Source organism: Ornithorhynchus anatinus, chromosome 1 (assembly GCF_004115215.2).
Source record: "Ornithorhynchus anatinus isolate Pmale09 chromosome 1, mOrnAna1.pri.v4, whole genome shotgun sequence".
In the NCBI taxonomy this organism is placed as follows: domain Eukaryota; kingdom Metazoa; phylum Chordata; class Mammalia; order Monotremata; family Ornithorhynchidae; genus Ornithorhynchus; species Ornithorhynchus anatinus.
This window is the reverse complement of record NC_041728.1, coordinates 33,131,078-33,364,031: the sequence shown is the minus strand read 5'-3', so window position 1 is coordinate 33,364,031 and position 232,954 is coordinate 33,131,078. Positions and strand designations below refer to the sequence as shown.

Sequence of the window (232,954 nt, the reverse complement as noted above, 5' to 3'; positions counted from 1 at the left end):
CTGTAAAAGAGGGATTCAACACCTGTTCTCCCTTCCCCTTAAAGTGGGAGCTCTGCTTGGGTCAGGAGCTGTGTCCAGCCTGATTATCTTGTATCTACTCCAGCGCTCAGTACAGTGCTTGGCACATAGCGCCAACAAATTCCATATTTCTTAGTATTTTCAAGGTTATTTCTGCCCTGCGGACTCCTGCTCCCTGCTATCAGAGCTCCAGGGTCCTCAGGGTAGCTCTGGGAAAAATGGCACTTCCCTTCTCCCTTTTTGCCCCCCACTGCCAGGAGAGACCTGCCCTAAATGGGTCACACTCTGGGATTCGCATGTCTGGTTCCACCTGGGCCTACCTCTGTGGGATTGGAGAGGAGCCCAGGGATTAGTCCTTCTAGCACTAAGGAACTGCTGCCTTTCTTGAAAAGCAGTGTGGCCTCATGGATAGAGCATGGGACTGGGAATCAGAAGGCCTGGGTTCTAATCCCAGCTCCCCCACTTATCTGTTGTGTGACTTTGGGCACGTCACTTCACTTCTCTGGGCCTCAGTTCCTCATCTGTAAAATGGGGATTCAATCCTACTACCTCCTATCCAGACTATAAGCCTCCTGTGGGATGGGAACTGTGTCCGACCTGATTGTTTTGTACCTACCCCAGTGCTTAGTTCAGTGCTTGGCACGCAGTCAGCACTTAACAAATACCATAATTATTATTGTTATTATATTATTATTATCGTTTCTTTTTATCTGAGTCATCCCCCAGCATTACCACCGGGTTACTTTTCCGAAAATGGAGTTGGATTGCGAATGGCTCAATCATGGGGTATGTTTTCCCCTACACTTAGATGTCATAAATTGGAAGGCATTACAGAATCCCTGTAAAAGTCATATGAAACTCCTTTTCATGCCACAATTTGTAACGGTAAATGTCAGTAAATTACAGTTTATTCCATTTAGACTGTGATCCCCCGTCACTGGGCAGGGATTGTCTCTATCTGTTGCCGAATTGTACATTCCAAGCGCTTAGTACAGTTCTCTGCACATAGTAAGCGTTCAATAAATACTATTGAATGAAGTAGTCCAAATATCCCATCACAATCCATCAACGGCATTTATTGAGCACTTACAGTGTGCAGAGAACTGTACTGAGCATTTGGGAGAGTACAGTACAGCAGAGTTTGCAGACCCATTCCCTATCCACAGGGAGCTTATAGTCTAGAGGGAGAGACTGTAATGGAAATCAATAGATTATGGATAAGTCCGTAAGGTCAGATAGTATTCACAATACTGAATAAATGAGGAGTTGTAATGTGGTTGTGCGTCTGTGAAGGAGGTTGCCGAAGCAGAAGCTCGTTTTGCTGTGACTGTGGAACTTTAGGGGAGAAATTGTTTCCCCTTTTGGTTGAACAACAGCCGTCTATTCCTCTTTAGGCACCTTATAACTTGTGGGATCTGTTGAGCACTTATCGTGGGTCAAGCACCGTACAGTGTGCTGGGGGACTACTAGGTTATCAAGCAAAGACTCCTCACTATTGGCGTCAGAGCTGTCCATCACCTGGCCCGCTCTTACCTCACCTCCCTTCTCTCCTTCTCCAGCCCAGCCCGCACACTCCGCTCCTCTGGCGCTAACCTTCTCACTGGACCTCGTTCTCGCCTGTCCCGCCCGTCGACCCCTGGTCCGTGTCTTACCTTTGGCCTGGAACACCCTCCCTCCTCAAATCCACTTAATCACACTGCCCCCCTTCAAAACCCTACTGAAGATTCATCTCCTCCAAGAGGTCTTCCCAGACTAAGCCCCCCTCTTTCCTCAGCTCTCCCACTCCTCCGTGTCACCCCTTTGCTCTACCCCTTCTCCCCCAAAGAGCACTCGTGTATTTTACCATTGAGGAAACTGAGGCCCAGAGAAGCAAAGTGACTCCCCCAAGGTCACAGAGCAGGCAAGTGATAGAGCTGGGATGAGAACCCAGGTTCTCTGACTCATTCACTTCATTCAGTTTTATTTATTGAGCGCTTACTGTGTGCAGAGCACTGTAATAATAATAGTCATTAATAATTATGGCATTTAAGTGTTTACTATGTACCCAGCACTGTCCTAAGCGCTGCAGTAGATAGAGGGTAATCAGGTCCCATGTGAGACACTTTTAATCCCCATTTTACAGATGAGGTGCCCGAGGCACAAAGAAGTTAAGTGACTTGCCCAAGGTCACACAGCAGACAAGTGGCGGAGCCGAAATTAGAACCCATGTCCTCTGACTCCCAAGCCCGTGCTCTTTCCCCTAAGCCACGCCGCTTCTCGGTAGTGCTTCTCAGTGCTGTGCTAAGCACTATCAATTCGACAATAAACAGTGACCTTCCCCGCCCACGTGAGCTCACAGACAGACACATCCATCCAAATCAATAAAATGACAGACGTGTACCTAAATGCTTTGGAGCTGGGAGATGGGGAAGACCAAAGGAAGCAAGTCGGGGTGATGCAGAAGGGAGTGGGAGATGAGGAAAAGTAGGGCTTGGTCTGGGAAGCCCTCTTGGAGGAGATGGGCCTTCAATGAGGCTTTGAAGCTGGGGAGAGTGGTTGTCTGTTGGATTAGAGGTGGGAGGGCATTCCAGGCCAGAGGCAGGACATAGGCTAGGGATTGGGGGCAAGACAGGTGAGATGGAGGTACAGTGAGAAGGTTAGCATTAGAGGAAGGAAGTGTGTGGGCAGAGTTGTAGAAGAAAAGTACAGTGCTAAGCGCTTAGTACAGTACGCTGCACACAGTAAGCGCTCAATAAATACGATTGAAGAGAGGCGAGGCCCCACCATCAAAGTCCTGCTGAAGGCTCACCTCCTCCTAGAGGGCTTCCCAGACTAAGCCTCCCTTTTCCTCAGCTCCCTCTCCCTTCCCCATCGCCCTGACTCGCCCCCTGTGCTCTACCCCACCTCCCCACAGCACTTGTGTATATATGTACATATCTATAATTCTATTTACTTACATTAATGCCTGTCTACTTGTTTTGATGTGTGTAGATCTATAATTCTATTTATTTATATTGATGCTATTCATGCCCGCTTACATGTTTTGATATCTGTCTCCCCCCTTCTAGACTGTAAGTCCGTTGTGGGCAGGGATCACCTCTCTTTACTGCTGAATTATACTTTCCCAGCGCATAGTACAGTGCTCTGCACACAGTAAGCGGTCAGTAAATACTATCAAATCGACGAATGAATGAGTGACGGGGCTAAGTGTTGGACTTTAAAGCCAATGGTGAGGAGTTTCTGTTTGATACGGAGGTGGATGAGCAACCACTGGAGTTTTTTCAGGAGCAGGGCAATGTGTCCTGAGCGTTCTTGTAGAAAAATGACCCAGGCAGCAGAGTGAAGTACGGACTGCAGTTGAGAAAGACAGGAAGCCGGGAGATCAGCAAGGAGGCTGATCCAGTAATCTGATTGGGATAGGATGAGTGATTGTAATAATAAATGTTATTTGTTAAGTGCTTACTACGTGTCAAACACTGTTTTAAGCGCTCAGCGGGGGAGACAAGGTACATGTTGTTCCACGTGGGGCTCACAGTCTTAATCCCCATTTTACAGATGAGGTAACTGAGGCACAGAGAAGTTAAGTGACTTGCCCAAGGTCACGCAGCTGACAAGTGGCGGAGCTGCGATTAGAACCCATGACCTCTGACTCCCAAGCCCGTGCTCTTTTCCCTGAGCCACGTAAGGTGATAGCAGTATGGATGGAGAGGAAAGGGCAGAATTTAACAACATTGTGAAGGTGGGACCGACAGGATTTGGTGACAGACTGAATGTGTGGGTTGAATGAGAGAGAGGAGTCAGGGATAACGCCAAGACTGTAGGCTTGTGAGAGAGGAGGATGGTGGTGCCGTCTACATCGATGGGAAAGTCAGGGAGAGGATGGGGTTTGCGAGGGAAGTTACGGGACTCTGTTTTGGTTGTATTGAATTTGAGGTGATGGGAGGTTATCCAAGTAGAGATGTCTTGAAGCAGAAGCAGAGAAGCAGCGTGGCTCAGTGGAAAGAGCACGGGCTTTGGAGTCAGAGGTCATGGGTTCGAATCCTGGTTTGGCCACTTGTCGGCTGTGTGACTTTGGGCAAGTCACTTAACTTCTCGGTGCCTCAGTTGCCTCATCTGTAAAATGAGGATTAAAACTGTGAGCCCCACGTGGGACAACCTGATTCCCTTATGTCTACCCCAGCGCTTAGAACAGTGCTCAGCACATAGTAAGCGCTTAACAAATACCACCATTATTATTGAAGGCAGGAGGAGATGTGAGACTGGAGTGAGGGAGAGAAATCGGGGCTGGATATGGAGATTTGGGTGTCATCTGCATAGATATGGTAGTTGAAGCCATAGGAGCGAATGAGCTCTCCAAGAGAGTGGGTGTAGATGGAGAATAGAAGGGGACCTTCAAGTGAACCTTGAGGGATCCCCTCATCTAGGGGGTGGGAAGCAGAAAAGGAGCCTGTGAAGGAAACTAAGAATGAGCAGCCAGAGAGATAAGAGGAGAACCAGGAGAGGACAGTCAGCAAAGCCAAGGTTGGATAATATTTCCAGGACAAGGGGGTGGTCCACAGTGTCGAAGGCAGCCGAAAGGTCGAGGAGGATAAGCGTGGAGTAGAGGCTGTAGGATTTGGCCAGAAGGAAATTATTGGTGATGTTTGAGAGGGCAGTTTCTGTGGAGCGAAGGGGACAGAACCCAGACTGGAGGATGTCAAGGAGAGAATTGGAGGAGAGGAATTTGAGATGTCAAGGAGAGAATTGGAGGAGAGGAATTTGAGATAGTGTAGACAGCTCACTCAAGGATTTTGGAGAGGAATGGTGAGAGGCAAATGGGGCAATAACTGGAGGGAACCTTGGGGTCAAGGGAGGGGTTTTAAGATAGGGGAGACATGGGCATGTTTGAAAGCAGAGGCGAAGAAGACAGAGAGCAAACGGTTCAAGATGACTGCTGGGAGAGGACAAAAGTTTTGATGAGGTGTGAAGTAATGGGGTCCAATGCAATTTTGGAGCGGGTGGCTTTATGACAGGAGGCAGGAGATCTCCTCTAGATAAATTGCTGGTAAGGATGGGAGAGCTGAATAGGGGGCCGAAGGGTAGAGGGACTGAGGAGGGGCAGGGAAGATTTTATGGAGCTCGCACCTGATGGCATTAATTTTCTTAATAAAGTAGATGGCCAGTTCACTGGGGGCAAGGGATGGGGAGGGCGGGGGGCTAGAGGGCCTGAGGAGGGAGTTAAATGTCTGGACCAACTGACGTGGGCAATGGGCATGGGTGTCAATAAGGGTGGAGAAATATTTTTGCCAGGCAGAGGTGAGGGCAGAGGTAATGCATGCAAGGGTAAGCTAAAAGTGGACAAAATCCTAGGTCCATTTTTTTCCACCAAGCGACACTTCTCCTTTTTGTAGGCCATCTCCTATACACCTCTGTGGACCTTTGAATTCATTCAGTTGTATTTATTGAGCGCTTACTGTGTGCAGAGCACTGTACTAAGTGCTTGGGAGAATAAAACAATAAACAGACATATTCCCTGCCCACAACGAGTTTACAGTCTAGAGGATCCCTCTCTATCAGGGTCTTTTTCTTTGATCCTGTGCATAAATTCAGCCATTTTTCTGAAAATTGAAGTGAAACTTTCGATTCCAAGATTTTACCAGGTAATGGAAAAAAATCATAACTTCTGGTCCCTCTAGACTGTTGACTGTAAGCTCATTGTGGGCAGGGAATGGATCTGTTTATTGTTATATTGTAATCTCCCAAGCACTCTGCACACGGTAAGATCTCAATAAGTATGACTGAATGAATGAATGAATCTGTTTTGGGCATCGTGCTGATGCACCGAATTGTCCAGGTTCAACTGGTTGACGATGTTTCCTCTGACTGAGTTGCATTTATCTCACTGGCATCTGCATCATCCATTTCAAAGTTAAATTGCCTCCCAAGTTCAACGCCTTCTTTGGTTACCTGTACAGGGGGTCTCTTCTTTGCCTTGGAAAATCTGACAGAACTGTGGGCGAGGCGACTTTCTCAATCTCAGCCAGAGAATGGTGCAGGAGGTGGGAAGGGTTTTAACTTGTTTGGTGAGTGTTTTGTTGGAAGATCAGGTATTTCCATGGGCTGAGACATCAAACAACAAGAAGCAGCATGACCTAGTGGAAAGAGCACAGTCCTGGGAGTCAGAGGACCTAAGTTCTCATCTCGGCTCTGCCACTTATCTGCTCTGTGACTTGGGGCAAGACACTTAACTTCTGCGTGTCTCCGTTCTCTCATCTGTAAAATGGGAATTAAGACAGTGAGCCTCATATGGGACAGGGACTGTGTTCAACCTGATCAGCTTGTATCTACCCCAGTGTCTGGCCCATAGTAAACCCGTAACAAATACCATGGAAAAAAAAACCACCTACACGTTGCATTCCCAGAGTGGTTGTATTGTGGAGTGGGGATGACATGGGATACATTTGAAAGAAGACATGTTGGCCATCCCTCCCAGGCTATAAAGACTTATGGACCGGGTTACACCTCAGTTGAGTTAGATAAGAGGGAGAAGTCCTCACCCATGAAACTATTTTCTTCCCTCATTGATTCCCATGCCCATCACCCCCACCAATTGTTCCGGACATTTAACTCTCTCCTCAGGCCCCCGTTCCTCCCCCTCCTCCATCCCTCACCCCCAACGATCTGGCCACCTACTTCATCATGAAAATTAGCACCATCAGGTCTGAGCTCCCCAAAGTCACCCCCCGCTCTCAACTCTCTCCCCTTCTTTTCCATCCTTCCCAGCAGTATCTTCAGAAGAGATCTCCTCCCACCTCACAAGTGCCACCCCTTCCACCTGTGCTTCGGACTCCAATCCCGCTCATCTTATAAAAATTATTGCCCCGTCCCTTCTTCCCCTCTGCCCAGACTCCCCCATTCTAAAAAAAAACCCTCTCTTGATCCCACTTACCCTTTCAGTTATCATCCTATCTCCCTACTACCCTTCCTTTCCAAATGCCTAGAATGAGTCGTCTACACACGCTGCCTTGAATTCCTCAACTCCAACTCTCTCCCGGACCCCCTCCAATCTGGCTTCCATCCTCTTCGCTCCACCAAAACTGCCCTCTCAAAAGTCACCAATGACCTCATTCTTGCCAAATCCAAAGGTTCCTACTCTATCCTAATCCTCCTTGACCTCTCAGTTGCCTTTGACACTGTCGACCATCCCCTTCTCCTCAACACTTTATCCAACCTTGGCATCATGGACTCCATCCTCTCCCGATTTTCCTCTTCCCTCTCTGGCCGTTCATTCTCAGTCTCCTTCGCAGTTCCTCTACCTCCCATCCACTCACCGTGGGGGTTCCTCAAGGGTCAGTTCTTGGCCCCCTTCTGTTCTTCATCTAGACTCACTCCCTTGGTGAACTCATTCACTCCCGTGGCTTCAACGATCATCTCTATGCAGATGACACCCAAATCGACATCTCCTCCCCTGTTCTCTCCCCCTCCCTCCAGGGTCGTATCTCCTCCTATCTTCAGGACATCTCCACCTGGATGTCCGCCCGCCACCTAAAACTCAACATGTCCAAAACGGAGCTCCCAATCTGCCCTCCCAAACCCTGTCCTCTCCGATTTCCCTGTCACTGTGGATGGCACGACCATCCTTCCCGTCTCACAGGCCCGCAACCTTGGTGTCCTCCTTGACTCTGCTCTCTCATTCACCCTACACATCCAATCCATCACCAAAGCCTGCCGGTCTCCCCTTCCCAACATAGCCAAGATCCGTCCTTTCCTCTCCATCCAAACTGCTTCCTTGCTGGTACAAGCTCTCATAATATCCTGACTGGATTATTGCATCAGCCTCTTCTCTGATTTCCCATCCTCCTGTCTCTCCTCACTCCAGTCTATTCTTCATTCCGCTGGCTGGATTATCATTCTACACAAATGATCTGGGCAGGTCACTCCCCTCCTCAAAAACCTCCAGTGATTGCCTATCAACCTTCGCATGAAACAAAAACTCCTCACTCTTGGCTTCAAAACTCTCCATCACCTGGCCCCCTCCTCCCTCACCTCCCTTCTCTCCTTCTCCAGCCCACCCGATACACTCTGCTTCTCTGCCGCTCACCTCCTCCCTGGGCCTCGTTCACGCCTATCCCATCGTCGACCCCTTGCCCACATCCTACCACTGATCTGGAATGCCCTCCCTCCTCACATCTGCCAAACTAACTCTCTTCCCCTCTTCAAAGCCCTCCTGAGAGCTCACCTCCTCCAGGAAGCCTTCCCAGACGGAGCCCTCTCTTTCCCTCTGCCCCTTCCCCCCCATTCCTCCCTATCCTGCCCTCTGCTCTTTCCCCTTCCCCTCCCCACAAAACTTGTGCATATTTGTATAAATTATTTATTACTCTATTTTATTCAAGATGTGTATATATCTATGATTCTATATATCTTGATGGTACTGATGCCTGACTACTTGTTTTGTTTTGTTGTCTGTCTCCCCCGTTTAGACTGTGAACCCGTTGTTGGGCAGGGATTGTCTCTATCTGTTGCCGAATTGTAATAATAATAATAATAATAATGTTGGTATTTGTTAAGCGCTTACTATGTGCCGAGCACTGTTCTAAGCGCTGGGGTAGACATAGGGGAATCAGGTTGTCCCACGTGGGGCTCACAGACTTAATCCCCATTTTTACAGATGAGGGAACTGAGGCACAGAGAAGTTAAGTGACTTGCCCACAGTCACACAGCCGACAAGTGGCAGAGCTGGGATTCGAACTCATGAGCCCTGACTCCAAAGCCCATGCTCTTTCCACTGAGCCATGCTGCTTCGTATTCGTATGGAGTGAATTGTACACTCCAAGCCCTTAGTACAGTGCTCTGTACCCAGTAAGTGTTCACTAAATACTACTGAATGAATGAATGAATGAATGAATGAATGAATGAATGAATCCATAGCTCACAACCTCTTCCAGCAGAGCTCTGAGGGAAATCTGGGACCTCTTTGGTCTGGAGAAGGCTTTTAAGGATGGCCATGCTGCTCTGCAATCTCCACCTCCGCCCCGTCTGTCTGACACGCTGCTGTTGTCAGTCCCCTCTCTCTGCAGGGGGCCCGCCCAGCCCTGGGCCCCTTACCCTACTGCCGGGCTGCCAGATTTGAGAGAGTGGCAGGACGTGGAAAGAGTGGCAGGGGCAGCCGGAGTCACCCGCCCCATTCATCTGGTTTTCAGTAGGTCTGGCCCATGCCCAGTACCAACACAGAACCAAACTCCTAGCTCAGTCAATTCATCGATGGTATTTATTGAACGATTACTGTGGTAGAGTGCTGTTTTAAGCACTTCAGAGAGTATTATATGATAGAGCCAGAAGATCCAATCCCTGCCCTCAAGGATCTTACAGTCTTTTTTTTTTATTAATTTATTCTCAGCACCCAGCCTCCCCCCCCATTTTTTTCTTGGTCTTTTGATGGTATTTAAGTTGTTAGTATGTGTCAGGTACAGAACCACGCACTGAGGTCGATACAAGCTAGTCAGGTTGGACACAGTCTCTGTCCCACATGAGGCTCACAGTCTCAATCCCAATTTCAGATATGAGGTAACTGAGGCCCAGAGAAGTAAAGTGTCTTTACCGAGGTCACAGAGCAGGCGAGTGGCAGAGTTGGGGTTAGGACCCACGTCCTTTGGACTCCCAGGCCCGAGGTCTATCCATCACCTTCCCTGCCAGATTTGGCAGGTCTGGTACAGCGTGCAGGTTCAGATCAATCAGTGGTATTTTGGAGCCCTGTCCTCTCTTCCCACTCTCGACGATCAGGTCTCCGCTCTCAACTCCACCCTCTCTACTCATCTCGACTCTCTCGCCCCCCTTTCCCTCCGCCGCTCTCGCTCCACTAACCCACCTGGTTAGTGGATCACCTGGATCACCTCCTTTGTCCGCCTCCTACGCTCCTATGCTCGAGCTGCTGAGCGCTGCTGGCGAAAGTCCAAGCACCAAGCCGACCTCACACACTTCAAATTTCTCCTTTCCTGCCTTAACTCTGCCCTCTCCTCCGCCAGGCAAAGCTTCTTCTCCTCCCTCATCGACACCCATGCCCGTCACCCCCGCCGATTGTTCCGGACCTTTAACTCTCTCCTTAGGCCCCCTGTTCCTCCCCCTCCCCCATCTCTCACCCCTAATGATCTGGCCACCTATTTCCTCACGAAAATCAACACGATCAGGTCTGAGCTCCCCAAAGTCACCCCTCCGCCTCTCCCCTCCCCCCCAACAACCCCCTCCCCTACTTTCCCATCCTTCCCTGCAGTATCCTCAGAGGAGATCTCCTCCCTCCTCGCAAGTGCCACCCCCTCCACCTGCGCCTCGGACCCCATTCCCTCTCACCTTCTTAAAACCATCGCCCCTGCCCTCCTCCCTTCCTTAACTTCTATTTTTAACCACTCAATCTCCAAGGGCTCCTTCCCCTCTGCCTTCAAACACGCCCACGTCTCCCCCATCCTAAAAAAACCCGCTCTTGACCCCACTTCCCCCTCCAGTTATCGTCCTATCTCCCTACTACCCTTCCTTTCCAAAATCTTAGAACGAGTCATCTACAATCGATGCCTAGAATTCCTTAACTCCCATTCTCTCCTAGACCCCCTCCAATCTGGCTTCCGTCCCCTCCACTCTACCGAGACTGCTCTCTCTAAGGTCACCCATGACCTCCTTCTTGCCAAATCCAATGGCTCCTACTCCATTCTGATCCTCCTTGACCTCTCTGCTGCCTTTGACACTGTCGACCATCCCCTCCTCCTCCATACCTTATCTCACCTTGGCTTCACGGACTCTGTCCTCTCCTGGTTCTCCTCTTACCTCTCTGGCCGATCATTCTCGGTCTCCTACGCTGGAGCCTCCTCCCCCTCCCATCCTTTAACTGTTGGAGTTCCTCAAGGGTCAGTTCTTGGCCCTCTTCTGTTCTCCATTTACACTCACTCCCTCGGTGAACTCATCCGCTCTCACGGCTTTGACTACCATCTCTACGCAGATGACACGCAGATCTACATCTCCGCCCCTGTCCTCTCCCCCTCCCTTCAGGCTCGCATCTCCTCCTGCCTCCGGGACGTCTCCACCTGGATGTCGGCCCGCCACCTAAAACTCAACATGAGCAAGACTGAGCTCCTCATCTTCCCTCCCAAGCCCGGTCCGCTCCCAGACTTCTCCATCACCGTGGATGGCACGACCATCCTTCCCGTCCCGCAGGCCTGCAATCTCGGTGTCATCCTTGACTCGTCCTTCTCGTTCACCCCACACATCCTATCCGTTACCAAGACCTGCCGGTTTCACCTCTACAATATCGCCAAGATCCGCCCTTTCCTCTCCACCCAAACGGCTACCTTACTATTACGGGCTCTCGTTATATCCCGGCTAGACTACTGTGTCAGCCTTCTCTCTGACCTCCCTTCCTCCTCTCTCGCCCCGCTCCGGTCTATTCTTCACTCCGCTGCCCGGCTCATCTTCCTGCAGAAACGATCTGGGCATGTCACTCCCCTTCTCAAACAACTCCAGTGGTTGCCTATCGACCTCCGCTCCAAACAAAAACTCCTCACTCTAGGCTTCAAGGCTCTCCATCACCTTGCCCCTTCCTACCTCTCCTCCCTTCTCTCTTTCTACCGCCCACCCCGCACGCTCCGCTCCTCTGCCGCCCACCTCCTCACCGTCCCTCGGTCTCGCCTATCCCGCCGTCGACCCCTGGGTCACGTCCTCCCGCGGTCCTGGAACGCCCTCCCTCCTCACCTCCGCCAAACTGATTCTCTTTCCCTCTTCAAAACCTTACTTAAAAATCACCTCCTCCAAGAGGCCTTCCCAGACTGAGCTCCTCTTCCCCCTCTACTCCCTCTGCCATCCCCCCTTTACCTCTCCGCAGCTAAAGCCTCATTTTCCCCTTTTCCCTCTGCTCCTCCACCTCTCCCTTCCCATCCCCACAGCACTGTACCCGTCCGCTCAACTGTATATATTTTCGTTACCCTATTTATTTTGTTAATGAATTGTACATCGCCTTGATTCTATTTAGTTGCCATTGTTTTTACGAGATGTTCTTCCCCTTGACGCTGTTTAGTGCCATTGTTCTTGTCTGTCCGTCTCCCCCGATTAGACTGTAAGCCCGTCAAACGGCAGGGACTGTCTCTATCTGTTGCCGACTTGTTCATCCCAAGCGCTTAGTACAGTGCTCTGCACATAGTAAGCGCTCAATAAATACTATTGAATGAATGGAGCACTTTCAGTGTGCAGAGCACTATACTAAGCACTCGGAAGAGTACAATACAACAGAGTTGGTAATAATAACTGTGGTATCTGTTAAGAGCTTACTGTGTGCTGGGTTCCCTGCACACAAGGAGCTTAAAGTTGACAGACCAGGGAGGGAGACCCAAGGGCTCTGAATAAAGGGGGTGTGGTTTGTGGGTCCGCCAACAATGTATCGCCAGAGGACCCCCATGTTGCACTTTGGCTAAGTGGTCTAGGAGACCATCATCACGTGCTACTGTGTGCCTGGCATACGTGCGTGATGTCGCGTGCGCTTCCTCATCTGGGAACTACGCCGGCCTGGTAGTGATTGCCCTTCTGGCACCTCCCTGCTCTGGCATGGCAGTGGTTGGCAAGCCAGGCGGGGGCAAAGGGACCCAGCGTCTTGACCCTCCCCTCCCCCCGCCCAATCCCCCCAGTGGGCCCAGCTCTCTCACGTCGGGCTAGAGAATGGGGTCCCCAACAGCGAGGGACCCTGGGCCGGTGGCCTCAATCCCCAAGGGGCGGCCCTGCCTGCTGCTTGTGTTTTTAATAAGAGTGTCATTGGATTGGCAAATAGATATGGGTGGGATGATGACAGACCCAAAGGTGATGTTTAAATAAACTTTCCTAGCCAATCCAAGATGCCTGGGGAAAAACCCAAAAGAAAATCTCATTAAAAAGTTAGTGGAGTTGGGAGAAAGAAGGAGTTTGAAAGCATCATGGGGTAGTTTCTGCCTTGCAGATGACCTGCAGGGACAGCGTAGCTGTACCCGTGCAAAACAACAGTCCACTGAAAATGAAATTTGGGCTTCCCCTCCCCTAAGCCTGCAGCCTCTGGTGCAGAACCACCACTGGAGTTGTTGAGAGGTGTGTAGTGATTGTTGAGAGACGTGATGGATTGCATCACCCCACCCACATTCATTTGCCAATCCACCATCACCCACTGACCGACACCCTTATTAGAAAGATGAGCAGCAGGCGGTGCCGCCCCTTAGGGATCTGGGCCACCGGTCCAGTGTCCCTCGCTGTTGGGGGCCCCATTCTCTAGCCTGATGTGGGAGAGTGGTGCCCACATGGAGGGCAGGGGGAGGGGAGGAGCCACAAGCTGGACTCACTGGGTCTCTCTGCCCCCGCCTGCCTTGCCAACCCCTGCCATGACAGAGCAGGGAGGTGCCAGAAAGGAGACCACTGCCAGGCCGGAGCAGTTCCCGGACGAGCAGACGCACATGACATTGCACACGTATGCCAGGCACGCAGTAGCTTGTGATGAGGCTCTCCCATGCCACTTTTCCAAAGTACACTGATGGGGGTTCCCTGGAGATACACTGCAGAGGCCGGGTGGGGAGGAGGGGACACCCCAAACCACTCCCCCTTGCTTCAGAGCCCTTACATCACCCTCCCTAGTCCGTTGAAACTGTAAGCTCCTTGGGCAGGGAACATGTCTACCAACTCTGCTGGACCGTACCCTCCCAAATGCTCAGTACAGTACTCTGCACACAGTAAGCATTCAATAAATACCACTAACTGATCTGTACTTGCATGCCTCATCCGACCCACTGAACCTGGCAGCGGCGACTGTAGGAGATAGAGTACGGGCCTGGGAGTCTGAAGGACTTGGGTTCTAATCCCGGCTCTGCCACTTGTCTGCTGTGTAATCTTGGCTATGTCACTTCACTTCGCCGTGCCTCAGGTACCTCATCTATAAAATGGGCACTAAGACTGTGAGCCTTATGTGGGATAGGGACTGTGTCCCACTTGATAAACTTGTATCTACCCCAGCACTTAGTACATTCATTCATTCATTCAACTGTACTTACTGAGCGCTTACTATGTGCATAGCACTGTACTAAGCTCTTGGGATGTACAATTCAGCAACAGAGACAATCCCTGCCCAGCAACAGGCTCACAGTCTAGAAGGGGGAGACAGACAACAAAACAAAACAAGTAGTCAGGCATCAATACCATCAAGATAAGTAGAATCAGAGATATATACACAGATATAGTACAGTGCCTGGCATGTAGTAGGTGCTTAACCCTTACCATTAAAAATATAATAAAAATAATAAAAAATTAAAAAGGGAGGCTAGGTGCTGAAAATGAATAAAAAATAAAAATAAAAACTAGACTGGAAGATCCTTGAGGAGCAGCATTTGTGTGACTGTGAACCACAAGAAGGCCAAAAGTTTATTCCTTTAATAATAATAATGTTGGGACTTGTTAAGCACTTACTATGTGTAGAGCACTGTTCTAAGCGCTGGGGTAGATACAGGGTCATCAGGTTGTCCCATGTGAGGCTCACAGTTAATCTCCATTTTACAGATGAGGTAACTGAGGCACCGAGAAGTGACTTGCCCACAGTCACACAGCTGACAAAGTGACAGAGCCAGGATTCGAACCCATGACCTCTGACTCCAAAGCCCGGGCTCTTTCCATTAAGCCACGTTGCTTAGACTGTAAGCTCGTGGTGGACAGGGAGCATTTCTACAAACTCTGTTATGCTGTACGCTCCCAAGAGCTCATTACAGTGCTCTGCACACAGTAATAATAATAATAATGTTGGTATTTGTTCATTCATTCAATAGTATTTATTGAGCGCTTACTATGTGCAGAGCACTGTACTAAGCGCTTGGGATGAACAAGTCGGCAACAGATAGAGACAGTCCCTGCCGTTTGACGGGCTTACAGTCTAATCGGGGGAGACGGACAGACAAGAACAATGGCACTAAACAGCGTCAAGGGGAAGAACATCTCGTAAAAACAATGGCAAATAAATAGAATTGAGGCGATGTACAATTCATTAACAAAATAAATAGGGTAACGAAAATATATACAGTTGAGCGGACGAGTACGGTGCTGTGGGGATGGGAAGGGAGAGGTGGAGGAGCAGAGGGAAAAGGGGAAAATGAGGCTTTAGCTGCGGAGAGGTAAAGGGGGGATGGCAGAGGGAGTAGAGGGGGAAGAGGAGCTCAGTCTGGGAACGCCTCTAGGAGGAGGTGATTTTTAAGTAAGGTTTTGAAGAGGGAAAGAGAATCAGTTTGGCGGAGGTGAGGAGGGAGGGCGTTCCAGGACCAAGGGAGGACGTGACCCAGGTGTCGACTGCGGGATAGGCGAGACCGAGGGACGGTGAGGAGGTGGGCGGCGGAGGAGCGGAGCGTGCGGGGTGGGCAGTAGAAAGAGAGAAGGGAGGAGAGGTAGGAAGGGGCAAGGTGATGGAGAGCCTCGAAGCCTAGAGTGAGGAGTTTTTGTTTGGAGCGGAGGTCGATAGGCAACCACTGGAGTTGTTTAAGAAGGGGAGTGACATGCCCAGATCGTTTCTGCAGGAAGATGAGCCGGGCAGCGGAGTGAAGAATAGACCGGAGCGGGGCGAGAGAGGAGGAAGGGAGGTCAGAGAGAAGGCTGACACAGTAGTCTAGCCGGGATATAACGAGAGCCCGTAATAGTAAGGTAGCCGTTTGGGTGGAGAGGAAAGGGCGGATCTTGGCGATATTGTAGAAATGAAACCGGCAGGTCTTGGTAACGGATAGGATGTGTGGGGTGAACGAGAGGGACGAGTCAAGGATGACACCGAGATTGCGGGCCTGCGGGACGGGAAGGATTTGTTAAGCGCTTACTATGTGCCGAGCACTGTTCTAAGCACTGGGGTAGACACAGGGGAATCAGGTTGTCCCACGTGGGGCTCACAGTCTTAATCCCCATTTTACAGATGAGGTAACTGAGGCACCGAGAAGTGAAGTGACTTGCCCAAAGTCACACAGCTGACAAGTGGCAGAGCCGGGGTTTGAACCCATGACCTCTGACTCCAAAGCCCATGCTCTTTTCCACTGAGCCACGCTGCTTAAGTGCTCAATGGATACCATTGATTGATTTGCCCTTTGGACCTTATTTTTCTCCGTCTATTTACCTCTGTCATTGCCTGGAATGTTGTTTTGCGTGTTTATTGTTTCATCTTTCCCTGTGGATCTGTCACCAATCTCCTCTCCCCTCTTAATCCTTAGACCTTGAGTACCTAAGGGAATGGGGACCATGTCTAATTCTCTTCAGTCGATTTTTTTTCTCTTTTCAGGCCCTGAGAGATTTTACTGCTCTTCTGAAGAATATTGCAGTCTTCTGAGGAGCCACCACCTGCTCTCAGGAACAAATCAAGCTCATGAACAAGACACTTCCAGTCACGAGCTGCATTCACAGCCCAGCTAAGAGCCTCCGCCTTTCAGCTGCCCTAGATCTAAAAAGGTATCTTCCTCACTCACCAACCTCTGCTCAGTTTTCACTTCACTCCAGAGCCAGGCTGAACTTTCTCTCTCTTTTATGGTATTTGTTAAGCACTTAATATGTGCCAGACACTGTACTAAACATTGAGGAAGGTATAAATTAATCAGATTGATCAAAGTCCCTGTCCCACATAGGATTTACAATCTTAATCCCCATTTTACAGATACGGTACGGTCTTAATCTCCATTTTACAGATATGGTAACTGAGACACAGAGTGGTGAAGTGATTTGACCAAGGTCACACAGCGGACAAGTGGCAAAGCTAGAATTAGAACCCAGGTCCTTCTGACTCGCAAACCTGTGATCTATTCACTAGGCCGTGCTGCTTCTTGCAAAGGAGCCCATCATAATAATAATAATAATGTTGGTATTTGTTAAGTGCTTACTATGTGCAGAGCACTGTTCTAAGCGCTGGGGTAGACACAGGGGAATCAGGTTGTCCCACGTGGGGCTCACAGTCTTAATCCCCATTTTACAGATGAGGGAACTGAGGCACAGAGAAGTTAAGTGACTTGCCCACAGTCACACAGCTGTGCCCAACTTTAATTGCGAGCCCCATGTGGGACAAGGACTGGCATAGTAGATAGAGCATGAGCCTGGGGGTCAGAAGGACCTGGGTTCTAGTCCCGGCTCTGCCGCTTGTCTGCTGCTGTGTGACCTTGGCCACTTAATTTCTCTGGGCTTCAGTTATTTCGTCTGTAAAATGGGATTAAGGCTGTGAGCCCTTTGGATACAGGGACTGTATCCAATCTGATTATCTCTACCCCAGCACTTAATACAGTTTCTCTCTCTCTCTCTCTCTTTCTCTCTCTCACTATACATATTTTACCAAGAACTTGGAAAAGGACGATACAATATTCATTCATTCAATCATATTTATTGAGCGCTTACTGTGTGCAGAGCACTGTACTAAGTACTTGGATAGTGCAGTTCATCAATAAAGAGAGACAATCCCTGCCCACACTGGGTTTACAGTCTAGAAGAGGGGAGGCAGACATCAAAACAAGTAAACAGGCATTGATAGCATCAATATTAATAAATAGAATTATAGATATATTTATAGCAAAACAAGTAAACAGGCATTAATATAAGTAAATAGAATTTTAGATATGTACATATATACACAAGTGCTGTATATTTATATAAGATCTTCTACCTACCATAGTGCTTAGAACAGTCCTTAACACACAGTAAGCACTCAACAAATACCATTTTATAAAAAAGCAGGGAGCAGGAGCAGACACAGGGAATTCTGGGAACAGCCACAGTGCCTGAGAACCAGAAAGGCCCCAAGCTGTTCCACCTGCTCGCCCGCACACCCACTGGGCCAACCCAACCAGTTTGGGCGGGCAGCACTCCCTCCTGGGCCTTCCGGGCACCTATCTGCCCAGGCCTGTCACCGCCCCACTGAGAGCAAGGGCACCTGCTCTCATGTGGAAAAGAAAAATGAAAACTCACCACCACCTGCTTAGCCTCTCCACTTCTGGTCGGGTTTGGATTCTGGAGTCTGCTGAAGCCGGGAGGGCCTGTGCGCTCCCAGTGTGGCTGGGGGACTTGTCTGAGATCCTTATGGGATGGCCAGATGGGTGGGAGGGGGAGCGGAGAGGTAGAAACTGGAATCCAACAGGACAGGTTTCCTCAGAACACCTGGAAATCCCACAGACTTGGAGCTGGGGCTCCATGAGGCAAGATAGTTCTCGGTTGACTCTCAAGAGATGGAAGGGAGGCGACGGCATCGTCCAAAGGGCGCTGGCCCTCTGAGATGGATCTGGGCTTTAGCTTAAACTAACCCTACCTTCGGCTGGTAGTTTTCTTGGGGGAGAAATGAAATTCCACCTCCTCCAGGAGCACTTCCTCAGTTTGTTCACAGGAGCCCTGTCCTGCCAACCCAACACCACCCACCCTTTTGTGATTTACGACATTGCTAAAATCCACCCTCTCCCTTCCACTCAGTCTGCTAACCGTACTGATCCAAGCACTTATTCCTATCCCACCTTGATTAAAGCATCAGCCTCCTCACTGATCTCCCTGCCTCCTGTCTCTCCCCACTACAGTCCATACCTTGCTGCCCAGATGATTTTTCTAAAAAAGGTTTAGTCCACATTTCTCCACTCCCCAAGAACCTCCAGTGGCTGCCTGTCCACCTCTACATCAAACAGAAACTCCTGACCTTCGGCTTTAAAGTGCTCAATCATCTCGCTCCCCTCCTATCCCACCTCACGGATTTACTCCAGCTTGGCCCACACACACGGCTCCTCTAACTCCAGGTTACTCGCTGTGTCCAGATCTCGTCTGTCTCACCACGGACCCTTTTCCCATGTCCTTCCCAGAGCCAGAAATGCCATCCTGCTCCATATAGGCCAGACCACAACTCTGACACAGTGTCTGGCACAACTCTTTCCATATTTAAAGCATTATTAAGGTCAGTACCCTCCAAGAGGCCTTCCCCAATTAAGCTGTCTTTTCCCCAATTCCCTCTCTCTTCTGCTTCATCTATGTGCTTGGATCTGTGACTTTTGGGCATTTGATATTCACCCACCCTCAATAATAATGTTGGTATTTGTTAAGCGCTTACTATGTGCCGAGCACTGTTCTAAGTGCTGGGGTAGACACAGGGGAATCAGGTTGTCCCACGTGGGGCTCACATTCTTAATCCCCATTTTACAGATGAGGTAACTGAGGCACCGAGAAGTTAAATGACTTGCCCAAAGTCACACAGCTGACAAGTGGCCGAGCCGGGATTTGAACCCATGACCTCTGACTCCAAAGCCCGTGCTCTTTCCACTGAGCCACGCTGCTTCTCAACCCTCAACCCCACAACACTTATGAACATATATATATATATGTTATATATATTATATATATTATATTATAAATTATTTCTTTATATTAATGTCTGTCTCCTGGTCTAGACTGTCAGCTCACTGTGGGCAGGGAACATGCCTACCACCTCTGTTGTATTTTACTCTCCCCCATGCTCTGCACATAATAGATGCTCAATAAATACCACTGATGATTTATTCCTATCCTCAGCAATAGTATTCCTATGTACATTTCAATTCATTTATATATCTATTTGTAGCTTCAACTGATCCTTTTGCCATGTCATCCTGATCTATTTTTATTACATCTTCAACTTCCTCTTCTAACCCCCTGTTTTTCACTATCTGTAAATCATTTTTTCTTGTTTCGTCTTTTAATTCTTAAGCCCCTTGAGGGCAGGGTAGCTATTATAATTGTTGTTGTTGTTTTGGTATTTGGTAATGTGTTTTGCTTCTGCCAAGAGCTTGGTACAATCTTTGAATTCAACTGACATTCGTTAAATACCACTGATTGCCTGGAAATCATGTTCACTGTATGTGTGATGAGTGGTTCCTATATTTATATTTACATCAAAACAGCGCTCTGCGTAATGGTCAGTTAAATTTAGCTCCAACCAGGTTTGCTTCCCATTAATACTATTATCGTTATCATGATTTAGGATACAGTCAGTTCTTTCACACTGTGTGCTTTCAGGAGGCATTTTGGGTAGGATGCTGTTGGAGAATTGGAAACATTTTCCTAACTGAGTGCCAAGGTGCAATTGTGTGAAAAGAACATTTTAAGGTGTGGGAAGAAACGGTCTTGCAAATGTACCAGCTTTGGTCATGGTGGGCATTCTACAGCAAGACTCTTCCTTGATGCATGCTACTTCAAGAATGAAAGTCCCAGGCCATCAGAGAATCAATCAAACAATCGATGATATTTATTGAACACTTAGTCTGTGGAGAACACTTTACCAAGAGCTTGGAAGAGGACAATACAAATTCATCCATTCAATCGTATTTATTGAGCACTTACTGAGTGCAGAGCACTGTACTAAGCGCTTGGGAAGTACAATTTAGCAATAGAGACGATCCCTGCCCTCAATGGGCTTACAGTCTAGAAACGGGGAGACAGACATCAAAACAAGTAAACAGGCATCAATAGAATCAATATAAATAGAATAATAGATATATACACAGCAAAACAAGTGAACAGGTATTAATAAAAATAAATAGAATTATAGATATGTACATATATGCACAAGTGCTATGGGGCCGGGGGTGGGGGGTGGTAGAGCAAAGGGAGCGAGTCGGGGCAATGGGGAGAGGTGGGAGACCTGAGACCCAAACCCTGCCCACAAAGAGCTCACTGTCAACAGGGGAGACAGCATGAAATTATAGATTGGAGAAGCAGCGTGATGTAGTGGGTTGAGGAACAGGCCTGTGAATCAGAAGGTCATGGCTTCTAATCCTGCCTCCACCACCTGCCTGCTGTGTGACCTGGAGCAAGTCACTTCACTTCTCTGTACCTCAGTTACCTCGTCTGTAAAATGGGGATTAAGTCTGTGAGCCCCATGTGGGACATGGACCGTGTCCAACCTTATTAGTTTATATCTACACCAGCACTTAATAGAGTGCCTGGCTCGTAGTATAATGGTATGTATACGTAGGTTTTGCGGGCCTGAGGATGGAGTGAATATCAAGTACTTACATGGTATAGAGTCCAGGGTTCTGACTATTAAGCAAAATAATCAGTTAACAGACGATCTCTTTCCCATAAAAGGCACACGCAGTCTATCTTGGGGAAGACGGACACCTAGACCAGTGAGAAGCAGCTTGGCTTAGAGAAGAGAACATGGGCCTGGGAATCAAAAGGACCTGGGTTCTAATCCCAGCACTGCCATTCTCCTGCTTTGTGACTTTGGGCAAGTTACTTCACTTCTCTGTGCCTCCATTCCCTCATCTGAAAACTGGGGATTCAATATCTGTTCTTTCTCTCCCTTAGACTGTGAGCCCCATGTGGGGCAGGAGCTGTGTCTGACTGGATGATCTTGTATCTACCCCAGTGTTTGGCACATAGTAAGCATTGAACGTTTTTGATTATTATTATTTGAGAAGCATCACGGCCTAATGGATAGAACACGGATCTGGGAGGCAGACGGACCTGGGTTCTAATCCAGTTCTGTCGCTTGTCTGCTGGGTGACCTTGAGTAAGTCACTTCATTGCTCTGGGTCTCAGTTCCCTCATCTGTAAAATGGGGTTTAAGACTGTGAGCTCCATGTGGGACAGGGAATGTGTCCAATCTAATTAGTTCGTATGTCCCCCAGCGCTTAGCACAGTCCCTAGCACATAGTAACAGCTTAACGAATACCAGTAAAAAAAAAAGTAATACAAATAACAAATAGAACATGTTAAAATTCAACAATTCACAGTGTCAGTATTCAAACACGTAACAGGACAGTCTCTAAAGGATCAGGCCCCATGCAGCTCAGCCCTCCAGATCCACCCTCCTTGATCTCATCGTTCACAACCTCCCGAGTCCTCAGGCTCTCACAGAGTTTGCCAGGTGGAGGGGTCCCAGACTCCTGGAACCACGATGGCCAGAAAGGTTCCAACTTCTAATTTCATTCCGAAAGAACCAAAGTGGCGGAGGGTATATGAATCTTGAAGTGAAGGGTCTTGTGCCCACTCTTCGTCCCTCCCTGACCGCCATCATTCTGTACTGACTAATTCCCATTAGCTTTCAACATGCTCAGGTCTCCCCTAACCTAAAAAATAACCCATCGGACCCCACTGCTCCATCCAGCTATTACCCCATCTCCCTCCTGCCAATTCTGGCCAAACTGCTCCAGTGGGTTGAAATCAGCTACTGCCTCCATTTTCTCTCCTCCAACTCACTTCTCTGACTCGCTGCAATCCAGTTTCTGCCCACCTTCACCCCTCAGAGGCCACTCTCTTCAAAGTCAACAATGACTCTCTCCAAGTCTAATGGACTCTACTCTTGTCCTAATTCTCCTTGACCTCTCGGCTGCTTTCGACACCGTGGACCTCCCTTCTCCTGGAAACACTTTCTAACCTAGGATTTTCTTAACCAGTCCTCTCCTGGTTCTTATTAAGTGCTGTACTAAGCACTGCAGTAGATTCAAGTTAGTCAGGTTGGATATAGTCCATGTCCCACTTGGGGTTCACAGTCTTAATCCCCATTTTACAGATGAGGTAACTGAGGCACAGAGAAGTGAAGTGAAGGTCACACAGCAGACGGCAGAATGGGATTAGTACCCGGGTCCTTCTGACTCTCAGTCCCCTCGTGTCTGGTTGTTCCTTCTTAATCTTTATCTCTGGCTCTTCCTGTGACTCCACATACTGACTGGGATTTCCTCAAGGCTTAGTTCTGGGTCCTGTCACTTTTCAATCTAGGTATATTTATGCTCTATTATATCCTCTCATCATTTTTTTTCTTTTCAATGGTATTTGTTAAGTACTTACTATATGCCAAACACGGTTCTAAGCACTGGGGTAGATACAAAATCATCAAGTCGGACCCAAGCCGTGTTCCACGTGAGGCTCACAATCTAAATCAGAGGGAGGAGGAGTCAATCCCCATTTTAGAGATGAGGAAACTGAGGCAACAAGAAGTTAAGTGATTTGTCCAAGGTCACAGAGCAGACAAGTGGCAGAGCCAGGATGCGAACCCAAGTCTTCTAACTCACTGACCCATGCACCTTCCATTATGTTACACTGCTTCCTGAAGTGTATTTTAGCAAATGTTTCCCCCAGCTATCTTTGAAGCTCTTTCAGAGCAAGGATCATTTCTACTAATGTTACTCTACTCTTCCAAGCGCTGCCTACAATGCTCTGCCTACAGTAGGTGCTCAATAAATATGATTGATTGACTGATATATTGATTGGGGTTCAAGGTTATCTAACCTGCACTCTGCAAGCTGGCCATTGAGGTTTGTAAGGAATGGTAAGAACTCCTCATTTTCCTTCGTAGTCATCCCCTCCCTCTGAATTGGTGGGTTCCATCCAGAGAGATTACTCACACTTGTCTTTGCTTAGAAACAGTTAACCAATCATTGAATAATAAAAGTTGTTTCAACGTTAAGCCCGGGCTTTCTACCCATGAAACATGGCGACTCTTTGCGCTGTCCAAGGACGATGTTGGAAAATATTCCAAGTAATGAGTCAGGTTAAGCCAGCCTAGATTTAGAGAGAAACATTTTGTTGTCAGTGACTGTTCGGTAGCCGAAAACAAAGAACTGAGGATGATCCCCTTCTTATATTTCCTGCTGGTTCCACTTCCCTGGGTGACGCAGCACCGAATCCCTCCCTATAGTCCGACCCCTCCCCTCAAGTCCTATTTGTTGGTGCGCTGGATTGGCATATCACGTGCCGCTCCACCCCTGTTTGTTGTTGTCTTCATTATCCCCTCATTATATGCCAAGCTCCTTCATAATCAGCTCTGGGTCACCCAGAGGACACTCTATGGCTGAAGAAGTCTTCAGCAAGAGGTCTTCAGCAAGCATAGGTGTTGGGTTTCAAGGCTACGGGTGGCAGTCAGTAATTTATTGCTGTTAGGGTTGCTGATCGTAAGACTCAACATGTCCAAGACTGAGCTCCTAATCTTCCCCTCCAAACCCTGTCCTCTCCCTGACTTTCCCAACATTGTGGACCACCATCCTTCCCATCTCACAAGCCCGCAAAGTTGGTGTCATCCTTGACTCCACTCTCTCATTCACCCCACACATCCGATCCTTCATCAGAATCTGCTGGTCTCCCCTTCACAACATCGCCAAGATCCGCCCCTTCCTCTCCATCCAAACAACTCCCTTGCTGGTCCAACCTCTCATAATATCCTGACTGGATTATTGCATCAGCCTCCTCTCTGATCTCCCCCATCCTCCTGTCTCTCCATGCTTCGGTCTCTACTTAACTCCGCTGCTCAGATTATTTCTACAGAAACGCTCTGGGCATGTCATTCCCCTCTTCAAAAACCTCCAGTGGCTGCCTATCAATCTTCACACGAAGCAACAACTCCTCACTCTTGGCTTCAAAGTTCTCCCATCACCTTGCCCTCTCCTTTCTCACCTGCCTTCTCTCCTTCTACAGCCCACCCCATACACTACACAACAACGGGCTCACAGTCTAAAAGGGGGAGACACAGCAAAACAAAACAAGTAGTCAGGCATCAGTACCATCAAAATAGATAAATATTTATATCTATATAAATATAGATATAGTCACATCATGAATAAAATAGAGTAATAAATAATATATACAAATAGTCACAAGTGCTGTGGGGAGGGGAATGGGGTAGAGCAGAGAGAGAGGGAGTAGGGGGAATGGGGAGGAGAGGAGGGGCAGAGGGAAAGGGAGGGCTCCATCTGGGAAGGTCTCCTGGAGGAGGTGAGCTTTCGGGGGCTTGGAAGAGGGGAAGAGAATTAGTTTGGTGGATGTGAGGAGGGAGGGCATTCCAGGTCAGTGGCAGGATGTGGGCCAGGGGTCGACGGCAGGGCAGGCATGAACGAGGCCCAAGGAGGAGGTGAGCGGCAGAGGAGCGGAGTGTACCGGGTGGGTTGGAGAAGGGGAGAAGGGAGGTGAGGTAGGAGGGGGCAAGGTGATGGAAAGCTTTGAAGCCAAGAGTGAGGAGTTTTTGTTTCATGCGAAGGTGGGTAGGCAACCACTGGAGGTTTTTGAGGAGGGGAGCGACATGCCCAGAGTGTTTCTGTGGAAAGATAATTCGGTCAGCGGAATGAAGAATAGACTGGAACGGGGAGAGACAGGAGGATGGGAGATCAGAGAGGAGACTGATGCAATAATCCAGTCAGAATATTATGAGAGCTTGTACCAGCAAGGTAGCAGTTTGGATGGAGAGGAAAGGGTGGATCTTGGTGATGTTGGGAAGGTGGATTATTGTGTACAAAGCACTGTACCAAGCGCTTAGAAGAGTACAATATAACAGAGTTGGTACACACATTCCCTGCCCTCACGAGCTTACAGTCTAGAGTAGCAAATTTGTTTTATGGTGGTTTAGTGGTATTTGTTCATTCATTCATTCATTCATTCATTCAATAGTATTTATTGAGCGCTTACTATGTGCAGAGCACTGTACTAAGCGCTTGGGATGAACAAGTCGGCAACAGATAGAGACAGTCCCTGCCATTTGACGGGCTTACAGTCTAATCGGGGGAGACGGACAGACAAGAACAATGGCAATAAACAGCGTCAAGGGGAAGAACATCTCGTAAAAACAATGGCGACTAAATAGAATCGAGGCGATGTACAATTCATTAACAAAATAAATAGGGTAACGAAAATATATACAGTTGAGCGGACGAGTACAGTGCTGTGGGGATGGGAAGGGAGAGGTGGAGGAGCAGAGGGAAAAGGGGAAAATGAGGCTTTAGCTGCAGAGAGGTAAAGGGGGGATGGCAGAGGGAGTAGAGGGGGAAGAGGAGCTCAGTCTGGGAACGCCTCTTGGAGGAGGTGATTTTTATGTAGGGTTTTGAAGAGGGAAAGAGAATCAGTTTGGCGGAGGTGAGGAGGGAGGGCGTTCCAGGACCGCGGGAGGACGTGACCCAGGGGTCGACTGCGGGATAGGCGAGACCGAGGGACGGTGAGGAGGTGGGCGGCAGAGGAGCGGAGCGCGCGGGGTGGGCGGTAGAAAGAGAGAAGGGAGGAGAGGTAGGAAGGGGCAAGGTGATGGAGAGCCTTGAAGCCTAGAGTGAGGAGTTTTTGTTTGGAGCGGAGGTCGATAGGCAACCACTGGAGTTGTTTAAGAAGGGGAGTGACATGCCCAGATCGTTTCTGCAGGAAGATGAGCCGGGCAGCGGAGTGAAGAATAGACCGGAGCGGGGCGAGAGAGGAGGAAGGGAGGTCATAGAGAAGGCTGACACAGTAGTCTAGCCGGGATATAACGAGAGCCCATAACAGTAAGGTAGCCGTTTGGGTGGAGAGGAAAGGGCGGATCTTGGCGATATTGTAGAGGTGAAACCGGCAGGACTTGGTAACGGATAGGATGTGTGGGGTGAACGAGAGGGACGAGTCAAGGATGACACCGATTGCAGGCCTGAGAGACGGGAAGGATGGTCGTGCCATCCACGGTGATAGAGAAGTCTGGGAGAGGACCGGGTTTGGGAGGGAAGATGAGGAGCTCAGTCTTGCTCATGTTGAGTTTTAGGTGGCGGGCCGACATCCAGGTGGAGACGTCCTGGAGGCGGGAGGAGATGCGAGCCTGAAGGGAGGGGGAGAGGACAGGGGTGGAGATGTAGATCTGTGTGTCATCTGCGTAGAGATGGTAGTCAAAGCTGTGAGAGCGAATGAGTTCACCGAGGGAGTGAGTGTAAATGGAGAACAGAAGAGGGCCAAGAACTGACCCTTGAGGAACTCCAACAGTTAAAGGATGGGAGGGGGAGGAGGCGCCAGCGAAGGAGACCGAGAATGACCGGCCAGAGAGGTAAGAGGAGAACCAGGAGAGGACAGAGTCCGTGAAGCCAAGGTGAGATAAGGTATGGAGGAGGAGGGGATGGTCGACAGTGTCAAAGGCAGCAGAGAGGTCAAGGAGGATTAGAATGGAGTAGGAGCCATTGGATTTGGCAAGAAGGAGGTCACGGGTGACCTTAGAGAGAGCAGTCTCGGTAGAGTGGAGGGGACGGAAGCCAGATTGGAGGGGGTCTAGGAGAGAATGGGAGTTAAGGAATTCTAAGCATCGATTGTAGACGACTCGTTCTAGGATTTTGGAAAGGAAGGGTAGTAGGGAGATAGGACGATAACTGGAGGGGGAAGTGGGGTCAAGAGCGGGTTTTTTTAGGATGGGGGAGACGTGGGCATGTTTGAAGGCAGAGAGGAAGGAGCCCTTGGAGATTGAGTGGTTAAAAATAGAAGTTAAGGAAGGTAGGAGGGCAGGGGCGATGGTTTTAAGAAGGTGAGAGGGAATGGGGTCTGAGGCGCAGGTGGAGGGGGTGGCACTTGCAAGGAGGGAGGAGATCTCCTCTGAGGATACTGCAGGGAAGGATGGGAAAGTAGGGGAGGGGGTTGTTGGGGGGGAGGGGAGAGGCGGAGGGGTGACTTTGGGGAGCTCAGACCTGATCGTGTTGATTTTCGTGAGGAAATAGGTGGCCAGATCATTGGGGGTGAGAGATGGGGGAGGGGGAGGAACAGGGGGCCTAAGGAGAGAGTTAAAGGTCCGGAACAATCGGTGGGGGTGATGGGCATGGGTGTCGATGAGGGAGGAGAAGAAGCTTTGCCTGGCGGAGGAGAGGGCAGAGTTAAGGCAGGAAAGGAGAAATTTGAAGTGTGTGAGGTCGGCTTGGTGCTTGGACTTTCGCCAGCAGCGCTCAGCAGCTCGAGCATAGGAGCGTAGGAGGCGGACGGAGGAGGTGATCCAGGGCTGTGGGTTAGTGGAGCGAGAGCGGCGGAGGGAAAGGGGGGCGAGAGAGTCGAGATGAGTAGAGAGGGTGGAGTTGAGAGCGGAGACCTGATCGTCGAGAGTGGGAAGAGAGGACAGGGCGGCGAGGTGAGGAGAGATGCTATTGGAAAGACGGATGGGATCGAGAGAGCGGAGGTCTCTGTGGGGCAGTAGCGAAGATTTGCAGGGGGAGGGAGTGTGAGAGATGAGGCAGGTGAGAAGGTTATGGTCAGAGAGAGGGATTTCAGAGTCGGTGAGGGAGGAGATAGTGCAGCGGTAGGAGATGACGAGATCGAGGGTGTGACCGAGTCGGTGAGTGGGCGCGGTATGGTGGAGGAGGAGGTTGGCAGAGTCGAGGAGGGATAGCAGGCGGGCGGCAGAGGAGTCGTCGGGTACATCCATATGGATGTTGAAGTCTTCGAGGATCAGAGTGGGCAGAGAGAAGGAGAGAAGGAAGGTGAGAAAGGGGTCAAGGTGGTTGAAGAAGTCGGAGGTGGGACCGGGAGGGCGGTAGATGACGGCGACAAGTAACTGGAGTGGGTGGTAGAGGCGAACGATATGGGCTTCGAAGGAGGGGAAGGAGAGGGAGGGGGGAGGCGGGATAGCGCGGAAGCGGCAACGGGGCGAGAGGAGGAAGCCGACGCCTCCTCCCTTACCGGTGAGTCTGGGGGAGTGGGAGAAGGAGAGGCCTCCGCCGGAGAGAGCGGCGGCGGAGACCGTGTCTTCGGGAGAGAGCCACGTTTCCGAAAGGGCGAGGAGGAGGAGAGAGCGGGAGAGGAAAAGGTCATGGATGAAAGGTAGCTTGCCTGTAATAGAGCGGGGGTTCCAGAGGCCACACTTGAAAGTAGCTGTGGGTGCAAGGGGTGGAGGGGGGGAAGGGCGGGGGGAGGGGAGGGTTTGGATGGGAAGGAGGTGGCGGGGCCCTGGACGGGGAGAGGGGGATGAGGGGTGGCGGTGGGACAAGAGGACTGGGATGGGGCATGGGTGGGGAAGAGAGAAAGGGGGAGGGGGTGAAGAAGGGGGTTTGGTGGGGGGAAGAGTAGGGGGAGGGGGAAGAGGGGTAGCGCTGGTAAAGTGGGGTTCTAGGGCGGGAGAGGGGACGGGGGGAGGAGACAGAGGAGAGAGCGGGAAAGAGCTGAGCGAGAGAGGGGAAGGGGAAGGGGAGGATAGGAAGGGGCGGGAGGGGGGAGGGGGGGAGGAGGGACATGGCGAGGCCAGAGAGGTGGGTGGCAGCACTGACAACAATAAACAGTAATAAACGAAATCGGTAATATAGCAACATGATACAGTATGATACAATACAGTAGTGCTAATATAGCAACATGATACAGTATGATACAATATAGTCGTGTTAATAAAAGGGGCGATGATCAGGGTCGGGGGTAGACTCGATTAAGGGGCGACCTGATCAGATTCAAAGTCTGACGACAATAAACAATAACAAGCGAGATCGCTAATATAGCAACATGCTACAGTAAGGCACACTACAATAGTGTTAATAAGCAGGCGATGACCAGGGTCGGGGGACGAGCCGACCCTACCCGATCAGACTCAAAGTCAAGCGGCCAGCGGCCGAGAGAGTCCCAGAGCTCATGACCAAATAACCCTGTGGCGGCGGGGGGGCCCTGAGGTTGTCCGGGGTGGGTGGCGGCCGTAGGCGGCGGCTAAGGTAAGGTAACATGTTAAGCGCTTACAATATGTCCGGCACCATACTAAGCACCGGGGTAGATATAAGCTAATTGTGTTTGACAGATGAGGTAACTGAGGCATAGAGAAGTGAAGTGACTTGCCCAAGGCCAGCCAGCTGGGATTAGAACCCATGTCCTTCTGACTTCCAAGCCCATGTTCTCTCCGCTAGGTCGTGTGCTATGCTCTCCCAAGCGCTTAGTACAGTGCTCTGCACAAAGTAAGCACTCAATAAATACACTGATGATGATGATGATGATGATGACGATGATGATGATAAGGTCCTTCTCTGCCCTTCAGCTTTCCTGTCACTGGATGGTAAGGCCAGAGATCATGGATCCAGTTTAGCTTACCGGCAGCAGTGGCAGCTGGGATTTTTTTTCCTTGATTTTCAAGTGTCCTAAGTGCTGGGGTAGATACAAGTTAATCAGGTTAGACACAGTCCCTGTCCCACACAGGACTCACAGTTTCAATCCCCATTTTACAGATGAGGGAACTGAGGTTCAGAGAAGTGAAGCGACTTGCCCGAGGTCCCACAGCCCACAAGCGGCAGAACTGGGATTAGGACCCATGACCTTCTGCCTCCTTGGCCCATGCTAGGCCCTGCTGCTTCTCAAGCTGGGTTGCTGAGCTGGCTCTCCTTTGGTGCCTTGCTCACTGGTCATTAGACTTATGATTAGACTGTAAGCCCGTCAAAGGGCAGGGACTGTCTCTATCTGTTACCGATTTGTACATTCCAAACACTTAGTACAGTGCTCTGCACATAGTAAGCACTCAATAAATACTATTGAATGAATGAATGAATGGTCATCCCACAGCAGAGGCAGCACGCCGGGGCTGAGGCCCGAGAGACTGCACCTGCAGGCGCAACATCAAAGCAGCGGAGCCTAGTGAGAACCAGCAGAGTGGCTTCATGGATAGAACACAAGCCTGGGAGTCAGAAGGATCTAGGTTCTAATCCCGGCTCTGCCACTTGTCTGTTGGGTGACCTTGGGCAAGTCACTTCACTTCTCTGGGCCTTTAGTTATCTCCTCTGTAAAATGGAGATTGAGACTGTGAGCCCCATGTGGGACAGGAACTACATCTTGATTATTTCATATCCACCCCAATGCTTAATGCAGTCCCTGGCACAAAGTAGGTGCTTTACAAATTATTATTATTATTATTCTTAGAAGCCATCAAGTCATTACTAATTCATACCATTTAAAAAAAAATCCCATCCAGACCTCCTGGGAAGGGGCAATCTCTAATGAGGCCCTAGAATCCAGTGTCAGTTTTGGCCAGGGTGAGAAGGAAGAGCTATTTCCTGGGACCCCAGTTGGGATGTTGGAGGGAGGACCCAGCTTCATACACCCTGTCACCAGTTCCTGGAGCCACCCAGTCAGGAAAATCTGGAAATAATCACTGTGGTATCATTTAAGTGCTTACTATGTGCCAAGCACTGTATTAAGCACTGGAGCCAGGTACAAGGTAATCAGGCCAGGTGCAATCCCTGTCCTACATAGGGTTTTAATGTTCAAGGAGGAGGGAGAAAACATTTTTAATCCCTCCCCCAGCTCTTTCCCCTAATGACCATGCCAACCCTTGATTGATAAAACTGAAACCATCAGGCGAGATCTCCCTATAATTTCCCCTGCACCTTTCCAGTTCCACCCTCCTCCTCCTGCTCCTTCTTTGACTCTCCTATCCTTCCTGGCAGTATCCCAAGAGGAGACTGGTTATTGAGAAGCAGTGGAAAGAGCTCTGGCTTGGGAGGCAGAGGACCTGGTTTCTATTCCTTCCTCCACCATTTACCTGCTGTATGACCTTGGGCAAATCACTTGGCTTCTCTTTGCTTCAGTTTTCTCATCTGTAAAATGTGGACTCAATACTTGTTTCTCCCTCATACTTAGACTTTGTACTCCATGTGGGAAAGGGACTGTGTCCACCGGATTACCTTGTATCTACCCCAATGCTTAGTTCAGGACTTGGTGCAAAGTAAGGGCTTTAAATAATAATGATAACAGTGATGGCATTTGTTAAGCGCTTAGTACGTGCCAAGCACTGTTCTATGTGCTGGGGTAGATATTCATTCAATAATATTTATTGAGCACTTACTATGTGCAGAGTACTGTACTAAGCGCTTGGAATGAACAAGTCAGCAACAGATAGAGACAGTCCCTGCCGTTTGATGGGCTTACAGTCTAATCGGGGGAGACAGACAGATGAGCAATGGCAATAAATAGAGTCAAGGGGAAGAACATCTCGTAAAAACAATGGCAACTAAATAGAATCAAGGCGATGTACATTTCATTAACAAAATAAATAGGGTAATGAAAATATATACAGTTGAGTGGACGAGTACAGTGCTGAGGGGATGGCAAGGGAGAGGGGGAGGAGCAGAGGGAAATCGGGGGAAAAGAGGGTTAAGCTGCGGAGAGGTGAAGGGGGGGTAGTAGAGGGAGAAGGGGAGCTCAGTCTGGGAAGGCCTCTTGGAGGAGGTGAGTTTTAAGTAGGGTTTTGAAGAGGGGAAGAGAATCAGTTTGGCGGAGGTGAGGAGGGAGGGCGTTCTGGGACCGTGGGAGGATGTGGCCCGGGGGTCAACGGCGGGATAGGCGAGACCGAGGGATGGTGAGGAGGAGGGCGGCGGAGGAGCGGAGCATGCGGGGTGGGCAGTAGAAAGAGAGAAGGGAGGAGAGGTAGGAAGGGGCAAGGTGATGGAGAGCCTTGAAGCCTAGAGTGAGGAGTTTTTGTTTGGAGCAGAGGTTGATAGGCAACCACTGGAGTTGTTTAAGAAGGGGAGTGACATGCCCAGATCGTTTCTGCAGGAAGATGAGCCGGGCAGCGGAGTGAAGAATAGACTGGAGCAGGGTGAGAGAGGAGGAAGGGAGATCAGAGAGAAGGCTGACACAGTAGTCTAGCCGGGATATAACGAGAGCCCGTAGCAGTAAGGTAGCCGTTTGGGTGGAGAGGAAAGGGCGCATCTTGGCAATATTGTAAAGGTGAAACCGGCAGGTCTCGGTAACGGATAAGATGTGTGGGGTGAACGAGAGAGACGAGTCAAGGATGACACCGAGATTGCGGGCCTGAGAGACGGGAAGGATGGTCGTGCCATCCCCGGTGATAGAGAAGTCTGGGAGAGGACCGGGTTTGGGAGGGAAGATGAGGAGCTCAGTCTTGCTCATGTTGAGTTTTAGGTGGCGGGCCGACATCCAGGTGGAGACATCCTGGAGGCAGGAGGAGATGCGAGCCTGAAGGGAGGGGGAGAGGACAGGGCGGAGATGTAGATCTGCATGTCATCTGCGTAGAGATGGTAGTCAAAGCCGTGAGAGCGAATGAGTTCACCGAGGGAGTGAGTGTAAATGGAGAACAGAAGAGGGCCAATAATAATAATAATGTTGGTATTTGTTAAGCGCTTACTATGTGCAGAGCACTGTTCTAAGCGCTGGGGTAGACACAGGGGAATCAGGTTGTCCCACGTGGGGCTCACAGTTAATCCCCATTTTACAGATGAGGGAACTGAGGCACGGAGAAGTGAAGTGACTCGCCCACAGTCACACAGCTGACAAGTGGCAGAGCTGGGATTCGAACCCATGACCTCTGACTCCAAAGCCCGTGCTCTTTTCCACTGAGCCACGCTGCTTCTCCAAGAACTGACCCTTGAGGAACTCCAACAGTTAAAGGATGGGAGGGGGAGGAGGCGCCAGCGAAGGACCGGCCAGAGAGATAAGAGGAGAACCAGGAGAGGGCGGAGTCCGTGAAGCCAAGGTGAGATAAGGTGTGGAGGAGGAGGGGATGGTCGACGGTGTCAAAGGCAGCAGAGAGGTCAAGGAGGATTAGAATGGAGTAGGAGCCACTGGATTTGGCAAGAAGGAGGTCATGGGTGACCTTAGAGAGAGCAGTCTCGGTAGAGTGGAGGGGACGGAAGCCAGATAGGAGGGGGTCCAGGAGAGAATGGGAGTTAAGGAATTCTAAGCAGCGATTGTAGATGACTCGCTCTAGGATTTTGGAAAGGAAGCGTAGTAGGGAGATAGGGTGATAACTGGAGGGGGAAGTGGGGTCAAGAGCGGGTTTTTTTAGGATGGGGGAGACATGGGCATGTTTGAAGGCAGAGGGGAAGGAGCCATTGAAGATTGAGTGGTTAAAGATAGAAGTTAAGGAAGGGAGGAGGGCAGGGGCGATAGTTTTAATAAGGTGAGAGGGAATGGGGTCCAAGGCGCAGGTGGAGGGGGTGGCACTTGTGAGGAGGGAGGAGATCTCCTCTGAGGATACTGCAGGGAAGGATGGAAAAGTAGGGGAGAGGGTTGGTGGGGGGGAGGGGAGAGGCGGAGGGGTGACTTTGGGGAGCTCAGACCTGATGGTGTTGATTTTCGTGAGGAAATAGGTGGCCAGATCATTGGGGGTGAGAGATGGGGGAGGGGGAGGAACAGGGGGCCTAAGGAGAGAGTTAAAGGTCCGGAACAATTGGTGGGGGTGACGGGCATGGGTGTCGATGAGGGAGGAGAAGAAGTTTTGCCTGGCGGAGGAGAGAGCAGAGTTAAGGCAGGATATAAGATAGATATAAGATAATCAGGTTGTCCCATGTGGGGCTCAGAGTCTTAATCCCCATTTCACAGATGAGGTAATTGAGGCACAGGGAAGTTAAGTGAGTTGCCCAAAGTCACACAGCTGACAAGTAGTGGAGTCGGGATTAGAACCCATGACCTCTGACTCCCAAGCTCATGCTCTTTCCACTGAGCAATGCTGCTTGTCAAGAAACCACAATTATTATTATTATTGAAACCTCAGGACCGAGGCTCATACCACTGAGGAAATCCCATCACATCCTTCCTTCCACCACCCCAGTGGGAAGGAGAACAAAACCTGCAACTTAAGGCCTCCTTAACCCATTCCAGAAGGCTAACAATAATAATAATAATTGCGATATTTCTTGGGGTAGAAACAAGATAAGTTGGACACAGTCCCTGTCCCAAATAGGGCTCACATCTTAACCCCCAGTTTCTTGATGAAGTAACTGAGGGCCAGAGACTTGCCCATGGTCACACAACAGACAAGCGGTGGAGCTGGCACGAGAACCCAGGTCCTTCTGACTCCCAGGCCTGTGCTCTATCCACTAGGCCACACCGCTTCTCTGGTGGCGATGGTAGGCATTGCCGTGGGTTTGGTTATGTCGTGGACCCGGACTTTCGAGGTGCCAGAAATTTTTCTCCTCTAGTCACAATTCCCTACTGACTTCGGTTTTTTATCTTGTTTGCTGTGTATCTGTCCCTGTCTCTTAAGCTGTTTTCACATTTTATTGTTTCATCCCTCTCGGTGTGTCTGCCTCAAGTCCTCTCCCCCTTCCCAAGCAGAAAAACCAGCAAGACCTGGGCCCAGACTCTGGCCGAACAGAGAATTGCTCCTCAGAGTTGCCATCCTGACCACTCCACCGCCACCAAAGGAGGAGGTCTTCCAGCTGGGGTGCTGGAAAGAAGGATAGGTTAGGGTCTCCTCAGTGGTTGGAGCCTCAGCCCCGAGGTGTCAGTAGTAATAATAATTGTGTTTTCTGTTAAGACCTTACTGTGCACCCGACACTATACTAAGCACTGGGGTAGATATGAGATAATCAGTTGGACACAGTCCCTTTCCCACACAAAGCTCACAGCCTAAGTATGAGGGAGAAACTGGTACTGACTCCCCATTTTACAGATGAGAAAACTGAGGTGCAGAGAAGTGAAGTGACTCACCTAAGGTTACTCGGCAGGCAAGTGGCAGAGGTGGGATTAGAAATCAGATTTTCTGACTTCCAGGCCAGTGCTCTTTCCACTGCTTAAGGAACACGATTGGTGTGGACAGTCCCCCAACCTGGCCTCTCGGTGGGGTCGTGATCGTGGCAGACATCCCCGCGCCCTGAATAACCTTCAGCCAACACCCATCCTATTTCTTTCTGGGAAATTAATCTGGGAAAACTAATTTCTCCGATTTCCTCCTCCTCAGCCTCATTGGGGCTCTACTGACCTCATTATCTTGTATCCACCCTGGCACTTAAGCACCTAGTGAGTGCTTAAAAAAACCCACAATTATTATTTAGTTAATGGATCAATTGAGAAACTGCTAGGAGCAAAACATTTATAGTTCTCTGCTTCCCTGATCTCAGTGTTGGCTTTGTCACGTTTTAAGATGACCACAATATGTCTATCTGTTGCCAACTTGTTCATTCCAAGCGCTTAGTACAGTGCTCTGCACATAGTAAGCGCTCAATAAATACTATTGAATGAATGACACAAAACACGGGCTAGCGGAGAAGCAGTGTGGCTTAGTGGAGAACGCACGGACGTTGTTTGATCTTGGGCGAATCACTTCACTTCTCTGTGCCTCAGTTTTCTCATCTTTCAGATGGGGATTCAATACTTGTTCTCCCTCCTGCTTAGACCGTGAGCCCCTGTGGGACAGGGACTGTGTCCGACCTAATTAACTTCTGTCTACCCCACCACTTAAAACAGTGCTTGGCACATAGTAAGTAGCTAAGAAATACAGTGATAATAATAATAATAATAGGGATAGCTTCAGAGCTTCGGGACACTTTGAAGATAGACTGTTCTTGGGCATCTTGTGCTATTTCCTTCTGATCTATTTCTTATTAATGATAATAATAATAATAATAGTGGCATTTGTTAAGCACTTACTATGTGCCAGGCACTGTACTAAGCTCTGGAGTGGATACAAGCAAATGGGGTTGGACACAGTCCCTATCCCACGTGGGGCTCTCAGTCTCAATCCCCATTTTACAGACCAAGGCACAGGGGAGTAAAGTGACCTGCCCAAGGTCACACAGCAGAAATGTGGCAGTGCCAGGAACAGAACTCATGAACTTCTGACTCCCAGATGTGTGCTCTATCCACTATGCCATTCCACGGGGCCATTCTTTCACCTGCTAATCCGGTCCATCGCTTTGACCCAGTCACTTGGTGCCGTAGTCACGAGTCCTGAGACGAAGGAAAAATGCAGGCTGGAGTTTGATTCCCTCTTTGAGCCTGGGGTTCAGACTGTCAGGTACATTTCCTCACTTAATTTAATAGTAAGATAAGATCCCAAGGGACAACTTTCACTTCTTCTGAATACCCTCCAGAATTCAGATCCTAGAGCTCTAATAGTAATTATCAAGGAACATACTGCCTATTGGGGAGTTAGAGTCAGTATCCCCCCTTAACCGGGGAGGTCAGTCAATCAATCAGTGAGTGGCATTTATGGAGTGCTTACTGTGCGCAGAGCACTGTACTAAGCGCATGGGAAAATACAACACTGGAGAGTTGATAGACACGATCCCTGCCCCAAAGGGGCTTAGAGTCTAAAGGGAGGGTCAAATGCCCCCCCTTAAAGCATTGAAGGGGGGAGCGGGGATGGTGCTGGCCTCTGCAGCGTGGCTCAGTGGAAAGAGCACGGGTTTTGGAGTCAGAGGTCATGGGTTCGAATCCCGGATTTGCCACTTGTCAGCTGTGTGACTGTGGGCAAGTCACTTAACTTCTCTGTGCCTCAGTTACCTCATCTGTAAAACGGAGATTAAGACAGTGAGCCCCACGTGGGACAACCTGATTCCCCTGTGTCTACCCCAGCGCTTAGAACAGTGCTTTGCACATAGTAAGCACTTAACAAATACCAACAACATCCTCTGTGTCCCCTGACTAGCCTTCAAGACTTGGCTCTCTCCCAGACTCTTCTATGGCCAATCTCACGGGCTATAGCAACCTTCTCAACCGCCCATGTGACTTTCCACAAGAAGCCCTCCCTCCACCCCGCAGAGCTTATGTATATATATAAATTATACATTATAAATGATCTATTTCTGTTAATGTCTGTCTCCCCTTCTAGATCGTAAGCTTGTTGTGGGGAGGGAGCGTGTCTTCCAACTCTGTTGTATTATACTCTCCCAAGCTCTTAGTATGCTGTTCTGCAAGCAATAAGTGCTCAGTAAATACCATAGATGATGGCAATGATGAAGATCTTGATGATCTTGGTAGCCAGGGAATGTGTCTGAAAACTCTGTTATATTCTCCCAAGCTCTTAGTACAGTGCTCTGCACATAGTAATCGTTCAGTAAAAAGCATTGATGATGAGGATGACAAAGATGGGAGAAGCAGCAAGGTGTAATAATAATAATAAAAATGATGGTTTTTGTTAAGTGCTTACTATGTGCCAAGCACTGTTCTAAGCGCTGGAGTGGATAGAACATGGATCTGGGAGTAAGAAGGGTTCTAATCCTGGCTTGTCTGCTGTGTGACCTTGGGCTAGTCCCTTCACTTATCTGTGCCTCAGTTACCTCATCTGGAAAATGGGGATGAAGACTGTGAGCCCTACGTGGGGCAACCTGATTATCCTGTATCTACCCTAGCGCTTAGAGCAGTGCTTGGCACATAGTAAGCACTTAACAAATAAACAAATACCAACAGCAGCGTGGCTCACTGGAAAGAGCACGGGCTTTGGAGTCAGAGGTCATGGGTTCGAACCCCGGCTCTACCACTTGTCAGCTGTGTGACTTTGGGCAAGTCACTTAACTTCTCGGTGCCTCAGTTACCTCATCTGTAAAATGGGGATTAAGACTGTGAACCCCACGTGGGACAACCTGATTCCCCTGTGTCTACCCCAGCGCTTAGAACAGTGCTCGGCACATAGTAAGCGCTTAACAAATACCAACATTATTATTAACATTATTAACATCATCATCATTATTATTGTATCCACTCAGCGCTCGGTACAGTGCCTGACACAAAGTAAACACTTAACGAATACCATCATTATTATTGCTATTATGATGATCATCGTGGTCAGGGGATGTGTCTGCTAACTCGGTTATATTGCACTCTGTTGTAATAATAATAATGATGATGATGGTATTTGTTAAGCGCTTACTATGTGCCAAGCACTGGTGTAAGCGCTGGGGTAGATACAAGATAATCAGGTTGACCCACGTGAGTCTCACAGTCTTAATCCCCATTTTCCAGATGAGATAACAGAGGCCCGGAGAAGTTAAGTGGTTTGCCCAAGGTCACAGAGCAGACGAGTGGTGGAGCCGGGATTAGAACCCACGTCCTCTGATTCCCACGCCTGTACTCTTTCCACTAAATCCCGCTGCTTACTTTCCCAAGCGCTTAGTAAAGTGCTCCGCACAGAGTTAGCGCCCCGTCGATACTGCCGATCGATTCTTGATGAGGCCGTGGCCACCGTTTTCAGGGATTTCTTCCACACTTTCTGTGGTCTTTTAGACTGGGAGTCCTTTGGTGGGCAGGGATGGTCTCTATCTGTTGCCGAAATGTGCATTCCAAGCGCTCAGTACAGTGCTCAGCGCACAGTGAGAGCTCAGTGAATCACCAGGTCAGCAGAACCGTCTGTCCCATTTAGCCCTCTATTGAGCGCTAGGTGGCGCTGCTTCCCCGAGCCAGTCTCCTTCCAAGGGACGTCAACCTCAAACTCATCGAATTACTCTAATAATAATAATAATAATAACAATAATAATGTTGGTATTTGTTAAGCGCTTACTATGTGCCGAGCACTGTTCTAAGCGCTGGGGTAGATACAGAGTCATCAGGTTGTCCCACGTGAGGCTCACAGTTAATCCCCATTTGACAGATGAGGGAACTGAGGCACAGAGAAGTCAAGCGACTTGCCCACAGTCACACAGCTGACAAGTGGCAATTCATCGATGGTATTTATTCAGCGCTTCCTGCGGGGAGATCCCTGTACTACCCTCTTGGGAAAGTATCCCAGAGTAGGTAGACACAACACCTGCCCTTAAGAAGCTTACAGTCCTCAAGGAGAGACTCAGAGGAGAAACGGTAGAGCGTAAAACCGAAATACAGAAGGGCTCAAGGGATAATAATAATAATAATGTTGGTATTAGTTAAGCGCTTACTATGTGCAGAGCACTGTTCTAAGCGCTGGGGTAGATACAAGGTCATCAGGTTGTCCCACATGAGGCTCACAGTTAATCCCCATTTTACAGATGAGGTAACTGAGGCACAGAGAAGTGAAGCGACTTGCCCACAGTCAGCTGACAAGTGGTAGAGCCAGGATTTGAACCCATGACCTCTGACTCCCAAGCCCAGGCTCTTTCCACTGAGCCACGCTGCTTCTCATAACAGACACAGACAAGGGCCCGGTCGATGCAGAAGGGAGAGAGGATGCGGGGAATAAACGGCTAAGGCAGGGAAGAGATGGAATTTTAGGAGGGTTTTGAAGGTGTGGAGAGAGGTAGACTGTCAGATGTAAAATGGGAGGGAGATCCAGGCCCGAGAGGGAGCTGGGCAAGGAGCTGGTAGTGGGATAGACACGATCTAGTTCCCAATGCGCGTTGGCGTTAGAAGAGCAGAATGTGCAGGTTGGGTTATGGAATGAGATTGGCAAGGTCAGCTAAGGAGGGGGCGAGCTGCCGAGCGTCTTAAAGCCGGTGTTGGATCCCAGAGGTGGGTGGACGGCCACTGGAGGATTTTGAGGAGTCGGGAGATCCAGACTGAACGGTTTTTCAGAAGATGTTCCAGGCGACCGACTGAAGCATGAACTGGAGTGACAGAAAGAGACAGGATGCAAGGAGGTCAGGGAGGAGGCTGAGGTAGTAGTGAAGGTGGGAAATGACCATCAATCGGTGGCATTTATTGAGCACTTATGGTGCGCAGAGCACTGTTCTAAGCACTTGGAAGAGTACAACCCAACGGACTTGTAGAAATGTTCCCTAACCACAAGGAGCTTACAGTCTAGAGGGGAAGACGGGCATTAAAATAAATTACGGCTACATATATAAGTGCTATGGGGCTGAGGGTGGGGTGAATAAATGGTAAAGATCCAAGTGCAAGGGCAATTCGGAAGGGAGAGAGACTAGGGGAAATTAGAATTTAGTCGAGGAAGACCTCTTGGAGAAGAAGGGATTTTTAATAAGGTTTTTTTACTTCCTACCGCAACCCTCTATCTGCAGCCTCTCCCTCTATGAAGGCTCCTTCCTCTCTGCCTTTAAACAGAACCAAGCCTCCCCCAGGCTTAAAACACCCTCTCTCAGCAACCGGGCCCCCTCCAGCTATCTCCCTCTCCCCTAGCCATTCTTATCAGGAGCGCTCAAGGGTTTGGATCTGCCTGCTTTCATTTCCTCTCCACCAACTGTGATGATGTCCTCATAGCCAGCTGACACTGGAGGCCTCTCTCTAGTCCTGGCAACACAATGCGGCCTCAGGTGAGCTGATGAGATACCTGCCCAATGCTCACGGTGTAGTGGATAGAACACGGGCCTGGGAGTCAGAAGGTCATGGTTTCTAATCCCAGTTCTGCCACTTGTCTGCTGTGTGATCTTGGACAAGTGACTCCGCTTCTCTGTGTCTGTTATCTCATCTATAAAATGGGGGTTGAGACTGCGAGCCTCACGTGGGACGGGGACTGTGTCCAACTCGATTTGCTGGTACCCACCCCAGGCTTAGTACAGTGCCTGGTACAGTCTAAGAACTAAACAAAAACCATCATCATCATCATCTGTCTAACCACTCCTCCCCACTTCCGTTCTCTGGCTCCTCTGTTGCCCCTCAACCCCTCACTGTGGGCTGTTCACTAACCTCCCTTCTGGATCCCTTGCTCTCTTTGCCCCCCACCCAACCTTCGAGGAAGCTGGCCCAGTTCCCACACCTGTTCACCCTCACCACCTTTCTACCTGTCCTCAGCACTCTCTCTGCCCCCTCCTGCAGCACAAAGAGGCCCAACCAGCCTGCTCCTTCTCCTCACCCCTCAGATGAGAAGCAGTGAGGCCTACTGGATAGAGCCTGGGCCTGGGAGTCAGAAGGACCTGGGTTCTAGTCCTGACTCCGCTGCTTGTCTGTTGTGTGACCATGGGCAAGTCACTTCACTTCTCTGGGCTTCAGTTGCCTCATGTGGAAAATAGGGAGTAAGACCATGAGCCTCATCTGGGACAGGGATCATGTTCAACCTGATTTGCTTGTATCCACCCCAGCGTGTACTACCTGGTACATAGTAAGCACTTAACAAATACCACAGTTATTATTAGTAACCTCACATCTCTGTCTCCTGTTTCTATTAACCCCTCACATCTCCACTTGCTGCTTTTCCCCATCCCTCACATCTCTGCCTGCTACTTCTCCCTGCCCCTCACTTCTCTACTGCTTCTCCTCACCCCTCACATCTCTGCCTGTGGCTTCCCCTGGCTCCTCACATCTCTGCCTGTTGCTTCTCCAGGCCCCTCACAACTCTGTCTGCTACTTCCCACCAGTCCCCACATCTCTGCCTGCTGCTTCTCCCCACCCCTCACATCTCTTTTTGCTGCTTCTCCCCCCAACATCTTTGACTGCTGCTTCCTCCCAACCTCCACATCTGTGCCTGCTGCTTCTCTCCACTCCTCACATTTCTGCCCACTGCTCCCCCAGCCCTTCATATCTCTGCCATCTGCCCTCTTATTCTGCCCATCCCACTGGTTCCCAGCAGCCTGGGGACAGTACCCAGGCAGGCAGGATGCGTGTCCACTGAGTTTTAGAATGGATGCCCCATTTTCTGTCTAAGATGGATTCTGTGTGAGGCACCTGAATGCCCTTTAGATCACATTTGAGTTCCCTGTCTCCCTTGGCCCCCGACTCCATCTGTTTCCAGTTCCTCATTCATTCATTCATTCATTCATTCAATCATATTTATTGAGCGCTTACTGTGAGCAGAACACTATATTAAGCACTTGGGAAAGTACAGTCTAACAATAAAAAGTGACATTCCCTGCTCATAATGAGCTCACAGTCTAGAGGAAGAGAGACAGACATCGATACAAATAAATACAATTACAGATATTTACACAAGTGCTATGGGGCTGGAAGGGGGAAGAGCAAAGGGAGCAAGTCAGGGCAAGGCAGAAAGGAGTGGGAGATGGTGAAAAGTGCGGCTTAGTCTGGGAAGACCTCTTGTAGGAGATGTGCCTTCAATAAGTCTTTGAAGAGGGAGAGAATAATTGTCTGTCGGATTTGAGGAGGGAGGGTGTACCAGGCCAGAGGCAGGACGTGGGATGGGGTTGGCGGCAAGACAGGCGAGATCGAGGCACAGTGAGAAAGTTAGTGAAGTATGTGGGCTGGTTGTAGAAGGAGAGAAGTGAGGTGAGACAGGAGGGGGCAAGGTGATAAAGCCCATGGTGAAGAGATGTGCTTGATACAGAGGTGGATAGATAGCGATTGGAGATTTTTGAGGTGCAGGATCATTATAGAAAAATGATCCAGGCAGCAGAGTAAAGTTTGGACTGGAGAGGGGAGAGACAGGAGGCAGGGTGGTCAGCAAGGAGGCTGATGCAGTAATCTAGGGGGGATAGGATGAGTGATTGTATGAAAGTGGAAGCAGTTTGAATGGTTTGAATGGAGAGGAAAGGGTGGATTTTAACTATGTTGTAAACTGGGGCCAATAGGATTTAACTAATGATTGAATATGTGGGTTGAAGGAGAGACAGGAGTCAAGAGTAATGCCAAGGCTACGGGCTTGTGAGGTGGGAAGGATGGTGGTGGCGACTACAGTGATGAGAAGGTCAGGAAGAGGACAGGGTTTGTGTGGAAATATAAGGAGCTCTGTTTTGAACATGTTAAATTTGAGATGATGGGAGGACATCCAAGTAGAGATGTCTTGAAGGCAGGAGGAGATGTACGCCTTAAGAGAGGGAGAGAGATCAGGGCTGGAGATGTAGATTTGGGTATCATCTGCATAGAGATGGTAGCTGAAGCCATGGGAGCGAATGAGTTCTCCAAGGGAATGAATGTAGTTGGAGAATAGAAGGGGATCCACAACTGAACCCTGAGGGATCCCCACAGTTAGAGGGTGGGAAGCAGAGGAGGAGCGCGCGAAGGAGACTGAGAATGAATCGCCAGAGAGATAAGAGGAGAACCAGGAGAGGACAGAGTCAGTGAAGCTAAGGTTGGATAATGAAGAAGGGAGTTGTCCATAGTGTCAGAGGCAGCTGAAAGGCCATGGAGGATTAGGATGGAGTAGAGGCGGTTGGATTTGGCAAAAAGATCATTGGTGACCTTTGAGAGGGCTGTTTCTGTAGAAAGAAGGGGACGGAAGCCAGATTGGAAGGGGTCCAGAAGAGAATCGGAGTAGAGGAATTTGAGACAGTGGGTGTAAATGACTCACTCAAGGAATCTTGGAGAAGAATGATAAGAGGGAGGTGGGGCGATAACTGGAGGGAGCCGTGGGGTCAAGTGAGGGTCTTATGAGGATGGGGGAGACATGAGCATGTTTGAAGGCAGTGGGGAAGAAGCCGTTGGAGAGTGAACAGTTGAAGATGGCTCTAAGGGAGGGATAGAGGGAGAGGGAGAGAGTTTTGATAAGGTACGAAGGAATGGGGTCTAATGTGCAAAAAGGGGTGGCATTTGAGAGGAGGAAATATCCTCTAGCGATACTGCTGGGAAGGATGGGAGAGCTGAAGAGGGGGTCAGAAGGGGGAGGGACTGAGGAGGGGCATGGGCGATCTTAGGGAGCTCACACCTAATGGTGTTCATTTTCTTAATAAAGTAGATGGCCAGCTCACTGGGGGCAAGGGATGAGGGAGGTGGGGGTACAGAAGGCCTGAGGAGGGTGTTAAATGCCTGGAACAACTGACAAGGGTGATGGGCATGGGTGGGTGATGGGCATGGATGTCAATAATGGAAGAGAAATAATTTTTCCGGGCAGAGGAGAGGGGAGAGTTAAAGAATGTGAGGGTAAACTTGAAGTGGACAGAGTCGGCCTGATATTTAATCTTCTGCCAGCAGAGTTCTGCGGCTCGAGCACAAGAGCGAAGAAGGTGGACTGTGCGGGTGTTCCAGGGATGTGGGTTAGTGGTCCTTGTGTCCGTCTCAGCATCTGAGGTCCCGCAAATCTGGCGGCAGGGATTCCCACGGTTTGGGGGTTAGTTTAGGGTCAGGGGTCCCTGAGAAGCGCTCTTGGTTCTGGCCATTTCAGGTTGCCCTGAGTGGTGGCTGCAGGGCGTGTTCCATCGTGATGCCCGAGGGCAGGGCGAATGTGACATCACATCTGTCTCCAGGTCCAGGGTTCTGGCAGGCCATTGCTGATCAGGGGCCCATGAGAGGCTCCCGCCCTGCTCTCCACAGCAGCTCACAGAGCTCTCAAGACCACCAGGCATTGCTCCCTACCACCGCCGTTCCAGGCCCCCACTCCCCTACTCCCACCCACCCTCCCACACCCACGGCTCCAGCCCCTCCAGATAGCTGACCTGGCTCCTCGTTGGTTCCCGCCTTGGCTATTGCATCGGCCTCCTCACTGACCTCCCTGCCTCCTCTCTCTCCCTAAGGTATTTGTTGAGTGTTTACTATGTTCCAGGTCCTGTACTAAGCACCGGGGTAGATCCAAGCTAATCAGGTTGGACCCAGGCCCTGTTCCACATGGGACTCACAATCTCCATCCCCATTTTACCGATGAGGTAACCGAGGCACAGAGAATTTAGTGACTTGCCCAAGGTCACACAGCAGGCAAGTGGCAGAGCCGGAATTAGAACCCAGGTCCTTCTGACTCCCAAGTCTAGGCTTTATCCACTAAGCCACGCTGCTTCTCCCCACTCCACATCATACTTCATTTTTCTAAATTATCATCCAGTCCACATCCTGAGGCCAGGAGGGTAGATCAGGCTAAGAGAAGCAGTGTGACCTAATGGGAAGGGCACGGGCTTGGGAGGCAGAGGACCTGGGTCTTACTCCCCACCCTACACTTGCTTGTTGTGTGACCTTGGGCAAGTCTATTCACTTCTCTGTGCCTCAGTCACCTCATCTAGAAAATGGGGATTCAGTACCTGTCCTCCCTCCCCTTCACACTGTTCACCCCATGTGGGACAGGGACTGTGTCCAACCGGATGAATTTATATCTATCCAGCACTAAAACCGGTGCTTGACACATAGTAGGTGCTTAATAAATATTCTTCTTTTTATTATTATTATTATTATTAAAGGGGGCGGAAAGCTCAAAGCCCAGGGGGTAAGGGAGGCTCACAGAGAAACGCTTCCAAACTGCTACCAGAGTGATCCAAGCATTCATCACAGGGTACGCGTCTACCGACTCCATAGTACTGTACTCCAAATGCTCTGCACTCAGTAAGTGCTCCGTAAATACCATTGGTTGATCATCATTTCCTGCCTTGACTACTGCATCAGCCTCCTCACTGACCTCCCTGCCTCCTGTCTCTTTCCCCACTCCAGTTCATACTTCACTCTGCTGCCTGGATCATTTTTCTACAGAAACGTTCAGTCCAGTTCTCCTCACTCCTCAAGAACAGTGGTTGCCTGTCCACCTCTGCATCAAACAGAAACTCCTTACCATTGGCTTTAAGGCACTCATTCCGCTCTCTTCTGCCTACCTAAACTTGCTCATCGGCTACAAGCCACCCTGCACACTCTGCTTCTGTACCCCAACCTACTCTCTGTACCTTGATCTCATCTTGCTACCAAGTCCTTGCCCACATTCTACCTTGGGCCCGGAACTCCATCCCCTTTTACCTCCTACAGTCCACCTCTTTTCCCCACTTCAAAACCCTCCTAAGATCACGACGGCAGCTCCACGTGCCCAGTTTCACCACTACAAACAGCCGTAAATTCTAGAGATGGAGGAAGACATTAAAATCAATTTCAGATGGATATGAACGTAATTTCCGTAGGGGGTGGGTATGTGCCAAGCACTGTTCTAAGCTCTGGGGAGATAACAGCTAATCGGGTCCCACATGGGGCTCTGGGTTCTAATGCCTGCTTCAATACTTGTCTGCTCTGTGACCCTGGTTAAGTCACTTTGCTTCTCTGTACCTCAGTTATCTCATCTGTAAAATGGGGGTTAAGGCTGTGGGTCAGGGACTATGTCCAACCTGATTAGCTTGTATCTGCCCCAGCGCTTCGTGCAGTGCCTGGTACATAGTAAACACTTAACAAGTCTGAGTTTAAGAAATTACAGGGTGTAGCTTTCCACTTTAGGTTTTGAAGGCAAACTCCCCTGAGAAACCTGCGAGGGCCTCTGGGAAGTGTAAGCAGTCGGCCCATTTGCTACCTGGGAAATATAGCTTTCCCCTCTCCATTCCTTCCCTGCAATTCCTTAGCCAGCTTTCCATCACCCAGGCCCCTCCGGCCCATTGGAAATCACACGGCTCTTTACCCAACAAGGGCTGTGACCCAGCCATCTGACCCGGTGCCCGTTTTGCTAGTGACATTTTAGATGGTTGAATTTTTACTCGTTTTGCGGCCTCGGTTCAAATTGTTGGAATTCTATTCTCATTGTCCCCTTGTCCTTTCTCACCCACTCACGCTGCGAGTCCTTTGGGAGTGAGGGGCTGAGTGTTCAGTGGTGGTCCTGCATTCACACTCCCTACTCACACCCGCTTTAGTACAGTGCTCTGCACATCCGCAGCCCTTCATCAGTGTGAGTGATAACAGCAATAATTTCACATAACGGCGCGCTGTGGGCAGTCCTGGAAATTTCCATTTTACCAATCTGAGATTAATATTTAAAGCTGTGAGCAAACATTGAAGGGAAAACTGCGAGCCATGGGGAGAGTAAGGAAATGATTATAAATGGAATTCCAAGGGAATACGTCGTTCCCACAGACAATAGCTCTCCTTTCCTGGCTGGCCATCAGCCTGGTGTGATGAAGGGAAACAGATGTTCTGTGCTTGCGTCCTTCCTTGTGAAATTGTCTTTGAAGAGTTATCTCGGTTTGGTTTGGATGAGAATTTGGCTCCCAGAGCCTCGGTGGTTGGGGGCTGGGGGGCGGGCGGGAGCGCAGGCAGACGGGACGATTTGGGTGGGTGGGCGAGTCAGTCCCGTCCTGGGTAAGAGAGGGGAGGGAGCCATTGTGATCCAGAAGAGGGTAGGGAAAGGGCAGAGCTAAAAGAAATGATGCAGATGATGCATTCATTCATTCATTCAATCGTATTTATCGAGCGCTTACTATGTGCAGAGCACTGTACTAAGCGCTTGGAATGTACAATTTGACAGCAGATAGAGACAATCCCTGCCCAACAATGGGCTCTCGGTCTAAACGGGGGATGCAGAGAAGCCTAGAGGATGGAGCATGGGTCTGGGAGGCAGAAGGACCTGGGTTCTAATTCCAGCTCCACCACTTGTCTGCTGTGTGACCTTGGGCAAATCACTTATCTTCTCCGGGCCTCGTTACCTCATTCGTAAAATGGGGTTTAGGACTGCGAGTGCCACATAGGACAGAGACTCTGTCCAATCTGATTAGTTTGTAATCTAACCCAGTACCTAGCACAATGCCTGACACATAGTAAGCTCTTATCAAATACCATTTTTAAAAAATGATCCTGAGGGTCTAACAGAACCTAGAGAAAGAGATCTGAATGAGCAAATGGTAAAAGGCAAAAGTTTCTATTTCTGTTTCTGAGGCAAAAGGCAGTTACAACAAGAAGGATAGGGTAAAACCGGACACCTCAGAAAAGGAGTCTCATCTGCCCACCCAACCTGAGAATCAGTGTAGGCTAGCGAGAAGCAGCGAGGCCTAGTGGGAAGAGCCCAGGCCTGGGAGTCAAAGGACCTGGATTCTAATCCCAGCTCTGCCCCTTGTCTGCTGTACCACCTTGGGCAAGCCACTTCACTGTGTCTCAGTAACTTCCTCTGCAAAACGGGGATCCATAGCCTGTTTTTTCTCTGACTTTGGTCATGATGATGATGATGGTGGTATTTCTTACGCGCTTACTATGTGTCAAGCAGTGTTCTAAGAGCTGGGGTAGATAAAAGCTAATCAGGTTGGACACGGTCACTGACCCACAGCCTTAACCCCCATTTTACAGATGAGATAACTGAGGCATAGAGAAGCAAAGTGACTTAACCAGGGTCGCAGAGCAGACAAGTGCTGGAGCAGGCATTAGAACCCAGAGCCCCATGTGGGACCTGATTAGTTGGTACCTACCCCAGCGCTTAGAACAGTGTTTGGCACATACCCACCCCCTACGGAAGTTACGAAGTTACGAACGTATCCATCTGTAATTGATTTTAATGTCTTCCTCCTTCTCTAGAATTTACGGCTGTTCGTAGTTGTGAAACTGGGCAGAAACCAGGATTAGAACCAGGTCCTTCTGACTCCCAGGCCTGTGCTCTTTCCACTAGGCCATGCTGCTTCTTATTTGTTAATGGCTGATGTGGCCCCTGGTAGGAGACGATCTCCCCCACTTTACTCTCAATCTAATTTAAGAGCGGGTGGGGTGGTTTTTCTCCGTCTGCTTAACCAATACCTTTAGGAAATATGAGCAATGTCACCTAGCAGAGGACCTGGGTACTACCTCCACCTGCCTGTACTGTTACCCTGGGGCTCAGTTTTATCATCTGGAAAATGGGGATTGGATGGGACTCCGTGGTCCCTCCTACTATAAGCCCCATGTGGCACAGGGACTGTGTATGACCTGAATCGCTTGCATTTACAGTGCTTTGGCACATAATAAGCATTCAGTAAATACCACAATGATTATCAAGGGATTGATGAATCAAACCCGTTTCCTGAATTTGGCCCGAGCACAAGGTGAGTTGCTGTAATCAATCAATCAGTCGGTCTTAAATCGTGGTTTTCGCATTCTTTTCTATTGTACCTTCGATTCATGGACATGATTTATCAGAGCCTTTGAGCTCTTCAGAAGATTTACACAGAATTTTCTTTTGGATTTTGGGAAGATTGTATACCCCTTCATTCTTTTGGATTAATTAATTGGGTAATATTGTGGTTTTTTTTCACAGAATTTATTAAGCACTTGTTGTGTGCCAGGCACCGTAGTAAGCACTGGGATATAAGCTAGTCAGGTTGGATACAGTCCCTGTCCCACATGGGGTTCACAGTCTTAAGGCTGCTTTAAAGATGAGGGAACAGAGAATGATGATGATGGTATCTGTTAAGCACTTACTATGTGCCAGGCACTGTTCTAACCGCTAGGAAGTGAAGTGACTTGCCCAAAGTCACACAGCAGACAGTGACAGCTGGAATTAGAAGCCAGGTCTTCGTGACTCTCAGGCCCATGTTCTATCCACTAGGCTATGCTGCTTCTCAACACTAAGGCACCGTGACTAGAGGAGTAGAGTTTTAGACTCCTTGCAGCTCAGTGAGATATTACTGAGCACTTACTGTGTGCAGAGCACTGTAATAAGCACTTGGGAGGGTCCAATACACAGGAGAGTAGATGGATATGTTCCCTGCCCACAAGGAGCTTACATACCTGGGTGCAGGAAGTTAATAGCTTGCCCTTTATGCAAAAAAGAGTGAAAGGCAGTCAGTCGATTGTATTTATTGAGTGCTTACTGTGTGCAGAGCACCGTACTAAGCATGTGGGAGAGTACACTATGACAATATAACAGACATTCCCTGCCCACAGTGAGTTTACATCTAGAGAGGGAGACAGACATCTAGAGAGGGAGACATAAATAAATTATAGATATGCACATAAGCCCTATGAGACTGGGAGGGGGGAGAATAAACGGAGCAAATCAGGATGATGCAGAAGAAAGTGGGAGAAGAGGAAAAGAGGGAAGGCCTCTTGGAGGAGATGTGCCTTCAGCAAAGCTTTGAAGGGGGAGAGAGTCATTGTCAGATATGAAAAGGGAGGGCGTAGCAGGTCAGAGGCAGGATGTGGGCAAGAGGAAGGAGGCAAGACAAACAAAACTGAGGTACAGTGAGAAGGTTAGCATCAGTGGAGCAAAGTGTGTGGGCTGGGTTGTAGTAGGAGAGTAGCAAGGTGAGGGAGGAGAGGGAAAAGTGATTGACTGCTTTAAAGCCAATGGTGAGGAGTTGGGTTTCATGTGGAGGTGGAGGGGCAACCAATGGAGTTTCCTGAGGAATGAGGAAACGTGGCCTGAACATTTCTGTAGAAAAATGATCTGGGCAGCAGAGTGAAGTATGGACTGGAGAGGGGAGAGACAGGATGCTGGGACATCAGCAAGGAGGCTGATAGGGTAATCAAGGTGGGATGGAGAAAAGGGCAGATTTCAGTGATGTCGTGAAGGTTGAACTGACAGGATTTAATAATGGAATGAATATGTGGGTTGAATGAGAGAGAGGAGCCAAGGATAACACCAAGGTCATGGGCTTGTGAGACTGGAAGGATGGTGGCACAGTGTATAGTGATGGGAAAGTCAGGGGGAGGACAGAGTTTGGGTGGGAAGATAAGAAGTTCTGTTGTAGGCATATTATGTTTGAGGTGATGGGAGGACATCCCAAGTTGAGATGTCTTGAAGGCAGGAGGAAATGCCAAGAGGACGAGCGATCAGGGCTGGAGATGTAGACTTGGGTATCATCTGCAAAGAGGTGGTATTTGAAGCCATGTGAGTGAATGAGTTCTCCAAGGGAATGGGTGTAGATGGAGAATAGAAGGGGACCCAGAAGTGAACTCTCAGGGACTCCCAAAGTTAGGGGGTGGGAAGCAGAGGAGGAGACCAGAAAAGTGACTGAGAATGAGCGGCCAGAGATAGGAGAACCAGGAAAGACAGTGAGTTTCACACACCTCTCCCTCCAGCAGACAGTCCTTGGTCACCAACTACAAGGTGCTTCCAGTGTTCAAAATGTTGTTCGCAGTTTGTGAGCCTCCCCGCTGGATAGGGCGCATGTCTAATTCCCACTTGTGTACTCTCTCCCAGTCCTCAATACATTGCTTTGCAAACAGGAAGTGCTCCATGAGTGCTATCATTACCCTTGGCTCTGTTCCCATGGCATGGGGTGGGGGTCACCGCAGAAAATGGGCAAGACCCCTCCCACACTCAGGATTCCAAAGGGTGTATAAAGGAGATTCCAGGACACCCCCCAGATGTGGGATTTTTTTTTTTAAATGGTACTTGTTAAGCATTTACTGTGAGTCAAACAGTGTTCTAAATGCTGTGGTAGGTACAGGTTAATTAGGTTGGACACAGTCCCTTTCCTGCATGGCTCACAGTTTAAGTAGGAGGGAGAGCAGTATTTAATTCCCATTTTACAGTTGAGGAAACTGAGGTATGGAGAAGTGAAGTTACTTGTCCAAGGCCACAAAATAAGCAATTGGCAGAGCTGGGAGTAGAACCCAGGTCCTGATTCCCAGGCCCAGGCTCTCTCCACTACGCAAGACTGCTTCTGATTGTCAGTCAAGCTAGCGTTGGGTGTGACTGCCAAAGGCACTTGCTCCTGCCACGGGGATAAGCAAAGCCTTTCTGAAGTCTGGCTAGATATCACTCTCTAGATATCACCGTCAGTGGTGGTTTTGGACTCCTATTCTGTGCTCAGCATTGTACTAAGTGCCTGGGAGGCTACAACAGAGTAAGTAGACATGATCTCTGCCTTCTTTGAGCTTAAAATCTAGCCAGGAAGCTTGTACCTCTTCTGCGCCACCTGAACTCTTCACTCGCAGGCTCCCATAAGCGTTTTTATACATATTCTACATACCTGAACACTAATGAACTAGTTCATGCGTATATCTCCTTTTCTGCACCATTTAAATGCTTTGACTCTCAGATTTCCAGAGTAGTTTTGTACGTACCCAATATTAACGGACTAGCTCATGGACGTATCTCCTTTTCTGTACCACCTGAAACTCTCTCACTCACAGGCTCCCGTAACAGTTTTGTACAAACCCTGCATATTCTAGTAATAGTGTTCTAATTCACGCACCTATCTCCTTTTCCTTTTTCTTCCCCTATGCAGAATTTCTTTTAGTCTCTGTCTCCCCTGCAGAGTTGTAATCTACTTGAGGTCAGATACCAGTCGATCTGTGGCATTTACTGTGCACAGAGCACGGGACTTGAGCTAGGGAAAGTATAAAGCAGCAGTCTGTGGATGCAGTCCCTGCCCACAAGGGATTTAGTCTACAGGGGAGACAAGAATGAAAATAAATCACGATAGACTAGACCGTAAGATCGTCATGGGCAGGGAACATAGCTGCCAACTCTTGTTGTATTGTACCCTCCCAGTCGCTCAGTACAGTGCTCGGCACACAGCAGAGGCTTGATAAATCCATTGATTGATTGACAGGGGAAATAGTAGAGTAGAAGGATATTTCTGTAAGTGCAGTGGAGCTTGGGGGTAAGTGACAAAGGGCTTAAAGGAAACACAACCAAATGCAGAGGGGAGAGCGGAGGGGAAATGAGGGCTCCATGTCTACTATTGTAGACAATCCTACTGCCCTCTCTCAAATGCTTTGTACAGTCCTCTGTCCACGGTAGGGGCTCAGTAAAAGTTAGTGATGGCTGACCCGAGCAGACTCTCCTTCATCCCCAGATGAAGAGCAGCGCATCCTGAAGTAAGATTGGCCGCTTCTCATGCACATTCACCATCTGACATGGTATCTACTAACCATCAGAGATATCATATGTCAGTCATCTATTAGCTTGGGCAAGTCGCTTCACTTCTCTGTGCCTCAGTTCCCTCGTCTGTAAAATGGGTATTTAGACCGTGAGCCCCGAGTGAGACAGGGACTGTGTCCAACCTGATCATCTTGTATTCATTCGTTCGATCGTATTGCTCAGTACAATGCCAGATGCATAGTAAGTGCTTCACATATTATTGCTATTGTTCTATGAAAATTAACCTGCAATGAAAACTAGCACCCGTGATGACCGTCCAGGCCAACGCGTGCTCGACTGCCAACGGAGCCCCAAGCCCGCAAGCCGCTGGCTCCTCTTTCTTCCAGAGCGGGGCTCCAGCTTCCTTCCAGAACTGCCTGCGGCAGTACGTCCGTTGGGGGCACGGAGGGGTCCGTTTGCTCCAGAGATGCCACGGCCAGTAGGAGACCGAGCCGACACAGCGGCATGGCCCAGCGGGTGGAGCGCGGGCCTGGGACTCGGTGGACGTGGGGCTCGGCCCACCCGGGTTCTAATCCCTGCTCTGCCAGCTGTCTTCCGGGTCACCCTGGGCAAGTTCGCTTTGCTTCTCTGGATCTCCATTTCCTCGACTGTAAAATAGGGAATCAGTATCTGTTCTCTCCCCCCACCCCCACCTTAGACTACGACCCCCGTGTGGGACAGGGAATACTTCCGGCCAGATCACCTAGTACCTCCCCAGTGCTTAGTATGGTACTCGGCACATTTGCTTAACAAGTCCCGTTTAGTTAAGTCGGCCCCACTCTCCTGAAGAGAGAATGTGCAGACGATACTCTTCAACTCAACCTCCCCCTGTGCTGTCCCACCTCCAACCTGGAGGGAGTCGGTTGTATCTAACGGACGCAGAGCCCAGATGCATGCAGAAAAAGCAACTGTACAGCCCGGGCGGTTGTCACGTGTCTCCAAACCATGTGTTATCCCTTTCCAGAAAGAAGCATGGCCTAGCGGACAGATCACGGGCCTGGGAGCCCAAGAACCTGGGTTCTAATCCTGGCTCCGCCACCCTTCCGCTGTTCGACCTCGGGCGAATCACTTAACTCCTCTGGGCCTCGGTTCCCTCACCTGCAAAATGGGGATTCGATCGCTGTTCTCCCTCCAACTCAACACATAAGTAAGACCCATGTGGGAGCTGTTTCACTGTTTGACACATAGTAAGCACTTAACAAATACTACGATTCTAATGACCATTATTCCCCCAGCAGTGTGCAGGGAACGGAAGCACATGGAACTACAGAGGGCCCTGGGCCCTACCCTTTTCTTCAAGGAGGTGGGGGCCAGCCCTCCAGCCCTTCCCTCCCTCCCTTCCCCCTCAAATTTCGAAAGACACATGCCTGAACGCTTCACACCGAGGGCAAGGTCTCTCTCGGCAATCGATCTAACATTGGTATTTACTGAGCGCCGCTTGGGAGACCACCGTAGGACCTGGGTTCTAAATCCGGCTCTACCGCTTGTCTGCTGTGTGACCTTGGGCAAGTCACGTCAGTCCTCTGTGCACTAATGTCCTCCTCTGTAAAACGTGAGCCCCGGGTGGGGCGGGGACTGTGTCCAACCGCATTGGCTGCATCCACCCCAGCACTTAATACAGTGACTGACCCGGAGCACCGATTGTGACAAATATCACAATCATTATTACAATACAAAAGAGTTGGTAGACGCATTCCCTGCCCCCAGTGAGTTGAGAGGCAGCGTGGCTCAGTGGAAAGAACCCGGGCTTGGGAGTCACGGGTCATGGGTTCGAATCCTAGCTCAGCCGCTTGCCAGCTGTGTGACTTTGGACAAGTCACTTAACTTCTCTGTGCCTCAGTTCCCTCATCTGTAAAATGGGGATTAAAAACTGAGCCCCACGTGGGACAACCTGATCGCCTTGTATTCCCCCCCAGGGCTTAGAACAGTGCTTTGCACATAGTAAGCGCTTAATAAATACCACCATTTTATTTATGGTCTAGAAGGAACAATGCCAAGTCAGGGACAAACGCCAGATCAGTGTGCTCCAGGGCTCCTGGGCAGGTTGGGGCTTAGGCAACTTCTGAGACCCTCCACTGGCCCCTCCACACCTCGCACCTCGTGGTGGCTCGGGCAACTCCGGGTCCCGGGGGGCAAGAGGTCACGGACGGGTGAGACCAGGGCAGTCTGAGGAGCCAGCGGAGGGAGCCCTCCTGGGCCAGGCTGGGTTCCTCGGGGGCCCCTCTACCGGCTGGCCCAGCTCATCCAGGCCGGGGGGGTTACTCGCTTTCTGCGGCCGAGCCCGGTGGGGGGCTCACGGGTGGGGTTCGGCGAGCCGGCCGTCTGTCCGGCCCTGCCCGAGGCCCGTCACGCCTCTACGGGCTCGACACGGACGCCCCGACACGGCCCGACCGCCCAAACCCCCTTCACCCCGGGCTTTGCCGCAGACCAACCGAACAGATCGCCGCCGACCGGCATCTCGCTTCAAAAGAACCTTTTCATTTTTTTTATTATTTAGAAATGCAGCTATATACATAGAACAATTAAAATTAAATTAAACTTTGTACAAATATTAAAATACTATCTTCACACCCACTGCAATGTACAGGATACCAAAAAAATATATATATATAAAATAAAGCAAAATGAAACTGACGGAGCGACGCCCTGCACGGCCGATCCATTCTGCATCCGTTGTTGCTTTGAATCCCACTTACATCTCAGTACCATTTACGCACGAGGTTCCACAGTGGTGCAACGCCGATTGCAAAATGGGAAGAGAGCGTGGAAGGCCACCAGGCTCTCTTGCTCTGGGGCGGGCCCCCGCCCGCCTCCCGCCCCCCGGGGCTGCGGGGTCATTGCCCGAGGAGTCGGGTGGGTGGTCCTCCCTGGCTGCAGTGGCAGGGAGCGGGTGGCGGTGGCAATTTCCCCTGCCCGCTCCCCACCGGGGAGGAGGTGAGCTTACAGAAGCTGCCTCGGTGGCTACGCGCTTCTCCCCACCGGGGGTCTGTTCGAGGTTTCCTTCAGGGCAGAATGGATCATCGACTCAAGAGTGAAGAGCGAGTGACTTCTCCAGGAAGCGGGACCGTCGCCCAGGCTCCTTAGGGGAGCTACCGTGCCACTCTCTCAAAGCATCTGTTCCAAGTGAAGCACGATGGAACCCAAAACCAGTCCGGCCCTGCCGTCCTCACCCCTGGCGGCGGCTTCACGCTTATTGGCGGCATGGGGCCTGTGGGTCACCTCCAACCTGGCCTTTCTTCCACACTGCCCTCTCTGCCTCCCCCTTTCCTGCCCCCAGCACCGCCCTGAGACATAAAGCTCCTCAACATGTCCCCTCCCCTTCACTCTCTCCCCACCACCGATTGGGAGAAAGAGGCCGGAGGCTTCCATGGGTTGGGTGGGGAGGAGGGGACGGTGGGCACGGCTGTGGCTGCGGGGTGGGGGGCAGGTTGACGATGCAGCCCCTCAGTGCCCCCGGGAAAGAAAGAAGGCACATTCCACCCTTTCCTTGTCCTCTTATCTTCTCTCCATCTCCACAGCCTGAGGAAGAGGGAGTGGGGGCTTGGGTGGGGGGAAGGGGGAAGAGGCCAGATGGGAGGAAGAGCCAAGGAGAAGGACAAAGAAGAAGCGGGGCTGGGTTTTTACAGGTGGGTGGAAGTGGAAGATTTTTTCTTTTCTATTTCTTTTTTTAAGCACGGGGTTTACAAAATGTGCACTGAAATGCTGTGGGAAGCAAACACGACTCAACCAGAGGAGCCCTGGATAGGAATTAAAGAAAGAGACCTGGTGCCACGGTGGAGAGGGCCTGGGCCAATTTCCCGGGCCAGAGAGAGAGGACAAAAAAAATTGCACAAAGTGCAATCTTGCAGAAAGAGCAGAAGGCGGTCAGGAATCATCCGGCTCTAAGAGGGCAGGAGGGCGGTAAAAATGAGGAGACTTCTGAGTTCACGGCCACTCCGACGTGTCTGTGCAAGACTGGGGATGTGAGCCTGCAGCGTCCCTTTGCTGTGCAAAACGAAAACCGGCCGGTCCTCGGATGCCGTGACCTGGGGATCCCTGCGTCCACCAGACCCACCTACTACGCTGCGGTCCGGCTTCATCAACTAGCTCTCTCCCCCACCCAGTTCACCGAATGCTCTTTCCTAGGCAAGAGGACCCCTTCCTGAGCCCATGAGCCACATCCCCGGAAAGAAGCTGAATTCCTTTTCAGAGGCTGGGCCCACAGCCTTTCTGAAACTTGCAGCGAGTGGAGCGGCTGCGGGGCGCGGGGGCTTTGGGCTGGGAACATCGGCAGGTTACTGGCCGAGGCGGTATTGGCAACCAGCAGCAGCGGAGTTCAAATGGGCTTTGCCTGTGGCCCTCCCTGTGCTCCCCTCCCCGTGGGGCTCGGGATGGAGGGGGCGGGGGGCAAGGAGAGGACTTTCTCACCCCAGATGATCGTATTCCCTCCTGATCCAGCAGCCCACCAGGATGCACGGAAGTCCCAGGAGAGCAGGGGCCTGGCCAAGGGGAGGAGCGGCCAGCTGCCTTAGAGAGGGCTGGGCAGTCGGGGCGGGGTCCACCAAGGAGACATGAGTGGCAACGCCTCCCCTCCCCACATTTTATATGCACTCCAAGGTTGCGGGCGAGGAGGACCAGACTGGCACTGGAGGCCGGGAATACCTTCTGCCTCGCCAGCTGGGATGGTTTTCTAAAATTTCTGCTCCTTTGTGATCTCGGGCCAGCCTTGGGTCCCAGCCCAAAGCCAGCTTGTGCCCTCCAGGGAGGGGAAGTTGGGGTGGGGGGAGAGAAAGGCAGGGCCCGGAACAGGAGGACTATACGGCCTCCTGATGGGCTCCTGATTCTGAGACTCTCTACCTCTGGCCCGCAGCTCCTTGGCCGCTCACGTCCGCCCGGCTGACCTTGGGGGTGGTGAGTGGGAAGACGGAAGTCGCAGGGGCCAGAAGACACCTACCCCGAGTTTAAGAAGATAAACGGCTCCCTACCGCGGGGAGTCAGGGAACGTATAGAGCGTGGTAAAGTGCATGGGGGTTGGGGGTGGGGGAGGGAAAGGAGTGCAGCTGACTGAGAGAAGCTACTACTTCCAGCTGATCTCTCTTGCGCCTTGCCACCCCCATTTCTCCCCTGACCACACACCTAAGGCAGCTGGTACAGCCCTCCAGGCTGCCGGTCCCCAATCCATACGACTGGAGGTCACTTCGACGCTCCTTCCGCCTCAACTGTGCCCCACAGGTTTTTCTCCAGCCTCGGCACCCGACCCGTCTCCGAACACCCTGGTCTGCTGGGACCGGGCGCTCCCTGGGCCGGAAGCTCACAGGGACTCGCCGAGCTAGAGGTCCCGAGGGCAATTTGACCCTGAGTGCGCCAATGTTTCCCTCTTGATCCGGAACCACCGCGGGATGTCTGGAGGTCCTGCACTGGCCGGCCCTTATGGCGACATTGCTCGAGTTACATTCGCCCACCAGCTCTGGGGAAGCAGTGCCCAGGTGAGTGGGAAGGAGAGACCCTAAGCACCGCCCTCCCCGCCGCACGCCCGCCCACCACACTTCCGTCCCCACACTGGCCAGGAAGACAAGGAGGTTGACTGAGACACCTGAGGAGGAAGTGGAGGAGGGAAGCAGAGTGGTGGGGACGGGAGGGAAAGGTTAGGGGTGAAGATAGAAGATGAGCTCGGAGCCCCTCTGACACAGCAGCACCAGGGGGCCTCCCCTGCCCCATTCTGAGCGGGAGAGACCAGGAAAACCACTGGCCCAGGGGGAGGCCACTCTTTTGCAGCAGATGGAGAGCAAATAGGTGCCACACTCTGGGAAACCTCCCCCAGCTGTTAGACGGGGAGAAGGGGAAGAGTGTTATTCCCCAGGATGGGCCGCCTCCCAGTGGTCTGCAGCTTAGTACTGGGAGTTGCTTAGGGCCCTTCCAGACAACCCCCATACTTCCGGGCCAAAGGCTGGGGGAAGCTGGGAGCGGGAAGTGGGGCATTGCATATTAAAGAAAGAACGATAACCCATCCTGACCCCGACCCCCGGGCTGGCTTCAATCATACAGTCTCCCGAATCTCCTCTCCAGGTGCTGGGGCCGACAGGATTCTGCGTGTTTCTCCACGCCCTCTCTCCAAGATGGCCACCAGGGGCTGCAGGGATCTGCTGTCCCGCACGAGGAAGGCTAAGGGGGGGCTTCCCCTGATTTCTCCTCTTCTCACCCTAGGGCCATCCTGGGGAGGGAAAGGAGACGGGGAGCAACGGCCGAGGGCAGCCGGTAAGGCCTGTGGGAAGCAGCAAAGCTGGCGTGAGGAGGGAGCGGGGGAAAGGCACACATGATCGCAGTGGCTCTCAGGCCCAACGGGGTCTGCGGGAGCCGCCGGCGAACGGCTGTCCGGGGGGCAGGGGAAGGGAGGGAGGGGAGGGCGGAGGGAGAAAGGGCCAGCCCCTCCAGCATAGCCCGGAAGTGGGCAGGCAGGAGAGGCCAGAGGCATCCCCGGTCAATCATCGATCGCCCTTTGGGTTTCTGGTGGGGATTCTTCTCCTCCAAGATGTCCTCCGCGGGGCAGGCCGCTGGGGTCCCAGGGCTTGGGGCGGAGGCAGCACTGAGTGCTTGAAACCCAAAATGGGTGGGGGTGGGGGGAAGGAAAGGACGCAGCAAAGAGGAAGGAGGCTGGGTGGAGCCCACAGAAGACCTCATGCTTCTTTCAACAATGGAATATCTGCAAGGCAAAGAGAAGAGAACAATGGTTAACTGGGCCCCGCCCCTGCAAGCCTCTCTGCCCTAGGGTGGGGGAGTGGGGGCGGGGGGAGAAGGACTCAAATGTTGACAAATGAACTGGACACAAATGAAGGGGTGATATCCTCTAGACCTCTCCAGCTCCTTCCGACCCACTCATCCTTCCAGGTGAGATTCCCTTCCTGTTTTCAAAATCTACCCCCTCACCTTCTAAATACTCTCCGGCCCACCTCTCCTCTCCCTAATTGCCATCTTCAAAATTGCCAACTTCAACGGCTCCCTCCGATGGCATCTTCGCCTCCGCCTCTAGCACACCCCTATGTCCTAAAAAAGATCTTCTCTGGATCTTACTGGACAGCCCAACTAACTACAGTGATGATGATGATGATGATGATAAGAGCTGTGACATTTGTGAAGCACTCACTACATGTTAGACTCTCTATGAAGCGCTGCCATAGATAGGAGATAATCAGGTTGGACAGAGCTCCTGTCCTATGTGGAGCTCAGAGGCTAAGCAGGAGGGAGAGTAGGCATTTAATACCCGTTGGACAGATGAGAAGATTGAGCCCCAGAGAAGTTAAATGCCTTGCTCAAGGCTACAGAGCAGGCAGGGCAAACCATAGCACAGCTAATACTTCCTTGTCTGTATTGTACTCTCCCAAGCGCTTAATACAGTGCTCTGCACACAGTAAGCGCTCAGTAAATATGACTGATTTCATTCTTCAAACCACTCATTTATCTGCTCTGTTCTGGCCCCACACTACAGGCAGGAGAGCAGAACTTTCCTTTACCTCCAATCCACTGCCTAGTTTCATCAAACAAACAAGCCTTGCCTTGTGGCCCTACTAACTGCAGAAAAGAGAGAGAAGAGAATAGAGAATCAGCCCAGGAAAATGTGCTCTACTGGGGCCGGTGCTCCATGACCTTGGGGTTGAAATCCTAGAAATCCCAATCCCACTCGGCTGCACGGATCATTTTTCTAAAAAAAGGTCCAGTCCACGTCTCCCCACTCCTCAAGAACCTCCAGCGGTTGCCCATTCACTTCCACATCAACAGAAAATCCTTACCATCAGCTTTAAAGCTCTCAACCAGCTCACCCCCCCTTACCTTACCTGAATGCTCTCCTAATATAGCCCGGCCCACACACTCCTCTCTTCTGGGGCCAGCTTACTCGCCGTTCCCCGACCTCGTCTATCTCGCTGCAGACCTCTTTCCCACGTCCTTTCCCTAAGTTGGAACGCCCTCCCCTTCCATATATGCCAGCTACCACTCTCTCCACCTTCAAAGCATTATTAAGGTCATATCTCCTCCAAGAAGTCTTCCTGGATTAAGCCCTAGCAGTCTTGCCCATGCCTGCCCATCTTTCTGCTTTGTCTATGCACTTGGATCTAGGACCTTTGGGACTCTGATACCTGCCCCATCCCCAACCCCACAGCACTTCTATACCTATCTTTAAATGACATTAAATTGCAAATTACCTATTTATATTAACGACCGTCTCCCCCTATACTGCATTCTATACAGTATACTTGATTCTCTTTATATGCTATTGTTTTAATGAGATGTTCATCCCCTTGATTCTATTTATTGCTATTGTTTTTGTCTGTCTCCCCCTATTAGACTACTAAGCCCATCTAAGGGCAGGGACTCTGTTACCGATTTGTACATTCCAAGTGCATCGTACAGTGGTCTGCACATACTAAGCGCTCAATAAGTACTACTGAATGAAATACTATTGAATGAATACTGTAAGCTTGCTGTTGGCAGGAAACGTGCCTGCCAACTCTGTGGTATTGTACTTCCCCAAATACTTAGTACAGTGCTCTGTTTATAATAAGCGCTCAATAAATACCATTGCTAGAGAGGGAATATGCTTCGGGGAACTGCGGACACACATCTCTCTTCCCCTCCACTCCTCTCCCTCTGAGGTTGGCATCAGCACTGAGGGCAGGAGCGAAGCTTTCACCGGTCACATGCCCCACCCCGGAACCCTACCTCCGCCCCCGGCTCCCCCTCAGGCCACACCCCCCCTCCGGACCCTGCCCCTGCCTACCATCTGTGTATTCCTCCGAAGTGAGGGACAAAAGGCTTTGGATGTCACTGTTTTCGGAGTCCGATGCATCTTTGCGGGCCGCCGTCCAGGAGGGTGCGGCAGAGGCAGAGGCTGAGGCGCAGGCCTGGTGCACGATGGCAGTCTCTGAGCGCTGGGCGCCATGCACCTCGCTCGACAACCCCGACTGGCCCGGGGCCTCGGCCTCTTCCCCAGCCGGGCAGGAGCCGGGGGCGCTCCGGTCCCGGTCCAGGGCCTGCTGCTGCAGCATCTCCCTCGCACCACTTGGCCCGGCCCCTTCGGACAGCACGATCTGGATGCGGGAGTCTGTCGGGGGGCCGTGGTTGCCGGTGTGGCCGTAGACCGCTTCCTCGTACGATGGCAAGGACACCTGGACCCCGTCCACCATGATGGACACTTGGTTCCCGGACACCCCTTGGTCACGTCTGTATTCGAGGAGGAAGAGCGGGTTGGGGGAAAGCCAGAACCAGTTAGGGACTCACGGTGACCCCCATCCACCCAGGAATCTGGGGACAAAGAGCTGAAAAGGCCGGTATCCCTCCTGGACCACTGGGACGGGAGCCTGAGAGGAGGGCCCACGTCCTACCTCTGGCCTGGAATGCCCTCCCTCCTCAAGTCCACCAAACGATCACATTTGCCCCCCTTCAAAGCCCTACTGCAGGCTCATCTCCTCCAAGAGGGCTTCCCTGACTAAGCCCCCCTTTTCCTCAGCTCCCCCTCTCCTCCCCCACGTGGCTCAGTGAAATGAGCCTGGGCTTCGGAGTCAGAAGTTATGGGTTCGACTCCCGGCTCTGCCACTTGTCAGCTGTGTGACTTTGGGCAAGTCACTTAACTTCTCTGTGCCTCAGTTACCTCATCTGTAAAATGGGGATTAACTGTGAGCCTCACGTGGGACAACCTGATTACCCTGTATCACCCCCAGCGCTTAGAACAGTGCTCTGCACATAGTAAGCGCTTAACAAATACCAACATTATTATTATTATCGCCTCTACTCGCTCCCTTTGCTCTACCCCCGCCCCCCACCCTGCAGCACTTGCATATATATGTGCGTATCTATAATTCTATTTATTTACATTAATGCCTGTTTACTTGTTTTGATGCAGCTATATCTATAATTCTATTTATTTATATTGATGCTATTGATGTCTGGTTACTTGTTTTGACGTCTGTCTCCTCCCTGCTAGACTGTAAGCCCGTTGTGGGCAGGGATTGTCTCTCTTTATTCCCGAACTGTACTCTCCAAGGGTTTAGTACATTGCTCTGCATATAGTAAGTGTTCAATAAATACGACTGACTGACTGACTGACTGACTGAATGAATGAGGGATGGGATTCGTGGAAAGGGAGGGTGAAGATTTGGGGTTTCCGCTTCTAGTAGATAATCTTGCATCTAATCCAGTGCTGGATAGCGCTGGGCACACAGAGTAAGCACTTACAAATACCACAATTAGTAATAAGCTCATTATGGGCAGGGAACTTATCTGCTAATTCTGTTGTACTATACTCTCCCAAGCACTTAGAATAATGCTCTGAACATAGTAAATGCTCGATAAATACCACTGATGGACTGATTATTGACTGTGCTGCTGTCTCACACTATTAGCTCTCAGGTGCCTCAATTCCTGATGTTTTAGTCAGGAGAATCATTTCTGATTTCATCTTGGGTCACATGGGAAGCTGTGAAGGGTTACTTAGGAGATGTGATTTGGTAAGAACCGCTGGCATAGGCAGTGTGCCCTCGCAGCATGCCAGGGGGCCGCCGGTTCCAATGACCTGCCTGCAGTCCCGTTCTCCAGGTTCAATGAGCCACAGCGAACCAAAGTAGGGGACAGTGCTAGAAAATGGAGGCCAAATGGAGGTGGTGAAACATGGCTTTTCTGGGTGGTCCCAGGTAATTCCTGGCTGCTATGGGTGTGTGGGTGATGGGGGAATTCTGGCCTAGAGCCTGCACCCTAACACGAGACCAGTCAGACTTCAGCCTGCCAGGCTAAACTCACACGCATAGTTAGTTGCAGGGGAGGGGGGGGCAGGCAATCTTGTCTCCTATTTGAGAACCAAGGCTGGCCCTTTCATGGGCTGGGCGGCTCCAGGTGAGGGGACACCGGAAAAGGAAGTTCCATGACCAACAAAGGAAGGAGAAAAACAACTACCACCCCTCCGGGCCTGACTCTGGCCATCCCCTCTCCCTCAGCCCTGACTCCGGCCATCCCCTCTCCCTCAGCCCTGACTCCTCAAAAGGAAGACTGGAATAGCTTCTGTCAGGGACAAGTGCCAGATCCATATGCCCTTTGGCAACCTAGCCCAGAGGGTGGAGAAGGGTAAGAGCCCCAACTTCCAGAGAAAGGCAGCCGCCCACCTCTCCTGGGCAGCTTTTCCACGCAGCTCCCAGCAACCTTCTCAGCCAACTGCCCAACCCCCACCACTCTTTCCTGGCCCGCCGGGGGAACTCACCTGCTGTGGTGGAAGGACTTCAGTTTCGGCTGCAGCAAAACGAAGAGCACAACTAAGAGGAGGATGAGTGCCACCGAGCTGGCCGTGGAGGCCACGATAGACAAGGTGGGCACGCCAATCGTCGGGTGAGATTTCGTGTCTGCAGAAACGAGAAGCCATTAGAAGAGCTTCACTCTCATCCGACCCCAAGCCTTCCAGAGGCAGCCAATTTCAATGTGCAGGGTGAACAGCTTTAGAACCTGGACCTCCCTCTTATAGAGCTTTTCGGACCGACTGCCATTCCTCCCTTGGTTGACTGTCAATGATCCTGCCTCCCACCTGTCACTGCTGCCTTTCAATCTCTCATATAAACCAAAGACATCCCCGTCTCTGAGATGGGTGTATTAGATCACCAACTCCAGACACTGGGTTTTCTCTAACTACGATGCTTCCTAAGAGGGTCTGTGCTGTCTCACTAAATTTCAAGTGTGTTTCTTACCATCTTTTTCCCGTACGTTTTTGCACTTTCACCTGCCGTTTTTTATGACATTGGTTAAACACTTCACTACGTCGCCAAGCACTGTACTAAGCACTGGGATGGATACGAGCTAACCCAGTGGGACACAAGTCCTTGTCCCATGCGCGATCACAGTTTTACTCTCCATTTTACAGATGAAGTGAGGCCCAGAAAAGTGAAGTGACTTGCCCACGGTCACAGAGGGGACAAGTGGTGAAGCCGGGATTAGAACCCAGCTCCTTCTGATTTCCAGGCCCTTGATCTTTCCACTAGGCCATGCTGCTCCTCTGTCTGCATACCTCTGCAATTAGATGATAAGCTCCTTGAGGGCAGAGGCTGGGACTGTAATTTCTCTTCTCTGCGGCCAAGCAGCCAATACAGTGTTCGGCTCCCACGCACCTGGCAGGGGCTTGAAAAATGCAGCATGGCCTAGTGGATAGAGGACGGGCCTGGGGAGTCAGAAGGACTTGGGTTCTAATCCCGGCTCCGCCACTTGTCTGCTGTTACCTTGGGCAAGTCACTTCACTGTGTCTCAGTTACCTTATTGGTAAAATGGGGATTAAATGGTGAGCCCCACGTGGGACGGGAACTGTGTCCAGTACAGTGCCTGATACACAGTAAGCGCTTAACACAATTTTTTTAAAAAAAACATGAAATTCCATCGCCCTGAGTTAATTTTGCTTCATCTTCCTAAGGCACAAAATCTCTGGTGCACCCTAGAATCTTCATACTCCCCCGTGTTGCTGCACCTGAACTCTTGGCTGGACCCAAAGCCTCAAATACCACAGGGAGCTGGTTGTTCCTTGCCCCTCGGAAATCCTGGTAAGCTATTTTAGGTTAAATACAGCTTTGAATGAGAAACCCATGCGTGAAACCTCGATATAGGCACATGACACCCATTTTCCCGTAAGCTGTGGGGCTTTCTGGTGGTGTGAGTCAAGGAGGGAGTTAAGAGAAAAGGAAGCCGGCTAACCCACCCCTCTGGGCCAAGAAAATGGGAGGCCCAGTCAGGAGGATGCCAGGTTCACTGGGCCAATACTCCACGGTGCAAAGAAGACAGGAACTGGGCTTGAGCCCTGACCACTCTCCCGCCCTGACCAGTCTCCCTCAGAGTCGCCCGGCACTGACCTGGGCTAAGCCGACAGCTGATCTCCATGGGAGGGTCCCATTCCCCGTTCTTACAGGTCAGGTATTTGTAATCCCCCTTCAGCATGTAGCCTTCATCACACAGGTACTCGATGACGCTGCCCGACGTCAGGGGGTACTGGCAGGGCGTGGGGTGGCATACGTAGCCGCCATTCTCCGGTGCTGGTGGCTTGGGACACACTGGGGAGAAGGGAGAGAACCACAGAACAGGCGTGAGGGATGGGAAGACATTAAAATTCCAGTCAGAAAATGCAGCAGGAGGAGGCACGCAAAACCAGACCTCCAAAAGGAAACCCAAGTGGAAACCCATTCACTCACCCTCCTCGGTGTCTCCCGTCTGTTGGGAAAAAGAGGCCCCAACACCCACGCCTCTGCCCCCACCTCACGTAAACCCTTGCACCCACTCTTCTTTCCTCCCTGGCTGCCATCTTCAACGGCTCACTCTCTGATTGCTCCTTTCTCACTGCTTTTTCTCTCTTCCTCTGGACTGTAAGCTCACTACGGGCAGGGAACGTGTCTACCAACGTGTCTACCAACTGAGCACTTTCCAAATTCTCAGTCCAGGGCTCTGCGTACAGTAAGCGCTCAATGAATATGACTGATTTAATCATAGCTTTTAAACATCCCTTTGTCTCATCCTAAAACAACTCTCTCTGGACCTTTCTGCACCATCCAGCTTTGGCTTCATCTCCCCGTTACCTTTACCATCCTGGAATGGGTTGTTCACATCTACCGCCTCTGCTTCCTCCCCTTTCACCCTCCTCGACCCTCCGCAATCTGACTTCTGCCCACCTTTACTCCGCTGCAATTGCTCTTTCCAAGGATACCGGTGTCCTCCTCACCAAATCTAACAGACTGTTCTGTCCTAATCCTCCTTGACCTCTAGGTTGCCTGACACCACGGATGACCGCCCCCCTTCTGGAAACATGACTAATCTTGACTTCTCTGATACAGTCCTCTCCTGGCTCTATCTGGCCGCTTCTTTTCGGTCTCTCTCGCCGGCTTTTCCTCTGCCGTCCCACCCACTACCTGTTGGGGGGGGGGGGGGGGTGTCGTTCGAGGCTCAGTCCTGAGTCCTCTCCTCTTCTCAATCTGCACCTGCTCCCTGCTCTCATGGCTTCAACTACCATCTCTGCACGGATGACTCCCAAATCTACCTCATTAACCCCAACCTCTCTCCTTTGAAATCTTCCAAGTCCTCTTGCCTCTAGGACATCTTAACTTTGATGCCTCACTGACACCTTAAAATCAACATGTCCAAAACTGAACTCCTCATTTTTCTACTCAAATCCTCTCCCTGTCCTAACTTTATAATAATAATAATAATAATAATAATGATAATTGTGGTATCTGTTAAGCACTGAACTAAGTGCTGTAGCAGCTAGAAGAAAGTCAGGTCTCATTTGGAACTCACAGTCTAAGTAGGAGGGAGAGCAGGTATTGACTCCCCATTCTGTAGGTGAGGGAATGAGACACAGATAAATGAAGTGACTTGTCTAAGGTCACACAGCAGGCATGTGGAGGAGCTGGGATTAGAACCCAGGTCCTCTGAGTCACAAGCCTCTGGTCTTCCTAATAGGCCACACTGCTTCCCATCATAACTGACAACACTATCAACCTCCTCATCTCCGGGGTTCACAACCATGGCATTATCCTTGATTCCTCTTGCTCATTCAACTTCTCAAATTAGGTCACCAAATTCTGCAAGCCCCCTCTTCGCAACATCTCTAATATCCACCCCTACCTCTCCATCCAAATTTCCACCACGCTGGTTCAAACGCTAGTCATAGCCCACCAATACTAGCCTTCTCGCAGACCTCCCTGCCTCCAGCCTTTCCCCTCTCCAATCCATATATCATTCAATGGCTTCCCTGACTAAGCCTTCCTTTCCTCTTTTCCCAGTTCTTTCTGTACTGCCTTGACTTGCTCCCTTTACTCAGTCCCCCTCTCAGCCCCACCGCACTTGCGCACATAACTGTAATTTTATTTATGTATATTAATGCTTGTCTTCCCCCTCTAGATTATACGATTGTTATGGGCAGGGAATGTGTCCCATATTGTTGCACTGTACTCTCCCCAGTGCTTAGTACAGTGTTCTGCACACAGTACGCGCTCAATAAATTTGACTGACTGACTCATATTCCTACAGCACTGTTCTCGACAGATCTCTCAACTCGAACAGTTCAAATTGTCGCCCATCTACCTCTGCATCCAACAGAGACTTCTCACCACGGGTTTTTTGGCACTCCATCAGCTCTCTCCCCTTTACATATGCTCTGTCCTCTCCCACTATACTCCACTTTACACACTTTGCTTCTCTAAAACCAACCTACTCACGGTGCCATGTTCTTGTCTCTCTCGCTGCTGACCTCTTGATCACACCTTCCCTTCTCCCTGGAACTCTCTGCCTCTTCAAATCTAACAGAACATTGTTCTCCCCATCTTCGAGGCCCTTCTGAAGTCACAGCTCCTCCAGGAGGCCTTCTTTGATCAATCTCAACTCCCCACACTATTTTCCCCCAACTGCCACTTCAACACTTCTGCATCAACACTTGTACTTACCTTTATTTAGTTTCTATAATGATGATAGTAATAATGATAGTGGTGTTTGGTAAGTACTTTCTAAGTGCCAGACACTGTTCTAAGTGCTAGGGTAGATACAAGGTAATTGAACTGGACACAGTCCCCATCCCATGTAAGGCCCACAGTCCTACTCCCCATTTTACAGATGAGACACAGAGAAGTGACTTGCCCAAGATACACAGCAGACAAGAGATGGAGCTGGGATTGGAGAACTCACCTCCTCCAAGAGGCCTTCCCAGACTGAGCTACCCCCTTTTCCCTCTGCTCCCCTTCCCCCTTCACCTCCCCTCAGCTGAGCCCCCCACTTCCCTCTGCTCCTTCCCCTCCCCTCAGCACTGTGCTCATTTGTATATATTTTTATTACCCTATTTATTTTGTTAATGAGGTGTACATCCCCTGGATTCTATTTATCGTGATAATGTTGTCTTGCTTTTGTTTCATTCTGTTTTGCTCTGCTGTCTGTCTCCCCCGATTAGACTGTGAGCCCGTCCCTGGGCAGTGATTGTTGCCAAATTGTACACTCCAACCGCTTAGTAGAGTGTTCTGCACATATTAAACGCTCAATAAATACTATTGAATGAATGAATTGGAACCCAGGTCCTTCTGACTCCTATGCATAAGTTATGTTAGTGCCTATTGCCCCCATGAGATTGTTAGCTCAAGGGAAGGAATCATGTCTACTAACTCTATTGCACTCTCCCAAGCACAGAGTAAGTGCTCAATACATAATACTGATTGATAAAAACAGACGAGAAGGCTCTTTATCAGCTGCTTTGAAGAGCCAAACATCAGAGACAAAAAGGGAAGTTGTGGGAAATTCAGCTGCCTTTCTCTTCTTATTTTCAATGTAAACCTCCCTTGCAGATTAAGAAGCAAATACTGTTCAAGTAAAATGAATCGAAATCAAAACTAATCAGTTTCTTGATCTTTTTTTAATGGTATTCGTTAAGTGCCTACGATCTGCCAGGTACTGTACTAAGCGCCTAGGTAGATACAAGATAGTCAGGTTGGACACAGTCCTCGTCTCACATGGAGTTCACAGTTTCTGTCCCCATTTTGCAGAAATTTCAGAAGAGATTTGGCCCTCTGTTTCTGAACTTCCAAAACCTTGGTCTCTCCCATCCATCTTACAAATTTGCAGATATGGTGGCTAGAATTTTAGAACTCTCCTTCTAGACTGTAAACTCGTCAGGGACAGGGAATGCGCCTGTTATACTGCTGTGTTGTACTCTCCAAGTGCTTAGTCCAGTGTTTTGCACACAATAAGCGCTCAATAAATATGACTGATTGAACTCCACCTCTACCATATTGTACTCTCCCAAGCGCTTAATCCAGTTCTCTGCATAGAGATGGACTGACTGGACGAGGATGGTGTCTGGTAAAGTACAGTGTACAGTGTACATAGAAAGTGCTCAATAAATACCATTGAATGAATGAAAGAATGGACCAGAGCCTCACCGGAGGGGATGAGGGATGCTGAAAACCCTGGAAAGACAAAGCTAGAGAGAAGAAAATGAAATGAAAAGAAAAAGAGAGAAGCAGTGTCGCCTAGTGGGAAAGAACATGGACCTGGTAGTTGGAAGATCCGGTTTCTAATACTGGCTCCACTTTCTTTTTTTAAATGATATTTGTTGAGCACGTACCAAGGACTGTTTTAAGTCCTGGGGTAGATACAAGGCAATCAGGCTGGACACAGTCCCTGTTACACCTGGGGCTCAGTCTTAATCCCCATTTTATAGATGAAGTAACTGAGGCACGAGAAGTGAAGTGACTTGCCTAAGATCACACAGCAGACAAGTGGCGGAGCCAGAATTAGAACCCAGATCCTTCTGACTCCCAGGCCCAGGCTCTATCCATTAGGCCACGCTACTTCCCCCAATTGTCTGTTAGGTGACCTTGGGCAAGTCACTGAATTTCTCAGATCCCGTTACCTCATAAGCACTCAATACAGTGCTTTGCACACAGTAAGTGCTCAGTAGATACGACTGACTGAATGAACCTGCAAAATGGGGATTAAGACTGCGAGCCTCAGGTGATGATACAGTAACTGCATCCAACCGCATTATCTTGTAACTATTCCAGTGCTTAGTACAGTGTCTGGCACACAGTAAATGCTTAAGGAATACCATGAAAAAAACACGGAGAGGAAAGAAAATGGGAAAGAGATAGAGGGTGGGGGGTACCCAGGGAACAAAGTAAGAGCTGGGTCAGGGGTGACCCCGACGGAACATGGCTTCCTGGAGCTAGGAGCCAGGGTATGAGGGCCCAGGGATGACTCATTTGTGGGGGAGTCACAAGAGTTGGAGCAATCCACTTCGGAGATGCTACTGTTTCAATGGAGAGAGGATTTGGGAGAACTCAAGCAGAAACAGAGAGGCCTAGCAGGGCAGGGCCAAGAAGCGACCCTTCGGAGTGTGATGGACAGACAGCCTTCCCTTCGAGCTTCTTCCATTCATTCAATAGTATTTATTGAGCGCTTACTATGTGCAGACCACTAAACTAAGCGCTTGGAATGTACAAATCGGTAATAGAGACAATCCCTGCTCCTTTGACGGGCTTACAGTCTAATTGGGACATCCCTCGGCAACAGTGACAAAGGCAGTTTCGTGAACTGTCCACCCCAACGTAAATACACTTAATGGGCCCGATGGTAATCTGTCCCCTAAAGTAGGAAAGCTAGGCATTCAAAGAAAGAACACACAGATCATTTTCTTCCTTGCCATCCTCCTTCTCCACGGTTTGACAAGTGGCACCTTACTGGGGAAGGAGTCGTCTTCTCTTGGGAATGATGGTTGGGGCTTTCGAAACAGAAGCAGCATAGGTTTTTTGGGGGAGGGGATCATGCTCTTCTCCTGGCCCATTTCTGTAAATCTGTGCAGGCTGGTGGGCTTTGGGGGACAATGACAGAGAGAAGAGGCTACTCACTGATCGCCTCACTTGCCACTGAGAGCCCTGGGAAACTGTGAGGCAAGTATACTCTTAGGGAATGTCTAACTCTCGTCAGTCAACTGACTGATGGGGCTAGTTGGAACTCTTGCCCAAACAGTAGTCACTGATTCTTGTCGTGTTCCCCTGCCTAGCCCCCATTAACCCCTCCAGCCCCTAATCTATTCCCATCACTCCCTTGCCACTAGCTGCAGGGCCCACTGACACCGCCTTGACTCCATCCCCCAAATTTGAAGGGTCACCAGCAACCTCCCTCTGACCCGAGCTAACCCTTCCAGCTACCGGATAGGAAGCTCACGGTCCAGCCTGGATCCTTTTCCTAAAAGAATGTCTCACCCCATAAGAGGAGGAAGGGAAGCTTAGACACCACAGCCCAGCCAAAGCACTGGCCTGGTTGTCTAAGCAAACATGGGGGAGATGGGAAATGGGAAGAGAAGAAGGGCAGAAGTGAGGAGAAATCGCTACCCTTTTTGGAAGAGTTCGGCCTGTTAAAGCCTCCCCACAGCCCATCTCTCAGGTCAAGCGACTGTTTGGGAATCAGGCCGTCGGACCAGCCAGGCTGCCTTCCTTCTGTAGACTGGGGTGACCCGGGCACCTTCAACGGATTAGAGTCACGTTCCTACGTGCCCCTGAGACTGCCATCACCCTGCTCTGCCCCCTCTGTCACCTCAGAGGAGGGAAAGAGTCTGTCCTTTGTCTCCGCTGCCCCGTGGGGAAGTCAGAAAATGATCATCAGCTTGGACTAAGGGTGGGTTCCTGCATACACACCAACATGGCACAAGTGGACAAATCAGGAGCAAAGTAGAGAGGGGTGCCGGGGGCAGGGGATGGGAGAATCGCTGACTGCCCCTTCACCGATCCTCCGAGCCCACGCCAAGCATTAAGGAGTCAGCCCCGTCTTCCTTTGCTTCTCCGGGAAACTCTGCCCACAGCTCCAGGCCGGGTGACAGTCTGCAGAAAGGCCCCTTTCCTTCCAGGGTCCGTTTCTCGCGCCGGCCCACACACTAGTCGAGGGAGGTGGGACGGGGCTCTGCCGATGAGGACCCCTTGAGGACCCTATGGCACCGAGAGCTCGGTGGACTCATCCCTGGCCCCAGAGAAGGGGCAGAAGTGGAAGAGCCACGAATCTCTCCACCAACGGGAACCCGGCGACCTGAGGTTTTGACACCAGACTTGCCCTGGGGCTGGGGGCTGCCTGGGGGGCTTCAGCAATAGCAATGGTAGCAGCAGCAAGTGGCAGCAGCGGAGGCAGAGGCGGTGGTGAGAGCAGCAGGAGGCCTCTGCACTTTTTACAGGGTTGGGAAGGCTTTGGTGGGCACTGGACACGGTGGAGTGTAAGCTCACTGTGGGCAGGGAACGTGTCTACCAACTATGTTGTAATGTCCTCTCCGAAGCGCTTAGTAGAGTTCTCCGCGCATAGTAAGCACTCAATAAATACCACTGATTGATGAGCCGGGCGGCAACCTTGTGGGGGCCCTCTGGTCCCTCTGACCACACGGGACCTGGTGGGCCCATTCGTTGCTTTCCTGTTGTTATTGTTTCCACCTTCGCTTCTTTGTCTGTCACCCAAGCACTCCCCGACCTGATTCTTTGATTTGGAGTCCATGAAGGGGACGGGAATCTATATCGAATTCTCACCTGCTTAGTTTTTTTCCCAGTACTTAGCCAACGCTATGACCTCTAGTGGGTCTGTCACCCTTGACCTCCGGAAGCACTGAGGGGACCAGCCTCCAGCTCACATGATGATGAACTGTTGTGGCTGGAAAAGGGGGGGAGGGAGCAGGTGGAGGGTGCTACCAACCACCCTTTGGTGGCGTCCTATAGGGCATCACGACCTTGTAGGGTGTGGGCTTTCCTGCAGTGGGAGAGCCTTGTCCCCAGGCCCAAGCCCTGACTGATCAGCGCTAGAGAACGGGCCTACCAACTACCGTTTGATCCTCACCCCACTGCGTAGTCGAGCACTCTGCGCACAATAAGCGTTCAGTAAATAACACTGACTGGTTCGCAGCCAGGAACAGGCTCATTTCGCAGCCCAACACCACTGCCCGCTGAGGCCAGCAGGAGAGTGGCAACCTTCCAGTCCCTGTGCCCGAGGGCAAGGGAAGTGGGGGGTGGAGGAGGAGCAGCCTCTGGAGAGGCTCCGATGGAGGAGCGGCCCGGAGATGCTCGGATGGAGGAGTGGCTCGGAGATGCTCGGATCACACCCAAGGGCTTCCTGGGAGGGAGACCCTGCTGTGCAGGGAGAGTCCTTCCTTCCCCGCCCCCACCCACTGGTCTCACCTTTCTGTGATGTCAATCCCTTTATCTCTCCGCTTCCAGGGTGGAGGGCTCTGTTTCTCCCCAGGTGATGCTCCCTAGCAGCTGAAAAGGAGAAAAGAGGACCTTACTCTCACTTGGAGATGAGCCGCTACAGAGTCTATGGGGATCTGTTTTGGAGTCTCTAGAACAGAGCAGAGTTTGCAGGTGGTTCTCTGGGCTGGGCGCCAGGAGACCCGGATCCTCTGCCTGATCTGGCCCTCTACAAGGACCCTGGGCTCGGTTTCTTTGGCCTCAACCAAACTTTTACCCTGGGATAGTTCAGGACCTAAATCGGCAAAGGAGACAGAGGCCAGCCTGAGGGCATCTCCTTCTCCCTCAGCCCGCCTGTGGACAGAAGTTGGAAACTGGCACTTGAAGCCCAAACTGCGGAAGTTTGAGACGGGCCCTTCCTCGCAGCTCCTCCTCAGCTGCCACTTGGAAAAGTTGCCCCAAATCTCCAACACCTCCCACTCCCACCCCAACACCAGGGTCTGGGATAGGGATGAACGGGTCCTCATGTAGAAACAAGCTGGCTGGCTGAGCTGGCTTGCAGGAGACAAGAGCCTAGTACCTATCCCATCCGAACCCAGGGCTTCCAGATTCATAAATTGTGAAAGGTTGAGTCTGACACAAATTTCTTCCTAAAATGCCTAGACAGTGAAGCCTGGCCCCTGGGTCAGGTTGAGAAGAGAGACAAGGAGCTCCCGGGGTGTGTGAGTATGTGTGTTTGTGTTGGGGTCAGGGGGTGGGGAGGGGCACGCTTCTCTGCTCACCATCCTGCCCCAGACCAGATCCAGCCCCCTCCCTGGTTGGGTGGAGTTTCCAACTCAGATGGGGTTGGGGGCTGGGCTTCTTGGGCCCAATCAATCAGTTAATCCTATTTATTGAGTGCTAATTATGTTCAGAGCACTGGACTAAGCATTTGGTAGAGGATAATACAAGCAATTTGCCAGACAAGTTCCCTGTTCATAATGAGATTAGAGTTCAGAGGGACTGATAGGAAGATGGCAGTCCCATCAGCACTTGACAACACAATAAACCACCTCCAGGGACTCTAATTTCTTTCTTACAAGTTGTGTTTTGTGAAAGTACAGTACACAGGGCAGGAGTCCATACTACTGTGTGCTACACCTGGACCAATCTGACGGATACCTCTCTCTCTTTCTGGAGCTCCGCCTCCGGGCCTCCTTAGGTCATTCTGTTTGGTCTCAGAGCTGGGGGCCGTTGGCTAGGACCATGCCAGGGGCGATGGGGAATTGCTGTCCACACACCCCCAGGATGGGTCTGATACACCCTCAGAGTTATGGCGGGGCAGAGAAAAGGAGCAGGAGGGAGTGCTGAAGGCAAACCCTCCCCTGCCACCCTAAACCTAACCACTCAGAATCAATTGATGGCATTTATTGAGCGCTTACTGCGGACAAAGCACCATACTAAGCGCCTAAGAGAGTACGCTATAATAGAGCTGAAAGACACGATACAAGCCTTGGACACTAAAATCCAGTTTGCGCCTGCTCCGCGAAGAGTATTACACAGCAGGCACACACCAGAGTACATTTTCAATGAAATCACAAGTGAAAGGAGCCATTTGATTTTTCTAGCTTACAATTTTCTCTAGCTTTCAGGATTATGACGAGATCTGGCAGGGGAAGCCATAGTGTGTAATAATAATAATAATAATGATGATAATTATGGTACTCATTAAGCTCTTACTACCTGCCGAGCACTGTGTACCAAGGGAACGTGTGGATATCAAGCTTGTATTCTCCTAAGTTTTCCAGGTTTCTCTCCCAAGGGAGCAGACAGCCCTTTCCCACAGAGCCCTGGACCCTAGAAGGCGGCTGCCCCTATATCCCGAACCCAACGGCTGCCATTGCGGAGCCTCTCTGCAGCAGCAACAGCAAGAACGGTCCCAAACAACAGCTGCTCGGAACCCCCCGCCAGGTGCTCCCACGGAGGCCAAACCGGTACCATTTCCTCATGCTCAGCACAGGAAACCATTTTTGAACAAACCATATGAGATCTGTAATTATGGTTTCACTTAAGATGAGAAACAGTAGAATGATCATCGATTTTCCATAAATTAGCTTCACCTTCCTGGGAAATGACAGGCAACTCAAGTTTCCTGGGAGATGGATGGGTCGAGAAGGAAGAAAGGAAATTCAATCCTTAGGCGGTCGTGAAGAAAGCGGAGGAGAGACCAGACCAGAAAAGGTTTGAGGCCCTGTTCCACTCCTTTCACCAACCCCTATCTTAGCTAGCTGAGACACAGATCTTTACTGTTTTGCATCAAAAAAGGGGGATTGAAATGCAAATGATGATATGCAGGTAGGCTGAAGTGAATAACCGTGTGATTATGAAATCAGGCATATTAAAGTATTTGCACCATCAGTGGAAAGGCTTCCAGTTCAAAACATTCCTCAACAATGAACAGGGAAAAACAAGAATGAAAAAACACAGGTCCAACTGCAGACTTCCATTACGGGAAGAAGTGTGGCTTAGTGGACAGAGCTTGGGCCTGGGAGTCAGAAGGACCCGGGTTCTGATCCTCACTCCATACTCGCCTGCAGTGTGACCTTGGGCAAGCCATTTCACTTGCCTGTGCCTCAGTTACCTCAATTATAAAATGAGGATTAAGATTGTGAGCCCCATGTGGGACATGGACTGTGTCAAACCTTATTACCTTGTAACTACCCCAGGGCTTCGTTCACAGTGCCTGGCACATAGTAAGTACTTAACAAACACCCTAAAAAAAAAAGTGTCAAGAGATCCCCAGTTGGTGCCATAGTTGAATTCTTTTAATTATGCTGCTTCCCTGTGAAGTAGGAATGACACTGTGAGCTTGTCTGCCCCAAAGCGCGCCCAGTCTGGCGAGGTGGTCTGCAGCCCCTCCATAATTAGAGACATTTTCTCCTCTCATTTCCGTAAATGAGTGACCCCTGTTCCTCTTTTACAAACTGTGGTCTACAACACACTCATGCCCCGCTGCAAACCGCGCCCTCCTCCCCACCCCCACCACCCCGCTCCCCCCGAACCAAGTGGCACCGAGCAGGTGGGAACGGAGGTTGGTGTCCTCTGCCCTACCCCCAATTAGCTTATCCTCCCTCCCCCTACTCCTGCACACTGTTCTGGGGACTTGAAAGAAACCCAGTCTACAAGGTTCACTTAGAAGTGCAGAAATCAAGGCAGGACAAGGCAGGGACATGGAAGGGCAGAGAAGGACAGGGCAGGGATGAGGCAGCCCAGGGCAAGGCCACAGCAGGGCCTCAGCAGGGACATGGCAGAGAACAAGGCAGGGCAGTGTGGGGCCACAGAGGGGCTGGAAATCAGCGTGCACATTTTCAACGTTACAGTCCGGGCGGTTTGAGGGCTTGGAGGGCCAGGAGGCATGAAAACGCTGTGGAGCCAGGACTTGGCAGATTCCCTCACCCTCCCAAACACAAACACACACCCGCTGTTCCCCTCCAGCCCCCCAATTTCTCCAAATTTCTGCAGCAGAGAAGGATTCCTTTCTCGACTGCAGTGTGCCACACTGTTCTTCCTAGAGCAACTGTCTCCCGGATTCCTGGTGGTGATGCAGCGCTGCCAGTGGGATGGTTTTTCCGCTCCCCCTTGTACCTTCATTTCGATTGCCTGACTTCAGCTGTTTGGCTAGCGTACTACTAACCAGAAAGTTGTTCCTCCTAAATTGGACTTCTAATGGCAAGTAGGGAGGGAGGCCCAGAGCGCCCCCCCCCCCCCCCCCCCCGCTGAGCCCAGATGAGCACCTGCACGTGGTATTGCTCAAATCTGTTCCTCTCATCCCAGCACTCTACTTAGTTCATATTTTCTCTATTTGTGCCGTATTTCAATGATTCTCCGTTCCTGATGTCTCCAGTCCTTCTCCCCATTTAAGCATTTCCACTGGGAGCAGCCCCCGCCAATGCCCTTACTATGTACAAATCCTACCCGTTGATTCTCTCATAGTGCTCAGTACTGTGTGCTGCACACAATAAGCATTTAACAAATATTACTACTACTGTTACTCCAATCCGTTATCCTAGAGAAGCAGGACAGCCTAGTGCAAACAGAGGCCTGGGAGTAAGGAGGACCTGTGTTCTAATCCCGACTCTGCCAACTGTTTCCTGTGCAGCCTGGGGCAAATTACATAGCTTCTCTGTACCTCAGTTTCTTTGAAAGTAAAATGGGGATTCAATACGTGTTCTGTCTCTTCCTTAGACAGAGATTGTGTCCAATCTGATTAATCTGTTCCTACCCCAGAACTCAGACTAGTGCTTGACACACAGTAACGGCTTATCACACACCGTAATGATGATCATCATCATTCTCACCCTGCTGATCCGTCCCACGCACCGCAGTGAGCAGAGCTTTTGTTCTTGAAGACTGGCGTGGTTGTGTGCGAGTCCGCGATGCCACTTGGGCTCATCAACATTAGCTGCCTTGTAGACTCAACAACCAACACTGCCATGACAAATGGAACTGATGCGGGGAGGTGTTTGGTTTCCTATGGTATTTGTTAACAGCTTTTCTTTTTCACGGTCTTTGTTAAGCACTTACTATGTGCTAGGCACTGTTCTAAGCATTAGATACAAGGAAATCAGGTTGGGCACAGTCCACGTCCCACCGGGGCTCACAGTCTTTATCCCCATTTTAGATGAGGGAACTGAAGCGCAGAGAAGTTAACTGACTTGCCCAAGGTCGCATTACTATGCGCCAGGCACTGTACAAACCGCTGGGGTTACTGGTAAATCCCTGTCTTACAAAGGAGTCACAGTCTTAATCCTCATTTTACCATGAGGCAACTGAGGCACTGAGAAATGAAGTGACGTGCCCAAGGTCACACGGCAGACAAGTGGCGGAGCTGGGATTGGAACCAGGTTCTCCTTACTGCCGGACCCCGGCTCTACCCATTAGGCCACGTTGCTTCTCAGCTGCGCTGTGCGGGCAGGGCCTGGGGTCCCCAACCCCTCCGCTGACCTTCAGCTGACTTTGACATCTACACTCCATCTGACAGGCTAGCAAGGGCCAGGCTGGCTTTCTTGGTTACGGAGGAGTCAGGCAGCCTAGAGGAAAGGGCCTGGGTCTGGGTTCTCATCCTGGCTCTCTGGGACTCTGCTGTGTGACCGTGGGCAAGTCACTTCACTTCCCTGTGCCTCAGATTCCTCAACTGTAAAATGGTGACTCCAACCCCATCTTCACTCCTGCTTAAGACCGTGAGTCCCACGTGGGACTCGGACTGAGCCCAACATGATTAATGTGTACCTACCCCAGGGCCTAGAACAGTGCTTGATACATAGTGAGAGCTTAACAAATGACATTATAACTACTTTCAACTTTCTGGGTTATATTTTTGACTCTCCTATTTTTTGTACTTTTGACCGAGCTGCTCCCTGGGTATGGAATTATGCAACAGCGTTTGGCAACCTGGAACTAATGACGATCCTCCTGAAGCAGGAGGACAGATTGCCTCGGCTTTTCTCCGGACCTAAGGAAGAAACGCCTTCAATTCGGACCACGCGACTGACTCGGGGAAATGGTTTGCAATCATCTGCTGTGTCCCCACTAGTGGGCAGTCAACGGCAAATGAAAATAACTCCCCTCGTTATTGAATGATGGCCTCGAAGACACTGGGCAATGCTCAGAGTCTGTGGAATTGGAAGAGTTTCCTGGAGAAGCAGAATTGAATTCTAACACCTGGTAGTAACAGGATTTATTAAGTGCCCACCTTATTAAGTGGTACACGGCACGGTTGAGAATTTAGACAAGGCCCCTGATCCCGGTCCCTAAGGGGCTTGCAGCAGAAGAATAAGTGGGGAGGACAGGGCTAGTAACAGACAAATATGGAAAGGTGAAACAATAAAAACCTGATGTCAGAGAAGAGGTCTCTCTTTGTCCGCCCCAGTCACTTGTTCCATCTTCCAGCCCGGCTGTGGAGAAGGTGGAGAACAGAATGGGCCGATTCCATATCTCCACTTTATCCTACGGGAGTAATGTCTGTCTCCCCCTAGCCTGGCCCTTGTGGGCAGGGATCGGGTCTACCAATTCTACTGCAGTAAACTCTCCCAAGCGCCTCTGCTCCCTAAATGCCTCCAGGCAGAAGTCCCTGGGTCTTGAGGGGGTGGGGGCTGAGGGGCAGGGGCCAGGACACTAAATAAGGTCAGCCATCCTTGTCTCCTAGGGAGGTACCTGGTGTTCCTGAGGAACCGGATGGATGTCATCCCGTCCAGAGGGCTGGACTGCTCTCGGAGAAGCAGCGTGGCTCAGTGGAAAGAGCACGGGCTTTGGAGTCAGGGCTCATGAGTTCGAATCCCAGCTCTGCCACTTGTCGGCTGTGTGACTGTGGGCAAGTCACTTAACTTCTCTGTGCCTCAGTTCCCTCATCTGTAAAATGGGGATTAAGACTGTGAGCCCCACGTGGGACAACCTGATTCCCCTATGTCTACCCCAGCGCTTAGAACAGTGCTCGGCACATAGTAAGCGCTTAACAAATACCAACATTATTACACAGTAAGCGATCAATAAATAGTACCGATGAATCCATCGGACGGGGCCACTCTGGCCACCGTGAAGCAGCCTCAGAATCTTAATGTACTTTTCAGGAAGGCAGCATTTGCCCATAGCAATTCTTGAGTAGCTGCCCCTGGGGTTTTGGATGGTGCTCATAGGCTACTGAATTGAAGGTTTCCTGGAGGGGCAGGACCACATTCCCCGAGACCGTGTCACGAGCCTGTTGGTATCATTTCTTAAAACAGGGGCTAAATCACATTGCTCCTTGGCATCATTAGGGGAATGATGGGGAATGGATCAGATCACACCAATGTGAGAAACAAGTCTGCTGTGTGACCTTAGGCAAGTCACTTCACTGTGCCTCCATTACCTCGGCTGGAAAATGGGGACTGAGATTGCAAGCTCCATGTGGGACAGAGACGGTGTCCAACCTAATAATGTTGGTATTTGTTAAGCGCTTACTATGCGCAGGGCACTGTTCTAAGTGCTGGGGTAGACATAGGGGAATCAGGTTGTCCTACTTGGGGCTCACAGTCTTAATCCCCATTTTACAGATGAGGTAACTGAGGCCCAGAGAAGTTAAGTGACTTGCCCACAGTCACACAGCTGACAAGTGGCAGAGCTGGGATTCAAACTCATGACCTCTGACTCCAAAGCCCGTGCTCTTTCCACTGAGCCACACTGCTTCTTTATTAACCTATTACCTATTAACCTATTACAACCTATTAACTTGTACCTACCCCAGTGCTCAGAACAATGCTCGGCACATAGTAAGCGCTTAACGAATACATGATTATTATAATTATTAATGAGCACTCATTATACTAAGTGCCTGCGAGAGTGCAATAGAGTAGGAAGACCTGCCTACTTTTGCCTGCCCTCAAAGACCTTAAAATCTAACGGACTGTACATTGGGAAGAAGTTCAGTCCGAATTGGCCCCTCTTGCACAGAGCCTCTCTGACTCAATGTAAATACATTTATGGAGTTATGCTTCTCAGCTATAATTGAGTGAATACACAGTTCTGGGTAATTTTGGTAAAAAGAGCACTGAGGAGCTCATCTAACCGTTTATAGAAAAAAACATGAGAAAAGTGTTTTTCAGGAATCATTTGTGAAGAAAATTTATGGACTTCCTAAACTTGGCTGGTGACGGAAGGCCACTTGTCTCTGACGACCGGTCCTCCTCTCTCCACCTCCCCTCCCATCTGCTGCTCAGACAAAGGACATGGGTCTTGGGCCATGGTGCCGGCAATCCTGACCTCTGCTGTCGCCCACAGCAGAAGTGTCAGAGTGCAAAAGGGCAGGAAGAAGAGGAGGGGTTGGAAGACCCACCCCTTTTCCCCCAGTGCTTCTTCTCTGAAGTTGGAAAGCCCCCCCAACCTTAACCCCTTTCCCGATGCCAGCTCCTGGGGGAGTCTCCAGCCTTCAGACATGAGACATTCCATCTGCCATCAATGCGGGGCAGCCATGATTGCACAACTTCCCTTCAGACTCCCCAACATTCGGGGGGTAACGAAGGTTTAAACAACAGCCACTGTACATTTTCGAGAAATGACAAAGCAACTTCCCAAAAGGGAAGAAAAAAATGTTCTCTGCCATGTGATGAGGCCTCATGGAAAACAAACAGAGGTCTGCTCTCCTACCAGAACAGAGGGGAAAGGACTGAACATGTTCGTGCTGGCCATCCTGGGCGAGGAGTCCTGAGCATGGGAGGAACAGGCCAAAAGAGACCGAAGGGAAGAGGAGCAAGCAGCTTCTGGATAGCTCTGTGTCTTCCCCGCCGCTGACCACCTGCTCTGTGGGCAATCCTGAGCCTAGGGCAGGAGGAGGGACTGGGTTGGGTGGAACAGGAGGCTTTCGGGTTCCTCCATGTAACAGCGAACAAGGCATTCTTCCAAATGGCCGTGTGCAAACATAGGAAATACACGGCTCGTCGCATTCAAGCTTTCTCGGGTGGCCTGGGGGAATCTTTCCACCTCCTCCTCCTCCTCTCCCACCCCAGCTGCTCTCAGCCTCAGTCTGTGAGTCGAGGGGCCAGGGCAGCTCTAAGCACCTTTCTTATTATACCATTATTATTATTGTATTTGTTAAGCACTATGTGCCAAGCACTGTTTACATATATATATATGTAATGTACATAAATAATATTACATATGTATTAAGCGTTTACTATGTGCTAGGCACTGTACTAAGCGCTGAGGTAGATACGTAGATACAGGATAATCGGGTTGGATACAATCATGTTCCAAATGGAGCTCACAGTCTTAATCCCCATTTTACAGATAAGGTAACTGAGGTACTGAGAAGTTAAGTGATTTGCCCAAGGTCACGCAGAAGACAAGTGAAGAAGTCAGAATTAGAACCCAGGTCCTTCTGACTCCCAGGCCCATGCTCTATCCACTAGGCCAGGGGCTCACAGTCTAAGTAAGTGGGAATAGAGCTGCATCCTCATTTTACTGATGAGGTCATTGAGGCACAAAGAAGTGAAATGACTTGCCCAAGGTCACAAAGCAGATATGAAGCAGAGTTGGGTTCTAATTGGGTTCTAATTGGTTCTTCTCATTCCCAGCCCCATGCTCTTTCCTTTAGGCCTCACTGCTTCTCATCCCTTGCAAGTGTCCTTAACTTCTCCCTCAAAGGTCTAAAGAAAGATGGGCACCATTTCCATTTGGAAATGCTAATATTTTTACAACCTCAGGGCTACGGGCTAAGGGATAAGTGATTCTGCCCTCAACCAGTCAGCTTAAGAGGGTCTTTTTTGGCTCTGCATCCTGCACCTCCTCCTCCCCTTCACAGCCCCTCTCCCCCATGTGACCCCCTCTTCTCGCCTTCACTGAATCCACAGCTGTTGGCCAGTCTCCCGAGAGAACAACCAAGAAATTGGGGGTCAGAAAAGAGAGGAGGGCCTTCAGGCCCATGCAGCGTGAATCTGGCCCACGGGTCCACGCATCTGAGCCAATGCCCAGTAGCGAGGTCCGGGGAGCTATCCAGGGAGGGTCCCAAGGGAAATGACAAGAACGGTGGAAAATGATCCGCCTCCTCGGGTAGAAGCAAAAAAGGAGGCCCCAGGGAGTTTGTCCAATACCAACTTCTCCACCAGGCCTTCAGCTCCCTCTTTTTACTTTTGACTCTGTCAAGCAGCTCAGACGGACTTTCTACCCGAGATCGCCTGACAATCGACATTTTAGTGAATATCAAGATGAGTTAAAAGTGTGTGCTTTGGGCAGAGAGGCAGAGGTCTGGAAGGTAAATGCGTTTGTAAGCTCCTTGAGGGTGGGGACTGTGTGTTTACTGACTGTATGGTATCTCCCAAGCACCCAAAACAGCTCTCTGCTCACAGCAGGAGTTCAATACACATCACTGATTGATAATAATAGGAATAACGGTTCTTGTTAAGCACTTACTTTGTGCCAAACACTGTTCAAAGCAAGCATCTAGTATAGTGCTCTGCTCACCCAGGTGCTCAGTAAATACCACTGATGCTACCCAGGGCAGGGAAGTGGGCAGGGGTGGTTGAGCTTGATCGGGTCCAGAGACTATTTGCAAGAGCAGTGGTCCATGCCCCGTCCATTCTGCTGCGAATGTGGCTTCCAACTCCGCCGTCCTCTCCCAAGACTAAGTAAGTGCTCGGTAAATACCATCGCTTGACTGACTGCAGATGGCTTGGTGCTATCCAGTGGAGAGTGCCATTGTAGCACGACACACATTTCTTTGTGGTCTGGAAGAGTCCATAACCCAAATTCCAGAAGAGAACATTTGCCCCAGCAGTGAACCTCACCCCAGGACCACCAGAATTTCATGATGACGCTGCCGGGGCTGCCATTTTGGGACTCAACAGACTGGGAACTGAACTCTACCTGACCGTATTCTTCTTTGGTTAGGTTTGGCTTCTTGCCCTTTTTATTTTCTGGCACACTTTTGCAGAACCATTTTTTTTTTTAAGGTATCTGTAGTTGAGCCAGGATTAGAACCCAGGTCCCCCTGACTCCCAGGCCTGTGCTCTCTCCATTAGGCCATGCTGCTTCTCAACTGTACCAGATTGTGAGGGCTGCCCATTCGGAGACCTGGACTTCTATTAAGTACCAGAAGGTTAATGCAGCCCCCTTTAACAAAGCCACATTTCTAGGGTTCTGGGTCTGAGCATAGTGGCAGGCTAATTACATAGAAAACCCTGAAAGAGAATTGGTTTGGAGAGCTGAAAAATTACTCTAAATCATTCCCTCTCCTGTTCCCCTGCCTTTCTGAGCTCTTTCGTATAGGTGGGGGGAGGGAGTTCCAGGCCAGAGGGAGCATGTGGGCAAGGGGGTCGGCAGGGAGACAGACGAGACTGAGGCACAGTGAGTAGGTTGGGGTTCGAAAAATGAATGGTGTGGGCTTGGGTTGTAGTAGGAGAGCGGCCAGGTAAGGTAGGATGGGGGAGCTGATTGAGTGATACTATTCAATAGTATTCAATAGTATTTATTGAGCGCTTACTATGTGCAGAGCACTGTACTAAGCGCTTGATTGTACTGTACTCTCCCATTAATCAATCGGTAGAATTTATTGAGTGCTTTCTGTGTTCAGAGCTATTGACTAAGCGCTTGGGAGCTCCCATGTGCTACGGAAATGTGCTCTGCACAGAGTAAGTGCTCAGTAAATACCTCTGATTGGTGGGGGTGAAGAGAGAACGGGGTCAGGAAAGCAGTGTACATCTTGCTCTCTTCCCTCCTCACTCCACCCCTGATGATATGAACGTAACCATAAGATATTTAAGCTATTTTCACCCCTGGATGGGTGGCTGACTTTGGGGAAGACAATTCAGCTAGGGACACGTACAGAAGGAAAAGACTCAGGCGTCACGATTCCCCAGGAGTTCAAAGAGCCGGTGGTGTTGCGTTGTTTAAATAGCATGTGGAAAGAGATTTTTTAAAGAACAAGTGGTGAAATAAATCAAATCCACATAGAAGTGCATAAGACAATTCGTGTGCTTTTGAGGCACTCCATAAAGAACCCAAGGGTCATAATTATTTCTGCAGGTGACATGATGCCAAAGCCAATTCTGTCCGGAAATGATTAAGAGTTTCTGTTTGATACAGAGGAAAAGCACGTTGAAAATCAACATCTTTGATCATTTGAGCAACAGGTTACTGGAAAGAGTAATGAAAATACTGGTTTAACTATCCCACTTCAACAACCTGAATCCACAGCTGAACCCAAGAGTTAAGATGGCCCTCAATCCCTGATGCACCTTACTTTTACACAGTCCTTCCTTCCATTTTTTTCCTTATATTTTAAGGTATTTGGTAAGTGCTTACTATGTGCCAAGCACTGTTCAAAATGCTGGGGTAGACAAAGGATAAATCCCTGTCCCACATGGGGTCTATGGCTAAGTAGGACGAGGAACAGGTATTGAATACCCATTTTGCAGTTGAGGAGACAGACACAGAGAAATGAAGTGACTTGCCCAAGGTCACACAGCGGATAAGGGGTGGAGTCAGGATTAGACCCCAGGTCCTGAGACGCCTACGCTCGTGCCCCTTCCACTAGACCATGCTGCTTCTCCATAAACTACTCAAACTGATGCTCAATAAAGTATGGACACTGCTTCCCCTCCTTCTCCTCCTTCCCCCCCCACCTCCTTTACTTTAGAAGCAGCATGGTGTAGTGGATAGAGCACGGGTCTGGGAGTCAGAAGGTCAAGGGTTCTAATCCCAGCACCCATTTGTCTGCTGTGTGACCTTGGGCAAGTCACTTTACCTCTCTGTGCCCTCAGTTACCTCATCAGTAACATGAGGATTAAGAATGTGAGCCCCACATAGGACAGGGACTGGGTCCAACCTCATTACCTCGTGTCTACCCCGAGCTTAGAAAAGTGCCTGGCACATAGTAAGTGCTTAACAAATACCACAGTTATTATATTGTTATTACTCAGCTGTTGTTGCAGCCAATGTCCCTTTCCTGACAACTAAAAATATTCTCCCTCCCGAGACGGCCCCATACCTCTGTGACCTGGGCTGGGAATGTGTTGAGCCCCCTAAGGTAAGCAACATTTCTGGAAAAATGCCCTTGCAGGCAGCTGTCTGGGGGCAAAGGAGGAGCTACTCAAGCCTGCCTGCTCAACAACCATGTTACCGAGTGGCCCAGTGACATCCCTTACTCCACTCCGAGCACAACTTTACACATCATGGACATTTTCAGTTACTCAGTCTCTTTGACCAAGAACGTGCTACATTGACCCTCATCATCCCCCTGGGCCCCAAGAATGCCACTGAGGGTCTCTACTGTCATTCTGAAGAAAACTTCCCAGTCTTCTTTGAATTACTGATAGATATTTCAAAAATCTTCTGACCCTTCTGGCACCTCTCCTGCAACAGGGAGAGGCAGCGTGGTCTAGTTGACAGAGCCTGGGCACTGGGTTCTATTCCCAGCTCTGCCACTTGTCCATGTTATCTTGGGCATGTCGTTTCACTTCTCTGTGCCTCAATTATCTCAGCTGTAAAATGGGGGTGAAGACTGTGAGCCCCACGTGGGACGTGGACATGTATTCACTGATGGTATGTCAGCTGGGCCCAACGGACACCTCTCCTCTTTTTTTTTGTTGTTGTTGGTTGTTATGCGCTTGCTTGAGGCCAGGCAACGAATTACACAACGGGGTAGATTCGAGGCAACAGGTTGGATACAGTCCCTGTCCCACATAGGGCTCACAGTTTTTACCCCCCCCCCATTTTACAGATAAGGTAGCTGAGGCCCAGAGCAGTGAACTGACTTGCCCAAGGTCACACAGCAGACACGTGGCAGAGCCAGGATTAGAAGCCAGGTCCCAGGCCCGAGCTCTTTCCACTAGGGCATTTTTCTTCTCCTCTACTGAGGGAACGTGTAAACAACACATGAAGAGCCGAGGGCTAGGTGCCCACACGGCCCCTTGGGTTTCACACGATGCCATTTGTTTCCCTGGACTGCTGGGACTCCTTTATAACCCTGCTTCACACTTGCTCAGAACTTCCTGAACAAAACAAAGACATTTCCCTTCGGGGATGGAACGTGCCGGCCTTTAGCAGTCGGCCTTTAGCAGTCGCTGAAGAAAATGCTCACCGCATGCTGAAAATCTGTTTATCTTTCTGGATGTAAGACAAAGTCTCCAGGTGCAGCTGTATTTTAAGAGCCAGTCACTGACCAGAGAGGTGGATAAAAACGACAGGCCTAAAGTGGAAAAAAATTTCCACCTTTGGCACACAGGTGGGCTTCAGTGAGGATCCGGAGCATAATATGGTTTAGGACAGATTGGAGAGCATGGAATTGAAAAATAATAAGCGGGTACCGGGAATGGGAGGATGGGAAGGCAAGGGGAGGGGGGTGAAAGGAGGGGCAGAAAGAAGAGAGAAGGGATACATTTGAACAATTTTGAATATTTTAGATTTACAAAAAAAAAATTTCCAAGTTCTTTCTCAGGGGGACCCAAAAATACCATGAGTAGCCTCCTTCTATTTTCAAGTGCCAAGCAACTCCAAACCTTCCACCTCAAAGGTTATCAAAATGAGAATTCATCAGCTCTCTCTCCTTCAGCTGTCTCCACCTTACCCTTCTGCTCTCTTCTCCTGTCATACTCCAGCGCACACTCCGCATTCCCCTCAAGTTAACCTCCTAGCCATTCCTGTTTCTCAACTCCCTCATCTCCGCTTGGCACAACGAATACCAGCTGTGTATGGTCAACTGAGGATCTGGAAGAAGTAGCATGATACCAACTCCAATGAGCAGGTATCACAGACTGACTACATGCCAGACCCTGCACTGATTGGGTGGGGGGGGGGGGGGGTGCAGGGAGAGTGATGGAGGGAGACACGAGATGAACAAAGAGAAACAGGGGCCCAGACCAGTGGGCTGAATGATTTTTCCCCTCACCAACATTACTGTCCCTCCCTCCTTGACTCCCAGGGCCACCAACCATGTCCCAAGTACTGCCCTGTTCCTTCCCCAAGTACTTAGCACTGTGCTGGGCACAAGGTTAGCATTTAACGAACGTAATAAATAACACATTATAAAACGCTGAATGGTTGACAAATGAGGCTGGGGCCAGGCCGTTGAGGGAGCATCGCATCGTAGGTGGGCTTAGAAACATTTAACTGGTGATTCAGGCAGGCAGATTGGGTTTATATCCAAGTACGACTCTATGCAGAGGGACCGATTCTATGTGGCAGCGAGTGGGGGTAGTTTGGTGATGCAGTTGGAGAGCAGGGTTGACACACGGATGGATTTCTCCATCGAGTGGTTTCCACACGGCACTCTGGCAAGCGGCCTCCCTGGGCGGGGTCCGACCCGGCAACCCGGTGATGACCTGTCCGGCTTCCCTGCAAATCCCCGAGCCTCATCAAAGACCTGGGGAATGACAGCAGACCCCAAGAGGCAGAGAGCGGGGAGGAGGGGATCCGTATCAGTGATATTGGCGGTGTTTGCCGCCGGGCGGAAGCTCCGCGGATGTTCTGGGAGCCGCCCCCCTGGCTCCACGCACCATCTGTGACGCTCCCCTTTGTTGTCTTTTTAAAAATAGAAATCAGGCCGACGGACACACCGGGTCTGTAAAAATAGGAGCCGGATGAGCCGGGAGCCTCGACGGGGAGAGATTAGGAACGATGCCGCCGGGGCTGAGGGAGCGGAAAACCCAGCCTGGATGACATGCCATCTGCCCCTTCCTGTGATGTGCTGTTTCCCGTTTCCCTCACGTCGGCTTCCTGGCCCGCTGGCCTCTGCTTTCTCCGGGGAAGCCACAGTGTAGGCTGGATCCCCGACGGACACACTGGATGCCGTGGGGATGCTCTCTGTTCTCGGGGGTCCCGCACAGATGGCGAGCACAGCGATGTCCACCTCCCTAAATGCACACATACACACACACACACTCACAAACACACACACACACTTGTCCATCATCCACCTCGGGATGCTGGAGGAGCCAAGGGTGGAGTGTTCCTGGTGGGCTCAGCCTGGCCCCGCCTCCTGAGCTTGCATACCAGCACTGATGGGACGTAATGCACAAGTCTCTTTCATTCAGACTGCCCAGTTTGATGGGACAGATTTACACGTGGTGATGTTTCCTGCTACTTAATTGCTTTTTGTAATTCAAATTCCAGAGGGAATAATGACGGTATTTCAAGAAGATCTACTAATGGGAAATTTCTTCTTCCATTCCCAAAGTAGCTCCAAGGGTAACTGAAATGATCTCTACATCACCAAACTATGGGAATCTTAGATCCGATAGGGATCTCATTTTGACAAACTCACACCCGAGCTGACTCAACTGTAGGAAACTCACAGACATTAGGATAATCTGGGATGTACAGGGCCCTTTTAATTTGCCACATGCCTTTTTATTAATCTTCACAGCCCTTAGGTATCCAAGTATCATCCTCCTGTTTTACTGCAGAGGTAGGGGTGGAAAGGTGTTGTACTCAAGATCACGTTATGGGCAGGGAACAGGATTAACTCTGTTGGACTGTACTCACCCAAGTGCTCAGTACAGTGCTCTGCCCATAGTAAGAGCTCAATAAATACCATTGATTGACCACACAGAGGATTCTCAGTTGTTTTGTTTTCATGGCATTTATGCACTTACTATGTGCCATTCATTCAATCGTATTTATTTCATTCAATCGTATTTATTGAGTGCTTACTAGGTGGAAAGCACTGTACTAAGCTTTTGGAATGTACAATTCAGCAACAGATAGAGTCAGTCCCTGCCCAACAACGGGCTCACAGTCTAAACGGGGGAGACGAACAACAAAACAAAACAAGTAGTCTGGCTTGAATATCACCAAGATAAATAGAATCTTAGATACATACACATCATTAACAAAATAAACATAGTAATAAATAATATATACAAATAGGCACAAGTGCTGTGGGAAGGGGGAGGGAGAAGAGCAGAGGGCGGGACAAAGGGGAATGGGGAGGGGAGAAGGAGTAGAGGGAAAGTCTGGGAAGGCCTCCTGGAGGAGGTGAGCTCTCAGTAGGGCTTTGAAGAGGGGAAGAGAGTTAGTTTGGTGGATGTGAGGAGGGAGGGCATTCCAGGTCAGAGATAGGACTTGGGCCAAGGGCTGATGGCGGGACGGGCGCAAACGAGGGACCGTGAGCAGGTGAGCAGCAGAGGAGCGGAGTGTATGGGGTGGGATGTAGAAGGAGAGATGGGAGGTGAGGTAGGAGGGGGCAAGGGGATGGAGAGCTTTGAAGGCAAGAGTGAAGAGTTTCTGTTTCATGCGAAGGTTGAAAGACAACCACTGGAGGTTTTTGAGGAGGGGAGTGACCTTCCCAGAGCCTTTCTTTGGAAAGATGATCCGGGCAGAGGAATGAAGAACAGACTGGAGCGGGTAGAGACAGGAGGAAGGGAGATCGGAGAGAAGGCTGACACAATAATCCAGTCGGGATATTATGAGAGCTTGTACCAGCAAGGTAGCAGTTTGGATAGAGAGAAAAGGGCGGATCTTGGCGATACGGTGAAGAAGGGACCGGCACTGTACTAAGCACTGGGGTAGATACAAACTGATCGGGTTAAACACAATCCCAGTGGCACCTGGGGCTCACAGTCTTAATCCCCATTTTACAGATGAGGTAACAAACACAGAGAAGTGAAGTGACTTGCCCAAGGTCACTCAACAGACGAGTGGCAGAGCTGGGATTAGAACCTAGGTCCTTCCAACTCCCAGGCCTGTGCTCTATCCTTTAGGTCATGCTGCCAGAATGTGTGTTTCGGCTCACTGCTTCGGCCAGGATTTGGCGGCACAATTGGGGAACATCCTTCCGGCAGCCCAGCATGACGTGGTCTGGGGAAGAGATGTGCCGAACGCTCGTGAGCGGCGTCGGGCACAGAGGGAGGACCATCAATCAGTTTATCAATGGACTTTTCTGTGCTCTTACTAAGCACACTGTACTAAGCGCCTGGGAGAGCACAGAGTTAGTAGACAGATTCCCTGCCCACAAGGAGCTTACAGCCTACAGGTGATCAGGCAAGCTTTTCTCGATGCCTGCTTCTAGAATGGAACACCCCCCTTATAGGAGAGCAGGGGGTGGATCTAATTCAGCTTTCTAGATAATCCCCTCCTTTAGACTGTGAGGTCCTCGTGGGCAGGGAACATGTCACTCCCCAGCACTGAGTACCATTGCACTCAATCAGTTCATCCTCCTACCTCATCTCACCGATCTCCGACTACAACCCAGCCCATTCATTCATTCAATTGTATTTATTGAGCGCTTATTGTGTGCAGAGCACTGCACTAAATGTTTGGAAAGTACAATTCAGCATTAAAGAGAGATAATCCCTGCCCACAACAGGTTTACAATCTAGAAGGGGGCAGACAGACATCAAAACAAGTAAACAGGCATCAGTAGCATCAATATAAATAAATAGAATTATAGATCTATACACATTCAAAACAAGTAAACAGGCATTAATTACAAATAAATAGAATTATTGATATGTATATATCTATAACAAGGGCTGTGGGGAGGGGAGGGTGGGTAGAGCAAAGGGAGCGAGTAGAAGAGATGGGGAGGGGAGGGGAGCTGAGGAAAATGGGGGCTTAGTCTGGGAAGGTCTCTTGGAGGAGATGAGGAGATGAGCCTCAGTAAGGCTTTGAAGAGGGGAAGTGTGATTGTTTGGCAGATTTGAGGGAGGGAGGGCACTCCAGGCCAGAAGAAGGACGTGGGCCAGGGGTTGATGGCGGGGCAGGGGAGAACGAGGCACAGTGAGAAGGTTAGCACGAGAGAGAGGAGGTTAGCCCCCACACTCCGCTCCTCTAGTACCAGCTTATTCGCTGTGCCCCTACCTCATCTATCTGGCTGCCCACCCCTTTCCCACATGCTCCCTCTGGCCCAGAACTTCCTTCCACTCCATATACACCACACCACCACCTTTCCGACTTTCAGAGCATAATTAAGGTTGTATCTCTTCCAAGAGGCCTTTCCTGATTAAGTTGTCTTTTCCCCAGCTCCTTCTCCTTTCTGCTTTGTCTTGGGTTTATGAGCTTTGGGCCTTTAATGTTCATTCCACCCTCGGCCCCACAGCACTTTTGTTACGTACCTTTAAATTCCATATCATTATTATTATTTTTAAGTGCCGTCGCGTCATTTCCGATTCATAGCGACTTCATGGATATATTTTCTCCAGAACGTCCTGTCCTCTGCCACAATCCACAATCTTTCTAATCGTTCTTCCGTTTTATCGTCGTTATGGCCTCTATCTAACTAGCTGCCGGTCTGCCTCTTCCACCTTTTCCCTGGACTTTTCCTAGCATTAGTGACTTCTCCGAGAATTAGTCCTCCTGATTGTGTGTCCAAAGTATGCTAATCAAAGTCGAATCATTTGCCTTCCAAAGACCACTTTGGTTTAATTGTTCCAACATTCATTTGTTTGTTTTTTGGGGAGTCTATGGTATCTGCAATAGCCTTCTCCAACAAACACCACATTTCAAAACAATCAATGTTCTTTGTATCCTGTTTTTTCACTGACCAGCTTTCGGATCCATACACTCTCACTGGAAACACCACAGAGTTGACAATTTGTATCTTTGTGGCAGTTGTTACATCAGCACATTTCATGACTTTTTCCAGGCTCTTCATAGCAAGTCTCCCTAATGTTAATCTTCAGCATATTTCTGCGCTACTAGTTCCTTTACTATTGATTATCGATCCCAGGAAAGAAGAATTGTCGACTGTTTTTTTATCTCCTCTCCGTCCACTATAAATTTGTTAAAACTTCCATTTGTCATGATCTTTGTTTTCTCGACATTTAAATATAGGCCCATCTTTTTGCTCTGCTCCTTAACTTTTAATAAGCCCTTCATGTCTTCTTCACTTTTTGCTAGTATGGTTGTATCATCAGCATTACAACGGTTGTTTATATTCCTTCAAAATTCTATACATTAAACTATTTATTTATATTAACATTTATCTCCCCCTCTAGACTGTAAGCTCATTGTGTGCAGGGAACATTCCTGCCAACTCTATTGCACTGTACTCTCCAGGTGCTCAGTACAGTGCTCTGCAAATAGCAAGTGCTCAACAAGCACCAATGATAACGATGATCATGAGTAAGCACTCAATAAACACCTCTGAAGGGATGAATGAACCAAGGGTCAGGGAGAACGCTGGAACTGGGACCAAAGAGCTCCAGCCTTGATGATGCTGCCTAGCCCCCTTGAAGGGATGAGCTGCTTCAAGGCAAGGCAGCATACACCACCCTGACCGCGTCAGTGACTTCCCCGTCTTCCTGCTACAAAATGAAAATCAGGCCACAGCACAAAGGACATCTTTTCTGAGAAATGTGGACATTCCCCACCTCTCTGCTCTCTCTCCTCTGCCAATACTCTGGCTTCAGAGCAGTGGGAGGCGAGCGTGGGAGAAGAGGATGCCTCAAGAACACCAAAGACAACTGTATCTCTCCCACATCTACAGCTCACGCTACAAAAAGACACATTTTCTACATCTTGGAATAACAATCTTTCTATTCAGTTCTTGTTTTGGCTGGGCAGAACATGTGGGGAATTCTGTGAATGAACCTTATTGGGTTCACCGGCAAGGGAAAAACAACAATCCTGGTACATGCAAAGTTGAACTGTTGCACTGCTCAAACAATTATATCTATTGAATGCTTACTATGTGCAGGACAGCGTACTAAGTGCTTGGGAGAGTACAATACCACAGCTATCTGGTGGAGGGTGGGAGGGGGTGGCCAGTATTCAATTCCACCTCAACTGCATTAAGTAGCTTCATACCTTCAGAAAAAGCAAAAGTGACCAATTTTAGAGCGGCAACGAAGTAAAGAGTGAAAGCAAGAAGATGCCCCCAGAAGAAAAGCAGTGTGGCATAGTAGATAAAGCATGGGCCAGGGAGTCAGAAGGACCTGGGTTCTAATCCTGGCTCTGCCTCTTGTCTGCCATGTGAGTTTGGAGGAGTCACTTATCTTCTTTGGGCCTCAAATACCTCATCTCTAAAATGGGGTTAAGACTGTGAACCCTAAGTGGGACATGGACTGTGTCCAGTGTCCAACCGGATTAGTTTGTGCCTACCTCGACCCTTAGTTACACTGCCTGGCACATGGTAAGCGCTTTATACAAACTAAAGAAAAAAAAAAAAAGAGGTCGGCAACCGGGGCCCTGCACCATTCTTCGGGCAAGATCCATGAGAAAACACACACACACACACACACACACACACACACACACACACACACACACACACTTTCTGCAGTCCACCGTCTGAGGTCACCAGCGATGACAAAGACATCCCTGACCTGTGGTGCACAAACTCTGTCTTCCACAGAACACGATACTGTAGACTGGAAGCTCCTTGTAGGCAGGAATCGCGTCTACCAATTCGATTGTATTGCACCTTCCCAAGTGCTCAGTATAGTGTTTTGCCTGCAGTAAATACTCGATGAAAACCATTGATTGATTGAAAGATCGACCAACTCCTCGCCAGCAACAAGTCTGGAGTTCAAATCAGAGAACGCCCTGGCCATTGGGAGCAGTGGCACCTGCAGTCACCTGTCTCAGAACCACATGGCCGGCCTCAAGGCCATCAGGAGAGCATGTGCCTGGGACTGAAAAGGACCTGGGTTCTCATCCCAGCTCTGCTGCTCATCTGCTCTGTGACCTTGGGCAAATCACTTGATTTCCCCCATCTGGAAAAAGGTGATTAAGACTCTGAGCCCTATGTGGGACACTGGCTGTGTCCAACCTGATTGTCTTATATCTCCCCAGTGCTTAGTACGGTAGCTGACACACAGTAAATGCTTGATAAGTACCATGAAAAAAAGGACAATAATACAAAAAACCAAAAAGCAAACAAAAAAACCCCCCATGCAGCAGCAGACAAGGACGAGAAGCAGGGTGTCCCTTCAACCTCAAGGGACTATCAGAGCTCCTCCCGACTCGGCCTCACAGCTGCCCGGGACTGACCTTGGCTAAGAAGGCAGCTGATCTCCGTGGGTGGGTCCCATTCCCCATTCTTACAGGTCAGGTATTTGTCATCCCCCTTCAGAGTGTAGCCCTCATCACACAGGTATTCGATGATGCTGCCCGGCGTCAGGGGGTACTGGCAGGGGGATGGGTGGCACGAGAAGCCGCCATTCTCCGGTGCTGGTGGCTGGGGGCACACTGGGGAGAAGGAAGAGACACACAAAAGCGGTGTGAGGGGGGGGGAGGGGGCGCTGCATTCATTTCCCAGCTGAGAAACGCAACAGGAGGTAATCCCCATAAACTGAGTAAGCCTCCCAAGAAAAGGAGGTGGGTACAAGGAACAGAAAGGGCCAATCATTTCTTCTAAGGAATAAAGCGCCAGAGACAGGAAGGAAGGCAAGGGAAATTTCACCTGCTTCTCTCTTTCCAATCAATCAATCCTACTTATTGAGTGCTTATTGTACGCAGAGGACTGTACTAAGCATCTGGGAGGGGAACAACATAACAGAAGTTGCTAAACATATTCCCTGCCTGCAACGAGCTTACAGACTAGAGGGGGACACAGACCTTAATATAAATAAATTATGGATATGTACTTAAGTATTGTGGGGCGGAGGACGGGGTGAGTAAAGGGTGCAAAAGGGAGTGGGAGAAGAGGAAATGGGGGCTTGGTCGGGGAAGGCCTCTTGGAGGAGATGTACATTTAATAAGGCTTTGAAAGCGGGGAGAGTGGACATGAGGAGGGCGGACGTTCCAGGCCAGAGGCAGGAGGCGGGCGAGAGGTCGGTGGCGAGACAGACGAGATCGAGGCACCCTGGGTGAGTCGTGGCAGGAGTGCTATGTGAGGGCTGGGTTGTAGTAGAAAATCAGGAAATCAACAGGCAGTCACACTGCAACACGACACAAATGAATGAGAGATGCTGCACCAACATCACGAGTCCTTGTGAAGGGGGAGACAGGTCCCCCACAATTTTAGGTGGGATTTATCCCTCTTCCCAAAGAGACTACCTCGCCCAAACACTTCTGGGCACATTATGCCCCTTGTCCCAACAGTGAGGCCTCTCAGTCAGTTTGGAGGAGAGTTTCCCTCCTCGACAACTGAGCTGGACTTTGGAGAGTCTGGAGGTCCGCTTGTGCCTCAGGTGGAGTCTGGGGGCTGGGAATGATGTGATCCATCCATCCGTCCATCCAATCCATCCATCCATCCATGGAACTTACTACATGCTTACTATGGGCAGAGCACTCTACTAAGCACTTGGGAGAGAGTATAATACAACAGACCTGGCACACCCTACCCCCTGGCTTCAAGGTGCTTCTGGCTTAGTGGATACGGCTAATCGCCTTTCAGCAGTGGCTAGAGGAGAACATCCGATGCAAGGGAAGGAGAGTCAGCAGGTGAGGGAAGAGGGCGAAGGAAAGGAGATGCACGGAGGGATTGTGGAGGTGGAGGATACGATGACACCTCATTCGGCATCCGTCGGCACTCCCGAAGCGGGCTACACAGTCTGAGGTTTGGGCTACAGGAGCAGGGGTGCTTGGGGTTCCTCGTTCAGGGGAGAAGGTGTAGGGGAAGCGGGTCATGGGGGTGAGGTGAGAGCCCCAGGACCGAGCCTCCTAACCTCCCAGTTTCCATGAGGCTCACCCTCCTCTCCCAGAACTCTCCTGAGTCTCCTTGTCAGTATGGGAGACGGAGTACCAGGAAGAATCATGGCATGGAGAGAAGACCTTTGATTATTATTTCATTTTCATGTAAGATGGTGGGGTCAGGGAGCGTGACTGCCATCTCTGTTACACTGTACTCTCCCAGGAGTTTAGCAGAGTGCCCTGCACACACTAAATAGCATCACTAAATACCGTTGATTGATTTCTCCTCTGGGACTGAGTGCCTGGAGGGGCACCTCACCACCTAGAGGCTTTGTCCCAGCCAGGGGCTCCACCATCCGGTGCCCACATGCCCTCCCTCACAGGCACACACTTTTGTGGGCACTCCGATTGGCACTCACCTGCTCTTCTGCTTGAACATCACAGCCAGCACCCCATCTCACACCCCGAATTCCACTGACCTGGCCAAAACCCGGTTTGAAAAACAACAAAAATCTATTCCTAGACTATAAGCTTCTTGAGGGCAAGGATCCTGTCTACTAACTTTACCATTACTATACTTTCCCAAGTGCTCAGCACAGTGCTCTGCACACAGGAAGCACTTAAAATATCACTGATGGACTGGCTGATCCACATTCCAAAGTACCTGAACACAGACAATGAGTCACCTCAGAAGGGAGATTAAAGCACCTCACTTTCCGAGCCCTTCCCAGCATAGCCTAGTGGAAAGCACAGGCTGGGAGCCAGAGGTCCTGGCTTCTAATCCCTGCTCCACCTACCTGCTGTGTAACCCTGGGCAAGTCTCTTCATTTCTCTATGCCTTAGTTACCTTATCTGCAAAATGTTCTCCTTCCTTCCTACTTAGACTGTGAGCCCTATGTGGGATCTGATCATCTTGTATCTACTCCAATTCATTCATTCATTCATTCAATAGTATTTATTGAGCGCTTACTATGTGCAGAGCACTGTACTAAGCGCTTGGAATGAACAAGTCGGCAACAGATAGAGACAGTCCCTGCCCTTTGACAGGCTTACAGTCTAATCGGGGGAGACAGACAGACAAGAACAATGGCAAATAAATAGAGTCAAGGGGAAGAACATCTCGTAAAAACAATGGCAACTAAATAGAATCAAGGCGATGTACATTTCATTAACAAAGGTACTCGGTATACTGTAAGCACTTTGCAAATACCAATTACCCTCTGCGTTACACTGAACTACACCATCTGGAAGTTTACTCACGCTCCTAATTTGCAGAAAACCTGTTCGGTAGCCAATCTACCTTTTCTACCTCCTGTCTTCGGTTCAGAGCACCAAGGATTTTCCCCAGCCCTGCCAATTTTTCCCTACCTTCCTTCTGGGTTGCCTTGACTTGTTCCCTTTATTGTTCCCTCTCCCAGCCCCATAGCGCTTCTGCCCAGATCTGCAATTTTATTTATTCTATTGATGTCTGTCTCTCCCTTTAGGCTCTATGCTCATTGTGGAAGGGAATGTGTCAGCTGTACTCCTCTTGTGCTCTCCCAAGTGCTCAGCACACAGTAAACGCTCAATAAATGGGACTGACCGACAGTCTAATTGGTCAACGTCTTCCAGCCAGGCGGTTTTTCGAGGGGCCAGGCCTCCCTCTGAGCAGGTGCTAGTGAGGGTCCGGCCTCTATGCCCTCCTAATCTGGCAGAGAAAGCCCCAGCCAGTATGGCAGTCACCTGTTAATGGATGCACACTGCCTTTTGGCACTAAAGTCCTCACCAGCCCTGGCCCACAGTCCTTAATATTCATAATAATAATAATGATGGTATTTGTTAAGCACTTACTATGTGCGAAGCACTGTTCTAAGCGCTGGAGGGAGGGGGGAGACAAGGTGATCAGTTGTCCCATGTGGGGCTCACAATCTTAATCCCCATTTTCCAGATGAGGCAACTGAGATACAGAGAAGTGACTTGCCCCAAGTCACAGAGCTGACAAGTGGTGGAGCCAGGATTAGAACCCATGACCTCTGACTCCCAAGCCCGGGCTCTTTCCACTGAGCTGTGCTGCTTTCCTCTGTGCAGAGCTTTAAATTCCCTGGTTTTCCCTAACTGGCATGCATTTTAGCGTCTGCCTCTCTCACTAGTTTGTAGCCTCCTTGAGGACAGGGATCGTGTCCACTAACTCGACTGTACTATACACCCTCTCGCTGGCTCCGCAGGAGTAAGTACTCAATAAATACTACTGATGATTCCTCCTGAAATACTAAAAACCCAGGGGAACAGGTAAATGAAGGCAAACTAGGTGATTTGGGGATCGGGATCCCAAGGTGCTGTAAGCGCTCGCTCTCTCTCAGAGTGTGAGCCCCGTGAGGGACAGGGACTGTGTCCACTCTGCCTACATCGTAGCTACTCCAGTACTTCGCACATAGTATGTGCTTCACAAATTCTACAAATATTATTATTCCAGGACTGATGGAGATCTTTGAACTTGACCCATGCACGGGGCGCAGGGGGTGGAGGGGGTGCTCAACGGGCTCCCAGAAGGGGTCACCTTCCAGTCTCTGTTGATGGAATGGGGGCTGGGAAGGAGGAATAAAATTTGAACAGCAACAGATTGGCTGTGCAGGGCCGGGAAGTGACTCTTTCGGGTATGATGGACAGAGAGATAGCAAGTAACAGCACCAGGGCATCAGAGGCAGTTTTGTGTCCCGATCATCCAAAAAGCCAAGACGACTAATGTGTCCGGTGGCACACTACACAAAAAACAGGAAAACCTGACAGGCAAAGAAAAAATCCATTTCTCTCTTTCCCTCCCCCTCACCCACTCCCTTCCATGGCTCTGCGTGATCTCTTTCTGCAGAAAGGACTGCTTGATGTGTAGTGCCTGGTATGGGCTGGTGTGGTCTTCTACTGTGAGCCTACCCAGAAGCAGCAATGTGGAGGGCACGGCCTGGCTCTTCCCCAGATCTCTGTAGCGTGGTGGGACGTTGGGGAAGGGAGAGTGGCAGACGATACTTATAGTTGAGAAGCTGTGTCGAATAATGGATAGAATGTGGGCCTGGTAGTCAGAAGGAACTGGACCTCTATACTATTTTCTCACTGCAGGCAGCGATTGTGTTTGTGATATATTGTACTCTCTTAAACAGTATAGTGCTCTGCAGAGTAAGTGCTTGATAAATAACGTCTGATTCTAATCCCAGCCCTGCCACTTGTCTCCATGTGACTCTGGGCAAGTCCCTTCACTTCTGTGTTTCCTCAGTTACCTAACCTGTAAAACAGGGATGAAGACTGTGAGCCCCGCGTGGGATAGGGACTGTCCGACCTAATTAACATATCTGCCCCAGTGTTTAGTACAGTGCCTGGCACATAGTAAGGGCTTAACAAATACCACAAAATCATTTTAAAAAATTAAAAAAAAAGATTTCTCCAAGGCCTGCTTGGAATGCAGTGAACCAAGTGTGGGCAAAAGCACCAGACGTCGCTGACCGAGGCCTGTTGACCGGGGAACCCCTCCCTCGCCTCCATGTGAGGACCACTCCACAGATCTCTCTCCCGTTTCAGCTTTTTCTCACTGGCAGAAGCACAGGGGGCTACGAGAAAGAGCCTGGACATCAGGAGAGTTGGGTTCCAAATCCTGCCTCCTCTCCTTGCCTGCTACAGGACCACGGACAAATCATGTAACTTCTCTGGGTCTCAGTTTCTTCATCTGTAAATGGGGATAAACTAGACTGTGAACCCCATGTGAAACGAGGACTAGATCTGATTTGATTATCTATCCCGGTACTTAGGAGAGTGCTTGGCACATAGATCCATCAGTGGTATTTATTGAGTGTTTACCTCGTGCAATATGAGGAGGTAGGGATGGACCCCTGCCCACGAGGAGCTTACAGTCTACAGGGGGTGACTACCCATAGTGAGTACTCCTAAATGAATACCACAATTATTACTGGTACCTGCTAACTTCTCAAATGTTCAAAGACGAAAATCCAAACTAAGGAGTGGAGAACAAGAGGGCAGATGAAAAAACAAGCATAATTCTCATGTGGCCCACAACCTCCTCCTGACATGAGTGTAACCTTCCAGCAGCCAGAGAGGAAGCTCACAGTCTGGGCTGGATCCCTTTCTCACGAGAACATCCTGCCCAACGGGGAGGGGGAGGGGACCCTAGGACACCGCAACCCAGACAAGGCATTGGTCTGGTTGTCTAAACAAACACGGGGAAACAGGAAATGGGAAGAGAAGGTGGGCAGGAGTGAGGAGAAACTACTTCCCTTTTCGGAGAGGCCCGGTCCGTTAGAGCCTCCCTCAGCCCATCTCTCAAGTCAAGCGACAGTTTGGGAATCAGGCCGTTGGACCAGTCCAGCTGCTCTCCTTCTGCGCATCGAGGTGACGCAGGCACCTTCAAGGGGCAAGACTCACAGTCCTAAGTGTCCCAGAGCCTGTTGCCACTTTGCTGCGCACTTCCTCTCTCCCTTCGTTTTTGTTGTTTTTATGGTATTTGGCATGGTAAATTCTTACTATGTGACAGACACTGGACTAAACATTGGGGTAAACACAAACTACTCAGATTGGACTCATTACACATCTCCCACGGGGCTCACAGTCCGAATCCCTGCTTTACGGACGAGGTACCTGAGGCCCAGAAAAGTGAAGCGAGTTGCCCAAGGTCACCCAGCAGACAAATGGAAGAAGCACGATTAGAACCCGGGTCCTCTGACTCTCAGGACCGTGTTTTTTCCACTGGGCCAAGCTGCTTCAGGATAATAATTACAGTCCCCATTAGGCACTTCCTATAGGCCGAGCACTGTTATAAAGTACTGGGGTAGATTCAAGGTATTCAAGGCAGACATAGTTTTTGTCCCACATGGGGCTCACAGTCTTCAGCTCCAGAAATTGAGGCACAGAGAAGTGAAGTGACTTGCCCACGGTCACACAGCAGACGAGTGGCGGAGCCGGGATTAGAATCCGGGTCCTCTCAGGTGAGGGACCCCCGCACGCACTCGAAGAGACGAGTGTACGGTAGTGCTGGTCCATGGGTCAGAAATGATGGGTCCCTTGAATGGGACCTCCCCACCACTAGACCTCAGAATGCTTTGCGATTATAAGAATGATAAACAGCAGCTCATCGCATGGAAACACACATCCCCCCACCTTCCGATACCATCAGAGGGCAGACAAATCCAATGCGGTCAGTTCTCCCAAGACCCAGAGGATGCGGCTGTCCCAAAACGCCTCAACTCCAGGAAAACCCTGAGTTACGGAGCTCATGCCCGAAAGGTGACCCGACAGATGGCAGTGGTGGGAAGAGCGTGCCTCAGTCCCTTGGGAGCATGCCGTCCAAAACGCACAAAGCCAAGGCGCGGCAGGGAAGGAGCCCCAGGACTCCAGGAATGGAGGGATGTGATATGAGGGGCAGTGGAAAGACACTGTCATCGATTGCAATCTTACTGCGCTCTCTTGCCCCTCCTGAGCTCTGAGTCAGCCTTTCTTCCTCCCGGTCTCTGGGAAACTCTCCGCACGGCCCTTGGTTGAAAAACAGTTCCCAGATGGTCGGTCACCCTTGACCTCAGGCACTGTTGTCAGCCAAGAGACTCCGGAAGCACTGTGGGAACCAGCCACCGGCTCATGTGATGAGGGACTGCTGTGGCTGGAGAAGGGGACGGGGAGAACAGGAGGAGGTTGCTACTAACCACCCTCCGGTGACATCCTGAAAGGTATCACGACCACGTAGGGTTTCGACTTTCCTGTGGTGGGACAGCCTTGTTCCCAGAACCTCTGAGGTGCTGGGCCCCGACTGGTCGGCGCTGGGGTACGGGCAGGCTCGGCCGGCTGCGGACTGGAAGCTCCTGTGGGCAGGGAGAGGGTCTACCACCTACCATATGGTCCTCTCCCAACTACTTAGTCCAGTGTTCTGCACACCATAAGCACTCAGTAGATACCACTGACTGATGTGAGAAGCAGCGTGGCTTAGTGGAAAGAGCACGGGCTTGGGATTCAGAGGTCACGAGATCTAATCCCGGCTTCCCCACTTGTCAGCTGTGTGACTTTGGGCAAGTCACTTAACTTCTCTGTGCCTCAGTTACCTCATCTGTAGAATGGGGATTGAGACTGTAAGTCCCAGCTGGGACAACCTGACTACCCTGTATCTACCCCACTGCTCAGAACAGTGCTTGGTACATTGTAAGAACTTAAACACCATCATTATTATTACTATTATTATCGACTGGTTTGCAGCCAGTCACTGGCTTGTTTCTGAGCCCACCACCGCTGCTCACAGGGGCCACTCTCCTGTGGCAACCTTCCAGTCCCTGTGCCCGAGGATGGGGACCGGGGGGGGGAGGGGAGGAGGAGTGGCCCCCCGAGATGCTCGGATCACCCCCAAGGGCTTCCTCGAGGGAGACCCTTTGGTGCAGGGAGTCTTTCCTTGCCCACCTCCACCCATTGGTCTCACCTTTCTGTGAAGTCAATCCCTTTATCTCTCCTCTTCCAGGGTGGAGGGCTCTGTTTCTCCCCAGGTGATGCTCCCTAGCAGCTGTAAAGGAGAAAAGAGGACCTTACTCTCATTTGGACATGACCTGGCTACAGAGCCCATGGGGATCTGTTTTGAAGTCTGTAGTCTAGAACGCAATTCACAGGAGGGTCTCTGGGCTGGGCACCAGGAGACCCGGATACTTAGCCCGGACCAGCCACCTTCCAGCACAGGACTCTGTGCTCCTTTTCTTTGGACTCCACCACGCTCTTGCCCCGAGAATTTTCAGGATCCAAACTGGCAAAGGTGACGGAGGCCAGCCTGAGAACATCTCCCTCTTCCTCATCCTTCCCCTCCCCTCCCTGAAATCCATGGGGGACCCTCAAGTCTCAGTTCTGAATCTCCTTCGCTTCTCCAGTTACTCCTTCTCCCTTGACACACTCAATCAATCACCATCTCTATGCGGATGATCCCCAAATCAGCCTATGCAGTCCCAACATCTCTCCTCTGCAGTCTCAGGTTTCCTCTTCTCTTCCAGACATCTTTACTTGAATGCCCGGCCGACACTTCAAACTTAACATGTCCAAAGCAGAACTCATCATCTTCCCACTCGAACCCTGTCCTCCCGCGGACTCTCCTATCACTGGAGAGAGCACGACCATCTAGCCTCCCTTTCCACCAAGCCCATAACCATGGCATTATCCTCCACTCATCCCTCTCACTCAACCTGCATATTCAGTCAGTTACAAGTCCTGCCAGTTCAACCTTCACAATGTCTCTGAATTCCTCCCCTTCCTCTCCACCCAAACTGTGCCCATACTTGTCCAAGAACCGGTCATATGCCCCCTTGACTCTTCCAGCGGCTTTCTCCAGTCTATACTTGACTCTACTGGTGGACATTCCTAAAAAAATTCAGACACGCAACTCCTCACTCCTCAACAACTCGCGATGGTTGTCCATCCATCTCTGGATCACACATGGACTCCTCACCGTCGGCTGTAACACATACCATCAGCTCTGCCTCCCACCTGTCCTCCCTCCTCTCCCACTATAACCTAGCCCACTCCCGAGGCTCCTTTGAAACCAACCTGCTCGCTCTCCCTTGATCTCACCTTTCTCGTCGTTGTCCCCTTGCTCACGTCCGCCTCGTTGCCTGCAAGTCCCTCCCCTTTCATATCGGGCAGACTATCGCTCTCCCCATCCTCTTCCTGTCTCCTCGTATTCTCTGGGCCTGGAGCAGAACACCATGTCTGGAGCCACAGCCCCTGGGTCTGGACCACAGCCCAGTTGGCTTCCAGGACTGGGGATTAACAGGAAGACAGCAGTCCCATTAGTACCTGACAACACAACAAACCAGCTCTTGGGACTCTAATTTCTTTCTTACATCTCATGTTTTGTAAAGGTACAGGACAGGAATCTATATTACAGTGCTGTACACCTGGGCCATTCTGACGGGATCCCTCTCTCTCCTTCTGGAACTCCACCTCCAAACCACCCTAGGGCATTCCATTTAACAGCAGTACAGACCATGGTCTCCTCACCTTCTCCGTGGTCTTAGAGCTGGGGGCTGTTGTTTAGGCATGCGGCAATGGAGAACCTCTGTCCACGGGCACCCAGGACGGGCTCGATAAACCCCTAGAGCTTTCGTGGGGCATAGACCAGGAGCAGGAGGGGGTGGCTAAGGCAAACACATCCCTGGCACCCCCAAACTTAACCACTGAGAAACATGCCTTTGAGAATTAAAATCCAGGTCATAGCTTCTCTGAAAAGAGACTCACCTTGCAGGCACCCACCAGAACACATTTTCAAACAATCCATCAATTAATCAATGGTATTTATTGAACGCTTAGGGTGTGCAGTGCACTGCATGGAGTGCTTGGGAAAGCACAGAACAGACTTAGTAGACACAATTTCTGCCTTCCATGAGCTTAAAATCAAGTTGGGGGGACAGACATCATAAATTACAGTCAGAGGAAGCAGCAGAGTATAAAGATATGTACATGAAGTGCTGTAGGGCTGAAGGGTGAGGGAAGGAGAATATCAACGTACTTCAAGGGTACAGACCCAAGTGGATATATGACTCAAAAGGGAGTGAAAATTAGGTGGGGAAGTGAAGGGTTATCTAGGGAAGACCTCTTGGAGACGTGATTTTAGTAAGGCTCTGAAGAGTAATCAATGATATTTATTAACCGCTTACTATGTGCAGAGCACTGTACTGAGCCCTTGGGAGAGTACAATATAACGGAGTTGGTAGGCGTGCTCCCTGACCACAGTGAGTTTACAGTCTAGATGGGGGAGAGTGGTTGTCTGTCATAAATGAAGGCGGTCAGAGTTCTGGGCCAGAGAGAAGAGGTGGGTATGGGGTGGTCAGAGAGACACACGAGAATGAGGCACAATGAGATCGGTGCTAGAGAAGCAAAGTGTGAGGGTTGGGCTTTACTGGGAGATGAGCAAGGTTAGATAATAATAATAACAGTGATGATGATTAATAATAATTAAAAAACAGTAATAATAATAATAATGGCATTTGTCAAGCGCTATAATAAGGCTTAGGGTAGATACAAGATAATCAGGTCCCACATGGGGCTCGCAGTCCAAGTAGAGGGGCGTACAGGTACAGAATCCCATTTTGCAGATGAGGGGAGTGAGGCCCAGAAAAGTTAAGTGACTCGAAGCAGCGAGATAACAATGGAAAGAGCATGGGCCTGGAAGACAGAGGACCTGGGTTCTAATCCCAGCTCCACTCCCATCTGCTGTGTGACCTTGAGGAAGTCACTTAAAGTTCTCTGTGCCTCCGCTTCCTTATTTCTAAAATGAGGATTGAATCCTACTCCTGCCTACTTAATGACTACAATAATTGTGCCATTAGTTAAGCACTTACTATGTGTCAAGCACTTTTCTAAGTACTGGGGAAGAAACAGGATAATCAGGTCAGACACAGTCCCTGCCCCACACAGGGCTCAAAGTCTAAGTACTAGGTTCTGGATCCCCATTTTATAGATGAGACAACTGAGTCCCAGGGAAGTCAGGTGACTTGCCCACGGTCACACAGCAAGCATACAGTGGAGCTGAGATTAATAATAATAATAATAATAATGGCATTTGTTAAGCGCTTATTATGTGCCAAGCACTACTCTAAGCACTGGGGGGGATACAAGCTAATCAGGTTGTCCCACATGGGGCTCACAGTCTTAATTCCCATTTTACAGATGAGGTAACTGAGGCACAGAGAAGTGAAGTGACTTGCCCAAAGTCACACAGCTGACAAGTGGAGAAGCTGGAATTAGAACTCACGACCTGATTCTCAAGCCTGTGCTCTTTCCACTGAGCCATGCTGCTTCTTGTAGATTGTACTTAGACCTAAACTTCCATGTAAACAGGGACTATGTCCAACCTGATTATCTTGTGCCTACCTATCTGCACTTAATAGAGTAAGCAGCGGGGTAGCACACAGCAAACACTAAACAAATACCACCATCCTTATTATTACCTGCCCAAGGTCATATGGGAGATAATTGAGGGAGCCAGGATTAGAACCCAGGTCCCCTAACTCCCAAGCCCATACTCTTTCTCCTAGACCAGCTGCTTGGTAAGAAAGGGAGCGGTATTTGGGTGTCTTAAAGCCAATGGCAGCTGACTTCCGATTGATGTGGGAGGTGGGTGGGCAACCACTGGAGATTTTTGAGGAGTGGGGAGACAAGGATTGAATGAGTTTTTAGAAAAATGATCTGGGCAGCAGGCTGAAGTACTGATTGGAGTGGTGAGAGGCTGTAGGTAAAAAGTCAGCAGGCAAGGAGGCCGATGAAGTAGTCGAGGCATGTTTTCAATGGAAAACACGAGGGAGGAGAACCATATGAACTGTCTAGCCTACAGTTCCCTCACACCTTCGGGATTAGGATGAGATACGCCGGGGGCAGCCACTGTGTGTACCAAGAGAACGTGCAGATATCAAGCTTGGATTCTCCTTAGTTTTACAGGGCTTTCTCCCAAGGGAGCAGACAGACCTTTCCATAGAGCTCTGGACCCTACGCCCCCTCATCGTGACCCCAAGGGCTGACATTACGGAGCCTCTCTGCAGGAAGAGCAGCAGCAACATCGGTCCCAAACAACGGCTGTCAGGCCCCCCACCAGGTGCTCTCGGGCGGAGCTCAAACTGGAGCCATTTCCTCAAGCTTGGAAACCGTTTTGGAAAAATTCATATGAGATCTGTAATTACGGTTTCGTTTAACAAGAGAAGCAGCAGAGTGAGAGCCGATTTTCCATAAATTAGCTATACTTTCCCGGGAAATGACAGGACGCTCAAGTTTCTTGGGAGATGGAGGGGTCAAGAAGGAAGAAAGGAAATTCAATCCTTAGGCAGTGGTGAGAGAAGCAGAGGATAGATCAGAAAAGGTCTGCGCCCCCGTTCTGTTCCACTCACCAACCCCTCGCTTTAGCAAACCGTGGCACAGACCTTTATTGTTAATGTAATGAAGAGGTCATGTATGACTGTAATCAGGTAGGGCAGTTTTATCACTGTCTACATAAAGGCCTCCACAGGTAAACATTCCTTGAGAGTGAAGGGGTGAAACAAAAATGGAAAATCACAAGCCCAATTCGCCGGTCCCGAGCTAGTGCCGTAGTTGAATTCTCTTAATTACGCCGCTTCCCCGTGAAGTAGGAATAGCACCGTGGGCTTGTCTGCCCGGAAGTGTGCCCAGCCAGGCAAGGAGCGGTGGTCCGCAGCCCCTCCGTAATTAGAGCTATTTTCTCCTCTCATTTCCGTAACTGAGTGACCCTGGTTCCTCTTTTAAAAACTGGTCTACGATGCGCACTCACACCCCACTGCACACACGTCACCCCGCCACAGAGGGGCACCGAGCAGGTGGGTATGGAGGTCAGCACACTCTCCCCACTCACCCCCCAATTAGCTTACTCACCCTCCCCTTACTCCCGCACACTGCTCTGGGGACTTGAAAAAAACCAGGGCAGGGATGCAACAGGGCAGAGAGCAGAGTAGTGGCACAGCACGGACATGGCAGGGCAGAGAGCAGGGCAGGGCAAAGAGCAAGGTAGGACAAGGCAGGGCGGGGCCACGGCAGGAGCCCAGAATCAGCACGCACATTTCCTAAACTAAATTCTGGGCGGTGCGTGGGCTTGGAAGGCCGGGCGGGATGAGAATGTTGTGGAGCCAGGACTCCGTGGACTCTTCCCCCGCTCCCCCTAGTTCCTCCCCCTTACACACACACCAGGACCTGTTCAGAGCTAGCTCCACCTCAGGGCAGAATACAGGGAACCCTCAGAGGAGCCAAGACACATATTCCAGTTCCTTTTGGAAGAGGGGGCGGGAGAGTCGACTAATACCCCCAGTTGATTGTCAAATGAGGAGCCGTCCGTCTCAAATGTCTAAAGAATGGCCACCGACTCTCTGGAATAGTGCTCTACACCCAGAAGGCGCTTAAATAAATATTGTTATTGCTAAATGACCTGAGGCCCTGGTTTTTACAAACAGAACTCCAAGAGGGGCTTCGTTTTGTCAACAGTTCACCTGGTGGAATCCCCAATCCCAATCTGATAGTATTTCAATCAATGCTTTTTTTTTTTGTATGGTATTTGTTGAGGAGCTTCCTATGTGTCCCCTCTAGACCATGAGCTTGTTGTGGGTAGGGAATGTTGTTGTTTGAATGCTGGTTGTCTGTTGTACAGTGTTTTGCACACAGTAAGCGCTCAATAAATACGATTGAATGAATGAATGAATGAATGAATGAATGAATGAATGAATGCATGCATGCCAGGCATTGTACTAAGCACTGGGGATACAAGTTATTCAGCTCCCGGAGAAGGGACCAGTTTGGGTCTGCCAAGAGTTGCTTCTGGGAGTCTAGTGTCTACCCCATTCCTCTCTGGGAAGCAGAGCTGTGTGGAGTCCCAACCAAGACCATTTCAACTGGCCTATTTTCAAAATGAGGGAAGAGAGAAGTGACGCGACTTGCCTAAGGTCACACGGCAGACAAGTGGCGGTGCTAGGGTTAGAACTCAGACTCTGGGACTCCCGGGTCCTGGCTCTATCCACTAGGCAACACTGCTTCTCTTTATTCACTGCTTATTGTGCGCTGAGTTCTGTACTAACTGCTTGGGAGAGGAAAACACAGTACAGTTGGTAGACATGACCCCTGCCTTCACGGAGCTTCCTGGGTAGAAGGAAGTAACGGGGTTTGAAAAAAATGGGGTTTGGGTCTTTGAGGCTCAGGGTCTCTATCTGGGCACCATAAAAGAGAGGAGGATTTAGCAGGCTTCCTGCTGAGTCTGGGTGATGGGGGGTCTCGCAACTGCCCCCGTTCGGCTTCGGACATTCTGTACAGCAACCAGTTGTCCAACCATTGCCCAGACATCAGTCTAGCTATTCCTAAGGTAGGAGTTTCCTCCTGGTTGCCACGGATGGCTACCCGTGGACACTTTGCCTTCCCTACCCCTCACCCACCTCCCACCACTACCTCCACACACCTTCACTCCAACTTCCCAACAAAAACTTTGAGAATTTGCGGCTTCTCTAATTTTGAGAAGCAGCGTGGATAGGATACAGGCCCGGGAGTCAGAAGATCCCGAGCTCTGAAGCCGGCTCCAATGCTTGTCTGCTGCAGGGACCTTGGGCAAGTCACTTCACTCTCTGAGTCTCAGTTCCCTCAACTGTAAAACTGGGAGCCCCATGTGTCCCACCCTTTAGCCTGTATCTAGTTCAACGCTCAGAACCATCCCCGGCACATAGTGAGCCCTTAACAAATACCACAAGAAACAAAAAGAGACCGATCCGGTCTGAAATCCCAGCCCAATGGCTTGATTCTCTGCAGATAAAGTCTCACCCTTGGTAGAGGGGGGACAGTCCCATATCATGTCTAACAGGATTACTGCAAGGATGAGCGAAAGGGACATGAAACCGTTTGAGGCCAAACGGATCTGGAGCACAGAGTATACTGCTCTGCACCCAGTAAGGGTTCAAAAAATACCACTCACTGATTATTGGTTTCAGTATTTCATCAAAGCTCATTGTGAGCAGAGAACGTGTCTCCCGATTCTGTTGTACTGCACTCTCCTGAGTGCTTAGCACAGTGCTCTTCTCAGTGTGAAGCAGCAAAGCATAGAGGATAGAGTATGGCCCAGGGAGTCCGAAGGTCATGGGTTCTAATCCCAGCTCTGCCACATGTCTGCAGAGTGACTTGGGGCAAATCACTTCACCTTTCTATGCCTCGGTTACCTCACCTGTAAAATGGGGATTGGGACTGTGAGCCCCACATGGGACAGGGACTGTGTCCAATCCAATTTGCTTGTATCCACCCCAGCGCTTACTACAATGCTTGCATAAGTAAGCACTTAAATACCATTATTATTATTATTATTATTATTATTGTTACAGGAAGTGCTCACTAAATACCACTGATGGATCATTGATTTCGGGAAGGTCAACAAACCAGAAATCTGGAATTCCGAATCGGAGGCCTGCTAGTGTACCCACGGCCACAGTTTCAAAGAGAAAGGGTCATCTGAGAGGACGGCCCTTTCTCAGACCGCGTGCAAAACATTCACGAGGTTGAGTGAGTGGACCGAATGAATTCCTTCCCACCCGCAGTCAGCCACAGCTCCCAGGAGAAGGGAGGGAGGGAGAGAGGGATGGAGGGAGAACAATGGCCTCTTTCGGCTGTTCCGATGGACTCCTACACACTTCAAGCAAGTTCATCTCTCCTCTCCTCCCCCAGGAGCAGCTGCTGGGTAAGTCTGACTCAGCGCCTCTCCAGAGAGGGTGGGTTCTGCTGTCTGCACATTCCCCCCGCAACCATGGCCCTCCCCCAGGGCCTCCCCCCCGACCCTGGCTAAATTTGCCCCCGCAAGGGCGTATCCATCACAGATCCCCAGGGCTGAGGTAAAGAGATCCTCCAGATGCCGCAGAATGAGTGGCTCAGACTGGGATTGACCAGTGCTCCCTGCAAACTTCCCACTTCAGGAAATGGACTAATGAAAAGTCGACAAGCTCTGCACACCACTGTCCAGGGGTGAGACTCGTTGGTCATTTGTATTTATTGGGCGCTTAGTATGTGCAGGGCACCGTATTAAGCGCTTGGGAAAGTACAATATAACAATAAACAAGCTTACAGTCTACGCTCAAGCCATCGCCCTAAATGACCACACTGCCTTATTCTCTGGTGTTCTTGTTGAACCTGCTGAAATTTAACGTGCTCAGGAAAAGTGAGGAGCAGTGTGGCTGAATGGGTAAAGCATGGGTTTGGGAGTCAGAAGGACCTGGGTTCTAATCCCGGCTCTACCACTTGTCTGCTACGGGACCTTGAGTAAGTCACTTCACTTCTCTGGGCCTCGGTTTCCCCATCTGTAAAATGGGGGTTAAGAGTATGAGTCCACATGTGGGATGTGGACTGTCTCCAACCTGATTAATTTGTATCTTACCCCAGCACTCAGTACAGGGCTGAATGTAGTAAGCACTTAACAAATATCAAAAAACAAACAGCAAATGGCTGTCCTCATTTAGTCCTGAGCCTAACCTTTAAACTAAGAAATTTGGACTTTGATTTATTATTAATAACAATTTATAATTATAATTGATTCATTTATTCTTAATAAAGGCATTCATTAAGCAGTTACTATGTGCCAAGCTAAGTGCTGGGGTACATACAGGGCAATCAGGTCCCACATGGGGCTCACAGTCTAAGTAGGAAGGATATCAGGGATTGAATCCCCATTTTGCTGATGAGGGAATTGAGGCACAGTGAAGTGAAACGATTTGGCCAGGGTCACACTACAGACAAGCCCTTGCTTTTCTCTGCCACCTTGGAGGGCAGGAGCTCTCTGAAAGGTGCAGGGAGGTGGAGGGGGAAGGAGCCAAGCTCAGGGCATGGGGCTGTCTGGTGTGTAGCCAAGAAGGGTGAAGAGGTGGTGCACTGAGCCCCTAAACCCCACTTCACTGGACTCTAGACTGGAAACTTGTCATGGGCAGGGAACGTGCATTCCAACTCTGTTCTACTGGGCTCTCCCAAGCGCTTAGTACAGTGCCCTGCACAGAGTAAGTGCTCAATAAATACCATTGACTCTGGCCAGTTCTGGCTCCGCTCCTCGGGAAGAGAAAAGTAAAACTACAGCCACGGTAGCCACTGACAAGCCACCTGGGCATTCACCGGTTTATCTTCCCACGTCACCCCACCAGCTCTGTTCCGGTCCACCCTGAGCAAAGGATGCAGTGGTCGTTTGAATAGCGTTGCGGGCAGGGAGCGTGCTTACCAATTCCGTGATATTGTACTCTCCCAAGCGTTTAGTGCTCGGTAAATAAGACTGAACGTGTGGGTGTGGTGGACTGGATTAAGCGCCTGGGAAAGCACATCAGAAGCCCGAGACCTGCACCCTACCCGCAAGATGCATACTCCCGCTGAGAAAGTAGGGCTCGCCCAGCATACGCATCTGAACTGGTCAAGTGTATGGCTGGGTGGGCGGCCCCAGGCGCTGGGTTATTGCTAAAGGGTCTTTCCTGGTGTTCCTTCCGATTCCTGGCCGGACAACTGCCTCAACAGGAGAACCGGCGACCCGTTTTGCACAGACTCCTCTCAGCCGGCCTGGCAAGAGAGGGTGGTTTAAAGCATGGAGGCTGTTTTCACTGAGCGCTGAGTGGCGGGTTTAGGTGCCCGCAGGAGCTGACTGCACCCACCTAGGGGGTGCCCGGAATAGCCGAGCGGTGGCTGCCACAACCAGGAAGACTCACTTGGCGGAACAGCTGCATGCCTCGGCGGTTGTATTGTGCCAAATCTCTCTCTACTTTCAAGTTCTCCATCACCTTGACCCCTCATATCTCACCTCGCTGTTCTGCTTCTACAACAGTCTACACATTGCGCTCCTCTAATGCCAACCTACGCATGGTACCTTGATCTCGTCTATCTCGCCGCCGAACCCTCTCCCACGTCCTGCCTCTGGCCTGGAAAACCCTCCACAGACGATCGCACTCCCTACCTTCAACGCCTTACCGAAGGCACAGCTCCTCCAAAGAGGCCTTCCCTGACTAAATCTTTAGTTCCTCTTTTTCCACTGCCTTGTCACCCTGGCACATGGATTTGCACCTCTTATTCCCCTCTCCCTTAACCCCCAGCACCTATGTCCCTATCCCTAATCTGTTTTTATATTATTGTCTATCTCCCCTTGCAACACACACTGTGGGCAGGGAGCACATCTACTAACTCTTAAATTGTACTGTCCAAAGTGCTTTGTAGAGTGCCCCATACATGGCCAGCGCTCAGTAAATACCATTGATGGACTGATTGAAATCACATTCTGATATTAGAGTGCAAGCTCCTTTCTGAGCAGGGAACCTGACATTTGTTGCCCTTCCCCTCCACATATGCCAGACCTCATCTCTCCCCACCCTCAAAGCCTCATTAAGGTCACATCTCCTCCAGGAGGCCTTCCCGGATTAAGGCCTCCTTTCCCTGGCTCTCCTTTCTGTGACTTCCCTTGGTTATTTGACATTCAACCTGTCGCCAGCCCCACGATACTTATGGGCATAACCACAAATCATTTATTTAAATTAACATCCGTCTCCCCCTGTAGGCTGTAAGCTCTTCATGGGCAGGGAATGTGTCTATATCGTATACATTATTTATTACTCTATTTTGTTAATGATGTGTATATACCTATGATTCTATTTATCTTGATGATATGGACGCCAGACTACTTGTTTTGTTTTATTCTGTTTTGTGTCTGTCTCCCCCGTTCAGACTGTGAGCCTGTTGTTGGGGAGGGATTGTTTCTGTCTGTTGCTGAATTGGACACTCCAAGAGCTTAGTACAGTGCTCTGCACAGCGTGGCTCAGTGGAAAGAGCACGGGCTTGGGAGTCAGAGGTCATGAGTTTGAATCCCAGCTCTGTCACTTGTCAGCTGTGTGACTGTGGGCAAGTCACTTAACTTCTCTGTGCCTCAGTTACCTCATCTGTAAAATGGGGATTAACTATGAGCCTCTCGTGGGACAACCTGATTACCCTGTATCTCCCCCAGCGCTTAGAACAGTGCTTGGCACATAGTAAGCGCTTAACAAATACCAACATTATTATTATTTATTTACACTTAGTAAGTGCTCAATAAATACCGACTGGTCGGTTGCGTACTTATTTCCCAAATGCTTAGTATACTGCCCTGTACCAAGAGGGCAATTGACAAATGTAGTAGTTATATTTATTTGTACAGTACCGTACCAAGTATGGTTTTGCTGCTTATGCTTTATAAAATGCAAAATGGAAAAACCATAAACTTACCCTTCCCTACTATCTTAATTCACTTACTTTGGATTTGTCCCATGCTTAGTACCGGGTCCAGCCTAAAGCAAGGGCTCAATAAATATTATTACTACTTCCGCTATTTCTATACATTCAGTACACTGCTCTCCTAAATTAAGATAAATCCATCTATCAATGGAATTTATTGAGCACTTTCTTTGTGCAGAGCAATCAGTCAAGTGTATTTATTGAGAGCTCAGAATGCAGAGCACTTGGGAGAATCCAATGTGACAGAGTTGACAGACATGGGCCCTGTCCACAATGAACTCAAAGTGTAGGTGGGGGGGGAGATAGTAACATAAATAAATAATGTTGGTATTTGTTAAGCACTTACTATGTGCAGAGCAGTGTAAGCGCTGGGGTAGATACAGGGTAATCAGGTTGTCCCACGTGAGGCTCACAGTTAATCCCCATTTTACAGATGAGGTAACTGAGGCACAGAGAAGTTAAGTGACTTGCCCACAGTCACACAGCTGACAAGTGGCAGAGCAGGGAGTCGAGCCCATGACCTCCGACGCCGAAGCCCAGGCTCTTTCCACTGAGCCACGCTGCTTCCCACAAATTACAAATTACACATATGTTCTGCAGTGCTGTGGGGCTGAGGGAGGACTGAAAGGTGCAAATACAAGAGCGCTTAGGAGGGGTTTTTAATGGTATTCGTTAAGTGCTTACTATGTGTCAAACCCAGTTCTAAGCACTGGGATAAATGCAAGTTAATGAGATCAGACACAGTCCCTGAACCACAGGGGGCTCACAGTCTAAGTAGAAAGGAGAACAGGTATTGAATGCTCATTTTATAGTTGAGAAAATGGAGGCACAGAGAAGTTAAATGACTTGCCAAGATCACATTGCAAGCAATTGGTAGGACTGAGATTACAACCCAGGTCTTCTGACCCCTCGGCCCATGATCCTTCCACTAAGCCATTCTGCTTCTCCATATAATAGAGTTAGTAGACATGTTCCTTGCCCACAGGAAAGACAGTAGAAAAGACAGATGATTCGATAAACTAGGGATGATGTATATAAGTGCTGTGGGGCTGATGACGGGGGTGGATAAAAGTGCTCAAAGGGTACAGATCCAAGTGCACGGGAGACACAGAAGGAAGGGGGAGAAGGGGAAATGAGGGCTTGGTTGCGGAAGGCTTCTTGGAAGAGATATGATTTCAGGAGGGCTTTGAAGGTGGGGAGAGCGGTGGTCTGTCAGACATGAACGGGGAGGGAGTTCCAGGCCAGAGGGAGGACACGGACAAGGGGTTAGCAGCGAGGTAGATGAGAATGTGGCACAGTAAGTCGTTCAGCATTAGAGAAACAAACTGTGTGGACAGGAGAGCAGCGAGATGAGGTAGGAGGAAGTGAGGTGACTGTTTTAAAGCCATCGGGAAGGAATTTCTGTTTGAAGCAGAGGTGGATGAGCAACCACTGGAGGTTCTTGAGGAGTGGGGAAACATGAACTGAGCTTTTTTTTAAGAAATAACAGATCCAGACAGCAGAGTGAAGTATGGACTGGAGTAGGGAGAGATAGGAGGCAGGGAGGTAATCAAGGAGTCGGTGTAGTAGTTAAGGCAGGATACATTAAGTGCTTGGATCAGAGTGATAGAAGTTTGAACAGGGAGGAAAGGGTAGATTTTAGAAGGCAGAACTGAGAAGATTTGATGACAGACTGAATATGCCGATTAAATGAGAGGGATGAGCTGAGGAAAATGCAAAGGTTATGGGCTTATGAGATGGAGGATAGTGGTGCTGTCAACAGTGATGGGCAAGTGAAGGGGAAGCTAGGGTTTGCGTAGGAAGATGAGGAGATCTGCTTCAGACATGTTGCGTTTGAGGTGCTGGGGGGGATGACCAAGTAGTGGATGAGACATGTAACTGGTTTCAGGGCTTTTCACTGGGAAAATGAGCCCCTTCTCCCACTCCCTGAACTTTCCAAACATTACAGGGCAACTCTCCTGGACTCATCCTTAGAAATTTCCCTGAGAAGTCCAGCAGGTAGTGTCTCTCGATCCCGTCAGATGGAGTGAAAGGGTCAAAATCAAGTGGCTGGGTGATCGGCCCAATGTCCCGGGGGGAGGAGAGCCTGACTGGGACCCAGACCAACTGAAAGAACCTGGGCCAGTGGCTGTTCGTTCACCTCTCCCCAGCCCTACATGTCCCTTCCCTCAAAGAGAGCCACAGAGGCTGGCCTAGTGCCCATTGGGTCAGTGGAGCCCGTCTGCTCACTGATAGGATTCAACCATCGGTATCCTTCTCCCACTGTGGACAAGGAAGAAGCCAACAGTAGGAGCTTCTCTCTGTTTTTTTATGGCATTTATTAAGGGCTTGCTATGTGCCAGACCCCTTAATACGCACCAGGGCAGAAACCAGGAATCTCATCAGGTTGGACACAGCCGCCGTCCCACATGGAGCTCCTAGTCTCAATCTCCATTTTACAGATGAGGTAACTGAGGCACAGAGAAGTGAAGTGACTTTGGCACAGACACACAGCAGAGAAGTGGCAGAGCTGGGATAAGAACCCAGATCCTCTTGACTCCTAGGCCCATGCTCTTCAAGTACGCTTCTTTCCACGAGAGAAGATGTAAGTAGGAAACTCACACCCAACAGTCACCTCAGACAACGATGTATTTTAACCAACCCCAGCATATAGATGCATAGCAACTGAACCTTCAATTATTTACCCTAATTTATTCTGCGACTTCATCCTGGCATATTCCTTCCACTTATCTGATCCCCATTCTTCCCCCAGCTACCAGTAGCTGCAAAAAACTTTGTAGATCGTTCCCAGGTCCTTCTGATTCCCAGGCCGGTGCTCTAACCACTGGACCATGCTGCCGCTCCTCTTGACTGCCCTCTGTCACTGCACTCTAGCCCCATCAATCACGCCAGGACCAACTTGCAGCTCACAAGGCTCTGGCCGGGGAGAAACATAGCGTTGCTGTGATGCTTCAGCCTCTTCCAGGTCCAGTCTCAAACTCAAAGCCCCGACCCGTTTGGCCAATGACGGAAGGCCTCTCGACTCGGCCAATTAGTCTACCCCCTCCACCTCCCCTCCTCTCTGCAGTTCAGACAAAGAACGTGGGTCTCGGACTGAGGCGCCGGTGATCCTGATCTCAGCCGCCACTCAAGGCAGAAGTGTCAGACCGCAAAAGGGCAGGACAAAGAAGGGGGTGAAGGGAGCCCCCTTCACCTTGACCTGCCATCCCCCCAGTACCTCTTCTCTAAAGCTGGGAAACCCCCCAACCCCAACCCTTTGCTGATACAAGCTCCTAATGGAGTCTCCATCTTTCAGACTTGAGATATTCCATCTGCCATCAAAGCAGGGCAGCCATGATTGCACAACTTCCCTTTCAGACTCCCCGACAGTCGGGGGGTAACAAAGGTTTACCAACAGCCACTGTACATTTTCGAGAAATGACAAAGCGATTTCCCAAAAGGGAAGAAAAAATGTTCTCCGCCACGTGACGAGGTCCCGTTGGAAAAGAAATGGAGATCTCCTCTCCTGCCAGAACAGAACAGAGGGAAAAGGAATGAACATGCTCGTGCTTCATATCCTTGGTGAGGGTACCTGCCTTTGGAAGGGAAAGAGCCAGTAGAGACCACGCGGAAAGGGAGAAGAGCAAGCAGCGCCTGGATGCCCCTGTGTCTTCCCTGCTCCTGGCTGCCCGCCCCACGGGCAATCCTGAGCCTGAGGCACTCATTCATTCATTTAATCATATTTATTGAGCACCTACATTCCTTGCCCACAAAGAGCTTAAGAGACTAAAGGGGGAGACAGGCATTAATATGAATAAAGAAAGAAATTACAGAGAAATTACAGGTATCTACATAAGTGCTGGAAGAGAAACGGAGGCAGGCGGAGAGGGAGGCTCTCATGTTCCTCCATGTCACAGCAAACAAGGCATTCTTCCAAACGGCCATGTCCACCTATAGGAAATATACTATAAACCGAGAGCTATAAACTACTGTGAGCCCCACGTGGGACAACCTGATTACCTTGTATCTACCCCAGAGCTTAGAACAGTGCATGGCACATAGTAAGCGCTTAATAAATACCATCATCATCATCATAAACTCGTCCTCTAGAATGCAAGCTTGTTGTGGGCAAGGAACGTGTCTGTCAACTCTGTTGTACTATATTCTCCCAAATGCATCGTAGAATGCTCTGCACACAGTAAGCGCGCAGTAAATATCAACGACTGATAGACTGGTCCAAGTCATCTGCACGGCTTTCTTGGCTGGTCTGGGCCAGGTGAGCCTTCTGCCTCCTCCTCTTTCCCCTAGCCCCGATGCTCTCACCCCCATTCTGTGAGTTAAAGGGGCAGGGCAGCTCTGGGCACATCTCATGCAAGTGGCTTTACCCTCTCCCTAAAAGGTGTTACAGCCCAAGGACTATAAACTTTTGTTCCTCACACGGTCTCCCAAATCATCTTTATCCTTGTTACTTACTAGGTACTTACTACATGCAAGGCACTGTACTAAGTGCTGGGGTAGATACAAACTAGTCAGGTTGGACACAGTCCTCGGGCCACAAGGGGCTCACCATCTTAATCCTCATTTTAAAGATGAGGAAATAGAGGCACAGAGAAGTCAAGTGTCTTGCCCAAGGTCACAATGGAGACAAGCTGCAGAGCGGAATTAGAACTCAGTCTCTCATGGGTTTTACTTTCTACTCAAAAGGTACAAAAATCTAAGACTGAAAGACTTAGGATCCCTGCCCTCAAGGAGTTTACAGTCTAGCTGTGGGGGAAAAGCAAAAAGTACATTATAGATGAGGGAAGCAACAGAGTATAATGATATGGACCTAAGTACTGTGCTGGGGATGGGTGGGCTGATTATCAAAGCCCTTAAAAGCTACAGATGCAAGTGTGTAGGGGATGCATTTAAATCTCTTCATTTTAAAAAAAACCAAACAAGGAGATTTGAACTTAATTGACTTGGGAGGAAAATACTGTAAATCAAGAGCCACTTTTAACCCTCTTTAAAGGTTAAAATAACCCTTAAAAGGAGGGAGAAGTAAAATAGAAATAACTGTGCTTTCTGGTACCCCACTCCCCCACCCGCCTTTCCCAGCACACAACCATACACATTCATCAACAGCATTTACTGAGTGCTGAGCATATAATGTAGTACCAGGTGCTTGGCAAGAGTCCTGCCTTTTGGGAGTTTACAATCCTAGGATTGGGAAGCAGTGGCCTAGTGGATACAGCCCGGGCCTGGGGATCAGAAGGACCTGGATTCTAATCTCAACTCTGCTATTTGTCTCTTGTGTGAACTTGGGTAAATCACTTCACTTCTCCATGCCTCAGCTGTCTCATCTGTAAAACGAGGATTAACACTGCGAGCCCCGTGTGGGACAGGGACTGTGTCCAACTTGATTAGCTTTTATCTATCCCTGCACTTAGTACAGTGCCGGGCACATAATAAGCGCTTAACAAACCGACTCAAGTTGCAAACCTACAGTAGGTCTGGGGCTGTGACCCTATGGTTCAGGAGTCACACATGACTTTTTTTGGGACCAAATGGGACCCCCAACAGGGGCACTCAAAGAGAGGGCGACACTATTAGCCTCTCAGGTCGTCGTTCACGCAATCCATGGACAGATGGGGACGGGGTGGTGAGGGATCTTGTGTCTCTCCCAGTGCTTAGTACAGGGCCTGGCAAACAATAGGTGCTTAAGAGAAACCACAGTTATTATTACTAACAAGGCACCAGAATATGTTCTTGAGTCAGGAAACACTAACAATATTACATTACCACTCATAACAATAACAACAATTACAGCATTTGTACAGCATTTACTATGTGTCAGGCACTATTCTAAGCACTGGGGTGGAGACAAGAGAATCAGGTCAGACACAGTACCTGTTTCACTGTCCCACTGTCTAAGTAGGAGGGAGTAGGATCAAATCCCCATTTTATCATTGAAGAAAGGAAAGCACAGAGAAGTGAAGTGACTTGCTCAACCGCCACACAGCAGATGAAGTAGCGTGGCTCAGTGGAAAGACCACGGGTTTGGGAGTCAGAGGGTGTGGGTTCTAATCCCGGCTCCGTCACTTATCAGTTGTGGGACTTTGGGGAAGTCACTTCACTACTCTGTGCCTCAGTTACCTCATCTGGAAAATGGGGATTAAGACTGTGAGTCCCACATGGGACAACCTGCTTACCTTTTATCTACCCCAGTGTTTAGAACAATGCTTGGCACATAGTAAGTGCTTAACAAATACCATTAAATAAATTAATAAATAAATAAGATGAGTGGTGGAGACACCATAGAATGCAAGTCTTCTGATTCCCAAGCCTGGGCTCTTTCCACTAGGCCACATGCACCTACCTTGAAGATTTGCAACACCTTGGTTTTCTGGTAAACCACCTGAGAACCCAAATGGAAACCATTTAACCTTCTCAGGCCGTGAACCTCCAAATATGCCCAGAAAATGCCAACCGATAAAGAAAGATTTTCCTTTGGGGGTTGGTCAGACTCACGACCAAGTTCCATATACCTTTCTGCTCTGGACTGAGGTGATGACCCTGGGTGTCCTGACCCAAGTGTGGAATGGAAACCTGAGCCATCAGAGTGCCAGCTCCCTTTACAGGAAGGGGAGGGAAGCAGCATCTATATAGCTGCCAAGCTTGGTGGCTAATTCAGTTCAAAAATCAATCAACCAACCAACCACATTTTTTGAGAGCTTTCTGTGTGCAGAGCTCTGTACTAAGTGCTTGGAGAACAGAACACGACAATACAACAGACATATTCCCTACCTACCACACACTTAGAGGGAGCTAATAAAGTTCAAAAGTTTGCTATAAACAGAGTTCAAATGCTGGGGCCCGAGTGCAGGGAAAAGGGAGGGGGGAGCTGAGTTTGAAGTCACTTGGAAACAGCGGAGGGGGACTTGCCAGGCCCTGTGTTGAAGTTGACTCCTGAACAGAGCCCCAAACACACTGCATACGAGTCTACGAGAAAACTCCCCCCACGGTACATCTCCCAGTTGTATCATGGGGTATGTCTCCTTAGCCTTTCCCCGGGCTGGGCACTACCTCCAACATCCCTGGCAACATCACCACCATCCTAGATTAATTTTAGTTCAATTAGCACTCCGACCCAGATGCTGATGGACAGCCCTATCGATGACAGCACCGAAACCCCTACCCTCGGAAGGAAGCGCTGTTTAGTTTTCCACCCTGGACCGATCAGTCGATCCCTCAACTTCATCTCGACCCAAGAGTTCTTGGGACTATAGGGTGGAGAACAGGGTCCACCTTAAGTTGGAAGCCACTGGACTAGTCTAATGCCCGGGCTCAGTCCTCGGAGGAGGTGCTTTCATGCCAATGGCACCCAAGTGAACCTCAGCCTCTGGCTCTTCCTTGAATCAGCCTGTGCAGTGACCTTTGCCCACTGATGGCCTAATGCCTGGGGTGCAAGAATCGCCCGGATGGATTGCCCTCCATTCATTGGGGTGCCATGTTAACATTTTAGTTTCCCTGTGCTTAGCAAAGAGTCAGCAAAAGGCATGATAAAATACCAAATTTACTTGCCTAACTGCCTCACATTTTTGCACCATTTGTGTAACATTAAAAAGGGGGAAGGGGCACTGCATAGGGTCAGATCATTAAGTCTAGCAGTAAAGGGGGGAAAAAAGGCAAAAGGAGGCAGAAAGTAGGGGTGGGAGGAGAAAAGTAAGAATGAATTTAAGAATACAGCCTCTCACTTTGCACTCTCCCAAGTGCTGCATACAATAGGCACTCAATGAATTTACCCCACTTCCCTTGCCCTCTTCCTGGGGTGCACCCATTCGAAGAAATTCCTCTCCCCCAAAATGCGCCTGCCTGTGCTGCATTTTCACGTTTTTCATCCACCCCACCCACTCCCTTCCTACTCCAAGGTCCAACGCTATCACGGCTTTCAATTATGTGGCACGAAAGCTCCTCTTTTATTTTCTCCTTAAAATTCAGGCTGGGGAAATTTTGTAGTGGAGACAATTATGCGAGAAAAGACATATTTGTGCCACTCTGCCAACAGAGAAGTGCCCCTAGAGGTCGGCCATGCAGGCTGGATAACAACAAAGGGACACCCCACCTCGCAGCTAGTCCGGGGATCAGTCTAACCCAGGGGACTGGCTCTGAGAGATTTCATAAGTGAGGGAGATTTAGGAAATGGTTCAGATGACAATGGGCCTCAGAGCCCTCCACAATGGCAATCCAGAGAATATTTCAGATGCACTTGAGGATGCAGTGGGTTTGGGGGGTGTTGGGGGATGACCCTGGAACCTTCACATGCATTGAAATTTTCCAACTCTTTCAGTGAGTCTGTTGGATCCTGCAAAGTCAAGACAGAATGGCATCCAATCCATAGCGAAAGAGGGAGCATAGCCTCCATGGGGTGGCATTGAGGGGATGACACTTATGCCCTCAACTTCATTGATTTTTGGCTTCTCTCTGACGCCAAAGGGGTGGGATGTTAAGTAGGCTTGTCTGGTGAGGATCAGAAGGGCGGTGATGGAGGAAGAGATGCTTCTTTTGCAACCCTTTCTTCCCCTTCCTCATTCTCTCTCCTCAGTTCCACTCTCTGTTCCTCCCCTCCTTCTCATCTCTTCCTCTCTTGTTCCCTCAAAGCCCTACCCACTCCCACAGGCTCGGCCCCATGCACAAAAGGAAAAGTCGGTACCCTAACAATTCTCTCCGGAAGGACTGACTCTCCCAAGCACTGCCGCCAGAAAAATAAAGATTCCTCTTGTTTTAAAATCAAGTATATGGCCAAAAAGGCAGGGACTAGGACTGACTAGGAGTCCAGACTCTTGGGATCAAGTTTCCATCTTGCAGCCGGCTCTGGGTGTAACCCTCACAACGCCCGTGCTCTCAGCTTGTCCGTCTCCCCGGCTGACGAACAGAGGGGACACCGTTGACCTACGTCCTGGGGACATGGGACGAGGCCGCCCTAGGAAATGACGACAAGGCCTTTGGCCCATCCTAACTGCCTCGGGAAGGCTAACTGCCAATCCCGCGACCCTGCAGAGCTGATGGCAAGGGGCGTGACCCGGCAGCCCAAAACCCGTCAGATCCTTCCCAAGGCTTTCTTCCACCAGAAGCCTGCCTTTTGGAGAAGGGAGGCCAGTCCCGAGACGGGCAAAGGCAACGAGTCCCCAACCCCCAAGGAACCCAACAATGTCCTGGTGGCCCCAGAGAGCTGCTCCTGCTCCTCTGCTGGGGCAGAACAGATCTTGGGTGCTGCAGGGCAGGGATCTGGAAAGGCAGACGAGAGCAGCCCTCTCTTCCCAGGGGTCACAGAAGGCTGAACAAGGACATATCGGCCGGCCCCAATGGACATCTCTCCTTCCCTTACCAAGGGAATGTATTGATGACCTGTGAAGGGCTGAGAGCTACGTGCCTGCATGGCCCCTTGGGTTTCACACGGTGCCGTTTGTTTCCCTGGACTGCGCGGACTCCTTTACAATCCCGCTTCGCACTTGCTCAGAACTTCCTGAACAAAACAAAGAAATTTCCCTTCTAGAATAGAACGTGCCAGCCCTTGGCAGTCAGTGAAGAAAATGCACATCTTTGTTCAGAAAAACTCTGGCAGAAAATTGGTTTAGCTCCCTCGAGGTAAGATGAAGTCTCAAAGTGCGACTGTAATTTAAGTTTCAGCTACTGACCAGAGAGGTAACTGACCCATATGAGGAAAGTTCCAACTTCGGTACACAGGTGGCTTTCAGGGAGCATTAGTTCTGAAAAAGGATTAGGAAACATTCAAAAGACGGGATTGAAAATTGATTATCAGGTCCCGGTAATGGGGACTCCAAGAGGGCGAAGAGGATACAGGCCAGGTCTAAATATTTGTAGGTCTCCAGATAAAAACAATCTTTTTCAGTCACTCACTTTGCTCCAGAAAGAGTGGGGACTTTCCAAAAGCCTCGTCCCCACAGTGACTGTTCCGTGATGCCAATGAACTAGAAACCTTTTCCCTAGGTTGCCTATCAAGTAGCTTGAGTTACTTCAAAAAGAGAGCAACGGAGTTGTAATCGGAGGTTGGAAACTAGCTTCACGATGGACCGGCCTCCTGGTTGGGGACCTATTGCAGCCCTCAGCCCCAAGGGTCACTCGATCCTTACTGACTGGATGGAATAGCTCAGGGCTGGGCCCTGGAGAGGAGAGCACTGATCAGAGTGACTCGTGGGCCAGCACTGATCGGAGAGACTAGTGGGCCCTGAAGCCTGCTTCTGCCAGCACATGACAGCTAGGAGCCCACATTCTCCTGAGCCTCGGTTTCCACCCCTACTCTCCAAACCCCACCGCTGCAGACTGGGGCAGGGCACAGGATGCGCTGCGGTTGTGACACCTACGAAACGGTGACTGGAGACGGGTGAGGCTGGGGACAGTCCACCAGGGTAGCATCGGGAACGTTTACTGTAAATATTTAGCGGGTGATTCAGTAAGGCAGGTGGTTTGCATATCCAAACAAGCTTGACGCCAGCCGGCAATGTTTGGGGCTTATTTTGTGAGGCGGCTTTATTGAGGGGGCGGATCTCAGATCTTCTGTGTGGAATGATTTCAATATGGTACCCCAATTAGCCCACACACGGGAGCTTCGCAAGGCCACTTCCTGGTGTGAGGTTCGACCAGTCAGCCCAGTAATTTTCTCTTTCTACATGCCAGACACTGTACTAAGAGCTGGGATAGATAATTGGGCTAGGCACAGGACCTGTCACACAAAGGGCTCACAGTTTTTATTCCCTCTTTACAGATGAGGTAACTGAGGCACAGAGAAGTGAAGGGACGTGCCTACGATCACTGATCCGGCAGATTCCCGAGCCTCCGCAAAGACATGGGGAACGACAGCAGACCCCTGACAGGCGGGAAGGGGGAAGGAGAGGATCCACGTCAGTGACGTCGGCGGTGTTTGCCGCCGGGCGGAAGAAACTCCAAGGATGTTCTGGGAGCCGCCCCCTCGACTCCACGCACCATCTGCGATGCTCCCCATTGTTGCCTTTCTAAAAATAGAAATCAGGCCGACGGACACACCGGGTCTGTTAAAATAGAGGAGCCGGATGAGCCTGAAGCCTCAATGGGGAGAGATTAGGAACGATGTCACTGGGGCCTAGGGGGCAGGAAACCCGGCCTGGACTGGAATCTGTGCCCTTTGGACGCTTGGTATTCACCCAACCCTATGCCCCACACAATTTATGTCCACATCTGTAACTTATTTATTTACAATTAATGTCTTTCCCCCCCTCTAGACTGTAAGCTCTTTGTGGGCAGGGAACGTTTCTATTTATAGTTGTACTGTACTCTCCCAAGGGCTTAGTACAGTGCTCTGCACACAGAAATCATTCAATAAACACAAATGAATGAACACTCCTAAGTCCCCAGCACATTGCTCTGCACACAGCAAGAGCTCAATAAATATGACTGATGGACAATAAATACCATTGATTGACTTACTGACCACAGACCATCTGCCCCTTCCCCTTAAGTGCTGCTTCTCATTTCCCTCACATTGGTTCCTGGGCCCCTGCTTTCTCCAGGGAACCTATAGTGTAGACTGGACCCCCAATAGACATACTGGATGCCGCAGAGATGCTCTCTGTTCTCGGGAGTCCTAAACAGACAGCGAGCATAGTGATGCTCCTTTCCCCACGACCCAACATCATCCGTCTCATGACATGTCTACCAACTCTCCTATATTGATATACTGTACTCTCCCAAAAGCTTAGTACAGTGCTCTGCACCCAGCAAGTGCTCAATAAATACCACTGACTGATCGACTGATTGACGCAGGAGGAGCCAAGGGCGGAAGGTTCTGGTGGGCTTGTCCTGCCCCAGTCTCACAAGCTTGGATCCCGGCACCAATGGGGCGTATTGAACAAGTCTCTTTCATTTAGGCTGCCTAGTTTGATCAGACAGATTTACATGTGGTAATTTCACTGCTGCTGAAAAACAGTTTTCATAATTCAAATCATTTTAATTATGCCCTGTGGCAATAATGGCAGCAACTTAAAAAGATATTTTAACAAAAAAACAAACCCCTAAGCTTTGTCACTGTCCTTCCCCAAAATGTCTCAAGAAAAACACCGTGGATGTACACAGAAGCAGCTTTTCAGGCTCTAAACCTCTATTTCTATATCACCGTTCAAGGCCCTTGTAGAAACTCCAAATAGTTGATCTGTGTCAAAAGTCAAGGTATAGTCAAGGGCAATCCTTACGTAATCAGATCAGGTTTATCTTTTTTTTTTTTTAAATGGTATCTGTTAATCGCTTACTATGTGCCAGGTACTGTACTAAGTGCTGGGGTAGATACAAGCTAACCAATTTGCACAAAGTCCCTGTTCCACATGGGGCTCGCAGTCTTAATTCCCATTTTACAGATGAGGAAACAGAGAAGACAAGTGAACCTGACCAAGGTCACACAACAGACAAATGGTGGAACCGGGTTGAAAACCCGGGACCTTCTCACTCCCAGGCCCGTGCTCTAGCCACTAGGTCATGCTGCTTCTCATAAACCTATCCTCAGAAAGTCAGCGGAAGACTGAAGAGGCAATGTCCCCTTCAAAGGGATGCTTTCAGTTTGGTTTTTAACTGGCAGACAATCCTCTAAAGAGGTCATCTAGACACACCCAAACTTCCAGGATGACTCAACTGTGGGTCACTCACAATGTTGGTTATTACTGGCCCGTATTTACAGGGCGGGCGCTATTTGTCAGGCACCCTTCAATCATTTTTATTGTTCTCCGAGAAGCTTGTGAGGTTGCCCAGTACTGTTTCTGCCCGTCCTTGGGCCGACTGGAGAAGTGACTGACAGAAAATCATAGAGCAAGTACTGACCCACATGGCCCCAATCACTGCCAAAGTTGTTATCATCATCGGTTCGTCTGATGGGTCACGAAAGGGTTCAGTTTTTATAACCAACCCGACTGGGTTCTGGGTTACCAAGCTTATCGTGCCTTTTTTTATGATATTTGTTAAGGGCTTACTATGTGCCAGGCACTGTTACTAAGCACTGGGAAGATTCAAGATCATCAGGATGGACACAGTCCCTGTCCCACACGGGGCTCTGTCTTAATTCCCATTTTACAGATGAGGGAACCGAAGCCCAGAGGAGTGAAATGATTTACCTGAGGTCACACAGACAAGAGGTGGAGCCAGGATTAGAAACCAGGTCCTTTGACTTCCAGAATCGTGCTCTTCCCATTAGGGCACATGACTTCTTGCCACGAGAGAGGACGTGAGAAGAAGGAGACCATCTCCCAGTGACCACCTCAGACAACAATATATTATACCCAACCCCAGCATACATGTATATGCAACTGAACTTACAACTGTTTAATTTATTCTGATACTTCATCCTGGTGTATTCCCTCCTCTTAGCTGATCCCCATTCTTCGCCCAGCTACCACTACTTTCAAAGGACGTCCGTGGGTCGATCTACACCATTACACTATACATTCCTCGTGGGAGTGAAATGTGTGTTTTGCTACACTCTCCCAGACTTTTTCAAGCGCTTAGTAGAGAGCTCAAGAAATAACAATAATAATGCATTGACTGATCGAGAAAGAACAGGATCACGACACACAGTTCTTCCCTCTTTTTGACTGCGACATGCTCCGGCCTAGTAAAAACTGGCCCTAAACTCCCCTCTTCCCGATTGCCTTAATCTCAACATACTTCAAGCCACATAAAAGAAACACCCTGCAAAAATAAGGCAGCAAAGTCCTTCTTGAAAATGATTAAACACCATCTACAAAGTCTATGATCGCATCTGGGTTGTGATTGGCTCCCCTTTCTACTCCCATTTGACACCCACCAACCTCCCCCTTTTCCCCCACTGTCTTCTAACTCCCACCCCATAAGCTTTCCCAATGTATTCCCTGCCATCTCTGATTTCACCCTCAAGGTCCTACCTCTCCACTGTTGGTGTCTTTTGGAAAATTCACCCAAACCATTCTTCTTCTTGTTTGTGCTATTTTGCGGAGAAGGGTGAGAGGGATGGTGAGAAATGGAAGGTACCTGGGCCCCTAGACAAAGCTGTATTTTTACATGTAGATGAATCGAAAACACTGGGGTTCAAACCAATTAGCAAGCAAGGAGGCAGAGTTCTGAAGACTCTCTGTGGGTCGGAAGACTTTTTTTTTTAAAGTTTGGTATTTAAGAGCTTACTACATGTCAAGCACTGTAATAAGCACAGGATCGATACAAGTTAATCAGGTAGGACACAGTCCCTGTCCCACATTTGACTCCCAGTCTTATGAGTAGCAGCATGGTGTAGTGGATACAGCATGGGCCTAGGAGTCAGAAGGTCATGGGTTCTAATTTCAGCTCTGTCACTTGTCTGCTGTGTGACCATGGGCAAGTCACTTCACTTCTCTGTGCATCAGTTACCTCATCTGTAAAACGGGGACTGAGACAGGGACTGTGTCCAACCCGATTTGCTTGTATCCACTCCAGTACTCAGTACAATGTCTGACAGACAGCAAGTGCTTAACAAATACCATCACTGTTATGATTCATTCAATCGTATTTATTGAGCGCTTTCTATGTGCAAAGCACTGTATTAAGTGCTTGGAAAGTACAATTCGGCAACAAAGAGAGACAATCCCTACACAACTACCGGCTCGCAGTCTAGAATCCCCATTTTACGGATGAGGTTACTAAGGTATAGGGAAGTTAAGTGACTTCCCCCAGGTTGCAAAGCTGACAAGTGATGGATCTGGGATTAGAATCCAGGTCCTTCTAAGTCCCAGGGCTGTGAGGCTATTTGGCTCTAATATAGGTCTGGGAAAAAAATATATATACACACACATACACATATATATATATATGTATATATATAATCCATATACATACATATATATTTTTAATAGTATTTGTTACGTGCTTACTGTGTGCCAGGCACTCTATTAAGTGCTGCAGTAAATACAAGCTAGTCAGGTTGAACACAGTCCCTGTCCTACAGGGAACTTAAAGTTTTCATTCTTATTTTACAGATGAGGGAACTGAGGCTCAGAGGAAGTGAAGTGACTCTCCTGAGGTCACAGAGAGGACAAGTGGTGGAGCCAGGATCACGACGGTAGGGTTTCCCAGGTGCAGGCTAGTTCCTTGAAGTGCATCACCTTCGGATCCCAGAGATCCAGTTGTCCCCCTTGGACCTAAGACCCTCAGAGTGCCTGAGTCTACAGAGTTTGACCGTGCCCACAATCGATCAGTGGTATCTAGCGAGAGCTGTGTGCACAGTACTGTACTAAGTGCTTCGCTAAAAACAACACAGCAGAGTTGAGTGACACAATCCTTTCCCACAGCCTGCTGAACTGACAGAGTTTCTCAGAGGATGAGAAGCCTGTTATAAGCACTGGCGTCCGGGCCCAGTGCTGCCTCTCCTAGCAAGGGGGCAGCGAATCACTTGAACAGAACCAGACCTGTTACCCGGCTCTCCTCCACCCCTCGGGAGATGGGAAACCAGTCAGAGGTGGAACCCTCACGTTTGCCATAGCCGGTTATGCTGTCGCAGAAAAAATCGAGTCAGGCCAGGCTGAACAGCTCCGGGCCCTCCAATTGGATTTGTGGGTGCAAAGGCCCGGTCGACCCACCTGGACAAATGTTTCTGTAGAATCGGAACTCTCCGTTTTGCCCTCTCTGACCTTCCCCATGGGCCACTGAATCGGCCCATCCTTTCCCGGCCAGGGAGAGACGTTCTAACCCAAGGGGGAACTTACGAGGCCACCCACTGCCATCACCAAGTCCTCTGCCAAAGGTTACCTCAAAGGAAGCAGCTACACTGAACGAGGTGGGACACACTTCCACCCGGACAAGGTGCAAGTACCCGAGGAGACCACCCTTCGGACTGCCAACTGACCAAGGCCAGAGGGGTAGTAACGAGGAGCCAGGTACTACCATCCAAACTAATTCCAGGGGTTTTCTAGGAGAAGAGGGGAAGAAGATGTCGGAGCGGTGGGCGGGGGAAGGAAGGAGTTCTTCTGACTGAACGGCCTTGGTTTGTAATCGGTCCACCTACGGCTCGGTTCCCAGGCCGGTGGCTTGGCCCTTCTGCTCAGAGCAGGCAAGCCGCTGCAGGTGTGGCTCCCGGTTTTGGGCCAAGGAAGGGGCACCTCCCTTGACGCCCACAAATGGTTCCCGATTTTTCCTACCCGCTAGACAAAAGGAAAAACTGGCAGAAGCATTGTTTGTTCTGAGAAACGCTGAAATCCCCCTTCCCGCCCCCCTCTCCTTTCCCCCGCCTCCTCTGCCAGCACATATGTTCCAGAGCAGGGAGTGGAGAGCAGAGGGCATGGAAAAGAGGCAAACGGACAACTTCATCTTTCCCAAGGCTTCAGCCCACCCGCCAGAAAACACACATTTTCCGTACTGGAGGATAATCATCGTCTTTGTTTCCAGCTGGTCTAGGGCTTCAGACCTGGGGAGGAAACCAGGGAAGGAAGCTGGCTGGGAAGTCAGAGGGAGGGAGGGACTGGGACAGAGCTGAAGGTTGGCTAGGATAGACTGGGGACGGGGAGGAGAAGGTTGGTTAATGATTGTGCTGTTTATCAAGCACTGCTCTAGGGGTTGGGGTAGAGACAAGGTAGGAGGTTGGACGCAGTCCCTGTCCCATATGGGGCTCGCAGTCTAAGTAGGAGGGAGAAGAGATATTGAATCGCCATTTTATAGATGAGGAGACGGAGGCCCAGGGAAGTAACCTACCCACAGGCACACAGCAGACAAGAATCAGCACGGTGTAGTGGATAGAGTGTAGGCCTGAGGAATCAAAAGGACCTGGGTTCTAATTCTGGCTCCACCATTTCTCTGCTGTGTGAGCCTGGGGAAGTCACTTCAGTTCTCTGTGTCTCAGTTACCTCATCTGTAAAATGGGGATAAAGATGGTCAGCCCTATATGGGACATGGACTGTGTCCAACCTGATTAGCTTGTTACCTACCCCAGCGCTCAGTACAGAGGCATTTTACAAATACCATAAAAAACACAATCTTTTAAAGGCAGAGCTGGGATGAGAACCCAGGTCCTCCGACTCCCAATCCCACACTCCTGTCACAAGGCCACCGTTAGTGACTGTTATAAATGGAACTCAATGAAGTCCAGGGTGTCGTAGGACTTTCCAGCGCAGACATCAAACACATCAAGAGTTCTGCCCTGTAACATGCCCAGACAAGTCCTCCCAGTAAAAACTGGAGAGGACTCTCTCCTTCTGTGGCAGCCAGGCAGTGTAGACTTGCCACTTCCTGTTGCATGGGCAGTAAACAGATGTTGGCAGGGGCGAGGATGACCCCGGAAGAGGTTTCCTACGAACTCCCAAAACGGACCATACATTCCCGGGCAAAGACAACCCTGCATTTAGGTTTTCTGGGACCAGAGTCACAGAAGAGAAGGACAGTGTGCTATGACCCACTACAAAGGACTCTCATACCGTTTCTCTGCTACTACACACAGGAGAAAAACACACAGAGCACCCCCAGCCCCACAGTGATCCCTGAAGGAAAAAGCTGCTATCCCTTTGTTTGTGCTACAGGTCCAGCAGAATTTCCAAACCTCTTGAGTCCAGCCACAGTCTCACACAATCCACTTCCCACGATCCTTTACACCTTCTAGGAGCAGGTCAAAGCCAAGTGACTTACCTGAGGTCAGTCCCTCGGGGAGCAAAGTGCTTAAGGTCATGAGCATAAGAAAGAATCCATGACCCAGGGAGGCAAATGGAGAGTCTGAGTTGTTCTTTGGTGTTATCCTTCCATGGCACATCTTTTATCCGTCCAAGTTAAAAAAATAAATAAAAATAAACACCACAAAAAAACCCAAACTAGTCGACTAGAGGATTCACCTACAAAAGAAACACACACGAAAAAACACAAATTAAAACTCCGAGGAAGGGGGAAGCATATTATTTCCTAACTTACCCCCAGTATAAACAATTCAAGGACTCCTAACCCAAATTCAGTCAATCTTCAGGATGTTGGAAGATATTATTATTCTTCTCTCTCCTCTCCCCTCTTTCTCTCACTCTCTCGCTCTCTCTCTCAAAAGTGAACCCTGGGAAAATGTGTCAGGCCTGTACCCAGCTGCCAGGCCCAGGAACCCAGGCAGATCTGACAGGATGGGGGCGGGCAAGGCAGCAAGACGGAGCATCTCACCTGCAATCTCCCAACCAGAACCGGGCTTTGAGAGCGGGCTGGGCGACCCTACCGAGTCCTGTGGCTCTAACAGGAGGAAAGAAGCTGCCTGCTGTCAGGGAGGGAGCTGATGTTCAATGAGTCAAGCCTCTTCCTTGCCTCTTGGATGCACGCCAAACACCACCCCGAAATAAAAAAAAAACAAAAACAAAAAAAAAACAAAACCACCCGCACGTGTTTCATAGGGAGAAGGGCAACTACTGACCGAACCCACCGCCTCGAAGAGGAATGCAGAGCACGGGAGCAGTAAGGACAAGCACCCTGAGATAGATCCATCCACCCAAACAACAACAGGCCCAGTCATTCTGAGATCTGACTCCTCGCCTGTGAATGTCCAAAATGGACCAACGATGGGGAGTCTTGTCATTCCTGTGACTTGGGAGGTGGCCTCCTCTTGTGTATCACCAGACCCGCCGCCCACCTCTCCAAAAGAGCAAATAAGAGCAGAAAGGGCATGTTTTGTTTTATGATATTTATAGCACTGTACTAAGCACTGGGGTAAGTAGAAGTTAATTAGGTTGGATCCTGTCCCACATGGGGCTCCCAGACAGGTTAATAGGAAATGCTCATTTTCCAGGTGAGAAAACCAAAGCCCAGAAAAGTGAAGGTCACTCAGCAGACAAGTGGAGGAGCTGGGATTAGAACCCAGGTCCCTCTGCCCCCAAAACCCGGGTTCTTTCCACTAGGCCACACTGCTTCTCCAATTTCACATTTTTCTGATTTGAGAAGGGCAGGAGAAAGGGAGGGGGTGATTTGAGAGGCGATCTGGAGACATGAAAAGGGCGAGGGGTGGGAGAGACCCGGAAGGAGGGCAGGTGGCGTGGGAAGGGAGCCAGCTACAAAGAAGGCTGGGAAGCAACGCAGTGGGGCTTTCTCATGTCCAGGTCGGGTAACCAGATCTCAGCTGAAAGGATGGGGGAACAGTGCTGCAGTGCCAGGTCCAGCCACCCTTGGCCCTGCACAGACCTTTTAGGAAAATGGGGCAAGGTAATAAAATAAGGGGCAGACTCAAATGCCAGACCTTGGCCAAGGCCAACAGGAGCAGCGTGGCCTTGTGGAAAGAGCACGGACCTGTGACTCAGAGGACCTGGGCTCTAATCCCAGTTCTGCCAACTGCTTGTCGTGTGACCACGGACGAGTCACTTCACTTCTCGGTGCCTCAGATTCCTTGACTGTAAAAATGGGGATTAAATCATACCTCCTCCTACTTAGCCTGAGGGTCCCACGCAGGACAGGGACCGTGTCCATCCTGATTAACTTCTATCTACCCCAGCACTTAGAACAATCCTTAACATATAGTAAGAACTTAACGAATATCATAAAAAAGCTCAGAGCTCTCCCTTTAATGAGGAGAGTCTCGGTCACCTGGCCGAGACATGCCCTTGGCCACAACAGTGCCAAGTCCAGTCCCCATTTGGGCTTTCAAGTTCTCAGAACTACAGGTCTGGCCAACCTGGACGGAAGGTGCTCCGGATGCCCGAAGTTCTGGCCAGATCAAGTCCTTGCTCGAGTGTGACCCTTAGTTGGGGCCCAGGGAAGTCATCTGAGGGTAGCCTCTTGTTTCTTGCTTTCCCATTTGCGAAATGGGAAGGTGTTTGCGGGAAGCAGAAAAAGCAGCATGCGCTGGCAAGATGTTTCTGGAATCGACCCAAATCTCTCTCACGTACCTTCTCACCATCTTAGAGTCCTGCCATAGTACCAATTAATTCATCAATGGCACTTATAGAGTTTCCTGTGGGCAGAGAGCTATACTAAGCTCTTGGAAGAGTTCAGCACAACAGAGTCGGTAGATGTGATCCCTGTCCATGAGGAGCTTACACTCCACCTGAAAGATCCTCAACTCCACACCTCCGAAGGTAGCTCCGGAAGAGCAGATGTGTGGCCCTCATCCTGCCCTGGGAGCTGTGGCGTTGCCACTGAGCCACCTGCCACCAGCGGGGTTGTCTGTGAAGTGGCCACACCCTATCCAGTCAACAAACAGGAAGCTCCGGGCAGGGACCTCGTGCTATCATGACGGCAATTAAGCATGGAGTTAATCGATTCTGATCTCCTGGAGCGCATATCATGCCCACCGATAGCTCCTGTCACCATCACTAATCAAACACCACCTGATGTGCCCAAGAGGGTGGCGGGCACGAGAGGATCCCAACAGAGATGGGAGGCTTTCAGGTGGGGAAGCAGGCTGGATATCTATGACAGACGACTCTTCACCTGACCAAACGTAAAGGAAGTCTCAAAATACTTGTCTTCCTAAACAGAAAAACCACAAAGAAACTCTCCTTTTGCCTATTTCATGCTTTCATGCCACCTAATCTAGAATAATCACAGGTCAGAGAAGTCTGCCAATCAGTGTGCCTGGGCCCAATGACAATGTAAGGTAAACCAACAGCAGCAATGCTTTCTTGTTCTAGCAGTGAAGTGAAGGCTATGTACTGGAGATGAAGATGCTTGTTATATATATACATATAGGTATATACATATATAAAGAGAGAAAGAGAAAGTTTAACGATAGATAGATAGATAGATGATAGATAAAAATGGGCTAGCAAATTTTCTTCTCTGCCAGGCTGAGCTACAAGTAACTCCATGTGGTTTTACAAGGTCAATACTAGGTGAGAATAAACTCTGGAATTCCGTGCCATCTCCTGATTCATGAGGGGGGAACAGAGAACACACAGGATCGAGAGTCATGTCACCCTCCCCGACAAGTATTTACTGAGCACCCGCTGAATGCTCACATTTTATTAGGAACTAGAAGAGGGCAATGTGGTTTAATACAAAGCACAAGAATGGTCAGATCGGAAGCTTCCCATCACCCCCATGAATTTCCTGTGGAACCAAAGCCAGCGATAGTGCTTGGAAAACAGGCACAAATCAGAGCCTTACTTCACCATAACAGTAAAGAAATCCCAGGACTCAGCTGCAAGCTATGACTTTATCCCACAAGCGGTCACTGTGGGCCTAAAAACTCACTCCAATGTTTGCTTTGAACAGCTTGGAAAAGGACTTTATTCAGGTGAAGATTAAGCACTCCTCGCACGCCCCCTTGGACAATAAATGATGGGGGGAAAAAAATACCCAAAAAGTCATGTCCAACCAAAAACCCTGGGCTCTGCTTCAGTCTCCTTCTGGTATGTCGGTGACTGGGTTTTCCTTGCAAGAAAATAATGATGAACGAGAAATCTGGAAATGAGCCTCGACTCCAGAGCCAAAGTCCACCCACCCTCTGAAGGAATGCTCAATCCAAACACGGAAGGCAGGAGAATGCGTTAGACAGCTAGGCAATTCCACAAAAAAGTACGGAATGGATTCCCTCCCTTCTCTCAAGTATTCTCTGTGCCTTTTAAGTGCTCAACAAATACCACTGATGAACTATCTATGATTTGTATATTATGAATTATTTATTTCTATTCATGTCTGTCTCCCCCTCTGGACTGTAAGCTCGTTCTAGGCAGGGAACTCTGTTGCACTGTAAATGCTCAATAAATACCATTTATGTGATGATGATAATCATCGTTCAGCCTAGGTGTACATTTAGGGTGGCAAAGAAATGGTAGAAAGGAAAATGGGAGGATGGGAAGGAAGAGGAGGAGAGAAGCTGGGCCTCTGAATCTGGGGCTGGCACCCCAGGCACTAAATGGGAATCAGTGGCTGGACCACCTTGGACAAATACACTTCCGTCAACAGCAAGACCAATAGAATCACTAAAAAAAAAAAGTCAGGGTTAAAGACTTTGTTAAAGGACAATGAAAAAGCTGCGAGGGAGGAAGACAAAGCTCACTTCTCCTTGAAACTCCACAGGGGAGGCTCCTTGCTTCCTTGTGAGTCAGATATTTGCAGTGGGGATTGAGGCTGCCCCGAGGAGAGAGTCGGCTAACTTCCAAATGATTCATCTTTACCCTTCCTTCCTCTGGGTGCCCCATGGTGGCAGTAATTAAGTTTGGGGTTCTTGTCACAGGGCAGACCTCTCCAAATCCCAGGACTCCTCCCCACCAACCCCAGGCCTGTGCCCTTCATGCTTGCAAGTAGAGACTCACCCTCATTCATTCAATCATATTTACTGAATGCTTACCGTGGGCAGATCACTGTACTAAGAGCTTGGGAGAGTACATACAGTAATAGACATATTCCCTGCCCACACCGAGCTTATGGTCTATCACCGCGACCCCTGTTCCCTGTTGGGTTCGGATGGGGTAGGCAGTGGGCTCTGTCTTCTGCACGCCAACTCAGCGGGCCAGCTTGTTTCTACACGAGGACTCATCCGTGCTTGTCTCGGATCCCGGGGGCGGGGGGGAGGGAGGTGGTCCAAGACCTAGGGCAACTTTTCCAAGTGACAGCCGAGAAGGAGCTGCGAGAAGGGGCTCGTCTCAAACGTCCACAGTTTGGGCTTCGGATGTCGGTGTCCGGCTTCCATCCACGGACAGGGTGAGGGAGAGGGAGATGCTCTCGGGCTGGCCTCTGTTGCCTTTTGCCAATTTGGGTCCTGGACTCACCCGGGACAAGAGCTTGACTGTGACCAAAGACATTGGGCACAGGGTCCCAGTAGGGGGGCAGACGGGACAGAGGATCCTGGTCTTCTGGAGCTCAGGGCAGAGAGCAGTCTGTGAGATAAGTATCTAGGAGAGTACAAAAGACTAAGAAGATATAATCCCTTTTCTCAATGGATTTACAATCTAATAGGGCAGTCGGGCACAACATTCTTTACAGTTAAGAAGGAAACAGGAATGGAAAGATGGATAAGTGCCCACTAAAATAATAGAGGACATAAGTCAATATGTTCCTAAGAGGAATTCACACTTCCTCTACAGAGAGCTGAGATAATAGCTGGAAGTCAGGATCTAGGGAAGAAGAAAATTAAATTGGGAATCCCTCCTGGACCAAGTGGGATTTCAGAAGGGCTTTGAAGGCAGGGAGAGCTAAGAGCTTGGTTGGCTTGGAGGGACGAGGGGTTCCAGGCAGGGGGCGGGGGCGGGCACTAATACGGTACACTTGAGAGATCGCTATAGTGTGGGCCTTAGAGGAACAGCTGAAAAGGGCAGATGTCTAAGAAGGAGAGAACCGGTGGGCAGCCTTGAAGCTAGTGGTCGGAAGGTTTTGCTTCAGGTGGGAGGAAATGGCTAGCCATTGGAGATTTGTGATGAGGAGATTTATGATTTATGATCTGAAAGGATTAAAGTTTGACGAAAATGACCCAGGCTGCAGATCCAAGTGTTACGCGGACTTGAAGGGGGAGCGGTTGGAAACAGGAAGATCAATGAGGAGGCGGATTCAGTACCCTCTTTGGAAGGGACGAAGGCTTGGCCCTGGGAAATACGGTACAGAAAGCCCTGGCGGGATGTAGCCACAGAAGGTGAGGATTCAAAGGTAGGAAGCCATCAAAGAGGACACTAAGGATGCGGGCTTCTGGGACGAGGAGATTGGTGGAATTGATAGCAGAGATGGAGAAAGTAGGAGGAGACTAGGAGGAGGAAAGATGAAAAATTCAGGTTTAGACATATTCAGATTAAGATGCAGGCAGGACATTCACGTGGAGGTGTCCAGGAGAGAGGAGGAAATGTGAGGCTAAATAGGAGAGGTGTGGAGGGTGGGGATCATGAGAATGGGTTGAGGCTGATTTGGGAGCCAGTCACACAGCGATAGTAGGTGATCCGATGCAAGCAGGTGACCTCTCCTCAAAATCAGGCAATGGTATCTCTTGAGTGCTTACCTTGGGCAGAGCACTGTAGTAAGTAAGCGCTTGGGAGAGTAAAATCCAGAGTTGGTAGTTACGCTCCCTACTCACTAGGAGCTTACAGTCTTCAGAGTGAGTAAAAGTACGGAACTCGGGCCTTATGTGATGAGAGGGAAGAGAAGAGCCAGAGGTTGAATCTGCAAAGCAGCACTTAGAGGGGCAAGAGGAAAACAGGGTGAGCACAAGATCAATAAAAGCAAAGTGAAAGAACATTTCCAAGAGTATAGAATGTTGAACAATAATTGTGGCGTATAATAAGTGCTTGCTATGTACCAAGTACTACACTAAGCACTGGGGAAGATCATCAGGTCCCACATGGGGCTCACAGTCTAAATAGGAGTGAGAATACGAATGAATTCCCATTCTGCAGATGAAGGAAGAGAGGCCCAGGGAAGTGAAACGACTTGCCCAAGGCCACACAGCAGGGGAGTGGCAGGATCAAGATCAGAACCCAGGTCCTCTGACTACCAAGTCTGTGCTCTTTCCACTAGGCCACTCTGCTTCCCCAACAGTGTCTAAGGTGGGCGAGAGGTCAAGGAGGACTAAGAGAGAGTAGAGCCCAGGGCTCGGCTATCAGGAGAACGTCAGTGATCCTGGAGAGTGTGGTCCTCTCGATGGAATGAAAGGGACAAAAACCAGACGTTCAGTAGAACAAGAACGTTGGTGGAGAGTAAGTCATCAGAATAAATGGGGCTCTACTTCATCTCTCGGCAGGTTTATGGTCCACGTACAGGTTGTACCTACTTATCAAAAGGAGAGACCATCTAATGCCCCAACTAATAATAAAATACCCACGGGTACCCCAAGATCATAGCATAGCTGAGAGGAGTTAGACTAGAGAGAGAATAAAGAAGAATGTAAAGAAACTGGAGAAAGAAAGGGGTGAGAGAAAGAACTGGGAAAAAGCCAAACAAAAAGAGGAACAGGAGAACAAAAGAGCTTTGGGTCCCCCACAAGATTTAGCAATGCAGGAGATGGATATGCATGAGGAACTCATGATATGCATGCTTTGTCACATGCCCAAATGCTCATGATGTCATTTCTGCAATGTCGGATTGGATTTTTGAGAATCTAGAGGACCTAGGAGGAAATCACAGCTGGACTACACTTTCTCTCAAATACTAGCCCTTTAAAAGATCATGAATTCTTTCAGGTACAATGTCGCAGAAGATGTGTCAATACCCCGAACAGTTCCCAAGTACTGGGAAAGAGTTAATGTTCTTCCCAGAATGCTTTTCTTGCCGCCAGAGAGGAACTATAGGCACTGGACTTGATTTATCAATGGTATTTGTTGAATGCTTACCGTATGCATAGTTTACTACAACAGAGTTGTAGAGACGTCCCCTGCGCACAACAAGCTGACAATCTAGAGGGGGAGAGAGTTATTAAAATAAATTACAGATATGTACATAAGTGCTGGGGGGGCTGAGGGTGGAGTGACTTTCAAGTGCTTAAAAGGTACAAATTCATAGGTGACACAGAGGGGAAAGGGAATCAGTGAAATGAGGGTTTAGTCAGGGAAGGGCTCCTGGAGGAGATATGATTTTAGGAGGGCTTCAAAGGTGGTGAGAGTGGTGGTCTGTCAGATGTGAACGGAGCAGGAGCAGGAGTGGATGAGGGGTCGGCGGCAAGACAGGTGAGATCGAGGAACAGTGAGTAGGTTGGCATTCGAGGAGCTCAGTGTGAGGGCTGGATTGTAGTAGGAAATCAGCCAGGTAAGATAGGAGGGGGGCACGCTGAATGAGTGCTTTGAAACTTATGGTAAGGAGTTTGTTTGTTGCTGACGTGGAAGGGTAATCCCTGGAGGTTCTTGAGGAACGGGGAGGCGGGGGCTGAATGATTTTGTAGAAAAATGATCTGGGCAGCAGAGTGAAGTATGGACTGGAGTGGGGAGAGACAGGAGGCAGAGAGGTCATCAAGAAAGCTGATGCAGTAGTCAAGGCGGGATAAGGTAAGTACTTGGATCAACATAGTAGCAGCGTGGCTCAGTGGAAAGAGCACGGGCTTCAGAGTCAGAGGTCATGGGTTCGAATCCCGACTCTGCCACTTGTCAGCTGTGTGACTGTCAGCAAGTCAATTAACTTCTCTGTGACTCAGTTACCTCATCTGTAAAATGGGCATTAAGACTGTGAGCTACAAGCGAGACAACCTGATTCCCCTGTGTCTACCCCAGCGCTTAGAACAGTGCTCTGTACATAGTAAGAGCTTAACAAATATCAACATTATTATTATTATTATAGTAGCAGATTGGATGGATAACAATGGATGGATTTTAGTGATTTTGTGAAGGCAGAGGTGACAGGATTTGGGTGACAGGATTTGGTGACACTGAATACGTGAGTTGAGTGAAAGAGATGAGTTGAGGATAATGCCAGAGTTATGAGCTTTTGAGATAGGGAAGATGGTGGTGGCATTTACAGTGATGAGAAAGGCAGGGGGAGGACAGGGTTTGGGAGGGAAGACGAGGAGTTGAGTTCAATATCAGGAAGGGATCAGACTTACATGCAAAATGCAAGAGCTTTGGTAACTTATAAGCAGGCACATAAATAAATCCCATCTGGAAACATGGGCTATTAGGAGATGGGGAGGGGGAAATCTATTAGATGTCACTGGTAGCCAAAAACTATACACCTTAAAATAGTTTTCCAATGCCATTTCCCTACAAGGCTACTCCCCTGATCAGGTCATGTTGACCTTCACTCCAAGCAACAGCATATTTCAATGGAGCTAAAACAAGCAGACAGAAACTTCCATGAAAGCTTGGTAGTTGGACAGGGAATATTGGTTGGACTCAGAGCTCCAGTGTAAATGTCCAAAACTCCACTGTCCAAATCATCATTTTCCCTGCCGTTATCCTTCCAATGTCTATGTCACTCCACCCTCTGGAGGTGAAATCACCAGCCCCGACTTTCACGATTAGGATGTTGCAGCTCGGGAAAGTGACACCTCAATAGAGAGAGAAGACAGTCACCCAAATACCAAATTGCAGAATGTCTCCCTCCCCACACCTGAGAGAAGCCCAATTCAGTTGGTTGTTACTACATGCCAAGGGCCCAAGGGATACCATATTCAAATCTCCCCTCAGTGCCCCAGGCTCTTCAATCCTAGCATTTTCAAGCTTCAGACAATTCAAAACCATCTTAATGAACAAAAACAGGCTGCGTGGCCTAGTGGAAAGAGCACAAGTCTGGGAGTTGGAGGAGCTGGGTTCCATCCCTGGCTCTGTTTTTCTGCTGTGTGACCCTGGGCAAGTCACTTCATTTTTCTGTGCCTTAGTTACCACATCTGTAAAATGGGGATTAAGGCCCGTGTGGGACAAGGACTGTGTCCAATCTAATAATAATAATGATGTTGGTATTTGTTAAGCGCTTACTATGTGATAATAATAATAATAATGTTGGTATTTGTTAAGCGCTTACTATGTGCCGAGCACTGTTCTAAGCGCTGGGGTAGACATAGGGGAATCAGGTTGTCCCTCGTGGGGCTTACAGTCTTAATCCCCATTTTACAGATGAGGGAACTGAGGCACAGAGAAGTTAAGTGACTTGCCCACAGTCACACAGCCGACAAGTGGCAGAGCTGGGATTCGAACTCATGAGCCCTGACTCCAAAGCCCATGCTCTTTCCACTGAGCCACGCTGCTTCTCCATGTGCCGAGCACTGTTCTAAGCCCTGGGGTAGACACAAGGGAATCAGTTTGTCCCACGTGGGGCTCACAGTCTTAATCCCCATTTTACAGATGAGGTAACTGAGGCACCGAGAAGTGAAGTGACTTGCCCAAAGTCACACAGCTGACAAGTGGCAGAGCCGGGGTGATTAGCTTGTATCTAGCCTAGAGCTCAGTACAGTGTCTGGCATATAGCAAGTGCTTAAAAGCCAATTTAAAAAATAATGAATAGCGATGGTTGATTGCTATATCCAGAGTAATCATTAAGCCACTGAACACTTTTCCAAAGTCAATCCATCAATGGCATTTATTGAGCACTTACTGTGTGCAGAGCACTGTACTAAGCACCTGAGAGACCACAATACAAAAGAACAACAAAGCCATTCTACTCCAAATAATATGGCACAATTCAGACAAAAAAAGCCTTAAGCTACTGCTGTTTGTGTTTGCCTGACTTCCTTGAAACTCCACAGGCCTTTAATAAGCTTCCTCTTCTACCATGTTTGGAAGCTTCTCCGTAGCACAAGCTCCGCTCTCCTAGCCACGTTCCTACTGGAGAGAACTTGCTGACGAGTTAACTGGTGGACTGGGTTCATTCATTCATTCAATCGTATTTATTGAGCACTTACTGTGTGCTGAGCACTGTATTAAGTGCTTGGAAAATACAATTCGACAACAAAACAAGTAGAAAGGCATCAACAGCATCAAAATAAGAAGAATTACAGATATATACACATCTTTAATAAAATAAACAAAATAATAAATATGTACATATAATAATAATGTTGGTATTTGTTAAGCGCTTACTACCTGCAGAGCACTGTTCTAAGTGCTGGGGGAGATAGCGGGTAATCAGGTTGTCCCACATGAGGCTCACAGTTTTAATCCCCATTTTACAGATGAGGTAACTGAAGCACAGAGAAGTTGAGTGACTTGCCCACAGTCACACAGCTGACAAGTGGCAGAGCCGGGAATCAAACCCATGACCTCTGACACCCAAGCCCGCGCTCTTTCCACTGAGCCACGCTGCTTCTCAAATGTTGGTATTTGTTAAGCACTTACTATGTGCAGAACACTGTTCTAAGTGCTGGGGGAGATACAGGGTAATCAGATTGTCCCATGTGAGGCTCAGTCTTCATCCCTATTTTACAGATGAGGTGACTGAGGCACAGAGAAGTTTAGTGACTTGCCCATAGTCACACAGCTGACAAGTGGCAAAGCCAGGATTCGAACCCATGACCTCTGACTCCCAAGCCCATGCTCTTTCCACTGAGCCACGCTGCTTCCCCACATATATATATATATACACACACATACAAGTGCTGTGGGGTTGGGGGGGAGTAGAGCAAAGGGAGCTAGTCGGGGCGATGGGGAGACGAGGAGCAGCAGAGGAAAAGGGGGGCTTAGTCTGGGAAGGCTTCCTGGAGGAGGTGAGCTCTCAGTAGGGCTTTGAAGGAGGGAAGTAAGCTAGTTTGGCGGATGTGAGTAGGGAGGGCATTCCAGGCCAGAGGTAGGACATGGGCCAGGGGTCAACGGTGGGACAGGCGAGAACGAAGCCCAGTGAGTAGGTGAGCGGCAGAGGAGCAGAGTGTGTGGGCTGGGCTGTAGAAGTTTCTGGGCAGAAACTCTTCACTATTGGCTTCAAAGCTCTCCGCCAGCTTCTACAGCCCAGAAGTTTCAAGTTTCTGCTTGATGCAAAAGTGGATAGGCAACCACTGGAGATTTTGGGGGGGTTGGGGGGGGGGCGGTGGGTGACAGGCCCAGAGTGCTTCTGTAGAAAGACAATCCGGGCAGCGGAGTGAAGTAGAGACTGAAGTGAGGAGAGACAGGAGGTTGCACACCTTCCCTTTTGAGGGCTGTGCAACCTATGGCTCAAGGCTGCTCTCTTACTGCATCTAGTATCATTTGCTCTTTCTGATTCCCCTCAGGAGAAATGAAAAGAAACAGCTTGGTCAGGGCTAAATTGGTGCTGGGCAAAACCTATGGCAAAACCCAAATTTGCACAAGCCCCCTTACCCCTTCCTGTCACCGGTCTCTCTCTTCTGGAGACAGGAGCTCAAGACTTGCAGTAAGGAGATCTGGGTTCCAACATCAGCTCTGCCACTGGCTTGCTCCGTGATCTTGTGCAAAAAATCTCTTGCTCTCTCTTGGGCCTGTTCCCTCAACCATAGACCACAACCTCTTTGTGAACAGAGAACACCTACCAACTCTGTTATCCTGAGAAGCAGTATGGCCCAGTAGAAAGAGCACAGGCCTGAGTTCTCTGTGCCTCAGTTATCTCATCTGGAAAATGGGGATTCAACCTTACTCCCTCCTACTGCTGAGCCCACTGTGGAACAGGGACTGTGTCCACCCTGATTATCATGCATCGACCCCAGTTCTTAGAAAAATGCCTGACACATCATAAGGGCTTAACAGGTATCATAATTACTAATTATTGCCATTACTGCGCTCTCCTAAATACTTAGTACAGTGCTCTGTATGGTACAGTAAGCACTCAGTAAGTACTAATGATTGACTGATTGATACCCTGCTCTCCCTACTTCTTGGACTGTGAGCCCCACTAGGATGGGGGCTGTCTCCAGTCTGAGTGGCATATTATCTGCCTAAGCCCTGGTTGGTGTTTGGCATAGGGCAAGTGCTTAATAAACAGCATCGTCATTATTAGAGTTACAACCCCAAACCACCCCAGGCCTGTTTTTTTTTAAACCCTCATTCCTTGGGGAGTGGTGGAGGAGTGTATTATTGTCCGTCTTCCCCCATGGGATTGCCAGCTCCTGTAGGGCAGGGATCAGTTAGGTCTATCAACAGCCAGGCCAATTGACCTCATTTAACTAAACCAAATGGGAGGAGCAATGGAGGTGCCAAGTAAGAAACCTACATCTGGGGTCCTCGGGGGGAGGGGGAGCACCCAAAGCAGGTTCAAGCAGGACGGTGCCAGGATCGAGGGCTCTTTCCGAGGGGGAATGTTACCCACCGACCGAAGGGCCGGCTGAGCCACTGAAGGATTTGGCATTTTGAAAATTCAGTCCATTGGTGGTATTTACTGAGTGCTTAATGTGTGCAGAGCACTGGACGACAGGGCTTAGAGGCCCAAGATGAATGAAATCACACGTCAGATAGGCTGATGCAGCTCAGGACTTTCTCTCTCTTCCACCCTAACCCTACAGTGTGCCTTCATTCCCTTCCATCTGGTCTCCCCTACTCTGTCCCCTATCCCCAGCACCCCCTCTTCATTCCCTTCCCCTTAGGCTAGACCTCCTCGCTGCATTCCCATCCAACCCTTCCCTACCCCTCCCCTGTCCTTCATATCCCACTCTCCACGCACTGGTCCCCATCAGCTCATCCCCATTCAACCCCTTCCTACCCTTCACCCCATCCCTACTCCATGTACCTTCCCCACATCCTCAGCCAAACGCGACCTGTAGAACACCCGCTCCATCATGGGGAGGTTTTCCTATTGACCTGTTCCTGCCCCGGTCACTCCTCCTCTTCACCATCATTGAAACCTGGCTCTCCCCAGGTGACACAGTCGCCCCTGCTGCTCTCTCCAGAGGGGGCTTCATCTTTTCCCACTCCCCCAGATTCACTGGGAAAGGAAGAGCTGTTGGCTTCCTTCTCACTCTCCAGTGCCGCTTTTGCACCATTCCACCTCTCCCATCCCTTTCTTTCCCTTCCTTCAAAGCCCATATCAACCACCTCTACCACCTACTCCAGATTCTAATAACGGTCCTCTACAGATCCCCAGGTCCCACCTCCAACTTCTTTTAACTATTTTGATCCCTTTCTCGCATTTCTTCTTTCTCCTTGCCTACATCGATCCTTGGGGATTTCAATATCCACGTAGATATTCCTGATGACCCTTTCGCTGTCCACCTTCCATCACTCCTCAACACCACTGACCTCCTATCTCCATCACATCATCTCTAATCACTGCACAATCTCTACCCTCACCAACTCTGAAATCCCTCTATTTGACCACAGTCTCCTCACCTCCCTTCTTTCTCACGCACGTCCTCCCCACAAATCTGTACTGTTCCCCCAGACACCCAAGATCTTTTAACTCCACCCAATTTTTTCAAATCATCATGCCCCCCATAGCCTCGATACCCAAACTTCTCTTCCTCGATGACCAATATGATGCTCTCAACACCACCTTCTCTACTGAACAACTAATTCGCTTCCCTATCCCTTTGTTGATCTCGTACCACTAATCCTCAGCCCTGGATCACCCCTAGAGACCATCTCCTTTGCTCCTGTGCAAAAACCACCTAGCACTGCTGGTGGAAATCTAGACATCAGACCGATTTTGTCCATTACAAGTTTATCCTTGCATGCCTAACTCTGCCCTCTCCTCTGCCCGCCAAAACCATTTCTCCACACTTATCGACTCCCATGCCCATTCTTCCAGATATTTAACTCCCTTCTCCGGCCCCCTGGCCCCCCGTCTTCCCCATCCCTTGCTCCCAATGACCTGGCCATCTATTTCATCAACAAAATTGACATTATCAGGTGTGATCTCCTGAAAATCTCCCCTGCCACTCTCCAGGCCCTGACCTACCCTCTCCTGCCCCTTTTTCGACTCTCCCACCTTTCCCAGCACTATCTCTAGAGGAAAACTCCTGCCTTCTCTCAAAATCCACCCCCTCCACCTGTGCAGCTGACCCCATTCCTTTGCACTTCATCAAAACACCAGCTCCCTTTCTTCCCTCCCTAACTGCTATCTTCAACTGTTCACTCTCCAATGGCTTCTTCCCCTCTGCTTTTAAACATACCCAAATGCTCAAAAATCCTCCCTTGACCCCATGGCTCCTTCCAGCTATCGCCCCATCTTCCTCCTTCCATTCCTCTCCAAAGTCCTTGAGCAAGCTGTTTTACACCCGCTGCCTCAAGTTCCTCTCCTCCAATTCTCTCCTTGACCCCTCCAATCTGACTTCTGTCCCCATCACTCCACAGAAACCACCCTCTCAAAGGTCACCAATGGCCTTCTTCTTGCCAAATCCAACAGTCTCTCCTCCATCCTAATCCTCTTTGGCCTCTCACCTGCCTTCGACCCTGTCAACCACTCCCTTCTCCTAAAAACATTATTCAACCTCAGCTTCAGTAACTCCGTCCTCTCCTGATTCTCCTCCTCTCTCTCTGGCTACTCATTCAGTCTCATTTGCGGGCTCCTCCTCTGCCTGTCATCCCCTGACTGTGGGGGTCCCTCAAAGTTCAGTTCTGGGTCCCCTTCTTTTCTCCATCTACATTCACTCCCTAAGAAAACTAATTCACTCACATGGCTTCAATAATAATAATAATGTTGGTATTTGTTAAGCACTTACTATGCGCAGAGCACTGTTCTAAGCGCTGGGGTAGATACTGGGTAATCAGGTTGTCCCACATGAGGCTCACAGTCTTAATCCCCATTTTACAAATGAGAGAACTGAGGCACAGAGAAGTTAAGTGACTTGCCCACAGTCACACAGCTGACAAGTGAGAGAGTCAGGATAACTATCACCTCTACATGGAAAACAACTAAATCTTTATCTCCAGCCCTAATCTCTCTCCCTCTCTGCAGGCTGGCATTTCCTCCTGCCCTCAAGGCATCTCTACTTGGATGTCCTCCCATCACCTCAAACCTATGGCTAAAATTGAAATTCTTATCTTCCCACCCAGACCCTGTGCTCCTCCTCACTTTCCCATCACTCTTGATAACACCACCATCCTTCCTGTTACACAAGCCTGTAACCTTGGTATTATCCTTGACTTCTCTCTCTCTTTCCCCCCACATATTCAAGCCATCACTAAATTCTGTCAGTTCTACCTTGACAACATCGCCAAAATCCACCCCTTCCTCTCCATCCAAACTGCTATATTAATGCAAACACTTATCTTAGCCCATCTTGATGATTGTATCAGCCTCCTTGCTGACCTTCCTGCTTCCTCTTTCCACTCCAGTCCATACTCCATTCTGCTGCCCGAAATCATTTTCCTTTGAAAATGTTCAGACCATATTTCCCCAATCCTCAAGAAACTCCAGTGGTTGCACATCCACCACCACCACAAAAACTCCTCATCATTGTCTTTAAAGCACTCACACATCTTGCCCCTTTTTACCTCACCTCACTGCTCTCCTAGTACAACCTAGCCCATACACTTCGTTCCTCTGGTGCTAACCTTCTCACTGTACCTCAATCTCGATAATCTTGCCGCCGACCTCTCGCTCACATCCTACCTCTCCCTCCTCATATCATGCAGATAATCGCTCTCCCCCCATTTTACAGCCTTACTGCAGGCACATCTCCTCCAGGAAGCCTTCCCTGGCTGAGCCCTCCTCTCCTCTTCTCCTACTCCCTTCTGCGCCACTCAACTTGCTCCTTCATTCATCTTCCCTCCCCTTCCCCCAGATATTTTTTTATTTATATTAATGTCTGTCTCCTGCTTTAGACTGTGAGCTTGTTGAGGGAAGGGAATGGATCTGATGTACTGTACTCTCCCAAGTGCTGAGTACAGTGCTTTGCACACAGTAAGCCCTCAATAAAGATGATTATTAATAATAATCATAATATTAGGCAAAAACAAAGTCACACTTCATCCTTAGGTGGTAACATAGCACGTTGAGTCAAGGAATAATAATTATGGTACTCGTTAAGAGCTTACTGTGTGTCAAGCACTGGCATAGATACAAGACAACCAGGCTGGATACAGCTCGTGCCCCATGGGGCTCACAATTTAAGTGGGAGGAAGACCAGGTACTGAATCTCCACTTTATAGATGAGAAAACTGAGGCATAGAGAAATGAAGTGATTTGCCCAAGGTTACACAGCAGGCAAGTGGCAGAGCCAGGATTAGACCCCTGATCCTCTGCGTCCCAGGCCCGGATTCTACCCGCTAGGCCACACCGCCTCCCGATTCTTCAATGGAGGATTCTTTACGGGGAGCGAGGCTTAAGTACCTCACAGTACGACATTTCAGGGGCAGGACCACTGCGAGTTGAAGATCGGGCATGCAAGCCATGATTTCTCTGGCTAGATACCCTATGCCTCCATAATACTCCAATGGGCAAAATGTCTCTTTTGATTGCATTTCTGATTTCAGGCACACATTGTAATCTTGGCTCAGGTAGCCCCGGGCCTGTCTCCAACAGGAGACGCAAACCTGCAACAATCTCATTTTTAATATGGCAGGCGCAAAGGCTTGTATTTAGGCCTAATTGGAGATCTGGAGTTTCTTTTGAGCTAGATCTGTCTCTCTCCCTACCTTGCCAACTGAATAACTTGGATCTACCCTGGTGCTAAAAACCATTCTTGACGCATCTTGATGCCTTAACAAATACCATTGTTATTACTATTATTGACATATGCTTACTACAGTAAATGCTTTTTCCAGAGTCTGAGACATCATAGAAATGAACAGACACACATACAGAGATTGAAAAAACGAGTTTCAAAAAGGCCAGCGGAGTTAATGGAAAACTGCAAGATAGAGTTTGTGGACAGCACCACATCAACCACATCTTGGGCTTTACTCTCCCACGTGCTTATTACAGTGTCTTGCACACAATAAGCTCTCAATAAATACAACCAATTGACCACCACGCTAAGCTGAAGGAATATGAGGCTACTGGGATAATGTGATATTGTAGCATCTGTTACATCCTTACTCTGTGCCAAACACTGTGCTAAGTGCCGTGGTCGACAGGAGATAAGCAGGTTGGACACAGACCCTGTCTTACTTGGGGGTCCCGCCTAAAAGGCCCTGCCTTTCTATTTATATGGGGGACCTACTACACACTTTACAGCCAGTTTTGGGGGAGGCTTCAATCAGTCAATCAACCAACTGGATTTATTGAGTGCTTACTGTGGGCAAAGCACTGCACTACGTGCTTGGGAGAAAGCACGAGCTGGTAGATACGTTCCCTGCCCACAGTGAGCTTAGAGTCTAGAGACTTCATCAGCATCATCCGGGAACCATACTCAACACTAGATGGTAGAACCAGGCAAGCCACAATCCAGCCAGCTCACCGACATGGAAGCTATGCTTGAGCTCCTCTGGGCCCCAGGTGGTTGGTGCATTAACCCAGGCGGCTGCTTTATGAAAAGGTGGTCGCTACCCAGGCAGTTACTCCAACAGGTGACAGCCACCCAGGCGACTACCCTATCAACAGGTGATCGTTACCCCGGCAGCTACTCTAAGAGAAGGTGATAGGAGGGGCAAATGCAGTCCTGGAGGGCAGATGTCTCACTCTCTGAGTGACCCAGCAGTAGATCACTAGGAGATGCTGCAGAAGGCAGTAAGGCCTGACAGGCAGAAATCGGGAGAAAGGTTGCTCTCCTGGTACCAGAGTTTCCCAAGATCGGGAATATAACAATATACAATATAACTCTGCTAAATCGCACTCTCCCAAGTGCACAGCACAGTGCTCTGCACACTGCAAGTGCTCAATAAATATCATTGAGTGATTGATTGATTGATTGATTGGGAAAGGCAGCACCATCTTTCTTGGAGCTTTTATGGCTGCTTGGGTGGTAAGATGCTCTGTGGGTGATGCGTGGGGGAGGCTCATTCAGAAATGCTTTATAAAGTCACATGATAAGTATATAAGTTAGGAAGGACCAGAGAAAACAGCATGGCCTAAAGGATAGAGCACAAGCCTGGGAGCCAGAGAGATCTGGGTTCTCATCCCTGCTTTGCCACTTGTCTGCTGGGTGACCTTGGGCAAGTCAATTCACATCTTTAGGCCTCTGTGACCTCATCTGTAAAATGGAGACTAAGTGTGTGAGTCCTGCATGGCGCATGGACTGTATCCAACTGAATTAGTTTATATCTACCCCAGCACTTTGAATAGTGCCTACACTTTACAAATGTTGAAAAATAAAAAATAAAATAAAATAAATAACAAGGAAGCAGGCTGTTTAAGTAACAGCTGAAAAACTCTTTGGGGGCCCAAAGCTTTCTAGGCCAGGAGGAGTGCCAGTCATGGCTTCTCATCTTTCCTGGAGAATTCAGCTCAATGAACCCCATCCACTAGCCCAAATCGAGTCTGACTGGGGCAGTAATAACAATAATTAAACCAGTGGCAAGGCAGCCTGGCCTAATAGAAACTGCACAGGCGGGGAGTCAAGAGATGCATGTTCTACTCCCAGCTCTGCCAGCAGGCTGCTGTGTGACCTCAAGCAAGTTATTCAGACTCTCTGGACTGGTACCTTTCTCCACTGGATCACCGAGGACTGCAGCCTGGGAGAAGAGAAGTCCAGCTCCCACCGAGTTGCCAAATCCCATCTGCCCCCTCTCCTTCCTAACTTTAGAATGTTCGGAGCCCCTTGAGGGACAGGGACTGTGTCCAATTCTTTCTTTTTTTTATGGCATTTATTAAGTGCTTAATATACACCAAGTACTGTTGGGATACATACAAATAAATCAGGTCAGACACTAAACTAGGACTCCCCAATTTACAGTTGATAAAACGGAGGCCCAGAGAAGTGAAGTGGCTTGTTCAAGGTCACAGAGCAAGTAAATGGCACAGCCAGGATTAGAACCCAGGTCCTCTTACTCCCAGGCCCGTGCTATTTCCATTAGGTCACACTGCCTCTCCTCCAACTTTATTCTTTGGAGGTCAGCTACATATTTTGTCCCAATGCTTTACACTCACGTCAGCTTAATAAACGCTGTTACTATTACTATCCCATCTATAGATGGGATAGTAATGAGAAGCAGCGTGGCTCAGTGGAAAGAGCACGGGCTTTGGAGTCAGGGCTCATGAGTTCGAATCCCAGCTCTGCCACTTGTCGGCTGTGTGACTGTGGGCAAGTCACTTAACTTCTCTGTGCCTCAGTTCCCTCATCTGTAAAATGGGGATTAAGACTGTGAGCCCCACGTGGGACAACCTGATTCCCCTATGTCTACCCCAGCGCTTAGAACAGTGCTCGGCACATAGTAAGCGCTTAACAAATACCAACATTATTATTATTATTATTATCTATAATATAGGGCTAAGATATCTATTCTCCAAACCTCTTGGGTCGTGACTTTAGTGTGGGAGGGAGTGCCTCGCCCAATCTGATCACCTGGGATCTGTCCCAGGGCTCGGTACGTAGTGAACTCTTAATACCATCATTATCATGGAACCACCTGAAGAGCTCCAAGTGGCTCTGGAAGTCCAGTTTCGTTCTCCCACCTCCCTCTTGGCACCCGTGCCAAGTCTGACCTTGGATGTCTGAAGGTGACCCTCGGATAGCTGGCTCTGAAAGGATTTGGCCCATGCCTGATTGCCAGAGTTCTGACAAATGACTCATTTTGAGGTTGTGAGCCACCTGTGAATTTGCTCCCAGTGCTTGGTACAGTGCTTTCTCCGCACATAGTGAACACTGTCCCCCAATCTGATTTCTCCCCAACCCTTTCTCCCAGCCAGGTTTTCAATCAAAAAGCAGCATGATCTAATGGAAAGAGCATGAGCTTGGGAGTCAGAGGACCTGGGTTCTAATCCCAGCTACCCCATTTGTCTGCTGTGGGACCTTGGACAAATAACTTATCTGTGCCTCAGTTTCCTCATCTGTAAAATGGGGATTCAATACCCGTTCTTCTTCCCCTTTTAGGACGGTGAGCCCTACATGGGAGAGGGAATGTTTCCTACCTGACTGGCTGTCTTGTAGCTCCTGCAGCGCTTAGTCCAGTTCTTGGCACAGAACAAGCACTTATATGCCATCATCATTAATAGCAGTAGTAAAAGAGGTATTAAAAATCCCATACAGAGGGGAAGCAGGTGTCACCTTTTGTCCTGCCCACCTTTCCTCTGTTGGTCTCTGCTTGTTCCCGCCCCATTAGCAGCAGCCCCTAGTCTGGCTGGAGCTCAGTGACCAGCAAAGCAAATGGGAATACTGGAACAGAGACAGCAATGCAGTGATAAATTGTTGTGGGCAGGGAACACGTCTGCCGACTTTTTTTTTTTAAATCAATCACGTTACTGAATGCTTGTTCTGGGCAGAGCACTCTACTAAGTGCTTGGGAGAGTACAATACCACAGAATTAGCTGACATGTTCCCTGCCCACATCGAGTTTCCTCGTGGGCAAGGAACATGTCAAGCACTTTGTACAGTGGTCTGCACAAAGTAAGCACTCAATAAATATGACTGAATGCAAGTCTACAAACTCTGTTATAGGGTACTCTCCCAAGTGCTTAGTTCAATGCTCTGCACACAGTGAGTGCTTAATAAACACGACTGATGGACCGACTGATGTACCAACAGACAAAACAGGGAAAGTACCATTAATTCTCTACAGACTGTTACTGACAATGTGTCAGAGAACCTCGGACTTTTTTTTAAATCCTAAACTGGCAAAAATACCACCTAACCGGAGAACGATGGTCCCAACCACACCTATCAGAGCGAGAATTTAGGGTGAAGAGGATTTAATGCAATTTTATCATCTGATTAGGGAGGGTCCAGGGGCAGGGAACGGGGTGGAAGGGGAGGGGGAAGAGGGGTGTTCCACACTTATGGCCGTGGGCTGGATCCTGTCTAGAGAAAGGAATCTGGGATGAATGTGTGAAGCATCTGTGTCCAGGACGGGTTCCTACCCAGATCTATATTTGTCGTAGCAGGGCTGGGGGGCAACTGAGGTGAGACTCCTCTCTCTGTTCTTTCCTTCTGACCTTCACGTCCCTACACTGGGCCCTCCGGAGAAAAGGTGGGGTGAGGAGGCCCTCAGTCTCCCTCATGGGCTCTCCACCCTCAGCCCCAAACTTTGGTTGCCATGTCCCATAGGACTCACCTCTGTCTGCAACTCTTTATCACTCTATTTTTCTCAGAAAACTCTGGCGTGGGTTTGTCTCATACCCAAACCTGCCTCACCAGCTCCAATCTCTCTCACCTATGTTATATCACATCTCCTCTTGCCTTCGGTGCATCTCCACGTAGCCGACTACTTCAGCACCTTAAAGTCAACTGGTCAAGAGCTAAGCTTGCAGAAGCTTGCAACCCTGTGGGTTTTTTTGATTCCTCCTTGTCTTTTAAGCTCCCTTGAGGGCAGATATCAGGTCTGCCAACTCTGTTGGATTGTACTTTCCCAAGTGCTCAGTACACGGCTCTGGGAACAGTAAACACTCAAAATATACCAATGGTTGAATGATTGATGAATTTTACTTCCCACCTACAGTTAATCTCTAAATCCTGCCTGATAGTTACTGGATCCACCCCATCTGCTGTATCCTGTGGTCACAGCCCTGGTTCAAGCCCTTATCAGGTCCCTCCCCACCCCCGGATAAATGCCACGATCTCTTTTCAGTTCCCTCATCTGTAAAATGGAGATTAAGACTGTGAGCCCCAAGTGGGACAACCTGATTCCCCTGTATCTACCCCGGCGCTTAGAACAGTGCTCGGCACATAGTAAGCGCTTAACAAATACCAACATTATTATTATTATTATTTTCTGGCCTCCATCTCAAGCCTCTCTCTTCTTCAGTCTATCCTCTATTCAGCTACTCAGATCAACTTAAAATTCTCATCACGCCTCACTTTCCCTCCTTCAAAAACCTCCATAGGCTACCATTATCTCCCTCCATTAAACAAAACCCCTTGCTTAACCTTGCTTGGATCCAAGAGTTTTCAACAGCTCTCTTTTGCCTTGGCAAATTACCCTGCCCTACCCCAGTTTACACTTTTTTTGTTTTTTAATGGTATTTGTTAAGCACTTACTATGTGCCAGGCACTGCACTAAGTCCTGGAGTAGACATGAGCTAACCAGGTTGGACATAGTCTATGTTCCACATGAGACTCACAGTCTTAATCCCCATTTTACAGGGTCCAGAGAAGTGATGTGACTTATCCGAAGTTACACCACAGACATGCGGCAGAGCAGGGATTAGAAACCAGGTCCTCTGACTCCCAGGCCCATGCTCTATTCATGCTCTTCATTCTTCAGCCTCCTAACTCTACCACCCAACTCATTCTTCTCTCTCTAACCCACTCCTCACACTGTTCCTTCTGCAAAGGACTCCCTCCCATCTCCAATTCAACCATACGTAGTGAGCACCTGCTATAGGCACGGCCCTTAAAACAGTGCTTGACACATAGTAAGCGATTGACAAATGCCACTGTTATTATCCTCTATACTACTTGAGGAGTACAGCCGTTATAGGAGATAGCATCCTCGTCCACAAGAAGCTTATGCTCTCACTGACCAGACAGACTAAAACAAAGTGTACAGCAGAAGGAAGAAGGGTTCACTTAGAGTATGAAAATTTCTACCTACAAAATTGTAATGCCTTACGGCAGGGCCAAAATGTTACGACACAAGTAGTAGGAAGGATGTAAACCTGGGGAGAAGAAATGTAAATCAGGAAAAGCCTTCTGGTGGAGATGAGATTTGAGAAGGGCCCTGAAGAGGGGAGAGCTGTGGTCCAGCAGAGTTATAGAGGGAAGAAGATCCAGGGGGGCAAGAAGCATGTGAGCAAGTGCTCTGATACTCGCCCCAGCTCCACAGCACTGATGTAGCTATCTTTATACTCTACTACTTCCTCTATCTGCAGTTGTCTGCCTTACCCATGGACCAACAGTTCCTTTTGGTACTACTGCATGGTACTTTCCCAGGTGCTTAGTACAGTGCTCTGCACAAAGTAAGCACTGATACATACCATTAACAGACTGTTTGATAGGTTGGAGACAAGACAGTAGTGAACAAGCACAGTGAAGAGGTCGAGTGGAGGATGTGAACTGAGGCGGGGTAGAAGGAGAGAGTGGAGAGGAAAGAGAGAGGGAACTGATGGAGTACTTTAAAGCCAGTGGCCAAGAGTTTCTGCCTGACTCCAAGATGAATAGGTAGCCATTGCAAATTTCTGACCAGTAGAAAAACATGTGCAGAAAGACACCTTAGAAAGGTGACCCAAGCAGCAGAGTGAAGTCTAGACTGAAGCGGGGAGCAGCTGAAGGTAGGATGACCAGTGAGGAGGTTGACACAAGTATTCAGGATGGGTGCCTACACTAGCGTGCTCATGTGAATCGAAAAGGAAGGATGGATCCAGTAAATGCTGTGGCTATAATTAATCAACCGTATTTAATGAGTGTTTACTTTGTGAAGAACAGTGTACTAAGCGCTTGGAAGAGTGCATACAACAGAATTAGCAGAGAGATTTCCTGCCCAAAATGAGATAAAAAAGGGCAAGATAGACCGGATGTGAGAGTTAAATCCTCCTACTTAATAATTATGGTATTTGTTAAGCGCTCACTCTGGGTGGGGCACTGTTCTGAACGCTGGGATGGATACAAGCAAATTGGGTTGGACAGAGTCCTTGTCCCACATGGGGCTCACAGTCTTAATCCTCAATTTACAGATGAGGTAACTGAGGAAGAGAGAGGTTAAGTGACTTGCCCAAGGCCACACAGCAGACAAGTGGCAGAATTTTGATTAGGACCCATAACCTTCTGACTCCCAGGCCTGTGCTCTATCCACTACACCAGGCTACTTCCCTCAACTGTGAGCCCCACGGGGAATGGGGACCAGGTCCAACATGATTAACTTGTATCTACCCCAGTTCTTAGAAGAGTGCTTGAAACATAATAAGCGCTTGAAAAAGACCATCCAAAAAGACAAAAAAAAGTGAGGGACCAAGAATCATACAGGCTTCAAAGACAGATATGTCTTGACGCCTCTGGACAGAAAGTGGACAGGATTTGAAAGGGAAGATGACGTGTTCAATTTTAAAGATATTGACTTAAAGGTGCCAGCCGGATGGCCACATGGCAACGTCCTGGCGGCAAAGAGACATGAGAGGCAGTGGAGGAAGCAAGAGGTCAAGCATACTGAAGACCTTTTGAGAATCATCCCCAGAGATATGAGAGTTGAAAACACAGCCAGAGATGAGAAGAGTGGGGACGTGAAAGAGAGTTAGGGGTTGGGGGTGGAGGAGGAGCCAGAGAAGATAGAGAGGAAAGAGCGAGCAGACTAGTAAGAGGCAAACCAGGCCGGAACAGGGTTGCTGACCATGATTAGATAGCATTTCCAGGAGGAGGGAGTGGTCCACAGTATCAAAGGTGGACTGGGGGAGAACGGTGACCAGCGAATTTGAAGTGCTGTCTCAGTGGAGCGGAGGGGGAAGAAGACAGACTGTAGCAGATCACAACAGGAGCTACAAGAGAGGACGTGGATGCAGCCACCAACACCCACCAGTTGGAGGAGTCTGGATGGGCAGGGGAGCTGGCTCACCTGGGCTGGGGAAAGTAGACCCCAAGGGGAGGAGGGATGTGTGAGTGAATCCATGAAAACAACTTATGAGGCCTTGCAGATGCTCAAGGGAAGAGGGGCCCTGCTGTAAGCAGTTGGGAGACAAAAGAGAGGATGGCCAGCCCAGCCAGGAATAACGAGCTTCTCCCCGCCCAACTCTGACTGCAAGAACATCTGCTACTCGCCAGAAACACCATCTGGCCTATTTCTGATAAGCCTTCTCAGATGGACTACAAAAGGCTCACAGAAGGTTGGTTTCCCAGAGGGACAGAAAAGTTTCAGTGCTTCCAACCCCACCACCCTCGTGTCTGCTATTGGAAATTGCTCTTTAGGATGGAAATTTGAAAAAAGATCATAAAACTTCCAGCTTAATTGCTCCCTCAAAAGGGTCAGCCATCACCATTTTGTCTTAAATATGGAATGTACTTCGGAGTGTCCTCTTTAAAAAGAGACCTGGTAGTTTTCCTATAATGAGGGAGAACCGAGAGTCACCAGAGTGGGCTGGTATCCAGGAGGTCAAAGCACCCGAGACCCAGGCCCTTTTAAAATTGGTGCCAGGCAGGCTATGGGTTTCCTGGCTTCCTCGGTGTTGTTTTGGAATCATCCAGGTGCTGCAGACTTCCTCCAGGGTCTCGGAACAAGAAGCAGTCAAGAAGCAGATCCCGGAGGATGAGAGAGACAGGGAGAAGGGTTGGGTGCACTGCAATTTTGTTTGTGTGATTCTCGGTGGCCCCTGACTCGGAAGAGAGGACAGGAAGGCGTCTTCCTGTCCAAAAGGCGGCTTCTACCTGCAGGATTTCCAGAGAGGTGCCCTCCTTGCTCCGTGTCCACGTCATCAGGGTGCTGCAAGTCGCTCAGACGGGATGACCGCCCCCATCCCAGACCCCAGTGCCTGGAAAGCATGTCAGAAATACCGACCAAAGCCGTCGGAACTGTCCATCATGACTTGGCACGCAACCTGTCTCTCTGAAACCTGTGATCTTGGTATGATCCTTGATACCTCACTTTTTTTTTTTTTGGATGGTACTAAGCACTTACTATGTGCCAAGCACGGTTCTAAACACTGAGACAGATACAAGTCAATCCTGTTGGACGCTTTCCCTGTCCTCCATAGGAATCGCAGTCTAAGTAGGAGGGTTAAACTCTCACAACCAGTCTGTCTTTTAAGTCTTGCCCTTTCTAATCTTGTATGCGGCCCTGGGACCAAAAGTGCTTGATCTGTTAACTCAAGAATGATTGATGGTCATCTAATTCCACTCGGCATTTTGTGCATTTATTTCATGCAAAAGCATGGCAGCAACTTTCCTCCCACCTGCAAAGCCTTACTGAAGGCACATCTCCTTCAAGAAGCCTTCCCCAACTACGCCCTCTTTTCCTCTTCTCCCACTCCCTTCTATGTCACCCTTTCGCTCTCACGGCTTTGACTACCATCTCTACGCAGATGACACGCAGATCTACATCTCCGCCCCTGTCCTCTCCCCCTCCCTTCGGGCTCGCATCTCCTCCTGCCTCCAGGATGTCTCCACCTGGATGTCGGCCCGCCACCTAAAACTCAATATGAGCAAGACTGAGCTCCTCATCTTCCCTCCCAAACCCGGTCCTCTCCCAGACTTCCCTATCACCGTGGATGGCACAACCGTCCTTCCCGTCTCTCGGGCCCGCGATCTCGGTATCATCCTTGACTCGTCTCTCTCGTTCACCCCACACATCCTATCCGTTACCGAGACCTGCCGGTTTCACCTTTACAATATCGCCAAGATCCACCCTTTCCTCTCCACCCAAACGGCTACCTTACTGCTACGGGCTCTCGTTATATCCCGGCTAGACTACTGTGTCAGCCTTCTCTCTGACCTCCCTTCCTCCTCTCTCGCCCCGCTCCAGTCTATTCTTCACTCCGCTGCCCGGCTCATCTTCCCGCAGAAACGATCTGGGCATGTCACTCCCCTTCTTAAACAACTCCAGTGGTTGCCTATCGACCTCCGCTCCAAACAAAAACTCCTCACTCTAGGCTTCGAGGCTCTATATCACCTTGCCCCTTCCCACCTCTCCTCCCTTCTCTCTTTCTACCGCCCACCCCGCACGCCGTCCCTCGGTCTTGCCTATCCCGCCGTCGACCCCTGGGCCACGTCCTCCCGTGGTCCTGGAACGCCCTCCCTCCTCACCTCCGCCAAACTGATTCTCTTCCCCTCTTCAAAACCCTACTTAAAACTCACCTCCTCCAAGAAGCCTTCCCAGACTGAGCTCCTCTTCTCCCTCTACCACCCCCGCTTCACCTCTCCGCAGCTTAACCCTCTTTTCCCCCCATTTCCCTCTGCTCCTCCCCCTCTCCCTTCCCATCCCCTCAGCACTGTACTCGTCCGCTCAACTGTATATATTTTCATTACCCTATTTATTTTGTTAATGACATGTACATCGCCTTGATTCTATTTAGTTGCCATTGTTTTTACGAGATGTTCTGCCCCTCGACTCTATTTATTGCCATTGTTCTCGTCTGTCCGTCTCCCCCGATTAGACTGTAAGCCCATCAAACGGCAGGGACTGTCTCTATCTGTTGCCGACTTGTTCATTCCAAGCGCATAGTACAGTGCTCTGCACATAGTAAGCGCTCAATAAATACTATTGAATGAATACACAGGAATTTGCACCCTGTTCATCTCTCCCTTAGCCTCACAGCACTTTATGTACCTAAGTGTCATTTATTTGATAATAATAATTATGGTATTTGTTAAGTGCTTACTATGTGCCAAACACTGTTCTAAGCGCTGGGGTAGAAACAAGGTAAACAGGTTGTCCTACATGGGACTCACAGTCTTAATCCCCATTTTACAAATGAGGTAACTGATGCCCAGAGACATGAAGTGACTTGCCCAAGGTCACACAGCAGACAAGTGGTGGATCTGGGATTAGAACTCACGTCCTCTGACTCCCAAGTCTGTGCTCTTCATTCATTCAATAGTACTTACTGAGAGCTGGGTGCAAAGCACTATACTAAGCACTTGGGAGAGTACAATATAACAACAAACACATTCAACGAGCCTTCAATGAGCTCACAGTCTGAAGGGGGAGAAAGACATTAATACAAATAAATAACCTGCAGATATATATGTGTGTGCTGTGGGGATGGGAGGGAGGATGAATGAAGGAGCAAGTATGAGCGGTGCAGATGGGAGTGCCAGAAGAGGAGAGGAGGGCTTAGTCGGAGAAGGCTTCTAGGAAGAGATGGGCCTTAAATAAGGTTTTGAGGTAGGGGAATGCAATTATCTGTCTGATATAAGGAGGGAGGGTGTTACACACCAGAGGTAGGATGTGGGCGGGAGGTCCGCGGTGAGAAAGAGAGAGACACACGAGATCAAGGTATAGTGAGAAGGTTAGCATTAGAGGACCGAAGTGTGCTGGCTGGGTTGTAATAGGGGAATAGTGAGGTGTGGTAGGAGGGGGCAAGGTGATTAAGTGCTTTAAAGCCAATGGTGAGGAGTTTCTGTTTGTTGGTTTGTTTGCCTCTAGGCCATGCTGAGATATTCACCCTATCTCCAATCCCACAGCACTTAGGTTCCTATCTTTAAATTATCTAAAATAAATGACTTCTTTATTCTTATTAAGGTCTGTTTTTCCCATCTACAATGTAAGCTCGTTATGGGCAGCGAACGAGTCTGCTAATTCTTTTGTATTCTACCGTCCCAAGGGGTTAATAAAGTGCTCTGCATATAGCCAGTGCCCAATAAATTCCATTGATTGACTGAATGCTTACATTAATGTCTATCTCCTCCTCTAGACTGCAAGCTTGTTGTGGGCAGTGAACATATCTACCAACTCTTTTCTACTGTCCTCTGCCAAGCACTCATAACAGTGCTCTGCACAGAGTAAGCACTCAATAACACCACTGATTGATTTTGACAACCATCACTTTTACCACTCCACACTGTTGCTGTTGATGCCCTTCTATTGACTTTCTTCCAAATCTCCTCCTCTTACTGTAAATGTTTGCAACTAATGAAGCATTCATATTAGGAGAAAAACAAAATAGCTACCATGGCTCTTGAGCAATCTTGTGAACTAATGAAAACACCCTCCTGTTGGCTCCTGTATAGACTCACCTCCTCCTCCTCAAAGCTTCCCAGCACCAAAAGTGGGTGGTGGGGAGAGGTGGTATAGGAATCGTTCCCAGTTCCTCAAAGGGCCCACCACTGCCTGTCACGCAAGAGGGGAGGATGCAAATTTCTTTCTTGGAGAAGGGAGGAGTTTAAAGCTCTCTCCCCGCACCCCCCCCACTGTCCCCCCAAAAAGTCCAAAGCTATTACATATGACTCCAAAGGTGGGGAAGTGGCATGTGGAACAAGGACTGTGTCTGATCTGATCGTACTGTACCTACCCCAGTACTTGGCAAAAACCACAATAACAACAATTCATTACCATCGTTATTGTAGTTTGTTAGGAGTATACTATGTGTCAAACACCGTTCTAAGAATTAGATCGGACATGCAGTCCCTAACCTGCTCACAGTTTATGCAGGAAGGAGAACAAGCATTACATCCCCATTTTACAGTAGAGAAGTTAAGTGACTTGTCCAAGGCCACATAGCAAGCAATTGGCCGAGCATGGATTAGGACCCAGGTCCTCTGGCTCCCATACCTGTGCTCTATCCACTACGTCAGGCTGCTACTATGATTATCATCATCGTCACCATCATTATTATCATCCTGACCATTTCTTTGCTGCTTCAGCCTTAGTGCTTCCTCTATTTACAATTTGTTTTAACACTTGTCTCCCCTTGTAGAGTGTATGGTCCTTGTGGACAGGGATAATGTTGATGAACAAGGATGAACTCTATTTTACTAATCTTTCCCCAAGTGCTTAAAACAGTGGTCTGCACACAGTAAGCACTCAATAGATACTGAGAATTAGAATGTGTGACACTGACATATCATAGGAACAGGATAGATTTAATGGCTACCCCAAAAAAAAAAAAATCAAACGATGGATTTTACTGAGTACTTACTGTGTGCAGAATTTTGTGCTAAGCTCTTGGGAGAGTATAACAGAGTGCGTAGGCACAACCCCTGCTCTCAAGGAGTTAGTAAATTACTCTCTAATCCAACAACCCTTCCCTGCCCGCCCCCCTACGTAGACCTCTTCATCTATCTCATTACCCGATTTTCCCTCAAGCTCGTTACTATGGCTAGAAAACTAAAACTCATTATACTGTGCAGTTCTCATGAGACCGGCAGGCAGCAGAGAGACCTGAGTGTGCTGCAAGTCGAGGGGGAGTATCAGAAAATGAGCCCCACACCTCAGGCTCAGAAAGATGTAAACTGAACTGGAAAATAAATTCCACTCCACTAATCTGCTATGTGACCCTGGCAAGTCACCTCACTTCTCTGGGCATGATACCTCATATGGAAAATGGGAGTAAGATTGTGAGCCCCACATGGGATACGGACAGTGTCCAACCCAATTAGCTTGTATCTACTCCAGCGCTTAGTACGGTGCCTGGCACACAGTAAGTGCTTAATGACCAGGGAGAGATATGGTCTCCCCTCTTGACCCTCACCTCAAACTGTATTTCAGCAAGAGACCCCTTTTCCCCGGAGGACACCTGTGACAGAAGTCATCCAGTCAGCCCCATGATTTAAGTGAAACACCCACTAGTCTCACCCCCTAGAAATCCTGGCTCCGGTTTCCAGTCCCCCTTTCTGGGCTAGATCCAGAACAGCATCCCAAGGACCCAACGAAGCAGCCCCGAGGATCAAATCCATCAGTGGTATTGATGAGTGACTCCTGGAGGGCAGAGTACCGTACTAAGCGCTTGGGAGAGTGCGACATGACAGAGTTGGTAGACAGGTTCCCTGCCCACAATGAATTGAACTGCTCTCCTTACTGAGGGTGGAGCACTGTACTAAGCGCTTGAGAGAATCTGACAACAGAGTTCCCATCCAAACAATGAGCTGTGGCAGCTACAGGGCCAGCCGCCCAAGGCAGGGAAAGCTACTGCTGAATCAGCTGACTGTCAGCTTGGGGACGAAGGGTCAGATGAGGCAGCCTTTTTTCTGGGCTTCCAAGCTGAGGGCCATCTGCTCTGGAACCGGCGCCAGTCTCGGAAGCCTCCCCATCTGGGACCCGCTCCCCAGCTCAGTCGCCAGCCGTGCCTGGCCTGGCATGACCCTTCCCCTCCCCCTGGCCTCCTCCTCCACCCCCCTCTCCCCAAGACCTCCTGCCCGATGGCTGCTGCCTGCCTGGATTTCACATCCATCAACCCCCCATCTCTTCTGTTGGCCTCCAGTGCTACCGTCTTCCCATTGCGATTTCCCAGTTCAACCACGAGCCTCCTCGACCAGTCTCAGACACAAAAGTGCCCCCATAGCAGGGCATGACTTGCCAGTAGAGACCATCCCCCAAAACAGATGGACTTCCAAACCCATCTGCTGAATTGGGGCCATAACAAACATCTCCACTCCTGGGGTGGTCAGGGGCTCTCCATTTCTCTCTAATCCCCAGCCTCTAACTTTCCGGACAACTTCTCTCCTGAGGAAACCAAAACGCTCCTGCTAGGGCAAGGGGGTGGGGCTGGGGTATAGCAGAATGGACCGCTTGCTTTGGAACCGGGGCCTCCCTGTTGAGCCCACTGTTTAATTGAAACCCAGAGAGGTTCCTGAGCCCCATAGGGGTTTGGAGGGAAAATTGGTGCTTCTTTCAGGAGCAGCCTAAGCCCGGCCCTAAGACAGACAAGGTACTCGATACCCCAACTCCACCCATAGCCCGGTGTGGGGTTGGGAAGGGGATAACAAATCTCAAGATGTCTCCCAAAGAGGTATCCGGGACACAAGCATAACTGCCCTTCAGTGACTTCGCCTCAAGAGCACTCTGAGCCCTGTGTCCTCTTAGTTCCACCTCCACAGCATCATTAAAATCCTCCCTTTCTTCTCCATCCAAACTGCCTCCATGCTGATCCAAGGACTTATCCTACCTTGTCTTGATCACCGCATCGGCCTTCCTGCTCACCTCTTCACCTCCTGCCTCCAGTCCATATTTTATTGTGCTGCTTTCACCATTTCTCTGCAAAACCATTCGGTCTAGGTCTCCCCACTCCTCCAGAACCTTCAGTGGTTGCCCACCCACCTCCAAATCCAACAGAAACTCCTCACCATTGGCTTTAAAGCACTCAATCACTGTGCTCCCTCCTACCTCATTACTCTTACTCCAGCCCAGCCTGCACACTCTGCTCCTCTAATGCCCACCTACTCACTTTACTTCAGTCTCGTCTTTCTCGCCGCTGATGTGTCACCCACATCCTGCCTCTGGCCTGGAACGCTCCCCTTCTTCATATCCGTCAATCAACCTTCAAAGCTGTATTAAAAGCACATCTCCTCCAGGAGGCCTTCCCCAACTGCGCCACTTCCTTTTTTCCTACTCCATCTTTTACATCACCATGGCACTTGGATTGGCAGCCTTTATTCACACCACCCTCAGCCCTACAGCAGGTAGTACATATTCACAATTTATTTCTGTTTATGACTGTCTCCCCCTCTAGACTCTAAGCTTCTTGTGGGCAGGGAACACATCTGCCAACTCTGTTATAGTGTACATTCTCAAGCACCTAGTCAGTGGTCTGTACACAGTAAGTGTTCAATGAATACGACTGAGTGACTGAGAATAAGTCCAAATATCATCAGTTATCAGTGGTATTCACTGAGCGCTTATTGCGTGCACGGCAATGAATTAAGTGCATGGGCGAGGACAATACATTGGAATCAGTAGACGTTCTCAGCCTCAGTGGGACTCCAAACAGTTCATGGTATTAATGGATACTTTCTGTGGGTAGAGCACTGTTCTAAGTGCCTGGGGGAGTATACGACAAGAGTTGGTACACACTTCCTCTGCTCCCAAGGAAGTAGACCCTTAACAAGAGGGGATTTCTAGCCAGTAGACTAAGGTACGAAGCCATTTCACAACAGGCAGCAGACTGGAGACGGACTTTCAAATAATGCACATTTTACATATTTGTCAGCCATGAAAAAAAGGGTCAGGAGCTCAAATCGGCATATGGATTGCTTCTGTTTGGGGCTTCTAGTCTGATCTCAGGAGCTCTGGGAGGTTTCTTCCTTCCCAGTTTGATGACTCCAGTGATGCTTGAAGTCTCATGTCCTATTTGATTAAACCACAAAGGAACATTCTCACCTATCCAAGCCGTGGTAATCTCCCCTACCACCACACTTAACTGAAAGGTTTCAAATCAATGGGAAAAACTCATCCACTTCATCTTGCTTTCAGTTCTGTTAGCATTTCCCCATTGATCAAGAATAAGCACACGAGTGTGTCGCTCTCAAAGAACGGCACCCCAGAAACACTGCCCAGGCAAAGACTGTACTGTAATTACAAGTCATCTATCCTCAAGTCCAGTAACCTGCCACTGGATTCCAAAAGGTCTGACCACTGGTACGGTGGGGAGCAGCTGATGCTTTTTATGAAACCTTGAAAACACAAATTTTCTGGAATCATTTGTCTGGCAAACCAGCAACCTACTCTGTGAGGACTGAAACTCATTTCGAAACTCCCTAACACTACAGGCGCTGCTGTGACCCCGACACACCCTCAGTTTCCTCTTCCCCTCAATGTCGGTCAGGTCACAGCCCTCCGACCTAGTGACAGACATAGTGTGTGAGGGGGGTGGGGAGGTGGGGCAGAGAAAGGGAGACAAGTCCCGTTCTACAAAAGTGTAATAAGGTCACAGGTACAAAATGTGCAGGAAGAAAATGGTGACAAATCGAGACACAGAAAGGCCAACCCCGCTGTCCTATGAAATTCCGAAGGACTGAATGGTTGCTTCCTTTAAAATAAAAAAGTGATTGTCCTTTTACTCTCAAAATCAATCAGGGGTATTTCTTATGTGCTTACTATGTGCAGAGCACTGGACTAAGTGCTTGGGAGATACGTTCCCTGCCGGCAAACAGCAGTCCAGAGGGGAAGACGGACATGAATATAAATGGATTACGGATATGTACATAAGTCTCCTGGTTGAGGGTAGGGTGACTATCAAATGCCCAAAGGTCAGAGATCCCTAACACCTCAAAAGCACAGTGAGATTTTCAGAGAGCAGTGAGGGAGGGAGAACCTTAATCTTCACAATCTCTTTACAATCTTGTAAAATCAAAACAGGGCTCTGGGAGCAGGTAACCTTTATCATCATCAGCAGCAGCAGCAGCAACAGTATTTATTGAGTGCTTACTTCGTGCCGAACTCTGAACTAAGCACTTGGGAGGACACGACAGAGGTGGTAGATCTGTTCCCTGCCCATAGTGAGCTTCTACACTTTCTTTGGAGATGGAGAAAGGAAGGGTACTGGGTTGGGAGAAGGAAGTGTCCCCAACACATACGGAGGGAGTACGCTGGGAAGAGAATAACTGTGCTGTTTGTTAAGATAATCAGTTCGGACACGGTTCCTGTCCCACACTGGGCTCTCAGTATACACAGGAAGGAAAGCAAGTATTAAATCCCCATTTTACAGATGAGATAACAGAGACCCGAGAGACTTTAAGTGACTTGCCCAAGGTCACACAGCAGGCATATGGCAGAGCTAGGATTAGAATCCAAGTCCCCTGACTCCCAGACCTGTAGTCTTTTCACTCGACCACACTGCTCTTTCCCCTAGGCCACACAGAGCAGAAAAGCCGAAGCCTCGCCTCTCAGCCTGATGAGTTACGATAATTATTGCCTCTCTTCCGGGAAAGGCTTCTCAATTCTAGCTGGACAGGGGGACGGATGACCCTGGGACTCTGTTCCTAGGATCCTGACTATTAAGATGATTTCTTGAGGAGCAGCGAGGCCGCACAACTCTCACTGGGGAGAGGTTTCTACTCCCCCTTTCCCTTTGTCAGCCTGCTTTAAACATTTGGAGAGTTTTCCTTCCCCTCTGCTGCCACAGCGTAGGTTCCTCCATTGTCCCATCGCCCCTGACATCACGGGCAATTGCTATGAACAGGATTGTCTTTTTTAAAGGATCTCTACTGTAAGCCTGGGATGTGAGTACTAACCCTGTTGCAATGGATTCCCTCAAATGTTTAGTTCAGTGCTCTGCACTCAAGAAATAACATGGTTTCATTATGATTCATGAAAAGCAGCCCAGCCCAGTGGTTAAAGCAAGGGCTGGGGAGGCAAAAGGACCAGGGTTCTAATCCCAGCTCCGCCACTTGTCTGCTGTGTGACCATGGGCAAGTCAATTTCTCAAGCCTCAGTTACCTCATCTGTAAAACGGGGTTAACACTGTGAACCCCACATGGGACATGGACTCTATCCGACCTGATTAGCTTGTGGCTAGCACACAGTAAGTTCTTAACAAATACCATTAAAAAAAGAAACTTCAATGTGGAGAGGAAGGGGGGGTTGGGAGGGGGAAGAGAGCTGGGTTGGGCTTTTTGGCCACTGTGCGCAACTCAAGCATACAAAAGCTCCTCGGCTGAAACACATCAAACAGCTGCCTTTCTAACTGAAGGTGAATGGAAAATAGGGAAATAATGCAACAGTTCTCTAGCAATGTCATGAGAGGGCCAACTGAAACAACAGCACCCAGCAAACCGAGAAACATTCTGGGTCCCCAGCCAAAGAGGTTACGTCACTGACCTTGCCTCAGTACTCTTCCTGGGGGGCAATATCTGTCTGCTTGGGAGAGGACAATCTTTCCCTGCTATCTGGTGATAGACAAAACTGTTCCTCTCGCCCTAGAACACTGCATCGAAGGGGAATGGTAAGGCAAGAGACCCTGGACTTCAACCATCACCTTTGCCTGTGGATAAAATGAACCTTTTGGAGCTAAGAAAATAGTGGTGTCTTAAATGCTTGGGGGCTGGAGGGTGGGGAAAGACAGGTAAGTCACCAGGAAATACCTGCTGCTCTAATGTAATTCCTTTCAACTGAAAGACCTTCCTTAAATCCTTAGTTCTCACCACCAGGAAAGCAGGTTAACCACCTACCTCATCGGACAGAACATAGGCACTGTGGCCTAGTGGATAGAGCATGGGTCTGGAAGTTTAAAAGAACCTGGGTTCTAATCCCTCCTCTGCCACTTGTCCGCTCTGTGGCCTTGGACAATTCACTTCACTTCTCTGTGCCTCAGTTCCCTCACGGGGGTTAAGACTGAAAGTCCCATGTGAGACAAGGACTGTGTCCAACCTGATTAATTTGTATCCATCCAATGCTTAGTATAGTGCCTGGGAGATAGTAAGCGCTCAAATACATTAAAAAAAAAACAACAAAGCACACACACCAACAAAATAAACAGAAGAGCAGGGGGGAAGGGACTGGGTGGCAGAGACGCTTCAGGAATCCAAATGCTCTTTCCCCTTCACATCTCTGTGGAGGCAGAATTCCTTGGGCCAAAGTCAGTGGCTTAGTGGGAACAGCCGAACTTGAAAGAAGCTTTTCCAACTATGGGCAAGGCCTATGGCTGGGAGGGGTGGAGGAACCAGAAGCTGAGGTAAGCACAGGTGGAAACTGGAATGGACCCCATTCCCTCTCACCTTATTAAAACCATCGCCCCTGCCCTCCTACCTTCCTTAACTTCTATTTTTAACCACTCATCCAATGGCTCCTTCCCCGCTGCCTTCAAACATGCCCACGTCTCCCCCATCCTAAAAAAAACCCGCTCTTGACCCCACTTCCACCTCCAGTTATCGCCCTATCTCCCTACTACCCTTCCTTTCCAAAATCCTAGAACGAGTCGTCTACAATCGATGCTTAGAATTCCTTAACTCCCATTCTCTCCTAGACTCCCTCAGATCTGGCTTCCGTCCCCTCCACTCTACCGAGACTGCTCTCTCTAAGGTCACCTGTGACCTCCTTCTTGCCAAATCCAATGGCTCCTACTCCATTCTAATCCTCCTTGACCTCTCTGCTGCCTTTGACACTGTCGACCGTCCCCTCCTCCTCCATACCTTATCTCACCTTGGCTTCACGGACTCCGTCCTCTCCTGGTTCTCCTCTTACCTCTCTGGCCGGTCATTCTCGGTCTCCTTCGCTGAAGCCTCCTCCCCCTCCCATCCTTTAACTGTTGGAGTTCCTCAAGGGTCAGTTCTTGGCCCTCTTCTGTTCTCCATTTACACTCACTCCCTCGGTGAACTCATTCGCTCTCACGGCTTTGACTACCATCTCTACGCAGATGACACGCAGATCTACATCTCCGCCCCTGTCCTCTCCCCCTCCCTTCAGGCTGGCATCTCCTCCTGCCTCCGGGACGTCTCCACCTGGATGTCGGCCCGCCACCTAAAACTCAATATGAGCAAGACTGAGCTCCTCATCTTCCCTCCCAAACCCGGTCCTTTCCCAGACTTCTCTATCACCGTGGATGGCACGACCATCCTTCCCGTCTCTCGGGCCCGCAATCTCGGGGTCATCCTTGACTCGTCTCTCTCATTCACCCCACGCATCCTATCCGTTACCGAGACCTGCCGGTTTCACCTCTACGATATCGCCAAGATCCGCCCTTTCCTCTCCACCCAAACGGCTACCTTACTGCTACGGGCTCTCGTTATATCCCGGCTAGACTACTGTGTCAGCCTTCTCTCTGACCTCCCTTCCTCCTCTCTCGCCCCGCTCCGGTCTATTCTTCACTCCGCTGCCCGGCTCATCTTCCCGCAGAAACGATCTGGGCATGTCACTCCCCTTCTTAAACAACTCCAGTGGTTGCCTATCAACCTCTGCTCCAAACAAAAACTCCTCACTCTAGGCTTCGAGGCTCTCCATCACCTTGCCCCTTCCTACCTCTCCTCCCTTCTCTCTTTCTACCACCCACCCCGCACGCTCCGCTCCTCTGCCGCCCACCTCCTCACCGTCCCTCGGTCTCGCCTATCCCGCCGTCGACCACTGGGCCACGTCCTCCCACGGTCCTGGAACACCCTCCCTCCTCACCTCCGCCAAACTGATTCTCTTCCCCTCTTCAAAACCCTACTTAAAACTCACCTCCTCCAAGAGGCCTTCCCAGACTGAGCTCCTCTTCTCCCTCTACGCCCTCTGCTACCCCCCCTTTACCTCTCCGCAGCGAAACCCTCTTTTTCCCCTTTTCCCTCTGCTCCTCCACCTCTCCCTTCCCATCCCCACAGCACTGTACTCGTCCGCTCAACTGTATATATTTCCATTATCCTATTTATTTTGTTAATGAACTGTACATCGCCTTGATTCTATTTAGTTGCCATTGTTTTTACGAGATGTTCTTCCCTTCGACTCTATTTATTGCCATTGTTCTCATCTGCCCATCTCCCCCGATTAGACTGTAAGCCCGTCAAACGGCAGGGACTGTCTCTATCTGTTGCCGACTTGTTCATCCCAAGCGCTTAGTACAGTGCTCTGCACATAGTAAGCGCTCAATAAATACTATTGAATGAATGAATGAGTGGAACAGGGCCTTGGAAGTGAGGAGAGAGTCTGACAAAAAGGCAGCGCAAGGGGGGAGGAGGAAAATATGGATCTTTGCCCTCTCCATTCCAGGAAAACAATCCCAGTGCAGGGGCAGGGAGGGGGGTGCTTAAACATTCCGGTTCTTCCAGCAAGGCCAAACTCCTTGCCAGCAGCACTGGAAAGAAAACAACTCCGACACCAGCCCCCCACCCCGAATCTGGATCTCAACATCTCTACCCAACTGCAGGGTTCTGCTCCTTCTCCTGCTATTCATTCATTCAATTGGATTTATTGAGCGTTTACTAGGTGCAGAACAGTAAACTAAGCGCCTGAAAAATACAATACAGCAAAGAAGAGAGACAATCCCTGCCCACAACAGGTCTACAGTCTAGAGCGGAGACCCACATCAATACAAACGGGCATCAATATAAATAGAATTATAGATATATATATATACATACATAAGTGCTCTGGGGTGGGGGAAGAGCAAAGGGAGTGAATAGAGGCAACGAGGAAGGGAGGGGAAGCTGAGGAAAAGGGGGCTTAGTCTGAGAAGGCCTCTTGGAGGAGATGCACCTTCAGTAGGGCTTTGAACGGGGGGAAGACTGTGTGGCGGATTTGAGGAGGGAGGGCATTCCAGGCCAGAAGAAGGATGTGGGCCAGGGTCGGTGGCAGGACAGGTGAGATCGAGGCACAGTGAAAAGGTTAGCACCAGAGGAGAGGAGTGTGCGGAATAGGATGTAAAAGGAGAGAAGGGAGGTGAGGTAGGAAGGGGCAAGATGATGGAGAGCTTCGAAGTCCATAGAGCGGAGTTTTTATTTGATGAGATGGATAGGCAACCACTGGAGATTTTTGAGGGGGGTGACATGCCCTTGAACGTTTCTGTAAAAAGATAATCCGAGCAGCTGGGTGAAGTATGGACTGAAGTCGGGGGGAGGCTAACTCTCTGCCTCAGAGCAGGGGACCTGGGGGAGTTGCAGGAGATTCAGCGAGGCCCAGAAAGCAGTGTGGCCTAGTGGACCAAGTGCAGGACTCAGGAGTCAGACGACCCAGGTTCTAATCCCGGCTCCACCACTGGCCTGCTCTGTGACCTTGGGCAATTCCCTGTGCTTCTCTGGGCCTCAGTTTCCTCATCTGTAAAACAAGGATTCAATACCTGCTCTCCCTCCTATTTAGACTGGGATCCGCATGTACGGCAGGGACTGGGTCCGACCTGATTATATCTTCCTCAGCGCTAAGCACAGTGCTTGGCAGTCACCCATCCGCCATATTTAGGGTGACTTGTAATAAACTGTGTGGCCTGATGGACAGGGCACAGGCCTCAGAAGTCAGAGGACCCAATCACTGGTCTGCTGTGTGATCTGAGGCAGGTCACTTCACTTTCCTCATCTTTAAAATGGGGATGAAAATTAGACCGGGAGCTCTAACCAGGACAGGGACTTGGTCCGACTTGATTATCTTGTCTCTACCCCAGTGTTTTGTACACTGCTTGGTACACAAGAAAAGCTTAATACTACAGTTGTTAGTAGTAGTGACAGTGGTAGTACCAGTCTTATTCATGTTGGTAGTAGTGTTCCTCTAAATCTTCAGCCAGCAGGGCCAAAGTGGGAAGAATACTCCAAACCATCTTTGTGAGGGCTCGTGTTACTTTGGCTGGGTCACTGGGATTTCAGTTCTCAGCTATTTTCCGATTCTAAATGGCGCTGGTTAAAGTTTCCTCTCCACACTTTGCTTCAGGACCCGTTTGGAAAATAGGATTGTGTATTTGTCCTCGTTCCTTCAATCAATCCATCAGTGATGTTCACTGACTGCTTACTCTGTGCAGAGCACTGTACTAAACATTTAACAGAATTAGACATAATCCCTTCGCTTCATGACCCGTTTGGAAAATAGGATTCTATATTTGCCCTTGTTCCTTCAATCAATCCTTCAGTGACGTTCATTGATCGCTTACTCTGTGCAGACAGAGCACTATACTGAAACCTTGACAGAATGAGACACAATCCCTGCCCTCAAAGTGCTTACAATCTCACGCAGACTGTATAATCAACAGTCCCCTTGTAAGTTTTACACCACTTAAATTTAAGAAACATTATGGCTCATGCTAACATGTGTCCTCTCTCATAAAATAAGAACTTAACTACTTTTTCTCACTCCACCCAGAATTAATCAATCAATAGCATTTATTGAGCGTTTACTATGCACAGAGGACCATATTAAGCACTTGGAGGGAGTACATCAGAGTTAGGAGACACGTTCCCTTCCCATAACAAGCTTACAGTCTAGGGAGGGAGGGAGACAGATAGGCAAGTAACTTCTAATAGGTAATTTAAAGACATGAACACAAGTGCTGAGGGGTGGAGAGTGGGGAAAATATCAAATGTCCAAAGGTCGCCAAGCCAAGTGCATAGATGGTGCAAAAGGGAGAGGGAGGGAGCCAAGGAAAAGACGGCTTACTCTGGGAAGGCCACTCGGAAGGTGGGGAGAGAGGTGGTTTAGCGTATATGGAGAGAGAGGAAGTTCCAGGCTAGGGAGAGAATAAGGCAAAGGAAAAGGCCCAAAAGAAAGAAAGCAACACTACTGAGAAGAACCAGCCTTCAGAGTTGTTCATCTCTGTAGTTCTGATGTCCAAGGGTACCAAAAGGGTTCCCTTTGTGTAGTGGTTAGAGTCCGGGCCTGGGAGTCAGAAGGTCCTGGGTTCTAATCCTGACTCTGCCACTTGTCTGCTGTGGGACCTTGAGCAAGTCCCTTCACTTTTCTGTGCCTCAGTTACCTCATCTGTAAAATGGGGATTGAGACTGGGAGCCCCACATGGGACAGGGACTGTGTCCAACCCGAATTGCCTGTAATCCACCCCAGAGCTTAGGGTGCTTACTATGCCTGGCACATAGTAAGCGCTTAACAAGTACCATTATTATTCTTATTGTTATTTTACCCTGGAACCACAAATATACAAATACAAAAGAGTAGGAATTTTTAAATTAAGTGCTCTCAAGAGCAGGTCTCATGGGTTCAATCTCCATAGCCACACCACCACAATCTGGTACTAATTGCTGCTGGGTCTCAGTAATTATCAATCAAGCAGTCAATGACATTACTGAGCACTTACTGTGTGCAGAGCACTGTACTAAGCACTCAGGGTAGTACAGTACAACGGAGTTGGTGGTCATATTCCTTGCCACAGACATCTGCAGAGACCCAGCAGTAAAGGGCTTAAGATGGTGCTCGGCACTCAGAACGAGTTCGTGCTCAGCAAGCGCCTTCAATTGACTAACAGAAGGATGCAGCAGAAAGGAGGGGAAAAATAATCTATTTCTCAGTGGAATTTCATCTCCTCACAAACGTGGCTCCTCAGCAACACGTCCCGACTCGCAGCCCGTGGCCCAGGATTGGAACCTTCAGCTAAGGCTCTTGCTTCACCTCAGCCTTCAGGACCCAGAGGCGCTTCAGGTGGAATTCCCAGAACAGGATGGGCCAAACTCCAAACTCTAACAGGAAGCTCGGCAGGCCCTTTGTAAAGGGATTATCCTCCCACCTCCACCCCCAGACACTCCCAACTACATGGGGGAGGAGGGGGGGAGAAGAGGGGACTTTCCCAGAAACCTCAGTGGGATCCCAAGCGGGATAAAGAGGCTATGCACCCACCTTCCTGTCTAGCTCTTCAAAACAAGGAAATGCTCTGGATGATCACCTGGATGTCTATTTGGAATGACAACAACAGTTATATAGGAAGATTACTCGATCAATACTTTATCTGACAGACCATCACTCCCCACCTTCAAAGCCCTACCAAAGTCACATCTCCTTTATGAGGCTTTACCCGACATAGCCCTCACTGCCCCTTTCCGTTCTCCCTTCTGTGTCGCCTATCAATCTATCAGTCGTATTTATGCCCTTGGATCTGTACCCTTTAAACCCTCAGCTACACAGCACTTACGTACATATCTTTCCCCTTTCTCTAATTAATTTTAATGTCAGTCTTCCCTCTAGACCGTAAGCACCTTGTGGGCAGGGATCGAGCCTACCGACTCTGCTGCCCTGCCCTTTCCTAAATACAGTGCTCTGTGCGCTGTAAATGCTCAATAAACGCCACTGACTGATTGAGGGACTAATGTGTCACACACATTCTCCCACTCTCAAGACTCTGCAGAGACTAAGACCTGGGAAAAGTTGGGCTGCGCATTGCTGTTGAGCCTGGGATTCAAATTAGAACCACAAAGAGATCAGCAGGGCATGGAAATGAAGAAAAAACAAAGTGAAGTTGGAAAAAACGAAAGGTATTTTATTAGTGCAGGAGTCTCCGCTGCCAAAGCAAGCCATCCGTATGGGGGCATTTAAAGACTTTAATAAGGGCTGGGGCAAGGGGCTGAGCCAGATGGCCTTGTTAAGGGCTCTTTGCATCTCTGCTTTTATTATTCCACAACTGGATCTCGATGATTTTCGAGGGGGCCTCAAACTAAGGAGGGCTTGAAAACACATTCTTTCTTGAGATGTGTCCACTTTCCGGGGCCACAGACATTGACGGAGTGCTTACTGTTGCAGAGTGCTGTATTAAGGGCTTGGGAGAGTACAACAGCGCACTATTACAGACACATTCCATGCCCACAACGAGCTCAAGCGAGCGGTGGTTGGCACAAATTTTAGAGCCTGCAACACGGGAACACAGGGGAGGATGGTACAAGTTTTGGAGACTGGAACACAGGGAAATGGGAAAGAAGGGAAAGGAAGGATGTCAACGTAGCCCTAGCTAAGGACGGGCAACCTGGAAGACACTCATGAGGCAGATGAGCAAACCAAAAGCCTGACAGATTCAGAAACATAAGGAAAGGGGAGGAACAGAAACCCCAAAGCATCAATTTTAAAGATAGAGGGGGACATCATAAACCGTGTAACAAGGTCTCTGGGAAAGACTGTGTCTGTGAGTCACTGAGGAAATACCAAAGGGGGAGTTCAGTTTTCCAGAGCTCTGATTTTTTAAAAATTAAAAAGAAATTCATTCTTAAAATAGGTAGGAGTTACTTGTGCCTTTGTGTGCCACTGTGGGTTTTCTCTGTGGCATGGTAGGAATGGTCCTCTGAGGGACTTTAAGATCCTTGTGGGCACAGAATATGTCTACCAACTCTGTTCTTCTGGGCTCTCCCAAGTGTTTAGTGCAGTGCTCTGCCCATAGGGAGCGCTCAAACAAATACCACTGACTGATTCGGCCTACAGGAAATATCTATTCATATGGAGGGGCGGACAAAGAGGGACAGAGGCAGAAAATAGAACTGGCTGCCCCTCTTGTTGGAAAGAAAGCAGCCTCCCTGCTCCACGAATCCATCTATATGCAGCCTGTGTTCTCCCTCCCCCTTCACTATGGGTAAACTCCCTTCATCCCACCTTTCACCCTCAGCTTCTTCCTACCCCAGGCGCTGCTCCTCCTTGCTGGAGACCACGCTTCTCCTCCCCCCAATCTCAGTGGGAAAGGGGGAGACATCGGCCTGCCCCTCTGTCCCACCCAACGTCACTTTCACACCAGCCCCACCCCTTCTCTCTCCCTTGGAAGCCCCCTTCATCTCCCCCCAAGTAAGAAAACTGGTTGCAATCATCCATCACCGCCCTTCCCTAGGGCCCAACTTTTCTGGGCCATTCTGCTGACTTTCACACCACCCTCCTCTTCTCCTCCCCACACTGATCCTCGGGGACATCGTTCCCGATGGCGAACATCCCAGCTGCCGGTTTCCTCCACTCCTCAACTCCGCAACCTCTTGCTCCACCACACCTCTCTTCCTCACCAACTGGAATACCCGGTGGATTTCATCCCCACTAGTCGTTGCCCCCTTTAGAACCACGCCAACTCTGGAAGCCCCCTCTCGTACCGCAACCTCACCTGCCACTCTCCCTCACACCCCAACTCTTATTCATCAAGAGAGGAGGATGGGTATGGAGTCCTTGGATGTGTGGAGGAAAGAGATGAGATTGGAAATCTCAGTGGGGAAGAGGACAGTTTTGCGGTGTGCTCTCCCAGGCAATGAGTACACTGCTCTGCATACACTAAGCGCTCAATAAACATTGATGGCTGACTGAATGTACAGTCTTGGACCAGAAGGATAACCTCTGGGGTGGGGCCTGTTTGGCCTTTCACCCCATCCACTGTTTCCACCCCAGAAGCCTAATTCCCTGGAAATCAATCTCCTCTCTCCTTTTACCTCTCCCCTCCTCCTTTCTCCAGGCCTACCTCTCCAGTTACAGTCACCAAGGAAGTAGTCACTGCTCCTCAGACAAGGAGTGGAAAGTCCAGCCTATCATAGCACTGCGCTTCCCTTCCCCAGCCAAGCAAGACAAAAACCTGCTCCCTGAGGAGGTGACCTCATGGTCAGACTTTCTCTTTTTTTTTTTATGGTACTTGTTAAGAACTTACTATGTGTCAAGCACTGTTCTAAGCACAGGGGTAGATCAATCCATCATATTTATTGAACACTCACGACGTGCAGAGCACTATACTAAGTGCTTGGGAGAGTAAAATACAACAGAATCAGCAGACAGGCTCCATGCCCATAACAAGCTTACTAGGTTATCAGGTTGCACACAGTCCCTATCTCACATGGAGCGCACAGTCTGAGCGTAGCTCAGTGGAAAGAGCACAGGCTTGGGAGTCAGAGGTCATGGGTTCAATTCCCGGCTCTGCCACTTGTCAGCTGTGTGAGTGTAAACAAGTCACTTAACTTCTCTGTGCCTCAGTTACCTCACTGTAAAATGGGGATTGACTGTGAGTCTCACGTGGGACAACCTGATTACCCTGTATCTACCCCAGCACTTCGAACGGTGCACAAAGTAAGTGCTTAACAAATACCAACATTATTATTATTATTATTAGGAGGGAGTAGGATTTAATCCTCATTTTACAGTTGAGGAAACTGAGGCCCAGAGGAAGGGAAATGACTTGCCCAAGGTCACACAGCCAGTAAATGGCAGAGCTGGGATGAGAACTCAAGTCCTCTGCCTCTCAGGCCTGTGCTCTTTGCACAACGCCACTCTGCTTCTCCAAGACTTACCCTCTCCTCCTGCCTTGCTAGCCATCTCCTACCCTACTGCCCCTTTGGACATGGGCTCTGGTGGGGTGGGGGTAGGATCTGGGTGTGAGTGGCAGACGATTGACTGGGCATGGAAGGGAGGCTGAGATTCGACAGGAGAGCATGACTAGGGTATGTGACGCTGTGTGTCTGAAGTGTGTGTGTTGAGGGGGGCAGTGGAGGGGAAGTAGAGAAAGGGGGCACAGCCTCCCACACTCTAGACAAGTCTGCCAAGTTCCATTCCCCGAGATTAGATGAGTGCCATTCAGCAAATGACAAGCAGCGTGGCCTAGTGGAAAGAGCACAGGCCTGGAAGGCAGAGGACCTGGGTTCTAATCTCAGCTCCTCCACTTTGCTGTGTGACCTTGGGCAAGGCCCTTCACTTCTCTGGGTCTCAGTTCCCTCATCTGTAAAATGGGCATTAAGAGAGTGAGCCCCAGGTGGGACATGGATTATGTCCAACCTGATTAGCTTGCATCTTATCCCAGCACTTAGTACAGTGTGTGGCACATAGAAAGAGCTTAACAAATACCATTAAAAAAAAAAAAGACATGGCCAGCACCTCAGATGTCATCCCCTGCTTCCAGGAGTAGCCACTCTATCTTGGGAGCCATTACCAAGCCAGGGCAACAGGCACTTATTTCTAGCATCATCTTCTATAACCAAGGATAGCTCTACGTAAGGGACGGGGGTGGGAAGAGCGGTGTAGACTGCTAGCTCCATGTGGGCTAGGAACATGTCTACCAACTCTTTTGTAATTGGACACTCCCAAGCAGTAAATACAGTGCCCTGCCCATAGTAAGCATTCAATAAATGCCACTGACTGATTGGTTGACTTTTCAACACATCCTGTTACTTAGGCACCAACTCGTATACCTATATCCCCCTTTGTTCTAGTCTGCAAGTTTGTTGTGGGCAGGGAATGTGTCTGGTTATTGTTGTAGTGTTCTCTCCCAAGCTACGGTGCTCTGCACACAGTTAGCGCTCAAGAAATACGGCTGACAATGAACCAATTTGCTTCACTCTCTGATCTCTACATTAGTTTCAGGTTCGTCTCCCCCTGGAGATTATCAGTTTCTCAAAGGCCTGAATCATGTCTACTGACTCTTGCTGTCCTCTCTCAAGCACTCGGCAGAGTGCTCTGCAGGCAGTAGGTGCTCAGTGCACATTACTGAAGGACTGACTGATGCTGCACTTCCTTCAAGGGGAAAGAGAACTGCTTTAGAAAGCAACCACCTGGAAGTACAAGAGTATCCCACTCAACAAAGGGCATCAATAACAAGTCTTCTGGTTGGCAAAAAAGTTGTCACTGTGTACATTGCTCAGGAATGTTAGGCCTATTACTTGGACTGAAGCAAAAGAAAAATGACATCAATTCATCAATGGTATTCACTAAGGGCTTACTGGCAGCAGAACCCTGTACTAAGCCCTTGGGAGAGTCCAATCCAACAGAATTAGGGACACGGAATGCAGAAGTGTCACTGTTGAGTCATTTTTGGCTTATAAAAAAACACCTTTGCTGCCTAAAAACCCCAATGAGCATTTATACTGTTTGTACACGGGCCCAGATTGATTTCACAAAACAAAATAAGAGGATGGTCTGAAACTAACAAAGGCCAGGGGTGGGAAAATTGGAAAGTATATTCCAGTAAGGCAATTTTTAGAACCCCAAAACACAGGAGACACTGAGAAGGTACATCTATTTCTATTCTGGAATGTGAAGAGACTGTTTCCTGTTTGCAGACTACTGGCAAAGAAGCTGATAAGTGGAGACACATTACAGGAAGCCTTGGTGCAACGAGTCTTGAAAGAAAAATGGTATCGTTTCTGAAAGCACGTTTGGAAGCTATGTATGGTACCTTCTGGGAAATTAAAGCACTCTGGAGTCACGCGCACATGCAGGAGAAGCAGTGTGGCCTAGTGGAAAGAGCTTGGGCCTGGGAATCAGAAGGACCTGGATTCAAATCCTGGCTCCATTCCCTGCCTGCTGTGTGACATTTGGTAAACACTTCACTTCTCTGGGTCTCAGTTCCCTCCTCTGCGAGTTGGGGACTCAGTTTCTGTTCTTGCTCCTACTTAGACTCTGAGCCCCAGGTGATCTTGTTACCTACCCCAGTGCTTAGTACAGTTCTTGGCACATAGTAAACGCCTAACAAAAGTGACAGTTGGCTGTGGGGATTTAAGCAGTGTGGCTTAGTGGAAGGAGCCCGGACTTGGGAGTCGGTGGCCGTGGGTTCTAATCCCAGCTCTGCCACTTGTCAGCTGTGTGACCTTGGGCACGTCACTTAACTTCTCTGTGCCTCAGTTACCTCAACTGTAAAATGGGGATTAAGACTGGGAGTCTCACGTGGGACAACCTGATTACCTTGTATCTCCCCCAGCTCTTAGAACAGTGCTTGGTATAGAGTAAGCGCTTAACAAATAACAACATTATTATTAAAGCCTATCTTCCAGACTGTAAGTTCATTATGGGCAGGGATCGTTTCTCGGAATACTCTCCCAAGCACTTAGTACAGTGCTCTGCACATAGTAAGCACTCAAGAAATACCGCTGATTTATTATGAGTCCAGCTGAGGAAAGGCAGGACCGTACATTACGGGAAGGATCAGCATCAAGGAGAGTAGGATGTGAATTTTGTGCCACAAAAGGAAAGGAGGAGGGGGAAGGGAAGCAAGAGGTCAGTACAATGGCAGCATTTGACCACAAAAATTAGCCAGCCTCCAAATAGGCCACTGATGGGTTTTTTTTCTTTTGGAGTCATTCAGGGGATTCAGGTGATCACTGGCCTGAATCAGGCCAGATTGGGGCAGCACCGATTGTACTTTCCAGTGGTAAACCTCAACTTACATAAAATCAATTAGGTTTGGCGTGCATTTTAATGGTATTTGTTAAGATGTGCCAGGCACTTTTCTAGGTGCTGAGATAGACACAAACTAATCAGGTTGGACCCGGGTCCTGTCCCACACAAGGCTCACAGTCCTAATCCCCCATTTACAGATGAGGAAACTGAAGCCCAGAGAAGTAAAGTGACTTGCCCAAAGTCATCCAGCAGATCAGTGGCGGAGTCGGGATTAGAAACCATCTCCTTCCGACTCCCCAGCCCGTCTTCTCTCCACTAGACCATGCTGCTTATCTTGGTTGCTAAGGTCCCGGGCCAAATGCGGTCAGACCGCTTCTGAGATCATAACTGGGCATAGAAACATTGTTCCCAGGACAAAATGCCCCAGCCTTAAATGGATTCCCCATCCAACTGAGCTCTTTACAGACGGGCAGCTACAAGTAGCCCAGGAATCACAGCAGTAGTCATGCAGACTCCCAAACACACGCTCTCGGGCGGGTCTCATCACTGGCCATGCCATCTTCGTGCCAAAGGGCAGGTCTGTCTAACTGTGGTGATTGAGCAGCCACTGGTGCAATGCCCTGGGCAAAGTTTAACAGAAACATGAGACACAGTCCCGGCTCCTAGGAGTTTACGCTAATAAGAGAGAACCCAGAAGGATGTCGTGGGTGGAGCCAGAGGAAAGACTTTAAGTAGAGAAACACAAGCAGCAGCATGGCCAGGTGGGCCAGTGAGTCAGAAGGACCCAGGTTCTAATCCTGGCGCTGACACTTGCCTGCTGTCACTTCACATCTTTGGGCCTCGGTTCACTCATCTGCAAAATGGGGATTAGGATGGCGAGTCCCACGTAGGACAGGGACTGTGTCCAACCTGATTAACTTGGATCTACTTCAGCATTTAATACTGTGCCTGGCACACAGTGAGCACTTAACAAATACCTTAACTCTAGACAAGTAAAAGAAGTAAAGCTGCTTAGGTAGCGGTCTACAATTAGCCTAGTCTGAAGCCATGCATCCTGGCCACCAGAAAGACCACTAGAATTTGCATCACAAAATAAATAGTCTAAAGTACATTAGTTTAGGACTCTGATAGACTACTGTAATAGCCCCTTAAAAGAAAGAGGGTGCTTCATCCCTTCTCACCTCAGCTTCCTATCATACTAACCATATTTCAACAGGAGCAGTGACAGAAAAGGGAGGGAAGAAAAAGAAACCCGTGGGACCAGACCATGCTTGCTGAGGGGGTACAGTACAGCCAGAACATGTCCCTTCACCAAGAGTTCCAGAGAGGACGCACTGACGGAGTGAATGCTGAGCTCGTATGACTTTTCACCCCTGGATTCCAACAGCTGTGTGAAGCGGTGTCTGCAGAAACAGGCGTGTGCACATGAGCGGGACTGGAAGAGGGGTGAGTGCTAAACCCCGAGTTCTCCTTTATAAGGCATTTTGCAGGAACACAACCCCTTGCCTAAAGGACAAGGGGTGTGCGCACACAATCCACCTCTCTCATCAACGGTATGTACTGAGCGCTTATTATTAGCAGACCACTGGACTTAAGAACTTGGGAGAGTACAATACAACAGAGTTGGCAGATAAATTCCCTGCCCACTGCGAGCTCTCTCCACATGGACTGAGATGACAAAGGCTTGAGGGGAAAAGAGCTCAATCACTAGTATTTACTGAATGTCTACTGGGTGCACAGTACTGTTATAAGCGCTCAGATACCTTAAACAAGCTTACAATCCGGCAGAAGGGACAGACACTAAAATCACTGGCAGATGGGGAAGAAAGTAGATGCATGAGTGAGTATTTAAGCAATAGGGAATGGACACCACTGCTAAAGATTATGGTGAGCTGACACAAAGTTCAGGGGTGGCAGCTGGGAGACTAAAACCAAGAGGGAGCTGACATGATTTAGGGCAGGCCTCCTGGAGGAAATGGATTTCAGAAGGGCTTTGAGGATGTGGAGATCTGTGGTCTGGTAAGGGGGCGGTTGGGCAAAATGGCAGGGATCCAGGCATGGGGGAAAGGGTGGGAGTGGTGGAAGAGATGAGAACAAGGGACAGTGAGTATACTGGCTTGAGAGGAACAAAGAGTGCAAGCTGGGGTGTAGGGGGAGAAGAGTGGATAAAATGTGGGAAAAGAGAGAAAGAGCAAGAGAGAGAGAGAATGGATAATGATGATGATGAATGCCTTATAGCCAATGATCAGAAGTTTCTGCTTGAAATGAAGAAACTGGCATTTGTAAAGTGGGAAGGTGTGCACAGAACACTATTTTAGGGTAATGATCCAAGTAGCAGAGTAAAACATGGACTGGAGAAAGGAACACCTATATTAAGCGGCTACTGTGAGGAAGTGAATATTCCGGTCAGGATCCGGCAAGTGCCGGAAGACTAGAGTGGTGACCATTTGGATGGAGAGAAAGGGGCAGATCCTGGAGATGTTGTGAAGGAAAAGCCAACAGGATTTAGTAGCAGATTAACTATGGCAGTTGAAAGAGAGGGTGGAATTAAGGACAGCACAAAGGTTGCCAGTTTTAAAGACGGGAAGGATGGGTGGTGGTGCCAACTGGGATGGAAAAATTGGGTGGCAAGGAGGGAAGATGAGGAGTTCCATTATAGGCATAATGACTTGGAAGTGTCAGCAGGGCATCCGTGTAGAGATGTCCTGGAGGCAAGGAGGAAATGCAAGATGGTAGCAGAGGAGAGAGATCACAGCCTCAGAGGTTGATTTGGGACTCATTCACCCAGAAAATACCGTTAGACTGTTAGCCCGTTATTGGGCAGGGATTGTCTCTATCTGTGGCCGAATTGTACACTCCAAGTGCTTAGTACAATTGTCTGCACAAAGTAAGTGCTCGATAACAATGTTGGTATTTGTTAAGCGCTTACTATGTGCACAGTATTGTTCTAAGCGCTGGGATAGATACAGGGTAATCAGGTTGTCCCACGTGAGGCTCACAGTTAATCCCCATTTTACAAATGAGGTAAATGAGGCACAGAGAAGTTATGTGACTTGCCCACAGTCACACACCTGATAAGTGGCAGAGGCGGAATTCAAACCCATGACCTCTGACTCCCAAGCCCGGGCTCTTTCCACTGAGCCAAGGGAGTTGGAAGAGAGGAAATTCAGACAGCAAGTAGCAAGTATATGCCCCGGTCAAGGAGTCTAGACAGGAATGTGAGCTGAGAGACTAGGTGGCAGCTGGAGGGAAAAGTGAGTCCAGAAAGAGGGTATTTTAGTGGAGGGGAGGCAAGAGTTTGATTGAAGACAGTGGTAGATGAGCCATCGGTGGGAACGGTTGAAGCTGGCAGTCAAGGATGGAGAGGAGTGGGCTCCCAGGTGAAGAAGGAAGAGAACTGTGAAGAGAGAAACCTACGTTGGCTTTCCAACTCCTCCCACCCTCTGAGCAGTCTGGCTTTCCCTCACTCCCTTGCCCTTGACCTCACTTCCACCTTCTCTTCTGCTCTGTTCTAGAATAAGGAAGGTGACGGCAGCTATTACTAAAGCAAAGATTCACCAGCTTCTCTGGGCTGATGTAGGTGGCGTGTAGCCAGCTGGTTGGCGGAGAGGTGCTTCATCTTTCTACTGCGAGATCTATGAAGGGTCACAGCCATAATGCTGAAAAGCATATTAACCAGAGTTTCTCGGAAGACATAGCCGTTCAGCAAATAAGCTCCCTGTGCTCACTCACCACTGATATTATATATATTATATTGTTTTTTATATATATATATATATATACACTCACATATAAATATAAAATAATGATAATTGTTGTCTTGGCCAAGCAAATACAAAGCAGCAGCATGGCCCAATGGAGAAAGGCCAGGCCTGGGAGTCAGAAGGACCTGGGTTCTAATTCCAGCTTGACCACTTGTCTGCCGTGTGACCCTGGGCAAGCCACTTGGGCCTCAGTTCCCTATTTACAAAATGGGGATTAGGACGATGAGCCCCGTCTGAGACAGGGACTGTGTCAAACCCAATTAGCTTGTATCTACCTCAGCGCTTAATAAATAACATAAAAACAAAACCACTATATTGAGTACTGGGGTAGACCCAAGATAGTCAGTATTCACCCTTGCGTTTAAGTACACTGATGGCAATACCGTCCTAGTCTTTCCATCACCCTAACCTATAAGAGAAATAATGAACTGCTGTTCATCATAAACAGCTTTAAAAATTACCGGGACAAGACTAAAATCCTTGCCAGGAGATACATGTTGGCATGCATGCGCAACCACAATAAGGGGAAATACCCGAAAATAACCATGTAGGCTAAGCCCTCTCTCAAAATGGCTCCCCGGGCTTATTTCTCTTGTTTCTAAGTGGCTTCTCCAGCCTTTTAGGGTCCCAAGCTGCAATATCAAAAACTAGGCCCCAAAACCTCAGTTTCCCCAAAACAGATTTTAAGTGTGAAAGCCACGTCTCCTGGGTAATTCTAGACACTGTCCAGGTCCATGCCATGCAGACAGTGGACCTGATACAGGATTTTGGAAGTATAATTTGTTCCCATGAACCACTTCTACAAGGTGCGAAGAGCCCTGAATCCTTACTTGGACAGGGTCCCAGGTGGGAGATGGACTGATTTCAACCTGATTAGCTAGTATCTACCCCAGCGCTTAGAACACAGTGCTTAACGAGCACCATAATTATGATTATAATTATTATGGAAAAAAGAAATCCAAAACCTGTGATCCATTCACCATGTTGAGCAGTGCTCTCTGTGGACATCGGTCACTGATATACCCATCCTGTGAGCAATTCTGATGTTTTTCAGGGTATTTGTTAAGTTCTTACTATATATCAGGCACTGTACTAAGCCCTGGCGTAAAAACAAGCTAGTCAGTCAAGTGGCACTCTCCATGTCCTACATGGGGCTTCCAGTCTTAATTCCCATTTTACAGATGAGGTGACTGAGGCACAGAGGTAGTTTAAAAAAAAAACCTTCAAGAAATGTAAGCACCCAATATCACGAAGGAAATCTCCCATCTATTAGGAGGGAAAGGAGGGCCTAAGTACAAGATTAAACTACACGGCTATTAATTTCCTCAATAGCTTTGGTTTCAGAAATGTATTCTAATCTCTGAACTTCAGTGAAGAATAAATCTAAATAAGGTGCTAGGTAAAAAAGGATGGGAAAAATATTTTAACAATCAGCAATTTAGAAGTAGTGTGGACCAGTGGAAAGAGCATGGGCTTGGGAGTCAGCGGAGTTGCGTTCCAACCCCAGCTCTGTCAACTGCTTGCTCTGTAACCTTGCACACTTCATTTCAATTCTCTGTGCCTTAGTTTCCTCAGCTTAAAATGAGGATTCAATCCCTATTCCCCCTCCTACTCAGACTATGAACCCCACTGTGGGACAGGGTAGCAACATGGCATAGTGCACAGAGCATGGGCCTGGGAGTCAGAAGGTCATGGGTTCTAATACCTGCCCTGCCACTTGTCTTCTGTGTGACCTTGGGCAAGTCACTTCACTGTGCCTTGGTTACTTCATCCATAAAATGGGGATCGAGACTATGAGTTCCACGTGGGACAGAGACTGGGTTCAACCCGATTTGCTTGTACCCACTCCAGCACTCGGTACAGTGCTTGGCACATAGTAAGCGCTTAACAAATACCATAATTATGATTACCCCAACACTTAGAACAGTGCTCGACAGACAGTAAGCACTTAATAAATACAATTAAATAAGCAAAATGAGAGCTGGAAGTTATGAAGGTGGTTGGCTAACCAAACTACAGAACGTATTCCCTGTTGTTACAAATGCCATAATAATAATAATAACCATAATTATAATTAGAAAAAAGAACTCCACAGAAAAAATAGGAAGTAGCGTGGAATGGTGGAAAGAGCACAGACCTGGAAGTCAGAGGACAGGGGGTTCTAATCCTGGCTCCGTCATTTATCTGCTGTGTGACCTTGGGCAGATCACTTAACTTCTGAGTCTCAGTTACATCATCTGAAAAACGGGGATGAAATCCTCCTCCCTCCGACTTTGACTGGGAGATCCATGTGGGTCAAGGATTGTTTCTAACCTGAATAGAGTGTATGCTCATCTCTAGACTGCAAACCCATTGAGAGCAGGGAAGCTATCCACCAACTCTGATATACTGTACTCTCCCAAGCTCTTAGTATGTATAGTGCTCTGTACACAGTAAGCACTCAACTACTATGGATGATATAGTGCCTGGCACATAGTAAGTGCTTAATTGTAAAAAAAAAAAAAAAAAAAAAAGACTAAGATGGCTGGAAATTCTTTGGGAGGTTGGACACATAGTGCCGGGTGTTAATAAGTGGGGTGGTACTGGAATCGGGATCAGCAGGCTGCCTGTGCTCCTCGATAGTCCTGGGGAGATCGACTTCTGTGACACGAGTTTCCCGGAGGTTTCCTTTAAGATCCAGGCAGTTTCCCTTCGATTCCTGCTGAGTTTCTGTTCTCTGATCACGTTTCCCCTCACAACTGACCCAGAGACCTTTTACCGGGCAATCTGTTAATCTTAGCAGCTGCTGCTGCCACCCCACGTCCAAAGACGTCAGACTGGCAATAATACTGAACGTCTGGGGTCGGTGAAAGCCAGAATGGTTTTTTTCTTTTTCTTTTTTTTTTTTTTAAAGAAAGGTCTCAGAAAAACAGGAAGTGGTTTTGGGGAGTCTGCACTGAGAAAAATGAGCAGAGTTCTGGAGGTCAAAAGCTGCACCGCATGAAATCTTGATTCCTCTTTCACACCCCCTCAGCTGGAGATTTCCTCAGGAAACCCACCACTGACCGCTCCTGCCACCGACTCGCAATGTTTTCAGGGTCTTAAACAAGTGAGATCTTTCTGCTTCTCAGTTCCCGTTTCCCAAGCATTGCCAGAAAATACCTTTTCACTCGACAGGGGCGGTTCCGTGCAAAGCCTTGGGTGCTGGGGCAGAGGGTGCAGGGGGGAGGGCGTTTAGGGGGTTGGGGCTGCACTGCTGCCTGCCCATGAGAGGGCCCTCAATCAATTCATCGATTGGTGCCATTTAACAGAAAAGCAGTTTGGCCCACTGAGTAGAGGCACGGTCCTGGGAGTCGAAAGGCCCTGGATTCTAATCCCAGCTCCGCCGCTTGTCTCTGCGCACGGTAAGCACTCAATAAACACGAGTGAATGAATGCCCGTGTGACCTCGGGCAAGTCACTTAACTTCTCTGTGCCTCGGTTCCCTCATCTGTAAAACGGGGGTGAAGACCGTGCGCCCCTCGGTAGCTTGTATCGACCCCAGCGCTAATTACAGTGGTTGGCGCACAGCAAGCCCTGAAACACCATTAAAAGTAAAACCTACCAAGCGCCTCCTACGTGCACGGCACTGCTCCGAGCGTTTTGCCTTAGCCTGTACACCCTGGACGAGCTGGTCGCAGAGGCTAACCGGTCAGCTTCGGCTGTCCTCTTGGCCCTCGATGGATCGATCGATCGATCCATCCATCCATCCATCGATGGTGTTTAAAGGGCATTCACTGGGCGCTACATGCTCGAGAGAGAACACGGGCACGATCCCTGCCCTCGATCACGAAGACGCCACCAAGTTGCAGAGGGCAGGGAACGGGTCTACGACCCCGGTGCACTGTGCTGGCCCAAGCGCTTAGGGCAGTGCTCGGCACACTGTGGGTCCGCCAGCAGTACCGTCGTCGACGAGGCTGGGGATCCCTTTCCCTTGGCCCGGCCGCCGCCCCTCCCCCGCATCCCGGGCCCACGGATCCCTACCGTCCAGCCAGCGCCTCTTCTCTCATTTTCTTTTTTTGGCAAACTGCATTTGTTCAGCGCTCGCTACGTCCCTCCAGGCACCGTACTGGGTGAGGGCCGGAGCGGCTACGGTCGCGGTCTGCAGCTCCGGGCGTGGCTGAGTGGCAAGAGCAGGAGCACGGGAGTCAGAGGTCGTGGGTTCTAATTCCGCCTCCGCCCCCCGTCAGCCGTGTGACCTCAGCTGGGAAAACGGGGACGGAGCCCGGGAGCCGCACGGGGGACAACCTGATGACCTTGCATCCGTTAGAAGCGCGCCGCGCACAGAGTCAGCGCTTAACAAATGCCTTCATTCTGATGGGACTGGAAGGGAAGGCCAGGAGGGAGCGGCCCCAGGTCCCGCGGCAGAGGAGGGTGGGAGCCGGGGCTGCAGCCCAGATCCTTCCGACTCCCGGGCTGGGACTGTGCGGCCTCGCCGGCCCCTCCCCCCCGCCGCTTCCTCCTCCTCCTCCTCCTCCTCCTCCCGCCGCTCCCCCTCCCCTCGGGGCCGAGGCCGGGAAGGACTGACCGGGCGGCGGCGCCTGCTCTGGGGCTGGGGCCCCTCCGGGCTGGGGGCCTCCGGACGCGTCTGGCCCCGCGGGTGCCCGCCCCGGTGGGGATGGCGCTGGGCGGGGGCAGGCGGCGGGCCGCGGGCCGGGGCCGGGGCCGGTGAAGCGCCTCACTGCCTCGGCCGAGCGGCCACCGAGCGTCCGCGGGCTGGCGGCGGAGGGGCGGGCCCAGCCCCGGCCGGCCTGCGCCGCGCCGCGCGCTGACGTCATCACGCACGCTCCGAAGGGGGCGGAGCTGGGGGGCCGTGCGGGAGTGTGTGCGCCTGCGCGTGTCCTCTCGAAGCGCCAGAGGAGCGAGCGCCCCCGCCTGGGGCGGGACAGTTCCGCCAGCGGGTGCCTCTTTGATTCACTGATGTTGGTATTTGTTCAGCGCTTACGATGTGCAGAGCGCTGTTCTAAGCGCTGGGGGAGATACAGGGTCATCAGGTTGTCCCACGTGAGGCTCACGGTTAATCCCCATTTTCCAGATGAGGGAACCGAGGCCCAGCGAAATGAAGTGACCCAATCACCCAGCCGACAAGTGGCAGAGCCGGGATTCGAGCCCATGACCTCTGACTCCCAAGCCCGGGCTCTTTCCACTGAGTCACGCTGCTCCTCTGGCAACAGCCCCCCGCCCCCAACCTTTGCAAGCTAATCATGTAATAATAATGTTGGTATTTCTTAAGCCCCTACTATCATCATCATCATCATTCATTCATTCATTCATTCAATAGTATTTATTGAGCGCTTACTATGTGCAGAGCACTGTACTAAGCGCTTGGGATGAACAAGTCGGCAACAGATAGAGACAGTCCCTGCCGTTTGACGGGCTTACAGTCTAATCGGGGGAGATGGACAGACGAGAACGATGGCAATAAATAGAGTCAAGGGGAAGAACATCTCATAAAAACAATGGCAACTAAATAGAATCAAGGCGATGTACAATTCATTAACAAAATAAATAGGGTAATGGAAATATATACAGTCGAGCGGACGAGTACAGTGCTGTGGGGATGGGAAGGGAGAGGTGGAGGAGCAGAGGGAAAAGGGGAAAAAGAGGGTTTAGCTGCGGAGAGGTAAAGGGGGGGTGGCAGAGGGAGTAGAGGGAGAAGAGGAGCTCAGTCTGGGAAGGCCTCTTGGAGGAGGTGATTTTTATGTAGGGTTTTGAAGAGGGAAAGAGAATCAGTTTGGCGGAGGTGAGGAGGGAGGGCGTTCCTGGACCGTGGGAGGACATGACCCGGGGGTCGACGGCGGGATAGGCGAGACCAAGGGACGGTGAGGAGGTGGGCAGCGGAGGAGCGGAGCGTGCGGGGTGGGTGGCAGAAAGAGAGAAGGGAGGAGAGGTAGGAAGGGGCAAGGTGATGGAGAGCCTTGAAGCCTAGAGTGAGGAGTTTTTGTTTGGAGCGGAGGTTGATAGGCAACCACTGGAGTTGTTTAAGAAGGGGAGTGACATGCCCAGATCGTTTCTGCAGGAAGATGGGCCGGGCAGCGGAGTGAAGAATAGACCGGAGCGGGGCGAGAGAGGAGGAAGGGAGGTCAGAGAGAAGGCTGACATAGTAGTCTAGCCGGGATATAACGAGAGCCTGTAACAGTAAGGTAGCCGTTTGGGTGGAGAGGAAAGGGCGGATCTTGGCGATATTGTAAAGGTGAAACCGGCAGGTCTCGGTAACGGATAAGATGTGTGGGGTGAACAAGTGAGACGAGTCAAGGATGACACCGAGATTGCGGGCCCGAGAGACGGGAAGGATGGTCGTGCCATCGACGGTGATAGAGAAGTCTGGGAAAGGACCGAGTTTGGGAGGGAAGATGAGGAGCTCAGTCTTGCTCATGTTGAGTTTTAAGTGGCGGGCCGACATCCAGGTGGAGACGTCCCGGAGGCAGGAGGAGATGCGAGCCTGAAGGGAGGGGGAGAGGACAGGGGCGGAGATGTAGATCTGTGTGTCATCTGCGTAGAGATGGTAGTCAAAGCCGTGAGAGCGAATGAGTTCACCGAGGGAGTGAGTGTAAATGGAGAACAGAAGAGGGCCAAGAACTGACCCTTGAGGAACTCCAACAGTTAAAGGATGGGAGGGGGAGGAGGCGCCAGCGAAGGAGACCGAGAACGACCGGCCAGAGAGGTGAGAGGAGAACCAGGAGAGGACAGAGTCCGTGAAGCCAAGGTGAGATAAGGTATGGAGGAGGAGGGGATGGTCGACAGTGTCAAAGGCAGCAGAGAGGTCAAGGAGGATTAGAATGGAGTAGGAGCCATTGGATTTGGCAAGAAGGAGGTCATGGGTGACCTTAGAAAGAGCAGTCTCGGTAGAGTGGAGGGGACGGAAGCCAGATTGGAGAGGGTCTAGGAGAGAATGGGAGTTAAGGAATTCTAAGCATCGATTGTAGACGACTCGTTCTAGGATTTTGGAAAAGAAGGGTAGTAGGGAGATATGTTGGTATTCGTTAAGCGCTTACTATGTGCAGAGCACTGTTCTAAGCGCTGGGGTAGATACAGGGTAATCACGTTGTCCCATATGAGGCTCACAGTTAATCCCCATTTTACAGATGAGGTAACTGAGGCACAGAGAAGTGAAGTGACTTGCCCACAGTCACACAGCTGCCAAGTGGCAGAGCTGGGATCCGAACCCATGACCTCTGACACCCAAGTCCGGGCTCTTCCCACTGAGTCACGCTGCTTCTCTAATAATAATAAAAATCTAATAATCTTCTCTAATAATGCTTCTCTAATAATGCTGATATTTCTTAAGCGCATGCTATGTGCCCAGCACTATCCTAAGCGCTGGGGTGGATAGAAGGTAACCAGGTGGTGGGGCTCACAGTGTTCACCCCATTTTACAGATGAGGTCCCTGAGGCACAGAGAAGTGAAGCGACTTGCCGGAGGTCACATAGCTGACAAGTGGCAGAGGCGGAATTAGAACCCGGGGCCTCTGACTGCCAAGCCCAGGGTCTTTTCACTAAGCCCCACTTACTATGCGACTATGTGCCGAGCACTATTCTAAGTGCTGGGGAGACACAGGATAATGAGGTTGTCCCACGTGAGGCTCCCGGGCTTCATCCCATTTTACAGATGAGGTCACCGAGGCACCGAGAAGTGAAGCAACTGTAACTTGCCCAAAGTCACACCGCTGACGGGTGGCAGAGCCAGGATTCAAACCCATGATCTCTGACTCCTAAACCCGGGCTCTTTCCACTGGGCCACGTTAGTCCTATTTATGAAGCACTCATTCGCCTAGCTTGGGCAGCGGCATAGGTTTGCTGCCGATATCGGGTCGCCTGCCGTTCTCAGGAACCGTTACCTCTTCAGAATTTATTGTTTGTGTCCAGTCTCCCCCTCTAGACTGTGAGCTCGTTGGGGGAGGGGAGTGGGCCTGTCTGTTGTTGCATCGTCCTCTCCAAGCGCTCAGTACGGTGCTTTGCGCACGGTAAGTCGTCGATAGACACGGTTGAATGAATGAAGAAGTTGACTCTGACTCACATGTAGCAGGAAAGGGAGTAGAAAAATGGGGAAACCTCTCTCCTTCAGGTCAAACTGGCTTAGTTCGGTTCTTCTGACTTGGGAGTTCAAAGGTGAGAAGCATTGACACTGGAAACTTTTAAACCGGGGGAGCCAGTTAAGTGCTGAGCAAGATACAAGGTAATGGGGTCCCACATGGGGCTAGCAGGCAGTATAATAATAATAATAATAATGGTATTTGTTAAGTGCTTACTATGTGCCAAGCTCTGTTCTAGGAGGGAAGATAGGGATTAAATCCCTATTTTGCAAATGAGGGAAAACTGAAGCACAGAGAACTAAAGTAACTTGCCCGAGGTCACACACCGGGCAAGTGGTAGAGCAGGGATTAGAACCCAGTTCCCCTGGCTCCCAGATCCATGCACTTGCCATTAGGCCACATTGCTTCTCCTCTCTTTCTCTCTCTCCTTTTAAGCACTTACTATGTGCCAAGCACTCTACTAAGCAGTAGGGTAGAAACAAGCTAGTCAGGTTGGACATAGTCATGGGGCTCACAGTGGGTAATACACATTTACAGATGAGGTAACTGAGGCACAGAGAAATGAACTGACTTGCCCAAAGTCACACAGCAGACAAGTGGCAGAGTTGGCATTAGAACCCAGGTCCTTCTGACTTCCAGGCTCTATCCACTAGGCCATGCTGAACACTGTTGTCTGTTGTGTGATCTTAGGCAAGTCACTTAACTTCTCTGTGCCTCTAATCTGCAAATTGGAGATTCAGTACTCAATACCTTTGTTCTCCCTCCTACTTAGACCGTGAGCTCCATGCAGGACCTGATTATCTTGTACCTACCTAGTGCTTAGTATAGTGCTTAGCACATATGACAGTTATTTTTCCAAGTTCACCATCTAACTGTACATCACTGTCCACCCTCCCACCTCCATCTTCTGGCTCCTGCTGACCTCCCAGCCTACAATACACCCCCTACAAGCCCCCAACAAAAGTGCTCTTCACTTAAAATCCCACTTCCTCCAATCTTTTGCATTTAACTCCCAACACCCCTAGTTAGAGAAGCAGCGTGGCTCAGTGGAAAGAGCCCGGGCTTGGGAGTCAGAGGTCATGGGTTCGAATCCCTGCTCTGCCACTTGGCAGCTGTGTGACTGTGGGCAAGTCACTTAACTTCTCTGTGCCTCAGTTACCTCATCTGTAAAATGGGGATTAACTGTGAGCCTCATGTGGGACAACCTGATTACCCTGTATCTACCCCAGCACTTAGAACAGTACTCTGCACATAGTAAGTGCTTAACAAATACCAATATTATTATTAGAGTATTATGGTATTTATTCAACACTGTACTCTTAAGTACACTGTAAGCACTCTTCTCAAATTTTTATGCCATTCCTCAGCCCTGGGTCTATATCTCAAATCAATTGTTCCATCAATTATTCTTCTGGATGACCCTATTTGTAAATGTTTTTAAGCCTGGGCGGTGGTTGTTTAGGGGAAAGGGGACAGGGCAGATGATGGAAGAAAACCTGCTCTTAAATACTCTTCCCTGAGGGCCGGTTAATTGGATTAGGTTGATTGACTTGTGTCCCAGTCATTGAGAGGGAAGGATAGGAAGAGAAGAAAGGGGGTTTTGGGGATGGGGCAGGAACCCAGGGGCTTAACAAGTGAAGACTAAAGTGCATAGGTGACTTGAAGCGTTGAAGTGTCAATTGGGGGCAAATAGCCTGGGGAGCAGAAAGATTAGCCAGGGAAGACCCCCTAGAAGAGATGGGATTTCACAAGGGCTTTGAAGAAGGGGAGAGGTGTGATCAGATTAATAAGAGGGGAGAGAGTGTTCCATGCCTCCCTGCCTAGAGGAGAACTGAGCAAGAGGTTGAGTAAGAATGAAGAAGTACAGTGAGTAAATTCCACACTGTAGAAGCAGCGTAGCTCAGTGGAAAGAGCACGGGCTTGGGAGTCAGGGCTCATGGGTTCGAATCCCGACTCTGCCACTTGTCAGCTGTGTGACCGTGGGCAGGTCACTAAACTTCTCTGTGCCTCAGTTACCTCATCTGTAAAATGGGGATGAAGACTGTGAGCCTCACGTGGGACAACCTGATTAGCCTGTATTGACCCCAGCGCCTAGAACAGTGCTCTGCACATAGTAAGCACTTAACAAATACCAACATTTGCACTGTGGTATATTGCACAGTGGCAAGAACACGGGCTTGGGAGTCAGAGGTCATGGGTTCTAACCCCAGCTCTGCCACTTGTCAGCTGTGTGACTTTAGGCAAGTCACTTAATAATAATAGCATTTGTTCAGCGCTTACTATGTGCAAAGCACTGTTCTAAGTGCTGGGGAGGATACAAGGTGATCAGGTTGTCCCACGTGGGGCTCACAGTCTTAATGCCCATTTTACAGATGAGGGAACTGAGGCACAGAGAAGTTAAGTGACTTGTCCAAAGTCACACAGGAGACAAGTGGCAGAGCTGGGGTTAGAACCCATGACCTGTGACTCCCAAGCCCATGCTCTTTCCATTGAGCCACGTTCTCTGTGCCTCAGTTCCCTCATCTGTAAAATGGGGATTAAGACTGTGAGCCCCACATGGGATAACCTGATGACCTTGTATTTACCCCAGCGCTTAGAACAGTGCATGGCACATAGTGAGTGCATAAGAAATACCATCATTCTTATTAAATTGTCCTTAGAGGAGCAAAGTGTGCCGACTGGAGGTTATCATGGGTTGAGTAGGAGGAAGAGAGCTGACTGAGAGCCTTGTAAGATCCTTATGGGTAGGGATCACATCTAGCAACTCCTTCACATTGCACTTTCTCTGCACACAGTAAGCGCTCAATAAATACCACTGATTGGCTGATTGATTAAAGCTGAAGGTGAGAAGTTTCTGTTTAAGAAGAAAAGGAATGGGCCACCACTGGAGGTTTTTGAAGAGTGGGTTACTCTTTATGCCTCAAGACAAAGCACATGTGAAACAAGGATAATTTGGAAGTACCAATTCTAGACCTAGGTAATAATACTGTTGGTATTTGTTAAGGAATTACTATGTGCAGAGCACTGTTCTAAGCCCTGGGGTAGACAGGGTAATCAGGTTGTCCCACTTGAGACTCACAGTTAATCCCCATTTTACAGATGAGGTAACTGAGACACAGAAAAAAGTGACTTGCCCACAGTCACACAACTGACGTGTGGCAGAGCGGGAATTTGAACCCATGACCTCTGGCTCCCAAGCCCGGGCTCTTTCCACTGAGCCACACTGCTTCCCTGTAAGAGAAAGAGAAGAAAGTAAGAAAGAGAAGAGAAGAAAGTAAGGTAAGAGACTTGGTTGGCATGATGACCATTCATTCATTCAGTCATATTTATTGAATGCTTACTGTGTGTACTACACTGTACTAAATGCTTGGGAGAGTACAATATAATAATGTATGACATATTCCTTCGCACAACGAGCTGACAGTTTAGAGAGGGAGACAGACATGAATATAAATAAATAAATAACTGATATGTACAGATATATACATATGTGCTGTGGGGATGGGAGGGAGGATGAATGAAGGAGCAAGTAAGAGCGGCGCAGAAGGGAGTGGGAGAAGAGGAGAGGAGGGCTTAGTAAGGGAAGTCCTTTTGGAGAAGATGTGCCTTCAATAAGGCTTCGAAGTGGGGGAGAGCAATTGTCTGTCTGATATGAGGAGGGAGGGCGTTCCAGTCCAGAGATAGGATGTGGGCGAGAGGTTGGCAGCAAAATAGGTGAGATCAAGGTACAGTGAGAAGGTTAGCATTAGAAGAAAGAGGCATGCGGGCTGGGTTGTAGTAGTAGAGTAGCGAGGTGAGGTGGGTGGGTGGGGGGATGAGATGATTCAGTGATTTAAAGCCAAAGCCAAAGAGAGCAGAATAAGTGATTCAGGAATTATGGGAAGCAGGAACACAGGAAGCAGTGTGGCCTGATGGTTAGAGAATGGGCCTGGGAGTCAGAAGAACCTTGGTTCTAATCCCTGTTCCCCCTCTTGTCTGCTCTGTGACCTTGGGCAAGTCACTTAACATCTCTGTGCCTCATTTCCTTCATCTGTAAAATCTGTAAGACTGTGAAAGCCCCACAAGGAACATGGATTGTGTCCAACCTGATTAACTTGTATCTACCCCAGAGCTTAGTACAGTCCCTGGCACAGAGTAGGTGCTTAACAAATACCTTAAAAAAAAAAAGGATGGGAAAATTGTGTTTCTGTTTATCGGAGATCTATACACATGCTGCCTAGAAAGAGAGGAAAGCCAGAGAAAGCCAGCACCAGAACTGAGTGGGAAGGGGGTCTTGGGAAGCGGTTCACCTCCTCAAGAAGCAGAGCCTCAGAGAGTTTTCTTCCAGCAGCTGCTAGTGACCCAATCAGCTTCTGGTAAGCACAATCACACCCGAACATCTTTTCACCTATTACAAAAGATCTAACCAACCCAATAGTAGGGAACCCATGTATGGTGAGTTCATAACCCTATTATGAACTGCTAATATTGTTGCAAGATTCCCACAGAAAGACCAGTGGAGGATTTGACTGTAAGCTCTTTGTGGGCAGGGAACGTTTCTACCCGCTCTGTTGTGCTCTACTCTCCCAAGCACTTGGTACAGTGCTCTGTGCCCAGTAAACACTCAATAATTACTAAAAAAAACTACTCGTGAAACAGTGTGGCTTAGTGGATAGAACCCAGGTTTGGGAGCTAGAAGCCAGATTTGTTCATTCATTCAACTGTATTTATTGAGTACTTACTGTGTGCAGGGCTCTGTACTAAGTGCTTGGGAGAGTACACTATAACAATAAGCACATCCAAAAGAGAACTCTTTATCTTCCCACCCAAAACCTGTCCTTCCCCTGACTTTCCCATCACTGTAGAAGGCACCACAATGAGTTTAAGAAACAGCATGGATCAGTGGAAATAGCGCCGTCAGAGGTCATGGGTTCAAATCCCAGCTCAGCCACTTGTCAGCTGTGTGACTTTGGACAAGTCACTTAACTTCTCTGTGCCTCAGTTACCCCATCTGTAAAATGGGGATAAAGACTGTGAGCCCCACGCGGGACAACCTGATCACCTTGTATCCTCCCCAGTGGTTAGAACAGTGCTTTGCACATAGTAAGCGCTTAACAAATGCCATTTTTTTTTAGAGGGGAAGCCGGACCTTTTTTTTATGGTATTTGTTAAGCGCTTACTTATAATAATAGTTGTGGCATTTCTTAAGTGCTTACTATGTGCCAGGCACTGTACTTAGTGCTGGGATAGATACAAGCAAATCAGGTTGGACCCAGTCCCCGTCCCACAAGGGGATCGCAGTCTTAATCCACATTTTGCAGATGAGGTAACTGAGGCACAGAGAAGTGACTCGCCCAAGGTCACACAGCAGACAGGTGGTGGAACTGGGATTAGAACCCAGGTCCTTCTGACTTCGAGGCCTAGGCTCAAACCACTAGGCAACGCTGCTTCTCTCACTTACTATGTGTCAAGCACTCTTCTAAGCACTGGGATAGATAGAAGTCTGCTGTATGACCTTGAACAAGTCACTTAGCTTCTCTGTGCCTCAGTTCCCTCATTTGTAAAATGAGGATTAAGATTGTGAGCCCCATGTGGGATATGGATTGTGTCCAACCTGTTTATCTTGTACCTACCCCGGCGCTTAACACAGTGCCTGGCACATAGTAAGAGCTTAAGAAATACCATTAAAATAAATACATAAACAAAGAAATACCAATGATGATTGATTGATTGATCTGAGAGTGAAATAGAATCTGAACCTGAAGAAACAGCATTTCAGCAAAAGAAAGGGCCAGGGGGTCATAGGGCATCTAGTTGTCACCCCCTATAGAGCTTCTGGATATCCTGGCTGTGCAGGAATTGTGGGGAAGGGGTGTTTCCCAAACCAGGCAGGCCTACTCTGGTCCTAAAGGGAGACCCAGGATCTACATCAACAATGGAATTTACTGAGCTCTTACTGTGGGCAGGGTACAGTACTAAGTGCTTGCAAATGTTTGGCTCAGTGGAAAGAGCCCTGGCTTGGGAGTCAGAGGTCATGGGTTCTAATCCCAGCTCCGCCCCTTGTCAGCTGGGTGACTTTGGGCAAGTCACTTCACTTCTCTGTGCCTCAGTTCCCTCATCTGTAAAATGGGGATTAAGACTGTGAACCCACGCGGGACAACCTGATCACCTTGTATCCCTCCCCCAGCGCTTAAAACCGTGCTTTGCACATAGTAAGCGCTTTATAAATACCATCATCATCATCATCATTCTCCTTGACTCCTCTCTCTCATTCAATCCACATATTCGATCCATCACTAAATCCCATCGGTTTGACCCTCATAACATTTCTAAAATCCACCCTTTCCTCTCCAACCAAACTGCTACCAGGTTAATCCAATCGCTTATCCTATCCCTCATTGATTGATATCCCTCCTATCTTATCAGCCTCCTTGCTGATCTCCCAGTCTCCTCTCTCTCCCCATTCCACTCCATAATCCCCTCTGCTGCCCGAATCATTTTTCTTCAAAAACGTTCAGGCCACGTTTCCCCTCTCATCAAGATATACCAGTGTTCACCCAACCATCTCCACGTCCAGGAGAAACTCCTCATCACTGCCTTTAAAGGACTCTGTCAGTTTGCCCCCTCCTACCTCACCTCACTACTCTCCTACTGTGACCCAGACCACACACTTTGCTCCTCTAATGTTAACTGTCTCACTGTACCTCGATCTCTTCTATCTCGCCACCAGCCTCTCAGCCACGTCTTTCCTTCTGGTCTGGAATGCACTCCCTCCTCATATCTGACAATTCCTTTCCCCATCTCAAAGCCTTATTAAAGGCACACCTCCAAGAAGCCTTCCCTGACTAAGCCCTCCTTTCCTCTTCTCCTACTCCCTTCTGCATCACCCTGACTGGCTCCCTTTATTCATCACCCTGTTCCACCCCCGCAGTATTTAAATAAAAAATAAAATAAATTGTGGTATTTGTTAAGCACTTACTATGTGCAAAGCACTGTTCTAAGCGCTGGGGGATACAAGGTGATCAGGTTGTCCCACGTGAGGCTCACAATTTGAATCCCCATTTGACAGATGAGGTAACTGAGGCGCAGAGAAGTTAAGTGACTTGCCCAAGGTCACACAGCTGACTAGCGGCAGAGCCGGTATTAGAACCCGTGACCTCTGACTCCCAAGCCCGCACTCTTTCCACTGAACCAAGCTGCTTCTCAATAATAATGTAGGTATTTGTTAAGCACTTACTATGTGTAGAGCACTGTTATAAGCGCTGGGGTAGACACAGGGTAATCAGGTTGTCCCACTTGAGACTCATTTGAGACTTAATCCCCATTTTACAGATGAGGGAACTGAGGCACAGAGAAGTTAAGTGACTTGCCCACAGTCACACAGCTGACAAGTGGCAGAGTCGGGATTTGAACCCATGAACTCTGACTCCCAAGCCCGTATCTATGTACATAGCTGTAATTTATTTATTCATATTAATGTCTGTCTCCCCGGCTAGACTGTAAGCTTGTTGTGGGCAGGGAATGTGTCTATTGTTCTAGGGTACTCTCCCAAGCACTTAGTTCAGTGTTCTGCATACAGAAAGCTCTCAATAAATATGACCGATTGATTGACTGACAGACTGACTGTTGGTAGACAGGTTTCCTGCCCACAGTGAGTTACAGTCTAGAGGGGAAGAAACTCAGATAAAGTCGCTTTTTGTTAAGTGTCTGACACAATAATAATGAAATAATTGTAGTATTTAAGCACTCAAGTACTTAGTGCAGTCCTGTCCCTTAGTCTAAGGGGAAGGGAGAACCCATATTGAATCCCAATTTTCAGAAGAGGAAACTGAGGCCCTGAGAAGCTAAGTGACTTGTCCAAGGTCACATGACAGACAAGTGGAAGGACCTGGGCTAGGACCCTGGCCGCCTGACTCTCAGGTCTATGGTCTTTCCAATAGGCTGCATTGCTTCCTTACTTGACTACTGATAAGCCAGTCCAGAGCTAGTTTCTGAGCAAATCCTCCCCACTCCCTCAAAGACAGGGAAGACCACTGCTACCTTCCTTTTCTTGCTTCTTCTGACCTCCTCCTCTTTTTCAGCTGCGTTTGATCCTTTCAGGAACAAGAATTCTTGGCTAATTAGTAGCCTGAGGTCGGAGCCTTCAGGGTTCCTCTGCTGAATCTTTCTTCTAGGAAGAAGAGCGGGAAAGGGAAAGAGAAAGGAGGGGTGGTAAAGACTCAAATTTTAAAATGGGGAAAAATGATTAGTTTACTGATTTGCAAGTTTAGCTTCTACTTTTGGAAGAACAGTGGAAAACATCATCAAGTCAAGGATTAATTGAGCACCTACCCAGGACTGGAGAAATACAGGAAAACAGTGTCAGCCGAAGCATTGAGAATTACTGGAAAACATTGCCAACCAAACCAACAAGAATTTATTGAGCACCCACCCAGTACTCAGGACTGTAGGCATCACATTTGCTTGTCTTTTACATTCAGTCACAAAATGCCCCTCTACCATAAACAAAAACCATAAAGGAGAAGCAGTGTTGCCTAGTGGATGGAGCATAGACCTAGAAGTCAGAAGGACTTGGGTTCCAAACCTGGCTCCGCCACTTGTCTGCTGTGTGACCTCGGGCAACTCACTTCCCTTCTCTTTTCCTCAGTTCCTTCATCTGAAAAATGAGGATTAAGCCCCTTCCTCTCCCTCCAAATTGTTACCACATTAATGCCAGCACTTATCCTATCCCTCCCTGATGACTGTATCAGCCTCCTTGCTGACCTCCCTACATCCTGTCTCTCCCCACTCCAGTCCAAACTCCACTCTGCTGCCGGAATCATTTTCCTTCAGAAACGTTCAGACCGTGTTTCCCCACTCCTCAAGAAACTCCAGTAGTTGCCCATCCACCTCGTCGCATTGAACAAAACCTCCTCACTATTGGCTGCAAAGCACTCAATCACCTTGCCCCCTCCTACCTCACCTCGCTACTCTCCTACTACAACTCAGTCTGCAGACTTCATTCCTTTAATGTTAACCTTCTCACTGTAACTCATATCTCGTCTATCTCGCCACCAACCACTTGCCAACATCCTACCTCTGGCCTGGAATGCTTTTCCTCCTCATAGCAGACAGATAATTGCTATTCCCCACTTCAAAGCCTTATCGAAGGCACATCTTCTCCAAAACGACTTCCCTTACTAAGCCTTCCTCTTCTCTTCTCCTATTCCCTTCTGTGTTGCTCTTATTTGCTCCTTCATTCATCCTACCTCCCATGCCCACGGCACATATGTATGTAGCTGTATATAGCTGTAATTTCTTTATTTATTTATATAAATTTATATAAATGTCTCTCTCCCCCTCTAAACTGTGAGTTCGATGTGAGTAGGAATGTGTCAGTTGTTACATTGCACTCTCCCAAATGCCTAGTACAGTCCTTTGCACCCAGTAAGTGCTCACTAAATATGATTGATTGATTGAATGAATGAATGAATGAATGAATGACTAAGATTGTGAGCCCCATGCGGCACATGACTATGTCCATCCTGATTACTTTGGATCTACCCCAGCGCTTAGAACAGCACATAGTAGACACTTAACAAATACCATAAGACACAAACAAAAAAGCATGTAAACACGTCAGACATATTATGGATTCAATCATGCTCAGTCCACCTCATCTCTGCTCCCCCTTTTTCTCACTCTGCCCTGCCCCCATATGTGAAGGCAAACATGGGGCAATTCACACACCTTCATTGACCTCTGCAGTTACCCTGGAGTTGCAGAATCTCCACCCTTATTCTTCTCCTTAATCTCCTCTTGGAGACTAAGTTTCCTGTGGACTCTGTTCCCCCTTAGGGCTTTCTGACACCTGGAATGAGACGGTGAGGCTAGAGGATAAATTACTGGGGGACCACAAAGGCCTGGCATCCTGGGGGATGTCTGTGGATCCCCTGAGTGGTTTGCCCTGATTTCTCCAGAAGAAGGGAGAGCTTTTCCCCAAAGACACTTTGAGATGGCTAAGTGCAGGCAGCTTGGTATTTAGCAGTACTATGAAGCACCAGCTTGATGCAAAGCAATGTGGCTAGTGGAAAGAGCAAGGATATGGAAGTCAGAGGAACTGGGTTCTAATCCTGGCTCTGCTGAGTGACCTTGGATAAGTCGCTTAATTTCCTTGTGCCTCAGATACCTCATCGGTAAAATGGAGGTTAACCTCTTTTTCCCCACCCTATTCGCCCTCCCTCATGTGTCACCTATTTACTTGGGTCTGTTCCTCTTCAGAACTTTTTTTACCTACCCCTAGCCCAACAGCATGTCCATGTCCTTTTCCTCTGCTCTTCCCCTGTCTGAGGTTTATTTTAATGTCAGTCTACCCTATTCGACTGGTGGGGATCCAGTCAGACTTTCCCCTACTCCTCCCTCATTTCTTTCTCTCAGATCAGAGACTCAGAGTCGAGTGGTAGGATTGGGAGTCAGGAGACCTGGGTTCTAATTCCAACTTTGCCATTTCCCTGCCATATAACCTTGGCTGAGTCACTTAACTTCTCCATGCCTCAGTTTCCTCATGTGGTTGACACAAAGTAAATGCTCAACCAAGAGCACACACACAGTTTCCACATCTGTAAATGGGGATTCAATTCCTGTTCTCTCACCCCCTTAGACTGTGTAAAGTCACACACACACACACACACACACACAAACTTGCCAGTAATAAAAATAATTGTTGTATTAGTTAAGCACTTAATATCTACCAGACACTGTACTAAGTATTCATTCATTCATTCATTCATTCATTATTCATTCGTATATATTGAGCGCTTATTATGTGCAGAGCACTGTACTAAATGCTTGAGAGAGAAAAATACAGCAATAAGCAGGCACATTCCCTGTCCACAATGAGCTTATTGTCTTGGGGGATTGGGGAGGAGGGAGGCAGACATCAGTGTAAATGAATAAAAATTACAGATATATACATAAGTGCTGTGGGACTAGGAGCAGGGAAGAGCAGGCAAACAAGTCAGGACAAGGCAGATGGGAGTGGGCGATGATGAAAAGTGGGGTTTAGTTTGGGAAAGCCTCTTGGAGGAGATGTGCCTTCAATAAGGCTTTGAAGGGGGAGACTAATTGTCTATTGGATTTGAGGAAGGAGGGTGTTCCAGGCCAGAGGCAGGCCATGGCCCAGGGATCAGCAGCAAGACAGGCAAGACTGAGGCACAGCAAGAAGGTTAGCACTAGAGGAGCAAAGTGTGCTAGGTGGATTGTAGAAGAAGAGAAGTGAGGTGAGGGAGGAAGGGGCAAGTTGGTGGAAAGCTTTAATGATGACATTTGTTAAGTGCTTGCTGTTCTAAGTGCTGGAGAGGATACAAGGTGATCAGGTTGTTTCACGTGGGGCTCACAGTCTTAATGCTCATTTTACAGATGAGGTAACTGAGGCACAGAGAAGTTGTCAATGGTTAGGAGATTTTGTGTGATGCGGAGGAGGATGGGCAACCACTGGAGTATTTTGAGGAGCAGAGTGACATGTCCTGACATTTTTGTCAAAAAATGATGTAGGCAGCAGAGTGAACTATGGGGTCTGAAGTGGGGAGAGACAGGAGGCTGGGAGGTCAGCAAGGAGGTTAATGCAGCAGCAAGGAGGCTGATGCAGGCATCCAGGTGGGATATGATAAGTGATTGTATTAATATGGTAACAGTTTGGATGGAGAGGAAAGGGGGGATTTTGGTGATGTTGTGAAGGTGGGACCGACATGATTTGGTGACGGATTGAATGTGTGTGTTGAATGAGAGAGAGGAGACAAAGAGTTTACAGGCTTGTGAGACAGGAAGAATGGTGGTTCCATCTACAGTGAAGGGAAAGCACTTAATACAGTGCTGTGCACCCAATAAGTGCTCAACAGATACGACTGAATGAATGAAAGTCGGGGGGAACACAGGGTTCGGGTGGGAAGATAAAGAGCTCTGTTTTGGACATGTTAAGTCTGAGATGACAGGAGCACATCCAAGTAGAGGTGTCTTGACGGCATCTTCTAAGTACTGCAAAATAATCTAGTTGGTTACAGCCCCATCCCACATGGAGCTCACATTCTTAATTGCCAATTTACAGAAAACTGAGGCATAGAAAAGTTAAGTGATTTGCCCAAGATCAGGCAGCGGACAAGTGGTGGACCTAAGATTAGGACCCAGGTCCTCTGACTCTCAGGTCCACGCTCTTTCCAATAGACCACCCTGCTTCTCAGTTTTCTCATCTGTAAAATAGAGATTCAATTCTTGTTCTCTCTCCTCCTTAGACTGTGCTAAGGAGGATGGTCCAGACAGTGTTTGGCACACAGTAAGCATTTAACAATACTCTTTTGCACTGTATTTTCCCAAGCACTTACTACAGTGATTTGCACACAATAAGTGCTCAGTAAATACCTCTGATTAATTGATTAAAAATACTCCCATTATTGTTATTGCTAATCGCTGCAGGGGCAGATGGGTGTGCAAGGCAGAACAGGGCCTGGTGGTACTGCTGCAGCTAACTCAGTCCCTTTTCAGCTGTGAGAGGAAGCCAGGATGGAGGAAGGAGGAGAAAACAGTGATAGTAGGTCAATGGGCCTGGAGTCCAGCTGAAGGGCAGAACGGGGTTGATTCTGCCTCCCTTACATGGCCTAGGGGGCCCAGGAACAGAGGCTTAAAGGGTGAAGAGGGATGAGCCCTGGGGTCTGAAGGAAGATGAAGTGAGTTAAGACAAATACAAGAATAAGAATCAGTCAACCATTCATTGGTATTTGCTGAGCACTTACTGTGCTGACTAGATTGTAAGCCAGTTGTGGGTAGGGACTGTGTCTATCCATACTGCTGTATTTTCCGGTCCTAAGTGCTTAATACAATGGTCTGTTGACAATAAGCACTCAATAAGTACCATTCTTTGCTTTCAGAGCCCTGTGCAATGCAACAGAGTTGGTTCCCTGAGCTAGATGGGGGAACCATCAATCAATCAGTCAATCAATCCTATTTATTGAGCACTTATTGTGTACATCACACTGTTGTAAGTGTTTGGGAGAGAAGGTGTAACAGAGTTGGTAGACCCATTCCCTGAGGCATCCCTGAACTGTGGGGTGGGGGGGAGCGGGGGAATCACCAATCAGTCAATATTGAGTATGGGGGAACCACCAATCAGTCAGTATTGAGTTCTTACTGTTTGTGGAGCTCTGTACTAAGCACTTGGGAGAGTACAATATAACAAAGTCTGTAGACACATCCCCTGAGGCTTCCCTGGGCTGCATGGTGGGACCATCAGGTACATCTGCCTGTGTATACTTTACTCTCCTCTCCTCCCAGCTCACCTCTCTGCTACCCTCAAGGTGCCTGTGACCTCCCAGAAGCTCTCCCCCATGGCCACTTCCTCTTTGAGAGCAGACAGTGGACTGCTAGCAGAGGGGACTAGCCTGGTTGGTCAGCTCCTCCGGAAAATGAAAACACAACCCAGGATCAGTCTCAGCTGGCAATTACCTGCAGGCAAAGTCCAGGTTAGAAATCAAAACAATCCAGACTCGCCCCTCTTGGGACTTTGACCTGGGCAGCGCTCAGGGCGGTCATTGACCCCAGGGCCCTTAGGGACCTGTGGCTCTGCAGAGGGGCACTGGTGGCCGGCTCTTTGGACTGAATCCCAGAGTCCTCTCCCGTGCTCGGGATTTGAGGCCCATATCCTGCTGCCGGCCCTGGGATCCGTTGAGGCTATGCTTCTCGAGGGCAGATATGGTCATGCCAGGAAGTCCGTGTCACTTGCCCACCTCCAGTAAGCAACATGTGAAGAGAAGCAGCATGGCCTAGTGAACAGAGGACAGGCCTGGGAGTCTATACCTGCCCTTCCCAGGAAACTCAGCGAGCCCCATTATTCTGGGCCAGAAGAAAAGGCTGAGTCGAGGACACCTAGCAAGGAGCAATACCTGCTGACAAGGGGTAATGTTACTCTCACTAGCCCTAATCTCTCCAACTTTTCAGGCCCCCGCCCACTTCGCTCCCCAGCACCTCAAAGCAACGCTCCCCTAGAAGTGAGAAAGAGATGGAGAGGAGGGGAGCCAAGAAGGAAACTTGATTAGTATCACTTCTGCAGGAGGACTCCAGATAGAAGAACCAACTGAGAAGGGAAAATAATAATAATAATGTTGGTATTTGTTAAGCGCTTACTATGTGCAGAGCACTGTTCTAAGCGCTGGGGTAGACATAGTGGAATCAGGTTGTCCTACATGGGGCTCACAGTCTTAATCCCCATTTTACAGATGAGGTAGCTGAGGCCCAGAGAAGTTAAGTGACTTGCCCACAGTCACACAGCTGACAAGTGGCCGAGCCGGGATTTGAACTCATGACCTCTGACTCCAAAGCCCATGCTCTTTCCACTGAGCTACACTAGAGAATGGTGGGGAAAGAGAGGAGAGGGAGAGGAGAAGGAAATGGGGAGGGGAAGGAGAATAGGAAGGAGAATGGGAGGAAGGGGAAGAAAAGGGGAAGGGCAAATGGTCTTGCTTTAGGGGATGGCCCCTGACTGAGTTTGTTGACATGATCTTTGCCTTCAAGAAGCTAACGATAGACTGGCCTAGTGGATAGAGCCCAGACTTGAAAGTCAGAAGGGCCTGGGTTTTAATTCCGACCCTGCCACTTGTCTGCTGAGTGACCTTGGGCAAGTCACTTCAATTCTCTGGGTCTCAGTTACCTCATCTATAAAATGAGGATTAAGACTCTGAGCCCCATGAGGGACATAGACTGTGTCGAACCTGATTATCTTGTATCCACCTAAGTGTATCCACACTTAGCATCAGTGCCTGGCACAGAGTAGGCACTTAACAAATACCATTAAATTAAATTGAATTAGTTCACCCATCCCCTTGTTCCGGGGGACAAGGTGGGGGGGAGGGGAGGGTTTGGATGGGAATGAAATGGCTGGGACCTGGGCGGGGAGTGGGAGATGAGGGGTGGCGATGGGACAGGAGAACTAGAGAAGGACCTGGCTTCTAATCCAAGCCCTGCCACTTGTCTGCTAGTGACCTTGGGCAAGTTATTTTGTTAATGAATTGTACATCGCCTTGATTCTATTTAGTTGCCATTGTTTTTACGAGATGTTCTTCCCCTTGACTCTATTTATTGCCATTGTTCTTGTCTGTCCGTCTCCCCCGATTAGACTGTAAGCCCGTCAAATGGCAGGGACTGTCTCTATCTGTTGCCGACTTGTTCATCCCAAGCGCTTAGTACAGTGCTCTGCGCATAGTAAGCGCTCAATAAATACTATTGAATGAATGAATGAATGAATGAATGAATGAAAAGTCACTTCATTTCTCTGAGCTTCAGTTACCTCATCTCTAAAATAAAAATAATAATAAAATAATGATGATAACAATAACTGGTATTTGTTAAGCACTTACTATGTGCCAAATACTGTTCTAAGCACTGGGGTAGGTACGAGGTAATCAGATCGGTTATAGCCTCCGTGAAACATGGGGCTCTGTCTTGGACGTGTTGAGTTTTAGGTGGTGGGAGGACATCTGGGTGGAGAGGTCCTGAAGGCTGGAGTAGATGTGAGCCTGGAGAGAGGGAGAGACAATAGGGGAGGAGATGTAGATTTGGGTATCATCCGCACAGAGATGATTGTTGAAGCCGTGGGAGCGAATGAGTTCACCGAGGGAGTGAGTCTAGATGGAGAACAGAAGGGGACCGAGAACTCACCCTCGAGGAACCTCTACCATTAGGGGATGGGAGGGGGAGGAGGAGCTCGTGAAAGTGCACTTTATCCACTGTGCAGGAATGAACACTTGTCAGCAAAAGAAGCACATGGTGACAGACAGTAGTGGCTTCTGGGGATCTATGGTCAGGGCGACACGGTGTTTATTATGGTCTCCAGTCCATTTGTCTCTTAGAAGCAGAGTTGAGTGGGCTCCTGTGTCCAAGTCAACAGGGGTGCAGGTGGGAGAGGAGAACGGTAGGTATTGTACTAGAAACAGGTCTGTTGGGCCTGCAGTTCTGGACTTCCAGTCCCTGTGAAATAAGTCTCTCCAAGGGATCGGAGGAGAGCAGGTTGGGCAGGGGTTAGTAGGGCAGAGTGTAGCAATGAGCTTAGCTGCACTTTTCTGGGTGATGACTGTGGTATTTGTTGAGCGTTTACTGTGTGCCAGGCACTGTACTAAGCTAAGCAGCATGGCTCAGTGGAAAGAGCCCAGGCTTTGGAGTCAGAGGTCATGGGTTCGAATTCCGGCTCTGCCACTTGTCAGCTGTGTGACTGTGGGGAAGTCACTTAACTTCTCTGAGCCTCAGTTACCTCATCTGTAAAATGGAGATTAAGACTGTGAGCCCCACGTGGGACAACCTGATTCCCCTGTGTCTACCCCAGCGCTTAGAACAGTGCTCTGCACATAGTAAGCACTTAACAAATACCAACATTATTATTATTATTGTTATTATACAAGCTAATCAGTTTGGACACCGTCCCTGTCCCACATGGGCTCATAGTTTCAATCCCCATTTTATAGATGAGGTAACTGAGGCCCCAAGAAGTGAAAGAACCCGGCCAAGGTCATCCAGCAGACATGTGGCCAAGCCGGAATTAGAACCCATGACCTGCTGAATCTCAGGCCCCAGGTCTATCCACTACACATGTCTGTATCCATCTATTTGTTTAGAGGAATGGAGACCGACGTGAATGTGAATAAATTCTTTATAATCCATATTTTAAAGCATGTAAGTTTGCGGCCAACCCCATACCACTCCCTCTCCAGCTGTGAGCACTGTTATTTTCTGGCAGCAGGTGTGGTCCTCATCTGTTGACAGAAGGCAGGATGAGGGAACTTGGACCCTCAGTCTCACTAATCCAGGTTCCCCAGTTCTACATGTTCATTCATTCATTCAATAGTATTTATTGAGTGCTTACTATGTGCAGACCACTGTATTAAGCTCTTGGAATGTACAAATCGGCAACAGATAGAGACAGTCCCTGCCCACTGACGGGCTTACAGTCTAATCGGGGGAGACAGACAGACAAAAACAATAGAAATAAATAGAATCAAGGGGATGAACATCTCATTAAAACAACAGCAATAAATAGAATCAAGGTGATGTACATCTCATTAACAAAATAAATAGGGTAATAAAAATATATGCAATTGAGCGGACGAGTACAGTGCCGAGGGGAGGGGAAGGGAGAGGGGGAGGAGCAGAGGGAAAGGGGGGAAAAGAAGGCTTAGCTGAGGGGAGGTGAGGGGGCGGGTAGAGGGAGAGCAGAGGGAGCAGAGGGAAAAGGGGAAGCTCAGTCTGGGAAGGCCTCTTGGAGGAGGTGAGCTCTCAGTAGGGCTTTGAAGAGGGGAAGAGAATTAGTTTGGCGGAGGTGAGGAGGGAGGGCATTCCGGGACAGTGGGAGGACGTGGCCCAGGGGTCGAGGGCGGGATAGGCGAGAACAGGGGATGGTGAGGAGGTGGGCGGCAGAGGAGCGGAGCGTGCGGAGTGGGAAGTAGAAAGAGAGAAGGGAGAAGAGGTTGGAGGGGGCAAGGTGATGGAGAGCCTTGAAGCCTAGAGTGAGAAGTTTTTGTTTCGTGTGGAGGCTGATAGACAGCCACTGGAGGAGCCACATGTCCATCACCTGGGGCCAGTGGAGAAGTTCTAGTGCCGCCTCAATCCCTTGAGGCCAAGGATCCTCTTCCCCTTCCCCAGGGGCGTCTTTGATGGTGAGTCCCAAGACCACATAGTTCTATGTCCTGTTGGCTCCAAGGCCACTGGCCTCTTTCTCCAGCAATGTGCAGGTTGGGCCTGGGTGACCAAGTCGAGAAGCCGACTGGCTGTTTCTACTTCTGTAGATGCAGCTCATCTCAACTCCCCAGCCCTGAGGACTGTCCTCCTGAACTTGGGCGGTCAGGTCAATTCTCAAAAACGCAGCCCACTACTGAAAGCCTTGTGGTGCAGTTCCAGTCAAAGGAAGGGTGTGGTGGGGGGAAGGGGGAGAGGGTGTGTGTGTGTGCGTGTGTGTGTGTTTGTATGCACAAGTGTGTGCACCTGTGTGAAAGTGGGGGTTAGCTTTTGGGAGAGTAATGAGGAGTTGCCACTGTCATCCAGGAGGCTGGTTTTAGAATCAGGAATTGGGATTCTGTTCAAGAAGCTGGCTTTAGTTGACCAACTGAGCGGACCAAGAGCCCTGCACATAATAATAATGGTATTTGTTAAGCGCTTACTTTGTGCCAAGCACTGTTCTAAGCGCTAGGGCAGATACAGGGTAATCAGGTTGTCCCACTTGGGGCTCACAGTTTTAATCCCCACTTTGCAGATGAGGGAACTGGGGCACAGTTAAGTGACTTGCCCAAAGTCAGGCAGCTGATAAGTGGTGGAGCCGGGATTAGAACCCACGTACGACCATCCTTCCCGTCTCTCAGGTCCGCAACCTCGGTGTCATCTTTGACTCGGCTCTCTCGTTCACCCCACACATCCAATCCGTCACCAAAACCTGCCGGTCTCACTTTTATAATATCGCCAAGATCCGCCCTTTCCTCTCCACCCAAACGTCTATCTTACTGTCACAGGCTCTCGTAATATCCCGGCTAGATTACTGTGTCAGCCTGCTCTCTGACCTCCCTTCCTCCTCTCTATCCCGGCCCCAGTCTATTCTTCACTCCACTGCCCGGCTCATCTTCCTGCAGCAACGCTCTGGGCATGTCACTCCCCTTCTTAAAAACCTCCAGTGGTTGCCTATCGACCTCCGCACAAAACAGAAACTTCTCACTCTAGACTTCAAGGCTCTCCATCACCTTGCCCCTTCCTACCTCTCCTCCCTTCTCTCTTTCCACTGCCCACCCCGCACGCTCCTCTCCTCTGCCGCCCACCTCCTCACCATCCCCCTTCCTCGCCTATCCCGCCGTCGACCCCCGGGCCACATCCTCCCTCGGTCCTGGAACGCCCTCCCTCCTCACCTCCGCCAAACTAATTCTCTTCCCCTCTTCAAAACCCTACTTAAAGCTCACCTCCTCCAAGAGGCCTTCCCAGACTGAGCTCCCCTTTTCCCTCTGCTCCTTCTACACCCCCCTTCACCTCTCCGCAGCTAAACTCTCTTCTCCCCCCTTTCCCTCTGCTCCTCTCCCTCTCCCGTCCCATCCCCTCAGCACTGTACTTGTCCGCTCAACTGTATATATCTTCATTACCCTATTTATTTTGTTAATGAGATGTACATCACCCTGATTCTATTTATTTGTTATTGTTTTAATGAGATGTTCTTCCCCTCGATTCTATTTATTGCCATTGTTCCTGTCTGTCTGTCTCTCCCGATTAGACTGTAAGCCCGTCAAAGGGCAGGGACTGTCTCTATCTGTTACCGATTTGTACATTCCAAGAGCTTAGTACAGTGCTCTTCACATAGTAAGTGCTCAATAAATACTATTGAATGAATGAATGAATGATTTCTGACTCCCAAGCCCATGCTCTTTCCACTAAGCCATGCTGCTTCCCCCCGTCCACAAGTGGGGACCCTATCCATGTCTAACAGTGGTAGCTCCTATGGGAGTGGGGAACCTCACCAAGACCACAGCATGGATACAGAGCATCGGATTTCCCAGCTCTAGGCCTCGTGGAGAGATGGAGCCAGGAGCTGCACTGTCACCTCTAAGGGAAGGTGTTGTTTATGGCTGGTGAATATGTTTGTTTATGAATTTCCACACTTAAAAGTTCATCTCTGGAGGAGGAGAGAGTGAGGAGGGGGCTGCCATACCCAGCCCAGAGGCTGGGGCCAAAATGGGGACTAGGACTCTGTGCAAGGAACTGGTTCTGTCTGAATTGACTGTGGGATGGAGAAGCCCCAGCGACGGTAATTCTACAAATGAATCAAACCTTCTTGCGCCCGTACCCGTCCGCACATCCATGCAGAGAAGCTGTGTGGCTCAGTGAAAAGAGCAAGGGCTGGGGAGTCAGAGGTCATGGGTTCAAATCCCGGCTCCTCCACTTGTCAGCTGTGTGACTTTGGGCAAGTCACTTAACTTCTCTGTGCCTCAGTTACCTCATCTGTAAAATGGGCATTAAGACTGTGAGCCCCACAGTGGACACCTGATCACCTTGTATCCTCCCCAGTGCTTAGAACAGTGCTTTGCACATAGTAAACGCTTAACAAATACCATTATTATTATTATCCTCAGTCCTCCTGCCTCTCCCCACTCCAGTCCATACTTAACTCTGCTGCCCGCATCATTTTTCTACAGAAACATCCAGGCCGTGTTTCCCAACTCCTCAAGGAACTCCAGTGGTTCCCCATCCACTTCCGCATCAAACAGAAACCTCTCACTATAGGCGTTAGAGCACTCGCTCACCTTGCCCTCTCCTCCCTCACCTCGTTACTCTCCTACTACAATCCAGCCCACACTCTTCACCTCTGTAATGCCAACCTTCTCACTATATCTCAAATTAGTCTGTCTCGGCGCCAACCTACTGCCCACCTCCTGCATCTGTCTTGGAAAGCCCTACCTCCTCATATCCAACAGACAATGACTCTACCCCCCTTCCAGGCCTCACTGAAGGCACATCTCCTCCAAGAGGCCTTCCCTGATTAAGCCCTCTTTTCTTCTTCTCCTACTCCCTTCTGTATCACCATGATTTGCTCCCTTCATGTGCCCCCCCGTTTCCAGCCCCCCTGCAGCTATGTCCATATCTGTAATGTATTTCTTTATATCAGTACTGTCTCCCCCTCTAGACTGTAAGCTCCTTGTGGTCAGGGAATATGTCTGTTGTATTGTTATAATGTACTCTCCCAAGTGCTTCATACAGTACTCTTCACACAGTAAGCACCCTGTAAATAGGATACACTGACTGACTGATTAATTCTGCTCAGCCAGGGGCTTGGCCCTGTTGATGGGGGTGAGGAGCAGAAGCCCTTTTGGGCCACTGGTAGTTGGTCTTCTATCCTGGCAAAAACTTGAACCCCAGTAACCCCAACTCAAATGGTCACACCACCACTCGCCACCAACACCTCCCAACTTTCCCCTCCCCATCCTTGACACTCCCCCCGTGATCCAGTATGGAGCATGTCACATCCCTGCCTCTCCCCTCCCCATCTCTGATTCTCGCCCACTGACCCGGCAGAGACCGTCCAACACCCCTGACTTTCCCTTCTCCAGTAATCTCTGTACCTCAGTTTTCTCATTTGTAAAATGGGGATTAAGACTGTGAGTACAGTGTGGGACAGGGACTGTGTCCAACCCAAGTATCTTGCATCTGCCCCAGCAGTTAGTACAGTGTCTGGCAGAAAATAAACGCCTAAGAAAGACCTCAATGGTTATTATTATTATCCAGAAAGTCGGATGTGGCCAGTCTGTGGGGGATTGATCAGCATAAGTGCTGTTCTCATTTCTCTTGCCACCTGACTTTTAAAAACATTTTTTATTTAAATTATTATTTTAATGGTATTTGTTGGGCCTTGCTTCTTTCTGTTGTACTGCGCTGTTTATCTACTAACTGCCTTCAAGCAATGGGACCAGTAGGAAAAATGGAACTGGGCCAGAATGTCAGATCATTCAATCAATCAGTCGATCGATCGGTGCTATTTATTTAGTTCTTACTCTGTGCAGGGCACTGTACTATTTATATTTAAGCACTTCCTATGTGCCAAGTCCAACTAAGCTCTGGGGTAGATAAAAGATGCAGAGAAGCAGCATGGTCTGGTGGAAACAGCCCAGGCCTGGGAGTCAGAAGAGCTGGGTTCTAATCTCAGCTCCACCACTTGTTTGCTGTGTGACCTTGGGTAAGTCACTTAACTTCTTTGTGCCTCAGTTCCCTCATTTGTAAAATGGGGATCAAGATTGTGAGCCACATGGGGATAGGGACTGGTCCAACTCAATTTGCTTGCATCCATCCCAGCGCTTAGTGTAGTGCCTGGCACATAGTAAGTGCTTAACGTATAACATAATTACTATTATTGTTATTATTAGTAAATGCTCCTCAGCGCAAAGTACGCAACGCTACAAATGGCAGACACTACTTGGAGATCTCTGATTGATGGATCGATATGGTCGTGTCCTTCCCAAAGCCTCCCCCTCTCAGACCGACTCTGAGAGAGGACGGACCGTGGCGGGTCCCCGGCCTGGAAAGACACCAACGCTTGCCCTGGATCCCCCGGGAGGCTGGCAGCAGACCCGCGGCTACCGATATGCTCTCATTCATTCAGTCGTATTTATTTAGCCACTCTTGTGTGAAGAGCACTGTACTAAATACTTGGGAAAGTACGATACAGTAATAAAGACAGACAATCCCACTCACACTCACACTCTGGCGGTGGGCGGGGGGAGAAAGACATCAATACAAGTAAACAGACATCACTAAACATAAATAAAATTGCAGATAAGTGCTTTGCGGCAGGGATGGGGGGAAGAGTAGAGGAAGCAAGTCAGGGTGATGTTGATGATGATGGTATTGGTTTAGCGCTTACTATGTGCCAAACACTGTTCTAAGCGCTGGGGTAGATATAAGGGAATTGGGTTGTCCCACGTAGGGCTCAAAGACTTAATCCCCATTTTACAGATGAGGTAAGTAAGGCATAGAGAAGTTAAGTGATTTGCCCATAGTCATACAGCTGATAAGTGGCAGAGCCAGGATTAGAACCCACCCACCTCTAACTCCCAAGCCCGTGCTCTTTCCACTAGGCCATGCGGAAGGGAGTGAGAAATGAGGAAAAGTGTAACATTCAGGGAAGGCCTTTTGGAGATGTCCCTTCTGTAAGGCTTTGAAGGGGGTGGGATGGAGTAATTTGCAGATTTGAGGAGGGAAGGCGTTCCAGGTCATTGGTAGGATGTGGGCCGGGGGCAGCAGCGAGACAGGCCACAGCGAGGCACAGTGAGAAGGTTAGCACCAGAGGAGTGAAGAGTGAGGGCTGGGTTGTAGAAGGAGTGAAGGGAGTTGAGGTAGGAGGAGGTGACAATGTGATGGAGAGCTTTAAAACCAACGCTAAGGAGTTTTTGTTTGATACAGAGTTGGATAGGCAGTCACTAGAGATTTTTGAGGTGGGACGTGACATTCCCTGAACGTTTCTGTAGAAAGATAATCCGGGCAGCAGAGCGAAGTGTGGACTGGAGTTGGGGGAGGCAGGAGGTTGGGACATCAGAAAGGAGGCTGATACAGTAATCTAGGTGGGAGAGAATGAGTGACTGCACTAACATGGTGGGGGTTGTGATGGAGAGGAAAGGGCGGATTTTAGCGAAGTTGTGACGGTGAGTCCGATGGGATGTGGGACCTGGACTGTGTCCAACCTGATGAGCTTATTTCTATCCCAGCTCTTAGTTCAATGCCTGGACTGTGTTTCACAAGCACCATGGGAAAAAAAAACCAGTGCCATTGGAAGGTGACGGAGAGTTGCAGCCTAAGAGAACCATGCCCTCACACCACCATGGAGCGATAGAGAAGGGCAGCCTCCCAGACCAATGCCTGAAGCTGAGATGGGGACCTGGAGAAGCACAGCTTCCCGAAACAAAGCCTAGTAGCCCCGTGGGGCAGTAGAGAGAAGCAGCATCCTAGAACAAGCCTACTGCTCTACCATACTCTACTATCCTATACTGCCACCTAGCCCAGCCACCCTGAACAAGCCAGCTGTCACCAGGGGGTAATGGATAGGCACAGCCTCCATATAAAAGATTAGTGCTACAAAGGGGCAAGCCACTGGTCTCTGAACTGAGGATGGTTCTGGTTCCAGGGGCCAGGGGAATCTCTCCAGAGCAGCTTCTCAGTTCTTCTCCTTGGCCTCGAGGATCATCCCTCTTATACTACGGGCACATTCAACTCCCAGATTTACCCCATTACTTAGTGACCTCTACTGCTAACCCAAAAGGAGTCTGTGTGTGTGTATCGTAGTGGGGAAGAAGAGTGTCGAGGAGGCCGTCACTCATGGGAGAACAGGGGCTGGGACGCCGTGCAGGAAGCTAGTTCTATCTGACTTGATTGGGAGTGAGAAGACCCAGATCCCTTTAATTCTATAGACGAGTCAAGCTTCCCAGTGACTATAGCTAAAACTTCTCACCATTGGCTTTAAAGCACTTAAGCACTTTGTCCCAGCTTATTTCACCTCGCTGATCTCCTACTACAACCCAGGCCGCACAGTTTGCTCCCCTGGTACTAAACTTCTCTCTGTACCTCAATATTGTCCATCTCACTGCCGACCTCTCACCCACATCCTACCTCTGGCATGGAGCGTCCTCTTTCCTCATATCAAATAGATGATTGCTCTTCCCCACTTCAAAGCCTTAATGAAAACACATCTCCAGGAAGCCTTCCCTGACTGAGCACTCCTCTTCTCCCTTTTTCTTCTGTGTCACTCCCACCTGCTCCTTCATCCATCTTCTCTCCCTTCCCCATGGCACATATGTATAGATCTTTGTATATCTGAAATTTATTTATTTATCCACTTATTCATTAATATTAATGCTTATCTCTCCCTTTAGACTGTGAGATCCATGTGGGCAGGGAATGTGTATGATGTTATACTGTAATCTCCCAAGGGCTTAGAGCAGTTGCACACAGTAAGCACTCAATATGGATGAATAATAATAATAATGTCCTATTTGCAGGGTCACTTCACAGCTTCAGCCCCCAGAGAAGGGATCTTTCTGGGCTCAACCCAGAAGCTTGTGGGATCTAATATCAGGCGAAGGACAGAGTGTCTGTCAGTGTCTCTATCCTATTTTTCTCTAAGTAGCAGAGTGTACAGCCCCCTTGCCTGAGATCAAGTTCATAGTGTGAACAAGTAAGATCAGGTGTGCACTGAGAGGACAAAAGACAGATACTGTACTAGCAACTGCATTCTATCCACCGTGTAGTTCTGCACCTTCCCTTAGCCAGTTGGGTTGATGGAATGCTTACTGTGTGCAGAGATCTGTATTAAGCACTTGGGAGAGTACAGTATGACAGACACATTCCCTGCCCACAATAAGCTTACGGTCTATGGGGGACTGGAGGTCCTGGAGTAACAGAACAAGGGGTGCAGGTGGGAGGACAAGCAGGGCTTTTTTTTTTTTACTCGGAACTGTAGTTCTGGGTGATCCATCTAGAAATCCGTCCAGCACTGCATCAAACAGAAACTCTTCACCATGGGTTTTCATGTACTAAATCCCCTTTCCACACCAACCTCACCTTGCTACTCACCTACTACAAGCAGCCCACACCTTTCGCCTCCCTAATGCCAACCTTCTCACTGTACCTCAATCTCATCCGTCTCGCCGCCGACCTCCCACCCGCATCCTGCCAACAGCCTCAAATGCCCTCCCTCCTGACAGACAATGACTCTACCCCTCTTCAAAACTTTACTGAAGGCACATCTCCTCCAAGAGGCCTTCCCTGACTAAGCCCTCCTTTCCTTTTCTCCCACGCCCTCCTGCGGTGCCCTGACTTGCTCCCTTTGGCGTCCCAGCCCTTCTAGCACCCCAGCAGTTACCTCCAAATCTGTAATGTATTTTTTATATCAGTGTCTGTCTCCCCCTCTAGACCATAAGCTCAATGTGGTCGTAATGCATCTGTTGTATTGTTATACTGTACTCTCCCAAGTGCCTCGTACAGTGCTCTTCACACAGTAAGGGCCTAGTAAATAGGATTGCCTGACTGACTAACTCTGTTCAGCCAGGGGTTTGGTCCTGTGGGGCTGAAGTCCTTTCGGGCCATTGGTAGTTGGTCTTCTGTCCCAGTAAAAACTTGAACAGTAACCCCAAACCAAATGGTCTCACCGCCACTTGCCTGGCTTTGTGACCATTAGACGCCTGTGTCTCTGCCCTCCTTATCTTGGACTCTCCCCCCATTACCTAACATGGACCAACCAACACCCTCAATTTTCCTCTCCCTATCCTTGACCCCTGTGACCCAGAATGGACCATCCAGCACCCCTGCCTTTCCCCTCCCCATCTTTGACTTTCCCTTCTCCATTAATCTCTCTGCCCAAATTCCAGATTAAGACTGTGAGTCCAGTGTGGGACAGAGACTGTGTCCAACTCTGTGATCTTATATTTACCCCAGCAGTTGTCACAGTGTCTGGCCCATAATAACTGCTTGATGAATACCACAGTTGCTTTTATTATTACCCGGGAAGTCAGATTTATCCATTCTTTGGGTGATTGATCAGCATAGGTACTATTTTCATTTCTCTTGCCACTGGACTTTTAAAAATTTTTTTTAATTTCAGTGATTATTTTAATTTCAGGTATTCATTAGGCCTTGACTTTTCTGTTAGGCCATACAGATATGCAAACATTTAAACTTCACAGATCCCAGGGTGTAGACGATGCAGAAGGGAGAAGGAGCCAGGAGGAAAGAGGGTTTAATCAGAGAAGGCCTCTTGGAGGACTTGTGACCTTAATGCTCTGGAGCGGGGGTTAATGGTGGTCTGGCATATGTGGAGGGAGGGCGAGGGTGTTTCAGAGCAGGGCAAGGACTTGGGAAAGGAGTCGGAGTCCAGATAGATGAGTCGCAGCCTCAGTGAGTAAGCGGGCGCTGGTGGAGCAAAGTACCATCAGATAGTGATAGAGTGGCTCGGCCACCCAGAATCAAGATCTGGGAGAGAAGCAGCGCTGCTTAGTGGATAGAGCCCCGCTCTGGGGGGTCAGAAGAACATAGTTTCTAATCCAAGGCCTGCCACCTGTCTGCTGAGTGACCTTGGGCAAGTCACTTCACTTCTCTAAGCCTCAGTTACCTCATTCCTAAAATAATAATAATAATAAAATCATAATAATCACAATAATAATTATTGGGGTATATGTTAAGCACTTACTATGTGCCAAAAACTGTTCTAAGTGCTGGGGTAGATATAGGGCAATCAAGTCGGATAAATCCCAGACCCCTTGGGACTCATGGTCTTATTCCCCATTGTACAGATGAAGTAACTGAGTCTCAGAGAATAACAATGATAATTATAGATTTGGTAAGCGCTTACCATGTGCCAAGCACTGTTCTAAGTGCTGGGGTTGATACAAGGGAATCAGGTTGTCCCACGTGGGGCATACAGTCTTAATCCCCATTTTACAGATGAGCTAACTGAGGCTAAGAGAAGTGAAGTGGCTTATCCAAGGTCACACAGCAGACAAGGGGCGAAGATGGTATTAGAACCCACATCTTCTGCTCCCAAGCCTGTGCTATTTCCAGTAAACCATGCTGTGTGGTTGTGTGTACAAGAGGCTAAGTTTAAAGGGGAGAATAGTGAGGAAGGGGCTGCCATTTCTAATACTGGGCCTGGGGCTCTGTACAGGACGCAGGTTCTGTTTGACTTGACTGCAGCACCGAGAAGACCCAGGGCCCTTAATTCTATAGAAGGATCCAACATTCCTGTGCCCCATACTGTCTGCTGGGCACCCTGCTTATCCTCAGCCCCACAAAGAAATGAACCCAGGTCAGACAAAGAAACTTTGTGACCTATGGTGGCTTCTGAGGATCTATGTCAGGAAGACACTGTCGATTAGGGTTTCTAGTTCATACTTCTTTGAGAAGTGGTGTTGTGTGGGCTTCTGTGACCCAGTCTCCAGGGGTGCAGGTGGGAGAGCAGACGGGAGGTATTGTACCAGAAACAGGTCTATTGAGTCTGCAGTTCTGGGCTTCCAAGTCCCTGTGAAATGAGCCTCTCCTGGGTATCGGAGGAGTGAGGGCTGGGCAAGTGGTAGTCAGGCAGAGTGTAGCACTCAATTTAGCTGCAGTTTTCTGGGTGATGAGGATTGTGGTATTTGTTAAGCACTTATTGTGTGCCAGACACTATACGAAACGCTGAGGTCGTTACAGGCTAATCAGGCTGGACCCAATCCCTGTCCCACATGGGTTCACAGTCAGAATTCCCATTTTATAGATGAGGTAACCGAGGCCCAGAGAAGTGAAGTGACCTGCTCAAGGTCACCCAGCAGACAAGTGGCCGAGCTGGAACTAGAATCCATGACCTGCTGAATCCCAGACCTCTGCTCTACCCATATTACGCCATAAATGTTTGTCTCCATCTCATTGTCTTGAGGGATGGAGATAGACATCAAGATGAATAAAGTCTTTATAATCCATAATTTAAAGCAAGTAACTTTTCTGCCACCCCATACCACTCCCTCTCCAGCTGTGAGCACTGTTATTTCCTGGAAGCAGATGTGGTCCTCATCTGCTGACAGAGGGCAGGATGGGGGAACCTGGACCCTCAGCATCTCTAATCCAGGTTGCCCACTTCTGCATGTCCATCGACTGGGGCCAGTGGAGAATCTTCAGTGCCACCTCACTCCCATGAGGCCAACGATCCACTTCCCCATCCCCAGAGGAGGCTCTGATGGTGAGTCCCCAGACCCACTAGTTATGAGTCCAGTTGGCTCTAAGCTCTGTGAGGAAAAACCCCACAGGCCTCCTCCTCCAGCAATGTACAGGTTGGGGCCGGATGACCAAGGGGAGAACCCCACTGGCCGTTGCTTCTTCGGCAGATGCAGCTCATCTCAACTCCCCAGCCCCGAGGACTGTCCCTGCACTTGGGCAGACAGGTCAATTCTCAAATGTCCCCACCAATGAAAGCCCTGTAGTGCAGTCCCACTCCAAGGAAAGTTTGTGGTGGTGGTGGGGTGGGATGTGTGTGTGTGTGTGTGTGTATGTATGTGTGTGTTTGTATGTGTGTGCACACACATGTGTACCTGCATAAAAGAGGGGGTTAGCTTTGGGGAAAGTAATGAGGACGGGGGTGCCACTGTCATCAAGGAGACTGATTCTGGACTCAGGAACTTAGGCTATGTGTAGGGAACTGGCTTTGGTGGACTAACTGAGCAGGCCTGGGCCCTGCACACCCCTGCCTGTAAGTGGGGACCATGTCTAATAGAGGTAGCTCCTATGGAAGTAGGGCCCCCCTCCGTGTCTACAGTGTTGAAATAGAGCAGCAGATTTCCCAGCTCTAGTCCTTGTGGAGAGATGGAGCCAGGAGCTGGGCTGCCACCTCTATGGGAAGGTGTTGTTTATGGTTGGAGAATGTGTTTGCTTAGGAATTTGCCTGCTTGAAAGTTCATTGCTGGAGGAGGAGGAGAAGAGTGAGGAGGGGGCAGCTATACCTGTCAGGCTGGTCCTGGAAATGGGGACTGGGACTCTGTGCAGGGAACCGGTTCTGTCTGTCCTGACTGTGGGACAGAGACGACCAGAGTCCTTCATTCTATAGATGGATCAAACCTTTTTGCGCCCACACCCGTTTCAGCACATCCTCAGTCCTCCTTTCCTCACTCTGGTCTATTCCTCACACAGCTGTCTGCAACATTTTTCTACAGAAACATTAAGGACACATTTCCCCGCTCCTCAAAGAGCTCCAGTGGTTGGCCCATCCAGCTGCACATCAAACAGAAACTCCTCACCTTGGGCATTAAAGCCCTCAATCTCCTTGCCTCCTCCTACCTCACCTCGCTATTCACTTACTTCAACCCAGCCCCCATCCTTCCCCTCTCTCATGCCAATCTTCTCACTGTACCTCGATCTCATCCGTCTCACTGCCAAGACTTATTCAGTTTCAGCTGTATTTCTTAAGTTCTTTCTATGTGCAGAGCACTGTACCAAGCGCTTGGGAAAGTTCATGACAGTACAATACAGAGTGACAATCCCTGCCCACAATGAACTCACAGCTCTTCCAGGTGCTGAATACAGTGCTCTACACACAGTAAGAGTATAGTAGCATAGTGGATAGAGCACGGGTCTGGGAGCCAGAGGGTCATGAGATCTAATCCCGACTCTGACGCTTGTCTGCTTGGTGGCCTTGGGCAAGTCACTTCATTTCTCTCTGCCTCAGTGACCACATCTGTAAAATGGGAACTAAGACTATGAGCCCTATGTGGTACAGGGACTGTGTCCAACTTACTTGCTGGTATCGACCCCAACCCTTAGTTCAATGCCTGGCACATAGTAAGCGCTTAACAAACCATACCCTAGTTATTATTATTATCTAGAATAATGATAATTACGATTCATCGATTGATACTGCGGGATTTTGTAGTCCTCCCTAGATCTCTTTTCTCACTAGATTTCGTCAACCATCTAGCAGGTCTCTGTCACCGCAGTCGCTTACAAACTAAACGGCAATCTTGAGACTGTACCTCTTCATTCATCCATTCATTCATTCATTTAATCGCATTTATGGAGCGCTCGTCACTTGAAGCAATTCTTTCACTTTGCTTCCTTGGATCTCAGATGAAATCGTTCAAGTCAGAGGTGGTGTTGGAGTGAATCCAGATTCCTTGGCCACAGTGCAGCACGGGGCCCACTATCCTCCAGAGCCTTCGGTTCCATTGTAAGTAAGAAGTCAGATTCTTTTGATTGCTCATTTTTGGTTTGGTTGTCTCGATTGTCTCTGCACTCGGTAGAGGCTTGATTGCCGCCCCTGACTGTCTCTGTGTCTCTTCCTTTTTCCATCTCTCGGGTCACCTTGTTCTTATGGACTCTTCTGATGACCGCGCCCGGGGCCAACTGGGAGATGCGAGCATACGTCCGCCAAACTCTCCCCGAAGGATGAGTTGATGTCGATTCGACCATGACAGATCATTCTCACGGTCCACCAAACTTGTTGGGAGGGATGTGTTTCTGTTGAATTTCCCGGGCACATCCTTTGCCACTGTTCACCGAATTCCCCGGGAGGGGCGAGTTGGATTTTCCATCTCCGTCGGGGAAACTGGCAAAGGTGTCGGGGGGGACATTTCACAGTGATCCGATGGCATTGGCCGTCTGGTCTTCACGACGGAATGGATAACCATCGCCATCGGTGGTATTTACAACCACTCACCGTGTCCAGAGCAGCCGAATTGAGCTCTCGGGAGAGTCCAACAGAATCGGCAATCACGTATCCGACCCACGGTGTCTTTATGGTCTCGAGGTGGGTAGATAGACGGTAATGTAAAATTTTTATCTATGAAGGATGTGTGTTATTTTTCAAGGGTTTAGTATAGGGTGGGCCCTGTATTCACCTCTAGTGGGGTTCGTGGTCTAAGAGGGGGAGGGAGAAGGTTCAAATATATATTTTACAGATGAGGGAAGCGTGACCCATCAAAGAGGGACCGAGTGGCCCAGGAATTGAGGCAGGTTAAGAATGAGAGGTAGGTAATGTCTATTCAGGAGCATGTATACATAGTGAAAAACACGTGATTTTACTTCTCTGCAGGAAAAGATCTACTTAGAGGTCCTGCCCCTCTCCCCTATGCAGACACACACATCCTCACTCCGAAGTCCTGCCTCTGCCGTCGCCCGGGGTGTGACTTGCTCCTTGATTCATCGTCCCTTCCCAGCCCCACAGCACTTAGGTACATATCTGTAATTGATTGATTTAGATTAATGTCTGTCTCCCTCCCTCTAGACCATAAGCACGTGTGGGCAGGGAATGTCTGTTTAACGTTGAGTCTTACTCTCCCAAGTGATTAGTATGGTGCTGTGCGCACAATAGCCCTCAATAAAGCAGAACATTTGACTCAGTCCTAGGCCAACCCAGATATACACTTAAGAGACTCATGATTAATGTCTATCCAGGTATACCTGAATGCACTTATTTTACTTTGTGCAGATGATCGAGTACATGATCTTATTTTACTTTTTGCAGACACTTATTCTCACCCTCTTAACTATACAACACCGTACTTATTTCTATAAAGGCACACATAGAATTTCATTTCCAGACTGACCCACAGGCTTGGACCGACAACCTCTGAATTGAGAGATGGAAGACTTACCTCAACTCCATTTGCTGCTTCACACTTGTTGCCTGCACTGCTTAGCCCTTTCACCTCTCCTTCTAAGAGAGAACAGGTGATATGAAGGGGTTTTTTTTCTTTTTTGGACTTCATCCTACCCTGGAAATAGAAGCAGCATGGCTTAGTGAAAAGAGCAGTGGCTTGGGAATCAGAGGATATGGGTTCTAATGCTACCTCTACCAGTTGTCTCCTGGGTGACCTAGGGCAAGCCCCAGAACTCTGTACCTCTGTTACCTCATCTGTAAAATAGGGATTAAGATTGTGAGCCTTACATGGGACAACCTGATGACTCTGTATCTGCCCCAGTGCTTAGAATAGTGTTTGACACATAGTAAGCAGCTAACAAATACCATAGTCACCATCAAATAGGATGAATGAACATCTCTTATTGTGTGGCCTGCTATAGCAGAGGGGGGAGGTGATGGGCCCCAGAGTCTGGAGACCTGGGTTCTAATCCCAGCTCTGGAGGTAGAACCTTACAACCCTTCTAATGTAGTAAGTGGGCTCAGAGTGCCCAATGCTGAGACACTGAGGCAAAATTTTTAGCCAAACTTTATCAGTAACTTGTAAAATTTGGTTTTATTTTGACTTTACTTTGAATGAGGCTAATGAAGAACAGGTAAAGTCAATTTACACTAATAAGACAGGAACATTAACAGTTAAGAATGATAGGAAGGATCTTCTCCACTCTTCTCTCTCTCCTTTTTTGTGTTTATGTTCTTTGCTTCTTTCTGCTCCTCCTCCTCCTCCATGGCTCCATTTCAGTGGCAGGGCAAGTTGGCAGTTGCCTTGACAATCCAAGCAGGTGAGGGGAAGGCCTTCAAGGCTAGGGAAATAATAATAATAATAATAATAATGGCATTTGTTAAGCACTTACTTTGAGCCAAGCACTGTTCTAAGTGCTGAGGGGGATACAAAGTGATCAGGTTGTCCCATGTGGGGCTCACAATCTTCATCCCCATTTTACAGATGAGGTAACCTGAGGCCCAGGGAAGTTAAATGACTTGCCCAAAGTCACACAGCTGACAATCGGTGGAGCCGGGATTAGAACCCATGACCTCTGAGTCCCAAGCCCGTGCTTTTTCCACTGAGCCACGCTGTTTCTCTAAATGCATTGGGCAGCCTCTGTAGAACAAGTGATGAGTACTCAGAGCCTCCCCTTGATCATCCTTTTCTCTTTTGTTTAGTTTTGGGAGGTGGTATTGTAATAGAACCTCTCCCAGCTCCTAAAGATTTACAGCACCAAAGAGAAAATAGTCCTATGACTAGGACTCCTACTTAATGAGGGTTTAAATTGCTTTGTTATCTAGTAGCTCTTCCTGCAAATTTTAATAAAAAGTAAGGAGGTAGCAAGGAATGGTTATTGTGCAAAGTTTATTATCTTCATGTTCTCCATTAAAATGGGGAAGATTTTACTAAGAAAAGCCTTCAGGATAAAAATCTTAGATCAGGCTTCAGAAATTTAAAACAATATTTATTTTTTAGAGCAACATTTTGATACCTGTTTGGTTTTGCTTTTCTTTTTAAGAAAAAAGATTGGGTCAAGGGAGTAGCTCTCACTTGAGTTGGAGAAGCAGCGTGGCCTAATGGAAAAAGCACGAGCTTGGGACTCAGAAAGTCCTGGATTTGAATCCCAACTCTGCCAATTGTCTGCTGTGAAGCAGCGTGGCTTAGTGTAAAGAGCACAGGTGAAGGAGTCAGAGGTTGTGGGTTCTAATCCCGGCCCTACCACTTGTCAGTTGTGTGACTTTGGGCAGGTCACTTAACTTCTCGGTGCCTCAGTGACCTCATCTGTAAAATGGGAATGAAGACTGTGATCCCCACAGGGGACAACCTGATTACAGTGTATCTAACCCACAGCTTAGAACAGTGCTGGGCACATAGTAAGCACTTAACAAACACCAACATTAGTATTATTATTACTTCACTTTTCTGTGCCTCAGCTCCCATCTCTGTAAAATGGGGCTGAAGACAGTCTGACAGGGACCGTGTCCAACCTGATGTGCTCGTATTCACCCCAGCGCTTAGTTCAGTGGCTTGCACCTACTTAGCACCTAACAAATATCATCATGATGATTAGGATTATTATCCCATCCCAACCTATCCATTGCTAGGACGTGAGGCTGCTTTGCTTTCTTCCAGGTCTCAAAGCCGCCGGAACAGGGGATTGGGAGACTCACCTTCAAGGCCTCCTTGGGGAAGACAGTTCAGAGCACCAGTCCCACGGAAAGTGGGGGAAATCGCTGGAGCTCCTCTGCTGGTACTGCCGGATCCAAGTCGGAAACCTCGGAAGGTATCCCTGGATTAGCAATCCCAGACTTCTGGGTTTCTCACTGTGCCCTCTATCGACAGCAGAGGACCACATCTAAATTCTAATATCTCCAAGAGAATCATGAGTCTCAAAGGTGGAGAGAGAAGGCTTGAACAGTTGCAGACAACCTTCCTTCCTTTTTTTTTTAACGGACACTTTTTCCTCTCCTCCCATACGATAACCCCCACACCAGGAGAGACGAGGTATACATACTGACCTTCACGCTTCATATGAAGGCATCCATCTCTCCTGCTAACAAATAAACACCCCCTGCAACAATCTCAAAATCTGTTAGTCCACAAAGGCCTTGTAGGCCGGGATTTGGAGGTCCAACTTCAGTGTAGACTGGACAAAATTCAGTTCCGAATACAATGCCTGCTTTCCAAGATCCCTAACTGCACCTATGACAACTCAGTCTCAGAACTCTGCTTTCCAGAGAGAGAGAGAGAGAGAAAAGAGAGAAATACAGTTGACACACTGACAGTCTTCTCGCCTGACTCCACACAGTAGACAGCAGCTGTTACTGACAGGCCCAGACAGGTCCCTTCTCCAGGGGCTGAAGATATGCAGGGTGACCCTGCAGACAAGACTGTGGGCACAGGGAAGTTTGACCCATCTATAAAATTAAGGTCCCCAGGTCCCCCAGTCGAGTCAGGCAGAGACAGTTCCCTGAACAGAGCCCTAGCCCCTGTTTCCAGAACCAGGCTTGATACTGAGAATGGTATCCTCCACTTCACTATTCCTGTCCCAAAGGTAACCCCATTACTCTCTCTTTATCATAGGCACATGCACCCCCCCCCCCACACCCACACACCCTCCCCCTGCCACCGCCGCCCCCATTCCAAATAAATAAAAAGTCTTTTATTTCTGTTGGCAACCTGGACCACAGTTCAATCTGTCAGTAGTGGGGCAAGCCCATGAATGGGGTTGATTGTGCACACACTGCAAGGAGATAGTCCTCAAGGCCAGAGCAATATGTTGAGCAGCATCATTTAGGAGACAAATAGCCAGTCAGATTCCTCCCTTGGTCAATCTACCCTAAGCTGTGTTTTGTAGGGCTCTTTTTGTGTCTGGGCCAGCAAAAATGTGGAACTGGGAAGTGTGTGTGTTTTTTGGTCGGGGGGAGAGGCCAGGTGGCAGGGCAGGAGAGGAGAAAAGAAAGATCCTGAAGAGTCACCACCCATGAAGCTGCTTCTGGGTACAGGGCAGAGGAGCCTGGAGCATCGCTCTGATGGAAGTGAGGTGCAATTGGAGTTTTCCACACATCCTGCCTGAAACCCATTTGGGTTTGAGGAACCTGTCCTTGGAAGACACACGTGCATAAGTGAGCCCAAGGGGCCCGATTCCCCCCATCCAGCATTCGGATGTATTCGTCCGTTGCCAAATGCTTTGGTCTCCAGGATAAAAAATTGTGTCCTATCTGTAGAGAGAACAGTAGGAGATTTCAGGCAACCTAGTTTCTATTTTGGTCAAACACCGTTTCCCTCCCCAACACCCAAACCCTGACTCTGGTATCAGGAGAAGTGAGGTGTACGTACACATGACCACAACTAAACTGACTACAACACTCTACCCCATTAACATTTGTCTGTCCCCCTCCTCGAAACTCCAGCTCTTAATCCAGGAAGGGCTCACACTCCAGGGCCTAGAGGTCCAGCACAACCGCACAGTTCAAATTCTAGCACAAAGCCCTACAGATCTGCTTCTCCCCACCCAAACACCTGCTCCCCACCCAAACACCTGCTGCGAGAAATGGGGTGGATGCATTACTGCCACCTGTCCTGCTCCCGTTACGTGATTCCCTTCAGGAACTACCACTGGCAAGCCCTGAAGGGTCCCTTCTGCAGGGGCTAGAGATGAGCAGGGTCTGTCTGCAGCAAGGACTGTGGGCCCAGGAAGGTTTGATCTGGCTATAGAATTAAGGGCCCTGGGTCTTCTCAGCCCCACCATCAAGTCAGACAAAACCAGTGCCCTAGATCCAGCCTCCCTACCAACTGTGGCAGCTACTGCCACCAGATCCTTCCCCTCAAAGCTAATGTCATTATTTTCACATCCCAAAGGCTTCCACTTTTAAATCTCTAGGAGGTGGAGCAAGTCCAGGAATGGAATTAACAGTGCCCCTATTGCAAGGCTATAGTCATCAAGGCCAAAGAGATGTCTCTTTGGAAAGAAATTGCCAGTCAGATTTCTCCCTTGGTCATCTTATCCCAATCTGTAATTTGTGGGGCTTCTTTCCAGGTCTGACCCAGCCAAACAGACTTGGATGGTGTGTGGGGGTATTGGGACAGGGAGTAGTGGAAAAGAGCGAGGTGGGGAGGGGGAGAGAAGAGAATAGGGAAAAGAAAAGGAAGGAAAAAGATGAGAGAGACCAGAGATTCCCCACTGCTGCCATGGCTGCCGGAGACGTCCCTTGTCACGACCTTGGGTCATCTATCCTGACAAACTCCAGGATGAGACCAGAACTTGAATGGAGAAGGGAAGGGAGGGTGGGTGTGTCTCAGAATGTGACACCTCTATCTTTGGGGAAGTCCAGAGTCCTTGGAAATGGTTGAATTGCCCCTTTCCGCCTCTCCTTTCCAATAACATCGAGCGTTACTGCTTATGGAGTAGAGGGAGGTGCGGGCTGCAACTAGTCCATTTGAGAATGACTGGCACGTTGGACTGGATGTAGCTCAGTAAGGGGGGAAGGAGTGCTTTTAGACTGGAGGACTTGCACAGCCCAATTTCATGACGGCTCGTGGAGGTGGCCATCCCTACCGGGATACGGACTCTGTCTGCACTTGTTTTCTAAGTGATCGATAGAAGCTGGTGGCCTGAAAAGACAGGCATCTCAAGTTGAAGGTAAAAAGGCCACTTTCCTATTGGGAATGCCCACCAGCCCTATTGTACTCTCCCAGGTGCCTAGTGCAGGACTCTGCATACAGTATGGGCTCAATAACTGCCACTGGTTATGGTTTGAAGGAGAAACCCACTTTTAACTGGGTTTTTAAAAATTTTTTTGTGAAGTGCTTACCGGGTGCCAGGCGCTGTCCTCAGCGCTGGGGTAGGTACCAGTTTATCGGGTTGGGCTCAATCCCTGTTCCCCCGGGTGTAATGACTGACCGATTCAGTCATTCATTCAATTCATTCAATAGTATTTATTGCGTGCTTACTATGTGCTGAGCACTGTACTAAGCGCTTGGAATGTACAATTCGGCAACAGATAGAGACAATCCCTGCCCAATGATGGCTCACAGTTTAAACAGGGGAGACAAACAGCAAAGCAAAACAGAACAAAACAAAAACAAGACAACATCATTAAGATAAATAGAATCAAGGCGATATATACCTTATTAACAAAATAAATAGGGTAATAAATGACATATACAAATGAACACAGTGCTGAGGGGAGGGGAAGGAGGAAGAGCAGAGGGTGGCGGGGAGGAGAGGGGGAGCAGAGGGAAAGGGGGACTCAGTCTGGGAAGGCCTCCTGGAGGAGGTGAGCTCTCATTTTACAGATAAGGCACAGAGAAGACAAGCCCCTTGCCCAAGGTTACACAACAGACAAGTGGCAGAGGCAGGATTAGAATCCCGGCCCTCGTGATCCCCAAGCCTTTCTTCTATCCAGTAGACCAGACCTCTTCTTGTCAGGTTGGAATCTGTTGTGACCAGACCCATTCGTTTGGCTGATAAACCCTACGGGAGATCAAGAAAATGTTCACAAGTGTTTCTCATGTAACATGAGGCTAGATGCAATATAAATAAAGCCTTAGTTTTATTTTGGGCAACGACATGCTCATCGAATGAGCCCTTTTCCTAAGAGCACAGCAGAATCAAGGAAACGACTGTTTATCGAGTGCTTACTTTGTGCAGAGAGCACTGTACTGAGTGCTTGGGAGAGTTCAATGTAAGAGTTGGCCGACATGTTCCCTAATCACGAGAAGCTTGCAGAATGAAACAGGGGGATGGGGAGGAGCTCATTCATTCATTCATTCATTCATTCATTCATTCATTCATTCATTCAATCGTCTTTACTGAGCACTTACTGTGTACAGAACACTGTACTAAGAATTTGGAAAATACAGTTTGGCAACATGAAGAAACAAGCCCTACCCAATGGGATCATCGTCTAGAAGGGGGGAGATAGACAACAAAACAAAACCAAGCAAGTGGGTAGACATCAATGGCATCAATGTAAATAGAATTATAGATCTATACACATCCTTAATAAAATTAATAGAATAAGAAACATGTACCTATATACACAAGCACTGTGGGGCAGGGTGGGGCCATAGAGCAGAGGGAGGAAGTAGTAGCGATGGGGAGGGGAGGAGGAGCAGAGGAAAAAGGGGGGCTCTATTTGGGAAGCCTCTTGGGGGAGGAGAGCTTTCAGTAGGGCTCTGAAACGGGAGAAGGAGCTTCGTATATTGGCAGACTGTTCATCTTCAGAAGTTATATTTATTTTTGTTTTTTCAATATGGTTTTATGGATAAAACCAATGACACTTCTAGAATAAGATAACTTTGCTGAGACTAGGGTGGGGAAAGGGAGTAAGTTAAATGTCTTTTAAAACACTATCACGTCAAACCATTCACTTGGCAAGGTTCTGGCTAAGGCATAGGAAGACACGGAGGTGATGTTCCCTGTGGGAGCCTATTGGACCTGCGTTGGGCTGGGAGAGATCAAAGGTAAATGAAAAGCAGCCTGGCCTGTGGATAGAACCTGGGCCTGGGAGTCAGAAGGACCCCACACATCCTATCCATTACCAAGACCTGCCGGTTTCACCTTTACAATATCGCCAAGATCCGCCCTTTCCTCTCCACCCAAACGGCTACCTTACTGCTATAGGCCCTTGTTATATCCTGGCTAGACTACTGTGTCGGCCTTCTCTCTGACCTCCCTTCCTCCTCTCTCGCCCCGCTCCAGTCTATTCTTCACTCCGCTGCCCGGTTCATCTTCCTGCAGAAACGATCTGGGCATGTCACTCCCCTTCTTAAACAACTCCAGTGGTTGCCTATTGACCTCCGCTCCAAACAAAAACTCCTCACTCTAGGCTTCGAGGCTCTCCATCACCTTGCCCCTTCCTACCTCTCCTCCCTTCTCTCTTTCTACAGCCCACCCCGCACGCTCCGCTCCTCCGCCGCCCACCTCCTCACCGTCCCTCGGTCTCGCCTATCCCACCGTCGACTCCCGGGCCACGTTCTCCCGTGGTCCTGGAATGCCCTCCCTCCTCACCTCCGCCAAACTAATTCTCTTCCCCTCTTCAAAATCCTATTTAAAACTCACCTCCTCCAAGAGGCCTTCCCAGACTGAGCTCCCCTTCTCCCTCTACTCCCTCTACCGCCCCCCCCTTCACCTCTCCGCAGCTTAACCCTCTTTTCCCCCTATTTCCCTCTGCTCCTCCCCCTCTACCTTCCCATCCCCTCGGCACTGTACTCGTCTGCTCAACTGTATATATTTTCATTACCCTATTTATTTTGTTAATGAAATGTACATCGCCTTGATTCTATTTAGTTGCCATTGTTTTTACGAGATGTTCTTCCCCTTGACTCTATTTATTGCCATTGTTCTTGTCTGTCTGTCTCCCCTGATTAGACTGTAAGCCCGTCAAATGGCAGGGACTGTCTATCTGTTGCCGACTTGTTCATTCCAAGCGCTTAGTACAGTGCTCTGCACATAGTAAGCACTCAATAAATACTATTGAATGAATGAATGAATGACCTGAGTTCTAATTCTGACTCCATCATCTATCTGCTGTGTGACCTTATCTGACTGATATCTGCCTCAGTGACCTCACTGGAAAAAATGGGGATTAAGACTGTGAGCCCTATAGGGGACATGGTCTGTGTCTAGCCTGATTATCTTGTATGATCCTGATTATCTCCAGTGCATAGTGTAGTGCCTGGTACCTAGTAAGAAATTGCCCAATACCCTAAAAAGGTAAGAATTGTAAAGTTTGCATGGAGATACTTGCCTTGGATCAATAACTGAGATTGCTAATTAGTCTGTTTGATTGTCTGTAGTTCCTGGAGGAGCATGGAGTGGGTTAAAAAAGACAGTTCTGCTCAGTTCAAATACAGCATGGTTGTCCCAAACACCTCATTCAGCGGGCCGATAATATTGCGACCTATTTTTATGTACCCCTTCCCGTTGAACTCAAAACAGAGTTTATTTCACAAATTCTAGTAATAATAATGAAAACCATCATATGCTAGGTGAGTGGTATTTTTGGCCCTCTGGATGCAGGGTACAGTGGCAGGCCTGGTAATGGAATCCAGGAATTTTATTTTCAGACCTGCGTTCTCCGTGCCCTGCCTGCGACCTCTGACCTATTCCTTGGTATTTCAGCCCAGATCAGTGCAGGGCAAGCAGCAGACTCTCTGGCCACTTTCCTGAAGATTACCTTTGGGGAGGTGATCCAGAGTGGTCAGGCCGCTCCACCGATGGTTGTGAGGGCAGCTAATGTACCAGTTAAAAGGCAAGGTAGCACGTCAGCAAAGGTTGGAATTGATTCCGGAAACAGATTTCCTCACGGACATCCTCGGGCTTGTCTCGTGGGTCATTTACATTTGGGTGATTTTTCCAGAGTGCTTTCCGAAATCTTCCCTCAGTGCAACAGAGAAGCAGCATGACCTAGTAGAGAAAGCATGGGCCTGGGAGTGAGAAGGTCATGACTTCTAATCCCACCTCCACCAGTGGTCTGCTGTGTGATCTGGAGAAAATCACTTCACTTCCCTGGGCTTCAGTGACCTCATCTGTAAAATGGGGATTAAGACTGTGAGCTCCACATGGGACAACCTGATTACCTTGTATCTATCCCAGCACTTAGACCAGTCCCTGGCATAGAGTAAGTGCTTAACAAATACCATAACAGTAATAATAATAATGAAGCCTCTTCTGGATGCAGGGCTCAGGGAGCCTGGAGCATCCTTGGTGGTACTGAAGCTTCTCCATAGCTCCTGTCTGAAACCCATCTGGGGTTGAGGTACCTGCCCCTTTAAGACAGCGAGCCCAAGGAGACGTGTTTTCCTATCGTGCCCTCCGAGGTCCTCATCTGTCACCAGATACTTCCATCTCTGGGAGAATGTCGAGTCACGCCTGGAGAAAGAACAGTAGATTTCCGACAACTAGTTTTTTTTTTGGCCCAGCTCTTCCGATCCTGACACCCAATCAGGAGA

The 232,954-nt window shown here is 49.3% G+C and overlaps 1 protein-coding gene and 1 long non-coding RNA gene across 10 annotated transcripts; one reads left to right on the top strand and one right to left on the bottom strand.

The window, feature by feature from the left end:
• Positions 1-55,068: 55,068 nt before the first annotated feature.
• Positions 55,069-188,517, bottom strand: SUSD6 (sushi domain containing 6). 9 transcript variants are annotated; one of them, XM_029059998.2, is made up of 10 exons: positions 188,348-188,517; positions 187,804-187,939; positions 131,659-131,858; positions 102,740-102,820; positions 94,720-94,917; positions 73,276-73,356; positions 65,449-65,646; positions 63,825-63,963; positions 61,356-61,798; positions 55,069-59,285 (listed from the first exon to the last, which is right to left on the bottom strand). In XM_029059998.2, exons 3-10 carry the CDS (start codon positions 131,777-131,779, stop codon positions 59,260-59,262), a joined length of 1,287 nt encoding a protein of 428 aa, XP_028915831.1. In that variant the 5' UTR covers positions 131,780-131,858; positions 187,804-187,939; positions 188,348-188,517; the 3' UTR covers positions 55,069-59,259. The 9 variants fall into 9 exon arrangements, with proteins under 9 accessions (XP_028915831.1, XP_028915822.1, XP_028915840.1 ...); XM_029059989.2 differs by lacking the exon at positions 188,348-188,517 and having other exon boundaries at positions 187,804-188,010; XM_029060007.2 differs by lacking the exons at positions 187,804-187,939; positions 188,348-188,517 and adding an exon at positions 139,242-139,282.
• Positions 188,518-205,478: 16,961 nt separating this feature from the next.
• LOC114813734 lies at positions 205,479-226,626 on the top strand. Its single transcript, XR_003761473.2, has 4 exons — positions 205,479-205,754; positions 221,940-222,618; positions 222,904-223,042; positions 225,629-226,626. It is a non-coding gene; the product is annotated as an uncharacterized LOC114813734 (long non-coding RNA).
• The last annotated feature ends 6,328 nt before the right edge of the window (positions 226,627-232,954 follow it).

What these genes read in the sequence shown, in the direction of transcription:
- SUSD6 (XM_029059998.2), bottom strand. Translation starts at nt 131,779, where the DNA reads ATGTGCCATGGAAGGATAACACCAAAGAACAACTCAGACTCTCCATTT. An exon ending in CAGCTGCCTTCTTAGCCAAG is followed by an intron (nt 73,357 to 94,719) that starts GTCAGTCCCGGG and finishes TCTCCTTTTCAG; the next exon opens with CTGCTAGGGAGCATCACCTG. An exon ending in GGGATTGACATCACAGAAAG is followed by an intron (nt 65,647 to 73,275) that starts GTGAGACCAGTG and finishes CCTTCTCCCCAG; the next exon opens with TGTGTCCCAAGCCACCAGCA.